Source organism: Sylvia atricapilla, chromosome 5, assembly GCF_009819655.1.
Source record: "Sylvia atricapilla isolate bSylAtr1 chromosome 5, bSylAtr1.pri, whole genome shotgun sequence".
NCBI lineage: Eukaryota > Metazoa > Chordata > Aves > Passeriformes > Sylviidae > Sylvia > Sylvia atricapilla.
In genome coordinates, this window is record NC_089144.1 from 46,559,501 (window position 1) to 46,847,858 (window position 288,358).

The window sequence follows — 288,358 nt, forward strand, 5'->3', positions numbered from 1 at the left end:
GACTTCTAATAGTTGATTTTTATTTTCTAGGTTTGTTTTTTGTTGTTGGTTTGGTTTTGGGGGGAGTTGTTTGTTGGCTGGGTTGGGAGGAAGAGGGGTGTTTAGCATGCTTCTCCATCTTTTTAATTTAAAGAAAGGTGAGTTTTGTCTAGAAGCCAGGAAGCTTGATATAGAAATATGTCGTGTATGGATTTGGTACATAAGGATTTCCCTGCATATCAGAGGAGTGGGCAACACAAGCTTCAGAACTGATTTGTCCTGTGTTATACTAGTCCCAGCAGTGCTATTTCCCAGCTGTTAGAGGAGAAGCAGGCATTTGCTTTCTTTATATGCTATACCTAAATAATACTCAGCAAACTGAAGTATTTGTGAATAACACAAAGTTTACCACCTGCTAGAAATATTTTTTTTTTCAAAATTATGATTTTAAAATGTAATTAATAGATACTTCTAGTGAGGGCAATTATATGAGGATGTTTTTGTTGTTTTGGGGAATAAATTGTTTTTATTATGAAATTTACATTCATGTTTTGGCATTTATGTGTTGTTTGTATCTGAATGTAAGGCTTGAAACAGTGGATTAAATACATAGCGTATTTCAGAGCTACTTGTGCAATGACAACTCTGTTTCCAGCACAATCTAAAAACCTTCCTATAATTATATGATGTCCTGTAAATAAGCTGTCTCCAGAAGGCTTTAGAGAATTAAATAACCAAGGCAATATACAGTACAAAAAATAGTGCTGCAAAGACATGATACTGCACTTGAACAATGGCAACCAGATAATTAAAAGATCAAAGATAGAGGAAATGGAGGAATGTATGTTTTAAGGGATCTGAAATGAGACAGAAAACAAGTGAAATGGAAGATCTTTTTTGAAAGATGGAAAATCTCTGAGTGATAGATGAGACTGGGTAGCAAAAAGGTATCAGGCTTCCAAAAGGCAGAGCTGCCCAGGAAGCCAAAGTAGCCCCAGAGGCGATGCAGCATGGGCTAGAATTGAGCAAAGCCAGGGGCAGAGCACCAGGAGGACAGTGCTGGCACCTGACAGAGGAACCTTGGACAGTCATTGAGGACTGCAGGAGGGAACAGCTGGTTTTATTTTCTGTGCTTCTGCCCAAGCCCTGAAAAGGTGGCCTGTGGGCGTGACACAGGGACGTGAAGCAGCACCATTTCAGGTTGAGAGGTCTTCTCAGAAATAAGGTTGCACTCCACCCCTTTGTCCTCTGGGCAGAGTAGCAGACTCCAGCTCTCCCCATTTTGGGACCGATTTGGCCCTCTGTAGTCTTGGCCCAAGGTCGCAACACCAGTTGTATGAGCCTGAGTCAGGGCTGCCCCTCCTGTCAGCAGCTCATTGCAAGGTCTTTGCTGCTGATGTGATTGTGTGTTTCTTCTGGGTAGCGGGCAGTGAGACCTCTAGGATGGCACTGCCACCTTCCCATTTTAAACATGTCAGGAACAGGGATACTTGCTATTATGTTCACTTGTCAGTTATTTACTACTTTCTTTTTTCCTTGTAAAAACTGCAGGTCAAGATTATTATACCATCAGCATGAGGTATGTTAGTATGAAACCATAAATGTCTACATCCAGAGAAAATTACAGCATGTCAGTGGTGCTGGTCACATTGGTCTGCTACAATGTGACATTGCCTGTGGTGTAACTCTGCTGGAGAAAACATTACTCTTCGGGAATGAAAAATTATTAATTACTTCCCAAACAAGTCTCTTAATAAAACATACATAATAATTGGCTGAGACTTTGCTTTTCTTTCTTTTTCTTTGCATTTTCCCTCTGTGGGGAGGGAGTCTGTCCCTCTCAGCTTTGAAGGTGGATGACTTTCATATTCAGATGTGTAAGGTAGACAAATCATCACCTTCACTGTTTCTTCTTGTGTTGTTTCCTAAGTTGCCTCGCAGTAAATTTTCTATTTCTCATGACTCCAGGTAAACCTGGTGAAGAGAATCAGTGGTGAATGGATGCTACATCTGTTTTTACCTTTACCTCAATGTGTGTAGTAATATTAATAATAATCTTAGTATTTAATATGATAATGTTTATTCTTACTCTCTCTGACACTGTAGAACTGGTAGATACAGGACTGAATTTTAGAGATTACATACTTTCTATTGTCTTTGATAATTCATTAGCAAATATAAAAGTGGGAAAGAAGAATTTTTCTTTTACTACAAACCCGGGGAGGTAAAATGAGAACTAGAGAGAACTAAGAATGAGTAATTACAGAAGTGGAACACAGCAGGAGAAAACTTAAGCTCACTTTTGTTTTAAAAACTTCAAAATTTCTTGTATTGTATATGTAGAAGTAATGTTTTCATCTTTCTCAGCAAGGAAAAGAAAATCACTCTTTTTTTGAGTCATGTAACAGTGTGCCCCTGAATTAGCTGTTTGCAGATGCATAGCTGTGGTGCCATCCACTGAGGCATGTGTAGACTGATCAGTCCTCAACCTACTTTTTCAATAAGATCTATTTCTCCTTTCAACTGGTATGCAGGTTGCTACACATTTCTACTTTAATTTTTGTATTTGCTGGATGGGTGGGGTTTTTTTGAAAATGTTTTCTCTTTTGTTGAGGCCAAAGGTTGCTAATGCTTCACAGATCAACCCAGGCAAACTGCTAGGCTTCAAATTCCTCTAAAATTCTCAATAATCTACCACTTCTCATTCATCTTTGTGGGAGATAGTAAAATTTCTTCTGTTATCTTAAAGTTTCTCTGGTGGGTTGCATGGAATTGGAGAGCTTCCCATCATTTTGTCCTAGGGTAAAGAGGGTGTTGTGGTTTTGGCAGGTTCTAGATAGGAATTATTCCTACTAAATAGGAATTTATATTCAGAACTTTGTTCCCTGATTTTAAGACTGTGAAGCCTTCCAGTCGAAGGGTCTCCTCCCTGAAAGTGGGCTGCTGATTCTCTCAGTAGGTGTGATTACATTTCTATCAGACCAGTCTCAATGACTCCTCTTTGGTTAACACAATCAAGTGTTTCAGGAAGGTTGGGCTGCATAGAGAGAAAGCAGAAGACTTACTGCTTGAGCTCTAATCACCCAGGACCTTGAGGGCACCGTCTTTGTCATCTGCCAAAACTTCTCTCACACCTTGCTTACCCTGCACTTCTGCCATGCAGTGTGGAGGATGAGCCTCACATCCATTGCAGACACTGAAAGGCAATCTGCTCTTTCATGGCTATCCTAGGGGCTGTATTTTTGTGTAGCAGTCACAGATTGCCTCCAAGACATATTAATAATGCTTGGCCACCATTCTTCAGGCTAATTGTGCCACTTAGCAGTGCTGCAGGAGATTATATTTCAGTGATTCCTCCATCCAGCTAGAAACTAATTGGTCATACTGGTCTAATAGCAAATTTGCAAATTTAACAGCTGAATTGCTGGCAGCTTGTTCTGATAGTGCTGGATTCCTTGTTCTTTGCTACATTCACACTGCAGCTCACTCCCATCTGGAAATGATGAGGTAGGTACAACTATGGATTGGAAAGGAAGAGGTTGGCCAGTCACACTGTTCAGTGCTAATGAGGAAACACTGGCAGAAGGGAATAAGCTGTATCTTTCTTCTCCCTTGACAGGCAAATTCATTCCTCTTTTCTCATTTCTAAGTTCTCTCAATTTAAGCCTAATCTTCTCATCCTATGCATTAACACATCTCATTTTGAGTTAGTCCCAGAGTGGCCTTCCTATCTGAAAGTATGTGTGTTTATTTAGATTGTGTCTCTGCAGTGCTGCCTTGTAAGCTGGAAACACCCACAAAAGTTTTGTCTCTGACTAAATGACTCCTTTATTTTTCCAAGATTATCTATAGCATGGTATTTCAAAGTTTATAATGTAAGTAATTATTTCTTGTGCTCAGTCATTCCCTCTTTTTTGAGAGTAGGGTAAAACAGTCCAGCATCTGTCTTTAGTCCCATTCTGTGCATGAACAAAAATTGTCCAGAACTTTTACTGTGTGCTCAAATGTTTCAGCCACTGTATTCAACCACTGTGTCCTCACTTGCTTTTTATCTTCATGTCTGGGTGGGAAAGCTCCTGGGAAGACATCACACAGGTCTTCAAGAGAGAAAGGAAATCACAATATGATGCTGAGCTGACATATATGTCTGCCAGAGATGTGTTGGATGTGTTGATATATGTGTTGGCCCAGGGATTTCCCAAGGTGGTTTTCCAGTCACCTGCCTCCAGTGCCCTTCTCTCTTCCTCTGTTGCTGGGTTTCCATGAATTGCTTTTTGTTTTAATGCAAGGAGCTAGTTCTAACATATTGATGATGTCGTGTGGGAAACATCATCAGCTTGAGCAAGGGTGATGAAAGAGAAGGTTAAGCTAAACCCACTACATTTTCTTTTGGTTTATTATTTGATTTAGCCTTTCATTAGATGAAAAAACATACTTCCAACTTCAGGCTCCAAAGAAATTCACACTCTATTTAAGATCACTTTACTGTTCTGTAACTGGCTTACTTTGAGTAAATGAGAAGCAAATCATGGCCTAAAGATAATGCCTAAAGAAAGGACAGAAAGGACAAGAAAGGGCAGAGACAGAGGGAAAAAAAGGTAAAATACAGGTTAAAATAAAAAGGTACAAAGCACATGAATGATGCTTCACTACTTTTTGTAGCTTAACTTATCCCTGAACACAAAATTAGCCTCAGCCTTCAAAGAACACATGACAGAGTGATTTAAGTGTGGTCAATCTCAGCTTTGTTCTGAGCTATAACGTGCTCTGTGGAGACGCTCAGCAACTTCTCTGCTGTGAGTACATAAGGAGATTGAAACTCCTAAGGATGAATTTTTGGAGCAAGGCTTGTCTCCATAATTCTTACAGTGTCTCAAGAGAGAGTATGGAGAATAGTTGCAATTTAACGTAACTATATTCTCTATAAAAATCAGTGGGTAAAAGAATGAACACACCTGTTAATGACAGAGATGACAGGCTTGAAATGTTAGCACCAGTCTAGCTGTTTGCACACTGAACTCCAGTTTTCCCCTTGCTCAGGAAATGGATTTTTCTTTGCCTAAACTTTGTGCACTAAAAACACAGGTCTCTGGGACAGTAAAAACAAACTGGATTTTCTTTAGGGAGCATGCAGTTGCCAGTAGGTGTGATCTATCCCTGGAAGAGGAGGCAAAAAGGCATGGGTATCACTAATTTGCATGTTCTGCCATTTTTAAAAAGGTGTTTTCTTTGATTATCATTATGACCATGTGTGTTGAGTGTAAAATAATTCTACATAACATAGACTATCTTATATTTACCATGAGCAATGTGGTAAGATCATGTAAAGAGGCTTTCTTGGGTGGTCATTCAAGGTAAAATGAGTAATGCTCAGGCACTGCACCACATAGGTCTCAGCCTGGTTTTCCTTCCATTGGTTTAAAGCATAGAGCTTTAAGGTCAAGCAGGTCTCTGAAACAAATTTGATTCTTTGTATTAAAATCAACTCTGTCTACATCAGACATTTTAATTGTGCGAGTACAGATACTTTTGCCTACAGAGATAAAATATTAAACACATAATGAATAATGCAGCTGTCTCACAGTACTGTGATCTTGAATAAAGAAGCCATAAATTGCCTGGGTATTGAACTGGCACAGCATTTCCCAGTTTAATTTGCCAGTGATTTCTGCAGTGACAGCTTATGCAGGTGCAAGTCAGACAATGTAATGTTGAAAATTGTATGGTTTTTAGAGAAGCAATGGTATTTTTCCATCTCCCAGTGCAGGAACAGAGCTGTGCAGTTGTCTGTTCCCTGACAGCTAACACAGCTGTGTGGACAGCCAAGGTTTAATGTAGCTCTGCGCATCACTGGAGAGAGAAGAAGTCAATAGATGGAAACACCCATGTGAAATTACATCTTGAGCCATGGAAATAAAATGGACAATGCCTTAGGTAAAGAGCTTTTCAGTAGTGACCTTTGGTTTCTAGGCTTTTTCTTTGCAGATGCATTCCACTTCTTTCTCTTGCTGCACAATGTCACTATCTCTAGCTGACTGCTGGTTTTTCTATTGAGTTTCAGCTACCCCATCCATTCCTTCCTTGCCTTTCCTCCATCCTATCACAAGTATAACCTAGCCTGCTGGCTGCAGTCTGACTGCTGGAAAATGCTGCTTTTTTCCTTCAATTCTTTTGCATATGGATATATTTTTTCTTTCATTTTTAGGTAGAAATAGATGTTCCCAGTTTTTTTCTGAACACATCTCTGCTGCTAGGGTTGCTGTTACACAGAGGTTATGTCCTTTAATCTTCAGGATTAAGGTGGAATTTTCATTTTAATTTGTCTTGCTGTGAACTGAGCCCTAGCACATTTCTTCTTTAAAGAAAAAAATTTAAAAAGGGAGAATTTCACTTTTAAAATTAATCACCATGGCAACATTTACTGTGAGTTTCCAAACATAGGAAGTTGCCTTTAAGAAGCATCCTCAGCTAAGAGAAAGGTGAGTTTTTACAGCTTCTAGCAATGTTCCCATAGAATATAAGGTTTTACAAGAATCAGTTAGAGGGACTTATATATGCAGAAAGAAGTTAAATGATCTTGGTGATTTTAATTTTTTTATAAGGATGCTGCATGCTAACTAATCTCATTATAAGGCTGGCTTAAAATAGACTTAGAGAACTAGATAGAGCCTGGTGGTAATACTTGTGATATCACTATATTTCATCTAAGTAGATATTTAGTTAACAATTTGCCAACGTTGCTCTCAAACTTAAAATATTATTCTTCTTTTCTCTACTTCTGGGCTGCTTTTTCACGCATATTCAGAATCTTAGTAAGAAATATTTTTTAAATCAGAAAGGAAAGTGAGGTAACAGAATAGAGCTGGAGAAAACAAGTTGTTTGTACATTAAAAGAAGAAAATCCTTCACACATTAGAGCTCAGTGAAATGTAACTTTAACAGTCATCTCTTATTTCTCTCAGTACTCAGCTGGATTATCTTATATCCTATTTTTGGTATGTATTAGATCCAAGGAATATGTAATTTCTTTTCCCACTGGAATTTCCCCAGTGAACATATTGTACATGAGATGGAATCACGACATTTTCCCTGAAATGGTAACTCTGGGGTGTCATTCTGAAATAATCAAAATAAGAGCATTTTAGAATTAAACTTTCTATGTCCGAAAGAGTTGTGAGACTGGAAGAAGGAGGTTACATCCAAGGAACTTCAGTCACTGGGCAGATTTCAGATTTTCAGGTAGGAGGCTGATGGACTGGCAAGAGAAAGCCATTTTTTATCAAATTGCAAAAATACCATGGAAAACTAAAAAAAAAAAAAAGCCATCCAGTTGGTTCTACCAAGGTTGAATATAATGATCCAAAAGTGTACCAGGGTGTGTGGGAGTGTTCCCACACTGCATGTAGGAAGCAGTAGGGCAGGTCAGAAGAGGACTTTTTTTCCTCCTTTCATGCAATCTGTAACTGTGAGATTTTGAGCTGCCCACGGGAGACTGGCTGAGCCACATGGCCGGAGTCTGGACTGGGCATGGTGGGTTTTGTCCGTGAGCTCACCACTCAGGTTTATTTATTCAGCTATATGGCCACAGTTGTATTTCACTGGCCGTGTTCCCTGCTTGAAAAAAGCAAGCTGCTTCTGCTGGGATTAAGGCTAGCTGATGCTGTAAACACTCCAGTACTTCTCCATGCCCTGCATATCTGAAAGAAACAGATTATAAAGCACCTCTAAGCAGGTTTAAGTTTTAGAAAGACTTTTAAAAATTTATTACATTAATGTAGCAAGTCATTTAAAGGTGACAGCCTTAAGTTCAATACTTGAGTAGCTCAATTAAAAATAAGCCCAGATAAAAATAAGCTCAATTACTGCATTACTCATGTTATGTAATATCGTCAGAAAAGTTTAACTTTTAGAGCAAACTTAGCAATAAAGTTATTAACACTTATCTTAAATGCTTTCTCTTTTGAGATATTTCTGCTGTCATGCAGTATTTTTATTCATGTGAAATGGGGGTAAGTAAAAGTTGCCTTTTGTTCTTTTGCAGTGGAGAATAGGATCAGTGTGATCTAAAGGGATATTTTTTTTGCTTATGTATACAGGGTCCTGTAAAGTGCTTTATATTCAATTCCAAAGTCAGGTGAAAGCTTGACAAAGTGATAGGTGAGCAAGCAGTACAATAAGCAGTACATTTGCAAAATACCATTGAGGCATGGGCTGGTGCCTGCAAGAAAGCTGGTAGTGGGTCATGCCAAGTGACTGCAAGTTGAACAAGAAGCTTTCAAACAAGAAGTGACTGCTGTGAATTACTGTGGTCAAGTTTCTGAAAAATTGTCTGATGGACTGACCGTATGCCTGTTGGCAGATGTTCTCGTTCCCCAATCTTTCTGATAGATGGGATTATAACTGGGGCACAATCTTTCTCATACCATCCATTAGCATGCAGTAAAACCTAGTGCATAATCATTTTTACTGACGAAGTCATGTTGTCCTGGATTTACAAACAATACATGTTCATTTCTACTGAAAGAATGAACAGTAGACTTTGTGCATCATAAATAACAATTACAGTTTTAGAATAAAGGAGATGAGATTAAATGAGCTGTGCCCTAGCACAGTAAGAGAGGAAAAAAAGAATTTTCATACATTTATAGTATCTTGCACTGGTGAAAATGAAAAAGAAAGCAGAGAGGAATTTATCACTTTGCATGAATTAAGAACATATATGGTCTTTGTATTCATTGAATGTGAATTTAGAGTCAGTGAAAATTATCACTGAATTTTAAATTGCAGGTATTCAGAGACTGGATTACTGTAACTGCTTTGAAATATTTTCTTTTGATTGAAGATAGTACAGAAAACCTTTTGACATATACCATTAAATTCCCAGAAGGAAAAAACAGTTATGGAACTAATAGGGGCACCAAATATCTCAAGCATATTTGACAACAATTTTTAGGACTTACAAATGTTTGTGCATCATCTTTATATTTGGCCTCATGTTTTGGTTCTGATATATTTATCTATAAAATGAGTTGTTAACTGGAAGACTTGAAAGAAAATTAAAGGGTTAGTATTGTCAATGAATAAACTCTTTTCATCTTGACTGGCTTAGATTACTTTTTAAAAGTCCCCATAATGGAAAAATTAATTTTGAGAGGAATAAGTTTTCAGAGTTGCAAACCCAAAACCCAGCAGTTTTTGAGAAAGAGAGTCTGTCACAATCAGTTCCTTGCCATGGCTTGATCACTGAAGGTGCTATTGTCAGAAGTCATTAAATTTAGACCATGCATAGTTTTCAACAAGGAGAGGTGCCACATAATGAGATCGAAAACTTCACCAACGTTATCCGGAATTAGAGAAAATGTTAATAGATTATATTCTTACCTAGTATTAATTTTCTCATGCTTTCATCCACTTGAGATCTAACTCATGGTAGTTTGACATGGGGAAGTGATATTTTCAGAATGTTTTAGCAAAAAAAACAATTAGTGACTTGCTTTGAAGTGGACAGCTTGATTTGCCAATTAGAAAGTGATAAGTCTCTGTGAACACATGGGGTTAAATATCAGAGGAATCTTGGGAAGCTTCCTTTTTTCCTCCCTGCTTTGGATAGAGGTAACAGGAGTGGCTGCGTTCTGCCGTTGCAGTAGCCTGGTGGGAGCGAGCTGGGCCCTGGGCCCGCGGCTGCCGGTGGGGAGGAGAAAGCCACGGCCACTAACATCTAGCCAACTTTATAGCTCCTTCTGCTGGCCGGGCTGGGCCCACCCCATGGGACCAGGAGTGGGCAGGAGGCATCTACCATCCTGGCTGCTGAGATTCCTGACTGCCATTTCCCCGGGCAGCTCTGAACTCTTCCCCGCTCCCTGCCCCATCGGCATGGCTTTGAAATCCCACAGCCCTGCCAACAGAGCCACTGCTGGGCAGAGATCAGGTGACCACTGGAGGCCCTGGGCAAGATGGTAAACTCTTTCCTTGCACAGATGAAACTTCCAAAGCCCTTCTCTAAGTGAGAGAAAAGGCTGAACTGGGAACAGGTAAAAGGACAATGTGAAGATACTAGAATCAGTGAAGGAAGAATGACGCATTGTTGGAAGAGATTAGAAGATGCCTTGGTATTTTCGGCTGAAAATCTTTTGTGAGCCATGGTAACAGACTGTAATAGGCTAGAATATTCCTTTAGACCATGGAAATACGAATTGGGGAGGTGGATTGAGCAAAGGTATCTGTAATTGACTGAGTGAATATTGAACTATCCTGAGTGATCCTGTGATGCTATGGGATGTTTGAAAAGAGGGAGATGAGATAAGAAGCCCTCTGTACCAGTGAAGAAGTGAAAAGAGATCTCTGTTCCATGACATGAAGAAATCCTTTGCCTTTGGAATTGTTTATCTTTAAAACGACACCCTGGTATGCATGACTCCATGTCCCATATGTAGCCGTGTGGGAAAGGCTGTGTGATATGGGAGGTTCGCAACTGCAGATTTTTCTCTAAGCAGCTGCTTTTGTGAAAGTGAAAAGCCACAAGCAGACTGTTTTTTTCTTGTGGAAAGTTACCACAACAAATCAGGACAGACTTTTCTCTCTAAAAGGACTGATGGGGGATAGTTTTGTACGTGTTACTGACCTATAGTTCTGAGTTTTGTCTTTATACATAGTCTGTGAGAAAGAAGAGAAGCTGAGGAGGAAGGAGGAGTGTTTTGAAAGCTTCATTTTGATTCTCATTTCCTTCTTTTAGGATGTGTTAACAAACCTATCTTTATACCTATAAGTTTGCGCCTGCTTTGCTTTTCTCTTGATCCTATCTCACAGCAGAAAAGACATTCAAACCGCTACGCAAATTGGTTCACCACCCAGGAAACCAAACTGATGAACATGAAACCACTACACTCATCTACATATTTGACTTCTAGACAGACAGTATGCTTTATTGATCGAAGCATTAACATCATATGTGGAAATTTATTGCCAGATTCCTGTTCATGTAATTGTAATTATGAATGTTATGACTCATCAAAAGCGTCTTGTTAGGTGGCTCATATTGCTTTGTAAATGAAGAAAAATATTTCTGGTTGGTGGTTAACTACTCATAGAAATTTAACAAAAATATTGTTTCTAAAGTCAGACTTTTCAAGGTTTAGAATTATTTTCATAAAGGATTAGAAGAAAGAGATGAATTCAGTGGGACCCATGGATTTCAGTGCCACTTTGATTCTGTAGATCAATGTGAAGAGGTACTTTCGGCTCTTCCTTTCAGAGAGTAGATAAAACAGCTTTATGGAGTTACGCCTAACCAGGCACCCCTCTGGAAAGGAATGAGACAGGTAAATTGTTTGGTAATTTTTATGTCGTTGAGACTTGGGTGGGGATTTTTTAACAAAAATGAATTTTGCATGTAGAAGGCTTGATGTTATATTTGTTAGGTTTTTGGTTTTTTTTCCCACTGACCTGCTGCCCATCAGTTTGCTTAAGTTTAATTGCCCTACTGGTAGACTATTCTTTTAGTTTCTCTGAAACTCCCAGAAAATCTGAACCCAGATGATCCACTTTGAGTTTCCTTGGGACTCAGTCCTGTGGTGACTTAATGCAGAGAGAGACAGCTTCGATCTAGTTGCCTGAAAAGCAAATTTAATAATATAAAAATAACAACAATAAGTCATCCACTGTATTGGAGCGAACTGGACCAAGGTAGTAACAAGGGGCCAAAAGCACGAGGCCAGAGAGCCCTGGGCCAGGGTCAGAAAGGTGTTTATACATCCTGGTGTGGGAGGGGAGTTAAGATGGGGTCTGAGGGAAGGGTCCAATGGGGGACAACAATTAAGAATATTAAAATTCCTGCACCAAAAATTAATCTATGGTAATACAGAGAATGAGGAACCTTCTAGTAACATTTGCATAGTTGAGCATGTGAATAAGCTCCTTGATTATGGCATTTTGAACAGGCTTTCCCAAGGCATTTTTCCAGGGTTCTTTTCTTCCCTGGGGAGACCACCCTCTAAATTTCTTAATATACTGCTGCCCGTGTATTTGAGTTTTCTTTTTGTGGATGTTGTATCATCACAGGAGCAGAGTACACAACCACTCTTAATTGTTCAGATTCTGCATATTGCTCAAAGACAGACCGAGTTACCACATGCTAAGATCTTCTCAGATTGCTTCAGGATTTTATAGACAGATTTGGTGATGAAATTTCAGTTTAGGATTTGTTCATAGAGGTTGTGTTCTACCCATCTTTTGGTAAATCTGCTCAACTGTGGACAACATGGTACTTATGAAGAGAGACTGATTCTATGCCTGAACTGTCTGTTGGTTTGAATCCTCAAAATGATTGTGACATTCAGAACAAATTCAGTATTGTTGTCAGACTGGAATGTTCCTAAAAATACAATTTTTAGTATACTTGCAGTACTTGCAGGTGTAACTTAGTGGTATTTGTAATATTTTTTACATATGCAGTGAGATTTTTTAAAATATTCTTTTTTACTTTCACTTGGAGGTTTTTAAAATAAATGAACAGTAATGGGACACTGAGTGTCAGGGTTATGAGTGAAGAAAGGAAAAGTTTTATGAAAGAATATTCATGAATGCCCTTTCACTAAGAAGATGTCAATCACAGGAGCTAAATTTAGGCACAGGTTTCTTTGATAATAGGCTCTTTCTATAATCAAGTGGCTTTAGGTGGATTCAGAAAACTTATGTCTCTTCTGTGCCTCCTTTTAAAAAGTAGGAACATCAAATTAATATCCAGTGTTTTATATAATGTATAAAACCTACCTGAAAGTCTATCTTGCATACTTTGTATGTTTTTCTGAATTGCTAACATATCAGGAAATTATTATGAAAGAACAATAGGCCTTGCCCTTGCACAAGGCTGTAATTCAGTAAAGGAATTAGAGCATGGATGGAAACAAATTAGAAACAAAACTGTTAGAGACCTTACATTCTACAGTTCAGATACTGTGTTTCTATAGTGTTCTGTCATTTCTTCACATTCTGCTATAAAGAGCTCAAGAAATTCAAATGGTATTTATTTGAGTGGGGAGCTTTTTTCAATCTCTGTCGAGTCTGCCAAATTCAAACAATCATTATGTGGCCACTGTTGTCTTTCAGGGTTTGTTAGTCTTCCATCAGAAATGCAGTCTAACTCAGAAGAATTAGCAAGGCATGTGCTTTGTTCTATCCAGATAAGCATAAGCTGAGAACAATCAACTGGATGCCTGTGAGGAACATATGTGTAAACATGGCAGGTTTACTTATTCTTTTCAATGGTATTTTGTTACTGTTAATGGTCTGAAGTACTGCCAGAAAGATAAGGTGGCAGATGAACACAGATGTTCATTGGCATCTACTACACACTATATTTGGCATGTCTTCTGGGGATCACCTTCACTTTAGGGCCATTTAGAAAGCTTGGTACCATAGGCTTTATTACAACCAAAATCATTACTTGCCAAGAGGGAGTGTTCTGAAAGCTAATGATGCAAGAAAGAAAGACAAGTAATACACATGCCTCAACATTTCTGGTAAAACTGGCCCTTGTTAATATGTCTGCTGTAGAAGAGCCTGATCCATAGGTGCTGCAGAAAGCAGGGCTGTGGAGGCTGGTGCTTCTTCCTTGCAGACCAATGCCCGTCCAGGCTCTGATGAAACCTACCACAGCACGTCCCTCCAGCTCAGGTGAGAGCCTTCCCCAGGAGGGGTGAGGGACTTCTGGGCCTTCTCCCAGGGCCAAAGCCTGGGAAATGCCCACATCAGAAGGCAAAAACCCTCTCAGTCACTGGACTTGACCCAACATATGTGACCTGTTTACTCAGATACATACCTATCCACATGCATGTTTAGTTAAAAAACATTTTAGTAAAGTTCACACTTTGCTGCAACATTATCTATAAGATGATTTTTCCTATTTGGCAGAGGGAGAAATAAAAGTAAATTTTGTTGTCTTAAGGCCTACCACTGAAGGCATTGGCTGTGTAATTTCGATGATAATATATAATTGAAAGTAAAAGTCAGTTGAAGGTTGATAAAGCTAACTGTGAGCATGGAGGATTTAGACACCAAGCCTGTAAAAGACCCCATATATGGGGCTATAGCACAGGGTGGGTGAAGGCAGGGAAGTGCACTTGATCCGCTGCTTGAGTGTGCTCCAGAGAGCATGGCCAGGGCCTGCCCCTGGAACAGCAAGAGGGTACTGATGACAGACCAGTCCCCTGGAATGGGATGCAAAAAGAGAAAGTTAAATTAAGCCGAGTTGCTGTGCTGAAAATTGTTGCTATCTGTGCCATGGAGCAGACACATTCAGATATACCCTGAGATATCTTCTTTTCCCATCTGTGAAGTCTCCTGAGTTTTTTTCCCTGTTTCACAGATGATATCTCAGATTGATTGCACTGTTTTCCATTATGGAGAATATCCGATTAAATCAGACAAAATGAGATGTGGTATTTGCAATGTTGCAGTTGACATTCAGGAAGCAAATTGAAATGGGGGCAAAATCTGCTTTTTAAATCTACCTACACTTAGAATACATCTGCATGGGTAGTGCTACTTTTCATTCCTCAGCCAGTAAAAAGCATTTAGGACTTGACTAGTTGCTTTGTTTCACAGAGCACTGTGGTTTGCCCCATGTATTACTGCTGTGTGTGCACTTACCTTTTGTTCTGTGGTAAAAACCTCAAAATCAGTGCAAACAGTTTTAATGAGAATGCTCTTGATTTTGAAGATCAGAATAAGAGCTACTTGCTACAAAAGAAAATTATTTTAAGTGCAGTGCTTACCACAGGTGAAACTAAGTTTTAAATCACCTCAGTATTGAGTCTATTTTCAGCTAGTAAATGCTGTGCATATATAATATAATGAATAAGACAAGATTAACTGCCTCTTACAGTTTCCAAATCAATAAGAGGCACTTAAGGAAACTCTCTTCAATTTTTTCTCTTTTTTTTTGGAAAAACTGCCTCAAAGAAAGAAGTGTTGATGTGATGTTATTTGTTGTGACAGAAACTGAAATATGAATCTATTGGTTTTTGTATGATCTTACATTTACTCTAATTCAAGTCTATTCCACTTGATTATAGAAACAGTGAGTCAAAATCCAGAATATCCCATCCATAGAAATTCTAATATTCTTGCCTACCATCCCCCACTTGGAATTTATTTTGCACACATTTCTACATAATGCTTTAAATATTTCTGTCAGGATTTGCTTCTGCACAGTTGAAATATTTAATCTTCGTTGGACCTCTTGTACTTGTTGTATTTTTTTATATTATTTTGATTTGTTCTGCTCTCTGGTTTGAATGATTTTGGTTTTAATTATTTCTGACTATTGGCATATTAAAGTAACATTAATTATGACTGGCAATACAGACAGTGTTTCAGTAATTTAAATTATTTCTTTGCCTTGCTCAGAGGTAACTGGTATTCTATGCTATGATTTGTATTCTACTCATTTGTTAGATTACATCTTCCAAAGCATCAAGTTGTTTTTTTTAAAAGAAAAGGCAATTGTTACTGCTCGGTGTGTTTCCCAGGGTTTTCGCCCGCGCTCCCTGGTGAGCTCAGGCACCAAGTTCCCAGTAGAGGTAGGATTCAGTGTTCTGGAACATGTCCCTGATCCAGTAGGTCGTTGCCTCGGCAGCAGCATGAACAGTGCGAGAAATAAAAGAATGGAAGTCCAGTGGAGGACTTCAACTGGGTTTTATCAATTCCACGACTTTTTTCCACCCAGGAGTCAGCCTGCTGGAGCCGGCGCTCCCCTTTGGGTGGCACCTTAAGTAGAGGGGTGGGGAAGTGGGATGAGGGCAACTTGGAACCAATCTCAAAGGAGGGGGAGTGACCCAGAACATAAAGGACAGACAGTAGAACAAATCAATCAATTAGGGGGGTGGGAGAACTGCCATCACTCGACGTCCCCACTAGAACCTTCCAGGCATCTGGGTGAGGCTGTGGAGTGATGGACAAGACCCTTAATTATGATTGACATAGGACAATCACTGGGGTAGACCAAAAAAGGTTTTACATGGAGATACAGGGGGAAACCATTGTGAAACAGTACAAAATGAACAGATGCATATAGAAAGCTGGTAAAAACCCCAAAACACACCACAACAGGCAATATATTCCAATCGAGATTAGTTCAGAATCATTTTCTAAACAAAATTTTTGACAGTAACTCTTGATTTTGGGGTTTTCTTTTCCTGAAAAAAATCACAATTTGTTGATAGAAAAGGACTTTATTGAAAATGTTTTATCAACCTCCGTTTTTTATTTCTATTGTGTTTAACAGATTTCAAGGCACAGTATTTTTCCTCACTGCAATTTTCATAGTGGGGCAAGCAAAGGAACATTTTTAATGCTTTTTTTTTTCAAATTACTCTTCAGCATTCATAGAGTTCTAACAGTAGTGGATGTCCAATAGGAACAATAAACTAAATCAAAATACATACCAAACAAACAGAAAGACAACAGTAAAAACTAAAACAATAAAAATGCAGGCAAATCTGGAAGAGTTCAGGCAGCTGGGATGGTGACAACTTCAAGGTGAACTGAAGTGAGGTATATTTTGCACACAATTGTTAGGCATTTATTCCAGTAGCCTGGTAAATATAACATATATGCACTCTACAGTGTGTTTGTTTTTATACAGAGGAACTAAAGAATGAATTTTCAGACAGAAATAAAAGTACAAGACTTAAAAATTAATCAAATTAGGCACCTTGGGAGTGGAAAAGAGTTCCAAATTATTCACCCAGGTTCATACAGCTTCCATAGGCATCACCTCATGTTCAGCACCATGCCCTGCAACATGCCTGTAACAATCACCATTAGTTCAACAGCAAACCTAGAGTTTTATATTCACTTAACTAAACTTTTCATACCAAAGGAAGACAAGTGTTTTTTCAGAGTGTCTTGAAGTAGGACTATTATGACTCTCTCCAAGATATTTCCATGACATTGGGTTGTTATCATGCCTCTTAGGGAGCACTGCTGGAGTTTTTCAGTTATGCTAAATAATCACTGTTGAATGTTAGCTTGTTGTAATTCAATAAACCACCTTCAAGACTATAAAAACAATGCTTTGATGGCAGGCCTAAGGTGGGCATGATCTTTTAATTCATTAGGACTTTGACAGATTTAAGTTAACACAGGTAATGTAGCCACTGTTGTATGGAAGAATAAGCTATTCTGGTCTAAAGCACATAAGCAATTGTAAACCTATATTCCGCTGGAATCTGTGGCCCTTTAACAGTTCATTTCTAAACCTGTGTAGATAAAACTGAATAAAACCCAGTTTGTCCACAAGCCTCTTCTTCCTGGAGTCCTGGTTATAGTTCAGATGTTCCTTTGATCCCACTTCAAAATGTAGATCCTAACATCACTAGCTTGGGATGATGCAAACCTCCTCACCTTAAAGGCAGGTAATGGGAAAAAAGGTGACACACTGGCAAGTGAAGATGAGTTTCACTGATAGAAAAGGCTGTACAGCAATGCTTGTAGAGAAGTGACAAACATGAGTTCTGGAAGGCAACTGATGTGGACAAAGATGCAACATAGAAATGAGAAGAATAATGCAGCATTGTTTCTCACAGTCTTTTCTTGACATAGGGATCTCAAGCAAATGATTAGAAGAGAGGGTCTGAGTCACTGAAAAATTGCCCAAAGAGCTGGCAAATATGACAGGGAGGCAGAATCCATCTACAAGTATCTTGGGGCAAATGAAATTACAAGAGTAAGAATAAAATGAGAAATTTCACTGTGTCACTGTGTAAATCCTCAGTGAAATCACAGTCTGAATATCACAGGCAATTCTGCTGTTGCATCTTGAACCTTTCTTAGTGTGCATTTCAGGTCTTCATCCCTTGAAAAAGGCAAGGAACAGAAGACTACTAGGGATGATTGGAGATATACAACAGTTCATTAGTAAGGACCAATAGTTTAAAAAAGGTCTCCTAAGCTCAGGAATAGAGACAACAGAACAGGGGGTATGATAGAGCTCTGTAGTATCAGGAGTGGATGGAGAGGGAAAGAGAAGAGGTCTTTCATGATCTCTTTCAATACAATGCTTCCATAGATAACATGTTTCAGACAAAAAAAATATTTATTCTTCTACCAACTCTATCTCTAAGCTCTGGGGTTTCTTTCCATGGAAAATTATATATGCTAAAAATGGATGTAAATTCAGAAGCTAACTGGAAAAAAATTTTGATAAAAAATAAGAAAAAAATGTAACATTTAGGGAATATCATCTGAAACTACTACAGATTTTGGAAATCCTGTAATGTCTCCAATATTTGGGAGGAAGCAGGGTGGGAGGAGCAATCATGCAAAATCTCAGAAAACTGAACACATGTAGCTCGTCAAGATGTACAGTATTAGTCTTTCTGTCCAGCCAGTGCAGTTCCTGGGAAATTTTGTAAGTAGTAGCTTTTCTGTTTGCTTACCTGAAGGCTTGCAGTTGTGAGGCATTTTTTTACATCTAATGTAGTCACAAGTATTTCAACATTTCCAAAGCAATGCTTGAAGCATAGTATGATCTTAGATATGATTTTATAGTCATATGTTATCAGTGGCAAGGGACTTGATGCTGTGTTAAAGAAATGATATTTAAACTTTTGAGAACTGATTTAATCTAATATGGGAATCCTAATGATGTTGTAATATTTTTCAAGTTAAAGATGCTTTCTGGATGTATTTGTTACCAAAGTAATACATAGGGTGAGAAAAAAAAAAAAAAAAGGCAGCTGCCTTTAGACTTTGCTTTCAGGCATGTATACAGAAGACAGCAGGAGAATTTTTCTTTCATGTTCCTTCATTTCCACCTAGGATTCAGAGCAAGCAAAAGAGTCCATCATGACACCAAACACCGCTGTTTCTCTGCTGATTCTCAAATGAACTGGGTTTACACGAGAAACCTTTTATATTGCTTCCCTTTCCGAGATCTCTCTATCAAGGCTATCTTTAAAATGTGAAAAAGCTGAAGCTGTCTGCAGAGCATCACTGACTTTAATGGGAAATGTGACAATTTGCACATGGTGAGGAAAGACTGCTTAGCTTATCAAGGTGGACAAATTAGCTCACTTTCTCCTTCCCTGTGTGTAAAAGTTGAAAGGAGCTAAATATCTAATTTTCCCATTTATATACTGCTCCTTAAAGGCTCATTTTCTGCTCTCTGCTCATGCTTACAAAGTGCTTCCTTATGATCTTGCTAATCTGTGCCTTGATGACTGCAGACTTTCCGGAGCTGCTTTACTTTTTGTGGCCCTACATGATATAGCAGCTGATAGTTTCTTCCTCACTTCTTTCTCTGTGCTCCCCTGTACTTGGTCTGCTGTGAAAAGGGCCTTGAAAAAACAGCCTACCTCATCTTGATCTGCTCCTAAGGCCCTCCATATAGGGCTGAAAAAAATTAAAGACACATAGAAAAGAGAAATAGATGGAGTAATTGGTCTCCAACAGGTGCACTGACACTAATGATACAAAACTGAAAGCACCTGCCAGAACTACTTTGTTATCCCAGGGAAGATCAACAAAGCAGGTCAGGACACTTGAGGCTAATCAAGCACTGTTAGCTAATGGATTGTTTTTTCAGCTTTTTAACTCTGCACTGTATTATTATTGCCCATTCATGTTCATATAATCTGTGTCTAGAGACAAACACTTCAGAAAGGAACCTATAAATAAATACCTGTAACCCAAAGTGGCACAAGATGGAAGAAAACTGGGGCTGACAGAAGCCTGACGGTCACTGTAGGGATGCCTTCCCAGGTGGAGAGGTGTCTCAGTCCCTGTGCAGTATAATTTGGATACATGGTCTTTCTGACCCAAATTCAAGAGTCTCCTCCATTGGCGCCAGAGCCATGTCACTGTGCTCAGTCACATAGCAGAGGTGCATGGTGCAAAACCAAAGCAGATGGCCATGAGATGCATTGGCAGAATGATTTCTGAGTAGCTTAGGATGTTGTTGTTCATCTTTGCAACATTTGATGAGCCAACAAAACAAGTATCAGCCACACAAAACTTTGCATGCAGGCATACTGTTGTTTTGAACTTTAATAACTTCTCCCTCCTTTTTCTTTTTTTATGTTTGATTTTATTTCTTCATGACTTGGAAATACTTCATTACTCCCTTTTAATGTTCTCATATGCAGGCTTTTTCTGAAGCATTATAAATCTCCAAGTGTCATAAGCATATTACCACTTTATAAAAGACAAAATATGCTCAATGGAAAAGGATTGATGGTTTGAAAAAATCTATACTAAAAAGACTTATCTTGGAGCAATAAAAGTTGTCCAGAAGCAGGATAGAAGCTGCTTTTCTCTGCTGGCAAACTGCACAGCTGAGATGTATTGGCATGAAGGTAGTGAAGGTGTTTGCCTTACATGAAAAAAAAAAAAAAAGATAGAAATACAGGTGAGGAAGAGAAAGACCTGAAGATTTGAAAATATAGAGGAGGATTTTTGATGTACACAGGAAAGGAAAGGAAAAGAGCTCAGTGATATATATAGTACTTAGAGGGTGAAGTATCATCCAGCTTCAAAACACTAAACTACTTCCCACTCTTACTGCAGCCAGCCAGGTGCAGGTGGCTGAGCCCTGTCCAGAAGCCAGTCCTCCAAATTTGAAAGTCATCTCTGGATGCTGGACAATATTTAAGGACAGTATTTAAGTCTTTCACTTGCATGTGCACTGAGGCCCTGGCTCAAAGTGGTGCTTGTGAGCCATTACATTAAGGCAGAGGCCGAGACAGGTGAAACCCCTGGTTTTCTTAACATCTCTACTACCTGCCAGAGCAGGCCAGCGTGCTTGTACCCAGATACTGAGTATGAATGCCAAGCTCACTTAAAAATCACCATGCTGTAGGGACAGGTACAACCAAAGGCCATACAGCTACGCAATGGTAGGGGATTTCAGTGTCAGCAGCTATATGGCCAGGCCTAAAGGCAGGAGAAAAACTCCACTAAATACAGTTAGTTGAAGCCCCAGACTGCAGTGTGCTGCTGGCAAGTTCTCTTTCTTTCTGTGTCTTGTGTGGGCAAAAAAGTAATTTATGTCAGCTTTAACATCTACTCTTCAGAGAACTCTTTGCTGTTTTCTCATATCTCTGATCCACAAACCCTGGGATTCATCAGAAGCATGGGTTATTTGCAGGAAAAATAGGGAAAATTTACTCTAGAGTCTGCTTAGTGCCAATAGTTCACCAGGTTTTTATCTGCCATAAACTACATGCATTGTTCACAATCCCTTTTCTACTTCTGATTCCCCCTCCCTTTGTCTGTGCTTTTCTGCATGTTATCTGGGGATATATTTTGAACTGCCAATATATCTTTTTAAAGAATTTTCACCCACACAAAAACAAGGTAATACTGCAGCCTGTTGCAGTATTACCGTCTTATATTTTTTTTAGACTTGCAGTTTAACAGAAGAGAAACACATAGAAAAGCAAGACCTGATCTTTCCCTGGAAAAACCTAAAATTATAATTAAATTAGGGCATTTGCATCTTTGTCCTGTATCTGGCTCTCACGAAAATAATGGAAATTAATTCTCCTAATTAAAGGATATCTTCTGTGAACAAAATAACTGCAGTACCAATGAGATAGGAGTGAAGAACTTCCAAGTATACTGTATGCATTTGTGACACACTTTGCGTAGTTGGTTTTAGACACATTTAAATATGTCTAAAGAAGATTGTAAATCTAAAATTTTCAGGAATGCTGGAACATTCTTCCTCATGTAATTTGGAGGTATGATTTATCATCTTTTTTTAGTGGAAGAAGAAAAAGGTTGCATATGACCAGCAGCAAGTTGTTGAACCTAATTTTGGATGTGATCAATCTGCAAATTTTGCATTTCATAGGAATAGCAATCTGGCAGCAGTATCCTTTATTTTGAGGTCTGGAAAAAAAAAAAAACAACGTGCTGCAGAAATAGTTTAGGAAGCTCAGTCACAGCTGTGCGAGAGTTTATAGACAGTTTTCAGAATGTGAAGAAGCAACTTAACTTGAACCCCCGAGTAATGTAGCAGTCAGTATATGTTTGGAACCAGATCCTAAAATAGATCCCTGTTTTCATAACAAAATGAAAGCACAGCCTTACTGAGATCCAGCTAGAAAGTGCGTGTTGATGACAGGCTCAAGTTTAGTGCTGAGCGTTGGCTGACTCCAGCATAAACCTCAGAGGGATGATTGTTTTAAATGATGTGACAATCTGTCGTGATGCTTAAAGAAAATGGTTGTAGTTAATTTTTTAATACCTTAGGGATAATTGATCAATATTTTATGCATCACAATGTTTTAGTGACTGCAAAAGAAGTAAAGAGCTCATTTTACAGCTGGGGCTTAGCTTCTCACTCTTTGAAGCCCCTTATAGCTAGCATGGTCAAAGAAACATGTTGTCCTGGCAAGCTCATTGTCATTCCGTTCACATGGATTGATATGCTGCCTTTCACAAGAATAAGATGACTGGGTTTTGTATCTGTATGTATCCTAAGGATGTGATTTGTCTTTTGAAGCTGGCAGTTACATTAGCCCTGAAACCAGAAAGTGGGTGAGAAGTTGCTGCAGCAGACTCCTCATGCCTTTACATTTCCTGCAGGAGATCAGCTCTGGAGTCAAGAAGCAAAGACAAGTATTGAGTGCACAGCTTCGATTCTGAATGTACAAAGCCATCATAAAAGACCACAGTTTGCATAGCCTTTGCTCCTCTCTGCAACCCCACTGTTTCCACAAATTGCCTATGGAAGTGGTAGCTCTCTTCCCCTTGGTAGCATATTATGGACCAAAGCGTATTAATATTTCAGAGATTCTAAGTCTCTTCTGTGACCTGGAGGTTCACACACATTGACTTCCAAGAGAGCTGGAAGAGCAGAGTCATTAATGCATTCTTGGCCATTTCACTTCACAAAACTGAGCAATCTAATAAATAATATCTAATGATTTTGAGTGACTACACTTTACAATGTGCTTACAATATCCACATTTTCAATTTTTAGGGTCTGGTTTTCCATCTGCTTTTTAGTTTGCTTATTTATATCTGGTGGGGTGTTTGTTTTTTTTAAAAACAGAAGTAGTTTGCTGACAGAAGCAATAAGAGTCACAAGTAAATTAAGCGTAAAAGAGTAGTGTAGAAGTATAATTCAGCTTTCTTGCCCAAAAGAGATTGTCTGAAGGTTTTTAGCCAGAGAATGCTGAAAGCAATTGCATCAATGTGAAGAGGACAAAATCAGAATCAGCAATTTTCTGTAAGATAGCATTTCTTTCTAAGACTGTGCATTAGCCACATAGGAAACTTCAACTTTGCTTTTCTCTATGGAAAAATAAAGCCTGTTTTTTAATCACAATTTCAGTATAAAAAATGATTATGTGACAAATTTGAGAATTTTAGTGTGAAAGAAAATTTCCAGTACTGACAGTAAGGTTTCACAAGACAGGAGAAATCAGAATTTTTTTCAAGCTTAAGGTCTCATTATAGTAATTTGTAGCCTTACTGCTTTTCTCAAATCAGACTTCTATTTTTGCCTTAAAAGATAGTTAATACATAACTTGTAGCAATTTTCATATGATGAGACTTCCTAGTATTGGTAAAGGCTCAGTAGAAAATAAATAATTTCTGACAAGTTCTAATCCATCAGTCTCAAAGCTGTCATATCATAAACTCTATGGTAGCTAACCTGTTAATATTGTCCTTTGTGAGCTGTGTCCTTTGTGAATATTTTGAAGGAATGGAAGATATTTCCTCCTGCAGACCAGTAAAGTGGTAAACCATGACTGTGTATTCATTTCAATATCTATTACTGTGTCTGAATCTAATGCCTACAACACAGCAGAAAAGGTGTTCACATTTTTAATTTTCCAAGAAAATTCGCCTTTTAGAGTTCTCTTTTTGCTTTTCTTTTTTTTCCCTCTAAGAAGATTGTCGCAGCTCCATTTTAAACCTGACAGCTTATATTTTAGTTATTCCATGCTGATCTCTTGTATCTAATAGTACTAATTCTTATTCCTGTCAGGTATAAATTTATCTATTCATGGGGCTGAAAAGCGTGTGCAAGTCTGTCAGAGGAGAACTGAAGCAAGTTACCCAGTGTCACAGCATCCACTTGTGGATGGGCATCCTTCAACTCTACAAGCCAGGGGGTCAATAAAAATGGAAGCATCATCTTCTGGATCTGTGATTTCATCAGTCACTGGTGGAAAAGCAAAAACTCATCAGCCAGGTAACAGATTTTCCTTGATATCTTTTCCAGTCCCATTTCACGTGTGAGGTGCCATGATGTGGTGAAGCTGGTGTTAATAGCACAGGATCATGCTTGCGCAGAGATCAATCTAATGATTGTCAAAATTACCAATTGATTTTTGTTTACGTTTGATGTTTTTGTCAATTATAGATTATAGGGAGTGACAGTGGTTGGGACAGCTGAAAGGGGGAAATAAAAATGTAAGTTTAATCATAAAAACCCCTACGATGTGTAGTGGTATTCAAAATGTTAATGCAGAGACATTTGGGATATTGCTTTTTAATACTTATACATATTTAGTTTTGATAAGCTTTGAGCTGATTGCTCTAGAAACTACAGGCATCCCCCATGCAAATCAATAATTGACACTAAAATTGGTTTTGAGCAAATACACAATCCAGGGTGTAGATCAAACTCTTTTTTGCTATAACACTAACAAAACCTTTGGATCTGACAACATAGGTTAACTGATTAGCAAAATGAAACTTTTCAAAAGAAAGTCAAAATCTCCAGGGAACCATCAAATTCTAATTGGTATCATGAGTTTATTCCTTGTTATGATATTTGCCAGTGCTATTTTAGAAATACCTTTTCTTATAGCAGGGGAGTACATTTGTGCTGGCCATGCTCAGTCATTCTTCACAATGAAAATTATACTCCAAATTTCTTTCCTGAGCAGAGCAAATTAAAGCTGCCCATGAAGTCACTTTTGTGGCATATTTATTGGAGGTTGTCAATAATCTTCCAGTGTTGCTGCCCAGAAAAGGGCATGATATATGATGTATGCAACTACTTGGGTGCTCAGAGGCAGAGTCTGTTTGTGTGAGACAGACAGTTCTGCCCACAAACTCTTAGTGTACCCCCCTTAACTTGCAGATCTAGTAAATGGCTTAATTTTTATAAATATTAGATTATCTATTGTAAGTTGCTATACAGCAACTTGTACTCTGTGCCATGAGTTTCATGCACTCATAGTATTTAGTCACCATAATGTTTGTGAACACAGATTAAAGAATTTACAGTGACTCACAACCATATGCTTTGTTTATTTTAGTTTCTCTGTTCACTTGTTTGTCTTGTTTTTTCAGCTTCTGTCTTTTTTGTTGAAGTTCAGAAATTACTACTACTGAAATGTTGCTGTTGCTAAAGATATATAGTGATGTAGGCAGCATGTTAAGAGATTGACAACAAAGTCCTGCGTCATAGTTTTTAAAAAAACTATCTTGAACATGTACAATGACAACATTCATTTTGAGATGCTACATATTCTACAGCTATCTGTTGATAACTATGGCCTGAGCTTTAATAATAAACTATGTGCAAGCAGCAAATTCAGGCCTCTGATTGAGATAAAGATCTCTTTTTAGGGAGACCCCAGAGGTCTCTTAAAATGGAGCTCATTGGTGACCATTTGGACAATGATTATCTTTCAGTTTATGACATTAGTTTTATCTGTCATATTCTCTTCTTAGGACAATAAGAGCATCTATGACCCCCAGAGAACATTTTTTGTATGACAGGAGTCTTCTCTTGACTAACTTACAGTCCCATTTTTTAATTTCTTGTGTTTGTGTCCAGGTTAAACTGCAATCTTTTGAGCTGTATGCAAGCAGATCTAAGTAAGATAATGGTCAACAGCAATATCAATGAATAGTATTCCTAAGAAGAAATCCTAATTTAAACAAAAAATTATATGTTCTTCACTCAAACTCAGTCACAAATTAGCAGCTATGGCTTCATAATTGGCTTAAGACATCAGTTGTCCAGTGGTAGTACCTTATCTAAGATATCATAAGAAGATATTTTAGAAAGATGATGTTCTTATGTATATTAATTACTCAGATACCACATCTTACAGCATTCTTTTCTAAGCTAGCATCCTGCTACTGCATGCAGTAAGTTTGTAGGATTTTGTTCCATCTAATTTTAAATAGTTCATACAATTTGGGGTTTTTTTGTCCAATACAAATTGGACTGCTGTTATCACAATCAAGTAGCTCTCACTGTTGGAGTAGTGTATGCTATACTTACTCTGAAATTTTCTTTGTCCAGTTAGCATATACTCCAAACATTAAGGCAGTCCAGCATGATAGAAAGTATTTTTAGGACTTAAAATGGCATTTTAATTCTTATCAGTAAAAGAGAACAGGACCATGGAAAAGTGCTGGTTGAGAATTCTTTTTTTTTCTTTGATAGCACACTACTTCTGTTTTCTTCACAGCAGCTTTTTCCCTTTGCAGCATTTCTTCTTTCAAGAATGATAACTTTTATTATCTATTATGGATTCTATTTATTTGACAGCAGTTTCCTTTGAATGAAGTTCATAGGCAGCTGTGTGCTAAGGACAAGAAATAATAGGTACTGTTCATTGTTCCAGCATTCCTTTCCAGTTACTTCTCTGCCAATTTTATTTGTAACTAGCAAGGAGCCTGGGGCTCATAACTTCTATTATTAATCTGGGTGTTAGAGTGGCTAGGGAGCAGTGGGTTGTCTGTAGTGTACCTTACTTAAAAATAAATACAATTCTAAAACTTGTTTTGTGCAAGCTTGTAAAGAGGTACTGCTCAGCCATGAGCAGGACTACAACTTCCAAGCTTGGATTTTAAGCAGATATAAAGGTGTCAAGTAGCTGAAACGAAACACAGAGGAAAATGGAGAAACAAGTGGAAGAAAAAGGCTATTAATGGGGAAGACTCCTGACACCTTTGCAGGTGCATGCATATGAGGGAACTTTCTCTTGGAAAGAAGAAAAGCAAAGATGACTATAACTAATCAGATGATAAATTTAGATGTAATGGCATTAAGGCAAATACGCATTTCTTCCCAAAGTTATCCTTTTTCATCTATATGAGCGGTTGTGGTGTAATGCGGCTGGTGGGGTACAAGGCTACTGAAGTCAAGAGTTCAAAGCCATTGGGGCAGACTGCTGGCTGCAGTGAATTGGCACAATGATGCCAATAGTGGTGTCTGTGTGGTACACAGAAGGCTAATTTTAAAGCAAGGGTTCATCATTTAGGCTCTCTGTAAGAGCAACGGAACAAAGTATGAAACAAGCCTAGAGGGAGTTAATCTGTCATCCCAGTACATTCCCTCAATGTAAGGGTTAGGCTAATCTGGGGACAAAAAACTCCTCGCCTCTCTTCTGATGGCATTGCACCTTTGCAACGAGTAGTACTTTGGTTTCTGGGCTTCCGTCTGGTCTTTCCTATGTTAATCTATTCCAAATCAAGACAGCGTTACATTGCTTCATTCTCTTGGTGACAGATTCTTTTATTTTCATAATCTGCAGAACTTGTTAAACCTCATTTTTCTAGAAGTGGAAATTTGCTGGCTGTGGAAAAATGTCTTATTTAATACGTCTAAGCAGCTGTAAAGTAAATACTTTCCTTGTGTGAAACTATGGAACCTTTTTAGTTATTCCCTACTTGCAATATTCCCTAACGCTTGTTGCCCATTTTGTAATAACAGGAATTCAGAAGTTCCCTGCCAAGATTTTCTCTCTCTGTGCTTCTAGTAAAACCTTAGTGCATTTTGAGGTTTAGACATATCAGTATACGCAGTACTGTAGACTGTAGTTTATATCACTTATAGAAACCAATACTGCAGGCAACTTACACGACTAGAAGGAAGGATTGTCTTTGAAATAATTTATTTCCAAAATTTAGTTAACATGTAAAGATGCTTCACTTAAGGAAACACATAAAAATATCCTGGAAAATTCTGCTTTCAAGAATTTAGTGTTCAAAAAGGTCCCTTTCAAAGCTGAAGAAGTGTACATTTTGGAAAGGACACTCCTTGCTACCTGAAATTGTATAGGCACATCCATGCTATTTGAAAGAACTTCATGTGCTGAAAGTTGCCATTATGGTGAAAGTCTACTGGGGTTATTGAAATTCACTGAGAAACTTTTCTTGCACTCTCTTGCTTTTTGTTATAAGAAGTATTTGATAAATTACAAATTTAAAAGAAGATATGTTTGCCTTGGACAGGTCTTTCTGTTTGGGTCCTCTTTTTTTACTGCTTATCAATCTGTAGCATTTTTTAATTGATGACTGTACTGCTGAGCTTGTAAATAAGAAAAAAGAACTAACAGGGTTGGCCAACAGAAAAACTGATTTGGGACACAAGTAAAATGGCATGGTTCTTGAAAGTAGCAACCAGAATTAAAGGAAAAAAGAAAATGTGTTTAATAAGCTTAGTCACAAATTAATTAACTTTGAGTTATCAAAAAATCTAGGACTGAAGCCTTCAACAATGATAATTTACTGTGCAAAAGATATCCATTTCTCACCACAAAATATGCATATACTTATTAGCATTTACATTTGATTGTAAATGGTCTTTAGAAGTTCTGTGTTAGTTGGATGTGACTTGATGGTTAAATCACATTTTCTTTTCTTTGCTGACTGGCAGAACATGTGGCATGCATCTCTCCTAGATTAAAAGACTGAAACCCTGCAAATAATTCTGCCAGGAAGCTCTGTCATACAAGTACTTCTTGGCAGCAAATGCATGCATGGCATGGGGATGGCTGATGTAAATTCATCTGGAAATTTGAATTCACACTGACAGTAATGCTGTTATCTTACTTGTCTAACATTATTAGGGGAACAGTCTTTTTCAACATGCCTTCTGCAGGGTGTACATAGAATTTTCTCTTATGCGAAATGAAGAATAGAAAATGCAAGCAGATTTCAAAGAAGTTTAGGATTCCCCTCATTAAGCTAATTTTCGTATTAAAACCCCCACGTATTTGCAAGAATCATTCTTATGTGGAAGGGACATTAATGTCAAAGAAACCAGCCTGCATATTCAACTTTTTCCTTTATCTACAGCCTGTGTTCAAAGCAATTTAAGTTCAACGAGTGGAGCAAAATTTCTCCCATGTTGATATTTCAAGCATGATCTGTAAACACCTCCCTGCTGAACACAGACTGTTCATTCTCCTGGCTGTTGGTGCTCTGCAGCTCTGCAAAACTCCTAATGAGAAGAACAGTTTGCCTCAATTACCATGAGGACCTTTTGTCATTGGACTGTGTGGCAGGACAGAATATGGTGATTATGCAGTTCTTTGAAATTCAGAGCTGAACTAGCTTGCAGATGATGCAGAGCCTGAAATCTTCTGTCACTTTGCTTAGTCATTCAGCCTATGTCATTCAGCCTTTTACTTTTCTATGACAAAAGTAACTTACTTGAAAATTCCTGGTCCTAAGGCATCCAGTCTCCTGTAATGTTCATTCTAGCACTTCGGAGAACACTTTTGCAACAGCAGGTTAACAAAAAACAAAACCCAAACAAACAACAACAAAAAACCCAGCACAAAAAGCTCTGTTTTTCAATGCTATCTCTCTTGTTTAATTTAAATGTATTTGACGCAGGCAGAAATTGCAACCCTCTGTACACACACAAGTATCTGGGAGGGACCTGTGCATACTCTCAATAAGGGACTTCAAAAATAATTTTAATAATTTTAAGTTGTGACTTTGGGGGTGTTTTGCTTCTCTGGGGACTCTGTGTTTTTAAACATAACTCTTTTCAAAAACTAATTTTTTTTTCCTTCCTGCTTTCATCACTCTCCTGTTCACTGTTATAAAACAATCATTTATTCAGCCCTGCAATCAATTATGCATGATGATTTTAAAATCAGTACAATTCACCCTAAGATTTCAGCTCTCCTGGCTGTTGTTAGTTTGCAATATGTAGTCACTTCACAGAGGCCATGCAATGCTGCTGTGTTTGGATGTTCCTGATTGTTCTACCATCAGAGAGTTTCCTTTCAAGACTAAACTCAACTGATCCCAGAGCAATGTTATAATGTCCTGGGACCAGTGTAACATAGCTGTCTTAAAAAATCTTGACCACTATTCTGAAGAAAATAGACAATACATAAAACTTTGCAAAGTTTCTGAGAAAGAAATGACCCATTTAATCTAAAAAATAACTTATAATTCAAGGAACAGTGAGAGAAACTTTGAATACTCAATTATTATGTTCTTGTAATGCTTGCCTGAAAGAAGGGGCCTTTTCTTAGCTCTATAGCTCTTGCTTAAAGGGGTTTAGTGTTATGTAAGACTCTATTTCTAATGTTAAATATGTTACATATATTCCAAAGAAAGATTCTTGCAGGAAAACTGTCAAAAGATGGAATAAACTAGCTTCTACTTTGGCAGAGATGCTTTTAAAGTCAGAAAAGGGATTTGACTAAAATAGGGCTGCATAGTGTTACTAATTTCTATAAAAGGTATATATAATTCCAAAAGATAGCAAGACCTCTTTCCTTACACCAAGTCTGCTGGTTCATTCTGATGTCTCAAAATTACGCCAGACCTTCCTATATAACAAAACAAAACAAAACAACAACAACAAAAAACAACAACAACAAAAAAGCAACAACAAAAAAAACACCAAAAAAAAAAAAAAACCAAAAACCAACAAACAAAAAAACCACCCAACCCCCCCCAAAAAAACCCAAACCAACAACAACAACAACAAAATAAAAAAAAACCACACAAACCCCCAACCAACCACCACCAAACTGACAAAATCCACAAAACACCCCCTCCCCAAAAAAACACAAAAGCAATGCAAAACAAACCAACAAAAACCACAACCTAAACCAAAACAAAATAAATGAGGAGAAGGATCTCATTCCTTCATTGAGTAGATATGCTACAGGTAAGTACTTCTAGGGCTCAAATGAATCCACTAGAAATTCCAGCCAATATACTGTGGTGCCAATAAAGCTCAAAAGACCTAAAGAGTTGCATAAAACTCTTCATAACTTAGACCAGGTACAGGGGCAGCTGCAAGGCAAAAAGGTGACGTCATTTCCAATCTGTTCTTTGTTTCTGAGAACTTCCTTTGGATTCATACAGATCACTGACTGTTCCTGTGCCATGCATAGGTGGATATCTCAAGAGAGCAAATGTGTCCTCTGCGTGCTGAGATTTTCACAGAGGCACAGGGTTTGCTGCTCCCATCTCTGGGAGTGCAGTTCTTTACTGTTTTATGCTTTAGAGGTGCAATAGAACAAAAAGCACATGAGTTTTGAGGTCTTCTTCATTAGTGGTAAGATTCAGGCTGGTTAAAATAGAAAAAGGGAGATGGCACTACAATTTGCCACTTTATTTAGACCTTGCTTTAGAAATGCACCAAACATAGAATAATAATTCAGGACCTATTACACTGATGAAAGACTTTTAAGAGTCATCAAAACTGCACATTTTTTCAACTGAACTTTTTATGTTGCCAGAATGCCTGAAAATTATGACCCTTGCTATTCTGATACTCTGCTACTGCTTGTGAGAGAGACTCTGCTTAGTGCTAGTTGCTGAAAATAATCTCTTCTGGGTAGGCATCTTATGTGAACAGCCCAGTACTTCTCCATGCATCTTAATGTCAAAGTGTTCTATTTCTCCTTTGCAGGTTTTGGTAATTATAATAGGTTGCAAGGCTATATAAGAAAGGTCAACTGCACCAGTATAAAGGGCATGATTCCTGCTGTTTGTAAGGGTCTCTCAAAGACAAATTAAAATTTTGAGAAAGAACATTTTTACAAAATCATATATATAAATATTGGTCCCATTCTTCCACTCCAGTTTGCAACTGAATGGTTATATTTATCATAACCTCTCCCTAATTAGGTCTCCACACACCCAGCCTGGTAGGTTGGAACCATATCCTCTCTCTGTGGTAGACTAGGATGGGATTCATTGATCTGTGTTTAGTTTCTGTACAGGAAGGCATATTTCATGGGGTCTGCATGGCAGCTTGCCTGAGACAAATGTAAGGAAGATTTTGCAATGAGTGTCATTCCTGGGCTTCATGGCCCTAGCCTGGGAAAAGGCTTATGAGGCCGTAACTAAGGAGCAGGCCTTCTAGTTCATGAAAACTGGAAACAAGGTAAGTAAAAAGGGGAGGGAAGAATCTGATGACTACCTGTTAGCTCAAAAGGAACACAATTGTGGGAAGAGGGATGTTGGTAGCTGGGAAAGTTTCTCATCCAAATGAAACCTTCCACTCCAGAAATCTCTAAATCTTTCCAAGCTGGAAGGGATAGACTGGGGATGAACTGGATGTACTTGCACTGTTCTTACTCCCTTTGGCTGAGCATTTGGTGTCAGAATTATGATCCTGCCCTGGATAGACCTCTGTTCTGATATCCTGTCTTCAGGATAACCATTTTCACAATCCTGTGCTATGTTCATTCCTCAGCCGTGTTAGGACAGCAGAATTTTCCGAAATGACTTAGCTGCTGGTACTTTCTAACAAAACAAATTAATATAAACTATCAGTTTATATTTAGACTGTGAAGGCAGTGCTGTGGTACAATGTGAGTATAACTGGTTTTTACATTAAAACATACCTGAAAGAGACACCTGGTATCTTTTAAAAGCTGTCTTGATGTCCCACATTTTAATTAAGTAGATCTTTGATGCACCTAAGTTTTCTGTCAGGTTGTTCCCTGTGCAGCCAGAATTTCTGTTTGTCTCATCAATAAACTACTGACTTGAGAACTGGCTGGGGGTTTTGCAATAAACTGTTCAGCAAAGGTTTTCCTCTCCTCCCATTAATGAATTGCTTGCTAATGACCCCTGATATTGGTAAAGGGATTTATCATTCACAAGTAGTTAGATTTTTCAAACACAGACAATGTTTGAACACAATGATTTGATAGCTGTGTTTCTGTATGTGTACGCACAGAGTAAGAGGAAACAGGAGAAGCTAACAATCATTCTTACTATTATTTTTATAGAAATAAGGGTAGTAGGAAACAAACTGAATTGTTCAATGTGTTTAGATCTTAGACTTCTTTCAAGATCCTTATTTGCAATATACAACTGTGGAGAAATGTCTTTGCTTAGTTATACTCTGTGGCTTTGGGCCATTTTCAGACTGTATCTTGTGAATACCCATCTCAGGCACTGTAACACTTTGAGGGTAGCTTTGTTCCCCGTAGGAGGGGCACTTCGGAGCCCTGTCTCTTTGTATCATCACTGAAGCCCTTTTAGGAGGTAATTCCAAAGGCTTGTTGTGCAGCTCTGTTCCTCTACTGATTGCTGAAGAATCTGGACCAGGGCCAAATAGAGCCAAGTGATTGGAAGTGCTGGGCATAGGAACGTGTGACGTTCTGTGCTTGGGGCTTCTGTGTGAACATTCAGGTTCTTTCAATAATCAGAACATTGAGGCATCCTCTGAGTGTAGACAGGAAATGAAGCAAGAGTTTGTGGGCTTTTGCAGAGCAGTCCAGTAGTTTGACCTTTTGGGTTCTGCCGATGTGGGAGACACAAATTATCAGCTCTCTGCAGTTTTCCTGTTTAAACCCGCTGCTTAAAAAGTGCCTCTCTCTTGATGATATTAGAACAGCGTTGGTGGGTTTGACTGCACTCATGCCCACAGCTCATTCTGGACAGTGATGGAATTGGAAATATGACAGTTGAGGGCAATCAGGACCCTGTCCCTATAGTCTGGTGTTCAGGCTGTTGTGACAGTAGAGGATATTTTCAAGGTATTGCTTTGCACCAAGGGCTATCTGTCCATTTTTCTGGAAAAGGCATTCACAGCATAAAAGAACAAGTGATGAACATAGAACTTCCCACATCTCTATATTTAAATGGCACAAACTGTGTGTTTGATGCCAGCCAGGGTTTAATGGAGGGGACACCTTATGCCATCAAAATGCCATAGTTTGTGATAAAGAAGTAATATTATGCATTCAGAAATCTCCCCTTTGGTACTGCTGCTTCTGGAAGATAGAAAAGAGTTTGTTCTAACATAATTCAACATATGTCATGTCTTGCATATGTCATGTATTACAATGCAAAGGGAATCTATTTTTAAATTTCCTTTCAAAAATAATTTGAGTATTTTTATTGCTGTGCCTATGACATGATCATGCACATGACCATGTAGAGATAGCTAGGGCATAGGTGCCTCATTTTAGCCAAAATGATTTGGGGTTTGAATTTTTTTCCTAATATTCTTTGGACTTTCTTATTGAAAATTAAGAAGTCCTATATTTTTATTCCAATAGTTTTCAAAATTAAAAAGATGTTTTTGTACTTTTGCACTCCACTTGGATGCTAAGAGGCAGACACATTATTTTATTTATAAACACTGTGAAAACCATTAAGATAAATGATGTTTTCTGCATACCAGAAGAAGATGTGTTTAGCTATACCAAATAGTGATAGACTGTACTCTTTTGTTTTAAGGAAATTGATAAATCAGTTAAGAATATCAAAAGTTATATGAAAGTTATATGTATTTATAGATGTCTATAGCAATCCACCAGGAGAGAAGTTTTTCAGAGGTCTTCAAGTAATTCCACAGTGTACCCAATCTTTCCAGTCTTAGAAACACATAAGTATTAATGCTATTGTGATGGAGCACTTTGTCTTAAATCAGAAGTCTCCAAAGCCTCTCAATGTGTACCATTAAAAATTACTTAAAAGTTTTTGAAAATTGTGGATGTGTGTAGCTAGACGGGGAAAATCCTGTGACGTACATTGGTACAAGTACCTTGTATTGTGAAAAACTGAGACCTTTAAGATATTCCAGTTTGTCACTACATGTACATGTGTAGACGTGGCAGACAGCTGTTCTTACTCGGATGTATGCTGCCTTAAATGTAAAAATATGTCTGGAAGTTCTCAGAAACAGAGAATTAAACACATGAGTATTCCTGTCCTTATCCCCACTGCCATCTTCAAAAGGAACTCAGGACTGCAAACAAGCATGAGAATGAAATAAGAAGGGAACTCACCACACACACTCTACCTCCTTTGTAGAAATTTGAAGTTGTGTTGAAGATGTAAGCTAGAGAAAGCTTAGTGCTGCTGGCAAGGAGCAAGGATGGAAGGCAAGTTTCTGGGTAACAGTCTTTTTCCAGAAAGGAGCCAAGTGTTGGGCTGGTGAACCAAAGCAGCATTTTGCAAAGACTTTTTATTTTCTGCAGAGAAGAGGAAGCTCAAGGCAGGACTCAAGGCATCTTGAGCTGAGAACATACTTAGCAATGATAATTTTGCATTTTGAAACTCTGCACTATTGTACATAAGAGATTTAAGGACAGAAACAAAAACTTAAATACTTTTGATACATTAAAATCTAGCTAATCACTGAAGTACAATAGATGTGTATAGTATTCACATAATGCTGTAGGAGAGAAAAATGCCTAGGCAGAAAGAATGTAACAATACTGGTTGGTGAGGAAGAAAAAAGAATGTGATGTAGGATATAGGACAGAAGAAAAAGTCTCTGACCAATGTAGCAAAAGCAGCTCTTTCTGCAAGACTTGTTATGATACACATCAGCTTTCCACTTAATGAAATAATTATCTCTGAACTACTGCTTTTAGGCCAACTTTATCTTGGTAGGAAGACATGTATATTAATATATTTGCATACTATATAGATATAATATATTTGCATACATCCTATGACTCTTAGAACAGCATGGGGGTTTTTGTCTGCAATAACAGAAGCAATAATTAAACCAAAACGGTTTTCATCTGTTGCAGTTGCATGGTTCAGTGCAGTAATGTAGCAGCTCCTGGGAAGGCCAGCTATGTTGAGCATTTTGTTTCTACTTCTGTCGCAGACATGAGAAGTGCCAGAATTGAGAGCAGTAAAGCTGTGCTGTACACACACATGCAGACCCCTGACTAACACGTATAAGAAATGCTTAATGCAATTTCCATTTGAAACTCTGCTTTTCGTGTAGATGACCTGCCAAGAACTCATAGGAAGAAGCCAATAGAATATGTGCCTGAAGGGATGATTCTTTATCCCTTGTTGACACGGGTTTTCCTAGAGTAAAAAGGGCACCGTGCACAGCAGATTTCTGCTTGCTTTAAAGAAGCGAGTCTGGTAAGAAGGAGCAACTTCTCTGTAGAACTGATTGCAGTACTTAGTGTAGCAAAACAAACTTGCTAATGTTAGAATTATATTTGTTTTTGCTAAGTATCACCCTCTTAGAGGTAGATGGCCCTGTGACAGAAGCATCCACCCACATGGCAAAATCTCTTTCACTATGAGTTGAATGCCCTTGTTTATCATCAGTACCATACTATGTTGGTACACAAGTCGCTTCTCTGATACATTTGGTCATTTTTATGTTTAGAAGTATGTTAAAATTCTGACTTAAAGCAAGCCATCTCATTTATTCTCTAAAAATTAAAGGTCTTTTAAAAATCCCATTTGTTTTCTTAACCTAACTAATTGGGCTCCTTCAAGACAAATAAAGGGAAAACTATGTTATTTTATGCACAACTTTATGCATCAATGAGTAAATCACAGGGAGTGCCATGAGGTAAATTAAAATATTATTCCAGTTAGACTAGAAAGTCTCAGTAAGCTGATAAAAATCTCAGACCGATCTTTACAAAAAAAAACCTATAAATTTTTAAAAATCTAATATTTACTTCTGTAAATTATTTCTGTATATTTATTTCTCATACTTCTGTGGATAGGGAGTCTTTACCATGCTCTTAGGCAATATTGCTTAGATTTTACTCAGTGGGACACGGCATTGATAAGACATAAATCAGCAACTGCTAAAGCAAGAAGGAAATGCTAAAGGCAGGTTAGTGATCCATCAATAGCAACAGTGACATCAGATAATGTCTTTGCATGTAGTATTGGAGATCTGTGATAAGGTAAAGAAAATAAATCTCTGGAACATGGATGAGGTCATTGTGGCTTTTTCCAAAGACCTACTAGTTAAAACCCTCTGTCTGATAACAAGCCAGAAATCATTAATTTGGCCAGTCCACAACCCATCACATTGGTGGTGTTTCTCTCAGCTGAAAAAATGCAGTAGTCCCTCCTGAAAAGTAGATGCTGGCAGAGAGGGAGGAGGATAGAAGCCCAAGTGCCCCAGCTGAAGTCTATTGACATCATTAAAGTCATGGGAGAAGAAAGCATTCCTGAAACTCCTGATTTAAAAGCTATGTTGTTGGTAGACACATTTTTTCCCTTGTATTGGTGAAGCTTAGTTTGTAATTAGTTTTGTGTTTTTATCACAAATGATTGGTAGAAGATTACGTCTACAATTTTGACTGAAATCAGACTGGATGCTGTTAATCTGATACTTGTGCAGTGAGGCCAGATATTAAGGCTGGTGTGAATCAGACAAGTATAGAACACTGTCATTTCTGTGGATTGCTGAAAGCTTCCTACACTGGAGAGGATCAAATGCAGGAGAGGAAATTCAAATGCAGCAAAATTTTCTTGACTTCATTTTTTGAAATACAGTCAGGTTTGGGATGGTCATTTTCTGACCACTTCCTAGGCATTTTGGTTTTGTTATTTAATGAGGGACTTTGAAGTAGACTATGTACATTCTCCAAGAGTTGAATTTTATTAACAGGTCTATAGTTAGATAGTCCATCAGATATCAGCACTTAGGCACCTCCATAGCTGACTGCCACTTCCTTTCTCCGTGGCCCAATTAGTTCAGATCTGCTGTAGATGCTGCAGGGATCCTGCTACCTTCATCTCTTCTGAGGAAAAGCAACTAAAATGTAACAAGGATATAGGATTTGGGGGAGAAGAAAGGGTATTTTATATTTGTCCATATTGTCAATAATTTGCTCTAACTAGGGTTAAAATGCAGAACTAAGGCTGTTGGACGTGAGGATGCAAGTATGAAATGGTCTATGTTAAAAGTGGTAGCTGAGTATTTAAGAAGAAACCGAATGACATAATTTGCAAAGCTGCTTAACTGAATTGCAGTCCATTGAATACATTTCTACTTCCATCATATTGTTTGTATGTATTTTCCAGCTGCTGGAGTGTATTTTCTTGGGCTCAGAAATCTCTTTTGGGGCAAATCTTAGCCTCATCCCTGAGGCCATCTGGAGTTTTCCCTAGGCTGCTATTGTATGAATAATCAGTTCTCTCACTTAAGAAATTCTCTGTTCTACATCATTAAATGCTGAGTCCTGCTGCTGCTATGACAGATCACTTTGCAGGAATCTACAAGGGGAGTTGTCTCTGATGTTAACAGTGAATCTTTGCTGTGGAACAAAAGAATACGCTGAAACAAGCATGGGGCAATTTGAATTTATAATATTTTAACACTGAAAAATAATAAAGGATTAAGCTGGTCAAAGTGTACCCATTTTGAGATCTGTGTTTCCAAAAAGTGAAGAAAGGCCTTTAAAATACTTTTGAGTAATTTTATGCCTAGGAATACTATTTGTTGCTCCCATCAAGGCAGTAGTGAGATAGTTATTTGGCAAGGAGAAGGGGAAAATACAGTGGGCTAGCTGAGAATTCAAAATGAGAGCAGCTTGCTATAGGCAGATGGTAGATGAAAGGAAAATGCTTCTTTCTAAAGCATGAGTGATAGCATCTAGTGAAGCACAGTAATCTAAATGACCTGAGGGTTTGTTCTTCCACCTTTTTGTCATGAACTTCTGCAGATATCTCCCTGACTACTGAAGGTCTCTGCTAGCTCTGTGCGTTAGGTACTGAAGAGCATCTCTAACAGATGCCTTTGTGTTGTGAAAGGTTTTCCTACCAGTCTTTAAAAAAACAGAGGTATTCCCAGTAGTTCTCTCTTTCTCTCTGTCTGTATCCAAATACCCTATAGCCAGCATCTTGTGCCGGTTGGCTGATTTTCTGTTCGCTCTTGATATGCAGCCACCTTTCTCTGCTTGGAAAGTGTCTGTTTTTAAAACTTTCTGCTTTCTTTGCTCATGTTGAAAGAGCATTGAAATGGGCAAATTTTGTGTGTAAATAGGTTTGAAAGAGTGACCTGCCAGAATAAGTTTTTATTCTGCAATGCTTTTAAACAGCAATCCTTACATACCAATGTGAATCTATTTGAAATGGACTCCAGTGCTGGACTTCTTCCTAGCATAGATCATGCCATCAGGTTGGCATATGACAACTTACGGTGCCCTGCGTTTGAAACATGCTGTCCATGCTCTTCTTGTCCTAGCGGTTGTTTTCTGTCTTGCAGCTTACTGTGTGTGTGTGTTTTATTTTGGTCTGTTTGTTCCTGTGTAGTTTGTAACAAAATCTCTTGTTTGTTTTCACATTTAGGAGTTAGTTTTGTAGATGTATGGTGAAATGATGCTCATGGCATGGCAGCATATTGTCATCTGAACAAGGGACTTGCCAGAGGCAACTGCATCATTGCTGATAGCATAGAATGTTGTTGTTTCATTCTATTTAGCTTTAAATCAGTCCATGTTCTATCTGAACCTCCTTGGCTTGAAGAAAATTTGGTTCTGCTAAGGAGGAAAAAACAGAAATACATTCAATGTGTATGTTTCCTCACCTAAAGCCCCTTGTCTGGATTTTCTGCTGCACTGTCACAAACCCCATCAATCTCTTCAATTTCTTCAGAAGGAAGAGAGGATTTGCAGGTTAACCAACTGGGAACGCAAATATGGATAAAACCAGACATACAGAAGACAGATGTGGACTTTTCAGAAATTCTTAATGCAATACAAGAAAGTAAGTTCTTCCTTGGATGCAAAATTGTGTTTATGGTAGAAGATTCAATTGAGACACATTGAAATTGTAACTGAAGGCACACACAAAATGGTGAACTGATTGATAAGAATCTATTTTTAATACCTCTCAGGAAGTGCAATGGATTATTGAAGGCTGGTAAGAAATCTTTTACTATCAGAGAAGTCATAGTAAGATTTGAATTGCTGTGTGCCAAAGGATTTCAGCAGTATATATTTTCTATGCAGACATAATCAGAAATAGTAAGACCCCTGATAGTCTAATCAATTCTTTGCACTCCTGAGTGGCTGTGTGAACTAATAATGTCATTAAAATGCTGCAGTCTGGGTTTGAAGACTGGATTTGAAGTTCCAGTTGTTCCAAAGTGTTGGGCTGTATTCACATTTTTGCAGCTGGTATTTTTTGGAGAAGTCATGAGGTTGTCACGACAAGTGAAGGTCCACATGTCTTAGATGGTGCACGAAATTATCACTTTTTATATGTAATGGGCTGTGGACTCAGAATTTGTTGGTTCACCCTTCTTAAATCCAACTGCAGAATGATCTCAACACTTGTGCTAGAAGTAGTGCTACTCTTGCCAATATCAGCAGAAGACACCCTCCTACCCAAAACTGATGCAATTCTGGAATCCAATAGAATCTGGAATTTCAGTGAGAATTTTTTGTATTAGTTTAAAATTCTTATGCAGGCTGAGAATCCAAATGCAAGGCATGGCTTCCTGGCTTCCTTATTTTCCAGTTTGATTTTAAAATGGGTGTTTGGTACATCAATTTTCTAGAGCGAGAAACAGCAGCTTACATTTTAGAGTGATAAAGGATGAATAAGAATGTGTAAAAATCCAGACTCTGCCTGATTTTTGCCATGTGATTAAGAAACTACACAGTAGTATAATCAGGCCATTTATTGTTTGTATTAGCTTGGGGGTGGATGGAAAATGCTCAGGTTACTATGATGATGATGGGGGCTGTAGTGGTTTCACCTTCACCAGTTTTTGTTTCACAAAATTAGTGTAGTGGTTTGAGTGTTTGCTAAAATCACTTATTCTTTTTCTGCTGTGAGATAGGATTAGGAGAAAAGCAAAGCAGGCTCAAACTTTAAAAGGTATAAAGACAGGTTTGTTAACACAACTACAAGAGAGAAGAAATTAATAAGGATCAGAACAAAACCTTCAAAACACTTCCCTCTCCCCCAGCAGTTTCTTTTCTTTCTCCAAGACAACGTATAAAGACAAAACTCAGAATTCTAGGTCAGTACCACTTACAAAATAGTCTTTCATCAGTTCATTTAGAGAGAGAATTTCTTTGGGTCTGTTATGGTAACTTTCCACAAGAAAGAACAATCTACTTGTGGCTTTTATCTCTCACAAAAACAGCCGCCCAGAGAAATCTGCAGTTGTGAAATCCCTCCCATATCCTGCAGCCTTTCTTGCAGCTGCATATGGGCCATGAAATTCATTGAGGTATCATTTTAAAGATGAACGGTTCCAAATGCAAAGGTTTTTCTTCATCTGTCTCTAAAACCATCTCCATCTCAAGAAACAGAGGTCTTCTTTTTCCCTGGAGGGCAGAGGGCTTCATATCACTTTATCTTACTGTGTTCAAGCTTCTCATAAGATCACAGCTACTTCAATATTCCCTTAGCTCATCACAAATACCTTTGCTCAAATCTACAATCTAAATATTCTCTTCATCACCCCAATATATACTTTTTTCCACGGTTTAAAGGGGTATTGTAGCATATTGCAGTCTGTTAACACAGCTCACAAAAGACTTCTAGCCCAAAAACCAAGGCATCTTCTCCATCTCATCATCTAAGATATAACTTCCCCTCAACTGACCCCGATATCTTCATAGTGTTTGTTTACATGTCCCTCACTCTGGCTTTCCTAAGACTCAGAGAAAAAGTTAGTGCTTTGCAAGCTGCATCTGTGCCGTGAAAGAGTTGAATTCTTGTCTGGGTCTCTCCCTCTTAGGCTGAGGCTCACGATGTTACATTTCAAAGCCGCGCTGATGGGCAGTGTGGGCTCAGAAACGGGGACAGGATTTCAGTAGCCAGGCTGGTGGACATCTTCCCCCCACCCCTCAGTGACATGGGGGTGGGCCCAGCCCAGGCTCAGAGCTGCTCCCAGGCGCCCAGGGGACATCTTCCTCGGCCCAGGCAGCGGTGGGGCAAGCCTTAAAGTCATGTTTGCAGGATGTCAGCAGAAAACTGGGCCTAGCCCGGCTGCAGCGGTAGGGCCCAGCCTGCCAGGCCCAGCGGCTGGCCCTCTTACCTGAAACAAGGCAAGAAGGAAAAGGAACTTTTTCCAGTATTCTCTGATTTTTAACCTGTGTAGTCCAAGGAGTTTCTAACTCTCTAATTGGTCAATCAAGCTGTCAACATCCTGCTATAACTTCCTTAGAAAAAATCACTTTCGTGCTAAAGCACAGGGTAATAATTTGAAATTGAATCACGTTATTACTTAAGCTACAGGTTTAGGAAAAACTCCAGCCCAGATATAGGCCTGGGTGCAGTTGGGATGCAGACTGGAGAGGCTGAAAAGGCACTGTAGTCTTTAGAGGTGAATAGACAAGATTGCAAAACATGGATAAGCAATATAATCTGTGAGTGTTATATGAATTAACATTTTGACTTATGGATCATTCACAAGCCATTTGAGAAGGATGCAGCTTTTATAGCCTTGGAGAGAGTGTTTTTCCTTTATCCAGACAGACATAGGGGCTTTTGGGAGGTTAACCTCTATTTCCTTTAGCTACATGTCGTTCATCAAAGACAAAAGGAATTCTGTACAACCCACTTTGCAGAGGCTTGTTGTGTGTCCAGGAGGCTGTTGAACCTGCAGCCTGTTTCAAATATCATCTAATTGGGGTAAGCATGTCTAAATATTCTTTCTAGGGTAGTTGCTCTGAACAGTCAGTGTTACTTTTATTCCCAGTTGTTAGCATTGAATGATAATTTAAAACAGGCTAATGATGCTTTTAGAAACCAAATAATTTTTCTTGCTAAGATCAGCTTTGGAATATTGATCTTCAGCTAGCATTATCCAAAGTGAAACTATTCTTGATGGCTTGGTGGGACTCTTGCTAATAAAATGACAATTAACAGAAACATGATCTCTGAGTGTGTTTCCATCCTCTCACACAGAGTTAACATAGTCAGGTCCAATTTTTTAATGGAAGTTCTTATTTTTAGGCACTTCAGTTTTAGTATCCAGCTTCAGAAAACTAAAGGAGTTATCTTGGTTTTGGGTCCTACCTATCAGCATCTTGATCTGAAGTGACTTGTGAATCCACTGAGATTGTGCATGGACTCCTGCTCAGAATTTATCAGCATCAAGTTTTCAGAATATATATTCTACTATATTTAGAATAAAAATATTTGTATACCGACTTTTTTTTCCTTTTGTTCTTCAAGGGATTGTGAATTATCAAGTAATTTTGGTTTTTTAACAAAATAGAACATGAGAGGGAGAAAAAGGTTTGCATATTTAAGCTGATCTAAAACCAGAGGGAGAATTCTTATTATCTCCTGTAGCAATGCATGTGCTGCTCTGTACTCCTGTTAAATTTCACTACTTAAAAATGCATGACTGTACATTAACACCAGTCTGTCTCTCAAATGGCATTTATATATATAATAAAGCCATTATATATCATTCTGTTAAGTACATTCGTGGGTATACGCATGTCAGGGTCTGAAGGGGACAAGAGGGAGCCCTGATTATCCTTTAAGCAACAATTTGGCCATGTAGGTGTTCAGTCCATTGGAGTGGAAGGGCTCAGCTACCTACAAGCAGCAGGAGAGTTATCTTGGAAGTACCATTACCATTACAAACATAAAGTAAACAGGATTTGCTATATAAATTATCTATTTGGTTTTGTAGAACAGTATTGTATTCATTTATTTTTAAGTGTATAATGAGACTTGAGGTAGAAAAATTATGTCAGCAAATGTTGGGTCCCGTATTTTCTGTAGTGACCATCGTGTCAATTATCTGCATATTTCTGATACAAACAATTTTCCACTGCAGTCAATCTGGTCAAGTCCCGGTAGCTATTTTCACTAATCAGCTTCCACAAGAGAGTTGCTTCCACAACTTTTTCACTGCTGAGAAGAACTGTATTCTAAAATTACCTTAAAATAAGATTTTTTTTGTCTCCTTACTAGTCCTCAGGATAATCCAGTAATTCTGTATTTCAAGCCTTCAGACGCATTCACTGTCTTGCATACCAACTTCTGTATCTCAAAACATCTGCTTAAAAACTATATATTTTGCAACTCAAAGCATTACCAGCATTTCAACAAGCAGCAGTTCTAGTATCTCAGAGGCCTCCTCTTTTATACCAAAGCAATCTTAATGTCAGAACAAAGATAAATTCCCTCAAGTATAGTAAACAGGCAAAACTTGCATTTTTACAGCTTTCGTTGACACTGTCTGCAACAGATATATCTATCTTGAATAATCTTCAGAAAGATTCACTGCTTAATTATTTTGGGGGATTTTTCCACTGTTGTTTTCAGATTGTATTGAGGTTTTATATACATATACAGATTCACATGCCGCTGTCATGGAGGCACTGATGGGTTTCTATTCAGTGAAGTTCAAGTCATTCAAAATTCTTTTTGTTGAATACTGAGATTAATTATTCTCATATGAACATGTGTGCAAAATCTGGTCATGACCTACATCCAAATTATTATCTGATGGGGTGAAATGTTTCAAATCTTGACTTTTGAAAGGGTGAAGGACATAAGGTTAGTCTGCTGTGCTTTGATGTGGCAATTTTTCTCTCTTTTATAAGCATCTCTAGGATAATTTTTGGGGAGCGAAATGAATGAATGTGGGAAAAAAATCTGTAATATTACTGTTGCATGTGCTACAAATTGGAATCTCTTTGTTGCCTTTTAAATCTCCTAAAGCCGCTGTGGTTTCCCCTAGGACAATTTGGAGGCAGCCAGCGATACTGAGGAGCTGCAGGCTCTCATCGCATATAACTAAACAACACCAGAAATTCAGAATCTCTTTTACAAACTATGCTGATTAGGTTAGCACATTAGCCTAGTATTTAGAGTGGATTAATTTGGATGTGAGGACTTCTATGTTGTTTCTGAGACTTACACTTGTTTTCCATGCAAAACTATTGTAATTAAAAATACAATTTCTTTCATTAACCTTGTCCCTATTTTATGCATGAAAATGAAGATGAAGGATTCTTGAATATTTTGATACGGTTTTCTTTTTTTATTACCTACAGATGTAATAATAGACTTTAGGTGCTGTAAAAGACACAAACAAAAAGGGAGGAAACTTTTCCCCATGCTCAAGTTTGACAGAGAAAGAGTAGTATATTTAAATTGCAACATATGTCTGTTTTAAGGATGAATATTATGGATAAGGCTCTCCTGCTTGTGAGCATGAAAAATAGGCCACCTGCAGAGACTGGGGATTTGGTATTATCAGCAATTTTTTAAAAGGATTCTGAAACTGGGCTATGACCCCTGAAGAAGGAAAAGGTGAAAAGTAAGTCACAAAATACTCATGATCACTGGGAACAGTTAGTGGCTGTTAATTTCTGGCAGGTATTCAGTCTCTCCACAGTGGGGAATTGATTTTTACACCTGTAGCCAGTTGTTAGAAATGAGACTAAGTTGCCAACAGCAATTAGAGGTTTTTGGCTGTTAATACAGATCCTCACCAACAGGAATTACAGTTGCATGTCACTAAATTAGGGGAGCTGAGGGCAAGCAAAAGCAACAGGAGTTTATTGCACAAAAGAAGAATGATTCCAAAAGTCAGTCAGGCTTGCAAGAAATTTGAACAGGGATAGGGGGTTAGACTAATTTCTGTCGAGACTATTAGACATTTGCTGCCACTGTAGTCAGTTGAAGAGGCTCAGTAGCTGGGACCTTTGGGGGTCCCTTCTAACAGTTATAACTCTACTTTCATAATTTTGGATTTTGCCTATGAGGCATGAGATTAGAGAGCTGAAGTCCATCCACAGCTGAAACATGATCCTCAGCTAAGGCATTTTTCCTCTGGCACACATCTCTTCATCATCTTTTTCATCAGACGTCTTGTGCATGGAGTACAGAGTGAACCTGGCTGCCCTGCCCCTCCCATCTGGCAGTCACTCCAGACCTTAACATCTATACTTTTTATGAGGGTTGGTGTACCACAGCTTAAATCTGTGAGCGATTCCTTCATGCAAGACTGAGGGCTGTGTAGTGGGTGGATCTGAAAGTGTCAGATTTATATGCATCAAACATGCCAAACTGTGAAAAGAGAAATATCTGCCCAGGTTTGTTTACTCAATGCCTTTCAAAAAACAGTATTTATTTAAGGCCCTCTGCCTCTGGCTGCCCCACAGGCCTGTACAACTTCAAACATCACACACATATAGTAGATTAAAATTCTGCCTCCTTATAATAAAAAATTTTCAGAGACAATATTAATCCAGAAGGTAGTCGTTTAAATCATTTGCCCCAAAAGAAGCATATCTTTTATAATCTTTTTTAAATATCTTTTTTATTGTGACAGCAGATTGTTTATTTTTCATCAGAGGTGTGTCGTAGTGTCCTAAATCTTTATGTGGCTCATTCATGAAGAAAGCATTCCAACAGTGCTCATCAGATTTTAAAATTAACATGGTATATATTTATACCAGAACTAAAAAGGTATATATTTATACAGAACTAAAAAGTGAAATTATTGAAGGGTTATACTTGCTGTCTTCATATGGTCCAGTGGTGATTTGAATGCATTTTTTTATTTTTGTTTTTTAGTAGCTAAGGATGTCAACATTTTTTTTGATGAGCTAGAAAGTGTGAACAGCCCTTCCAAAGATGATGATTCCCTGCTTCACCATGGTAACTTGACCTGTACTTCTGATGATGCCAGCAGGCTGGAAGTTGTGGGAGAGGTAAGGACACAGAATTACTAATGCAATATTTATTCATGCCCATTATAATATAATTTGATTTTAAATCTCATTCTCTACCATCAAATTGTGTCTAATCTTTCCCATGAGAAATGGTTTACCATTCTTCTGTTATAATGCTGAAATATAAAAGATTTCAAATTCAAAAGTTTTGATTTCCTACACCCTCAGTGAAACATCTGTACAAATCTAAGGCTTCAATGCTTCTGAAATGGCTGGAAAATTTTCCCCTCTGGTCATCCTTTAAGGGGAAAGAGTGTGGAGAGGATTTATCTACAGTTCCCATGAGAATTAAGTGTCAGTTATGAGACACATTCCCTTCCAATGAAGAACAATTATGATGTGCTGGTGCATAATGATGATTCAGAGAACATACCAGGGAGGGAACATTCAGCACATAGTCCCTTTTAAAATCTGTCTTAAAGCAGGCAAAGTGTCATGGACTCATGATAAAAATTTAGACCTTAATTGCTTCCTGTGTCTTTTGTGAAGAAAGGAACAGTATGCCCTTTAATTTTGCCTCTCACCACCCTGCCACCCGTGGGTGCTAGGGTTGTTTCTTCAGCAAGTGAAGAGACGAGGGACTTCTCTCCTTTCCTCCACCTCAGGAATGGGGCTACATCTAGACTACTTACTGAACTGGTCCGATGTTACCTGCAAGTTGTGCCTGAGGAATTTTTGGCAGAGGGCTCACTGGAACAGATCAGAACTGGCAGGGACCATGCTAGTAATTAAAAAGAGTGAAAAACCACAGGACATTGCCGAGGGCCCTGCCCTGACCCTCTTTTGTTTACTAGTTTTGATAGAGTTTAGAAGAGGCAATTAGACATTATCTTTTTCAGCAGCTAGAGGGTTTTGTAATACAAGTTCTTTTGTGCAACACTGCTGAGGAAAGAGAGATTTTCTTTGTTCTAGAAATTCAGCCCATAGAGAGCCGCACTCCTCGAAAGTTTAGGCAGATAATTGAAGCAACTAAATTCAGGACACCCTGAATATGTTTGACCTTGCTCACAGTTTAATCTTCCTTAATCAGAGCTCTTCTCTAGCTTTCCATAAAATGTACAAAGTACCCTCTTTGCCTGCTTGCACCATAATAGGTTAATCTGAAAAGATATTCCCACGTTGCATTTTCGGACCATGCACCATATGGTTTTTAGAAAAAAAGAACAGGTGAAAGACACATGATTTTGTAAGTTAAAGAGGAAAAATTGACAGAAAACTATCAGAAGGACATGCTGCTGTAATGTAATAATATTAAAAAAGCAATACCTCAAAACCTTTTTTTTCTCTTAGATGTGTCTTCTGGTTTTTTTAATGGGAAAGGGAAAACCTTTGAGGAATATGAACAGATTTAAGGGGTCTTTTTGTAACCATAACTGAGGAAAATAGCAGTGTCAGTCAGATATAGGTATAAGATGAGGGGAAAAAAATGAAAATTGAAAGTCTTAATGGGACTTCAGGGATGCTGCAACCTACATAAAATGTTTCAAAGTACTAGGTCCCTGCTAAAATCTAGAAGGAAAAGATACACAGGAAAAGTTCCTGTTAGAGTGAAGTCTTCACTATCTTCCAGTATCCTTTTTTAGATGAAAGAATTGAGTTTTGATGTATGGGACTTCCCCACTTTTTCACCAAAGAACAGCAGTCAGACCTAGTGGTTTATATTTTTTCTTCATCAGTTTAGGAAAACTGTATTTTGATGTCATAACACAGGTAAGGGAGATGCAATATCTGGAGGAAAGTAAGACAAACTTCTGTCTGGAATAGCATAAGCCTGTAATAATTGAATGATGCAGAAGTCCTGCAGCTGACACTGCTGAACCAGCCCTGACTGTCTGTGTATCATGCTAGATCCTCGAGAGTTCTTGCAAGTCCAGACTCAGTCTATAAAGTTGCCTTAGAGTCTGTAACAGAGGGCCAGAGAAAGGATTCTTTCCCAGAGGCCATAACAGTCTAATAGAGTGCATCAGTCTGGATTTGACATACAGTGTTCCTAAAAGGAAAAGGACTTTCAAGTACAGATAAGGGTGTCCAAGCTGCCTTTCTGAGTGAAAAATTACAATACTGTAGTTGGTAGTGTTTCACAAGTCCAAGAGAAGTAATTGTCCCAGGCAGTCATATTTGTAGTGGAAGAAGTCTGACAAGTCAAATACTTCGGCTAAATCGCATAGATACTCTTTAATACAAGGTTCTGAATTCATTGATGAGTCAGTGCAGGGCAAACCAATTTTCTTCAGAGAAAGCAGAAACATAGGAAGGGGCAAATCAATTTTTCCAATGGAGTCACTACTTCATGGAAAGAAGGACACATTTCTTATGGTACTCTCAGGATGAGTCTGAGTTCAGATGAGGAGTGTGTATTTGAAATGGATCTCTCAATTGCCCCTACCCGTGATTTCTTTGTAGTCTGGAGCAGTGTTGGATTTTATACCTGTGTTCTTTATGGATGTAAATCCAGTGGGTCTTTTGGACCAGACTACAGTAGTCCCATAGTGAGTCCTTAAGCCTAATAAGCAGGTCCTCAGCATAGATTGTTTTGCTCTACACCTCCTTTCCTATTATGCCAAAAATACATGTTCACTCTGACTACTGAACAAGAGGCTTGCCAGGAGAATTAGAAATCACAACAGGACCACCAAGCTGACCCACAGCCTCTAAATCTCCTGCTACACTCTTCCTTTATTTAAATAACCTTAAATATCCTTTGGGTTGTTTGGGCTTTTTTATGTCTTCTTGACAGAGATTTTTAATGGAAAAAGATAAAATGTGCCTCCTGAGCTGTTTTCACATTTAATGTTCTATGAAAAATACTTTTTGTATCTTGATAATATCATTTATCAGCATGATATGCAGTATGGATATAAATAGTTTGCTACTGTTTTTTCCTTAGAGATTAAATCTTTTTTCTTTTGTTCTTTTTGGACTCTAAGAAATATTCCGCTGTATCAAGTCTGCCCTAAGTTGTTAGGAGTTAGGGACTGCAATGAAAGAATGTTAGAAAAATTCCCTTCGTCCTTTAGTGAACTGGATGTATCAAGGGGATGGGACATTTGGGATGCTTTCATTGTTTTTTTTTTCATTTAATCAAAATGCCAGCTGAGAATCAGAAAGATCACTGGCACTAAACTCTCTGAATGGGAAAATTGTTTGGGGTTTTCTTGTAAAAACAGTTTTTCCTATTGTAATGTTCACTTTGTGATTTAAATTCAAAAGCAATTGTCCTATGGAGAAAGTATTTTGAAGATTTCCTCCTTCCCCCAGATGTGAAAAAAAATATTTTTTTATTTTCAGAGACTTGATTGTGTATTATAGGGCAGGGCTATTTTTGGCAGGAATAGCAGAGCAAGTTTTGGAAAAACAGAGGTAAATTAGCTTAACCTTCCCTTCACCTTGGAGCTGCACTGATCTTGAGGTTCCTGAAGGTCCTTGCCCTTTATATTGTTCAGAGAGAGAGATGTTTGTTCCCATGTATCCTTCACACTGTACATTTCCTGCATGAAACACTCCAATCATTGCAAACTGCCAGGCAATTTTAACTTGTCTGAAAGTGAAAGCTTAAATGCTGGGCCAGACTTGTATAATGTAGAAGTAATGTTAAATTGTGAGGAGGATCTGTAGAGAATTTCATCTCATGACTTACTGGAAAAAGCCCAGTAGTTTGGTCTTTTATATCTCAGGAGAGTGACTTCTTTGTCCTCTTATTAACAGTGAAATCAAGTTGTGTTTTTCTGTCAGACCAAACTTTTTTTTTAAGAAAAGATACAGTATTTATTGCTTTTATTGTTTTATGTGCTGCTACACCTGAAACCAGGAGTTCTTTCCAAACAGACACAAATAAATACATCCGCAGCTATTCCTTAAACCAGGAATATTCTGAAGTTAGTTTTGATGCGGTATAGTGAGGTCAGTACAGAACCTTCATATTGTTGTCTGTGTCTGTGGGGCAAAGCAATGAAAACCTCCATGCCAGGTTTTAGTGCTTCTCACTACAATAAACGTTAATGATAATGTTAATGTTTACTCTTTGCACATACACAAAGACATTCAGCCATATAAAGCTCTTAATTCTAAATTTACACTTCAGTAACACCATTCTCTGCTCTATTTTATAAGTAAGAAATTATCTCTAATCTTATGGAGGGTGATGGGGGAGAGAGGCTTGTGCTTTCTATTCTCTCCTATCCCATCCCCATATCCAAGGATCCCATCCAAGCATTTTCCTAAGGCCTCCTGATGCCCCTTAAGATCCCCTTAAGTAGAGAAGTCTGTGCTACTCTCAGATGAAGTCAGAAGCACCGTATGTGAAGAGCCTAAAACTTGAACAGCTTGTTGGGATTTTCTTATCTTTCCTGTTGAGTATTACTGATGATGCAAACAGCAATTATCAAGGCAAATTAACCTGACTGAATCGCTTGATTTTCTCTTTACAGGAGGTACCTGATAAGAACAAAATCAATGGACTATATTTTAGAGATGGGAAATGTCGGATTGACTACATCCTTGTGTATAGAAAATCTAATCCACAAACAGAGAAGAGGGAAGTATTTGAGAGAAATATCAGAGCAGAAGGACTTCAAATGGAAAAAGAAGTAAGAGATCTTCCTTAAAATAACTTTCATGTTGAAGCTATATAGAATCTGGGGGTATGGTTTACTCAGAAACTCCTTCACTCTGTTGTAGCAGTAGAAAAATGCTTTTAAGGATGCCTAAATATAGGCTAAAGCAGTGCAAAAGTGTAGCCTTAAGGAAAATCAGACACAGGGATTGAAAGCCAAAGCAGGCCATTATAGTCATCTTTTTCAACCTTATGGACAAGTAAACCACAGAATTTTGTCTGGTGTGCTGTGCAAAACAAAAAACAGAAACAAAAACAAACAAACAAAACCAAAACCAAACAAAAACAAAAACCACCAAAAAATGGTGCTGGGTTTGAAAGGCCTAAGTTCTACTGAGTTCAGTCCATACTTCTGCAGCTACATTTTTTTTCTAGCTATATGCTCCACTGTTTGCTGAGGCTCCTGGTACTCTTTCCAGAGACCTAACTAGATCCCTGCCTTCCTTTATCTGTCAGCTTAGGCTGTGAGAAGTCAGCAACATAAGAAGTATTTCGGGAGTTTGAAAACAGCTTAGTTTCTCCTTATGTCTTAACCCTAAGCACTGAAATAATTGGACAGTACATATTAATCATTTTTATCTATGTTATTTCCAACATAATGTCCTAAATTAGTAGGTGTTTTATGGATAAGAGTTGAGAAATTAGCGAAGTGTCTAAAATTCATTGATATGTTAGGTAGCAGGAGCAAGGTTTAAAGAGACTGTATCTCTTTTGCCAAGCCTATGATCTTCCTTAAGTTTTGATAATGTGCTTAAGCAGGGCTTAAGCCTCATTTCCATCCAGAACAGATATTGCTGAATGTTTACTTTTATTTGTGCCTAGTGGGCTCACACTCATGCTAATATGCATTGCATGCTGCCCCTGATGGAAACAGAAGAGGACTTTTCAGGATATAGGCTTTGGTCAATTAAGCAGGTGTTATATATTAGCTCCCTTTCTTTCAGTGAATTCTTGGTACATGTGTAAATATTCTGTTTATGTGCTTGAAATGCACACTTCTTTGGAGAACACTGGGGAGGAAAAAAGGGAAGCCTTTACAGAAAAATGAAAATGTTTCTTTTCTTTAAATGTTTTTGATTTGACATGGTGTATGTAAATGCATTAAGAGCATTTACTGGTTGCACCAAAAGTTGCCTTAAATTGTTCCTTCAAATAAGCTGGAAGTCGTCACCTTCAGTGCTGCAGTAATTGATAGATGTTTTCAATGCCAGAGATTGTTCATTATCACATTTCTTGTATGTGTACTACTGTCTACATGTTACTGTTGTAACCCAACATCCAAGAACATGAGAGTGCTGCTGCAGCTATTCACCTTTACATCCTAGGATTCTGCCCTGATTCCACCAGGAGAGATACTGACAAGTCTCTGAAATTTGAGCAGTGTAGAAAATGAATGGGGAATGAATTCTCCCTATTAATACATATGTCTAATGGTATAAAATAGTTTTTTTCTACTTTGTGGTTTTTGCAGATTTATTACTGTGCTAAGGTCAGCACTGAAAACTATGAAATCACTTTCTATTTTAAGTATTATGAAACTTATTGCAACTTATTGCACTGAAAACTTTTTCAAATTGATTATTGAAGCGCTTACTGTAGAGGATTTTTTGCTTTCAAAACCAATTACTTGAACTTTGTTGCCTAGGCTGTATGAATGATCTGCCAATTTGATTCTTCATTTCTGTTTCTATTTTGCTAGTGACATGCAGTTTTATTTCTTACTAATCTCATTTACCCTTGGTGTGACTTCTTGCCAGAATGAGTAAAAGTACATTTTCTAAATTCAGAATGATCAAAATGAGGTTGTGCTACATGAATTTGCTAATGTTTTTAAAATCTAGGGTAGCAATCTTTTTAAACATATGACTCTGACCTAAAATTAAACCCTAGCATGTATATTTTATGATTGCATTAGTTTCTAAATTTAATTATAATCCTGAAGGAAATATGTGCATCCTTAGTACACTCCCTCCCCCATCCTCAGAGATTAAGAACAGTACTGCATAACACTTAGCTTTAAACTAAGATGAATGATCACCTGGTGTCTAGAATATTTCTCATTATTTTTACTTTTCCTTTTTTGGAGACTACACATCATTTTGAGTGTTAATTCTGGAAGATTATAGCTGCAGGGCTTTTTTCAAGTTGTTCACATGCAATATAATGTCTCCACTGAAAAAAGTTTGCTCCCAGATGAAACAAGAAAACCGTCTGTGGCTTTGGCCACAGAACATATCCAGAGGCAATAGGTGGTAGCTGTTGGACTGAAAGAAACTTTTTACCTTCTGTGAATTTGTGTGATTGTTGGTTCATTCTCCTTTGAGTACTGGCTGTTCATATCTTGGCATTTGATTATGTTAGCCCTGTCCTTTTAATGTGAAATCATTTGCAGAGAGGAAAACTTGCAGAGCTATCCACACTGCAATTTCAAACCCATTTGCTTCACTGCAGGGAGGATAAAATGCACTGCAGTGGCTCACTGACAAGTACAGCATGGTGAAATTCCCAGGAAGTGGTGAACGCAGGGAGCAGAGTGTTCACTTAGCAGCATGAAATGAGAAAGTGAATCTGAAATTAATTCACAATAGTTGAAATAACTTTAGGCACAGTATCAAGGTTGTGTATCTGAGAAAAAGGTGATAATGTTTTGCACATATTCCCCAATGAATTTACACTCACAGTCTTCAGTTGTGCCACATTACTCTGCCTTGGAAGTTCTGCCAGATTTGGTGCTCAGTACATACAGTAGTAAAGCTACTTGGTCTGGCTCCCAGACCAAGGAACAGATAACTAAAATAAAAAAATTTTTAATGAAAAATTATTAAATAATAGAGAAAAAGAGTAATAAAACATTTTTAAAGAGTGGAAAAATATTTTTTTAAAAATTAAAGAGTAACAATTTTAAATTGAAAACAACACTCTAAGAGTGAATGCTAATTAAGCGATACAGCACAAGTAATTTTATGGTAGTTCCCCCTCCTTTTCTGTGTATATTTGTTCTGGATAGGATGAGTGTGTTGACTGTGTCACATCCAGACACTTCAAGACCACATCCAACACATGTGATCACATGCAGAGATGCTCAAATAAGGTAATCAGAAATGTAGGTCACTCCTGGAAAGGAGACCCTATTTTCTTTTCGGCCAGGTGTAAAATTTCCTTTGTTCACTTATGCTCTATTCCAATGTCCCGCAAGTGAAGTAAGTGTGAAATCTTGGCTCTGGTATCCTTGATGACCCTGCTGCTCTCATTTTCAATACTCTTTGAAAAAGACTTATGTGTGGGGAAAACAGAGAGGATGGTCTCCAAATGGAACATGTTCTTATGGGACACGAGGTACCAATCACACAGTAAGTTTGTAGGCACTGATACCATCTGTAAATATCACATGAGACTCAATCCTTCCAGAGCTGCTGGGTAAAAGGTTAGCAGGGTCCACATTCTGATGGTACATTTCAAATTCATCTAAATGCAAGATAAACCTGAGATTTACATCAACCCACTGACATGCAAAGGAGAATTACTTGGGATCACTTTTATGTGAAGAGAAAATACAGATAGTGCCTTTATTCCTGCAGCATGAATTACTGTTTACCTGTCCTAAATGACCAGGTAGAACTAAGTTGCTGTCAAGAGTATCTACGCATTTCTGGTACATGAATACAGTATTATAGATATCATTCAGTAAGATACTTTAAGCTGTATATGATAATCATGCACGGAGGCAGCAGCATGCAGCAGCTAATTTGTATTACTCATTCACTTGCAAATTTTTTAAGCTGCACTGTAAAGTAATACAAACGCAGGATAGAGGTAAGAAATTTATACTGGAGGAACAAACACAGACCACATTTGCATGTCTAATTTGTACAAAAGAAAAAGAAGAAAGCCATCCTGCATTTAACTAAAAGGAGTGTATCCAAAATGAATCTGATGTTGAGTTAGGATCTGATCCTGTAACAGACTACCTTTAATTTGAACTTGGCATGATTTTTTTGGTTTTTTCTGATTCTCGTGAGTACACTAAACTAAGTTGTACAGAGTATTTCTAATACTAAATGTACTTGATGCACAAGATACTACAAGAAATGTAGTAAATGGGAACTAACCACGTAAGTAGTGAAAATAGTATTCAGGCCTCTTATTTTATATATTTTGTATATTTATTGTAACTAATGTCTCAGTAAAAAAGCAATTAACTACTTTAAAGCACTAGCATTCCTTACTGCCCTGGAAAGCAGGTCTCCTCACAGCTACTGCAGGCAGAATGTGCTTTAGAAACTAGCTTCAGATTTTTACAAGAAACACCCAATCCATTTGGACTTCTGCTGGTACACTGATCTTTGCATCTCCCTGATAAAAGATGTCAGTGTAGTGCTGATCTAGTTTTCAGAAGAATCCAAGTTATGTGGGTTTTTGTGTTATATGCCTGATTAAAAATTTAAACTTTGCCATCATAAGTGTCAAGCTGTCACCAGGGCACCTGTAATTGCATTCAATCCCTGCCTCAAGTAGCAGCTGACATTTCTGGTGCAACATCTGGCAGCAAAAATGCAGCTGGTGTATACAATAGGCAGTAGAAATATATAATAGGTATTCTCTGGGGGAAACCCAAAAGAACAAGAAAGAAAAGGTCAGTATAAGCTTTAGTTGTGTTGCATGAACAAATATCTACTAGTGGGTATACTCTGAGTCTTAAGTTATGTTAACATGACCCTGGAAGTTATTTTTGAAATATTTTTCAGTAGTTGATACAATATAATTACAGAAATTTCACAACTTTTCAGGTTTGCAAACAGATGTAGATAGGTTCCTTAAGAGCTAGTAATAGTTGTGTAAAGCAGTTTCTTTTATTGTGGCTGTAACTTCGTGCTGGTGGGGAAGGACATAAGAGGCTAGAAACATGTATTCAGTAAGATACTTATATTTAGCAGCCAATTGGAGTCTGCTTCCAAAATGATGAATGTTGAGAGAAATTACAGATGACAGAAAGAGCACACAGAGTAGCTCTGTGACTTTTACCACATCCCTGAGTGTAAAAGGAAAATAGACTTATGACCATGTCAAAGTGAGGTAAAACTTTGAAGTTCTTAGCTTTTTCATGCTCTTTATTTCTAAGACTGAAACTTCTGAGCACTAACTGTGTTCAGAAAGTGATGATGTGAAAGACATATTATAATCAACACCTATTGCTTCTGAACTTAATCAAATACTATCATCTTTCTGGAAAAAAAATTACATCTACTCCTTTTTGTTCTTGTTTTTGTTAGTACTGCAGAGCCAAAACAGTTATGAGAGACTGATCTGCTTTTTTCTGGTTTGTGCGTCATCACTGCAATTGTTCATGAGATTCCTGTTACATAAATGTTTTTTTTCTGATTGTGATTCATGGGTAGAAAAGAATTAAGCTGACTCCCAGAACCCAAGTGGCACTTGTGGATCTGAGTTAGAAAAGGTGTTTTATAAACATAGCTTATGTAATCTGGTTCTCTGAGCAGTGCACAATAAGATCTCAGTGCCTTTATAGTTGATTTCAAGTTTATTTTTCAGTTATGACTTCAGTTTATCCAGTTATTGAAAGAACAATAACGTTTTTTGTAGTTTATTGCTCCTGTAGATGTTAATTTCATCCACCAGGCATACAGTTAAAACCAGAGTGCTTAGTCTATGGTCAACTGACTTTTTAAAACTTGCCAGGAGAGTTTGTGCACTAGCCAGGAGCAAGCTGCAGGTCAGCTGGAAAATCTTTCTGGCTGCCTAGTGGTTTTTTTGGTGCTCATATCCTTTCCCTGTTGTGATGAGCTTACTCTGCACATATCAAAAGCAGCCATCCATCCACTAGAGAAAAGGGTCGCTAGGGGAAGCTTCCACCACTGAAATTATATCAGCTGTTCTCTGAGCTTTTTGACAGAGAGAAAGATAGCTATGAGCACACCTTTGTTCTCACATAGGCATGTACTAGGAAGCACCAGGACAACAGTGAGAGTGGTGATTATCTCTACTGTACATGCATGGTAGGTCAAGCAACATGAAGGATGTCACCTAGTAACAGGTTTCCTTCATGCCAAACTGGCATTTGGACAAAACCAGGCTTTCTTGATCTTTGGAGAAGATGAGACCTTGTATTGGGTTTGCACAGCAAGGTTTTGGTGGTACATGGGGCTACAGGGATGGCTTCTATGAGAAGTTGTTAGAAGTTTCCCTCATATCTATCAGAGCCAGTGCCACATAGCTCCAAGATGTCAACAACAATGGTAGCAGCTCTGTGATAAAGTATTCTAAAAGGAAAAAATCTGCTGCAGAACAGCAGCCAAAAGAGAGGAATGAGAAAATGTGAGAAAAACTCTGCAGATGCCAAGGTCAGTGAGGAAGGAAGGGGTGGAGGTCCTCTAGATGCTGAAGCTGAGATTCCCCTGCAGCCCATGGTGCATACCATGGTGAGGCAGCTGTGCCCTGCAGCTCATGGAAGTCCACAGGAGAGCAGCTATCCACCTGTAGCCTTTGGAGAACCCTGCACTGGAGCAGGTGGATGCCCAAAGGAAGCTGTGAGCCTGTGGGAAGCCCATGCTGGAACAGGCTCCTGGCAGGACCTGTGGCCTCCTGGAGAGAAGAGCCCGTGCTGGAGCAGATTTTTTTGGAGGACTTGTGACTTTGTGCAAGAGACCTACACTGGAACTGACAGACTGCGTCCCATGAAATAGACACATACTGGAGAAGTTTGTGAAGAACTGCAGCTTGTGGGAAGGACCCAAGTTCAAAAAGTTAGTGGAGCACTGTCTCCTGTGGAAGGGACCCCACACTGAATCAAGGGAAGAGTGTGAAGAGTCTTCCTCCTGAGGAGGAGTAGCAGAGACAACAGGTAACTTGCAGCCCCCTTTCCCTGTCCCTACGTACCACTGGGTAGGAGGAGGTAGAGAAAAGTTGAAGTGAAGCTGAGCATGGAAAGAGGGAAGGGTTAGGGGAAGGTGTTTTAAAGTTTGGTTTTATTTCTCATTATCCTATTCTAATTTGGTTGATGATAAATTAAACTAATTTCTCCAAGTCGAGTCTATTTGACCCAAGATGGTAACAAGTGGGTGATTTCTCTTTGTCCTTATCTAAACCTGTGAGCTTCCTCTTCTATTTTCTCCCCTGTCCTGTTGTAAAAGAGAGTGATGGAGTGTCTTCAGTGGTGCCTGGCATGTAGCCAGGGTCAACCCACCATAGATGCAGTTCAATGTTACTCCACTACTGTAATCAGTGTCAAAAATTCCATAGCTTTCATGGACTCTAGTAAGTTGTTTCAGTCTTTCGCTTTTCTGATCCTGTTATTCAATAGGTGAATATCTACAGCTAATGAACTTCCAGTACAAATTATGCAGCCGGCAGTCTTTGTATTTTCATGAGCAGCATAACATTTTTATTAGCAGGTACAGTTTATTTAATGTTTTAAACTATGCATCTGTTTGCATCCACAAATCATGGACAAGGACATCAACATGACATAAACTATGCCTGCAAAAAGGGAACCAGACTGAAATGCAAACTTTACCACAAGCATTATAAATGAAAGTGCTTCCAGCTATTTAATTTAAAACATTGGGCTGTTCATTTCATCCCAATTCAGCCAGAGCAAGTGGAAATCAGGCTGGTCTTATTATCTAATGCACATAGCAAAAGGAGTCTCTTTTCAGCAATGTTTTACAGAAAAAACGTGTTGGTACAAGCAGAACAACGTCCCTTACTGGGGAGTGTACAAAAAAAACATGGGCATTAAACAGTGGAGAAGTTTCAAGCTGCCTGGACTTCTGAGGGAAAAGTTTCAGATTTCAGATGCTATGTCTGTCCACTCTACAGCACAATGGCAATTCAGAAGAAAAATTTGAGGAGATAAAGTCTGGATAGATAGGGTCTGAATTCAAATTTCAGAATACAGTTCGTGAAGATAAATTTCTTGATTATCTGATGGGGCCCATAAACAAATGTTTCTGAGTTGACATTTACCAACTTTTAATAGGGTAACCTTTAAAGCTAGTAGACTAAGCAAATATTACTGAACACTTGATGCACTTTTTTTAAAAAACATAGCCTTTTCAGGAATAGGGAGGTAATACAGAAAGATACATAGATAATGGAATAGGAATTTAAAAGCCCCTGACATACTTCTTTCAGAAACAGGTAAAATTTCTTGTCAAAGAATTTACTGTCATCAACATCCACAAATCAGGAAGTAAACATCTTTTTGGGAAAAAAAAAAAAAAAAAAAAAAAAAAAAAAAAACAAACCACCAGACAGGCAATAGATTAAGAAAAAATTATCATGGTTATATATGAAATGTCCCCTATATGTCAAAAGTCACCTTTCCCTTTACAATAACTGGTGTTAAACTGCAATTATTTTTGAGGTGTTATTTTACCTGCCAGCAGCATCAGGAGTAAGCACAATACACAAGGCTACAATCACTTAATGCACAGTGAGAGTTTTCATTGCCCAGAGGTGACATGACCAGTTTGCTGCAACACTCCCTTAACGTGATGGCTTAATAAGCAAAAATCTGAAGTTGTCTCTAGGGAACAGAAAGACAGAGTATACAGAAACCCAGCAGTAGGCTATGTGTGCTAATTTTATGTTAATGATTTTGGTGTTGAACTTATTTTGAGAAGACAGCATGGTATTTACAGCATTCTGCATCTAAACCAAATCGTAATAATTGTTTTGGGGGAACATTTACATCTTCCCCTAAAGCTGGAAGTGGAGCTTTAAAAACGATGGTGTGGGGCTATCCCCCCGAAAGTAGTGCCAAGAGGGAAGTATGAACCTACAAGGGACATCTCCCTTTCTCACTGCTCTCGGCACAAGGACTCCAGGCCCTCTCATTGTTTGATTTTCTTTGTTATACAGGGTTAAGTCAGTGATGGAGCAAGTAGAGCATTAGTGCCCTGTGCCTTGGATTGCCTGTATTTCACTTTTGGCAGCAGAACAAAATAGAAGTAGTCAACTACATCAGGGCTCAACTTTCTTGAAAAAGGCCTTTCAGTTTATGGGTCTCTGGGCTCAAATGAAATCCACTGCATATTTACATATTTGTTTCTTGCTGCTTGAGTGGTAACGAAGTGGTGTTGTTTAAAAAAGTGGTGAAGTTGTAAAAAGCTTGACTTGAGAGAAAAATATTTCTGAGATAGCCATGCTAAGTGAAACTTCTGTCAGCCAGTCAGTCAAGTCCTCCTGTTTAAAGTCTTATCTGGTTTACTAAACTCTCTTCTGTGCACAAATTATCTTTTATTTTGTTGTCTGAAACCTCTTGAAAGAATTTGTAGAACTACATTTTCGAGAAAAGTGTGAAAACCTTTTTTTTTCCTCTTGGAGGTCTTCATGGTACTCTATTTACTACTCCTCTTAGGTACTGCTGGATTTTGTTATTAGACCCAAATAGACCTTTACATTTATAACAAGATTGACTCCTCTTTCTTAAAATATAAGAATTTTGTGCTTACTTTTTTTGTCTAAAGGCCATCTCTTACACCTTTTTAAACTTCAGAATTTTTCATATGAGTCTATACTTTGTCTTTCAATATGCAAAATTCATGTTCTTCTCCTCAATAAATTTGTCATTTTGTATTTAGAATTCTACATCTTGTGCCTTATAAGTTAATAATCTATTCTGTGACTCCATTTTCTGGGGAATCTGGTGAAGTTCCAGAGTGCTGATGGGAAGGCATGTCTGAAGATCAACTTCATAAAGCAGAGCTGTCACCAATGCTAGATCAGGATGGCCATGGCTTTTTTCTATAGAATGTAGATTTTCTATAGATTACAGCCTGGCCCTTCAATCACCAGAGTTCTTGAAGTTGTACTGTGAGTGCTATTGCTATTGGAAACTGCAACTTTCTGAGACAAGATTGGATTAAACAAATGTTCTAAAAGAGCAGCTGATAGAAGCTGTGATTTTTTGAACATTCCAGGTCAATGTCCTTGTGCAAATTTATGGATTTTATCATTAGCTTCAGAAATTCACAGGAGAGAAGAATTCAAGTAGTGAAATACAGAAAGTATTGACCAAATTCAAGAGGCCTTTTAAAGTACAGAGGACACTGATGGGAGGCTTTTTTATCTAAAGATCTGCATTTCCCTGTGTCTTCTCTGCGGGAAGAATGAATAGGGTGGGATGGGGAAAGTGGATGGCAGCCAAGGCCTTTTAAAATGTTCTGAATCAAATGCTGCCACAGTAGTGTGTCCCAGATAGCTGAGCAGTGCACTAGAGGCACCCAGGAAGGTGCAGTTCTAGGAAGTAACATGTCTCTGCTACTGCAGAAGTTAATGTGGGTGGTAAGGAAGGTAACTGGAGTCCATGGAAAATAAGATGATTGTACTGCAGAGCCCCAAGAAGAAAAATAAAAAAATCATACTGACTGTAGCTGTTGACAATGTACGTAATGTGATTAGGTAGGAACAAGCCCTAAATATGCATCAGTTCATCCCTTTCTGAGGAAAATAGAATTAATTAATTACACCTTGAAGGTGCCTGTTCCTCTCCATTGCAGGTATCTAAACTTAGTTACCCCGAATCACACCTGTGGTATCTGCTCCTTGGGAGTAAACCTTCAGGGAACTTCTCAGGATCAGTGGGATTAGGGACATGATATTGCCAGTGTTTTGATACAAATATAGTGGTCTGCCAGTATCCAGCAAGGGAAACTGGTTCAGATACCTGTCACACACCATATCTATAAACTACTCAAGATAAGCCTTTTTGTTTGCCCTCTGTCCAGGTGTTACCTATAGATTTATATGAATAGATCTGTGGATTGCAAGACTATCCCCAGTACTGCTGCAATGTAAAGTATACAACTAATGGTATTGTGTGACAACCGGAAATTTCCATTCTAAACCCCCCAAGCTATGGAATGGATTAATGTTTCTGCAGTTTTTCCATTATTTGACAGTTTTTGTTCTTTGATGTTTTGACCGGGAATTGATGACTGCTTGCCATGTCGATTTACATTTCCATCTTGGGCTGGTTTTTTGTCTGTCTTATGAAAGGAAACACCATTTATGTCTCCTACTAATGTATTATTCCAGCCAAAAGGCACAACACAAAAATGATTTGGCAAAGGTGAGCATCTCCAAGTGGAGAGCTGCCAGGAGTCACAGGCACAATAACACAACCACTCAACACTCATACTGGATAGCTGTAATAAATCCCTTGGTAGAAAAGAAAGGGAAGGGTCTTTGTTTAGAGTTCCACAGTGAGGTTTTATTCCCTCTTCAGGTAAAGGGGTCCAGGGCCAAAGACAGGGGCACAAGTGCAGGACCATGGTTTATATACAAGGTAACAGGGGTGGAGCTGGGAACAGGATCCAATGGGTGAGGGAGAAAGTGGTGCAGAGGCAGGATAAGGTAGAAGGAGAACCAATGGGGGGAACAGGGTGGAACGTGGGTGGAGGGTTGCACCAAATCAAGGCCAATGGGGCCTTGGAGGAGGGAGAACATTCAAGGGGGAAACATGTAAAGGAGAAAGGGGTGGGGAGGCCAATGGGTCAACTGCGAGAGCAGACTGGGGTACTTTTGAATAACAACCAAAGAACTCTGGGAGGAGGCTACTTCTTTTCCTCCTGACATGAAGGGACTTGTCTCAATTAAGGGACATTCCTCCAAGGGAGCCTCAAAAGCTCTGGTTTAAGAGGTGCACTGGCCTCCACAGTGAGCGCATTAGAATTTTGGGAAAGTGAGGAATTTAGAATGATGGTGAGAAAGCATAAGAGGACACTAGAACCAAAATGTGGAGGCATATCCACATTAAATCATGGCATATATGTAAGAAACGCCCCCTTCTCATTGTATAGCTATCACTATAAAAATGTGAGTGTAAAATCTCTTTGGAAATACAGCACAAGCCCTTAACATCTTGAAACAGTTGTTTTGTATATATGGAGAATGTCTTAACAGAATGCAGAAAAGGAGAAAGGCAAGGAATTAATAATCGCTAGTATAGATTAGCAAAGAGTTTCAGCTAAGGAAAGGCAAATATTTTGAATATGTGAAAATATTTCATTTAAGCAGATTCAGTGTAGGCACACAGTTTGTGGTGATTTGGGCTGCAGCCAAGCCTCATCCCTAATGGGCTACTGCTGTGTAGGACAGGTGACTAGTATTGAAGCAATGAAACATGGAGCACTGAGATGTACTGACCAACCACAAAAGCGTAGATATGGCACACAGGTGTAATTCATGTAAGATGAAGGATAGAAAAGGTTGTACTGGAAAACAGTACAGTGCTGACACTTGAAGCCTTTTTTGGTGTCTTTTGTACCTTGTCTGTCAATTCAGTATTAAATACATGATATTAAAATGCTGTGCTAGTTGTTAAAAAGTCTATATTTAAAAAAGAGAAAACAGATATAATTCAGTGAAATATCAAAACATGCTATTTTGTATGGACAGTTTTTTAAAGTAAATCAAAGTGAAATTTTTAACTAGTTTCCTGACAAATTTTTAGAAACCTTGTTTTAGAACCAGTTTGTTCCGTTTCATAAAATTTATTCAGTTTGGTGTTGCAGCAAAATACTTTTCTCTCTTAAATGGGATCACAGCTGATCACTGGAATGTTCATACAGGACTATCCTTGCCTTGCTAGCAAAGGCTTTTATATGCTATCTTCATTAATTTCATAGATTACTTGCAGTGCATGAACGATATTTCCCATTAGACAATATGTCACATAAAAGAAAACCTCATTTCCTAAACTCATTACTAGATTCTTGATGAAGAAATGATCGAACAGAAGCCTTTACAATCAGGGTCTCTAAACCGACATTTTATTTCCTGTGACTATGGAAAAGTAAAATTAGATCAACAGCCTGGGATGTTGTGGTGGGCCACAATTTGTTTCAGGTCACATCAGGATGTACCTGGACATGAACAGATTACTTGCACTTACATTCATTATCCTATGTTCAGAGATTAACACAGCCACTTTCTAAAACTCCTAAAAATAAAATGGGAACATGAATATCTGTCAGGTTTTCTTGTATATCTAGAATTTGTATTTTCTAAACCGTACAAATCCACCTCTCCAAACAGTTGACAGACATTGTAACTCTACAGCAAAGCCCTGGACCATGGTCAACAAACTATTATATAGTTTGTATACTATTATAGAGTTTCTATACTATTATATAGTATACAAAAGCACTGATCTCTTTCATTGTGTTACTCTTGGGTCCCTAGTCTCCTGTAGATTAAGTGTATGCCTCTAACAAAGGGAAGATATGTTTCTCTTGCCCTTAACAGCTAAATTTTGATCCTATAAAAGCCTATAAAAACTGAAGATCTCAGTAAGCAATTTTAAGTTAAATAATAACATATTCCACATTAAGTACAGCACATAGATACTGTTGAAACTCTGAAAGCTATCAGATGTGTTTGAAGAAATTTATGCTTTTAATACCACTTTTGTCTGAGTCCTCTGTGATTTCTATCAAATAGTTCTTTCATTGATTTTAGTATGGTGAAATCAAAATACGTGTGTGTGGATGTTGACAAAGAGTTTAAGTAAAGAAGCATTTCTTCACAGGGTTTATTACAGTAATATCCAGATGAGAGAATACTATAGGGCTTCTCCTTTTATCCCAGGCTAAGCACTCTCAGCCACTCATATTTTCCTTACAGCCCCACCTGCCAAATCCTAGCAATTGTCTAGTGCGAGATAGGATCTGACCTAAACCTCCTTTGCTACAATTTAATCCACTTATTTCTTGCCTGATTGACAAGGAAAATAGAGGGAAGTTAGTTCCCTTCCTATTCATAACTATTTGTTGCTTATTTTTAAAATGTTACTGTGGTCTCTGCTTAGCATTTTCTTTGGTGTTTTGAATTCCATCTGTGTTTTGAACAATCTTTTTCCCCTAGGTCAAGTTTTCCAAAGTTTCCCAAGTTTCTTTATTATTTTTATTGTCCTGTTCTGATCTTTCTTTAATTAATCAATCTATTTCTTACTCAGGCTGTACTTTATCCCTGCTGGATAGCTATACAAAATGAAGGACTAGGGAATATGGATCCTGTATGCCCTTAATTTGACTTTTCCTTTTTTTTTAATCTTCCTGCATCTTACTGTAGTCTGTCTTCTATTGCTGTCTTATCTTCTTGATTCTAATAGTGATGTTTCATGTGTTCATATTTTCTGCATTTAACTCTCAGCCACCTCTCTATCTTCTGTGCTACAAGAATGTGTTTGTCAGACATGAAAGTGTAACAGGAGATGTCATTTACCTAAGCACAGAGCATGGTTTTATCCTCCTCCATTTTCCTTTGCTCTTCATTATACATTAAAAATATTCAAATGTTAGGTTAGTGCATCACTTTAGGCACTTGGTGACATTTCCAACATTAGACTTTCTATTTTCTTGTCAGTGTTGCTGCCATTGCACTTTCCACCAGCTATGCACAGTAGGGATGATTGCTCAGTTGTTACCCAGAGCTCTTTCCTTATTAGTATTTTGATATTTTCCTGTTAAACTTCCATGTTTTAAAGAGGTGATGGCATCTGTATTTGGATGACCTCTTCACTTAAAATCTGCCAGAAAAAAAGGTAATTTAAAGTTTTCAAATTTTTTTTCTGTTTTGTGCTTAAATACCATCTGGACAAAGCAAGAGTCCCCACATTCTTGTTCCTTTGGTAGTCTGGGAAATTTAGTATATTATATTTTATACAAGGTTCCTCCAGTTCAAAAGTTAAAATGACTTCCTGTTACTTTTTCAAACTGGAATTTTTAAAAATAGAGATCTCGAATTTGTTGTGCTCCAGAGGCTGCCATTGGCAGAGATCTGCCATTGGATCTGCCTCCATCATACATCACACACAGCCAGAGTGATGGGCAGGACTAGTTGCCTTCTGTGGTGGTGAGAGGAACCTGGAGAAATGTGACTTCGACTGATTAGGAGATAAGAAAACAAGATGCAGATGGGATTCTGGAGGAGGAAACAAATATACCACTTAGAGAAATATTTGTCTGTTCTGGGTATGTGTGTGTAAGATACAGAAAGGGGGAGGAGGAATTGCTTTGAAATTTTGCGCTGCAGAAATTAGTTAATGTTTGTAATTTTGTAATCTTTCCCTTTTTGAAGAGTAATATGGCATTTGTGGACAGTAGGACAATAACATTATTTTAGAAAAGAAAATCACCAGCTGTTCTACTGTGATGATAACAATTCAGTTCAATTTCAGTCTCTAGTACCAAGAACTAGGAGAGGTATGTGCCATACAATTTTAATACCATTTCTTACCTAACCAGTTCACCACTCTGCTCTGACATTCAAAAGAGGTTATGCATGACAGTGTATGTGTGTTTGTACAGCACAAGTAAATATAGTTATTTTGTAAAGTTGCATCAAATGATGCAAAGTACATTTCTACACTATACTTCTTGGACATGCTGGATGTTTTATTTTAAATATTTGTCAGGAACAACAGCCTGCAGTATATGTGCAATTATAATACCATAAGAGGTGGTTTGTTGAGATAGTGTTCTGCAATTTGCAAAATTTTTCCCATTGTCTAGTGATTTAACACTAATGGATTTTCCCTCTAGTTTTAAAATATCTTTTGTAATATTCATTGAGTCAAAAATTCTGTGTTTTTAGGAAAACTGCTTTCAACAAAATTATTATTATTTATAGAGCCATTGGTGCATGAGCCATATTGCTTTATGTAAAAAATTATCTAGTGGAATTATAATTTTCCAGTCAGGAAATTTTAGTAATAGCAGAAAATGTTTATAACAGTGCATCTATAAAGAGCTTGAAAAACTGGGATTATTAAGTAAAGTGAGATTGCAATTTTATTTCCATGTTGAATTTCTATACTTCCCTGTAGAAGAGTACAAAACAGATTGCTGTGAGCATATTCGTTCCAGAGGTACAATAGATAAGAATTCCAATTCTACTCCAAAATTTTGCTCTGAATAAAAGAATCTGAGTAGTACCACAGAGCTAAAATCTCTTTTGTAACTTCTGTTTCACTTTTGGACTGTGAATTCTCAGCTGCAGCTCTGAGAGGCGCAGCCCTTATAAAAAATGGGCAAAATAATAAAAAAAATCTAGAAATATTTATCTGTCAATAGATAAAAAAGACATCTATACTTTCCTAAGCTGGATAGGCTGCCTTTTGTTGGCTGGAGGCTTCTTAAAGACAATAATATTTTTTATCTCTAGAGAAGGATAGTATTATCTATTAGGAAAAGAATCTCCATTACAGCAGTTTCCATGGTACAAGGGAAATTGGAAGGGGGGATTCTTTGCCAGTGTATATGTGGCCTTTATATCACAACATCATAGGGATCTCAAAATCCAAAATTTTTCTGCAAACAATTTCAGGATTAGTACCACCACTTTGCAACATATGCAGTCAGATCAAAACTAATGTTATCTCACGTGATAGTGATGTTGTCTTTCGAAAAAAAGAGGATTTGTATGTTTTCTGCAACTCCTCTCATTAAAACTGCATGTAGGAGCTCTAAACTAGGAGAGAAAATCATCTCTGTGCTCTACCACATTTATCTGAACCATTAAGATACTGAACTCCATCTGGTGCTGCTTGGCTTTTCTGTGTCATACAGGAGGTGTTTTCATCCAGCACCTTATGTCAGTAGGCACACTGGGAACAGCAATAATTGATCAATAGCAGAGCTCATGTTTAGGTGTCTGCCTTCACAATTCATTGTGCCATGTATGGCTATTGCTTTATCTCAGTAAATTAGAACAGTCTGAAGCAAATTCAGAATTTGCCCTTATCATCCCTTGACCTTTTTTTATTAAACACAAAGGATCCAGAGTTTTGCCTTCTTAGAGACATTATGTATTTCAATTTCACCTTGTCTCCAGTTAGATTCTAATTACTCTATCTTTGCTTACAAAAGTGGGGTTCATCTTCTGTTTCTGAAGTGAGTGTTTTTAACATAAGATGATGTAGTTACATACAGAGGTCAAATTACTTTGTGCTTATCTTAGCAGGCAGGTGAAAAATCATATACACCACCAATTATTAGAAATTTCCACTCTGCATTAAACTGAGAGATTTCTTTTCATGATCAACATGAAACTGTGATGTACTGAAGACAACACATTAAGATGCATTTGCCTTTATCTCTTGGGGTTTTGTATTTCATTTTTTGTAGGAAGTCTTATACAGTCTGAGCATGGTTTGGGATTAAAAAGACAGCCAAACTATTTAATTATTTTAATATGAATTGTGAACTGAATAGTCGTAATCTAGCCTGTTCTCACCATCACACTGTGCTTTGGAAAGAACTTCCTTTTTGTGCAGTAATGGTGGTTACTTAAGAGATGTAAGGGAAGAGATGGCTGCTCTGCCATATGCTTTGACATATTTACAAGACAACTTTCCTTGTAAAATTTTGTTTGCATCATTTTAGCGTATTAGATCTCTTGAGTACCTCAGTAAGACTACAGAATGCTGTTGCTCAGAGATTCACTTTGTCCATCTTATTAAAGAAATACAACAACTGTATAGCAATTAGTATAAAGGGAAGAAGAAAGGGAAAATGGCTTGCTCATATCTCTGCCTTTGAATAAGAAGGCAGGAAAGTTTTTCAGCAATGATTAGAACAATGTGAAATTAATTATTGGAGGATGTCTCCTCAAGTCTTTCCAATTCTAATAATCCTTGCAGTAAGATAATTAAGCCACAGAAAATTGAGATATTAGTTGGGTGAACAAGCATTTGAGTCACCCAGACTAGCAGAGTTCTTGGGTGACTGTAGCTGGTAGAGTTGTGAGTGATTCACATTCTTCACATGCATCTTTCCCCTTCATTTAACTGGATCTTGGTTTTACTTTGATGCTTTTTCTTTCCTGGAAAATGAGAAACTGCATTAGGTCTGAGAAGAAGAAGTCAGAGTGCTCTTCTGTGATTTTCCTGCAGAGCAGAGGCACATGTGTGTCCTGCACAGGTAGGAATGGTGCAGAAACCCACCCAGGTGTTGCCAGTCGAGGTAGTTATTCTAGTCATGGCAGCATGGGACAGCACCCTAGATACCAAGCTGTGCTAAAGAGCATATGCATTGCCCCACTGCTTCCCCTATGGCATGGGCTAACACCTCTGCCTGTAGTTACTCATGTGGTGGATGTGTAGCTGGCTTGAAGAACTTGAGGCTTGTGTCATGTGGACTGAACTGAATTGAATTGACAGTGACCTTAAAGAATAGTCTCTTCCTCAGCTGTGCTGTTGTTGAGCTCATCCGTGTCTCCCTTTAGAAAGAATTTTGAGTTGCACCATCAGATACAGAGGTTTACAGAGAGCTGCAGGGCAGTTCACTGCATCCTGGAATGTATGGGTGCTGAAAGGAATTTGGAGTCCAGATTGATAGTCATATATGTGTTTCTTGTCTTCCTTGGTTTTATGAGACTAAAGAGAGAGTTGAACAACCAAAGAGCTTCACAGTGCTGGAGCATGGGTAGGTGCTCAGAACCTGGGCTGCTGCCAACACTTCTGCATCCACATGGAAGTTCAGCTATGACCTTTCTGTCCAGAGACACTCTGATGCCCAGAGAGCTTGCAAGTTCTCCAGAGATATTCAAGGCTCCACATACCACTCTAAATGTCCCCACTTAGAGCAGGAGATTTGACTACATGGTCTATATTATTCCATGAATCAATAAGCAGCTTATTCAGCTTTCTCTAGGTTATTTGTATGGAAAAGCTGTCATAAGCCTGCCTGCATTTTTTGTGTGTTTGATCAATTATCATGTTTGTGAAATTAACTGTTGGACAAAAATAAATCGTCTTTTTCTTTACCAAAGCAATGTTTTTCCAATAAGCCTCTAAAAGCAAACATGAATATTTAATGGACAATTCATTAAACGTAAGTATTTTCTACTTCAGAAAAATTATTAATGAGAAATAAATGCTTATGGAAAAATATTTGCTTTGTATTTTACACTTGGGATAAATTACAAAGGAAGCTGCCTTATAAAATGTAGTTCAATTGTGTGATGTATTTTTAATGGCTTGTGATGTCAAAAGTAAAATAATGTACTTAAGAGGCCTTTCTTCAGCCCATAGAACAGCCAAAAAGATTCGATGATGTCAACTATCACTGTATAAAGTATTTACTTTTTAAATCTAAAATTTGAGCCCATAACTTACATTTCATATAAAGAGACAATGTTAAATACTGTTTTCATAAGTAAAAAATGCAATATTCTGCCCAGAGATTTTAGCTATCTGCATTTTTAAATCTGCAAATAATGATTTCACAAGTTTATAGTAATTTTCCAGTCCAGAGGAATTAAAAGGTTTTTGTCAGATAAAATCCATAATATTAGCTATTTTATCACAGATTTTACCCAGATGCATCTAACTTGTATTCATTCAGTATTTGCTGATGGATTTATCAAGAAATGTGTTATCATTATCTCACAGTCATATCAACCTTTTCCATTAAGATGGTCATGCTATAAGTATTTCTTATTCTTTTCTCTCAGAAGTGCAGCCCAAGTCAGAAGATTTTGTTTACATGGTTGATTTACCACATCTAAGTTATCTTACTGTAAGATCCATTTTGTGGATTTAGATGACATTTGTTGGAATTAAAGACTTCCTTCTGATGTAGTTTCTTATCTTAAAGGAATTCGTGTTTCTCTGCTGCAGATTGTGAGCTCATCATTGCACAGCAAATTTGAGCTGTGAGATAGTATTTGCATTTTACTTCTACTCAAGTAACTTACCCTATTCTTGAAACTGTCCTCCCACTCACTTATTTCCTTCTACACAGAAGGACATCGCAAGCATTTCCCCTGGTTCTGTTCCAGAATTGAGATCCTGTCAAATGCTGCCAGAGATTAAGAACTGTAACAATGACACCTGCTCTGAGCTAGATTAGATGACACATTGCCTGAATACTGGCAGGAACCAGCCACCTGCCTGCATTACCAACTCCACTGGAGCAGACCCTCTACAAGTACTTTGCAAAGTAAAAAAAAAAAAAAAACCAAAAAAAAAGCTTTACTTCATCATCACATTTTTTCATGAGATTTCACATAAAAATCATTCTAATTTGTAATCATGTGCCTCTGTCTCCTTACATGAAGTTATTCTACATTTCACATGTTAGTGTCCTCAGGTCAAAACTGCTTTTATGAAAGGCTTCCTATTTTTTTACATAGGGCTATCTTTTCTATTCTTATTTTCATCCTTACTACCATTGCCCTACAGTTTCTTGCAAGTCAAAGGCTTCTTAATATCCTAATTAAAAAGTGGAAAATGTATTTCCCTTTTTCACTAAGCCCATGCTTTGATTGAAAGTATATATGGGAAAGATATTGTCATTGTTATTCATTAGGTTCCTCAGATGCATGAACATGGAGGCTAATGTTTGTGAGTATGCAATATTTTCCTGAAACCAGACATCTATTGGCAGTATCTAAATAATTGCCCAGTGGTAACGTATGCACTGGAAAACTTTTGGCAGAATACACCTTCTGTTTTTCCAGCTCTACAGAATTACCCACATGAATTTACATTTACTTTGGTTTTGCAGAGGAAGAAGAGTTTAAACAACTAAAATTTGCTGGGTTTTGTTTTTCCACTTAATTCGCTCCACATGGCAAACCAATCTGTGCTGTTAAACAGTTCTGAAAAACAGTGGAACATGTAGTAGGTACTATTTACTACTCTACTCTCAGACATCATACAGAGCCAGGTTACAGAGAGAATTGTTACTAGAGGGAGTATGTTGATTTTGCCTCCTTTTCTGTTTTTCCCTGCATTATGGTCTTACCAGAAATTAGCCAGATTTGCCAAAATGTAAAGAACTGTTTCTGTTCTCGCTTTTTAACTTGCCTTGTAGGATCTTCCTTAAGTAGGTGATATTAATTCTGGTTGTTGAATCTGTTTCAAAATCTTACTAATTTTGCTTTTATGAGGAAGGCTTTTAAAGGTGAAGAGAGACTCAGCCTTGAGAAATTTCCTCTTAAATGATGATAGGGTAAACACCTTAATGGTAAATCCTGCCATTTTTTTTCACCCTACTGTTTTGCACACATGAATGAAAACCTGCCTAGTAGCCTTGAGTCAAATAAACAATGGCAACATTCAGTTTGAGACCACTGTAATTCTCAATATTCTCTTGATCCTTCAAGGTCATATGCTCTGAATTGGTTTTCTCAGCTTTCTTAACTGTTAGACTCAAGAAAGGCTTATATCAAGGTGAGCACCTACAGCTGCTTTTGTCTTAAAATGACTTGACAATATTACTGATAATGAACCAAAATTAGCAAGAGGAGGAGAATGTTTAAGAGAATATTTCACAAAAGATACTAGTCTTTAGCCTTGATCCTGGAAGGTAGCCTGCAAACACAGCAAAATATGGGCTTTTCAAGAGACATTCCATGTCAGCATAACTCTGCTTCCATTCAGACTGACAAAATCCTGCCATCAAAAGATATGAGAATGCTTGCAGGAATACATTGGGTGTTAGTAGCCAGGACTTAACCAGCAGTTAGCACCGCTCTGTGATCACTTTAGAAAGAGAAGGGCAACCTGACCTTTACAAGCTTTTCTCGACCTAGTTGATGACTGTAACTCACCACAGCAGGTGTTTCTGCTTTTGGAGGTACATAAATAGCTCATGCTTTAATCTCTTTCACTCCTTACATAGTGATACTGGAGAAGAAAATGTAGCTTTGTTTTTGAATGTGTTTGCAGTTGATTGGATTTCTTTGGGAAATAGCAACATCTTTATAAATTCAACGGTAAATAGAAAGGTAGCCTTGCCAGAAGGGCAAGTCTATAATATGTGAACCTATTCTACTGCCTGTATTCTGGGACTGGCAGCAATGATACGGTACTAATGATGTTTGTTAGTGAAGCCAAAATGTATATTTACTGTCTATAACCCATTCTGGTGATCTGAATTCTACCATACAAACCTGTTTTGAAGATCAGGTCAACTAAATTAAATATACCTTGCTACCACTTCTCAATGAGAATAACAATTAAATGCAGTAATAGATAATGTAATAAATATTTCTTGTAATAAATAAGGGTGCTTTTAAAGGAAAACAAGTCCAGAAAGTGGTAGTGTTGACCCAACATTTCTCTATGGAGGAGAGCAGTTCTTCCACCGAAAATATTCTTTTCTCTAGGCAGTTTCAGTCAGTGGGTTGCCCGAAGGCTGTGAAATCTCTGCCCGTAGAGATATTCAGTACTCAATGGGACAGTCTCCTGTCCAAACAGGCTGATCTAAGTTAGCCCTGCTTTATCCTGAGGCTTAGCCCAGATGAACCCTAGAGGCCCCTCTCATCCTAGATGAGTTTACAGTTGTCTGATTCTGGTAAATCTCTTGTCACCCTGGCTTTATGCTGTTCTGAAGACTGCCAAGAATGTTTGCTAGTGACCAGAAGAAGATCAGAATTTTAATGGATAGTCCTCCTTAATAAATCAGTTCAAAACAAGCAATTTATTTAAACATTGGTGGTCTGAAAAACATTGTATGGTGATAACTATAGCCACTGGTGCTACAGGCCAATTCCAAACATTTATTCAATTTCTATGTTAGCCAAGTGCTTTATCTCTTTGGTCTGCCCCCTTAATTCCTCTTTTTCTTTCTTCACCATCCAGACATCACTTTTTAGCAGATTGCTTGTGTCAATAGTTGTCTTATTTAAGCTTCCAAGGGGAATAATGTTACATTGATTTTTGTTTGCATGTTCCCATAATGTGAAATTGAGTTTACTTCTTGAAATCATTTAACGAGCCAACCCTTGAAAGTCAATTACAACAGAAGAATATTCCTCTGTTCTCAGTGGAAACATTTATAAGATGAAGGATACTGAGTCTAAATACCAGTCTAACCAAGAGAGTTCAGGAGATTCTATTCACTAAAGTATTTTTGTGATGAAGATGGTCTTCATGCTATCGTTTTTCCAGACATTTTGGCTAGCTATTTACTCCTTAGATTCGGTGAGTGTGATGCCTCATTCAATTTGTCCTGCATCTGGGTTTGTTATTCTCTTTCCAGTCTTGTTTTTGTCAAGCTTTTGTCAGCCTTGCTTAGTGCTTTCCTTTATGAACACTTATATTAAGCAAAGCCTAGAGAAAAGGATTTTTATATTAATAATTTAGCATTATTATTTCTTATTTTTCTGAATATAACCGAACCTGCCAAGTGTATTTGATTAGATTTTCTATTGGTTAGATCTTCTGTTGGCAAAGCTGATTCTCATTTTGAAAACATTTTGATGTGCCAACATTGCAAGATACAGAGTAAAACAATATTCTTTAAACATCTGTATTATGATAACCCTATGGAAGTTTTTCATGTTTCTAGAAAAAAACATGTAACACATGAGATAACAAATTTAGATAGTGCTGACTTGTGAAACAGCATCTTCATGAGTCATGTTTGGCTCCCATTTCTAGTATAGTTTAAACTACAATATGCTGGAAGATAAATATAAACTTCCTGTTTAACAGCCATCACTAAGTTTAGAAGTTGTTTTTAATAAATTCCCTCCATTTCTCAGTTTTTATTGGTGTTTCACTACTGTAGTTTCTTTCTGTATGTTGGGCTTCTCAGATGGTTCTTTTGAGTTTTGGTGGAATTTTTTCTGTTTTGTTTTTTAATCCAAGCTATTTATGACAAAATTGCCAATCCACTGCTGACTTAACCTCACCTTTGAGAGAGCAGTTTGCAGGAGATTTTTAGAGTGGCAGAATTTAGTTTTTGTTTTGTGGTATCTCCTTGCTAAATTCTCATGGGAAAATAAAAGCTAATTTATGAAATGTACCTATAAAGAAAAACATAATTAAAGCCTGATTTAGAATCCATAAAAGTCAAGGAAAGAGTGCAGGTGAATTCATTGTCTCCGAAGCAAGTCTCTTGGGGGCGTTTTATTGCTGTTGTATCATTTTGTACTGAAATATTTTTCAGAAATTCATCAGGAAAGAAGAAAGATTTTTTTTTTTTTCCTGCAGCTTTTAACACCAGAAAGTCACTCATTCCTTCATATGTTAAATCCATATTTGCCCCCCAGTAATATTTTGAGTACAAATATTTCTCTGTGTCCGTTATGGTCCAATACTATATTTGTTTATAAAATGTTAAGTCTATAGTGATTAGGTTGGGATTTTGGGTTGGGTGGGTTGGGTGTTATTTCTTTGATCTAGTTTTGGGGTTTTGTTTGCTTGTTTGTTGAAGTTTTTGATGTGCTAAAGAAAATATGTTCCTTAAATGCTGGAGTTTTCATTCCTATAATGTCGCAAACTAGTAATAGTTTTTTAGCTACTCTAAGGACATGGACATGTAAATTCAGTAATTTCAGCATCTATCAGGATAGTGGTGGGAGAGTGTAAAAAGTATAAATGTCGCCTTCCCATCCATATAGTCACAGTAGTTTCCAGATAAACAATACTAGATTTAAGAACTCCTAGTAACTTGTGTTAATCAAGAGTTTGTGTGGGAAATATTGAATACAGGACAACATCTAAAAAACTAAGAAACCATCTCCAAAGTTAAATAACAATTTTCTCACCTGTTTCCTGTTATCATACTTTCCTTTTCTCCTACTCAGTACACTTTTACTATTTCTTGGAATGCCATCCACTTCATTTCTAAAATTGTACTGTGTGTAACTTCATGAAAGTTTTATTAGTATTCATTGGAATTTGAACATTTCATCTTCCAGTATTATCATGTGGCTCTGTGTTCTCACATCAGCTTCAGCTGATGTAGAATGAGGCATGGATTTGAGAAATCCCAACTGACCCTTTACAGTAGATTAAAGAGCATATACTGTATGTTAGAATGTATTCCAAGTAGTATTTTAGAATATATGAGATGGCATTTAGTGAATACTGAACACTGTATCTGTTACCCTTTTGCACATATTCATGAACTAGAAGAACTAACCCAGACAACAGAATAGCAGGGCTAAGGGCGCAGATAAAGAGAAGAACAGACTCTAAGATGATATGTTCCCTTGAAAACCTGCCAAGAAGGCCAAAGCACACCTGGGAGATATAAAGGTGAAGAGGTGAATGAAAGAAGACCACAACCACGGCCCGGAGGCCACCACCACTAAGGACTGAGCGTGGACCCAGAAGGGCGTGGACTAATTACCATACCAACAGAGGATGGGTGGGATCCAGGAGTGAATATGTATGAAGAGGGTCTGTGGAATGTAGTACATATGTAAAGCCTCAGGGAATAAGAAGGAGAGCAAGTTCCTGAGAGGAGTATGCGTGTCTTTGGTGAAATTATTCCTCACGCATCTCGACATCGATAAATACATACTGCTCTAACAGCTATTAGTAGTTGTGAAGTTCTTTCCACAGCAGTGTTTAATAGAAACCTACTAGACCTTTCTTGTAGAACACTGTGTCTCCTCCTGAGTGCAAACAGAGCTAAATTCCTCCTCTTCTCCTCTTTGCTGCACATCCTCTGATCTTCTCCAAGACAGATTTCTGTGAGGTAGCAGCCATGCTGATGTGCATGCCCTGCATAAAGTTCTCTTCATGCTATGTACACTCAGCAAACCCATAGATGCACCTGTCTGGCCTCCATGTCCTCTTTTCCATGTAAAGGAGGCACATATGTACACCAGAAGGGAGTGCTTCTCCCTTCACAGAATGGCTTTCAGAACAGCAGAGGAAAAATGAGTTGACAAAATACTGATACAACATTTCAAGAAGAATAAGGAATTGGGAAGGGTGACACATCACATTGACAGCTGACTATGGTTTCTTTCTTTTTACTTGAAAAAATAAGCTCTGGTGGCTGTTTTGTTTCTATTTTGCAGTCATCCCTAACAAACAGTGACATCATCTTTGTGAAACTGCATGCCCCTTGGGAGGTCCTGGGCAAATATGCTGAGCTAATGAATGTAAGAATGCCTTTCAGGTAGGTGTAGTTTTATTTTGTCTCAACCTCCAAAGCCATGCTATACTGTAAAATTAATGTGATGATAACACCAAAATGCTTATAGAAAAGCTCTTCTACCACACACCTTTAGAAAATATAAATGGAGTTCCTTAGATACCTCATGCATTCCTGTTTCTTGTTAAAGCCTACAGTTTCAGTACAATACTGGTTTGAGATTAAGATAGGCTGTAGCAGTGCAGCTCTTTTCATGGGGTGTTCTGTCCTTAGGCCCTTTAACCCCTTCAATGCTGGAGCCCCCTGCATACTTGTGCGCTGCTGTTTTTTAAATGGACATTTCATTGAAATCAATGGGAGGTCAAGAAGATCCAGGTACGTAAGGCAGCACAGGAAGTGCATGTCTGTTTGACGTATCTGGTATGCACCTGTAAATTGCTTGTATAGTATGTAATTAGTATCCCATAAATAAGTATAAATAAGTATCTCATCTAATAGGAAAACAATTTAAGCTATAAATGCTTTTTTCTATGGAGAAAATAGAGAGCTTTTATGAAATGCTACTGATAACCAGATTAATTCCACATTGAAACTCAGGTTATTTTTATAATTGATTAAATATTATTTGCATGTAGGGCTACGAAATTTTCTGTGTAAAATACTGCTTTTACTCTGCTGGTTATCTGAACTTTTAAAGTAGCGTAAAGACTTTCACTGGAGCTGACCACAGCCCATGAACTGAGAGGCCTTGATTCTTCTTTCAATTAGCAGGGTTTGCATTATAAAGCTCCATTGATTTTAATGTAATTACCCCTGAACAAGAAAAGAATCAGACCCAGAATATGCAACTAGTGAGCTGGTGCCTTTGTAGGATTACTTCTGTATTTTCTTACCTAAGTATGAAAAATACCTCTGATGTGAGACAATCTGCAGCAGTACAGAACTCATAAGGAAAAATGGACATGTATAAAGGACAAAATTGCAGACTTATTTTGTATTTATTTTGTTTTCATTTTCACAGCAAATCTTCAACTGTTCTTCCTTGTGCTTTTATTACTAAAGAGAAAATTGTAAAACCAATCACAAGTCGTGGAAGGATAATAATCTTTTGTAAAAGAGTTCTAGCCATAGAAACAATGGATCAGGCCAAAAGCATGTCTTCTTTAATTTCTATTGCATTCCTTGAGATGGACCCACTCTGGCAATAGAGTGAGGTCTCATGATTCAGAAATACATGAGGAACTCTGAATTTAGTCATAAAGGAGCTTGTTTTTCCTGATCATTCAACAGATAGCAAAGTAGGTGTCATACAGGTTATGAAAATACTGAGTTTTTCTTGACCTGCTTCAGGATCATGGCTTCATTCTTTCCACATCCATAGAGAGACAATTACTACAGCATTATTAAGAGGAAATAACGGTAATTCACTAATGACTGCTGGGTAGGCTCTTCAATTCTATCTTTAAAACAATAGTACAGTTTACCATTTCAAAAAAATTTTATAGAATGTCCACAAGTCTAGATGGTGTGTTTCCAGATGCCTTTGTCTAAACCCTCGTTTTAAGAGCTGCTGTTTGCATATTGCTCCTAATTATTCAGGCTGAAATTGTGCAAGGTCCATGCAACACTAAATGAAATCCTTGTTGTTTCAAAGCAGGAGTGAAAAAGTGGTGGATACCTCTGAATATTGGAAGCAAAATCAAGAAGTGGATGGCATGTTCAGAAACACTTAGCTTTGACCTTTCTCTGCTCCTATGAGTAGAGCAAGATAAATAACACTATCCAAAGAAGGCTGGCCAACATGAAATAGTTTAAAAAATTTTACTTCACCAGCACGATATGGACTCTGATAACAAAAATATCCAAGAGTTCTGAAAATTAACCTGGAATACTAACCAAATTTTATCATTTATAAAGCATTATTGCTGTCTTATTTTAGAGGACTTGCTTCCAAGGCACTAACAGCATTCCTACACATCTACTACAATATTTAGAATGTGTGGTGTAAGCCTTTATTTTCCAGAAGTGGTACAGTTCTGCATTACACACAATGGAACCTCTCAGAATACACAGAAACCACCTTGATTTAGCAATGACCTTCAGTAGGTAACAAAGTCAGCCTCTGGAGGAGGAATCAGAGTTTGGTCAGGCACCCAAATCTTCCAGTAAGGAGTAGGAGTCCCAAATCCACACTCAAGAACCCCCAGATTTTCTTAACTCTCATGAAGATGTGATCTCTGTGATGAAGGCAATGTGTCACATCCTGACACCTGTGGTGTGATAGGCATCTATGAGAAGAACAAGAGCTGCTAGCAGGGGAGTGGCACAGGAGGTGGATTCCCTGTTCTGGATCTACACATGATGGTTAGGGGCTGCTCTGCACTGCAGGGCTGGTCAGGAGGCAGGCTGGGAATGGGTTCAGCATGTGTCTGCTTGTTGTCTCCTTGTCTGCTCACTTGCTCATCATTTGCTCTCACACACGGCTTATTGCACTGACAACAGAAACCAGCCTGTACAAGGGGCAGAGGGAGTGGCTGCACACTTGCTGGGGTGCTGAGCACATGTGCACTTGCTTTTGTAGCCTATATGCTGTTTCAAGGGATGCTGTCCCAATAGCAATCACCAACCCTGCTTGGTACTGCATGTGTTACAGCATATTACAGCATAAGGTACAGCTTTCCTGGCTTTTCTAAGTGATTTCCCCTTGTGTTTCGCCAAATGCAGCTTTATTAACTCACTAGTAGATGTCATATAATTTATCCGTATTTGTGTCAGTCCTATAGAATTCCTCAAACAGTTTATGAACTCTGAATAGAAATGTCTTTGGATCCCCATCTTTCACACATGACAAATAGCGAAAAAGGAGGAGGCAATGGGAAAATTATGACCTTCTGGCAATTCAAATTCCACCAGTGTCTGTGTGGCTCCTGTGACAGTTCTGTTAATCTCTCTTTTAGTCTCTTCCTCCACCTCTTACAGGCTTCTGTCTTCAATCTCCTTTCCTTCCTTGCTAGTTCATACTGTAACTGACGATGGGTTTTCTTCTCGACTGGCTTCATTTTTGCTGTTCTTCCAGGAGAAAAATCTATTACCTGCATCGCCGATACAAGTTCATGAATAGGTAAGTACAATTCTCATGCCAGTCCAGTTTATGCTCATTTGAACCCAATAACAAAAATAATGGTTAAAGTCAAGCTGGAAGGAAAAGTTTATCATATGTCTTTGTAGAAAAGATGAAGGGAATGGTTACATAGTAGGACATCTGCAAAAAAAAAACCCCAAACAACCAAACTTCTGCAAAACAGAAGTTGCATTTTTAAGACATCAGCATTGTGAAAGAAGCAATTAATTTTATCAGCTTTGCCTTCTTTAGGAATAAGAAAATATTTTTCAACTGGTGGAGTCTTTAAAGAAATAGAAGTATATTAGTGCAAATGCTGTGCCTCTTTCTTTCCAAGTAGCTCATTAGGGAGTTTTTTGGGGTTAGAGTACCACAGTTACAGGGGGTTTTTCATTTCCATGAACCTTGCTTACTTGTAGTAGTAATGACATTATTTATTGCTTCCTGTGTGGGGATGCTTAGTACTTTGTTGGTAGATAGGAAGCCAATGAACTAACTTGAGAGACATGTATTTTCCAAGAATCTTTTAAGTGCTTTCACTCAATTATTAAATACCTTTAAGGTTGTGCATAATGCCCAGTTTATGTCTGACTTGATGCAATGAAACTCTTTCCTTGCAGCAGTTTGCATTTTCTTTTTGATACCTTTGACATTTAAATGAAAATATCTCCAAAATGCCTAAAAATAATACAGGCTTGGTAAAAAACAGATCATTTTTATACCTAGAATTATCTCTCTCACTGTATGTGGCATTTAATGCCACAGTACTGTTGATGCAGTTTTCAAAGGTATTTAGCCCCTGATCTACTGTTTTACTGAGGTCGTTGGAAATACTCCCAAGAACTTCTAAGAGAAAAAAAATTAAATTTGAAAAATCTGCATTTAGGAGTAAACAGCCATACCATTTTGCAGATAATGTTCATACATTTACATTCATGGGATGATCATTCTGCAGTATGAGCATATTAAAAAGCATTTTGTATATTATGTCACACTGTGCTGGTAACTTGACAGCACTAGCATTGATATTACATAATAGAATTTGCCCTTCTATTTTCATAAGCACCAAATGAGCACTTTGTGGAGTTGACCCATTTTATCGCTGTCACAGGGTAATAGATGCACACAAAGCTTCTAAAACTTGTTGATGCTGCCCCACTTTCCATTCCCACCTTACAATAGATACTATAGCAGCTGTTAGCTTTGGAATTGGTCTTGATTTTAAAGAAATCATGGCTGCCTTGACTAAAGCAATAGGAAGGAGAAGGTAAAGTTTCCATCATTTCTACATGTTATATGAAGCTTCACTTCACATTCATTTTCTTATGAGCCAGGATGCAATTTGAAGTCAGTATGGGAAGAGGTATGATCTTTTTTAGTATTTAGTTCCTGAGTGATGAGAGCACTTCACTAAATTCAATTGTTATGTTCAGGTCTATAAATAGCTACTTGAAGAAGAAAAGCTGTAACTGAATAGCCCCAGAGGGGAAAAAAGAAAAAATATTCAGCTTTACAAAATCACAGAATTACTAGGTTGGAAGAGACCTTCAAGATCATCGAGTCCAACTCATACCCTAACATCTCAACATAACCATGGCACTGAGTGCCACATCCAGTCTTTTTTTAAACATGTCCAGGGATGGTGACTCCACCACCTTCCCGGGCAGACCATTCCAGTCCTTTATCACCCTTTCTGTATAAAACTTGTCCCTAATATCAGACCTATGTTTTCCTTGGTGCAGCTTACAACTGTGTCCTCTCCTTCTGTCAGTTGCTGCCTGGAGAAAGAGACCTACTCCCACCTGACCACAGCTACCTTTCAGGGAGTTACAGAGAGTGATAAGGTCACCTCTGAGTCTCCTTTTTTCCAGGCTAAACAACTCCAGGTCCCTCAGTCATTCCTCATTGGGCTTGTTTTCCAAACCCTTCAGCAGCCTTGTTGCCTCCTCTGGATGTGTTCAAGCATCTCGACATCCTTCCTAAACTGGGGGGCCCAGAACTGGACACAGCACTCGAGGTGTGGCCTCACCAGTGCCCAGAACAGGGGAAGAATGACCTCCTTGCTCCTGCTGGCCACACCATTCCTGATCCAGGCCAGGATGCCTTTGGCCTTCTTGGCCACCTGGGCACACTGCTGGCTCCTGTTCAGCTGCTGTCACCAGAACCCCCAGGTCCCTTTCTGCCTGGGCACTGTCCAGCCACACCATCCCCAGCCTATAACACTGCAGGGGGTTATTGTGGCCAAGGTGCAGGACTCAGCACTTGGACTAATTAAATTTCATCTTGTTAGACTCTGCCCATCCATCCAACCATTCCAGGTCTCTCTGCAGAGCCCTCCTACCTTCCAATTGATCAACACACGCTCCCAGCTTAGTGTTGTCTGCAAATTTACTAATGAAAGACTCAATACCCTCATCCATGTCATCAATAAAAGTGTTGAACAGAACTGGCCCCAGCACAGACCCTGAGGGACACCACTGGTGACTGTCCCCAGCTGGATGCAGCACCATTCACCACCACTCTCTGGGCCTGGCCATCCAGCCGGCTCTGAACCCAGCAAAGAGTGCTCCTGTCCAAGCCGTGGGCTGCCAGCTTTTCCAGGAGTGTGCTGTGGGAGACAGGGTCAAAGGCTTTGCTGAAGTCCAAATCCTTTCATCCACAGCCTTTCCTGCATCCACCAGGTGGGGCAGCTGGTCATAGAAGGAGATCAGGTTGGTCAAACATGACCTGCCCCTCCTAAACCCATACTGGCTGGGTCTGATACCATCCTGTACATGCTGCATGATGATGCTCAATATAAATTGTTTCATTACCTTACAAGGTACTGAGGTCAGGCTAACTGGCCTATAATTACCAGAATCCTCCTTCCCACCCTTTTTTGTGAATGGGTGTCACACTGGCCAACTTCCAGTCATCTGGAACCTCACAGGTGAGCCAGGACTGTTGGTAAAGGATGGAGAGTGGCTTTGCAAGCTCATCTGCCAGCTCCCTCATCACCCTAGGATAGAACCCATCTGGTCCCATAGATTTATGAACATCCAAGCATCTCAGCAGTTCTCTGACTGCCTCCTCCTGGATAACAGGGGAACCATTCTGCTCCCTGACATCATCTACTATCTTTGTTTTCACTTATATGAAACTTAAGATACATGGCTTCAATAGAAGTATCTATTTCTACTACTCCTGGTTCAGTGTAGATTACAAGTACCTGAAGCCTTTGTCCATTTTTTGAGTTAATACAAACATTATGTTGGCATTTGGGCAAAATTCATTTTAGAGAGGAGTTTTGTCCCAAGGCAAAGCCCAGAGCAGGTCTCTTGCAACTGTGAACCTGACTTGAATTTAATTTCTGGAAAATTCTAGTCATTTCAAAACTTCAAATTACAAAACTTCCCTACTTTAAAGGAAAGGAGGGGTTTCAGACACCTTATAGCACCTGCATTGTGGTTAGAAATTAAACTAATAAAATAGCTGGCACCACAATAAGCATAAAGGTCTATGAAAGCTGACCCAGTCATAAAAAATCAGTTTAAATTCTAAACCTTTTTTTATTTTCCTAACTTTCCTTTGAAAAATGGTACTATCCCTACCCCACTTTATGGTGAGAAAACAGTCTATTTTAAATTATTTGAGAAACTCTTTGTGTGGATTAAACACAATATGTATCTTCAGAAAGAGGGTGCTGAGTGAAGAATAAATTTGGAGAGCAGAGGCAGGACTGAAGTGGGAGAGACTCTGTCTTTAGAGGCACTGTGTGAAGCAGCTACCTTTATCACTCCATCACCCCACTGTTTCTGAGTAGGTCACACTGCTTTCCAAACACCATTCCCCTATTCAGCTGAGTATGGGGAAAATGAGGCGTGGATTAGCCTTGAAGAAATTATGAAAAAAAAAAAATAATAATGCTGTGTGTCTGTGTTTGTTAGCCAACGCCATTTTTCAGCTTTTTGCTTTTGTGTGATGCTCCTGTAGAGTACAAAACCTGTGCTACTGACTGACAGCATTGTCGGAATGACCTGGAGGAAATTTTAAAATTTGGTCATTTTTCTTTTCTAAGGAGATAACTAAGGGGGCTTGCTTTCCCTGCAGAAGGCTGTATTGCATGTTCTCTGCTTTGCAGTAAGGTTTTGCAACCTTCTCAGACCCGTTTGCCAGCAGACTAACTGAGCATGCCAAGTAATCTGAGTCTTGGGAATGTCAAACCAAACGAATTCTGGGTACACTCAGTGAGAAGCCAACATGAATAATGCATTGCTGTTAAGTGGGGAAAGCACTCAGTGCTTTGTGCTGTGCTTGTGTGGTGTGATAAGCATGCAGTGGGCATTTCTTAAATGCACATATACACATTGACTTGCAGCATGCATGGGAAAGGATTGCAGATGGCAGGGTTGTTAATAGCTTAGAGAAATCAAACGAGTTTATTTAACAAGAATGGAACAGTATATTTAGCAAAACCCTCTTCCTACTTCCTCCTCCCTTTTCCATACATGGCAGACCAAGCCTGTTGAATAAACAGTAACAACATGGCTTGCTGAATTTACAGAGGAAAAACCAGAGGCTAAAAGTCGGGGTTTCCCCAGAAGAGAACTTACTTTCCCTTGGCATTTCTATCAGTGACTACACAGACTACCTCAAGGCTTTCAGGCTGGATACTGCAGCTGGGGAGTTACAATTAGTCAGGCCCTTTAGAGCCCTGGGATCTGACATCTCACCTGCATTCAGCACAGACATTTGCAAACTACCTCTCCCTGGGCTTCAGATCGTTGAGTCAGTGCAAACACTGCCCATGGAGAGGTTGTGATTAATTAAGTGTAAATCTTATATTAAGTTTACACACATATTCCAGTTTTTCCAAACAGTCCTGATGATAAATTTGCACACATATGCAACATCTGACACCTCTTGCTCCATCATGCTATTCCAGATTGGAAGTGCACAAATGGGACCAAAACAGGTACAGCTGGTTTGTTTACAATTTTGAACTGTGCCCATGTTTAAAAATCTTAACCAAGATAAAAATACCAGGTGGAAGAAGGCTGAATATTCTAGAAAAAATTATATGAATTTCAAATTAAAATATGTAACATTTTCACATCACTTCCCTATATATTCAGCTGCCTGGATATGGGTTGTCCTTCCTCAAACTCACTGTGCAGAGGTACCAGCATTTGCTGGTCTTAGAGTTCTGTTGGGCTCTGTCAAAGAAAACCCAAAAACCCCAAAACAATGGCTACCAAAAACCAACCAACCAAACAAACAAACCTCCTAACTGTATTTCAGTCCTTGAACTTCTTTCAGAACCAAGCTTTAAATTCAAACGAAGTAATTTCTTGTCCTTTAGCTCCACTTCTGCCAACATTCATCCACTGACTGAAGGGGACACCTCATACTTTATACTCTGTGATTTTTGAAGAGATCAGTGGTTAGGACTTCGAGTAGGGCTCACTGTGCTAAACATAGCTTTCTTGGGTGTTTTTCATTATAACATTCTAGTATGGATTTGAATTTGGTTTAGATTGTCTTCTCCAATGAGCTCTGATTCTTCCCTTCATTTCACTGTGTATCTTTGCATGAGTGCACCTGTGGTCAAATCTGCCCTTTCTCCAGCTCAATCATTGCTTGTTTTCACCTTCCAAATATAAGTCTGCACAGCAGTCACCTCTTAGCCTATACACTCAGAGGTCTGGTTTCATGAAGGTTGTAGTGTTGCAAGAAACTACAGTTGAACGAAATGAACAAAGTAGCCTATTTTTTAATAGCATCATTTGCAAGGTAAGAATCCATACAGAGGGCAGTAATGGGATGTAACTTGCTGGGGTTTAGCTGCCAAAGATCTTTGTCACAATCTCCACTGTTCTAATTGTTTAGATGGACAAAATCTAATGTTGGTTAAACCTGAATTTTAAACTAACTGAAAATCTGAGAAATAAAGGTTTAGAGACATGCACTCACTGGGCTTAATAAGATTTATGGCAGCGTGTATCATCAGCATTGCTTTTCTGTTGAGACAAAATAAATGCTTCTCTGCAGAAAGCTGGTTATTAGTAATCAAGTTCAGCCTTTGTAATTTGGTCTGCCTCAAAAAAAGTCAAAAGACATTGCACCTTACCTAGCTGAAAATATTAAGTGTCCTGGTTTGACAACCTGTGCTTCATAATATAGTGGAAAAAACCATTATCACAAAATGCTCGTACTTATCATGTGCTGCAGGATCGAGAAACAGATAAGCAGGTTCCGAGGATGGTTACCCAGAAAGCCAATGAAACTGGATAAGGAAACACTGCCAGATTTGGAGGAGAATGACTGCTATACTGCTCCATTCAGCCAACAAAGGATCCATCAGTGAGTATTCTATCATATCTCAGCTGCAAGGTGAAAACTTTTTCTTCTGGATTCACCTTGTAAAAAATTGATTTCTTTGTTCATGTCGTAAGGACTAGTGCCTTCATATTAGTCCTTTTTCACAAAAAAGGGAGAGATAACGAGTCTACATTTCTGTTAATTAAAGGTCTAGCTCAAAGCTAAGGAAATCAATGGGAAAGTTCCCTTTCATTCACTGGAATTTCAATTACATCCTTCAAGGGGCCAAATGGCTGCTTTCCCTCAGGGTGGAGCTACTTTTCAAGCTTTTTCTGATGTTCACATTGATCATAACAAACCCCATCTCTACCAAGATAATCTGTGCCCATGTTGCCTTGAGCCTCCTCACCCCAAAATCATGGCTAGATCAGGGAGCTGCTGCAACTGGAGACATGGCACAGGCTACATGGACACTTACTTGTTTTGAACCAGGATGGTCAATCTGGTGTTTAAATACATCTACAGTATAATAACTATAAATGTTTAAATGGCTTATTATAAATGGGGAATCACGGTTTTGTAAATCCTGCTCTCAAACAAATCTTTGTGCTACCAAACATGGATGTGCCCTGCAATGGGTTTTCTTAATTCCTTCTGATTCTGCAAGTTTTAATTGCCTGACAAACAGAAGGAAGCAGGACATCCTGCATTGAAAAATACAAAAGGCTCCTTCTATCTCAGGTGAATATTTCTGACTGAACCAACTTAAATTAATAAATGATCTGGGGGAAGGGCAGAGGAAAGGAGAGGACAGTTTCTGCACTTCCATGACTTTCTATTTTACTTCATCTATTTTTGAGTCTGTGGTGCCAAATTGGAAACAGAGAGAGCCACTACAACATTCTTTTCCCAAAGTGACCCTGTTGTAGACATATGATATGAAAACCCCCTGCTGAAGGGGGTTAAAAATGTCCTTTTACCTAAACAAGACAACCAGCTGCAGCCTTAAAGTCAAGCAAAATGAAAATTAGGAAGTGCTAATAATGCAGCCATTTTCAAACAAATAAAGTAAAGAAATGTGTGGTATTATTCTCAAGGGAATACTGCAGACTCACATTGTTGCTGCTGCTACAGTTGGTGATTTACTTTCTCTACATTAAATGAGCTAAAAACCTGCTATTACCTCAGCCAAGAACAGGTTGGCTGTTGGCTCAGTGATTTACCTGGGAGTACAGAAGTTTGAGCATTTTCCCAAAGTCCTGAAGAAAACACTACTCACATAGAGATCACTGCTTCCAACAACATCTGTGCTCTTAGTTTGTACTGCTTCCAGTCAAAGGTAATTTTAGATATGGCGAGTGTCAGACATCAAATGTTTCAGTGTCTGTGGATCCCACAGTGCAAAGATACACACGAATCTGTGCATGCATCCATCCTCTCTTCGTACCTTTGTCACCAGACCACAGGTGTTTGGATTATTTGGCTTATCTTGCCACTAAAGCAGAAAACAGTTTTTTCCTGCCTTTTGCTTTCCCAAAATATATAAAGGAAAATAAAGCAAGAAAAGTAAACCCACTTTTTTTTCAAATGTGTATTCAAAGATTCTAGAGCTAAATTTACCTTTTAAGGGTTTGTACAACCTGCAGAATTACTAAAGAGAATATATGAACAGGAATTCATTGGTAATTTTTTCTTGGTTGAATTTGCACTAATATGAGGCCTTTCTTTAAACAACAGTTAGCTTTGCTGTACTTTGCTATCCACAGAAAGATAGTTTGAAAATTCCAGTTCACAGTTTAGTTAAGTCTGCAACTACAGTTTCAGATCAGTTAATCTTCACTGATTCTGCATGTCTCTTACAGCATGAGTGTAAGAATAGTATTTCCAGAATGCTATTTTTGAAAGAGACTTTAATTAAGGATCAAGTCTGGAACATTTCCTTCCAAAAGTACTCTCATGGTCTTCATTGGGATTTTCCTTTTGAGTAAGGACAGCTCACACAAATAAGACTTACAGGACCAAGTTAATGATTATAGCTGTTGTGGAACAAATTACTGGCTTTATCTACCTATACATTAACTTCACAGGTAATAAAAATTATAATGTATTAATCCTTAATTATTTTTTGTCTTAAAAATGAGGTGACAAAATGATCAAAACCTTCAGTGAAGAGTCTCATAAATAAAGTCTAAACCCTTACTGAGCCTTAAAAAAATATTTATTGCTCTTATGAATATTCAAATCATTGTGCATGTTGAAAATCTAACAAGGGCAGCAGAAACAGAACAGCTGACGAAATTCATCCACCTAAAAGCAACACGGATTAAAAACTCACTAGAAAGCCTCTGCTTTATACAGTTTACAGCTCAGTAATGTCTGATAAATGTTTATGTGTACCTAGTTTGAAATTGTCATCAGCTCTGGCCCCTGTGAACTGAAATTTGAAGTGTGAGATTCTTCACAGACTGAGAAAACCTTTCTCCTCTGAATTCTTTATTGGATGCTGTAGAACATGGAATAGCTTTGATGGTTATTCTGTGAATATGGATTTACTACCCACATTCAGAAATAAATAAGACAAACTGAAGCACAAATTTTTGGGGGAAGAAATGTCCATGAAGCATGGGAAGAAGGGGTAATGGTTGAAAGGGGTAAGTCCTACACTGAGCTGCCTAATTCTCACCTGACAAGAACAACTCCTGTGACTCTTGAGATAAATTCAAACCTCCCTGACATTGTCCTAATTTATGTCAATGTCTAACTGGGATGTTGTAACACAGATACAACTGCCTGAGATATTTTCAACCTTTCAAGGCCTTTTACTCATATCTGCCTCTTTTTGTTTCCTGTGCCAGAGGTCCCTGTCCCATTGATTATGGTGATTCTGCTCTTTCTGGGTCTACTCTACAGAAAATTTCACAGAAAAAAATCCCCAGGGTATTTGAGTTAAAAAAAAATTAAAAACCCTATGATTTTTATGTTCAAAAATAAGTGAGGATTATTTTTTAAATGTTACCACATGCAATTATATCCCAAAATATTGATATTGTCAGGGATGGTTCAGGACATCCAGAGGACTCATTTTGGCACTCCTTTTTCACCTTTACTGAACCCTAGAATCTCTTCTTCATCCATGTCTTCGTGAATAACTTTGGAAAACACAAGGGCAAAAACAAGGGTATGTTTTTGGCCTACTCTGATCATGGTGAGTTCTTCCTCTCCTCTCCCCTTCCTGCCCTCAGATGCCTTTTACTGGCACACGACCGGGCAGGGTGGAAGCTCTGCAGCTCATATTATCACAGGGGTTTTAGGACTGCTTCAGCTTTTCTGGAATAGGCAGAGTTCTTCATGGCTGTTATTATTCTGAGGTGTTTACATCTGCTTCACAGACACGTCTGGTTATTTCTTCTTGCCCATATGAGAGCAAAAGCTATAATAACACAATTGTTAAGTTTGCAAATGTATGCAAATGACTGAAGTGTTTCTTTAAACAAGTGAATATTTCTTTGCTTTTTAGAGTTCGTGTAATCCTTGATTTTTGCCTTTTTACATTCATGACTCATGAAAATAGAAATGCTTTAATACAAATAAAGCTATTAAACAAGTTCTTCCAAAAAATAAGTTGAAATGGCTACCTCTAGTTTCAGTATGAGACAGTTGTGATAACAGATGTGTAAAATAACATTGTATTACAAGGAAAATAGATTAGGATGTTATCTGGTTCCATGTTGCAGGTTTCCCAGAGAAGGTGATTCAATTTGCCGTTGAATCCTATAAGAACTTGTAGCTGAGTCAGAATGAAATTACTGTGCTGTTTTGATATCTGTGAAGTTATTTTCACCATTCTTTAACATTTAGTGCTGGGAGGTAAGGTCTTGGATAGTCAGTAAAAGAAAATTAAATAAAGAGCAAAAATCTCTAATTATTCATTCCTGTTTTACTCCTGCCTTTTAATTTGTTTCTGCTGCTATAACAGCCTAATACAGAGTTCCAGCTTCAGCTGAAAACAACACTGTTCTCTACCTGCTTCAGAATTTAGATTTTTTTTAATGTAATTTCTATTAGCATTAAGATTTACATGACGACAGTATTCCTTTTTTCTCAAAATGCTTTTAATAATTATAATTTTACATACTGATTGCATTCAACTGAATTTGATACAGGTGTAGAGGTAAAAACACATCTTTAAATCCACATATCTTTCTGTATCTGAAAGATAGGCTTAGTCTTACATACCTTTTGAGTAATAGCAGCTTGAAATGGTATAGTGGCCCAAAACTGTTCCTATACAGAAAAGGCAGTGGCCAGTGGACACCAGTTGCATTTGCTGTTTGGTACCAGCCGCTGGTAAGTCAGCATGCATGTGGTGGTGATTATATACATAAATCAAATTACTTTTGGAAGGTACTGTAGGGCATGAGTAGGTCTTTGGGAATAGCAAGGAAATGGGAGGAAGCCAGAAGTACTGAGTATAGCAGTGAGTAGATTGTAGACACAGAAATGGCCTTTGAGTATCTGGGGTGGAGTGGCAAAGGAGATGTGAGTTAGTAACTTCTAGAAAACCAGTTTTCATTACTTGTGGTGTTCTTAGGGCAACTTGTCTTACATATGTCTGCTTTAGGGTTTTTTTTACTGTCATCCTTTGAAGAAGAACATAAGGAACTTATGTACATATTGTATTGTATAGAAAATCCAGCTGAGAATTTTGATAAGAAAGAGGGAGTGGATGAAGTTCTCAAAGTCCAGAAGTTGGACTACTTGTTTTTCAAAATTACTGTGGAGGTGCAGAGTTGTATATTATTTCCCATGGGTAAAGATTCAATCTGACAAAAACAAACTTTCATTTAGGTAAAATTACCTGAGGGGAAAACTGAGCAGTGAATCTCACATTGTGCAAAAGAGGTCATGTGAATCCATGCCAAGCTCCTGATTAAGGCAATCTCATTTCAGGTCATATTTCTCTAGTGTGGTGTTCTACACACTCATGTCTCTATGACACCTCTATGACTTTAACATTTTATTTATCAGTTTATTCAGTTCTTCAGCTCTTCAAAAACAAAGATGAGGAAATCAATATCACCTCCTATCCACAGGGCTTCTTGATTTTTTTAAAATTTATTCGAACTCACCACAATTCCATCTAACCTATTGAACATAGAACCTGTATTCATACTTAACTTGATAAGTGGCTTCTGAGAGCTAACTTTCTACTGTATATTAGCTTCCAGGACCAAATGTAGGAGTATATGATACTTTCACTTTCTAACATAGTATTCAGTAATAGTTTTCAGTAAGAATGGTCTGCTACCAAGTAGATGTTTCCAACTGATTCTTAATGGTAAAGCATAACAAAAAAGCCTGGAACAGATGTGAAAGTCTACCACTGCACTTACAAAGATATGCTTTTGCAAATTTTTGTGCAAGAATTTTGTAGTTTTTAGTGAATTATCTAAAAGTGATGCTTATCATAATGAATACTTTAATATCCTCCATCTTTCTCCTGACTTCTCCATCTAATTCTTTGTTAGAGAATGAATACTGTTACTCATAGCATCTCACCTGGATAATCATCTCTTAATCAAGTGTCTTTAATTCTCCTGGCGCTTGCTTATATACAGTAGATTTTTAGAGTGCTGCAGAAAGTAATTGAACTCAATATTTTGCCTTAAATATGCTTAAACATGCTATTACATGTTTCTGAGATGCCCTTGGGTTTTATTTTCATGCAGTTTCATAATACACAACAAAGATACTTTCTTCAATAATGCAACAAGAAGTAGAATTGTACACCATATCTTACAAAGAGTGAAATATGAAGAAGGGAAAAACAAAATTGGTAAGTACTGAGCAATGTGCTTTTAAACATGCTTTAAAAAAAAGAAAGGAGAAATCTGCCTGGCCTCATAACAGACTCCTTTCCTTCCTTTTTAATCACCTCAGTTTTGACTGTTTACATCTCACCCACTGCTGTTGTCGGGGCTTTGCCTGGAAGATGTGACCATCCCCGTGTAATATTAGTCAGCTTCCACAGGCACATGTCACCACATGGGATTTATCACCTCTGCAAGGAAAGAGGCTGATTTAAATGTGAAATATGAACAGATTATGAGCAGTGGAGAATCAGAGAGACTCATGAAGGAAAACCTTTATTCTTTCATAAAAATGTGCTTGGAAGGATGGCAAGATTTGTGCTGCTCTGCATCTCAGGCTACAGGGCTTCTCCCTGGATACCTATCCATCCCTAAGGGAGATGGAAGACTGTATGTCTGTTGTTACTGTAAGTCAAAAGGGAGTTCACCATTGATCTACTCAGTGCAAAGAACACTATAACTGTGTTATAACTGTGGCTTTATTTTCAATTAGTGAGTGGAGTGGCAATTAGAAGTAACATACATGCAGGTTCAGGAGAGCAGGAAGAGGCACAGGAGGGATAAAACATGAAAGAGTGACCACCTTCTGCCAAGTCATAGAGAGCACATATTGCTTGAATACCACAGAGACAAATGTAGAGACAATCTCCATAAAACTCTGCAGTCTATTTCATTTCCCTACTGTTTAAACCTCACCTTTCCTGAAGAGGAAGAGAAATATCCCAGAACTTCACTTTTTTCTTTCTTTCTCAGCTGCTGGGATGAGGGCAGCAATAATCCTGAGCAGAGCTGATGTTGCATCTAGCCCAAACACCAGCAGTCCCTGCCTACCTCAAGATCCCAATCTCCCTCACATGTCAATGTGTGCTATCCCCATAAAGAACACAACCTTGCATTGATCACTGGGCAGAACAAAGCCCATCTCAGCTGTACGAGTTTTATTTTTCTGACAGAGACACTGGAAGAAAGCATATTCTGCCAGGCAGCTGATGCTACCACCCAAAGTGTTATTCATGTTGACTTAATACTTCTCATTGCTGTGTTCTTGCTGCTATCTGTCCCCTGTGAATTAGGAAAGAAATCAAGACTCTATGCCTCTTGGTCAATAGGGTTCAAATACCTTCAGGTTATTGGTGTGGATATTATGTTTTGCATTGCCTGGTAACAGTTCAGTCCTATTTTGGTGACTTTCCAAGTGAAAAGCACCAACATCTCAGCAAACATTATCTCTCGAGGCTCTCATTAAAGAGGGACAAGGGCTGAGTGAGCGGGTTGTATGCTCACTTTTTTGTACCACATAGGAATGATTTTGGTTCAGGTTCCTGTTTATTTTCTGGTCTTGTACTGCTGCAGCTTGTCTTGTTCCTTTCTGTCTGTCCAGAAACTTTCATAAGACATAAGCTGAACACATTTTAGAAAGTTGTTATCATATAGAAATTAAGAGTTTCTATTGCTTTAGTGGTCTGCAGTTCAAAAATATCAAGACCTTCCCTGAAGTTTTTACCTCCCGAGATATGCAGCTTTTCATCTAAATAGCTTTGTTAGACCATATTTTATAAGGTTGAATGTCACAATTGTACACCACAACGACACAAAGACTCTGATTTCGGAAGGCTAAAAAGGCAACTCCTTTATTTCTGGGAACGTTTCCCTTTTTATAGTATTCTACACAGACCAATTTGATTGGTGACAAGAAGACAAACCTCTTCAATCACATCGATCAGACCAGAGGGACATCAAGAGAAGCCCTTCCTAGGGGAAAATATGTAAACATTCTTGCCATTACCAAAACATGTCTCTTTACAGTAAGTTCCCTGGGAAAGGAATTTCAGAAACCAAAACATGTTAGGCATGAACCAGGGCTACAGTCAAACTTTAAACCTGGTGTGAGGTCTCCAATTTCACCAAAGTTACACTAAAGATGGATTTGGGAAATTAAGCTTCTAGCAAAATAAAACATAGATTCTGATTAATATTTGAACAAGTCTTTCTGTGTCTCATATCTTAGTTTTCAAAATCTATAGAGGATCAGTTTCTCTACATGTATCGTGTACTGTCAGTTGGCTTCAATCTTCATTTAGCCAGTTTATGATAATGTGTTTTGCTTTTCACTTAGCAATTTTTCTGCTTCTATTGGTAAATAATTAAATACTTTTGATTCTTAGGTCTGAATCGATTGCTCAGTAACGGCTCCTATGAAGCTGCATTTCCTCTTCATGAGGTATTTTGCTAATTTTTTTTTCTTTGCGAACAGGCATTTTTCACAAAATGAATTCTTAATTGTGTAATTATTTTTTGTCAATCTTATTAATGTCAGTCTCTGACATGCTTCCATTTAGCAATGCTTTTTTCCTTGGGGAAAAATTAGGGGTATTGTCTTGCAAGAAAAGATGAGTAAAGAGAGTTGTTCTGGATCTATTCTGTGAAAACTAGAGTTGATATATCAATATGTTTTCAGAGAGAACCATCACACGCTGGGGGGTATTCTGAGATTCTCCAAGAATTTTCTTTGCATTTATAGGCTATGACATGAATATAATTTACTATAAATTTCTTAGAAAGAATAATCTCAAATCTTAGTGACATCAGTTGATACTTTTTTAATGTCATATTTAGCTTTTGGAGCGCAAGTATGAAGATTGCATAAATTGTATTATCCATACTACTAATAAGAGAGATTTCTTAAATATTCTTTTTTACTGCTGTTATTCATTAATGTCCAAATTTGTATTTTAGGGAAGTTACAGAAGTAAGAATTCAATAAAAACCCATGGAGCAGAAAACCACAGACACCTGCTGTATGAGTGCTGGGCTTCCTGGGGAGTGTGGTATAAATACCAGCCACTGGATCTTGTAAGGTAAGACTTACCTGCTTTTGCTATGTTACATTATAAGTGCTTTGAGCACAGGTTGTTTCCCTTCTGACAAAACCATGAAAAGCTCAGTTAATTTATGTGTTTTTTAAAAACTGATACTGAAGTAATGGGAAAACATTTAGTTCATGGTGACACTACATCCGAATAGATATTTATAGTGGAGTTTGTAGAAGGACCTGAAAGCAAAAGAAGTTTCCTTCCAGAGTTTCCTGACACTGTAATTTGTAATGAACTGTTTACAGGCTATTTAAGAGAGAAAATAGGAAGAGAGAAATCTGTGGAACCTGGATATACTTGATTAGACATCCATCCACAGGAGGAGTTCTTCCTCCTTGGAACATGGCTTTGGTGCAAGATAGGCTCTCACCAACTAGATCTTCTTTTTCCAGAATGCAAACACAGAATGAGCTCTGGATGAAGTTTCATGATGCTTACAAATGGCACAGAACAGAGCTTACAGTTGCTGAGTGTGCTGCTGTTCAGCAGCACTAGTGGTGGAAATCTTCTCTGTACCACTGCCCTTTAACTCAGACCAGCTACATCACTACTGTCCAGATTTTTATTCATTTTAAAAGTAGTCTGCAAAGAAAAAAACACTGAGAAAGCTGAGATGTGATTCCAAATTCTTACAGTCCTTTAAAATTATGTTTTCAAATAGCCTTGCATGGACTAATAGAGAATGACATATTTCTTAGCATATAGAGAGAGCCAGAGCCTTTACTGGTTGTGTTGGCAGAACTATTATTGGACAGTAATGGGCTTTTTCTACTTGAAGAGAGGAATATGGAGTTACAAGAGCCTATTAATAAAGTCTTCAAATGTATCAGAAGCACTGAAGATACATTTGCTATCAGGAAGGTTCATCCCCAGCATGCAATTGATCCAGCTTATTAATTTCCTCTTTCATAAGTCCTGCAACTAATAGAAAACTTTGCCCTTATTTATTCTCAAAATTGTTTCCAGATGAAAGATTTGTAGAGGGCAGCCCTGGAAACAGACAGTGTTACTCCTTAAGGCTGTATAAAAGCTATCCATTTCATAAAACAGAGAGTTTCATTTCCATGGATAAAAAGTTAATCAAGAAATACAATTAAAAGTTTTACTGAGTCACGTAATTTTTAATGCTTTACAAAATAATTTATTAAATCTCTTAATTTAATCCCAAAAGTGTTTTTTTAAATACACTGTATAGAAATATGGAAATTTTGTCAAATTACACAATAGAAATTGCTGATTTATGGAGGAGCCAAAACAGTTATACTGAAGCGGTTTTTTGCTTTCAGTTTCCCAGTACACAACAAGATATTATTATCACACTACAAACAGTGTATCTCTATAGAGTTTTATAATCATTTGTCCATAGTGGTCAAGGCTACTGTTCTTCATCACATCTTGTTTGTGAAAGTGCTCTTGAGGCAATACCTGGAATTTGGTTTTATTTTGTGATCAGGCATCTGTAAGGTTTTTTTAAGTATGAGAATAAATGGTAACAGAATAGAAAATGTTAGAGGTATGATTATTCTAGACTTTGATAGCAGCCTTGATGGCAGTTTAAGATTTTTTAAAAAGTTTTATTTTTTCATCAGATAGAGTTTTCAAAATCCATTTTTAAAAAAAGGGATTTGAGTGTTTACCCAAAAAGGAGAGGGGCAGGGGAATAGTGAGATTCTCTGAGCATTGGCAGCAGCCTGAGTCACAAGCCACCAAACTCAGCAGGTCCAAAGCTGCAGCCCCAGCCCAGCCTGCCATTTGCTGCCTGGAACACCTCCACAGCTGTGATGAATTCACTGAAGAAGGGTGACAAAAAAGAGAAGGGGATGCCTTTTTCTTCTCACTTCACAGATGCTGGCTTATTCACATTTCTTCAGCTCCTGATGAGTTTTCAGAGGATTCAAAGATTTGGGAGGAGCTGAGGAAATGTGAGTAACCCAGCATCCATGAATGAATCTTCCATGTCTAGTGCCACTATCAGCAGTTCACATGTCTATTGAGCTGGAGACTTTTCCTTGAAGAACTGATGACACCAGCAAGACCTGCTGTTCATTTCACTTGCAAGTATCTCAGCAGGCACACTTTAAAAAGAAGCATTTTTTCAGAGACAGTTCTATAGCAGGAAAATCTTTCCCCTCCCCCCCCCCCCCCCCCATAGCAGGAGTTATGTGGGATTGTTCTTGAAGGCTGTAGTGTTTTCATCTGTACAGTAGGAGTGGCTGGATGTTGATTCTTCCCCAGACATCTGGCCAGAACTTATGCTGGTAGTTGACATTATGATTTAGAAAGGCTAAGAAGTAAATTAGACCTAGATAGTACAATTATGTCATTAATAGATGTGCTATTTCTACCCTAAAGTCAAGCTACCGCAATGGTAAGTGAAAATGTTCGTACTTCTGTGCTGTTTGTTTTTTTTTTTTTTTTCCTTAGATGTTAAAATGAGGTTTCCATCTCCTGTGCTGCCAATTTGGCAACTCCCAGAAATCATTTAATTTCATCAGCTGGCTGTTATGGAGATACTAGTCACTAAAAATAAATTATAAAAAGTCATTTGAGGGAAATTGCATGGCTCTGCTTCCACTCTGCTTTGAAACATGTGGCAGTATAATGGCACAAGCTTGGAAAAATTTACAAAGCCACTCCTATTAGTCAAGAGATGTGGTACCATAACTTTAATTATACATCTCTTGGAATTTAATGTCCATAGATACTTTATAAGAATAATTTATGACCCTTAGAATTTATCAAAATTGGAAAGAAACAGGACTCATTCATTATATTTATATGCTTTGGCAGAAGTTGCAGTGATTCCTGGGGTCTTTGGATCACTTCCTTCACACTTCTGTGCGTTGCTGCTTCCCTCTTGATTGTGCACAAGTTGCTTCTGCTGCTGCTTGTGCATATAATTCACAGGACCAAAAGGCAGGGAGAAAACTATTTTTTAAGCAATTGTAAAGCTATCTAAATGTACCGTGAAGCAAAAACTGATGCCTGAGTAACCTGCATTTTGCTCCATGTTTCCATTAAATGTCTTGACTGCAAGATGACTACTCTCTTTCAGTCTCGTGTCAAGCCTTCCTACCCACCCCATTGCTTCTGACATGAGAGCTTCAAATGTCCAAAACACGTGCTAGAAAGCTCTAGTTTTTGTGATGTAGAAAGGTCTGTATAGAATTTCGTTCTTACCTGCAAAATAGTTAATGAAAATAGATAGGTTCTTTGTTTGAGCCATGATTTGTCTATATTCTAGATCCATGACTTCCTTCTTGACATGCTGAAAGCAAAATATTCTATAATGAAGGTCATTAAACATAGGATAATCCAATATCACATTTCATAAGTCTGAAATCAGATTTGTAGCTTAATATTTTTAAAAAATGTGCCTTATTGATAAATATTGATATTGAAATCTTGACCCAGTTAAGTCATAGGTCTACCACTGGAATGGGTTGAGGGAATATACAGTTCACAATTAAAGTAAATATTATAAGGGCATACAGGCTAGCTTACAACTGAGAAGCTGAAATTACCTTTTTATTATTATTTTTATGGCGCAGCATATATAAGGATGGGAGAGATGGATTATTCTATTAGGTGCTTAGGGGTTTTTTATGTGTCTGCTTTTTATGTTGGTTGTGAAGACAATTTTCTGTGAGAGAACCATTAAAGACTCAAACAATTTTTTTCTGTCTATATTAATACTCTGAAAAATCGGATAGTTATATACTTGCAAAGTTAACAAGAACCCAAAGATGTTATCAACGCTGGAAATTTTCAAAGAGGCCTTGAAATGAGCAGAATGATAATGGGTGAAATTTATGTATAAGTGATGCACAGTGATGCATTCTGGAAAAAACCCTCTGGAATTCTTTGTGTACATTGCTGAGCCCTGGCACAGAGAGAACTGCCTTCACTGAGGCAAGCTATATGAAATTTCTGTTCTTTACCTAGTGACAGAAGAAAAGAAGCAAATTTGTTCTTCAAACAAATATTTGGGGAAATTTAAGGGAGTGACAAAGGTATCTCTACATGTTTTTTATCTCCTGGACCACCAGTGATGGCCCAGACTAGCTGAATTACATATTGGAATAAATGCGGAACTGCTCTGAATAAGGCACCTAGGAAGGCCTCCAAAGACCTTCTTACCGGCATAGTTTGTTTCAATAGCATTTAACTGAGTAGTATCTGAGCAAGACTAAAAGGAAAAATATGCAAACTTTGGGGCCAGAAGACATGATATATTCATAAGTTGATCCTGATGCAATTTACAGTAGTACAACCTGTGCCTGTGGAGTACCAGCTGAGTTGTAAAGGGCAATAATGGAATATCGAGGCCGTTTCTCCGTATTTAAACCAGTACGTCTCAAAGTAATGTCAACATCCTTAATTTATTTTTAAAACCCATCTCAGATGCCTTTTCCTTACTTTTCAGAGATGGATTGCTTTCTATCATGGACAGTCTTCTTTACACACCCACTGAACTTTGCTTGGATCTTCATCTAGGATGAAGATGTTTGATTTCTAGATCAAAAAGAACAGTATGATTTGCACTGTTAGATTGAAGGGCTCAGCAGGATAGGAGACTATTTTTGCCAAAAATGCTTGTCAGCTAGAGGGTCGGAATGAGGAGGTATTCATTCTTGAGAGTAGGGCATGAAGTAAAAAATAAAGCTTGATGAAGGTTAGGTGGGCTTCACTACTTTGAACTACATACATGGAGAAATATAGATCATCCATATTTAGTGGAAGTAAGCTCAAATGTGAGTTTGCATTTTTGGAGGTGCAGGCACAGACTGACATCCTCTGTGTCAGGAAAATAATCAGGTGTCAAGAAAATAATCAGGCCAAAGGTTCCATTTGCACTCTTAAGTCAGGTCTTAAAAAGCAGTTTGCAGTGTGTTTTTTTACAATCGGACCTGCTGCCCTTGTCAGAACTGAGCATGTTAGCATTAGTTTGCCATCTCTTTAGCCTGTGAATTTCAGTTTCTATTAAATGACAGAAGAATAAAAACAAAATAACAATACATGGCTTCTTACACAGACCTGGTTAACTCAAATGAACCTGGTTAACTCAAATGAAAATAGTCACTGCAGGTCAGTATCTTTCAGCTGAGCATGAGGTCAGGCTAGAGAGATATTTCTCACATTGGAAATTTCTAATAACAACTTGAAAACTGCTACTTTTGTGCAGTCTAGATCAAGTGTCCTCCAGTGCACCCAGTGCTAGAGACAGTCCTAGGTCTTTCCATTCTCTCTGAGAAAGTTTGTCCAGTGATGTTTTCTGGTAGCATAGAGGAGAGAGCAGCACAGGCTCACTGCACTTTTTCTCTGGATAGAGCAGAGTTGCATCATTAAGGTGAAACTGGGTTTCCAGCAGCAGCTATTTTCAAACTGAGTGGACATGCAAGTTTAAGTTTTCTGCAATGTCTCTGAAACACAAACATATCATCTTGCCCATTCTTTAAAACCAGTCTTGCAAATAATTCCCTAAAATCTCAGCCTAATGTGCACAAATCAGACACAGGACAATACATGAACCTGTTCCTCTGCTGATGAGCTCAGCGAGTTTTGTGTGTTTTTCTCTAACACATAAATAAAAGTTTGGCTCTGTGTGAGAGGAAGAAAATCGCTAATGAATATGTAGCAAAATGGAACTTTCTGTCTATTTTGCTGCTGGTTTTTGAGCAATATATCTAATAAATTAGGATCAATTCAGACTTTCTTCAACCATTGCAAGATGATGGACCTTACTTGCACTTCACTTTCCACTGCAGTAGAATCATTAAATTAGTTTTCCAGGAACTGACCTAAGAAAATAAATAATGAAATGAAAATGAACTGTACTGGAGAATGAACTCTGGTTAATTGATTTCTTAGAACTAATTTGAGCTCAAATAATTTTTGCTGTTATACAAGCTTTAGGGATAAAATTTATTTCAATGCAATTATATGGGCAGTAAAATCAAACAGCCAAAATCAAAGCAGACCATCAATTTCCCAAATACAAAGAACTAGCTTTCTAAAAGTAACTCACTGTTTCCTTCATGAAGTTTCCACTTATCTAAGTGTAAACTGTGGCTATTGAATTTTTAAATTAATGTTTAAAGTTCATTACTGAGGCAGATCCCTCAGTGTGCATTTAGAAGCTTAGTTGAAGGCTTTTTCTCCTCTTTTATCTTCTCTTCAGATATGATAGAAATGGGTTTTTTTCTGCTAATGAGCAAGATTAAGTAGATTATTCTAATTAGCAGGTAACTTTGCTGTGTTGTGTTTTAAAACAGACGATACTTTGGTGAAAAAATTGGGCTGTACTTTGCCTGGTTAGGCTGGTACACAGGGATGCTCTTCCCAGCTGCCTTCATTGGATTGTTTGTCTTTTTGTATGGAGTCACTACTTTGAACCACTGCCAAGTCAGGTAACGTGGGAACTTTTATAAAGAAATTGCAACAGTGGGTTATTATGAATAATATAAGAGCTCTTCCCACAAGCTGTTAATTATTTAATTTTGAACTGTTGAATGAACAGTCAAGAAAAGACTACGTAATTGTCATGAGAGACCCAGTATCAAACTTTCCATGTTTTATGCTCCTGAATTAGAATGAAAGGAAATGCCTCTTGCCTAGTTCCAGTTGCTAATGGTGTTGGCAACTCAGAACAAAGTAGGAAAAAAGTAGACCCCATCATTACTCTTTAAGGGGCCAGCAAAAAAAGAATTTTCACTGGGGAATTTTCACTCTCTATAAGGCCCTTCCTAGAGATCCACCACAAAGGCATTCCTCGAGATGAAGAAATCCCTGGGCCTTCTGCTGAATGCCCAATCTCTAAAGTTTGGGCATTTAAGCCACAAGTATGACTTTGTCTGAAGTTATCCTCACCCTCATCCTACCAAAGGTCACTCTAACTCAAGGGAGAAGCTGGAAACAGTAAAGAGATACTGCTAGGTTGTCCCTGGAGAACTGCACTCCGCAGTTATGACTGTAAACTCTGTAGCCTTAGACAGCCAACAAATATTAATTATACACATGCAGTTATGAACACCTTGGCTTCGGTTACAGACCAGTTTTGTTCAATAAGTAACTGAATATTAGCAAGGCCTATCAATACAGACAGATTGTTGTGCAGATTGTTGTAGTTATGAAGCTATTAATTTTTGTCTTCTCTATTTTTCCAGTAAAGAAGTCTGCCAAGCTACAGATACCATAATGTGTCCTATATGTGATAAATACTGCCCCTTCATGAGGTTATCAGACAGCTGCATATATGCCAAGGTATGTTTTAGGCTATGGAAATACAGATGCTTCCTGGTAAAAGCATGAATTTTGCCTTTTGCATTTTTCTTTAGTGAGCTTGGGTAGATAAAGTCTTAAAGGGACAGATCAAGTTCCGCCAACATTAACACTGTCTTTTGCCAATACTTAGTTTGGGTTGTAAAACATTTGAATGCCATTTGCACTTAGAGATTCAGCAGTCTCAGAGGTCATGGATGTGTTACAGTGTCCTTGACATCAGCCTTTATCTCCTCATCTATCCTCTGTAAATGACTCCATAAAAATAACACTTTGGGTCTGAAATGATGCTCACATCTGGTGTTGGCAGCGGTCAGTCCCAGGCCAGGCTGTCAAATAGTCCTATCAATTCACAGTTGGATTTCATATGTCAAGAGAAGGATACTCAGGATTGTCAGGCCAGCTAAACTCATGATCACATTAATTTTAGTAGGTGAAAATGTAAAATAAAGGCTTATTATCACAAATTGATCACATTTTTAATATACCTCTCAGGTAACCCACCTTTTTGACAATGGAGCTACTGTCTTTTTTGCTGTTTTCATGGCAGTGTGGGGTAAGTTTTCATTTTGATATTTTAATTGCACTATCCTTTTCTTAAAGAATGTGATGCAACATTGGTCTTTTTGTTTTCCAGCACACTTTTTTTCTGACCCTATGAAAAAAGACTTGAGACTTTTCTATTTCTGCAAAAAGGAAGATGGAATTGATTGAATCAAGTTTTTATTTGGTTATAATTTTAATTAGAATGAAACCATGAATGCAGATATGAAGCGTCTATGTAGTTTATATACATATAATTCTGTGGTAATTTCTAAACATTTTTAAATCCATTGGTATTAAGGCCTTCTTTCTATTACTACTCAGGGCTTCTCCTAGCTTAGGGCAGCTCAGTTTAGTGTCAGTATTAAAATGAAGTAATAGATTTTTCCCCACCTTGCAGAGAGGCATTAAAACTTAAATCCATGTAAGCTGGTTGCAGTTAAAGCAAAACTCCAATGAAATAAACAAAATATTTCATTGAATGGCAATTTGATAGGTGTGTGGTGTAACTGTTGTCATGGAGGCTGAATTTTGCCCATAGAAATGTTCTATTTTTGGCTCAACTGTTTTTCCTACTATGACATGTAGGCAGAATTGAAGGCAAGAGGAATCAGTAATTTCTGGCAGCACAAAAATTATTTCAAGCAACTCCTAAACATGCCCAGGCTCTTAGCTGCTACCAAGCCATTCTGAAGGAAGTTAATAACTTTGGAATATGGCTCAATGAGGTGACTCAAAAACAATATCCAAGTCCTTGAGCTATCTGGATTTAGTCATTGTTCTCCTGTTCTTACTCACATATCTCCACCTGCTTTGGAAAGGTGTCCAATTAATTCTTATAATCTTGATTTGAAACTGCAGATCTCTTTACTGAACCACAAGAAATATCCAGGAAGCACCATGAGAGACAGCAGGACAACATAGATTAGCCTACCTGTCTACCTCAGTTCCTTCCTCCAAAACTCCAGTTTTGTCTTAGTTAACCAATTAAATTAAGTCATATACCAATCAAGCCTATTTATGCCATTTCATGTAAGAGTGATAATACTAAAATATTACCAATCACATTTAATAAAAATCCAGAGATCATATAGACATTATGTTTCTGTTTGATATTTCATCTTTGTTTTAGAGCTACATAGAGCTAAGAATCACCAAAAATTTCTAAGCCTTAAAGATATTTTTTAGATGCTTACTCAACTTTTCTAAACTCTTTCTCCATGTATTCACTGAAATTGAGAATTTCCAGGACAGTGTACAGGCAGGCACATCTCTACATAGGAAAATTGATGGGTTAGCATTGCTGAACATTTATGGCAGTGTTCCTAACTGCTGGTGAGCACTTCTTTAGAGTGTAAATTTTTGCAACAGTGCTTTTGGTCCTCCTTAACAATAACAATGCTTTCAGAAAACAGCTGTGTTCACAGCATGACTTCTGTGTCTTAGCAGTACTCAGATCCAGGGCTGTAGGAAAAGTAGCTCTAGATAAGGGAAGTCCCTCACAGAGGTGACCATGCCTGGTTCTGTCTTGTGGTTGCTGCCTTTGAAAAGGCTGAGGAAGCTGAACATTCCTGCCTACGAAATGTAGTCTCTTTCCCTTTCCTCTCTTTAGTCGACAGAAACCGGGTCTCTCTCTGGTTAGTCTCTCCTTCCTCCCCTTCCTTCAGCATCACTGTCAGACTTCCAGACCCAATTCCGTCTGGGACCCTCCACACCAGCCTGCCAGGACTGAGCAATGCACTGTTCACCCAGGCATCTACAGCACCTAAGTCCAGAGTGAGATAAGAAAAAAATACAATAGAAGCTGCCCCCTGGATGATTGGGCTACAGGAGAAGAGACTATAGGACAGGAGTTGGGGTGATAGCTTTCCCCACCATTTTTGCTGGCTTACACTGTGCTTGTGAGCTGACTGCCAAGAGGGAGGTAGGGGCAGCACCAGCAGGAGCTCTGAGTGTAGGGTACCGTTTGGGGAATGGGGCAGTCCTCTGGCTCCATACAAACCAATCTTCCTTAAAGAAGACTTTGCAGAGAGAACAGTGAGATTGTGGAGGTATTTTCCATGCAGACAGGGCTAAAGCAACATTCAAATAAAGGAAGTCACACTTTCCAGGGATTTTCTGGTACTGTATTTACTAGTTGGCTTACTGCCTGTGTTAATGGATTTTTAGTCTGCAGTAGGCTTATTGGCAGCTGCAGGCATTGCAATCATCGCAGTAAATCATAGAGGAAGAGAAGAATCAATGATAGCAGTTTGATTGTGGAAGTGGTTTCTTCTGTCAGCATGAAACAGCTGCAAGCACATAAAATATTGGCTATTAAAAGTTCAGCTTTCCAGATGATCCAGTTTGACAGACACTGACATATTAAATAATTATGGCAGTGCTTTCATAAAAAGAGAACAAAAGCAAAAAAAACCCCAAAAAACAACAACAACAAAAAAAACCCGCAACAACAAAACAAAACAACAAACAAACAAAAAAAAGCCAGCAAGAACTGTGTTACTTCTTTAGCCAGAGTTTACACACTGTTTTGTTATTATCTAAAGTATTTTCTTCACTTTCTTTAGATCCATTAGTAAGCCTCCATCTTGAGAGAGAAGCCTCAGCTATTTTCTTATGAGTTTCAAAACAGGTGTGGCCATTGGTCTTGACATGAAGATGTGATCTACGTGGTGCTCTCATCCTTTTGCTCTAAAGACATTTTTAGTTGATGAATTAAGTGGTTTGCTCCCATTTTAAATATAAATAAAATGCATCTCCAAGTGATGAGCAAAGTGCTGCGGCCAGGCTGCAGAGAAGAACTATCATGACAAATACCAGCAGGGGGTGCTTGATATGTGCAGCAGCAATGAGCCTAACTGTAGGGCTCTGAAGCTCAGGGACCCATCTTTTGTAACCCTTCATTGTGGCATTGAAATGAGACCCATCAAAGTAAGGTTGGAAATGTTAAGTGTATCAGGGGATACTGGAATAGAAGTACACTTTTCTTCAAAAAATGTCTTGACCCTTCACCTCACTTATTTAATTTCTGCCTGGTGTAAGCAAAGAAGTAAAAGTAATTGATAAAATAGAAAAAAAGTATGATAGTTACTAAAGCATACCTGACAGCCATATGACTTAAGGAAACTTTCATTTTTAACTGGTTTATCAAAGGACAAAAAGTAGTTTCCCTTCAGTGCACTTAAGGAATTATTACTAGCTTGTAAAAGTTTTTCTGTATTGAAGCTACTTTTGAAAGGAAATATACTTTCAAACAGATTGAAGCTATAAATCTTTGTGGTTTATAGGAAAAAAGTAAGTCCCTGTAATCACTAACATTTCTTAGTATTTTTTTATTGGTGAACAGATTGTCATTGATGCTCACTGAGATGTGATCATCTCAGAAGCTGGAAAATAATTTTTTCTTCATGACATTTTCCAGATCTTCAAAGCTTTCAAAATTAGGAAAGCAATATCATATTTTGTGTGTCTATGCTAGGGAGAAACACCTCCACTTTGTTTTTTATGTACGCCTTGAGAAATGTTTAGCTTGATGATAAAGCAGCTCCTGTATCTAGGAAAAGTTCCTCTCTTTTTGCTGCCTAAATTTGATTCTTGCCAAAGACAGAAAATGAGAGAAAGAGGTTAATTCAAAAAATTTTTGACATTTAAAGTGAAAGAGAAAGTAATTCTCATTTTAAAAATCTAGGTAAATTTGACACTCAATTGTCTCCAGTATGTTTCAGTAAAGCAAGATAAAACTGTAGAATTTGCTTTTCCAATTGAGGTACTGGGAAAACCTATTGCAGAGCTGTTACTGCCTAGATGTTTCCTGAAATTCTACAGCAAAATTTTGTAACTGTTCAATCCAAAAGTCCAGAAATTTATCATTTCTAAAGCCATGCTGAATACAGGGTAGGCTGGTGGTAGTTTCTCTCTCTCTCCAAAGTACACATCTTTGGGGGACTAAGGGATACAAGAAAAATCCTTTTTGAAATTTCTTCCTGTGTAACATGTTTCCTTTGATAAAGGAAGTAGCTTTAGAACACTCACTGAAAGGCAAATTTGGAGGGGAAAAAGAGAACTAACATGAAGATTTAAACACCTCTTTCAAGAAATAGGAAACACCAACATAAAACATTTTTTCTATATGTGTTAGTCTAATAAAAGATATTACTTCCCCAAAAATCTTGCCTCTAGCATAAAAGGTTGACACTGCTCTGCTCTCTGAGGAGATAGAATTTAAGGATGTTTTTCAACAATACTCCTGGTATATGGAATATATTCTAGGAGTCAGGATAGATATTTAAATGGTGCTCTGAAATACAATAGAAAGAGGATTTCTGAGAGAAGGTCAGGATAAAGCTATTTCCTACAAGAGGCCATTTGCATTACAAGATAAGATCACAATTTGTTACAAAAGCATCTGAGGAAATTATGTTAAAACAGCTATTTGTACAAGTGGATAGTGAGGACCCAGCTGCAAGGTTGAGTTCTGAAGTAGACAAACATAGTATAGGAAAAGCTAGTAAAAGATCTGGGAGCTAAGGCCAATGAGAAAAAATTCCAAGCAGGAATTTTTGAGAAAACTCAGCATCTGATTTACAAAAATGGGAAAATACACATGTGAGAAAATACAACTGTGTCCTGTTGAATGCCAAAGTCAGAAAAGAATGCTAAAGTTTTTATAGGGTATTTGTAGTTAAAATTACAATTAGAAAATAAGCAGAGACATTTGAAAAATGCAGTACTTTTAGAAGACCTCAGTAGCACAGTGAATCAATCAAAGATGTTTATTTATAGCACATTTTAAAATATCTAGCAAGGGAAAATACATACTGACCTGAACAGAGGGAAGAAAGTGTAACACGGTGAAAGCTGAGACAGCACTGTACAGAACATCATATTTGGTACTTAATGATTAGAAAATCATTATCTAAGAGTTTCAGGGCTGGGGCTGAAACACCTACTGGAGTTCTGCTACCAGCAGCTCTTTGGAATGGAAATAAAGTGATAGAAATCAATCAAGCTTCTTTCTCCTAGGTTTCCAAACAGTGCGGGACTACTTGTGTAGCCTGAACAAAATAATTCAATATGACCTGATGGGAGAGAAGCAGCTCCACCAGGAAAAAAATTCAAGGAATGAACCACGTTGTGGTTCAGCAGCAGTGGAACCACATTAGCACTTACTGGTTTTGCTGATCACAACCAATCATACTGCAGTTATTACAAACATTTATAGAAACATTAGAGTCATGACTCTATTAGACTAAAATCAAAGTGATTGTTACTTGGTGTAACATAATTCCAGCTTTCAGAAAAATAATTACATGAGATATGAAAATGCCTACAAACCAAACACCTGCTTTGTTACGCATGCTTTTAATACCTTGCCTTGTCTGCATGTAGGGTTCATTTCCTAGGCATACTTTCACTGCCCTGGCTAGTACAATAAAACATAATTCTTACTGCCTAAAAATTAACTTTTCCAAACTGATGCCAGCACTTAGTATCAGGTCCCATTTTTATCAATATGCTGCAATAGGGCAAACAGACCATTAAGGATACGTTTAATGACTGGATGTGAAATATATTGCTAGACTATTGTGGCACTGTTACAGCTGATACTGTGCTAGCTCATGAACAAAGAGGTTTATGTTCTCTGCTTATCAGTCTGCTGCTTCTCAGTGAGCAATAAAGGAAAGAACCAAACTTCACAGTGGGAGAGGAAGCCTGCCCACTGATTTGTATTAGCTTTATGTAGTTTCTACATCTTTTACACAAAACAAATGTTTAAAACCCATGTAACTTTAAGCAGGCTGAGTATTAACCTTTGGTTATTATTATGTTATTACTGTTTCCTTCATTGTTCTTTCCATCACAAAATGTAAGCACAGTTGCCACGGAAAGGGGGGATTTCTTCAAGTCCTTTATATTTGATTGGTCTGTCAGGGCTCCTGGAAAGCCAATACCTTTGTGCCTGGTCCCTCTGTCAGTGTCCTGTTATGGTGACTCTCCACTGAGCTGCCCACTGGGTCAGAGGACGGTTTGACTGACTCGTTCAGGAACACACACCAACAGCAGAAGAGAGACCTCCCCCAGGGTCTTCACACTTTTATTCAAGTGTGTTTCCCACTGCTGGCAAATGCCAGAGCCCTTAAAAGACACACCAAAGTTTAGAGGGCAACACTCTTTTTTAATATACACACTGTGAGTGGAAAACAGGTAGCTGACTACAAAAATGTAGTCAAAGCAATATCCAGACAACTTCTAATGATCAATCAAACCTAGCTCAAGATGATCATTCAGTGAGCATAGAATACAGTTATTACCCAATAGACATTCCTTTGGAGGAGGAGACAGGTTCAGCCCATTCCCTGATCCCAGAAATCATGATGGAGTCTTCTCTAACTTTTTCCCATTCTTAACTTACTTTTATACTATTTGTTCACATTTAGGTGGAGCTTGAGTGGCTCTAGTGATGCATACCTTTGGTATTGATAGGTGAGGGGAACTCATACCTTGAAGGCGGGTAACTTTGGGATGGAGGTGCATGTTAATATTACAGTTAAGTTTTAATAAACCCAGTTCATCCAGGGACAATGATTTCACCACAGCTGATGTCTCAGCAACAAGACACCTTCTCCTATCTTCCCTGGCTGACAGATGCTATGCCATTTTTCAGCAGCAAAATACCATCCCTTGCTCCTCCCTGCAAGGATTACATTAGAGCCTGACCTCTGTCTCCATTCAACTCCACCCTCCATTCCAGTCCCTTTAGCATGTGCTTAAATTTGCAGTTTCGATATACGGGGAGTCATGGTGGAATAGGTTTCAGGCATGCCAATCACATTCCATCCAGGGAGTGGCAATAGTGTTTTACCCTGCAATTTCCATACTGTTCTAACTTCTGTTCGGAATGTGAATATAATCTCCCAGCTTTCTCTGATTTCACTCCTAGTCATCTTCCCATAGCAGTCACATGTAGGCCTGTTACTCCATCTTGAACTCTATCAATAAGGGCTGTACTAGACAACGTTTAATTAGCAGACGTAAATACCACACCCCATATACAAACTCATGTCATGTAAAAAGAAAGGGGAGTTGGATTAAAAAGGTGTAAACCAGAAGTTCCCATTTCCCTAGCAGTATTCTACAGATTTTCAAATGCACTGGACTGTGCTTCCTCTGAGTTCTGGTTTCTCTGTAATGTAAATGGTCTTCAAAGAAAGAAAGTTACTCCTTTATGTGCAATGGTTGCAAGAAACATTTAGCTTCATCAGAAATCTGTTTTATCTAGCAGTGATGACTCACAGAAACAGTTCTATTCTTTGAGAGCCCTGCCTTGGTTGGTTAGAAATTAAACATTCTCATTTAGCACTAAATTAAATCTCTAAAGCCTCAACTGTACTTGAAGCAAGCAAGCTAATCCTTAGAAAGCAATGCTTTTTGAAAGCAGTTTTGATCATCAGCATGATTTGCTGTGCGAAAGAACTAATTTATGCAAAGAAATTAAAATAATGTAACAGCTTCATCCAACAGTTCTGTGATAGTCATTAACATTTTCTTGACTTAAAAACAATTTTGCATCTTTTTTTCTATTTGTTCTAGCCACTGTTTTTCTGGAGTTTTGGAAAAGAAGGCGAGCAGTAATTGCTTATGATTGGGACTTGATAGACTGGGAAGAAGAAGAGGTTTGTATAAAAACCATGTATTCCTTAATCTTTAATACAAAATTATTTGGTTGAAAATGTGTGGTTTCATTTTGCATTTATTTTCAGTTCATTCTTTAAATGTTTCTAAACTGTGAAATAAGCATTTTTCTCCTCGGTTGTTTCTTTTCTTACACTTTTTAAAATCTAAATTAATTTGAGAGATTTCAGGGAAGAAATGGACTATGGGAAAAATGCATTTTTATTTTGAAAACTGGAAATTCTTGACAGCCCAGAGTACCATGAATTTTGGCAAATGAGCTTTTATCTATTCTTTCAGTTTGTTACTGAGAGTATTGATGGAAAGAAAGCTTTTTGAGGCTTGTACCAGTCCTGAACATTCAGGTACTGGCTATCTGAGAGAGAGAGAGAGAGAGGGCTTAATTCATTCTGCGTTGGTAGAAGAAATCCCCTTAGGGAAGGAACTAAACTGCAGAAAATAGCCTTAATCTTTTCCTCTGGTGGTCACCAGAAAAACATAACATGCTCTTGGGACTGAAAACTCAAGTCTAAATAGATTTAGAAGGTTTTATTATGCAGGAGAAAAGCAAGATTCAGTGAGTGTTGAAGAAAAAGTGCTCCTCGAGTGGGATTTGGACATATAGGTGTCTACAAATCTGCCCTCCTTACTCTACAGAAGCTCTTGGAATGATGGTAAGAGGCTGCTGCAGTGGTGTCAGTGAAGTTGAACCTCTACATTGTTGCTTTGGTGGAAGATTTTATTTTTTATCAATCTTGCCAGCAGTGAAACAGACTTCTGAGTTATGGGATTTTTGTTTGTATAAGGCAAAGTAGTTCAATGAGGCCATGAAATGGTGGAATTGCTAGTTGGATTTTCTTTTAAATGCTTAATTACTAAGAAAATAACCCAAGAACATAATGAGAAATAACTTAGACAACTGAAAATTGATGTCTTTATAACAACAGGAACAGTGTTATCTTTGCACATATGCAGAGAGTTCTGGGTAATACCTCAGGACTATGTTCATATACATAGAATATGTTCTAATAGTGATTCAGCTCTTCTGAGATTAGCAGGCTCTTCTTGCCAATGCTAGCAAGTCACAAAGGGATTGAGGTAGCTGTTTTATGTAGATTGGAAAAGTCTGTTTTATGTAGATTGGAAAAGATTCATCCTGTGGAGTTCCATTTGGAAGTTGTATGTCAGTGAGAAGTCAATGATAATTTCAACTCCATAAGGTAAAAAAATTTCTCTTAAAAGTGCTGCTTTCTAGTAAAATCACTGCTAATTAAATTTCCTCTCTGCTTTCCATTCAGTTATCTCTAGACAAAATCAGCTGATTGCTTTTATTAGTTATTTCAAAGGCATCGATTAAAGAGTTCTAATTACCATTTTAAATCTCAAGCTTTTGATAATGCAGATTGTTATTTTTGTTAACATTATATGTTGAGCCTTTGCTTGCTTTAATTTTCATTGTCAAATTGAAAAATAAAGTTTTGTTACAGAGGAGAATTTATTAATTCCTAGCAACAATACACTGAAAAAACACCATTTATAAGGGTTCCTATCTCTTTGTTATCACCTTCCTGTTCTAAATGAAAACATGAATAAATGAAGCAATGAATATGATGGAAAGGAGAATTGCACTTATTCAGCTATGCAATCTTGTAAATTCCTCACCACTTTAGATTCCTATCCAAGAAAGGCATACAGCAACCCCTGCAATGTTCATGCCTCTCAGTCTGGGGATATTAACTGCGTGTGTTCTGGCTCTTTCAGCCCTACATATCTGGATTTCCTGTTCTTGTAAAACAGGTGCAAGGTGGGAGACAAGGAGAGCAATTGCATCTTGGGTGGGCACGCCACAAGAAACCAACTGCATGCAGTTCCTGGCACTCCCAGATGAAATCTGGCTTCTGTTGCTATTTGTAGCATATTTTTTCTTTTTCTTCAGTGTCGCCTTCTTTGTATCATTAACCTCAGTGATACACAGTACTATTTACTTGCCCAAGCATTGCAGAGCATCATTAAATGGGTACAAAGTGTCATGACAGATTTGCAATTTTTTTTTTTTTTTGAGAGTATCTGTAAAAATAGCATTTGCATTGTTTGCATCAGCTGGAGATTACAGGATATGTGGATATGATAAGAAGTTCCCTACGCTGCAGATTGTAAAATACAATCAAGCCTTGGCTCAGAGAGGGGTGCAGAGAAGTAAAGGTTTCTTGTCTGTGACAAGCCAGCTGGCAGAGCCCTTGTGCAATCTACAGGGTGAACTTCTCAAGAACCCTGCTTCACTGCTATCACACTCTCTCCTTTTTCATGCCCCTGGGAACACAGGAATGCTACTTACATTGTTCCTTTTTGCCAGGTTATGGTCTGCTCAGCTTCCCTTGGCCCCTGGTATGGCAGGGTAAGCTTGGGCAAAATAGAATAAGAACAAGAACCTTGCCTCCACAGAAACATGCTTAGCCTTTTTGTATAGCTGATGTAGGGCTGGTTCCCTCAAGCACATAAGTAGTTATAGAAGCATTGCAGCTAGGCATACATGACTCTTCATTTCTTTTCATAACTTGCTACCTGATTGCTGCATGAATTTGGAAATCAAATGCGTTGAGAAAGCATCTTCAAAACATGGAAGAAGGAAAATGAGACATGACTTCTTCCCCCTCACCCCCTCCACCACCCTTCAGGGGAATTTTTTTAAAACAGATGTAGGCTTTCAGGGTATCTCACCTTTATACACATTCTGAAGACTTGCATGAGCAGTTAATATTCACCTACTTCAATGCAGTCATTTAAGATTTGGGAATTTCCAATTTTAATCAGTCAGAGTTCAGTTACATGCAGTTGAAGGGCTGGAAGTGACTGAAATTTGTAAGCTGGTTCTTGTCTGCTCCCTTGTAGCCGTTTGTACCCTGGAACAGCTCTCCAGTATACAGTGGAGTGCTACAACCAGCATTTGTGAGAGTCCATCCTCCCAGCCTGGTGCTTTATCTCACCTCTGACAGTGTTCTGGATGCCAGATTGGAACAAGGTGGCACAGGACACATGGCTCTTGGTGGATGTCTGCATGTTAGGGCAGCGGGGTAGCACTGCTGGAGGTGTCACCTACACCAAGGGTGAACTCTTGTCTTCTGGCAATGCTGCACACAGATGTAACCAAATCTCTCCCCAAGCAATCCCCAGGTTTCATTTCATGAGACAGTTTTTAATGGCAAAGCAGGCTTTGACATTTCTCCTGCTAATAATATTGTCCAAGTTGTTAAGAAGCAATTGAGAAGTGTTAGATGGCGTGTATCCTTCTTGAAATCATGAGAAGCTTTTGCTGATAATGGAAACATAACCTAATGCCTAACAAACAGCAACTAGGTTTGGAAAAAGGAGGTTTGGCTGTTGGGGTCTTTTTTGCTTAGTTGTAAATTTCCAGTATTAATAGGATAATGTCAAACTGAAAGATTCTGTGGTATCAAACTTAAAACGATTTGTCTTGCAGCCACAGAGTTTTGACAGAGCATTATTTAGAGAAATAGCTAATTGGGGATTTTGTTAAATACTTTCAGTACCTACTTTTATGGGTACAGTGATTTATTCTAGTTCTCCTGAAGGAGACCTGATTTCCCAGCTCAGCTTTTATAGCAGCTGTGCCAGCTGCTGAATTCAAAGACATAATTCCCCAGAACAGTGGCCTGATAAAAGATCTGAAGTTTCCTACAGAGTTTGTCCTAGCTATGCTGTATGTGAACGTTATCTGTCTGCTCTTTAGGAGGAAATACGTCCACAGTTTGAAGCCAAGTACTCCAAGAAAGAACGAATGAACCCCATATCCGGGAAGCCAGAGCCTTATCAAGCATTTGCAGATAAATGCAGCAGACTCATCGTTTCTGCATCTGGAATATTTTTTATGGTTTGAGAACTTTTATTTATTTAACAGTTGAAAAAGAACAAAATGTCATTATCTCAGAGATAATACTGGATATCACTACTTGAAAGTGAAATAAGCTCTATGAATGTTGAAAACCTACATAGAAAATCACTTGCATTTTTGTCAAGTCCTACACTGGTTGACTCTTCACTGAGTCTCACAGATAGCTAACCCCTTCCTTCAAGGCTACACCTGTGACACTGTATGCAGTGACACATGCTGGAATAGTGACACTGTCACACTCAGGCACCAACTTCAGTTGACCGAATTAGCTCACTGGTAGCGTTCCCTGTGTAAACGGTGGAGAGTGATGGGGAAAGTTGCCATAGGAGAAGTAGTTGTTCTCCATAAATTTCACAGAGAACCTAAATAAGATGCTTAGAGTGCTTAATGATGTTAATACAACCTAGTTTCTCAGTGTATTGAGGAGATGAGGAACAAGAGTTCATATTCCTAGTGCATTTGAAAGGCAGAAACCAATGTTTCTTGATTAAAATGATGCATTTATCCCCTTTGCAAAGTGCAAAACTTAAAGGAGCAGCAAAATCTCTCCTAACAGAGAGCTTTACACATTTCTGCAGAAACGCCCCCATCCTCTAATTTCAGTGAAGCAGTTGTGGGCTGTTATTCACATGACAACAGGCGTGGTAGTGCTAGTCTTGAAAACGCAGTGCTGGTCTGGAATCAACAGACTGCCACGGAATTTACTAAGGCTTTTCCAGGAGACAAGAAAATTATAGATGTGTACAGCCTCAGGAGCTATGGAGAGCCAGGTAGGTGAGCTAACTCAGGAACAGGGCAGAGGACAGTATGAAATTGATGGGTTCAAAATTGTTCAAAACAATCTAGGTCAAGTTCATTATTGAGATGAGCTGTGCTCTGGTACATCAAGTGGTTGCACACTCTGACTCAGCCTTTGAGGTCACATAGTAAGGACTGTGGTCTCTGCTCAGAATTGATCCTACAACTCCAATATTTTGTGTATTCCCGCCCCCCCCCCCCTTTTTTTTTTCTTGAATGGTGGCAGTATTTTACTCTATGCAAACTCAGTCATTAATCTTCTTAGACTAGTGATAGATCTTACTGAAAGTGCCAGAAAGAGTAGCCTTGCTCTAAATTGCATGCACCACAAATTATTGTCCTCATAACAGCCCTTGAAACAGGCTGTTATTTTCACTGAAGTTATTTTTATTGTTGGCATAGCATGGGCTTCCAGCAAGTTAGAAAAACTCCACTTTTTTGACCATTTAGATAATATTTTTTTAATTACACCTATATGAGGAGATATACACTTACCAAACTTTAAGTTAGAGCAGTTCTCAAAATTTCTCAGCATAGACTGTCACAGTGTAGTAAATAATACAACTCAACTGTTGCATAAGAAACACTAAGTGACTAAGCAGCCTGGCTCAGCTGTGGCTTCCTCATTCTGTCATATTTGCTAAAAGTTTCATCAGAGAAGAAATCACAAGGGCAGTTGAACTGGTTACCTTCTCTAGATAGAAACTTCCCAGAACTGTAGGAAGAAACAATTAGCTAGGCTAGCTTGGCAGGGCTGTTTTTGAGGCAGTGCTTACAAATGGAGACATTTGGTGAAGTCCATCAAAGCACAAAGTCCATCCCAAGTATGATACCATCAAGCTGCAACATCAGTTTGAGACTAGCTGTACCTTTGGACATCATGTGCAGATAAGGAAAATTTCTAACTCCCAGAGCTGGCAATACCGCTTCTCACATTAATGCTAAGGAAGAGGAACATTTTCAAGAAAATGTTTAAAACTAAAAATTATTTTAGTATTATTTCAACCATATTTTTCAGCATGAGAAATAAAAAGAACTTAACAAGAAAAAAAAACAATCATGTTGAAACCTTTCTCTGGAATCAAAATGAATACACTTTTAAAGTGTTTAATTTAATTTAATTTTTCAGAGTTTCAGGGAGAAGGTAACTTCTGTTCTACTGGAAGAACTTCTGTTCTGTTCTACTTTTCAGGTTCTTCTCTCTGATTTTTTTCTTCCTTTAGATCTGTGTGGTGATTGCTGCTGTTTTTGGCATCGTTATTTACCGTGTTGTGACTGTCAGCACTTTTGCTGCCTTTAAGTGGGCTTTAATTAGGAATAACTCTCAGGTTGCAACTACAGGGACTGCCGTGTGCATCAACTTTTGCATCATCATGCTACTGAATGTGGTGAGTAAAATTAACATATCCAAAGTTATACCTAAGCCACCAGAGCAGTAGATATCTCAGTCAGCAGACAACGAAATGCTTTCACTTCCTTTTCCAGCAGGAGTGGAGTGTCTTGCTAAGCCAGACATGGAATTATTGTTTACAGACATCATTCACTATTTATATAAAGTGCAATTCCAAACCCAAAATATTATGTGAAGTATGTTTTAATATTTTAAAAATATTCTAAGGAGACATGATCATACCTCTGATTTATCCTCTGCCACTTCTTTCCCTTTTCTGTGTTTGCAGTTTTCAGTCCACTTCATTAATATTCTTCTTTTTAATTGTGTTTTGATGTTATTTTTTAAATATAGTGACAAAGCTAAGTTCTTATTTACAATTTTTTCAGTAATTCCAATCTCAGTTTTCATGGTAGTTTTCCAGTGAGGATATGCATATACAGACACAACGCCCATAAGCAGAACTCTCTTGAGCTGAAAGTTCACAAGGCTTGAGCTGACATGATTTGTTCTGGAGTGGCCCATAGCCTTTGCCAATGTGCACCAGAGACATGGTCTGGGTGCATTGCAGTGGGGCTGGCTGATGGCTGATATTGTTGAGAGTTGGTTTGGAACCAGACTTGGGACAAAGACAAAAAATGAAATTTCTATATGGCAAAAGTCCCTGTAAGACTGGAAAAAAGTCCCAGTAAGAAAGGAGGAATTGATTTCCTCCTTTTACTGAGATGCTGATATTGCTCTGGTAGCAATGTGTCTGCTCTTTGTTGCTTTTGCAAGAGGTGTACGGCCTTTCACTACCAGATCTTGTCAACTGACATAAGAATGCCTTTTAAAGGGAAGGAGGGTTCAACCTGAGAATCAGCCAGGTACTGGAGCCAGGGTAGAGTATCTCTATCTACTCTATAGCAAGCATCTCCTGCAAACAGCTTGTTAGGCTTCACTTCAGGAGATACTCTAACTTACTTCCTAGGGAGAAGATGAGATGTTGTTTGAGATCTGCTCATTTCCAAGGCTGGCTTGGAGACTTCTTTCTTTTCTATGCAATATCCAAGCATCTCCATAATCTAAAAAATATTTTTGACAGGTCCTTTTTTATATAGCAGGAAATTCCAAAAGTCTTTGCTGCTGGACTTTGTTTCTTCCTTTGGCATAGACAAGACTGGATTAGTGACTAAGACAGTTTATCTAGAACTGTTGTTTTTCCTATGTTTTCCGTTAGGTGGGACCATAGGCTGAGAAAGGGCAGAAAGGAAGAAACTGGTTTTCTGTCTGACATTGTACTGAGGGCTCTCTTCTTTATGTTATTTTTATTTTATTGGGTTTTTTCTCCTGCTTTTGGGGCATTTCTTAACTCCACCTAGAGCACGATAAGTATAAAAGAAAAAAAAAAAAAAACCAAAAACTATATATACCTATGCCAGTACAACATCCATTTTCAAGCTCTCAGTGTAAGTCATTGTATATGCAGTGAAGCAGCAACAAAGAAACACTGCACACTTGAATTTTTTTCATTCTCAAAGAGTTTTACAGCTCAGAGATTTTTCTTTTAAATAATGGAAGATTGCTTGAAGGTGCCTTTTGAGAAATTTTGTTTTATTTTCTAAAATAATCAAATAAGTAGAGAACTGCAAAGATGGATTTCTTAAGCCTCATACTCCATTCGATAAACACCACAACCTTAGATCTGGATATAGCTCATGAAAGAAGAAGATCCACAAAATATGAAACTGCAGGAGTTTTTCAAAGGAAGGTTTTAGGAACATAATCCCTCGTTTCCTATTATGGATTAATGTAGTTTACTGAAGGGCAATGGTGAGACTTCTTTTGGGAGAAGAAAAATCTCCAGAAGCAGTTCAGGTACTTGAACCCTGCATGAACTGTGACTCAAGAAAAGTGTCAGAAGAGCAAGAAAAGATACAGTAATAAAACCAGAAAGGACCAAGATGTGCATAGCAGTAGAGAATTCACTGTTAGAAGCCTTGAAAGGCAGCAGTGATTCTGATACAAGTTGATAGCCTCTCAGAGAATCAGGGGAAAGACCTAGACCATAATTCCAGACCAGATTTTCTGAGCACTAAGTACCTATGACACATCCATCACAACAAAACAAAATGATCCTCAAGCATAATGTCTCCCAGATAATCTTGCAGCCTGACCTGAAAACAATCACTAGCTTTACCTAGGCTATGAAAAACTGTTAATTCCAGTAATATTGCCCATGGACAATACAAACAGAGAACAGAATATGATCCCAAACAGCGTCCCTTGAGGGTAGTAATGATAAACTACAGTAACAGATAAATAGATTCAGACATTGTTAACAGAATCTCTAACACAGTCTTACTGTTCCAAATGGAATAGCAACTGAAGTTTTGATAAACCCTTCCGTAGAGCAGTTACCATTTGTATAACAAAACACACTCCCTGCTGGGATCAGGATATAAATGATCCAGGCATTTAGCATGTTTGCAGTTGCCCTTAAGAGATGCTTTTAAACCCAGAAAAATCTACCTTTTTCATTACTTGAAACAAAACCATTTACTCCAAAGGCAGCGGAAAGCTATTCTAAGCATGAAGTGATTGTTAACATGGATGAGAGATTTCAGGATGACTTCAGTTCTTAAGCAGGCAGTCTGATATGTAAACAATACCTAACTCAATTTAAGCAAGAGATTCTAAGGATAACTGCAAATAAAAAGAAACATTGCTGATATGCTCTGTATGAGAAAGTAAATACTTGAGCCTGAAATGTAAGAGGCTTTTTATTCCTGTAGGCATCAGTGAGAGTTAAGGACATTTAGCAATTTGTAGGAACAGGCTCCAGACTCATTTAAAGCAAATGGAAATCCCTGTATTAATTTACTCTAATACTGATGGTGTTGGTCATGTAGTTAATAGGTTCAAAACTCCCTTGCAAATACTGATTGCAGAAACCCTCCAAGTTAGTTTTGTAATCTTTATGAAGTTTGGAGTCTCCTGGAGAGTTTGAAAGCATGGTACCTGAAAGTGTGGAAAGTACCACTCAGGATTTAGCAAAATGACACTGGCTCAGAGTAAGAAATGTGTCTGGTGGTGGGGATTACAAAAGATTTTCTCTGAAATAACCCTGACCCCCTGTATCTTTCCTTTCAGCACCGAAGTGCCAAACAAAACCAAAAAGCCCCAAAACCCCAACATGTCCAACATACCATCGCATGCTCTTCTAGGGTGATTTTTTTTCTTTTGAGGTGAATGTCCCATAAGTGACTAAAACAAAAATCTCAGTTGTGCCATTGTTTCTGCTTTTCTTTTTGGAAAAGTTCTCTCACCCTTTTTCAATTTGTATGTAAAATAAGGACATTGACAGCATTTCTTCTCCATATATTATGGATGAGCATTAGATATAAAATCTTTACTTTTCCTTATTTGATTATATCATTACTGTATTATTATGTAGTTTTATTTTCATTATCAGAACATCACAGAATCATCTGCATGTCAGATTTAACATATTCTCCCTAGAAAGCAGTTCTATGTTTTTGAGACAGCCATGTAACTAAGAGGCTGTTTCTTCTTTGTTACAGCTGTACGAAAAGGTTGCTCTTTTCCTGACAAATTTAGGTAAGTAATATTAAATATAAAATTGAATAATATTGTACTGATTTATTCGGTGTATAACCATATACCATGATAAAATTCAAAATGTCTGCATAAATATGAAAAATCCTAACTAATTTGCAATCTATAGGAATTAATGTTTTTCTTAAATTTCTAATAAGAAAGTATATAAACTAAACTACTGTGCCATTCAACCAGTGGTGGCAACAATCATCCATCTTTGTTCTTGCTTCAACCCTCTGCCATCTAAGAATGTAAACAAATTGTTTACTAAAATAAAGGTAAAATTTTTACCTTGGAGGAAAAGTCATGAGTTTTCAGGCAGACTTAGCGCTCACAACCTCCAGATTTGTAAACATGGAAAAAGGGGAAAAAACTTCTGGAGAACAAATTCATAGCTTGAAACTAAGGTGCTGATTGCCTATCAAACATTTGCCTCTAAGGTCAGTAAGGAGCGAAAATGACTAGGTGAATCATCAACCCTACCTACACCTGAACCATATAATGTTCTAAATTTCAGTAATCCTTTCGGCTCACTCACAAAGGCAGTCTTTATGCTAGAGCAAGATAACCTGTTTTCTAAGGAGAGCATCCACTGTCAGTGGGAGAGCAATAGGCTATCATTCATATATCCATGGCTCAGACAGGATCTGCGGAAATCCTGATATATTTGGAAGATTGCAGTAGTTAATGGCAATTGGCTAGGGCTCCTTAGTGTCAAGAGGCCTGAAATGATACTATGGCTGAAGACCTATTAAGCAAACTAAATTATTGCAGGTATACAAGTGGTTTGAGGAGATGATTTTGAGTTCCTGGAAACCTGTGTGCACTGATGATGTTCAATAAATTATTTTGTAACAGATGGACAGATTTCAATGTTTTAATGCTCAAAGGAAACAACTGCGTTTAGCTACTCTCAGGGCTTTTCTGCATCCCAGAAGTCACTGGTAATGTGTTCAAAACATATCTGTGTACAATAGAATTTTATTCTTTTATTCCTTAGTTATCGGAGAGTCCTCATTTGTATGCTGTAGTTTAAAAATATTTTTGCTATCCTGTATCTATGAAGAAAATATCTGCTAGCTACAGTTAAGAAATATGACTTTCAAGTTTGTGAATTGTACAAGCCACGTGCTGACAGCCTGGGGAAAGTAAGATATATTCTAGAGACCTTGAAGCTTGATTATTTTCTGTTAGGTTGTCATCAAGGTAGGTCTGCTTTTTGCAGAATGCACTTGTATGAAAATTCAGCGGGTCAGATTTTTTTGATCCTGTTCAGACAGTTTTGTGATTTTTACTCTGGCGGCCTAAGAAACTAATTTGATCTGAATTATCTTTATCAGTGTAATAAGCTCAAAGTAAAACTGGCAGCAAAACTACATTGAGGACATTGAGGATGCCCTTCTTCAGCTTTTACATGATCTTCTTCAGAATGCATTATCTGTGCTCCTCCAGAGCATCGCCATTGTCTCTGATGGGCAAGTGAGCAAAGCTTCAGCTGTAGCAGCCTTGTTATAGTCAAACTTGTCCTTCCTGCAGACTGGCATCTAATGAAAAAGCATCTCTAAGTGAATAAAATTTACTGCTTTTTCTGTACTTACAGTACTTTACTAGAGGCTGCTTTGGAAGCAGTATATGAGTACTGTCATTATGATACTTAGAATCACTATTAGTAGCTCCACTTTTCTGATTACTCCTGTTCATAGCAATGGTCAGCTAACAACAAGCTCCTGCCAGCTGGAAAGTAGTTCCAGAATATGGTACTGGTGTGTTGACATTGACATTGTTTTCTTAACTTCTGTCTTGATATTTCTTGAGATGGAGAATAAGGGAACAATAGCCAAAGGTATGAGTATGTCTTCTCCTTTCCTGTTTGCCTCAGCCCACTGAAAAATATTTTTTCTAGATTTTCTGTTCTCTGGGACAAGGAAGGGGAATCATGCAGTGGCACTCCACTGATACATATGGACAAATCCATGAAACAGAATTACCAGGAGGATTTTCTTTAGTTCAATGTGGCATTTCTAAGAAAAAGGCACTTAAATAGTTTTGACAGAGTGGCAATGTCATTATGGTAGGATATAGAAAGGGAAACAAGAGAAGAGCCCAAGCCTGTAAAGACCACTTAAATACAGGTGGGATGCTTAATAAACGCATTACCTCAGCCACTTTCTTACAATCTTATGGGAACATACACATACAGATGCCCAAATAAATTTCTAAGTCTCTACAAGCTCATTTGCTGAGTGCTGCTTCTGGATACAATTTCTTCTGCCAGGTTATATTTTGAAAACAGCAGGCTAACTTAGAAATACATTGCCAGCTCTTACAAGTATGTGCAACCTTTGTGCCAAGGGAAATTGATAATCTGAATAAGCCTCTGAAACTCTGATCATTTTCTTCACAGAGCAGCCTCGCACCGAATCGGAGTGGGAGAACAGCTTCACTCTGAAAATGTTTCTTTTTCAGTTTGTCAATCTGAACAGCTCTACCTTTTATATAGCATTCTTCCTTGGAAGGTAGGATTGATGTCTGCACACTGCACACTCATATGTGCAAAATGAAGCAGAGAGAAGAAATAAAATTGTTTGTAATGAAACAAAATTGACCATATTGTCACACATGTCAAAATTCAAATTCCATGCTAGCAAAGTAGAACAGATTGCAGCTTTATACTCCTTTCAAAAGCCCAGAAAGAGATGCAGTTTTCATTTCTTATCATCTCATAGTCTCAATATTAATTTAATAAGTTCACTATTGGAAACAGATGCATCTCACAGTACTGTAATTGCAGGTCATGTCACTCTGTCTTTATGTGTGTTATTTGTACAGATAAATTAGGATAGCGTAGGATAGGGTAGGATAGGATAGGATAGGATAGGATAGGATAGGATAGGATAGGATAGGATAGGATAGGATAGGATAGGAGACTAGGAGAGTTCAGTTGAAAGGGGCCTGCTCCGATTACATGATCTGAACTGTTAAGAGTGAGTTATGAGCTATCATTTGGGGGGGGGTGTTTCCACATATATATTTATTATATATATATGTTTATTGTATACTTTATATACATGTATTTGTGTGTATCTGTGTATCTATCTAAATAGATATTATTTGTATATCTCTTTCAGTCAATCTCCTAAAAATCCAATCTTTTTAGTAGAGGAGTTTTGAATAGAAGAATGCATCAGTATGGATTATTTGCATACAGGAATAATGGGGAAAACATGGGACAATAGTTACAAAATTATGTTTTTTATTGAGAACTAAAATTTTCACAGGAAGGTGGGAATCACAGAGCATTTTATGGTGTAAGGAAATGGACTGGCAGTTGAAAAGCATTTTCCAAACTGTCATGAGTGGTTTCAGTCAGATTTTCCCTCTGCTCTGCATATGTTGAATATTCAACAGCAGAGTATTGGTATTGAAATAAAACTGAAAGTAAAAATATCTCTAGTCCTTCATGGGGATTATTCCAGGAATACCCATAAAACTTTTTACAGCATAACATCTTGTATAGTTACACCAGTCACATTAAGATAATACCAGATTAGAGTGTGAGTTTTCTTTTATTACTGTGAACAGACTGCTTACACAACATAGTTGATATATATTCCTGTGTTAAAGATTTACAGGACACCCTGGTGCCTACTTAAGGCTGATAAACCGGTGGAGGCTGGAAGAGGTGAGTGTTTGATAACTGCACACTGATTTATCTGCTGCCCACAGATGCCATGAATGCAAGCAGAGGAAGACACATAAATCTGCCTAGGCATTTTTGATTGTGTTACTGAGTTTTCAGTTGCTGACTCCACACTATTGACACTACCATCTGCTACAAAAGCATCTAGATATTGATATATAATATATATTCCCTTTTCAATTCTAGCAGTTCTAGTGTTTGCATCACATTCAAACAGTGGTGTCAGATGGTTTAAAGATTACTCACATATTTACATTGGAAATATTTTATCCTTGGAATGAATCAAAGTCAAATACAAATCTGACAACTTTTTGCTTCCAAAAGAATTCTTTCTTTTCAGCTTTTCTAGCCTTGCAGACCAGAGAGCTAAAATAATAACGTAATAAATTAAAAATCCAGACATATAAAATGTATGTGAAATTTGACCAAAACAACTAAACAAACTTCCCAAACAAGCTACTGGCATAATTTCCCATGACTTTAAAATTAAATTAATATGAAAAGCAATGAGAGTTTGGTTTTGCAAGTTACTCAAGGACCAATCCCCCCCTTTTTTTTAATAAATACATTCAGAATAGAAAGCCCATTTGACAGTTATAGGAGGTGAACAGCAGCAGTTTCTGGACCAGTCATTTACTTTCCAGGGTTGCTATGTGCACACTGAAATTCCATGGTTTCTTTCCTGCTTCACAGATAAATAATTAAAAAAACTTTGTAGATAAATGACAAATGGTGAAGTGGAAAATGCCTGCCAACTTGAATTTTCAAACACTTCTGGACACATAAATATTTTGGTTAATAAAGGCCTTTCAAATATTAGAAAGGCAAACAAACAAAAAGGATTTGAATTTGAATAAAACCATCTTAATTTTGTAGAGAATTCTGTTCATTCAAGGAAAGAATACTTGATAAATGGGCACCCAGAATTTTGCTTAACAGCCCTCCAAAATCTGCCTGGGGCTGAGCTGACCTAAAAACTTGCTGTGGTCAAAGGAAAACAGTTCTGCTCTCCCTTTGAGTCCTCCCCCCGAGGTTTGCTCCTTCCTCTTCCTCTGCATTGGCTCTCACTTGTCCAGTCCTGTGAGGGAGAGCCTATTCAGTACCTTGTATCAGCAATAAACTTCCTTTTTCTGGCTGAATTAGTCTTCTGATGATTCAGCAGGCTGATTCATTTCACAGAGGGATCAGAGAACAGGGAAAGAACTTCATCTCTCTGTAGGAGCAGAGGTGAAAGGAAAAGAGAACCAGGTTTGAGAGGAAAGTGCAACAATAAGGTGTTACAGGTTGGGTCAGTTGCTGGTGAAAGTTACTCTTAGTAGCCCATGTTTACCTTTTCTCAGAGAAAAAAAGTCTAATAAAAAAAATCTAATAAAAAAGTCTTGACTTCATTGTCTGTATCTGTGCTAGGTCTTATTAGAACTAACCTGCTTTAGAATACCATGTTCAGATACCACTCTCTTCACCTGTTGAATTTAGCCAAGTCTAAGACATTTAGTAACACTAGTCCAGTGTCCATGGACATGCTTAGACCACAGTTTATATATTATTGATGTCATGATTGTGACATTGCTGCTTCTTCATTAACCCTGCACCTGCCTCTATGAGGCTATATTCACTCATGTGACCAATTCCTAAAAAACAGGATGATGATTTAGTGATAATGACAGAGAAGTAAAAAAAAACCCAAACCAAACCAAAAAACCCACAACAGAAAAAAAAAACCCAAATACAACTTTGTCACCCTATTAATCTAAAGAGATGCTAAATTAGGTCAACAGAAACCTCAGCAGTGATCCAAGTTCTGAGAGCCGGATAATGCTGTATATATAAGAAATGAATGTCTCATTTTATTCCAGGTAGTAACTAACTTTTCTTCATAAAAGTTAAAGAGAAATAATTCCAGTTCTGTGACAGTGATTTGTTTGGATTATCTGTATTACCCAGGATTTTAAAGTATAGCTAGAACTACACTGTTAGGATCTGCAAAGCCAATAGCACAAAGTGCTGTTAGAGGGTAAAAAGCTTTTGATACCTTTCTGGTTTTTCCAATACTAGGTAAAATTTACCTAAATTCATACTACCTGAACACCTCTCCCAAAAGCAGAACCACAGCTTCAAGGTCTGGAGCCACTGCTAAAGCAAGCAAGCACTCAGCAAGAAGCACTAAGAATTGCTGCTCAGCAGTTAGAGATTTTTAGTTCTTCAAGAAGAGAATAGCTTTGCATGGTTTGCTCAGTCATAGATGTTAAACAGTACTCAATCACTAGTTCTAGGTATATCCCCTAGGCATAAGCTGTTTAATTTACATGCAGCCAGGAGGAATTTTCTCTTCACTCTGATTTGATGCACATTCACCTTCCCCAAAATCTATTGAAGTCAATGGAGATTTCAATAGTTGGTGGCCTTTGCCTCTGCCCTGCCCACAGTTGCACAGCACATTAGAAGCACTAATGTGAAAACTGCACTAGTTTCAGCTGACTCTAACCTCTGAAGAGAACTAGGTGATAAGCTTAAAATGACTGTATGATATAGTGTAATCTGTTCCCATGAGTTTACACTTCTTTAAAATATAAGGAGAATGCATTTAATTTCTATTTAGTAAATGATCCAGTATCATTTATAGCCTTCAAGAAATGCTTTAAAACTCAGTATAATTCCTATTTAACTTTCTTTCTTTCTTTTTCTTTCTTTCTTTTTCTTTCTTTCTTTTTCTTCTTTCTTTCTTTTCTTCTTTCTTTCTTTTTCTTTCTTTCTTTCTTTCTTTCTTTCTTTCTTTCTTTCTTTCTTTCTTTTCTTTCTTTCTTTCTTTCTTTCTTTCTTTCTTTCTTTCTTTCTTTCTTTCTTTCTTTCTTTCTTTCTTTCTTTCTTTCTTTCTTTCTTTCTTTCTTTCCTTTCTTTCTTTCTTTCTTTCTTTCTTTCTTCTTTCTGTAGTGCCACCCTAGTGGATGCCTTATTGATCTCTGTATGCAAATGGGTATTATAATGGTGTTAAAGCAGACATGGAATAATTTCATGGAATTGGGATATCCGTAAGTAAATATAACACCTTTGATTCTGTAGGTCACAGAATACTAAGTTTATGCTTTCTTTATTGTTAGTTAATAAATCAAGATGCAGTAGTCATTACAACAGAAAATCCCTCCCCTCACCCAGGATACAGAACTCCAGATATATAGATGATGTCTGGGGTTTTTTTTTCCCACATTGGACACAAAAGTGGAAGTGTAATATAAATATTAACAACTAAGTAATACAGGAGAAGTACTTGATTTTGTTAAATTGTATTCTGTGTTCTAAAACTCCTTAAAAACAATTGTGTGACCACTGTGTTGCTTACATGAAAAACATTATATGTATAATTTCTTAGCTATACTAGTAAGTTCTAAATTCGATTTCTTTTTGGGTGATAAAAGATGCCTGAAAGAGCAGGTATGAGCTGGAAAAAATGCACTACTGGCACATGCAGTCTGAAAGATAGAAAAATGTACTGACTGGTATGGAGACAAGTTCCCTTGTGATCTTCAAGGTAACATGAAGCTGTGCCCTAGCTAAAAGGTTTGCAATTATTCATTTCATATTGGTTCATTCCTTATTGATTAGTATTTAATGTGTAATATGATTAAACATTAATATGAGCATGTTTAATATGATTAACAGAAGTTTAATATGATCCATGTGGTTGATGCTAGAGACAGTGTGGATGGTCATCAAGGGAAATTAGCAAGCATGAATATCTAAGAGAGGATATGAATATCTAAGACATTGTCAGAAAGTTTGCCCTTGGAAGGTTCAGAGGGATTTGCTATTTCTCCATCTTTGCTGGGCCTAGCACTCCTTGCCAGTATTTTGCAGTATTTAGGGCTGCAGGGATTAGTTGGAATGGGCAGGAGGGAATAGGAGGAGCAGTACTGATCTTTCTCTTTCCATTCCCTACCTCTTTAGTCAGTTTTCATTAGAACTCTCTGCTTTCTATTAATACAGATTTTGAAATTAACAAAAGCACAGAAGAGAAAAAAAAGAAGGTGATTGATAGAGATAGGAGGAGACTGTTTAAGAGTAAGTGATTTAATAGGAATAAACTGCTTCAGGTGAAGTGAATCTTCAGAGTCACAAGGCAAATTACAAGACAAAAGACACAGTCACAACACTGTGAAATGCTTCAGCTTATTCTGAAGAGAGATATGTTTGCTCTCCAGGCCCTTCGGTCCACCTTCTAGCCTTGAAATGCTGCAAGCAGGTGCATTTCCTTTTTGTGTGAAAAACGTCTTTCTGCTAAGAGTTTGATGGCAGCCAACACAATGTGAATGGCCAGAGGACTTGGAGGCAACCCTGCAATTCAGTTCAACTGCACTCAATTGCACATACACTTCTTTAAGGAAAATAGGAAAAGTTGTAACCTTTCTTAGAAACTATGTAAATGGAAAAATAATCTCTAAGATTCAAGAAAACAAGCAGCTGTCCAAACCCTTATCCAAATCCAATGACTATTTTCCATCACTTTGCACCATTCACAGACCAGACCAGGCCCTTGTGAGCGCAAGAAGCGAAGCATTGTCAGGAAAAGGATTGAATTATTTGGGTGATCTATAATGCTTTTTCATACTGAGACAAAGTGGCCGACCACAATTTTAGAGAGAAACTCTGTCATTGTGGTTTGGGTTTTTTTGCTCTACATACTGACTCTTAACCAGTGTCCTTTGTTGGCCAAACCAATGCAACTCCCAGAAAAGGTGCTTATTTCAGATGTGAGAATTCATTTCACTTTTGGCTCACTGCCTTTTGCAGTGTGTTTCTTTGGGAACAGCATATTCCCCCTGATATCCAGTACAGGTCCCCCATTTCTTGAGATGGAGGTAGCTCATATGTCAGCCATCCATCTCTCAGCCACCATGTACTGTCTGTAGTTCAGACATTTCTTTCTGCTTCTTTCTCCTCTGAACTTTTGGCTGCAGACACAATTCAGGCTTGCCTTTTCCCTTCCAGGACTGCCCAGAGACTGTTACCCTGCACACTGTAGAGCCATGCAGAGCTGCCAGGTCACATACAGAGGAAAGAATCAATCAGCATTAGCACTCTTATTTACTGAGCTCAGCTATCTCTACACAGCATTGCATTCTGCCATATAAATAGTCCCCAAAGTGATTGGCCATTCTGTGCAGATAAGAAGAAGTAAATAAATAATGAAAACATGTCAAAATCCTTTTATCATTTTAGCAAATCTAGGCTGGGATTACAGCTCATCAGCTGTATCTGTTGTCATACTTATTGTGCTGTGTCATCAGCCACATGTATTACTAATGCTCTACTTTCCTGTACATTGGGAAATTAATTTTGCAAGATATGTTGTGCCCACCAAACTGCTTCCAATTTTTTGATAAATCGTCATTAATATTCCTTACTTTGTTTCTTTAATTTAATTTAAAATGTAGGCTAATTCAAAATTGGTGGACCAGGAGAAAACTACGGCAAGAGTATGGCACACAGGGAAAAACAAGCTTCCCACAGTGGGAAAAGGACTATAATCTGCAGCCTATGAATGCTTATGGACTCTTTGATGAATACCTAGAAATGAGTATGGCTCTAACCTTCATTCTCTCTTTCACTAGATTTTAATGTTGTTGCTTTTTTTGTTGATGTCGGCTGGTGAATTCTTTTAATTATCACTATATGAAGCAGACTGCAAAAGGTTTTCATTCTCACAGGTCAGGTGAGGAATGGGAGTGAGTTTTTAAGAACCAAACCAATATAGTTAAGCACACTGCTGATGGTTTGCTAACCTCCCATCTATTAAATACTTCCCATTCTGGTTTGTTTTTCCAAACCAGAGCCCAGGTTTTATCTGCATATATTTCTGAAGAACTTTGCTATTGTTTTCTAAAGAAAGTTGCCTTGTGCTTTCACTTTGAAGTAAATGGTACAGACCTGCATGCTTGTTTATGTTTAAAATCCTCCCCTCATTTACTGCCTCATATTTACAAGCTTACTTACATATTTACTAACTTACTGCCAAGAGGCACTTTCTCTATCCTGTGGAGAGAGGAGAATAACTGCTCAAAAAATATACTAAAAAAACCTGAAGTTTTGCCCTATGTGCCTGAACTGCACATGATTGTTTTGGGGGTTTTTTCTCCCTCACACAATTCTTTTAAAATTAATGGAAAATCTGATAATCTGAAAACCTGACTCTGGAAACTTAAACAGAATTTCAAGCATCTTCTCATGTAAACTATTGAAAGAAATGTATTCATCCCTGATCTTTGCAAGTATTGAGAGATCCTCGTTGACGCTGGGGTAAATATGTCCCTTTCTGAAAGCACAGTTTGTCCGCCTCTGAACTTCCCCCAAATTACAAAATTTAGATGGTGCTGTCCATTCCAGGGTCAGATTTGCATTTGCTCTTTTCATTCTTTCTTATAACTTTTGGCAAGGACTTGCTGTACAAATGCCACTAGACTATTACATAGTCTGACGTAATAAGAAGTGTCTGTAAACTTTGTACATACTGCTTATTTGCATACACTGTTTGGTATTTTAGACTTTGGGATTAGATCCTAACAATTATACTGTGATATTTCTGGGTTTTTTCCCCAGTTCTTCAGTTTGGGTTCACAACCATTTTTGTGGCAGCTTTTCCACTGGCACCACTTCTGGCCTTACTAAACAATATTATAGAAATTCGGCTTGATGCTTACAAATTTGTTACTCAGTGGAGAAGACCTTTAGCTTCAAGAGCCAAAGATATAGGTGAGCTCTTTGTATGGTGTTTGTTATATATATATGTGTTATTTGTCAAAACTTTGACCACTTCAAGTAAGAGCAAATTAAGTTATTTTCTGTCATGTTCCAAATTAATATTACATGCCTTGGTTGTTCAAAAAAACTTCAGGTATCTGATGCCAATCTACTTATACAATTAATAGTCTATATTGGAAAATGTCTTTAAATGATTTTCTGGGGAATTAACAGCCAAGGTATAAAGTGATCAGTTCTCTGCAGGTGCTTTGTTGTTGCAGACACTCTGTGCAAACACATGCTGCTGCTCAATTTGAATATAATAACCAGACAGATCAGATGAAGCATGAAAGTCAAGTTAAAGTGGCTATCATCCTGTAAGGGACCTGTATGTTTTACCTGGCCAAAACCAAGCTCCCCTGTGACTCAGGGACTGTGCCCACCAGGTCCCTGGTGGGTCAGACAGCGTGGGTCTGGATCCCAGCAGACAGCTTGTTCTCAGTGAGTCACACCTGCATTGCTAAACACAGGGTCCACATAACTCTGATGTAATCCAGCCACACACTATTGCAAAGGATCTCTGAACTTATTTTGACTACATATCTTTTCTGTCGTTGCAGTATGCAAAAGCAGAACACTTTTAGGAAGAACTTTAAACAAAGTCGTTCTGCCCAATGCTGAATCCCTGGTGTTTTCAGAGGGGTAAATAGGAAACCTCACTAACCAACTGCATTACCAAAATCTGTAGCCCACACCAAGAAATTGCAGAAGCTCAAGCTTTGTGCTCTTAGAACATTCTACTATATGCCTAAAGTCTGTGTCTGATTAAAGCTTTGAATGCAAAGCATGTGAATCTGTGAGTTTTGGCACAAGCCTGGACAACAAACAGTACATGGCATATACTGCAGACATAATTTCTAAAAAAAACCAGTTATATAATGTAATTAGCAGAAGCATGGAAAAATATATTTTTTTTCATGTTGATTCAGATGTAATTTCTCAAAATAAGTTGCATTCAGCAAAGTTTTCAGAGGCAGTTTGATGCCTCATAAAATCAATGAGTATGTCTAACCTTCCTTTGGTGTGATTCACAGTGATGAGGTCTCACTGTTCAGTAAGAAAATTTATCTTTACTCAGCAACTCTTGGATAAAAACTACATAAAAACACCTTGTGCAGCAGGGAAAACTACTTCAGATCATGCAGTATTTCAGGCACTTTGGTTCTTGCTTTTTCCTGGAGCAAACATACTGTCCTTGTTGAACAGGCATCTGGTACGGGATCCTGGAAGGCATTGGAATCCTTTCTGTTATCACAAACGCATTTGTTATAGCAGTGACATCAGATTTCATCCCTCGTCTTGTTTATGCTTACAAATATGGACCTTGTGCTGGCCAAGGAGAAGCAGGACAAAAGTAAGGCTTTTTGGGGATGGGGGGAAACAGATGTGCACGAAAATAACTTACTACTTGAATAGATGCAGTATTACTGTCTGTGTATGTTCTGATTCCATTAAACCAAATATATTGTTTGTGTTTAGGTAACAGATACCAGCCATAGGTACTGATGCTCTGCATATTTACAGAATGAGTTGCTGAGTGACTGTGATACATGACATGAATTCAAGGCAAACATGGCAGAGCTATTTCAGAGATTAAGTGTGTGTGACAGGATGCTGCCCAAGCTGTACTTCCCAGCTGGTAGTACATGGATATAATCCTCTTTTTTTTTCTGAAGCAATGCTAATTCTATTTAGTAAAGAATTTGTTGAGCATTTTAAATGTGTGTAGTAGGGGGTTTTCCTGATGTAATATTCAGCATGTATTACTCAAAAAACTAGTGTCTAGTGAGAGGAAGCAATTTCCAACTAATACATCAAGATATACTTACAGAGAAAAGTAATTTGTTTTTCTTCTAGAACTAGAGTTCTTAGATTAAATCTTCCAGGAGACATTTGCGATCTGAATCCATGCTGCCTAAGTGGATTTTCTTTCAATGTTGCTAAACACTGAGATAATATTAGCATGTTCACACTACCAGCAAGTATGAGGTAGCTGCTGCATTGCCACTCGTGAAATCTCAGCTGTTGGGCTCCAGGAAGGTCACTGGATCCAGCCAAACAGAAACAGAGTTTGCAAATGCTCTAGCAGTGCCATTAGCAAGGAAACCTGCTGTTCAAAGGGATCCAGGCTAAACAGCAGACAGTGACAGAGAGCTTGGATTCTGCTATTGGACATATGGCAGACTGATTCTTTTACTCCCTGCTGCAGAAAGTGAGTTCATCTGTTGCTGCTTTTTGACATCTTTTGACTGTCAATACATTTAATCACATTGACAGAAGAAGGGCATCTGGTGTGGCAACTCCCGATTAGGAGATGTGAAACTTGCTGTCCTGCAAGGAGTCGGGCATTTTAGCTGGGGTTAGGGAAGATGTTCTGTTTACTTCCATGAAGAGTTGAAATCCCTTCAGGGGTAAAGTGGTCTGGTGCAAGTTGTTCCTGAGCATGTGCTTCTGCTCTTGCCATTATAAAGATCTACAGGATATTGTTGCACTGTAAGCACTCTCATTGCTAAGGAAACCATAAGGAAGGATTTTCTCAGGACCACTGTGCATGAAAAAACAACACCTTTAGAAATATTTCTCTTAAGACTCAAATACGACTCAGTGGCTTTGAAACTAATTCTGCATATGGGAAGTAATTTGACTCACAGTTTGGCTCATCCTGTTTTCACAAACCTCTAGTAAAATGTTTTCACACTTTTGTTGCTTTTTTGAGCAAATTTCTAGATGAAACCATCAGGTAGTAATACTTTGAAGGAGCTAACCTGTATTAAAACTATTTATGTCAGCATTCTGAATAATTAGTAAGTACTGTTACAAAAGCAGGAAGGTATTCAAAAATCCACAGGAATAGTTAGTTTTCTCGAGGTGTGAAGACCATCTGTTACTGAATAGCTTAAAAGAGAGAGGTACTCTTTCAAAAAACATCTGTAGGTATTAGATCCATATGACACACAATGATACTAGAAAAATACTGGAATTAAGTTCCAAATCTAATCAGTATGGAGACAAAGCCAGATGGTGTTTGAATATAATTTCTCAAAGACTGTAAAATCCTTATTTAGAAAAATCAAAATCCCCTAGCCCTTATTGTGCATTTTACTCTGCACCAAGCTGAGTAGTGTGCCTACACTTACCTGTGTTTGGGCAGTGCAGCATGAACAGCACAACACATTTTGGCCAGATCTCCTCAGCTTTACTAACACCAAACTTGAGCCTTCTATTGACACTCACAGCCCTTCAACAGGAGACATAACTTCTCCTACTCAGTGCTCTCTAAATTTTGCCTGGCTCTCACGGTGCTCAGTCACCCTGAGATCTTCTAGAATGGAGTTTCTCTGATTACCTAGACATTTTCTAAAATGCCATTTTAAGTGTATTATCTTTCCATCTGATTTAGTTTCCCTCTGTGCTAGTACTATGAGTGTAACAGTGGGAATATTTTTATTATCTTCCTAACACTCCTCATTATTTTTTCTGCCCCTATTGTGTCACCATTTAGGTGACACTACAAAAGTAACCAGTCCCAATCTTCACCATTCCTTCTCCCATAGAAATATACCATTGCTTCACTTTTATTGTTCATCTGACCTACTTTAGCATTTCTTTTGTATTGCTTCAACACCCATTTCAGATATTAATAAGCATCAGAATTGTATTTTGGATTTTACAAAACCCAAAGAACATCCTCCTGGGTACAACAGTTAATGGAAAAACTTTGCTGTGTCCTGCTGACAGCATTTTGTCCCCTCTAGGTGTATGGTTGGCTATGTTAATGCCAGTTTATCAGTATTTCTGGTGTCTGACTTTGAAAATCGTTCAGAGCCAACATCAAATGGAAGTGAATTCTCTGGTTCACCATTAAAATATTGCAGGTAAGTTTCTGGTCAACATACTTCTCTGCTTTAGGACATTGAAATGGAGAGGCATCATAATAAATCTGGAGTTGAAGCTAACTTGTAGAAGTTAACAATGGAAAGTTTTAACTGTACTGTTCAGAGTCATGCTCTTCTTGGTACTACTTGGCTGTTACCTGCATGATTCCTTCCTCAGATAAAAGAGAAGCCGAAAAGTTGGTATCTGGAGGGTGTTCCTAATGCAGGATTTTTATGGTGTCATAGCTTGACTCAGACACAATCATCATGGATAAATACAGTATCAAAGGACTGGTAAAGGTGCCTAATTACTTAGGTGCCAGTGGGATCCAGGTGTGAAGAGATTATATCACAGGATGTGCACAGGGAAGTCAGGGTTGCACAGGAGCAACCACACTGAGGTATTTCGCAGGCCTGACAGACATAAACAAGCTCTGTCATAAGCTATCTTTATGAAACCTCAAATCCAGCATTTCTGAATTGTTGAATTGTTAATCAGTTTATGTTGTTGCTTACTGGTGTATTTATTAGCAATAATCATGTACTTGTGGTTTGAATCAAAAGAAGATGAGCAGTTAATTATCTGCATGCCTTTGTCCTCAACAACAGATTGGAGAAATTGCAGTCTGAGAAAAGTCTGTACTGGCAGATTTGCACCGGAGTGATTTTAATGGCAAAAAACCTCAAGGATCTACACAAAGGTCCTAAATGGTGTCCCAACCAAAAACACCCAACATAAACAGCTACCATTTTTTAGCTGCAAGGTTACATTACAAGCATGAGACCTGGAAGTCCTTTAGCAGATACGCTTAGTCACAGTATTTTTCACTGTGAAGAACTAAAATACCCTTTATAAGTGCCAAAAGAACAAAAGATACTCTGTGATACTACAAACGTCTGTGATACTTTCAATATTGTGATGTTTTTATGAATTGAAAGAATTTTGAGTGGTATGGCATAATAAATGAGTAGAGGGGTGGCACTGACACTTTCATTTACCTAACTGATATTTAAGACTGTTGCAATTTATTTGGCAGGAAGAGTATTCCAGTGCTGAATTCACCTGTGGAGCAGAACCACAGTGAGAATATTCCATTCCACATTGTTTGCTATAGCATTATTTAAATTTTTGTTTTTTTAATCTGACCATTCTCCTCCCCCTCTTTAATTCCTTTCCTCCCCAACTTCTAGCGTGAAGTTGCTGCTTCTTAAATCTGATTATGGAAATCCCACCAAAAAAACCCACCAAAACCTAAATAAATAAATAAATAAATAAATAAATAAAAAGTCTCCTCAGTATCCCCTAAACAGACCACTATTAAAATTGGTGTGATAAATCTCCAAAAGATATATCTGTTTCTTTGGGAGACAGTGAATTTTTATGTATATCTACCCTGGAAAGAAAATTAACATCTTTCTTTAGCTGAGTTTATCAGCTTCTTACCCAACTGCATTCTGCTAAAACATCAGTCATTTTAATTGTACTTCAAGGCAGATATTGATAGGGAGGTAAGGAAATATTATGTTCTACTGTGTAATAATAGTGTAGGCATTTTTCCAGGAAGGCAATTTGTCTGAAAAAAAATTCCAGTTAACTTCTCATAGCCTGGAACACAGAAGGTGCTGTGTTATTCTGGTTGTTTATAAAAGGTCTCCCCATTTTTTCATGTGTAACAATGGATTCCTAGTGAGATATACTCTACTGGGACTTGGTCCAGGGATTTCTGTTTCCGGGATGCTTAGGATATTGTAAAACATCCTAAACTATGAAGTCAGAATGCTACTTGCACAAGGAAAAATCATCTCAGTTTTAAGAACTTATTCTAGAAATACTGCAATTTCGAGAGATTTGATGCTGATGATGTAAAGACAGTTTATTTCAGTTTGTATAGCACCCTCTGTAATCTAAGAAGATGAAGCTTCATGGAGAAATTCAGATTATCCTAGAGATTAAAGAGCTGCTTATTTCTTTCATTCATATGCATTTTCATTAATTTCTTAAAACTAACTTAGTGATCCTGTATTATTTACTACTTATTTACTACTTATTTACTTAGTGAAGCTGTATTATTTACTATGGTATTTTCAGTATTTTTTTCAGTGGGTTTTCTCTCCCATCTAGGAAAGAGATTAAGAAGCAAACAATTTTTACACTATTTCTAAATAAGGTTTCCACAGTGCTATTTTAGAATTAACAAACTGCTAATAAAAATGGACTCCAGAATGTGTGAATGAAACAGAATCGTAGATTGTAAATACAATCTTGAAGTATTCCTGGATCCAACCTTCCCAACAGATATCTCCAGTTAAATTTTGGAGACCTAAAGTCTTCCAAGAAACACTCAGTGAGAAAAGACACTAGATCATTTTCTCACATGGTCCTCACCTTGTTGATATACCAAGAGGTGCAGTGCTGGCTCTGCTGATGTCAGAATGAGTCATGTTTTACACCAGGGATGGCTAACAAATTGATCAAGGGCCAGGTGGAGTCCGTGGGGCATTTTTGTATGGATTTTGGGAGAACTATCAGGCTGATCAAGCTGGGGACATTTCTAGGTTTAAAATGTCCTTGAAGTGGGAATCAAGTGTCCCTGAAAAGGGTAGAGCAGTCCACCCTTCTCCAAGATCTGAGGAGATGCCTGAAAGGCACATGTTGTGCTGCCAAGGGAGATGCTGTAGGTCAAAGCACCTACCATCCTGTGTATTTGCTTCAGCAGTTTCCTTCAGACAGACACTGGTTTGGGTCATTTATACCAAATTTCCATTAGCACTCCTGGAGTGTTACCTACTTAGTGGTAGGTTTCAGCTGAAAGTCTGTTTGCATGAAGAACAGCGTGATAAGTGGAAGTGATCAGGACACTTGCTTCAAAAGAAGGCACCTGACCTGAAATCAAACACTAGCATAGGCCCAGCCTTAGAAGCAAGCAGTATTAGGGCAACCTGTACAGTTTGAACTGAGCTCATTTTTGGCAGAAAATGTAATGATCAAGAGAAGGTGAGGTTTGGTTTTGCCTCCGCCTGGGCAGTGACACAGAGCTTGCTAACTACCTTACTGTGCTTGTGTTTCAGGTACAGGGACTACCGAGACCCTCCTCACTCCCCAGTGCCCTACGGTTACACGCTGCAGTTCTGGCACGTCTTAGCAGCACGCTTGGCTTTCATTATTGTATTTGAGGTCAGTGACCCTTCAAGTGGCAGAACAAAACCAAAAAGAAAACCAATTTTCCTCTGAAGCTTTGCATTGGGCTGATCTGTGATGGCAGCCCTTGAGATGTTTTTGTTTTAGTTTCTTCTACTAACATTGTGCTTTGTATTCTCAGTTTTGTTTTCTGAACAGTCACAGGCATGTAGGTTCTCACAGAAAAGGGGATATAACACTGAGAACTATAGAAGTGAGTTGCAAAGAGGGGGAAATAAATGAAGCTTTTATTCACTTTTTTATTATCTAGGTTGGGAAGCCATATGCTGAATGTTGTGTGAGAATAGGGGTGAAGGAACATGAGAAGAAAATATTTAATCTGAGCACCTGAAAAACAATGGTAGTTAAAGTTACAGTATTTACACATCTAGCTTTTTTTCTTGTTTGTTTGTTTTTAATGCCCTTCATTCCTCCAGAATGATTGGCATCAAAAAGATGAAAATGAAAAAGATTCAATATCTTTGTCTATGTTCATATTAGTATTTACTGTCAGTATCTCAGATGTCTTTAAGACAAACCAAAGGAGATAATATCGGCTTCCCATGAGCGGTATTCCCATGCTGATTTTGAAAAAGAGAGCCAGAAGAGTAGAAAATTAGGATGAGATGATTTATGAAAAAGAAAATGCAGCTCTGAAGGCATAATTTCAAGTGCCTGAATATCAGAATCCAGGAGCTGGACATCTCTCCAGCACAAGAAGTTTGAAATGCCTTTTACACTATGAAGAATCAAAAGAAGGAACACATGATTTAGAAAATCTCTTTACTCAATCCTCTGCTCTGAAATCATAGCAATAGGGCATTCAACACAGAAATGGAAGCTGTAGTCACCATACTGGCATATGGCATAATGTTCATGAGCACATATTGCATTCCAGCCCACAGGACAGTGTAAATTCTGAACTGAGCTTTCAATGCACCTCTTTGGATAACACAACAGAAGCATTTGTGTTAGAGCAAAGGTGTAGAAAAATTTTCTAGATTATTATTTCTATTCTTTGGGCTCAGCAGATGTCCAAAAACTTCAGCAATTACATGGTTGTAATTTTCCACCATCTCTTCTATGCTCAAGGAAGCATTAGGGAAGGAAGGAAGGAAGGAAGGAAGGAAGGAAGGAAGGAAGGAAGGAAGGAAGGAAGGAAGGAAGGAAGGAAGGAAGGAAGGAAGGAAGGAAGGAAGGAAGGAAGGAAGGAAGGAAGGAAGAGAAAGAAAGGAAGGAAGAAAGAAAGAAAGAGAAAGAAAGGAAGAAAGGAAGAAAGGAAGAAAGGAAGAAAGGAAGAAGAAAGAAAGAAAGAAAGAAAGAAAGAAAGAAAGAGCCTGCTATCCTGCTGGGCTTAATCTCTTCTAGTTTCATGAGCAGTCAGTATTGAAAGTCAGGGTATACATCTCCAAAAAGGACTACAACAATGGCCTTTGCAGGTCAGCCTAAGAATTTTAAAGACTAAAAGAGTCTGGCCTGGCAGCACAGTTTAGGCACAAAGAGAAGTGAGGCAAGAAAAATGAGCCCTGTTCAAGTCTCACTGTCTAGCCAAATTTGTGACCAACTGTGGAATAACTTTTTGTGTCTGCCTGTTACCAGCACATCTGATTTGACTTTGCTTTATTCCAACCAAAGCCATAGGCTGGCTCATATCTGCCTCTCTCAACATGAGCCACTCTGTTTATTGACACTGCAATCTGTCTTCTTAACTATATCTATGAAATCAAAAAGGTAATTGCAGCAGAAACCACGACATTGTTTTTTTTTTTTTTTTTTTTTTTTTTTTTTTTTTTTTTTTTTTTTAAACACTAATGGGTGTATTGTGATTGCCACAGTGCTTACAATAAAGATTGCACTAAGAGATAGGGGATTCAAGGTAGGTTTTTCTTACATTAAGTAACTGCCTAGGCTCAGCCCCTTATTGGCACTCTGAGTGTGGTTTGTTTTGGATAATTAACCTCCTTTGAAAACAAACAAAAGTATTTATTATCACTGGAGGAATTATTTGTCCAGGCTAAACTGATGGAAGTGGCTTTTTTTCTCTTTATGGGTCTGGCAAAAAACCTCAAACAATTAGATTATTGTGAGTTTATTTATCATGAGGGAAGAATACATGGGAAAGCATTTTACATTCTCTTTTCAGTGGCTTTCAAAATAAGAGTTCTACTTGGAGAAGAATGCCTTTATTTCTCCAATCTAGAATGTATGTCCTTTCTGAGATGGAGGGTGTTTCTGTTTATCTGTTCCTCCTCTCAAGTGAAGTGACTAAGTCTCTAAGCAGCATTTTTGATCACACAGAAAAGGACACTCAAGCAATCCTCGGGCATCAAACTAAGCCTTTGCTGTGTGATGCCTAAAATAGGAAGGAAAAAGATCAGTCAACTTGTACTTAATTGTGATGTTTGCTAAACAGGAATATGTCTTCATTCATTTCATTTGGATAAAAGATACAGTATAAGAAAAAATGTTTAGATTTTGTTTTGTATAGATACATTATTACTTTTGTATAGATACATTACTTCAAATTTTGATTTAAGTGTTTATGGCAACAGATAAGTGTTACATCAATTGAGCGTCCTCTTCCTGCAGAGCAGGAAGTAATACCAGTATTAATACCAGGCTCTGTCCAAACAACCTTGCATCAAATCATGACCTCTGGGCTTTGAACACACAGGTCACAGACCAGTTTTGAGGCCTTATTTGAACCCGCCTGCTCATAATTTCTGCTGCGACCCATACTCCACTGATTTTGGCTGGAGTTCTTGTGGGGAAAAAGCTTCATGGTTTGTTTTCTTAAAATTTAGTAATGGACTTAGTTGAAACACAGCATCTGTCTGCAAATTGGAAAGAGAAGGTTTTCAGAAGAATGAAAAGTACTTGTTTTCTGCCTGAGGTTTTAAATTTTTCATTCCTTTCTTTGTGTTCACAGCACCTTGTCTTTTGCATAAAGCATCTGATCTCCTACTTAATTCCAGATCTTCCAAAAGATCTGAGAGATCGAATGAGGAGAGAAAAGTACCTGATTCAGGAAATGATGTACGAAGCTGAACTAGAACGTCTGCAAAAAGAGCGGAAGGAAAGAAAAAAAAATGGAAAATCTTATCACAATGAGTGGCCGTGACAGGACCAGAAAGAACCTGCTTAAAAGAAGATAAGAACTCTTGTTTATAAAATTCCTGGTTTTCTCCAGCAGAAAGTGCACAGAAAGGAATTGTCAATAATGTTGCGTGCACTTAGCACATGCGTGCCCCTGTTCGATAGGGTGGGGTTTCTCATAAGCCCTTTGAAATTAGAGATGTTTCTAAGGCTTAGTCTTCTCCAAAGCTGATGTCAACATGAGCACATCAGACCAATACTAAGTCTCTGCACTCTTGCCAGGAAGCTCCCAGGCCCTGACTAAGATATGAGGCCCTGAACTTCAAAGCAGTTGCTCAACTTACAGTGCTTTACAGAACTTGGTGATCTTATGGCTCATTCTCATGAAGTTGCTACTTCATAAGCAGTGACTGCGCCTTGGCAACGTGGCAGTGTTTGTCTGCGTGTCTGGCCACCACCTGCAGCACGTGCATGGCAGCGTTGCTCTCTTCCACAGTGGACCCAAGTGCATTAGTTTGCATTTGCCACCAGTTAAGGTCATGTAGGCGGACCATTTCCATTACTCAACAATACCGAAGTATTATCTAGAAGAAGATGCATGATCATGAGTCTGATCAACTGGTCTAACAACACTGAAAAATGTAGGCATCTGAAGTGCAGATAGTCAAGAATCTAAATGTGGTCAGAGGTATCTAGCTGTAGGGTCATTTATTTGGAAATGACACTGTGAAAAGTTGGTAATGTATGTTAAAGTTTTGAACAGTGCCTTTTCAGCTATAGAAGTGTCTGGCATCAGAAGGAATCAAATCAGGTTAGGGCATCTTGCCCAGAACTGCCCACGTATTTGTGTTGCCAGGTCACATTGAGGCCTAGTCAGGAATTAGGGTGTAGTTACATCCATAACAGATGTCAAGACAGTGTCTTGAAGACCTATCTGCCTAAGCAAAACAAAACAAAAACAAAGACAGATGAACAAGGTCAGCAGACTAAAACACAATCATCCAGAATATCTACACTTGTAGCACTTTCTGTATTCATCATTCCATTATGTATGAAGGGGTGGAGGGAAAAAAACAAAACAACAGACTGTAGTATGAAACAGCTTGGAATCCTTAATGCAGAGCAATTCTACACAGGGTGCAAAATTAGACTTGGGCAAGATAAGCTACTGTCAATATCTTTTAGCAAATTCCTTAGTATTGAGAAATTTAAAAATTCTGATTTAATTAAGAAATGAAAAATTTCCAGTCTATTAACCCAAAAGAGTGGACCTGTAGCTTTGAAGACATCATTTGTGTTGGATGCAGCAACATGAATCAAAATACTGAGTGTTGTGAAAGCTCTTTAATCCGTTGTTTCTAAAAGTTATTCTGGAAATAATTTGACGAAAGAAGTAGAATTTGCCCTTCTGGGTAGACCACGCAATGCAAGCTCCTATGGATGGATACCTCAAGCTCCACATGACAACAGGACCATTTGCACCAAGACAAATATCACCAAATTAGACCGATTTCCTTTTTTCCACTGCAAAGGAGAACTGTGCTATTTGCATGAGAGGGGGAAGCTTTAATAAAAGGTAATATGACTTGAGGAAGAAGGATGAAATAAAATGTGAGCATCCCTCCTCTCTCCAGCCACCATCTTATCTGAAGAGGAAAAATGACATAACAGCTCCCTTTTATTGGCTGCTCCTGGCCCAAGCCTGAAAGCCGCATGAGACAACAAAAACACTGAAGGAATTTTAGGATTAGTGTTGGCTCAGTGCCAAACTGAGTGGACAGCACAGGTAGTGGTTGTGGGGTAAATTCCTGACTAATGGGGAAGGGAACTTGTTAATCTTTGCCTCTGCTTACAGGAGCTGTGGACACATCCCACAGGACAGTGGGGAAATAGGAGTATTTCTGTCTCTGTGAATAGAGGGTGGGGATCAGGCAATGTTGACCTCCAATACACAAATGCTAGATGGGTCAGTATTTACCATCCACTACCCACAATTGCAGCCTGGGGGTTCTGGGGCAGGATTGCTGTGTAAAATCATACTCAGACTAAATTCTCATTAATAATTGGAATACTTCGGATACCCTCTGTTTAATGTTTAAATGAACAGATGACCAGAGCTTAGAAATTGTTTGCTAAGTAGTAAAGTGAGACATGAGCCACGCATAAAATCAGTGTCACCCATACAAGCAAAATGGACCTTTGCAAATCCCTGCAGTAAGATGCAGCTTTGTCAGTTTAAATCTCAGTAACTTCCAAGAACTGAACTGAAACACAGTAGAATATAAACTGACTTCCACTCCAGAGAAACTACTGCAATAAAATGTGCCAAAACAAATAATGCACAGCAGAAATGCAATAGATAATAATTGATTTTGAGAGTAGTTTTCAAGATAACTGCATTATGATGAATTTTCTTGACAACACATTGCTAGAAGTTGTGTCCCACTCTGCTCTAAATGAGACCGTAGCTTGGCTGCTTGCCAAGCTCGTGCTAAGTATGATGTTGCAATGGGCTCTGACTGCCCTGGCAGACCCTGAGAACATCTCTGTCACTTCAGTTTGACCAGTCAATACATTGAGGTTTTTCTGCTGCTGGTCTGATGAATACGTTTCCCTGGAGTCCTTCAGAGCTACATAGCAGATCACTCAGGAAAGATGCCCCCTTTTTATTTATTAGAAAAATAAAATGCAAATAATAGTATAATAATAATAATAATGATAAATGGAATTTTAATAGTGTCTAGAGAAATAATTTATGCCATTCTATTCCTGATTTGATGATGGGTTTTGTTTAAATCTCCATGTGACAGTCCTGTATGTTATTTATTCCAGCTCCACAAAAGCACTATCTTCAAGGGAATGAGAAAAAATGCAACCTCAATGCATGGCACAGACATTTTACATAGCAAGCAGGACAGAACACATCAGAGGATTTACTGTGAAATCATCTTGCAATCAGCATAGGATTAATCTCCATAAGCCATTCTCGACAGCAGCATGTACTTCATGAGCAGTTACATGCCAGTTTTTAAAACCAAGGGAGAAAATGTATATTGGGACTGTTTTTCAACCCATTTGCTAAGTTTTTTGCATTCTGTCCCATGCTGGTTTTACAGATCTTAGAATAAAAAATGTAAATTAACAACCTGGATACTCTGACAAAAGGAAAATCTAGGAATAGAACATCATCGACATTCAAGCTACCAAATACTTCTGTCACTAGACGGACACGAAAGAGCAACACTCACACAGTCATGTTGTTAGAGCAAAAGGAGAGGTTGTTTATATTTTACCTTGAGTTTATATAGATTTTGGACAATGACCAAGGATTGGACAATGAGGTTGACCCCTCTCCAAACAGACTGGTCAAACTAGAAGTTCATCAATTGGCTTTCATCCAGAGAGGTATGTAAGCATCAAGTTTTCAAAACAAGGACAGTTGCCATAACATCACTTGAAAGTCTGTGAGAAACTGCAGTACAAAAATGCAAACATCAGAAGGCTGAAAAAGATCAGGGTGACATAATACGACAGAAACCATGTTTACAAATCAGTTCTTTTTTATTTTAAATCTTTTTGAGGGGAATTACATTATTGACCATATATATTATATATATATATATATAAAGTATATAGAGAGATTGTTTATTTGTAAATAGAAAAATTCTATGGAGAAGAATGTCAAGTTTTCACACTTAAAAAACAATCATCAACATAAAGCCATGTTTAATGCTTGTATAATGTGATGTAATAAACTTTAAAAATAAATTATGCATATGAAATATTTACCACTTTTCATTCATGAGTTTCTTTCTGTTTACCTTATTTGTTCAGCAAGCAAACTGACCACTCAGATAGAAGTAAAATTTAAATGCAGACCAAAAAGAGACAAAATTTATCACTATTTTATCTCTGTGGTTCTTTTGTGTATTCACATAGACAAATATTGATACTGTTGTGGTTTTAGGGTTGGGTTTTTTTAATGTTTTTACTTAAACAGGTTCCTAATTGTTTTGTCTCATGACTCTGCTAGATGATGCATGTAATTTGGACACTGTGGAGTGCTCCCACTCTTGTGAAATTAATCAGTTTTCAGCCTCCCACATTCCTTTATCAAGCAATTCCTTTTAGCTGCGAGAGATGAAGGATCACCAGGAGTATGGTGGAGACTCCAAGAATTATCTTGCTTTTACACAGACAAGGAAGGCCCCGGCTTAGAGTTCAGCTAGCAGAGGAGAGTATATTTTCCCAGAAAAAATATTATTGAAAATTGGTAAATTGTTTTAATTAATGATGCCAATTAAGAAGTATATAGAAAAAAATGAAGCCAAAAGAGTCACCTTATGGCTCTGCAGCAGTCATGGGAGGTTAGGTAGCAAGAAATGGGGTAGCTGCACAGGTCACCTGCAAATCGTAAGGGTGTTTGTCTCTAAACCACTTATAGCAAGATATACTTCTCAGTGAAAAGTCTTCTTGATGTTATGATTGTGGACCAATACCACCTGGCCCAAACTTTCACTTCATACCAAAATTCGAGTTAAACGACTGCTTAGTGCTTAACTAGTGACTTCAGCAAAAAAGGGGAGGTAAGATGGTAATTTGTGTTTTTCCTCTGTTTTAAACATAAGTGAATTCAAAGCATGGAGAAGAAAACTACATTTTTTAAATATGATAACGAGGAAGATTAGTCTTCATTAACAAAGCAGGTAGAAGTTACAGATGATCTAAGACAGTCTAAGGCATCATCAACAACAGCACAGTAATTTCAGCACAGGGTGATGCAGAAAGGACATGCTGATGCTGTTTCATACAGCAGTGATCAGTAACCCTCTGGAAAAGCACATTCAGATGGGAATTCAGCATTTGGATTGGGAGGGCTGCAGCCATAGCAGCATACCACAGATCAAGGGCTTGCTGCAGGCTTCTGTTCTCTGTTACAGCTTACTCTCTCTCACAAATCACAGGTACACAGAGGCACACCAGTCCACTGCAGCACTCTGCAGCAACATGGAGATAGCAGTACTTACCCTCTTTCAGATCTGTGGGCTGAAAGTACCTGGTAAGTATAAATCATCATATTCCAAGGCTGAAGAAGTATTCCACAGCACAAAATGCAGTATCTGTTTCTGGGTTATGAAGACAGGGCACAAGATTGAATGAGCTGCACTTTTTCTTCTGAGACTCAGCATAGCCAGCTGATTCAGTCAATGGGCTAATTGTCTCAGAGTAACTTGGATAGTCCCAAAACAGAGATATTCCTGTCCTGAATCCTAGAAGACTTTATTCAGGATGCTACTGTTTGTCTCAGATCTTAGATACAGAGACACAAGACGTAACTCATGGGATCTATCCAACTTGATCATAGCCCTTCCACACAGTGGCTTTAGGCACTGACCTGAGCCCAGAGCTGCAGCAGAGGAGAGCTAGAAAAGGGGCTGGCCCTAAACTCTGCACTGGATAATGCAAAAAAATGCTTTGGGAGGCATGGGGGAAACCTGCCTCCAGCACAGTTTTGCGCTGGGTTAGCTGATGGAGTCATGGTCTTGGTGGCACCCACAGAGTGTCTGGCTGCCCTGTTCTCCTGGTCTGGTCCTTGGAGCCCATTTTTTCACCTGTGTTTTCTGATCCTAGCAGTTCATCTTATACAGTAGATCATCAAATGCCCTCTGTCACAAAGGCACAGAAGAAAACTGATTTAGATGCTACAGGGCCCCAGTCAAGCTGTGTCATATTCCAAGTTACAGCAGCTCAGTACTTGATACAAATGCAGTTTAACTTTTACAAAGTGTTCAAGGCATGCAGTCAATTCTTCACTTGATTCCCAAGCATGACTGCCTTCTAAGCTTCACAGCTCAGCTTTCCTGCTTTAATTTTTCAACTGATTTTGCTGCTGTAGAAGAGTTTTTAACATGCTAGTATAGCCACAGTAAAAGTTTGAAGTACAAAAACAACACAGTGGGTCAGTCTGTTCCCCACTGTACCTGAAACAAGCTGGAGAAGTAATGGGAGTTTTCACCCTCCCAAAACAGCAGCACAGTACATAGTCTCATGTGGATGGGTTGTTAACATTCTCTTGGCAGCCCCAGCAGAGGATAAGCCATTCCATAAGCCCTGCAGCCCTGGAGAAGCCTTCACCATATGACATCTTCTGTGATCTCTTCTCCATCCTGGAGAATTGTGCAGGGGGCTTTGCACACCTGCCAGAACACAGTGTGCACTTGCCTGATCTGAACCAACCTTTAACCCCAGAGTTAAAACAAGGACTGCAAGAACACAAAGGGCTAAGAAGGTTTCAGCTCATAACTCTGGAGAGAACTGCTGTGGCAACTGCAGATGCAGCCTTCACTCTTGCCCAGTACAGCCCAAAGGGAATCTTCTTTATTAACATCTCTGCTGCACTGTGCCCAGCCCAGTGCAAGAACAATCCTAGGCCAGCAAGCTGAGCATGCAGTAGAAGGCTACTGTGGTTCTGGTCTATGGCACTGAATAAAAAGTGTAAATAGATGATTTTCTTCATGAGGACCAGCTCTGTAAGGGCAAGACAGGGGAGAAGAGGGAGATGGGGCACAAAGGACTCTGGCCTCCACCATCACCAAAGTCACTCTTGCAGCTCCCAGCAGTGAGCACAGAGAACGTGCAGGTAGACAAGAAACAAGTGGGTTACAAAGAACACACATGACAAAACCAGCAAAATAAATAAGCTCTCAGAATCAGTTCTACAGAGGAACCACATAGCACTAAATACAGCTCCCATACAAAAAAAAGACCCACTGTTTCTCGCAATCTGATAAGGTCCCACACCCTAATCTCTTCATACTTTCAATGTCTTTAAAGAAAAAAAAAAAAAAAAAAAAAAAAAAAAAAAAGCCATGTCTGGGAAAACAGTACTCTTTCCCAAATAAAAAATTAACTCTGATGCTAAAATGAGATCAAGAGCAGATATTTTCCAGGAGGCTCAAGAATATCAGGCAAATATTTCACACAGAAACATTGCTTTAGGCTCTGTCACCAATAAACACAGTGAGAGAGTGAGGAAGTGCAAGAAAAAACTGATTCCTTTCTTGACTAATGTCAAGGTCATGCAAAGGTAATAGTGCCACAAAGCTCAGCAGATGCCTGCCCATGACCCCAGCAGAGCTTGTAACTGACCCCAAACAGGAACGTCAACAGTGCTTTTCATGAACAAAGCTGTCCTCGTGGGTTGACATGGCCTTGTGTCATATATGAAGACCATTGACTTTGTTCTTGTCACTTGCAACATCCATTTCAATGTGGCTGAAGGCAGGGTTGTCAGTTCCTTCATCATTCATGGTAAACGGCTTCCAGTTCAACACTTCCACTTTCTCTGGCTAAAAAACAAAACACAAAACCCATGCTGTGAAACAGAAGAAACAGTCTTCCTCTCTTTGACCTGTCTTTGGCCAGCAGAGTCAGGCCTGACATACAGGGTGCCTTGCAGGAAAACACGCTGGTTGCTGAAAGAGCACAAATACTTACTCATTGCAGTAGATAGTATTTTTCTAGGGGCATGGAAAGTTTTGTATTGCGTAAGGTAATTTACTAATTGTGTAAAATGTTCTTGTCCTACAAAGTGTTCTTGTCCAGCAAATTGTATAAAGTCATTTTGGGTGTGCAAAGTTCTAATTATTGTTTTCATGTCTAGTGATTTGTCACCACCAGGTCTTTGAGCTACTGACTCCCAACCCTTCATCCTTGCCCCATCTGTGACAGGAAGAACAGATTAACAAGCATCACTGCTTTGATGTTGCATTTCTGTTAAAAAGAATGAGATATTGAGCTCTTCATGTGCAGAACGTTGCTTAGCCCTGATTTTATCTCATCAGCTTTCTGCATTATTTGTGATGCCAAGCACTTGTTATTCAGCTCTTAGCTATATAAGAGACAGATACTTGTTTTTGACTCCAGGCATAAAATAAGTACGGCTGTGGACATTAGCTTCCATGTCGATGGTGGATTGGTTTTTTGGTTGTTTTTTTTTTTTTTTTTTCAAAAGACTTCAGGGATTAAATTCACAGATAGTGGAAATAGATGTTTACCCATTAAAGACAGTGAATGACACTAACTGGATAGTTGATCTCCAGTACTGACATGGTCAAACATCATTACAATAGTATGGTAAAATATCCCTTTTTTTCACTGGTATTCTTATCCAGAAGCTGATCATTCTAGAAGGAGTTGTCAGTATCGAGGGAAAACACTTTGCAAGCTGGACCATCTTAGAAATATGATTATTGTCTGAACTACTGAACAAATCTGAGCTTGAATGTTCAGCTGATGATATTTATTGAAAAGTTATGTGTAGTATATTTTTAAAAAAAGTAATCCCCCCGTATTCCCCCTTCTAAGGGATGTTATTACCCAATAATATTTCCCCTTTTCTTTTTTCTTAGGATGAGAGCTAGGAAACAGATACACTGACTAGAAATGTTTTCTCCCAAACAGTAGCCAGTTACAAAAAAATTCAGACCTTAGAGAACACATGCTCATAAACAAAGGAAGCTTTGCTGAGTCCAAGGTGTGCCTTGGGGCAGCTTCCTAGAGGCCAGTTAGGGAGTATTTTAGCAGAAACATGGAGAAAACTGTCCCTTTACTCAGCTGTTTCTCTGTTGCTGACTGAAGTTAAGTTGTGGCAAAACTGCTTCCTTGCCTGTGGCAGCTGCCTTACTCCTACCTGCCTTGTGGTTTGCTACTGCCTTAAAGCAGATAGTCCTATCAGGCAGCATCAGGTGCTATTGATCCTGATTGAAAAAATGTAATCCAGAAAATTTGTTTGCTTTTGTCCCCAGGAGGAAAGACTGATTTAAATCACAGATGCACAACTACACTTACTTTCTCAGTTTCAGACCGTGAGAAGTTGGACAGGAAATCTTCCTTGGTCAGCAGGAATTTAGGATCCGTATTCTGCTTTAGTCCTCCTACAAAACAGGCAAGTTTCATTCAGCCAGCTTTCCATATGTGAACAATGTGTCAGACCCCAGCTGTGGGCACCAAGCCAGGCATGCAGGACAGGCGTGCATCAAAACCCGTAAAGCAATGACAGACCTTAGGGATCATTTCTTTACAAAGGTGTATACCCTGCCCCTCTCAATATATAAAATGATCCCTCAAAGTCTATTTGAAAGGCCTTAGCTATTTCCCAGTTTCTTAGATCCTCCTCAGATTTCCAATTTTTGAAAAAATTCAATCTGGCAATCACCAGAAAAGAATGAATCGCATACAATGATGTCTAGGACTATGCCAGTCCAGGAACTGTGGCACTAAGTGCTACCCTGAACCCTGAGCTCCAGTTCTCAGCTCCCTGTCAGCAAGACTCCTGTCTCCAAACTCACCAGCAATTTTTATAGTGAATTGTTTAAGGGTATCCCCAAGATGGAGGGATGAGGATTACTGGAATGTCTTGGCATTTTAAGACATAGATTAGCTGTTCTTGGGAGGGAAACAAAAGAGATGTAGGTGCGAGGAATTAGCTCTGCTTGCCACCTGAGGCTTAAATGGAATCTTGCTCCATGAAAAGCAGGGTGACATTGTGCCTGGGTTAATTCTTTTGTGCTTCTGTTCTTGGGCTGAGTATTTCTCATACGGATTTAGTGAATTGTCTGCTTTTCATGCTTTGTTTCACATCCTACAGGTAACCTGATCCCTACCTGGCAAAAAGCAAAATTTGGGATCAAGCATCACTATAGCAATGGGAAGAGCATGTGCTTGAAAAAAAGTGTGGAGCAAATCTTCTAAAAACTAAGAAGGAAAAGAAAATGAGATAAATGTAATTTGTGCTTATAGGCTGCAAGGCATAGAGAAGTTAATGGAAGTGAGTTTGTCTACTGGCTTTGGAGTTTCATAGTCCTGGAGCAGTTGTGGATCAGTCTAAAAATTTGAAATCTAATAGCCTCAAAGATGATGGCTGTTATATGAATCTTGCTGGGGATACTGGGTAAAGCTGTGAGAACAACTGCTTTTTTGCTGTTTCTGCCATGCATGAGGTGAATGACAAGTGTAGTTTGCATCTGACCTGGATGCAAAAGTAGTGAGGTCATGGGCTAGAACTGAACTCCCCACTCTTACCCATGACAAGCTTACCCATGGCAAGCTGCTTTTTCCCTTTGCACGAAAGTACAGGAAACTGAGAAAGAAGCTAAAATACTCATGCAGAGGATTTGCAGCTCTTAGGCATGTTCTTGAGGAATGTGGTGAGAAGCATGCACTCTATGGATGCAGACAACAACCCGTGAGTGCTCTGAACTCACTCAAAGTAAAACTGATTTTGTCCTCTAGAAGCATGGGTGTATATCCTTGCTCAGAGTTGTTGCCATGTCCAGGGACAAGTCTTAAACCTCCACCCCCTGCAGGCATCTAATAAGAAAGGAAAGACAGATGTCTTCTTTCTTTTCTTCTTTTTTTGCCCTTTAGCTTTAAAAATATGCCGAAATTTCTTTCTCCTTAGAGACTTGTAGTAACTTTTGCTGTGAGAAAAGACCAGGAGTGGGATGCAGAAGTGCTGAGGGGAGGAAATTTGATTTAGGATGGTAACCTTTACACAGTGTTTGCAATACGTTACTGGCACTTCCTCTGGCTCTCAGGACATCTCAGTTTGAAAGAGATCTGAGACGCATTCAATCACAGCTCTGAAACTCGTACCTGTTAGGAGGCTGATAATTATTCCCACAACTACTGTGACAAGTGTCCCAAGCGTGCTGAAGTAGAGATAAGACAAGGAATACCAGTTGTCTGCTAGGGCAGGCCTGAAAAAAAGCAGAAAAAGTGTTAACTTCTCCTTTTCTGTTCCAAACTTGAAAATATTTGTTTCCAAACAGTGTATAAATACAGAGATACTTCTGAACCAAGCAACCTGGTAATCTTGAGCTACCTCCATACAATCATATGTGCACTGAAAATTTGTTCCAAAAATTGGAGAACAAAATCCTTTGTAAGAGACAAGGCTAGTCAGTACAGTGAGGCAATGCATGAGACAGAGCAGGTAAAACAGGACAGTCCTGTCTCTGCTATGAATCTAGTTCACAGCTGAACACTCCAGTTATCCAGATGAAGAGATTAATTTCTTTGGCAAGGGTGATGGGACACAAAAAACCCCAACAAGGATCCGACCAGTCGAGCCCATGCAGCTCTAAATAGCTAGAAACAGTAGAGCAACTGTCTTTACACCTCATTCTGTTCTCCTGACTACGTGCTCTATTGCAACAGGTGCTTCCCAGCAGCCAGGAGCAACGCTGGGAGGGCTCATGCGAGAGGTGTGGTATCTGAAACCGGATGTTGGGCACCCAGGTGTGTGTCAGGGTATCTCTTGATTGTACAATGGTCTAAGGTGTAAGGATTTGGAAACCCTAGAAATGTGTTTTTTCAACTTCTTTCTGTTCCTGCTGTTCCCTATATTGTCATTCATGATAAACTTAATTGTGATCATCCAGGGTAAGATATTTGGCAGTTGCAGAGCAGAGGAAATCCCTTAGATTGTGCCCATTCTGAAAGTACTGAATAGAACTATTCTTCACAGTTGCTGTTGGTAGAGCTGCTAACTATAATTTTGCCCTTTAACGGCCATTTACTCTAATTCATGTGACAGATTGTGGAAGTTAATCCAATAACTATAAATTATATCTTTGTTTAAACTGTGGTCCACAGTAAGGCATGTCCAAGCCTTTGAACTCAAATACTGAACTCAAGCTTTTCAGATCAATAGGAAAATTTGACTTCTGTTGTGGGATACTTCAGACAAACTTCAGTCTGATAGGAAAAAAAATCAGAGAAAACTGCTGCATCGCAAACAGTGTGGTAGATAAAACAGAGAAACCCAAAGACTCTGCAGATGTTTGTATTTCTTTAAAAAACGATACATGCTTTGTTACTGCACTTGAGCTCATCATGTACCTTTCTGCACCTGGTGTGCTGAAAATCGTTGTTAATGGAATTTCTGTGGATGTTAAATTTCCTGAGGTTATGTTACAGCCTGCAGTTGAGAGATAGAGTGGCTTGGTCCTCTCTGGAAGTGGAGGATAAATCTGAGATCCAATTCCAACCCAAAGTGAAATAACGAAGCCACTGACAAGACCCACAAATGCCCCCTGCAAAACAAAAAGTGAAATTTGGATTTACATGAAAAGCAAAAGATATTTGAAAGAACAATTAGATGAGTAAGAAATAGTCAAGATAATCTAAACTGTAGTCTCCATAGCAGAAATTAAATATACAGTTGGGAAGTGCTGGGGAGTTTACTTCATTCCCCTTTAGGGAAATGCAGTTTTTTCTCACAGCTCCTGAGCATATCTCTTTTTATTTGGCCACTAGGTCTTTACAATCAAAGGATGATTTTGGCCTGCAAGGTATATGGAAAAATCCTGCTTTATTTGAGGCCCTCCTTAAACAAACACAGAAGCAATTCTTCCATTTTCTCATGTGACCTGTTCTAGGAAACAAGTCTCTCTTACATCAGAGGTAGGTTGGGTTTTAGCTGAGAGCTAGTAATTTTTTTTATTTTTTTACTTTAGCATATATATAAAATTTGCAACTGCAAAGAGGTAAAGATCAGTGATTAGTAAACCCAGCAGGATTACTATTCAGCGATCCTGTGAGACTAAACCATGGACCATATTAACAAGTTTGTCAAATCCTGCTTTGATGGAAAAGGTTTCCTCTGGAAATGGTAATTTTACAATAGGGAAGCACTCTCATACCCCAATTTGGTCTGTAAGTGCTTAGACCCCATTTTCCTGGCCTGACTCCCTTTTGCTCAGACAGGCCAGCATTCTCTGAGCCTACTGGTTGTTCAGCTACATCTCAAGATGCATTGTCCCGGCTTCTAAAACTAGTTTCAAGAAATCCTGATCAAATTTTTTTATTCAGATTATTTTCCCCTGTTTGGATGTGTAAATCTCTTCATGGGATGGAATTTCAAGTTCCTATACAGATCTGTTTGTCATTTCCTTGGGATAAGGAACAAAGAGAGCAAGGGGAAATGTCCTCATGGAAAGTACCAAAGACATCTCCCTTACTGCCCAACAGCAAATTATTGGTGAGAGAGTGGGACAAAGATGCCCAAAATGATCAACAAATTTTGGATGAACAAGTCTTTAAATTTCTACTTACAATTCCATTTGCAAAGGAGCAGAGGATTCCCAAGGCAAACAGTCCTAAAAGGGGGCCACCAACCATGCCAAAAATGCTGAGTGCTGCCTGAGGAAGGGACAAATTCTGCTGTCAGGTGCTGTGCAAGGAAGGTAAAGCCTCCAAAGTGACAAGTAGAGAAGATGCTCAAAAAGAAATTATGAGACTTTTTTAAGTGGTGTGTACTCAGCTGCTAGGGTTTGATATACGGATGCTTAAAACACAAGCTGAGCCATGGGCGGGTTCACTTCAGTACCCAACAAAGAATAAAAAACTAATCCCATAATGGTATTCAGCAATTATTTTCTTATGTAATTTATTCAGGGTCATTCAACATGGGCATAAAAAAGCTGTCTGACACCTACCTGCAACAAGGCTCCCAGAAGAGATGCCACTGCAGCCATAGCAATGCAGACTCCACCATAAAACAGGCCTGCACGTGAAAGGCAGAATAATATATAAATAACCCAAAGTTTGAAAATCACTGATGGAAAAGTTTCTGTCTGTCCCAACATGGCCCCAACATCTCCCAAATAAACGTGCTAACCTCTAGAGTTTTTCTAAGAGTCTGAACTGGCCAAAAGGTCAAGTTTCTGTTTACACTAAGAAGCGATCATGCAAACTTGACTAAATCCTTTTCCTGTGTATTACTGAAGATTAGTTAATAAATGTCAGCCATATGGAATAGCCATAGTGTCAATAACCCACTTATTGTTCATATTTCTCAACTCCTTTCCTTATTTTGAGGCAATGATTTTCAATTCTCAGTCGAGGAAGCAAAAGAGTAAATGCTGGCAGATCACTGGGAGCTGGCACAGTGACAGAGAACATCCCAGGTCACCAGGACTTACTGTCTCTTTCCGAGAACTATAACAATGGCTTACTTGTTTTTTTCCACCTCTGCCCTGATGAGTTTCACTGCTCTAGCAAGAGGTTAATCTCACTATTCATTGTGATGTGTCAGGCAACTCACGATACCACAAACAATTTTCACATAAGCATTGTTTGCAATGTTTAAGAAACCAGCACATTCTCTCATGTGAAAATATTTAACACTTGTTACCCTCCCACCAGTCTGCCCTGTTCCCTGGTATAGGCTAGGACACCATGTTGGCACTGAGGCATTTTTGTTCTTACTACATTCTTACTTCCTTGGGCTACACCTGCAGCTAGTCACAGACAGTACAAGTAGCAGACATAGCAATTGCACTTCCCAAATTTAAACCATCTGCTCAGTCTAGTTCTGATTCTCTCTGAGTTACATTAAGCAGAGGAACTAAATAGTGACATCAGAGAAGATGTAAAATTCCTTGTTCTCTGGGATATTTTTGGGACACATTGCTATTGCTTGCATATCAATTAAAAACATTCAAAATAGCTTCCTTTGCTTCTCATTTTTGACAGATGAAAGAAAAATAGCAGGTTTTACAGTCAGAGATATTTGGCTTTGCAGAATTGCAGATCAGTACTGAACATAGATGCAGTGCATCTTTCCTCATTAAAGACCAAGCAAGATGGTTTCCTTTTTTTCCTTAAACTCACTCATCCCCTACTTGTGTAAAACCTATGCAGCTAATCTTGTCTCCCCCAAATGCTGTGCCAACACAGTCCCACTGGTGTGAATGACTTACTCCTGACATACACCATCAAACCTTCACTTTGTAAAGCAAAAGCAGAGAAGATATTTTCCAGACATACTCATCCCCATGGAAATCCATGACAGCTTCTTTTCAGAGAGAGATTTGAAGTAGGGCTTGATGAGATCTTCAACAGTCACAGCAGCCAGAGCATTGATGCTGGAGGACACCGTACTACAGAAGGCAAGATTTACACAATTTTTTATATCTTAAAAACTGAAATCATAGATAACAGGTAGGTTACTGGCACAGAGAAACTGCCACCGTCCAGAACAGTGTCAGAAAACTAATGTAACTGCTGCATAGGTTTAAATAACTTATCATTCCAGAGAATGCACTTAACAGCTTAGAAAAGATGTTTAAAGTAATAATCTTTGTGAAGTCAAGGCACCTACTGATGAAAAGTCGGGCTGGGCCTGGAGAACTGAATAGAAATATCAATTACATATAGCTAGGCTGTAAACACCTCTAGTATACATTACACCTTCACAAACGATCTAAAGTATGTATCTGAGTAGCTAAAATTCCCACATCACTGTTCACTTTTAATGTACTCTCAGAGGAGGATTCAGATAATCTAATTATGGTCACCTAAAAATTAGGCATCTAGTCCAAACCAAACTACTGTAGGCTCCCTGTGGGATCAGAGAAATCAGCACTTCCAAGGCACAAACCAGGTGATCCTTTGTCTGCATGTACCTTGCTCTTGCAAGCCACCAGCTTTTCTTCAGCATGTGAAACAAATATTTTGGCTGTTCCCTCTATTTATGTAGCTACAAGTATTCAGAATAAAAAAATTTATTCTGATGTCCCATTTGTAAATTTCTTCATTTCTATCTCCTTACTATTGTTCAGAGCCTTCCTTGAGACAGGCAATGTTTCTTAAAGATACTCCTTGGGAAAGCTAAACAAAGCACTCCTCAGTACAGGACAGAAGGGTATCAGTCTCCTACAATAAAAATACACACTGGTTGCTGCTTAATGGAATTCATTCAAGACAACTGGAAGCCCAGGAACTCTGGAAAAGAAGTGTCTAAAGATCAGGGATGAGGAAAGGCAGATGACTTTGAAGTTATGCAGGTTTGAAACTGGAAAATTAAAGATAAGCAATAGGAAATTTCCCCAACTGTAGCTATTTAATGTAACCACCCATTTGTAACACTCAAAAAATTCCTATAGCAGAGGGCCTTCAAAAGCACAGAGAAGGATTGCTTAGTGTTTTACATGGCATGTGGCTAGCTGTTTCCTCATGTTGTTAGTAGGAAACTCCAAATAGCTTTGAGTCCTAGGACCCAAACACTGGAAACTACGGATTTTTAAGCTGCATCAGCAAAGAGGTCATGGTGATTTTTTTAAAGAATATAAATTAACTAGACAAAGAAGTAAGTACAAAAGTTTTAGTATAGATGCAATTTTACCTCCAACAAAAAAGAGAAAAAAAGGTAGGAGTTTCCAAATTATTAAATTACCTTAATGTTCCACTGTAGGCACTAGCCACAAAAAGTCCCGGTACTCCTGGAAAATCACGCAGGATATCCAACACTAGGTATGGCATTAGCTGAAAAATTCAGATTAAGAAGTATTACCATCTTGCCCTAATTTTTCACTGTATTGTTTTTTACAGCCTTCTCACTAGCATTCTGTCCAGCTTTTCTAATTTTTAATGTCCTATCTTGCTCTCTTTATTTGTTTTCTACAAAGAAAATCAATCCCAAAATGTCTGTTAGAGCTACAGAGAGTCTGTTGAGACCACCTAGCTGGAGTGCTATGCCATCAGGACATAGGTTTCCAGTGACAATTGTAGAGCAAGCTAGGGCTGAGCAGCAGGTCATGTGTACAGTACATCACTCCCTTGTGAGGGCTGGGTGCCAGAGATGCTTTTTCTGCTGTTGACTCCACAAAAAGGGGTTTATATACAGTCCAATAACCTCAGATATTGGTACCTGAGATCAATTTCCTTATTGGAAACTGTGCACCATTTTTTGACGTTTGCAAGAACTGAGTGCTGGAAAGAGAGAGGAATTTTAAGATTTTCTTCCTGTGAACAATTTTTTTTTCACAGACAAGTTGCTATTTTTAGTATCTTGCTTCCATCTTCTACCAAACGAATCTGACTAACATGAAGAACTTAATTTCCTTCCAGTTTCCACATTGGCTCTTATTTTATTCTACTCTCAAAGACCAAGTGGTCCTGCCTCAGGTGCTCCATTGTCTGTGCTCTTCTCCTGGCTTTCCAGCTACTGTCCATTGAAGCATTATCCAGAGCCTGTGATTATCCTAAGATTAAACATACAAATAAAATTTATTTGACTTCCTTGGGCCCTGGCTCTGGCCAGTGTGTGGGCTGCTGCTCAAGGGCACTGCTGCTCTCTTCCACTCACTTCTCGTCAAAGCAGTTTCATGTCATGCTGGCACCTCTAAACCCATTTTGGGTGAAAACCCCACACATTTCAGAGGTGGATGGACTGAGTGCTCTCCACATTGCAGCTCTCCCTGCTGGTCACCTTACCAAGTGCTGAGGGACTTGCAGCTCCATGAGAGCTGGGGAATGCAGGGATTGAACAGTGCCAAGGATGGATCTGCTGCTTTCTCCAGGTTATTCCCTTGCACTGCGGTCTCAGCCTGACACAGGATTCCAGCATGTCACTATTTCCAAAGCCCTGACTCTTGAACTACCTTTGTGTGGTTATTATGGCTGCAGAGGAAGGATACCCTTCCACCACCTTTCCCCAGAATTTGGAAGGCCCTACCTGATCAAGTGCTGACACCTGGTTGGCCGTCCATGGGTCACAGTCTTTGTAGATGGAGTAGAGGGCCAGCCCACACAGTGTGGCACAGACCAGGATCGCCCAGAGTCCCACCAGGTTGATGTAAAGGGACCTGCACCAACACACATGGAAACACCAAGTTAGAGATCAACATCCCACAAAAGATCCTGCTAAGGCCAAGCAAGGAAGCGCTCGTGCCTGCACCCAGGAGAGCCCCCTGGTCAGTGACTGCCTGCCAGCAAGGGAGTCACCATATGACTCCCAGCATTTCAACCACAGTGAGATCACATTTCTAAACATACAAATGACACTTTTAGTTTTGGTATCACAGTCTGAGCACTTGTCCCCTGACAGTGGAAATGGTGGGAGTGATACAGCAATCCCCACATTTCACCATGTGTACAAGTTGCACATTGCAGGCAGCAGGCCAGAAGATGCTCTTTCCCCCATGCCACACAACTTGACAAACCCCAAGCAGATTCGTAAGGCAGGGTGCCCCAGATCCAAGTGTGAGGTACCTTATAGTCTGTGGACCCAATATTTTCTGAGCCTGAGAATTGCCAGCTCTTCTCAAGGGAAACTTTTTCCAACAGTTTTCTTTTTCTTAAAACAACTTTGTGTAAACCATATTCTTTTCCCATAACAACAGGTGTTGTTTGCTGTTTCTGTTACTTAGCAAACAGTAACAGACGAGTTACTTAGCCAACGGAAGAGGCATCAGTTCTATAGACCAATAACGTGCCTTCTTAGCACAGCATGTTATAAAAGAGCTGAATGAATTGTAAATAAAGTCTTCTGATTTCTACTGCCTCCTGACTGGAGTCAAGCATCTTTATTTTGTGTCCCACTGCGACAATAGTCAGCACTAGCATTCACTCCTTTGTCTCTCAAGCTGCAGTATCATGCTTACACAATGCTGGATTTGTCCTTGTAAAGCTACAAATCTCCCATTTCCCCCTGAGACAGTCTCTGTGGGAAGCAGCAATGAGAAACTGGAGCCTGAGACCTGGTCTGGAACTGCCTGTGGCTGCCTCTTCCAGAGAGCATGGACTCTCAACAAGCCCACGACTTCCCCCTTAGTAACTAAACAACTTGGAGTCTGGTATTATCCAGAAACTCCATCACCTCCCCATGTCCTGATGCAAGCTTCAGCTTCAGCTGACGGTGAGACCAGAAATGTGTTTTCATCAGGCATTAATGCTGCCTTTGCCATACAACAGGCAGCTTCTACTGGCAGTGAAACCACATTGTTCTCCTTGCTTTGTGAGGGCTTTTGCTTTCCATCTAAGTCTCTGGGTCTCTCAAATGTTTCTAAGCTCTTGATGTCTCCTGGGTCACAAAATTCTTGGTACCTCCAGGGTCACAAAGTTTTTCTCACCTATAGTGGTGAGTATAAGCAAATAGAGTCACTGGGAGCAAGGCCTTGAAAACCGGTGCTCCTTTCTGGCAGCTGCCTCCTGGTTATCTGTGTACCACTGATGGTGATTTAACTTCCTAACAGATCACATACCCTGCACCTGTGCCAATCCATAAGACCCCCTCAGGGAGGACATTTGGTTTCTGTGCAAATATATCCATGCTTGCAGTGCTTCAGGAGGCCTTTTAGTGCTTTTGGTTCCCAAGGGACAACAGCCTTTGTATTTCTGTAGAGGACCGGCAGGATGAATGAAGAAGTAAACCTAACTTTATAAGCCTTGTTAGACATTGAAATGGACATTTTCAGAAAGGCGTAATGTAGGTTAACCAATTGAACTATCAGTTTTATCTAATAGAAAGTTTTTTTGGCAAGCACAATGCAAACTCTTAAAAAGATCTGTATAAATAAAAGCTGATTTACACATTGTAAGGGGAACTCTGCATTTTTGCCTTGTATTTGCAATTAGGGGTGGTCTAAACACAGAACCAACAGCACTTTATATTTCTCTCTAATTTAATAGAAATTAAGCAGTCCTCTTCTCACAGATGCTTATGGACTGAGTGGATGTCTTGCATCCACTTAGCAGAAGCTGTTCCTGCACTGGCATAATCTATGTTGATATACAATATCCAGAAACTGATTTAGCACAAAATTTAACCAATGAGTAAAATCAATCCAACTCTCTTGAATTGATGTAATAGAAGAATTAATCTAGAGCCTGTAGTGAAGATTAGAAAGTCAAGAGAAACACACAGAAGCAAAATAATTTGTCTTGTTTTTAAGCAATTCTTGTTTATAAATTGCATCAGTGTTAGACAGAGAGCTGGGTTTTTTTCCCTTCTGATTTATATCCCAGCTCATGGTACACCCTATGACTAAGCACTGGAGAATAACAATTGTTATTCTCCACTATTGGAGGGAAGTGTTTCCATTAATTCTGCGTGAGTAACGTGGGGTGGAGTTTGGGTGAAGTAGGCACTTTGACTGCAGAAAGCTTATATTCAATTGTTTGTTTCAGGCTGGCTCTGAGCAGTCAGCACTGAAATAGGCCAGCTGATGACCTTGAAAGGAAAGTAGCGGAAAATGCGCGTTAGTAGCCCATATTTTTCTGACAGTTTAGCTCTCCTGCTCTGAGTGCCTCTTATCATTCAGATATAAGCATTATGTTTAATTTGCCTAGTGAGTGTTTGAAGATGACAGAACGTGTTCCTACCTACTGGTGTTTCTTGAATGGGGTGAAATCCCTTCCCAAAGCCTGAGAAAATTCCTGTTCTTATGCCGCTGTTAAAGGCCTTCCCAAAACCTGCAAGTTGGGATCTGTGAAGGAATTATTTTCTGAGTTCTAATGTGTTATTGTGCTGTCACTTAAAAAGCATGGGGGTAAAAATCCCTATTACTTTGACCTGATGACATTTTGCACTTCCATGTACAGATTAAATGACAATAAGAGATACAGGCCAACAACATGACCTGTCAGATGTGTTTAATTACATCTGAATGTAAACTAGATCGTCACCACAGAATATCAGTGTTTGTAGTTGTGACAAGCTGCAATGATTACGCAAAATGATTTCTCCATGCAGAAGAAATATCTTGCACAAGTGAAGCACAAGCAAGATGCCATGGAGTCCAACCACCCATGCCAGCATGACGGGGCTCTTCTGATTAAGGCTCCGCAACCATTAATATGAGAGCCTAAATTTCATCTAACCCCCTACAGAACCGGATAACTTCCAACCCTGGCCAAAGCTGCTGCAACAGCTCAGAAAACCTACCCTGAGGCTGACATGGAGTCAGATTCCCTTTGGTCACACTGATTCTGAGACACTGGAGGTGTCTCTGCTCTCAAAGAGGGCAGGGAAGGTGCAAGAGAGGGGCACAGCTCTAAGTGGAGCAGGTACTGGGAAAAACAGCCTGACTGGCACACAGATCTGGTGCAATGCATGCATCTGTTCTCCCACAAGCAATCATTCTAGGCAGTTGTGCATGTGCCTTCAGCCTCTTCAATGCTAAGAACCTATAACCCAGCCACATGCCAGAAACTGCAGAGAAGCGATCTGGTATGTTGGAGATGTGGCAGGGAACACTGGAGATGTGTCTGATAATGAGCATCAACACATTCCTGTCTGCAGCACAAATGGCTGAAAAGCAGGTTTTCTTTAATGATATAAGCAAAATCTTTCAGTTGTAAAGGGTGCACGATTTTGTGGTATTTTGCTAGCTTTATGAAGTGAAAGCCTTCATAAAGCTTCTTCTCTGTCACTGTACCATAGAATGACAGAATGTATAGGGACTATGGTTATGATGTGGGCTTCTGTATATCTTCTGTAAATGAACTTCATGAGATCACTAGTAATTCTTAAATCCTGAGTTGTGAACTAAGGGATTGATACTAAAGATAAAGAAAAGATAATAGAGCTAGAATATATACTCCATTCTGGAGTAAAGGCCCATCAGAAATGTTTACATTCAAGGAAAACATAACCCTCTGCCAGCTTCCACAGTTAATTCCCTAAAAAATATGTCATTATTATTATGAACACAAAATACATGATTACTCAGCAATTTTATCACTGAATAAGTAATTTCTGGATTTCCTCACACCTATATTCATTGTCATGGGAAAATTGTTTAGTCTTTATTTATACAAAATCCCTACACAATGATTTAGGTTTAGTAGAGCAGCAATTCAACATACTGTTTTGATATGACTTCATCATAAGTACTATAATATTTGGTCTTTAAGTTGCACATAGACTTAATTCAGCTATTTCTATATGAGAATACTGGCACAGTGAAACACTCAGGAACAAAGTTCAATCATACAGCAATCACATGTAACTCATATACCAGTATTTATAGTGCAAAATTTCTTCTACCTGGTCCACAAAACAGAAGGCAAAAGTTGTTAGCCTTTATAAATGCAATTTATACAGACAAAATACTCTCACATTCCTTTAAAAAAATCACTCTTATAAATAACAGCCACTGCTAAATTCAGACAGTAACTGCAGACAGACTTACAATTTTGCATGGAATCTGCTTTTGCATGCAATGTATCTCTGGACTTGAGACTGGTTAACCCCGTATATACTAGTCCACGTGAAAGTCCCACCTATAACAATCGTCCAGAAGGTGTGCCTTTGCAAAGGATTCGGATCAAAGCTACAATGAGAGGAAAAAGAGAAAAAATTCAGAATATGAAAGTCTTCTTAATAGGTAAAGACCTTAATGCTTAAAAGAAATAATTTCTTCATGCTTGTTCTAATACAAACTTTCTTAATTTGGCCAGATTTTGAACATTAAGTTACTCTTAACTTTCTGTGAAGTCACAGAAAGCAAATTTTAAAACTCAGAGCTGATAAGCCGAGCCAATGAAATACTCTGAACTGTCCAAAGGTGAAGCTTTATTTGCCGATAAACTACAGTCTTATGTAAAGCTGTATGATGCCTGTGATGGTTGTGATGAAATGATGCTGCAGTAAAAAGTGTAATGTGCCTGCTTATCTAGAGGGACATCAGTCTAACACCAGCATAAAAGTGTGTTGACAATCCCAGCCTTTGTGGATAGACAGTCTATAAAACATTTTGCTGGTTTAGCTTTAAGTAAACAGCAGATTTTAGGTGGCCATAATTTAAAAACTATTATTTTTAAATCAAACAGATATAGCAATAAATTATATTTATTTTGGTGAACGTTGTAGTATTATTTCACCAATTCATCCTTTATTCCTTTTTTTTTTTCCATCTGTGAACTCTGTGACTGGGGGAAGAATCAGTATGGTACAACCACTGCAAAGGAGCCAAACAGAATGAAATAAATTGCTGTTCATAAGAAGAAAAAAATACCCATGGATTAATTACTTACTGAAGAATTTAGTGAAGAATTTTACGGAATAACCTGATTAATATTGTGAACTGATAGACAAAGGACAAATTGCAATACTTGTCAGACTAAACTTTCACTAATAGCACTGGGTGAAGGTTCGCAGAAGAATCTTGTATTCATCAAAGGTACAATAACTTTTCACTTGAAATGGTCTTTGATTCAACATTGCCAGACTGAATATTCTTGAACTTGTTAAATGATATTTTTAGGCTATGATTACTTGCAATAATGGCAGGTAAAATACTATTAAAACTACTTTTGTTTTTTTCTTTCAGGGAAAAGAAAAACAATTCTCTTTTTCAGATTAGGCAAAAACTATTATTTTCCCATTTGTTTTGGTCCAGTTGCTGAAATGCCAAAACAGCTCTTGGCAAATTGTAATTATAAATACAAATGTGCTCTCCTATTCACCATTCTCTTTCAGTGGAATCCCAAATGTATCCTTAAAAAAAACTACTCAACAAAGTAAAAAGGTTTTTCTCTTTCCAGGATTTTGCATGGTGTGAAACCTAAAAAATATTCCTCAAACTAGGTAAGCTTGTTTAAAAATATACAGAAACTGGGTCACAACTCCTTCAGTAGCAGTTTAATTTCACAGTTAGTTACATGAGCTCTACTTGTAGGAATAAAGATGCACATCCTCTGCAAGTACAAACTCACTCCCAGAAGTTTAATCTTCCTCCATGGTAGGAATCATTTACAATGTGTCCAATTCCCTCCTGAACCACCACAGCTCGTATAATCACAGATGAAAATCCAGCAACCATGATTCCAACCTGGAAAACATCTGTCCACACCACTGCCTTCAGACCACCCTGCAAGAGAAACAGCACCTATCAGGTACAACAAGGCATGAGCACTCCTGCTTTGCACTCACATTCAACTAACAGAAACAATTCCATCTGTTATTATCCGTAATAGATGAATTTCATCTTCATCTTTAACGGAACTAATTCTGTATTGATGTCACTAGAACTTGTATTCTTGAACCTATTCAAGACATCCTGGCCCTTTTGTGAAGTGCATGGGAATTTACTTTGGCCATATACAGTTTAATCCAGAATTTCCTTCACCACATAACCTGATTCAGAAGTTTGTATCAAAAGATAAATTTTCAGACAGTGCTTATCTTACTTATATACAGGACCACTAACTCCAGAAGGTATACCAATCATCTGAATAAAAATAAACCACCATATGCAAATAAATTTGTCACTGAGGTTCCGTTTCATAATTTCTAGACACTTGGTCAATTAACACTAAATTAAAGACCAACCTCTTCCTGTGGCATGCTATTTTCAGTGACCCTATTCAATAACACACCAGTTGCATTGAGGTGTTTGACAAGTTGCACAGCAAAACCCTACTAGATCAGAAGAAAAATCACAGGAGGATTTTTAGAAAGAGAAATCTACCTGTTTTGCTATTCTTTCAACAAAAACAGAAGTTTGAGTGTATCATAACAAAAAATATTTCAGTTGCATAATGGCTGCCTATGCATTCAGAGAGGTTCCTGGATAAATATGGTCTGGTGTCTACACCTGTAAAATGTGATTCCACAGAGTAACCTGATTATCAGGCTACTTTTTAATAAATTCTATATGTGATGTGAGTGGTGAAAGGAACAGATTTTTTCTCAACTGAAGGGCCCACGTACCAGTGTGCAGTAGAAGGTGCAGACTACGCCAGTCGCCACCACTGCGCCCCACAAGTCGAAGCCAGTGACTGAAAAAGAGGGAAATAGCACCAGCTATGAATGAGGCATTGGGGACAAAACACTGAAGGTCAATTATAAGCTAGAAATAAATTAAATGCAAAAGTACAAGGTATAAATGGAAATTAAAAGATTAGTGTGTCTAAACCATGGGATTCACCCTAACCAGTTCTAAAACTGAAATAGTTGTTACAGATTTGCAAACCACTAAAAACTGAGATTTATTTCAGGATGTAGGAAGCTATTTGCCTTTAATGTGAACACTGCCAAACAACATGTCCAATATGTCCTAACTCAGGAAAGTATTAAAATACATATACTTCCTTGAAAGACCTGTGTAGTTGCTACTGAGCCCTTAGGCAGGGATTTAAGCAAGTAAACAGTATGGGTGCTCTCCACAGAGGTAAGGTTTTTCAGGCATTGTCTGGAAGAAATGTGTCAGAACAAAAGCCCTTATTTTATTCTTCCTTCTCTTAAGGATCATATGTTTCTACTGTGCAACACTGTGCTATGCTGTGGCTGACATATAGGCTGTCACTGCCCCAGCTTAGAATGCTCACCTGGTGCCAGGCAGGGTATCAGGGGGCTCCCTGACAAAGAGCTCAGGCTAATGAGAAACATTGAAACAAAACTAGTGAAAAATGTAAGTTATTCTAATTAGGAACCAGCTAAATCATAGCTTGGTTTAGCATGTATTTGCAAGGCAAATATAAATATCAAAGTCACAAAACCTGAGGGACTTATACACTGGAGGAAACTAGTACAGAGAGTGTAGGGTTTTTTATTCCTTTTTGTTCAATGAACAGGGTAAAAAAAGACATTCAATAAGTAGAAAACTGTGACTTGATTCTAGCCAAAATGATTAATTTTTTATTTGCATTTTGTTCTTCCCTTTTCTTGCAAAATGAACAAATTAATGGTGTCAGATTAAAAGTTTAATTTGGCTCCATAGAAAAGCTTTTGCCCTTTTAGAAATCAATGTGGCTCATTTTCAAATCAAAAAGTCATTGTAAAGTAGAAAATGGAAATATTTAACTTTGTTAATATCACAATAAACATCTTAAGTTAACAATCTCTTTGCTGTTGATTTGCTTTTCCTGGAAAAACGAAAGACCACATTAAACAGTTCCAGGCAGCCCAAAATCATATTTACAGAACTTTTGCCTTGCTCTCATCTTGAAGAACAGCACTTATCCAGAAGAATTAAACTTGGTTTTAGTGCCTGCATTGCCTTCAAAATTTACTTAAGTCTTCTCAACTTTTCTGAATAAGCCACTATCTACAGATATTGCATCAGAGGTAGAGTAAATAAGAGCCAGTATTCCCATAAATCTCTTCTGTAATTCCTTACAGGCAGGGATTAAGGAACTAGGATTACAGAGCTCCCATTAAAAGACTTCACAGTCAAGCCCTGAGCTATATTTTTAGGCGTTGCATTACCAAAAAAACCCCACCATACCAATACTATATGCGGAATAAATTAAATCAGTAGAGGAATAGTTGCAGTATACTCATCTTACCTTGATTTAGTGCTAAAGCTGGAGCATAAATGACAATACCAGTGTATAAAGTCTAGAGCAGGGAAAAAAAAAAGAAAAAAAAAGGAAAGATCAAAAGAAATGTAAGTTCCTAGAAAGATAGTAACTTTCTGAGATGATTTCTTTTCAAGCATCTATGTAGTTTATATTTCCTAAATTCATAACTGTTGACAAATAATTCCAATTAGAAGACAAATGTCTGAGGCTATTAAGCTCTGCAGTCTCACAGCCTAGTGTTTGAACCAAATACCAGGGACTCTTAAATATAAAATCCATCTTCATCTTCTCCCGGCTTTTATAATTAATTTATTCTAGTCCTTTAAAACTGCAAAGGAAACAAGAGCAAAAGGAAGTTAATGAGGTTTACACATGGTTTGTCAAGGAATCTATTGCTATAATTTTCTCAGTCTTGAGATCAATATGCCTTTCAGTATACAGCTATAATTCGTGTGCGTAAGAACACAAAATATGACATTAGTTAGTCATTACAGATTGTGTTACAAGGAATTATAACCTTCAGCCTGTAAATGAAGACATACGTGATTATATTTTCAACCACACTAAAGATACAGACAAATCAAGGAGCTATTCCATCTACCTTTGTGGGCACAATGGGATTCATACACTGATATCCTCAATTTCTTTGTCTATGGTTCTAAATCCTGTTTGCTTTTTTTGTCACTGTTATTACTGCCACAAGTTCAGCTGTGACATGGATCAGGAGAATACAGCTTCCAACATGCTGATGACTTCTCTGAAGGTCAGTGGTCTTGATTCAAAGCATAGCATTCACCACTAGGTTGTGAGCTAACATGCATCAGTTTTCCATGGCTGGACTCTTCTGACTTTCTGATTTACAGGTTTGGGATTTGGGCATGGAAAAAACAGCATAATCAGATATCACACAGGAATCATCCATCTTCTGCCCTTCCTGCAGTGTCCACCCTAGGCACAGGTGGAAAACCAGAGCAGGATTGCTAAATACTGAATTACTTGCCATGGCTTTTGAGCAGATCAAAACCAGTCCCCAAGCTGGAGCTCTACCACATGGCTGGTGGCTATGCTGGGGACAGAGCCAAGAGGTAAAGGGAGTGAGCAGTCCTCTAGCTGAATGAGGAAATCAGTATGGAGAAGCTGCTTCACCTGGCCTTAGCTAATTGCCCTGACCCCCTCCTGCACATCTGCTAAAAGCACATGCCAGAAAGGATAGGGGGGTCATTGGGGAAATAGTAATTCCTACCTGTGTGCTACTCCCTGCCACTGTGTGTGCAGGCTTGTTTCTCTCAGTGCTATGAGTCCTCTCTAGATTTTCATATATAGCTTGTGTAACAAGAAAGCTGCCAGTCCTGACTAGTCCCTGGTGAGTATCTCCTCAGAACTACCTGCATCACTTCCCAGCCAGCTCCTGACACCTGTCTAGCCCAGTCAACGTTTGACTTGCTGTCCATACAGCGACTGTCAGCATCTGCTGCTGGAACATAGAACCATAGAATGGTTTGCATGGGAATGGTCCTTTAAAGAACATCTAGTTCAACATCCCTGCCATGGAGAAGAACACCTTCCACTAGATCAAATTTCTCAGACCCCCATCCAGTCTGACTTTGAAAACTTCCAGAGATGGGCCATTGCATTCTCCAGGCTACCTGGTTCAGTATCCTACTATCCTTGTTGCAAAGAAATTCTTCTTTATATTGATTTGAAATCTGCCTTCTTTCAGTTTAAAACTATTATCTCTTGTCCTGTCACTACAGGCTTTGGTAAAAAAATCTCTCCACCTTTCTCATAAGCCTCCTTTGAAAGGCTGTAATAAGGTCTCCCCACAGCCTTCTCTTCTCCAAGTTCAACAATTAATCCAAACTTTCTCAGCCTTCCTTCACAGGAGAAGTGTTCCACCCTCAAGACCATTTTTGCGGTCATCCTCTGGACCCTCTCCAAGAGGTCCATGGCTTTCTTGTGTTGGGGACCCCACAGCTAGATGCAGTGCTTCAGGTGGGGTCACACAAGAGTGGAGTAGACAGAGAGAATCACCTCCCTTAACCTGCTGGCCACATTTTTTTTGGTGAAGGATAGAACTGGCTTTCTGGGCTGTGACCAGACTTTCTGGCTTGTGTCAACTTTTTCACCCACCAGTACCTCCAAGTTCTCCTCTGCAAGGCTGCGCCAAACCAGTTCATCCTTCAGTCTATGCTGATATCTGTGATTGCATCAATTCACGTGCAAGGCCTCTCACATGAGTTTGTTGAACTTTATGGGGCCACTCCTCAAGTCTGTCAAAGTCCCTCTGGATGGTGTCCTTTCCCCTTAGCGAATCAGGTGCTTCACTGAGCGTGGTGTCATGCACAAACTTGCTGAGGGTGAACTAATTCTCACTATCTATGTCATTAATGAAGGTATTAAATAGCACTGGTTCCAGTACATACAGCACTTATTACTGGTTTCCATTGGATTATTTAGCTATTGACTGCAATGCTTTGGATGCAATCATCAAGTTAATTAATTTTCCTTCCAATAGTGCATCAATCAAACTTGTACTTCTTCAAGTCTGTTAATTCAAGGGATTCAGCATGAGAACTTGTGGTTTTCTCACACACAGAAAATAAGTGCCAGAAGCTTTGAACCATCAGAAATCAAAATTCATTAAAACTATGATCATATTTTTGTGTCAATTTAAATAGGATTGACACAATCTTTCCACTTCTTCAGTAAGATTTTTTTCAGTTGTATTATTTCATATCATTTTCTTTAGCCTTCTTCTAAGTATTAATATTCACACAAGAGTTAAAATTGCACCATTAAAATCTGGGAGGTTTTCTTTCCTCACTAGTATTTAATTTATTCAGGTTAAATTGTAAGTGCTTGGCAGAGAAAGCCACATAGAGGTCTTTGGCTAATTTCCTTGAGCACATACTTAAGTTGCATAGAATTATTTTTCTCATCTTTGCAGGCAAAGATTTTGATTAGTTCTTCCAACTTACACAACTTCCTATCTTGTCTTGTCTGACATGTCTTCATATGTGCTGGTGAAACGGTGTGAGGTTTCACACATGCCAGCACTCTACTTTTTCCATGAGGTTGTGTATCTGTAAAAACCAGCTAAGCAGAACTGCTCAAGTGAGTAATGAGCACTGCATTGGGAACCATCTTACTAGTAGTGTAAGTGTGATTGCCCTGTAACTTCTGGTGTGCCTTAAAAAATACAAAAATGGACAAAAAACAAGCATGTAACTTAAAAAGCTTTCTGATTGCATAGTCATTCTTACTTTGAATTACCCCAAATGTCCACTTTTAAATCCTGAAAAGAACACATATTTGTTCTGGTGGATTTGACATATGCTCACTGACATTTAAAAGCTGTGGTTCTGTACTGACTCTTTGAAATGCCCAGACTTTCAACAAACTATACCAACAATAATTTCAGACATTGCTTTAGTTTAACATTCCCCAGGGCAGTAATTTTCTGCTTCTTAGTTTGCAGACACCTAAGGTTTTTCCAGTGGTGGTGGTGCAAACTCTTGTGCAGTAAGTAAATGACAGCTCCTGATAATCTGCTTTGTCACCGCTCACTGACCTGTGAGAATTAGTCAGACTCTGAGAATCTACACACCAGAGGATGACAATTGCCACTGTAGATAATTGGCACACATTTACATTTTGAACTCATTGTGGTTTCTCCAGCAGGTTAGAGAATGACTGCTCTTCACATTGCTATCCTGTAGTAAAGGGTCGCCGTCTCTTGGCACGGTGCTGATGTCAAGTGACTGCTCTGGTATACAACAGTGCCCACAGAGACACAGGAGGCAGCCCAGGACCTGCTCCCCACTTCACTGCTGCAGAGCAGAAGTTTTGTTTCCCCTGCTCCCAGCCACCCAGGCACTGTGGTAACCTCATCAGCTGCTCAGAGGAAACAGCCAGTTACATTCAACCAAATAATTCTGGTGGCTCTGAGGACCACAGAACAGCTTTGAAGTTTACTTGCCGTTTGTATTATGAAAAGGATCGTTCCACAGAGGCGTAGATATTTATTAAATCGAAGTTCTAAATACTGCAAAAAAGAAGAAAAAACAAATGCTTATATTGAAATTCGGCAATATTGATAAGACTAGAATGAAGTGATGAGCAATACAGAAAGAGCAGAGAATAGTTCTTACGCTTTCATGAATGGCCAAAATTCCTAGATTCCCCTCGTTTGATATCTCTTTCAACTTGGTTTGACATTTCTTTACAGACCTCACCACAGGGTAATAACACACAAATAAGTGAAGCAGACATAAGCTAGTCACTGTACAACAGAATCAGAAAAAAAAACAGGACATATTATCACCAGATAGATAGTGATGTCATATCATATCATAAAATCACTAAATATGCTAAGTTCAAAGGGACAAAGATACACAAGAACCATCAAGTCCAACTCGACTCTACACAGGGAAACCTAAAAGCTGACAATGACATGGCAGCCAGAAAATAGAACCCACTAGTTTTGTGAAATCAAAGAGAAAAAAAAAAACATTGTGACTATTAGTCAGTTTGGAAACTCTGGCATTATGTGTGTCCATCTGAACTGCTGTGAGAGATGACAAAAGATTTTCAGTGGTCAGCAGCTTCTCCCCATTTTAACCTCACCTTCTGCACCACCCAAGGCAGCCAGATATATTGTACTGGTAAGTCAAAATTTAGCCTTTTGTGAAAGAGGAACCCTCACTTTTCTATAAGCCTGGAACAGCACAACTTCTACATGAGTCTGTCGTGCTGTAGAGAAGATTTCTTACCACCACCTGTCCTAAACGCCCTCTGGCTGTGTGGTTGTACAAAAGGAATCTCATTTGCCTGACAAATCAGTTCAATCAACACAGATAAACATTGAAGCACCTCAAAAGGTTCACTCATAAACTGAGCATTTAAAATGCGATCTGTGAGCATGTCCACACAAAGAAACAGTCTTGAACTCCTGGACAGACACAAAAGGTTATTAAAAATCTGAAATCAGTCCACAAATAGATATATCTTTTATAGGCATTACTGATTCAACACCAAGATAATCAGTGAGTTTCCAGTAATGATCATAAGCCTTTATTTAAGAGCCCTATTTAAGTATAATCATGACAGTCCAAAGATTAGTAGATTAAAATACGCTGGGAGACACCAGAGATTTCTGTTGGTGAATTCTTATCTAAATCTAGCGACAAAAATCTTGTTTGCAGCCTCCTCCAGGGCTGCAATGCCTCTGTTCAGTGTAATAAAATGCTAAAGATCAGACTAGCCAGTCAAGGACTTTCACCTGCACTGATGCTCCCTTCCCAAAGTCCTCTGCAAAAAGAGCAGTTTGCTTCCAAATCTGCGGCTAGGAACTATCTCCATGCAGGAAGATAAACAGATTGCACAGACATTCTGAATCAGAAGAAAGCAGTGACCAGATGCTTCCCCACCCCAAAACTGTCAGACTTGACCTGTGATTATCCCACTACTCAGCTGTCTCTGTGCTGATGGCTATAGCTTTAACTTACATGCCCGGCTGAAGACCAGCTAAGCCTTATTTCAGCTGAAGTACAAAAACTTTCAGACACAGCATTTGCTGGCTTCTTGCTATAATCATGACGGAGAAGACATTCAGTACTGTAAACAGTCTCAGGTGACAAGGGATATCTTCAAAATCTCTAGGAACAGCACAAATACATACTCTGCCAAAGGGAGACTTTCGTGGTTGCACCTAATCTTAGAAACTAACCTGGAAGGAGTGTGATGTGGTAAGAGAACTCTGATTCCTATAGTAGATGCTTTTGTGCTCTGGTTTTGGTATAGTAATTACAAATGATTAATGACATGTCACAATCCAAGCCGCACTAGGATTAATCCACCTACTGAACTGCATATCTGGCATGAGGAAACAAATCTGGTATGACACACTGCTCCTCAGCTAAGGCAGCAGGGTTGAACATCACCTGTTTGCAGAGAAAACGTGGGCAGACTCAGGGACAGACTGGGTTGCAGCCTGTCCTCAGGAGTGAGGTGATACAGGACAGCCAAGAGCGCAGGGAATTTGTGGGAAGAGAAGATGGAGGGCAGACATGTAGAAAGTAGGCATAAGAAGCCCCTCAGCTCCCTAAAGCTGGGGAAAGATTCTTTCCACCCCACCTTACCTCATAGGTGCTGGTAATACCCAGCTTGTAGAAGACGGGAAGGAAGATCTCAGCACTGCACAGCACCACCAGGGCATAGGTGATGGCAAAGATGCAGAAGACGGCACCATAGCGATAGATCTCAGCAGGGGTGCCCAGCACCGTGACGGCTGACATGAAGCTGGCCGTGAGGGACAGTGCAACCGGGAGGGCAGTCATGCTGCGGCCTGCCATGAGGAAGTCCTTTGATGTCTTCTGTCCCCCTCCCACGAAGGCGTAGTAGATGCCAATGATGGCTGAGATGACCAGCATGGCCGCAAAGACCACATAGTCCCAAACGGTGAAGTGCGCCATTGTACCGGAGGAACTCACCCTTGGAACCAAGGATGTTCCCCAAAATCAGAGGGGCAGCTGTTGCCTCCGCAGGGCTGGCACAGCGTGGTATAAGCAGGAGGAAGCAGATGGGGACGGCCCCCGGGGAGGTAGCCCCCGCCGGGGCTGGGGCAGATGCGGTGCGGTGACACCAGCAGGAGAAAGGTGCGCTGCGGTGTCGGCGGGTGGGACAGGCGCGGAGCGCTGCGCTGCTGTGCCCGCCGCCGGGATAGGTGCGCTGCGGAGCGCCCCGCACACGTCCTGGCCGCGTGTGCCCGGCAGGCGGGAGCGGGAGCGGGCTGCGCCGGGAGACGCTGTGCGAGTGCCGCAGCCGGGACGGCGGGCGGGCCTTATACGGTCCCGGGGCCCGCTCCTCCCCGCGGCTGGGCGCCCCCGCGGAGCGAGAAAGGGCGGCGATCCCGGGCCAGGGCACACCGCCTTGAGCCTCCGGGCTGCGGGTGGCGCCACGGCACAGCCCCGCCTGAGCACGACTTGGGTCGCGGTGCAGAGGTTTCGGAGGGAAGACATTTCACACGAGAGTTCCCCGGGATGGGGAACCTACCCTCGCGCACTAGCATATTCTACCATCTCCCCAACGGGCGGAGGTGAAAATATAGTTTAATATATACATTTCCATGAGTTGTGCAATCGGGAAGGAAACTCACCGAATCAGATTTACTAAGGCGAGTTGCTGAGCACTGCAGTTGTGCAACCACCTACTACTACCTACTCTTCTGTGCTCAAAGAAGTTTTACTAACAGTCTTCAACTAATCACAGGTTCAAGAGTCAAACTGCCCGGGAATATCACAAGTGGAACTTCACATACCTTACCCAGAGAGGAATACACCAAAAACACCTAAGGGATTTTAAGGTCATGCCAAGTGTTGGAGATAGCTGGCAGTACACACAGGACTAACACAGCAAATACCGCATTTGGCCACTTTGCTATATATTAGCAACCCCAGATGGGAATGAAGATGAAAGAATGCCAAAGCTGACTATGATGTGCTTGACAGCAGTGCAGCCACGCACAGCCCACCTCGCAGCAGAGTTTAGAAGCTTTGCACAGTAGCTTTCCATCTTGACCTGTACATTGGCAAAGTGCTATGCTGGCGGTGATTACCTAGTAAAAGTCAGAACCAGTTTAAGGATTAAAAATTACCCTATTTTCCTTCATGAAAGGTAGAATATTTTTCCTTCCTGCCCAGGCTCTTCTGGCTCTTGTCCACAGCTGGATAAGCTGGAAGTAGTTTTTGCTGTAAGTGCTCTGGGTTCACCTCAAGGTGCTCTGACCTGCCTGTATCTGACCATTTTAAGATATGGTTTTCATCAGCCTTCTGCATCTTAGACAAAAATAACCAGATACCTGACAACCGAGCACAGATGATGGAACACTTCTTTCTCCTTGGGAGCTCTGGAATTGCAGGCCTTTTGGAGTTATTTCTGAGCGCGTTTTGGAAGGAGGGGGAGCAGGTGGAAGTCTGGTCTGGCAGGATTATTTAGCTAAGCTGTGAAATCATGTCTGTGTTGATCTGGTGTCTAGATACCTATCTGGGAGTATAATTGTCCCTGAAGAGACAGAAGCTGGCCAAGGTGTGCAAGTGGCACATCCTAATCTCACCACAGGAGGTTAGGGCATCAGTCTCTCTAGCCCAACTACTCTCTAATTACTTATACCACGAGTAAGAGCTTCCACTATCCTGTTGAGGAAGAGCAAGAACAAAACTTATTCTCCACACCTACCAATTAGGCTATTGATTTATTGATCATCAGAAGTGGTTGCCCTAAATCAGCTTTTGACAACATGGAAGATGAGAAACCTTCCAAGCAAAGCTTCAATCAAAATGAGCACATCCCCACTCAGTGCAATGAACCGGTGTTGTCAAATAAAAGTATTTGTTGTCAGAAAAACATGACCTCTTATTCTCAGGAAGAATATAAATGGGCTGTGGCCTGGACCCACTGCTTGTGCTGCTCAGAGCTTCGTGCTCAGTGACCCTTGTTTGCACTCCTTCAGGAATTATGTTGCTCAAACCATTCAAAGCATTTAAATTATTATATAGGATTAATACAATTTTGATTCTGCTTCATTATAATTTTTGACATAATGTAAACACAGCAAGTGATAACATGTACTAGAAAACAAATCACGTTTCTTAACTGAAACACAAACAGCTTTGAGGAAATGCACATCGCTCTGGTTTCAGGTGGCATCCCTGGTTCTTTTATCAGTAGCATTAAGCAAATTGTCTTTCAAATGTCATCACGACCAACACAGTATGAAAGGCTGGATCCTCCCATGTGGATGCTTCCATTTTTGGAACCAGCAGCAAATCTGTATGATGGGCATGTTCTAAATCACAGCAAGTGAACCTGGAGAACAGGACTAAATGTTTTTCTGGATTTTTCACCAGATTAGCTCTATTGGTTTGTGTCATGTAACAGAGACAGAACTGCAGGTATTTGCTTTTTCTCATTGCTACATTAGATATGTAAATGTCTTCCAAACTCAAAGAGTCTATTTTATTTTCTTCTTGTAACATTTAGCTGTATCTCCACTGGGCCTTATGTGGTGTCTCGTCTCACTGCGACTGGGACTCTGTTTTTGTAAGACCTACTGACATCAGTGAGATTCCATGTTTAATAGAGGGGTAAGATTCACATCTCTCCAGCACCCTCAAATTAAAAAACAAACACCAGACTGCCCTATGAGTTCCAAATGGCTCCTTCCTTGTGATTGTATTTGGCTCATTTCCATTATAGGACAGCTCTGTGAGGTGTTACTGGAAGTCTGTAGGGAAGACATTCCCTTCCCGTTATTTTTCATGTGGATGGGCCCCTGCATTGGGAGATCAGTGGGATGGATTTTCTCCTGTAGACAAGACAAATACATTGAGCCCTGAACTTGGAGAGATGCTGCCTATATCTCTGAACTAAGCTGTGAAAATAGACTTTGAGGGATTATCCTGCTTGTAGGCAAATGTGGACATGGGCAAAAACAACTGTAGATGAGGGAAGAGAGCATTGGAGGCCTGGTGAGCATTGTTCAGCAGCGATGTGAGACCCTTTGCATTTTGCTTTGGCAGACTGGGAGCTCTCCAGCTTCCAGTAAGTTCTCTCTTGAGTGTGAAGTTTCAGACTGTGGGCAGTTCTGCTGTACCAACACCAGCTGAGTTTGCAGATGAAGAACAGTTCATGCTCAATTTTATTCCTATGTAGTGCCAGGGCTGGCCACTGTTCTCTGCTGCTTACACAAGAATCAGTTTGGAAACTGCCAGAAAATGGTTCACTGTTGGTAAAAACAAACAAACAAACAAATTTCAAAACAAAATCTGCAAAAACAGATGATTTGTTAGGAAATCAGAAATGTGGGATCATGCCCTGTATGTATAGATAGATACATGTATGCATGTGGAAGATGTTTGCACTTCATGCAATGACCACAGTATATCATGACCAAATCTAGAGAGATTGGAGCCTTAGAAAGATTAAGGAGCATTAAAGTAGATGGGAAAAAATGCAGGATCCCATAAATATTCCTGAAAAAAGGAAGACTGCTGCAGGAGGTGAACCTCTATTAGGTAATGGTGAAACCATTTGAGAGAAAGACCTTGAAAACATAAAACTGCAGGCAAAGCTTCTCATCTTCTTATGTTCACAAGTCATCCAACACTAAAACATGAGGATGTGATATCAACAAGTGATATGAGGATCTAGGTTCCATTTACTCCTCTGTTCATGGAGCTACCTGTTAAATTTCCTTTACATCACAGTTATTGTTAGGAATAAATTATCAAAGTTAATCATTGACTCCTAATTAGACAGTCTGATTTTTCTCGCAATGCAGTACTTCAAGAAAAAATGCTTTGCTTTTGTCTTTGGAAGATTTTGATTGCAGAAACTGGTTCCTGTAGAGCATCATCTGTGTCACCTTGAGAATCCTGTTGCATTTTGGTGTAAAGGAAGCTCATTACTGATGGTGTTTCATATTTCTGGACATCAGCTAGGGTGTGTGGATACACCTTAATCTCTTCTACTTGCTGTGCTTTTTCACACACTGCTGTTTTGAATTGCTGGGCACAGTAGTACCTGACTACCACCATCACTGGCCTTGCTTCTCCTGGTTTAATGCTCCTGTTGTGGTTTAATCCAAGCCAGCAGCTAAGTACCACACAGTCACTCAAACACTGCCTGCCCCTCACCTTGGAATGAAGGGGAGAAATGGAAAAAAAAAGAAAAGTAAAACTTATGGGTTGAGATAAGACTAGTTTAATAAGTGAAACAAACCTAAATCTAATAATAATATTTATAATAATGACAATAATAATAATTTTAATTAAAAGGGGTAGCAAGAACCCAAAACAAGCAAGCAATGCACAATACAATTGCTCACCAGCCACGGACTGATGCCCAGCCCACACCCAGGCAGCAAATAGCGTGTCCTGGCCAACTCCTCTCAGTTTATATACTGGGAATTATGTTCTGTGGTATGGAATATAGCTTTGGCTAGTTCAGATCAGCTGTCCTGGCCATGCTCCCTCCCAGTTTCTTGTGCACCTGCTCACTGGCAGACCATGGAAAACTGAAAAGCCTTGGCTTAGGGTAAGCACAGCTTAGCAACAATAAAAACATCAGTGTGTTATCAACACTCATTTCATACTACATTCAAAATGCAGCACACTACCAGCTACTAAAAAGAAAATTAACTATCCCAGCCAAAACCAGGGCAGATGTCTTAGATAAATCTCCCACAGTCTTGTTTAGTGATTTTCTTAACTTCCTTTTTAGTTATTTTTTGTCAGCCCTTTTTCTGTTAATAGTGTTCGGACATGACAGAATTACTCTGAAAAGGTATTAAGATGAGCATCATCACCATCAATATTCCTTGTGAAATTTGTATGAGTTTCTTAGAAATAGTCACCTGGTACACCATGTATTTTGAGCACAGGGATTTTCTTTTACAGAAACGTCCCATAATTGTTACATCTTTATTTTTAATAATATCACTAGGGTACATTTCCAAGCATCGTTTTAGAAACTTTTTTCCAGTAGTAATCTTATACAAGTGACTCTTGCACAGACTGTGTTCTCTTGGGTGCAATAATGATGATGCAATGATATTTGCAAGTGTCTTATGGCTTTAAAAACCACCATAAACATAACAAATTAAATATTTCAAGAAGCATGGTTCCCTCATTCCATGTCTGTAGCATTTCCAATCCTCATCCTGTCCAAATCCTATATTTGAAGAGGTGTAGATTTGGGAAAGGTCTTTGCTTCAGACCCTAATCATCAGGAAGTCTTTCAGGGTAACAACTTGTTTGGTTGAAGTGCTTGTCCTATCATGCTTCACATGTCTGGGACACAATGACAGAAGGAGTGACTTCCAGAGAAAGAGATCAACAAGGAGAAAAGAGGAAAAGAGTCATAAAAGTCATGGTTTCTGTTGATATTTTGAGTAACACCTTCTTAGCTGTTTGGTTTTTCTATTTTCACATTCCACTGAAATTCAAATGAATGCAGTTTGCAAGAAAACTAATTTAAATGTGAGTACTTAATGGTCTTGAGAAGGAAACTTCAGATTGTGTAACCCACCAATACCAACACACCTTTTAAAATCAATAGTGTGTGCTCCAGAACTGAAGGAAGTACTTAAGATAGCCTTGACTACTGAGCATTTAAATCTGAATTATTAGGAGGCTATAATGCATTTGCTGGAGAATTCTCCTCTTTCATCTAAGAGAACAAATTTCAAAATTTATTTATGGACTGTCCATGCAGTGAGATGTATCATTCATAAATACTTAATCAAGAGAAGAAAAGCATGGGAATAAAATTGTGGTACAGATTTTACTTCTTTAACTCAAATGGATAAATAAGTTACATGTTTGAACTTTACTCCCATGGCTTTGGGATCTTTTGTTTATTTAAGGTGTCCAATTCTGCATCAACAGAATTACAATTCAACTAGTTTGCTTACTTACAGTTAATATATGAGAAAGGGCTGTCAAATGTTCACCAGAATGATGAACAAAAAATTGATTTTTTTCTGAGTAAATTTTTCTGAATTTCTGTATTTTGTTTCTGTTGTTTCCCTCTTTTTTTCACTACCTGTTATCCAAACTATCTTGGTTCACATCTTCTAGTTGGTGTTATTTTGATATGTGTTTGCTTTAGGTGTACCATGTAGGTACTTCAGTTATGCAGCTTGGCTCCCTACTGAAGGAGAGAGACAGGCTCTTCAGAAAGAAACTATTGCTTTGATAGGCTCCCTGGAGGAGCCCATCTCTTTGCATTTTCTACAGAGGAAGCCTCTGGAAACAAGCCTGCTAACTCTGCTGCTTCAAAATACTCTGAAAAATGTTGCCTGCCACTGTCTCAGTGACCTAACTAGCTTTTTGATTATTTTGACCTAACTAGCTTTTGATTATTTTAATTTCCCATTCATAATCCAGAGCGTCAATCACCAGTTCTGACATCTCCCTCATTATCTGCCTCCCATGGTTCTTTGTAATTGCTACTGCTAAATCCCCTGTGTTCCCTCAATCCTTTCATCTCCACCCCCATCTCTTCACATTAAGAAACTTTCTCCTCCCTCTCACACTTCTTCTGCAAGAATCCCCTTCTTTTGGAACCACAGTCCCATGAGGCATTTCCCCTAAAATTGCTGTTTCCTATCCACTTCATTCTCCCAATTTTTTAAGTCTCTAGGAACCAACTGCCTTGCCTCTCTTTTAAACCCCTTTTTGATAATCTTCAGTTCCTCTTCTACTCTCTGTCAAGGCTGCCCATGCTGAGATCACAGACGCTTACATTGCTTGGAAATGTCTGAAGGCAGTTATGCATATTTACATCAGCTCTATGTGTTTAATTCCTTTGTTTGTCAGACATCCTCAAAGCAACATCCATCACCAAAAGTAGACAAGGAAGGAGGTTCTTCCCTCAGGTCCAACCATCTGCATCTGTTGACTTTGGCTTGGTTTGTTTCTTCTGTTTTCCTCTGTAACATGAGATTTGTTGCACCTATTTCTGAAGCTATCTGGACATTTCAAATAGCAAATCCCTGGTTTTTCTGGAGAGTGGAAACACTGCCAGCATCCTTGGTCTCTCCCAATATGCCACTGGGACACACCGTAGGGGGTTTTTGCCTCTTTTACTGCACATATGGCTGTTGCAGGACATTAAGGGCTGGTGGGTGATCTCTGGTGGGTGGGGGACAGTGGACACGTGTCATATGGATGTTCATGACCAAACTCCATGGCAGGGGGACTTTATTAATCCAGGTACATTAAGACTCTTCAAATTAATGTCTGTTGCTTTAGTGTACTGCTATCCAGTATTAGCACGTGTTCAAACAGACTGAGTGGGGTTTCATGAAAATGTGGATTTGGGGCTAAGGCTATGGGGAAGAAATAATAACTTTACCGTGTTTTTAAATAGGCAAAAAATTTGTATTGATCCAGCATCATAAAGCCTCCACAGCTTCTGCACAGTCAGGTTAATACCATGTGACAGTGTTAGCAATTTGCAAACTTGGTGAATGATGTGATGCACAAGAAAGCACAGCAGTAAATGGCAGTCAAGGAGAAGCATTTTGGCTGCAGCTGGATTTAAGAGACTCCATTTCTTGGTACAGCAGATGCTCTGTATCTGTACAGTACCATTAACTGATCATCATTTTAAAGGGACTCATTTCATCTCACATCAAAGGAGGCGCTGGTGGGCACCCTGCAAGTCATCTTCTACTGGCTATGAACACCAGGTGAAATATAGGCCTCTGTGCAGCCAGAATCCATAACCAGAGAGGTGAACTCCTGTGGCTCCCCTGTGGTAAGTGCTTGCCCAGTTCAAGCAACCAGGACTTCATCTGCTTCAGAGTCTTTTGGGTTTTCTCTCTTACTTGGAGGTTGAGGGTCATTTCCTTTTTCTTTATCACTGAAGTATCAGTCTCCACCTAGGTATCTTTTATACAGGGACCTGTTATTTCAGTATGTTTGTTTTATCAGTGGCTTTCAATGGCTCCTATTTGATCTGATCATAAATTAGACCCACAAACTAGTATTAAAAGCAGCAGCAGTGTCCAAAAGCTTACTTAAATTTATGGTAAGAAGGGATAGCCCTATTTTTTTTCTTAGTGTTAGCAACATCTCTACAGTTACAGCACCAATAAAATTTTTGATGTTTTTTTGGTTGGTTCGTAATTTGGTTGGTATGGTTTGATTTTTTTGGTGTTTTGTTGGGGTTTTTTTTGCTTTATATAGACCAATATTGGAAATTTCTCATGAATATTTATAATTTAGCAGCTGCTACCAGCAGCTTATGACACATTGGAAGTGCCAGAAAGGGCTGCTTTGTCTCTTGATGTTGTATAAGTTCTTTCACATTTCTAAGGTACCCACGAATATTTCACTCAACAGTACACAACAAAATTAGACTGCTTCCCAGCAGTCTCAGCTTGAGGGTATGTATGTTTAAATGTTCTTTCCTTACAGCACACTGCAGAGCTGAGATTATTAGACCTTCAGAGTTTCAGCTTTTGTACACTATGTCTCTTGGATCTATGAGATCAGGAATGGATAACTGAAGTACTGACTCTGTTGGAACCTGTGAGCAAAGTTAGAGCTGCATCAAATACTACGACAGTTCAAGCTTCAAATAAGAAAAAAAAAAAAAGGCAGCAAATTAATTAGCCAAAACATCATCTACATACTGAACTTTTTGTTGCATGAATGAGATGGATGCAGAGATATGAAGAACAGTACCAGTTACTTTGTACATTACCTTCTATTCCATGCCAGGGACATACCATTCCTTTCAGTGAGCCTGGCCTTACTTTCCCCTGAATGGCATGCTGTAAACAGACTGTTAGTTGTCCCAGACACAACAGACAGGCTGAAATCCAGATGATTTCTGTCAAATCCAAATGCCCCTCATTGTAATGGTGAGCGTGAAATATAGGAGAGCATTCACATCTCTTTTGGGGAACATGACTCCATCCTGCCTTTTAATTTTTCTTTCCATACACCATGATTCCTCTATGAATCCTCCTCCTGCTGCTTCTATTACTGTCGATTTCAACAAGGCTGTAGCCAGTTCTGCTGCTGCTGCTGTGGCAGAGCAGTGGATGAAGAACAACAGTAGTAGCAGCTACTGGAAACCCTCTCCTGTCCTGGGACTATCTGTACACATGTGGACTGTGCAGAAATCAGACCCTTTTTCTTTCTAACACAAAAAAAATTCTAAAACTTGCTTCTCCACCCCAAAAAACCCCAAAAAACAAACAAACAAAAAATCCCCCCAAACAACAAACAGAAAATCAAAGCCTAAAATAAACCCCAGGTGTGAGTTCCTACTGGGCAGAAAAGTGGCATGAATCAAAATTGTGCCAGGGATTGTGCTGGTGGTTTACTGGTGTGGAGGGTCCCTGTGCTCTGGCACTGTTCAGTTTACTTCAAGAGATGGAGCTAATGCAGCTCACCTATTTCAGCTCTGCAGCAGGACCCTGACTTGAAATAGACAAGTCACTGGCCTAGGTGTGTCAAGGGTTGAACCAGGTTGTCAGTGCCCCTTTTTGTGAGGAAAGTCCCTCATTTCAGGGTATTTCAGACAGAAAATGTGCAATCTATATTCCAGCCCCTTGTTCCAAACCTCTTTGATCAGCAAACGTAAGGGTAGATTAAATTCTCCCCATGACTGAGCTAGCATTGCCCTGGAGTTGCATTATTTGCAGAAACTCTATGCTTCAGGCATATTAGAAAAAAATGTGGCCAAACAGTTCCACCAGATTGCAGAACAGGATTCCAATATCTTGTCTGCTTTGATTTTGAAGTGCTCTCAACATCCTACATAATCTTGTGGGGTTTTCTCCCACAAGGCAAGGCAAAATGCCTCAGCTAGAAGCTGAGAGGAAACTGGCAGTGAAAATATGTCATTGTGTTGCAAAGGGCTCATCTTACTTTGCTGACAAATTAAAAAAATATAAATCTGCTTGCTTCAGTTGAAAGAATACACCAAACTGCATGATACACTTGTATAACCTGCCTTCAACTCATGCCAGCATCCCCCTACAGGGGGATTTTAAAGAGCTCCTGTGATGCAATAGGTTTACAGCCACATCCACCCCAAACCCCACACTCCACCTGAGTGGTGCCTCAAAATAGGCAAAGAGAAAGGCTTCTGGGTTCACAACCAGCTCAGATAACTGTTTGGTGTCTTTAATATTGACTGAGCAACCTAGCTTTGGGCATCCAAGATTGGAAGTTGTTTGGTCTAATTCACAGTTATTTCTGTTCATCTATTAGCCTGTTACGTTTAATTTTGAAAGGGAAAATCCTCACTATATAATTACCTATGCAAACTCCACCATGCCTCTATGAATATGGTAGGAAAATGAAAATTTGATCTTACACCTGTGCATCTATGCAATCTATGATGTCCTCTGGTTAAAAATAGGCTGACCTGGCTGCTCATTTTCTTGTGTCAGGTAACAAGTCCTTTAAGTCAGAAACTCAGTGTTATACGGGCTTCAGGAGTATGTGCTGTGCTTGTGATTAATACACATAAAAATATGACAGAAGTAGGACAACTCAGTAACAGTTTGGATACTGTGTATTTATGTTGTTATTGAGCCATGTCATGTGGGAGGCATCCACAGGGGCAGTTGTAGATATGCACATATAATGGGGTCATCCAAACTTTTGGAGACCACCGATTCTAGGATTAATTCTATTCTAACACAGATGTTTCAAGTACAGAAATGTGTCTAGATCTTCAGTGAATATAAAAGGAGCCTGAAGTTGATGCTCAAAGGCAGACACACACATTGTAAACATGTACGTTATTTGAGATGAATTCTGCCCTGTGAGACTATCCTGGGTTAAATATTGAGGTATTTCACCCCAATTACTATTATTAGACTAAACTACACATTACCAGAAGGCAAGCCTGCTTTGCTTCTACATAAAGTGGCTCTGACTCTTGCTGAATACAGCAAGTAGATTTTGAACTGCAGGACTAAAAAGCCCAGGAATGGAGGACACATAGGAATCTTAGACCTGTTTCAGAAGTGCTGATGGATTAGAGTCAGGGACCAGTGGCTGTAGCCCACATGGGTGTTTGAAGAAGTCAGATCTGCATTGGTGACTACTTTGGTAGACATGCATGCACTATTTTACAAAGGTTTCCTCCTCTACATGCCTCTACAGGTATTACTACCAATAAGCCATTGCTCTTCAGAAGGCCATCTGCTTTTAATTTTTAATGTCTTTAGCATAGATTTCCAAAGGAGAATTACTGGCAGGGACCATCAGATAATCACAGGGTGTTGGAGCTGGGGCCTGCCCAGAGATGGGAAAACCACATCTCTTACTGGAAAAGTAAATAAGGCCCGAGGCTTGAGGCACTGCAGACATAGGGGAGTGTATGTAGTGAACACATTGTTAACATAGCTGCAGTTCATACACAAGTGAGGAAGGGCACTTCTGGGCCACTGAACCTTGCCAGCTGAGGCACCAGGACCTATTGTCCCGCCATACTGGTATTGATACCTGTGCTACCAGCCTGAGGCTCACTCAGATGTACCTCCAAGTGCTGTATTCAGTGCTGGCTGAAATGCAGTCTGTGAGTAGCTCTTGCAACCAGAAACTCTCAAGAACACTAGCAGCTGCAGATCTACCCTGTCTCAATCTTCTGAGAAATTTCCAGTTTACAAACACAAAAAAGCAATTTAGCCTTTCAAAAACTTCCTCTGATGTCTTGTATTTTTGCTCATGATGACTTCTGCAACAGCCAGAGCACACCTGAGCTCTTCTTCCCATTACTTTACATGAATGTTAGATTTTGCTCATGTCCTTGGATGATTTTGTAGTGCATGCATCCCATGATGTTCTACAGCCCTGCTATAGATGCTATTCGTAATGGAAAAAGGGTCTAGGAGACGGTTTTCCACAAGTATGCAATATGTAGGAGACATAGTAAGTGAATTTACTAACCACTTCTAGAGGGTTATTTGTGCTCTTAATCCGTTGCATATTGGTACCTAAGCTCTTGCAGATCTAGACCGCTCATCATGTTACACTTTCTATGGAGATATTTGGCCTTGAAATCACTTAAGCCAACCTTTTCAAACTTAAATGCCTAATTAGGCATTCTTTTCCCACCTAATGCAAACACCAGAAGTCTTTTCTATTCCTACAGCAGAAGAGCAAGGTTTAAAGCTAATAGCTGTCTCGTAGCTCTGACTCCACAGGGGCTGAAGCAAGCACGTTCCCCTACCTGTCCAGATGACTATCAAGTTAATGGCTTACCGTCTGCCTGTGGGCAGCCTTTCTGGATGCACCTGGCAGTGTTTAACCTGTTAGGTCTGTTCCAAGTTGTGGGTCCCTACGTGCTCCAAATCGTGAACTTCAGCCGTGCTCAAATCTACTTTTATGCCTCCCCGTCAGAATAACCTGCAAGCCTGGTTTCTGGAAGTGGCCTTGAGCCGCCTGCAGCAGGCAGGACGGGCAGCCGCGGCACGGCCAAACTCTCAACCTGCGCAAGACACAACCTGGAATGGTGGCGTGGTTCTGAGCTGTTTGTTCCAACCTGCGCGCACCAAAGCTCCTTCCAGCCTTAAGTTCATCTCCCACCTCACTCACGCTCACACTCCTCGTCCCGCAACTGCAGCCGCAGGCAGAAGCTCCCACAAGCCGCGGCATTGCTAGGGACGACCAGTCCGTAAACATTTACTCTTGTGCGAGGACTTGGTTTGCATGGACTATGTCTGCGATGAACGTTTTTGTTTAAATTGTTGAGGACAACAATCACTACTAAGATCAGGCAGCCGCGCAGTGGCCGTTTCGGGACGAGCGATCAATGCTGTGGGCTGCGCTCCGCCACATCACGCCTTCGCCATAGCACAGACTGGTCTTCCCTGGGCACCGCGGCGGCCTCCCCTTGGTACCGAGCTGCCCCAGCCCGCCGCCCGACACCAGAGCGCACAGACAACAGCGGAGCGGAGCAGCCCTGCCCAAAGCTCTCCGGGAACCACGGCCGGCCGCCAAGGCGCGCCAGCCCCGGGCACAGCTCTGCCTCAGCACCGCCCGCCCCGGGCACAGCTCTGCCTCAGCACCGGCCGCCCCTTCCGCCGGCGGCCCCGCCCCGCTCCCGGCAGCCCGTGCCCGGCATGGCGGCGCCCGCAGCGTAGGGCCGCACGTGCGGGACGCCCTGCGGGAGCCCTGCTGCCGCCACCATGAAGAGCAAGCCCTCGGCCCACAAGGCGGGGAACACGCACCGGGTGAGCGCTCGCCCGGACGCGGCTGCTGGCCGGGGGAAGGGAGCTCAGGTTTCCGGCGCCGGTGTTAGTTCAGTGGTCGTGCCCGCCTGCCGGAGCGGCAGCGCGGCAGGAGACGTGAGGGCGGGCGGCGGGCAGGATCAGCTCAGCGCTGCGAGGGTCCCGGCCGAGACAGCGGGGCCGGGGTACGGCTTCTGCCGGGTCACCGTCCCTGACGGGCAGCAGGCGCACCACCTCCCTGGCGTGGGAAACTGGCATAAATCCGTGAAATTGCCCAGGGCGTTGTTTCAGGAAGGCTGAGAGCGAGGCAATTTGCTGAAATATAGGTAGCTTTCTGTGCCTCCCTTTCATCATGTTGGGCTAGGAGCCTCGGTTTTGCAGGTCAGGGGTGGGTAGAGGGTCAGTCCTGCTCTTGGGCGTTTTGCCTTGATCTTCTTGTAGGGCCAGTACTGGGGAGTATTATCTGGCAGCCTGTATTTAGAAGTGGGGTTTCTGTTCACAGTGTGTGTGTGCTATCGAGAGAGATTTAGAAGGGCTGTGCTCAGAATTGAGCAAGAAATGTATCCTTTTTTTGCAGTTTCTTACCTTTTCGGAGCGCCTAAGCAACATTAATATTGATGTTATTCATCGCATTGACCGAACTGGAAGCTATGCTGAGGTGAGAGCAGCAATTGTGATTATTTTCTGACATCACATCACAAGTAGATATACGCCATGAAAGAGTAACTTAAGAAATTTATTTAGGAGGAAATTGCAAAGAAGCTTCTGCAAGAACTACTTTTCCTGGAGCCTCATTTCATGCTTTGTTCCCTTTTACTTTTTAACCTGGTTTGCAGTATTGCCGTAGAGGCACTTTGACAGTACCACCCTGATGTGTTCCATGTGCCTGGTGGGCCTGTTTCTGAATATGAAAGATGCTGCTGTGTCATTTAGCAGTCCTAGGACCAGACTAAGAAAGACTCGCAGATGCTGAGTAGTTGCAATACAATCAGAAATTTGAAAATCATAAGTTGGAAGAGACCTCTAAGATTATTGAGCCCGACTGTTAACTTAACACTGTTGTTTGTCGTTAAACCATGTCCCTAAGTGCCACATCTACACATCTTTTAAATATTTCCAGGGATGATTACTCAGCCACTTCTCTGGGCAGCCTGGTCTAATGTCTGACCACCCTTTCAGTAAAGAAATTTTCCTTAATATCCAGTCTAAGCCTCCTCTAGCACAACTTCAGGCCATTCCTCGCATCCTGTCTCTTGTTACCTGGGAGAAAAGATTGACACCCACATACCGGCAGCATGTGTGTAAAGCATGAGCATGTATCTTTATGGATCACAAGGGTCATTTCTGTGTGTTATATAAATCATCATTATGATTATAGTGCTTTGCAGGTTTTTGCCACCTGGCCTACTGGATTGATCATCTGAGCTTCCTACTCAATAGCTGTGAGGATGCCAAAAGAAATCCCAAGGCATTGTGCTGGGTGAACTATGGCTCAGCATCTTAGATTATCAAGGCCAGTCAACAGAGGTATAAAAAGCAATTATGTAAACAAGTCCTGTCACCAGAAAATATTTTCAGATGTATTCTGAATATTGAAAGAAAGACTTATTTTCAGGGAAACTTCATAGTACCTGTTAAAATTAGTCATTGAGATTTCTTAGAATATTCTTTAAATATTTAAGGCACTTGATAGTTGTCTTCATTTGAACCTCTCATCTTTACAGGACACATTTATTACGGTTGGTAGCTATTCTTCATCTTTGTTTTGGCAGGAAGTTGAAACCTACTTTTTCGAAGGACTGCGGAAATGGAAGGAACTGAACCTCACTCAGCATTTTGGTATGTCATTTATATTAATGTTTTCTACTTTTCTTAGACTGCTAAAATATTTTTTTCTTCATCCAGAGCCCAGTGGGAAGTTATTGACTGGTTTTTGGACTGGGCTCTGGAGCACTGTTGCTCTAACACCCTAAACATACATGTTTACCAGGGACTGCTAGAAAACTGGTTTTCAGGACTTCTTTTCTGTTGTTTGAGCAGTGCAGTTCTACAATGAAGTGGCCAACAAATGCCAGTCCTTCAACCAACTGGTTTATTACCAAAGTGCTGTTGTGCTGAGCTTGAAGACACATTTGCAAGTTGAAGGCAGTCTTGCTTACCAACCCCTATTAAAGTAAGTATGTGGTCACAAAAAGTAGTCCTGATGGTATTACAAGTAAATGTGAGTCCTGTTGTAAGTGTTCTCTATCTTTATTGTGCCTGAAGAAAATGAGCAATGAGATGCCCAAAATGGTCATGTTACTGTGGTAGAACTTTATGGTTCTAAACCTTCAAAAAATACATAGTTGTGATAAGGCAAACAAATTAGTTGGAGTGCTTACTGAATGTCACACATCATATTAATGTGCTTTGTTTGATGTTAGTAACTTGTTCTCTTGCTTACTGCTTGATTTTTGAAAATCTTAAGATTTTTGGCATCTACAGCTGCCTAATAGGTGATCTTTCTTTAAAAGTGAGAAATAAAAGTGATGCTGCCTTTCTTTCCAAAGAGACTGTGCTGGATTATGCAATGTTTGACTAGGTTTTTTTTTTTTGGTTTGTTTTTGAAATGCACTAACACTGGTGTATTTTCTGAAACACAGTCTAGTGGTACAGCTGGCTCGAGATCTTCAGGCTGACTTCTATCCTCACTTTCATGACTTTTTCCTGGCCATTACCAAATTATTGGATACACAGGACACAGAGCTGCTAGAATGGGCTTTTACCTCTCTTTCTTATCTCTACAAGTATTTGTGGAGGTTGATGGTGAAGGACATACACAACATATACAGGTAAAAACCATATTGAATGTCTTTTTTGGTCAGCAGTTACTAGATGCTGTAGAAATGTGAATTCCACATGAATACATGGCTTAATGCTTCAGTATACTTTTTAGCATGCTTTCTCAGCTTTTCCCAGAGAAAAACTAGCCAAGCTCCAGGGAGTTACCAAATGCAGGGACTTCTGGGCCTGGGGAATTCCTGAACTGCAGGTTCTTGAGGGCTGATTTTGTATGTGCTTGCTGTGTTTTTAAACCTTTCTGGCTTTGGCAGCTGCTGTAGACTGACTGAGCATGTGGCCTGAACCAGTGTGACCGCTTGTTCAGTCCTAACTGCTGTTGTAGCTGGGCTCCTCCTTTTGACATAGGCAGTGGTTCCATGTTTCTTCCTCTTAGTTTCAGTTTGGAACAGATGGAGCAAAAAACTGGTTACAGATTTCCTCCCCAGCCCAGGCTAAGCTGCTGAACATATTGAAAAATGATCTGCTCAATCTGAGAGAATCTGAGGCACCACTCCCTCTGCAATGGACCTGCCATGAGCCACCTGCCACTGGTACTGGTACCAGCAAACTGCACATATTTATCGGCCTTGCAAACTGAAAATTTCAAAACTTCTAAGTGTGCAGGAGAGCCTGTTGGCTCAACTGAAATACAAATCTGGCATATAAATCAACTTTCATTTTACTTATTGCTGCTAAACATATATCTTGAAAATCTTGAAGCTGCAGTGAATCTGTGTGGATCCGCAGATTTGAAAGGTGTTTCTGATTGTGATTTAATTTGCCTATCACTGTTATTTGACCTTCTTTGCAAAACTCTTGTTCTTTATGCGGGGAGAGTGCAAAGGAATCTAGGTGAGGAAAAGTATTTGTCCTCTCTAGAAGGACAGGTTCTTAGTGTTTGTGGAAAGTGATAATGTAAAAGGGAAACAATTTTTTTAAACAGCTGATGACAAGTCTTGCATTGTTCTAAGACAGTGGAATATTTTGTGTCTTTATAGCCTGTACAGCACACTGCTGGCTCACCACAAGCTCCACATCAGAAACTTTGCTGCTGAAAGTTTTGTCTTTCTCATGAGAAAGGTAAGTGGGATGTTTCTGCTCTGGTACTATCTTCATTTTGAGGTAGTTTTTGGATTCAATGTGCAAATGAGGTTTTCTCCAGAGAAAGATTAACAAGACCTGAACTGGCACACAGCATGTCCTGAGTTGTCTTTTTTTTTTTTTTTTTTTTTTTTTTGGGTCATTTTGTTGGGGTTTTTTTGGTCATATTGAGAACGTTGTTCATTCTATGTCAGTAGTAGCAAATAGGGGCCTTAGCACTCTCTGTTTAGAGACATTAAACTAAATATGTGGGGTTGCTTTATCTAAAATGACTAGAAATAGTGAGGTAATCCTGCAGAAGGGAGGCTTGAATTTGTATATGCATGTTTGCCCACTGGCTTTTTCACGAATATGTAAAGGCCTTTGTAGAACTGAAATTCTTGTGATGTTTTTGCACTCCTGAAGATCACTGTATATAATATTTCCAGGCAGGCCAGCCAAGATCAGACAGCAGCGTTTCATGGAGTGAGGAAAGGAAGTGGTAGTTGTTGGGTTTTCTTTAGTCAAAACATACAAAAGCCAGCATTCCTTAGACTGGTTAGCAGGTTTGAGTATGCTTACTTTTGTCCTAAGTTGAGAGACTTTAATAAAGCATGTTCATTTGATTGTTTGTTTTTGTAGATTTCTGAACTTTAATTCAAATCCTCAGAAACCGAGGTGTTTAAAATATTGGACCCGAAGTCCTGTAGTAGTCTCAAGCATGGTTCTAATTTCAGATGACTAGATTCTGTGTTCAGCTGATACACATCTCTTTCTTATCAGGACAGGGACTTCTTTTGTTTCAGTTGTGACCAGTTTAATAGTGCATTTATGCATGTGTTTAAAATCATGAGAAGAATCAAACCCGTATATTTCAGCTACAGTGTGTACATTCTGGGGCTGTGGTAGCTGTAGTAACTAAATAGCTGGTCAAATTTCTTCTTTGAATTTCCTTGTGTGGTCACAGAAACAATGAGTTTGAGCTGATGTGGGAAGGCAGGACTAGGAAAACAACATAGTGCTGTGAAGGCTTTTGATTGCCTCTATCCATCTGGCAGCTCTGAATAGAAGATAACTTTTTTTTCTCCTAATGTTTTATAGGTTTCTGATAAAAATGAGCTCTTCAATTTAATGCTCCGTGACCTGGGAGAGCATCCCGAAAAGGTGGAAGGTGTAGGACAGCTGCTTTTTGAGATGTGCAAGGGTGTTCGAAACATGTTCCACTCTTGTGCAGAGACGGTAAAGACATGATTGCTGCTTTAACTGTTACTGTAACAGGCCTTAGGCAGTGCCCACTGAAACCACCCAGTGTTTCCTCCTTCACCTCAGTGGATCCTTGGTGATAAGCATGTCGGTAATTACTTAGTAGGATCTGGAAGTGTTCTAAGAATATTTTTGAGACAGGAAGGTTGTTTTAAATAATTCCTTTGCAGTATTCCTGTATGCTGGAATCGTACTTCTTGCTGATATTTCAGATTTTAGGTGATAACCTTTTTTTTTTTCCTGTAGTCATTCTAGAAAGAATTGAAATCACTGGAGTATTTTAACAATACATTGCACTAATTAGTTTTAGGATTGCTAGATTTATTTTCTAAGTGTAAGAACATGATATGCTGTTTTCCTGTGCAGGCTATGAAGTTAATTTTGTTGAAACTTGGGCCTATGACTGAAAAAGAAATTGAACTACCGTGGCTAGCTGTTGGAGAAGCCTTCAAGCAAATGATCAGATCAGCTGCAGTGCATATCCATAAGGAGCATTTTGACATTGTCTTCAAGTGCCTGGAGGTACACTGATTATTTTTCTTCTTACTGTTATTTTTTTATTCATGAGTGACTGAGGAAAAAACCTGCACTTACTGAGGAAAGTATTTGTGTTTTATTGGACCAGAACTGGGTTTTTTTTCTGCTTTGGAAACATAAAATACAGAGTCATGGGAAAAATTCCACCCTTCCTTTCTTCAGAGTTACCCTGGTGGCTGTTTTGTGAGTGAGAAAGGAGCTGTCAGTGAGACTCAGACCTCAGTCCTGTGGCTGGGCAAGGATGGTGTGTACAGTCTGCCTTTGCACAAATTGCAGAACCCTTGCTGGAATGTAGTGCTTGTTTTATGTTGCTGATTTATTAGTGGTTCAAAACCACTTTATAACAGTAAAAGGGACGCTTTTTGCCCTACAGATCTTTTTAAACCAAAGATCCTGGAAATCCAAGTTTGAACCTTGCAGCCAAGTACTGAAAATCAGGATGTTTTCAGTCTGGGTGTTCCTGCTTGGGGGCTACAGTCTGGTTTGAAGGAGCACAGCTGTGGCCTGTGCTGTGATGGATCAGAGTGATGTAGAATAATTTGCAATGACACATCCTGGCAGTGTATTTTACTTACCTGACCAATATTTAAAAGTTTGCAAACATCTGATATAGAGAGATTTGCTAAGGGGGATTGATGCCTCTTGCAACTGACAATAGACTTTGTCAGTTGTGCTCTTCAGAGGGATAAAATAGAAAACTGCAGGAAATGGTTCATATGAGCGTTTTTAGGGTAGTCCTTCCAGCATGGGTAAATAATTCCTGTGGTTCCTTCTTGAGACGGTTTTTCTCTGACTAACCAGTTTCCTAGAAAATCCCATCCTGTTCCTCTGGCTTCACCCAATATGATAAGCAGTTTTTACCTGACTGTCATTAGGTACAGATTTGTTTATCACTGAATGTTGTATATCACTGAGGTTTCTTTGACTTAGCATCTGCAGTTATGAAATCTTGGAAATTCATGACATATTTCCTTTTATTTTTAATGAGGCTTTTTCTTTTACCCTGGGAACTGGTAGATGCATGGAGATATCTTGCTCCGAGGGAAATATTCATGTAGTCTGTGGTAGCTGTCTAAATTGGGTTCAGTTCATTGGATCAAGGATAGGAGTTTATATCTTCTGGACAGAAAGAGACACTAACATCAGATGCACATTATATGAGCAATCTTTCAGCTTCCACATTAGCAAAATGATCCATGAAGTGTGAAAGTACCTAAATTCTGGTAATTCCAGTGAAAGCTGAGTGCTTCCAAGCCATTGTGGCTATGGAGCCCAGTATTTCTCTTTGCTGTTTCATATGTCAAGTGTCAGCCTTTCTGGAAACCCTCATTTTAGGAGTTTCTTTTGTTTCTGTCCAAGGAATCTGGGATATGTTTTTACGTGAGGGAAATTTCACAGTGTTTCTGCACAGTTTAATTTGTGGAATATGTATAAGAGAGCAAACAATTGTGCTGGGCAGCTGAGATTCTTTAGAATGTCCTTCAAATAGCAGTAAGTGAAAGAGAATCTGTTCATTTATCTGAAGCATTTAATTCCCCTATTTTTTTTGAACAGGAGTCACTCTTAGATTTGCAAAGGCAAATAACTAAGGTCAACTGTTCTGTGGCTTCAGAACAGATGGAAAGGATTCTGCAAGCTTATCTGATCTTAGTGGAACATGCAAATGGATCTAAAATCTCACTGCCTGAAGATGTCTGTCAGGTAGGTCAGACTGTCACTGGGATGTATTAGAGAAGTATCAGTGAATATGGAAGAGATGTGGTCAGCTGAAGCATTTTTTACACATTTCTGATGAATCACTGGGCTTAGAATTTGAGTGAACAGAGACATATATTTTGAGTATTGCTGTCTCTCTGATCCTATGAGATTTTACCTCTATATTGTAATGCTAGTGTAACTTAACTTTAAATGAGCAAGGGGGAAAATGAGCTACTGCTTCTAGAGTCTGCCACTGTGGAGGAGACCCTTCCCTCCAGTATCAGTGGTATGGAGCAGTTCTGCCAGGTTCATATGCATTTGCCCATTTAGGGTAGATTTAGGGCCTTCAAACTTCAGTGGGACTATTAGGATTCATTTCTGTGGGCTGAAGCTTAGAACTCTGCACCCTCCTGGTCCAGGGCCTGTCCAGGCCATTTAGACCAGATAATCATTATCTTCATGGACAAATGCAAGTTCTCTCTTTTTCATTTCAGGTTTTAATTAAAATGTTACAAACACCGTATCTCTCATCATCTTGCTGCAAGATGCTGCTAAACACCATTTCTACATTCCTGCTGGCTGAAAATGTTTTGTTGCCAGATTCTTTGACCAAGGAAGCTGTTCAAAAGGTAACAAGGATTGCTTGCTTATGCCAGAAATCCCAGATTTCAAATTCCCTAGAGTAAGGTGATTTCTGGACATTGTATTTCAGGCTGGGAAATATGTTGTAAGGTTCCCTTTAGCCTTTTTTCACAGATAATGAAGAAGCTGCCCAATGCCTTTAATAAAGTCTGATGGGGTCTTGGGGTTACCTGACAGTCTTGCGCGGGCTGTCAGTGTAGCAATGCCACCGTAGCAGACATAATTGCAATGAAATCCAGGCTCTGATTCAAACACCTACGGCCTCTATTGAGAAAGGAAGGAGAACAGTGAGGGAATATGTCCTGCCTGTGGTGATAAAGCAGATCATTGAGTCAAACTTAGTGAAAAAAGGACATTTTTCTTTAAGTTTCCAAGCATTTAATGAGCATACCTTAACCTTGTGAACAAGGTTCACATAAGTGCAGTTTTGATTTGGAAAGTACAAGGGTAAGTATATGTCAGTTCTACCTTTGTTCCTGAGGCATGGAAATGATTAGCTGCATATGTTCCTATCAAATGTAGTGTTGCAAAGATTATCAGGAGATTATGCTATGGAGCCTGATTCTTTAGTTCTCCTCTTATAGTACATGATAATTTTGCAATTAGCAATGTGGACCATAGTTTGCATGTGTGTGTGTGTGAAAAAATACTTGAAATAAAAATGCCACACGATTTACAATGGGAAAGCAAGACTTGCAATTGTTGAAAAAAGATCAAATTTCATCTGGTTTTCAGTGCTGACTTGTGCTGAAGTAAGATTGATTCTGCCTGTGGCGTGAGGCCAGTTTTGCTCAGGACACTTCTTCAAACATTTGAGGATACTTGTGTGGCTTCTGTTAAACTGGAAGAGGCTTAAAGCTGTTCTGGTGTTCTGAAAGGTCTGGGAAAGAAATTCTGGGTGTGTATTTTATCTTGGCATTGAGGAGTACTGATCCTGGGTATCTCAAAGGACTATTCCTGTTTTGAATCCTTCAATAGCACAGAGGTTCGTTCTGCCCAAGAGGTAGTAAACTTTCTGCAGTGTGTTACACAGAAAAAATGCCAAGTTGAAATATGTTTTTCCCTAACAGTGTGTATGTACTTGCAGTCCTAGAACTTTTAACTTATGTTTTCTATATCACACCGAAGAGATAGCTCAGTTGTCTTTGCAGGGAGACAGTAGCACTCAACAGTGTTTGTCAAAAAGGGTTGTGTCAATGAGGTTTGTTAAAAAGGACTTTGCATTTCTGTACCTGAATTGTCACTTGGAAACAATGCTGCTCTGTGCACTGGAATTAGCAAGAGAGCCAGGCAGAGTATCACAGAGTTCAAAGCGTCCTTGATTTGTATACTAGAAAAAATGTCCCTTGGGTAGTGAAGAGCTGACTATGAAATATCTCTCTTTCTGCAACCTTTCACTTATATCTTGCAGGTATTTGCAAGTGGATTTGAACGACATTTTCTTTTGGACTTCTCTGAAGCAATGTTCACAATGAAGCAATTTGAGAGGGTAGGTGGAAATGATTGTGCATTATGTTTATTTTTGTTGCTACAGGGAGCAACTGGAGAATCCACAGTATATTTACCTGCCTTGTATGCTGAACGATTGTTGTGTATTGACATGAGGTTTAATTAAACTTCTGGCATGATCTGATAAGAAGGAAAGAGGTTACTTTTGCTATTGTGTTTAAGTTGTGTAAGGGTTCTCGTGGTTGGAGAAAGGGGATAGATACCTGTTCACAAAAAGAAACTTGTCTCTGGGGACTTAAGAGGGTGAGTATGTTACGGATGTGAGGAAGAGAATGAGTTCTGGAGGAAGTAAGTGGAAATGAAGAATAAGCCCTATAACTCTATAACTGGTGATCTGGGAGGAATCAAATTAATTAAAGGGAGTGGGAGGTGAAAGCCATGTCAAGCATCTTGAATGTTCTGATAAGACTGGATTTGGTTCAAAATGAGTTTTTGCATTAAATTACCTTCACTGCTGGGATAGGATAATGTCTGTGTGCTGGTGTCTAGGGGCACCAGAACTGATAAGTTTGATGTTTTGCTGGCTTATTTGTGAGCATTTTGATTTCCCTCTGATTGGTGTCGTGAGTTTTTTTGTGGATCTGATGATGATTAAAGACCCTTGCCAATCTTTGACTTTTTTGCCAATCTTTGACTTTTTTTTTTGTCTCTTCAGCATTTTCTCCCATGCTTTCTAGAATACATTGAACATGACTTCTCTGGCACAGATGCCATCACAAAGGATGAGGCTGTGGCAGTTCTGGCTAAACTCATTTTGGTGAAAGCAGAGCCTCCTACCATTGGGTCAATGGCATTTGAAAAGTATCCTCTTGTTTTCACTGAAGCATCTGTCAGGTGAGACTTCTCAAGTTTAGTTAACACTGGATGTGTCTGTGTGGCTCTAGGCCTGAAGGCAGTGCAGTGCACATAGAAGTTACCTTCCGGTATTTGCTGGAGTTGCATAATGGCAGCATTGCTGGCAGATTTGTAAACCAAGTGATGTAGTAGGATATCACTTTCCTCTTTGAAATTATGTGAGAAGAGATGCCACTTTGTAAGGGTGGTCACTGATACAAACAGTGTTGTGTTGCATGTATGATGGGGATCTGTTACACCATCATGCAAACTGCATCTCTTGGCAGTTAATTTTTGTAGTGAGTGCAGCAGTTCAATTTCTCATCATTACTAACCTCCTGCCTATGCTCCGGCTTGTTTCCCTGTGTGCATGTATCTTGTCCAGGAGCTTTCTTGGCAGCACTACTAAAGTCTTGCCATAGAGCACAGCTGGATATCAAAGGACATGTAATTTATGCAGAAGGAGCACTGCTGGCACAGCTTGACTGCTTTTAGTTGCAAACTTAGCTTCATTGCAATCAAGTAGTTGCTTTCCCTGGAGCCTCTTCAGAAAAATTAGGAGTAATCACTGAAACACAGAATGACCATTGCTAATCTAATTATAGTGATTTTTCTAGTAATTCTAACTCAGCTAATTCAAAACTTTTGACTTTGTGTTGCCTTTTATATAAGGTTTTACTTTTCCTTAAAGCAGTCTGATCTGCATGGCTTTTTCCTATTTTTGTTTAATAATACTGGAAGGATGGAGGTTTCAGGAACAGAAGGTTGAGTCAAAATTATTAAATTTGGTTTTCTTCCCTTGTTTTCTTTGTTTCTTGATCTCTATTTTTTCAGTGGTTTGGAGTACAGAGCTGCAAGGAGCTGGGTCCTGCTTGGACTATTTTTTGTGCTCTTGCAATGTCAGTGGTGTAAATTATGGCCAGGAGGCATCTCAAGAGTGGCATACCCTGTCTCCTACGTAGTATTTAAATACACCAATTCTGGAGATTTCTGAGCTGCCTCTGGCAGTCTGTGCCAGTACTTTGATATCTTTATATTTATACAAGTGGTTTTTTACTCATTTGGGCTTTTTGGCTTTTGGATTTTTTTGTTGGGTTCTTGGGATTTTTTCCCCAGTCCTCAGTGTATAACTTAAACCTTCTTTACGGCAGTTTAAGTCCTTTGCTGCTTATCTTATCTGCTGAAAACATAAAGAGCAGAATATTTCTTACTCTTTTGCATCAAGCTTTTACAAATTGTAGGCTTTCATCATCAGACATGTCTGATGTCTTCTTTCTTTGGATCAACAATCCTAATTCCTTGAGGTTTACCACATAAATGTTTTTTCTTAAACTTCTAATGATTATTACTGTTGGCTTTTTATGAGCTTCTGTATTTCTTGAAAGATTAAGCCTATGCTGCCTTCTGACTGTGATCTTGCAAGCACTGGGCGGAATGGAAAGATTGCTGCACATGTGTGAAGCGTGAAGGACTCCTGTTCGTATGTTTCAGTATGATGTCAACCCTTTCTGCCTGCAAATAGGCTTGTTGATTTGGAGTCACCTTGAGATTCTGTTTAATTCTCAAAATTCTTACCTCACTGATAATTTTCTGTTATCCATCTGTCCATGTTATCATGGTTTATTAACAACCATCATTGATATGACTCTCAGATGTTCCTAGACGCTATACGTCCCAGTTGTGAGGGTGTCCAACTGAGAACCAGTGTCCTTTCTTCTAGAAATATTATTTGAACTTGAAATAAGCTGCTGACATTTCTTGTGGGCCATATTTGTGCTTTTCAGCATGACTAGATGATGTTTTGTGCACTAGAGGACATTGAGAAGAAAAAATCCCTAGTGTTGTGCAAGTCCTTTTTGCTAGAAGTAGACAACATAATTTTGAATATCATAGGAGCAAAAGGAACAATCTGTGATATGCAGTGGTGGATTACTAAAAAGTTTGGGTTTGTTTTTAGCTCTAATACAAGGCAACAAACAAGTAAAAGACAAGGAGAAAAGGCAGAAGTTCCAGTGTTGGATCATGTACTGTCTTTAATGCATTTACCAGAGAAGGAAGACATCACTGACCTTTCACAGTCTTGGGTTGCCTTGGTTGTACTGCCACATATTAGGTAAGGGATATTCTATGGTACTATTGTCATGTATTTCAGTAATACTGTGTATTTTCTTACTGCCTATTAGCTCTCTTTCTGTAAGAAATCACTTTGCTAAGGAAAGGACAATATTTGCTAGTGCTAGGCTGAGGAAACTGGGGTTAGAAGACAAAAACTAGTGCTGCATGGATATACCATGAGTCAACAGTAAAGACTGGAATAAAATACCAGCTTCTTGATTGCCTCCTCACTAAATTTGGTGATTTATTATCTAGCGATGTTCTTGACACATTTCAGTTTGTGTGTTGTAAGCACTGTTCTCTCTCAACAGTATTTTTTCAGTAATTATTGAAGGACTAGTTAGAAAGAAGATGCAGTGAATGCTACAACTTAAATTGTGTAGTAGAAATGGGAAAAATATTTTGGTGCTGGTTTCAAACTTGGGATGAGCTACCTGTAATTTAATGTGATAAATGTGATAGAAAGCTTTTATGTGTAGGTGTCAGTGTAACAGAAATAAAAATCTTTGCTTTTATTTTGAACAGACCAATGAACAAAGACCTCATTCTGCCTCGAGTGACAAGTTTTATAGACTCTCTCTTCACAGCCATTGAAAAAGGAAGCCTCTGCAAAGGTCAGTTACAGTTTCTTCCTGTTTATTGGCTTTTTGTTGATATATAAAAAAATAAAAACAGTTTTTCTGATTGCACAAAGCATGAAAATAAATAGTGGTAGCATTGTATCCATTGATACCAGGAAACAATTTTGCATTTGCTTTTCATAATTATGATGGGGTGACAGATGTCCTGCATAGTGGAAGACAGAGGTAATTGGGAAGGGAAAGAAAAAAAAAAAAAGAGGAAGAAAATGTATCTAAACCAGATCCAGGCTGAAGCTGTCAAGTGAAGGAGAGACTATTGACTCATAAGCTCCAATTCAAACCTACAGTGCAAAGTTTAGGACATTACCATCTGTCAGTTAATAGCTGCACACCAGTAACAGCTATAAACTCAACCTATCACACTCCAATTAAATGTCATTATCTCAAACCCTTTGAGCTCCATGTTGAGTGCCAAAAAAGACTATTGTGGTTTAACCTCAGCTGCCAGCTAAGCTCCACACAGCTGCTCACCTGCTCATACTTACCCAGTGAGATAGGGCAGAGAATCAGAATAGTAAAAGTGGGAAAGTTTGTGGACTGAGATGAAGGAAGGTTAATAGATAAAGCAAAAGCCACACACCGAAGCAAAGCTAAACAAGAAATTCATTCCCATGGGCGGGCAGGAAGCCACCAAGAAAGCAGGGCTCTGCCATGCATAATGGTGACGTGTGAAGGCAAACACCATCATTCTGAACATTCCCCACTTTATCTCCTGAATGTGACCATATGGTCTGAAGTATCTCTTTGGTCAGTTAGGGTCAGCTGCCGTGGATGTGTTCCCTCCCAACTCCTAGTACATTTAGCCCACTCACTAGGTGGACTGGTGTGAGATGCAGAAAAGGCCTTGATGCTTTGTGAGTGCTCTACACTGATAACAAAAACAATCCTGTGTTGTCAACACTATTTTCAGCACAAATCCAAGCCAGAGCCTCATACCAGCTACTATGCAGAATCTCAGCTCTATCCCAGCCAAAACCTGCACATTCTCTGGCTGTTACTCAATGCTATTTATGTCATGCTCAGGTATCACACTACCCAATACAACCTCATTATCCACCGCTTCCCTTCCCATCCTTTGATACAATATAATTCCCTTAGTCTGTGGACTACTGCTGTAAAATGTTCACAGAATAAATGTCACTGGCAATGCGACACGACCAGACCAGCCACAGTGGCAATTGAAATAGGGATGACAATCGAGTAAGCCCAGAAAATAACTTTAATAATAGCCTGAGCCAATGAAAGAACATAAGCCAAACACAGTATGGGGTAACCTTGAAAGGCCCCGCAATGGGGCAAACACAACAATATATAGATTCAATCCCAGATAGCGAACCAATGAGCAATTACGCTACCTTATATGTAAAATGTTAACCATTCGTATGCAAGAGCTCAGAAATAACCTTATATAGTGCAACTTCATTAATATAACTATACCCATAATCCCATTCTTCTCACCATAACCTAACGAGATACTTCCCTTCCTAGCATCTCGTTTACCATGGCCTCAGACTGATGCCGACTGCACTGTCGACTAGGGCCAACAGTCAGTCCCTGTCAGTCCAACCTCCACAAATATCCACAAAGTTCATTTAGTCCATGAATTTGGGCTCCATCTGTGACAGTGGTCACTCAGGACAGGAAAGTTGGTGTCTTGTATGGAATTGTTTGCCACCAGAGTCAGATCATGTTAATTCACCACTGCACTTGCACTGATTCTTGTAAAGCTTGTCCTCCACCGGTTTGGGTGGTTCTTGCTGTAGTAATTCCTACAGCATGGGACTGAAATGGGTTGCAACAACTTAAAGTTTTATCTATTACAGTCTCCACCCCAGTCCCTTTGGACTAGGCCACAGGGCTTAACACTGCAATCAACTCTTCCACTTGCCTCTGCTTGGGTTTGGACTTACATACAGTCTTGTTAGGGGAATACCTGCTCCAAGTGGAGTCTTATCTATGAATCTGAGTTTCTCCTGGGATATACCTGCTGTGGTGTAGACTTACACATCTCCACAGGTGCTTTGGGGTGCACCTGTTCCAAGGCAGCCTTATCCACGGCCACAGTGCCTTCAGAGATACACCTGCTCTAAATGTGGCCTTACCCATGGCTGCTCTCCCTCGGAAGTGTATCTGCTCTGTCGTGGTCTTCTCTGTGGCCACATGCTCTGAGGTCTCCAGCATGGTCTCATGCGTAGCTGGTGATGCTTCACAGTGAACCCGCTGCAGCATGGACCTACCCACAGCAACAAGTGCTTCAAGTGTACTTTCTCCAGCATGGACTTGACCTTGGGTCACAATTCCTTCAGTCGTGCTGTAGCATAGGCATAACTAAAGCCACAGTTGCTTTGCGATGTACCTACTTTGGCATGGACTTACCACAGCCGCAGATGCTTTGGGGTATCCTGCTCCTGTGTGGACTCGGTCCACAGGTCACAGTCCACTTGACTGAAGGTCGCTCTAAAGTTCAAGTCTGGCTGGTACAGCAGTACAAAAAGAGCAGCATTGCCCTGGCCACCTGCCCACCTGGGTGCATTGCCACGGCTGTTATCAAAATGTTCCCAGATACAGCAAAGAGGGATGATAAGCAGTACAGCACTACAGCTGTGAAAGCAAAGAGTAGTCACTAAGGATCAGTGGCTGTTAATATACAGTAAGACAAGCAAACCCTATGGCAGGGACAGAAGCTTGCCAATTAATAGCTAAACAGCAATAACAGCTATCAGTCAGGGCTCAATCTAGCACATTGCAATCAAATCTGTCATTATCTCTAACCTTGTAGGCCACACGTTGGATGCCAGAACGGACTGTTGTATCTTAACCTCAGACAGCAACTAAGCCCCTCACAGATGCTTCCTTTCTCAGCAGGGATGAGGGGAGAGCATTAGAAGGGTAAAAGGGAGAAAACTCATGGGTTGAGATACAGATAGTTTAACAGGTAAAGCAAAAGCCATGCATACAAGTGAAGCAAAACAAGGAGTTCATTCACCACTTCCCCAGGGCAGGCACATGTTCAGCTATCCCCAGGAAAGCAGAGCTCCATCACTCGTTGCAGTTACTTGGAAAGACAAATGCCACGCCTTCTCCTTCCGCCTGTATTAAATGCTCAGCATGGTGCCATGTCATAGGGGATATCTTTTTGGTCAGTGGGGTCAGCTGTCCCAGCTGTGTTCCACTGGTTTTGTCTGGGGTAGAGCTAGTTTTCATCATGGTGACTGGCATGGGGCTGTGTTCTGGATTTGTGCTAAATACAAAGTTGATAATACAGAGATGTTTTTGTTACTGCTGAGCATACTGCTGCTGCTGCCGAGGCCTTTTCTGCTTTTTGTGCTGCCACACCGGCAAGGAGGCGAAGGGTACATGGTAGGCTGGGAGGAGGTGCAGTCAGTAACCTTCTGTTACCAGCAGTTTCCAGCACAAATCCAAAACGCAGCTCCATACCAGCTACTAAGAAGAAAATTGCCTCTATCCCAGCCAAAACCAGCACACCATCTCTGACACAAGCAAGACCACCAATTCTAAATGCTGCATCTTTTCTCCAAGAATAGATGGTCACTGGTTGTCTTCCCTCTCTGGCCAGAAAAAAAACCAACTGAGTGTGCATAGAGCAGGGCAGTTGTTACTCAGAGAGCTAGAAAGTATTTGGCCTTGTGACAATTTATGAACATGTTTTAGAATGCCCTAGGCTGAGTGTTCATTGTTCTTTGTTTGTAAGGGCTGCCTGTCGTTTTCCATTTTCCATGCCTTTGTTAATATTCCTTAACATTTCACCAGTGAGCTCTGTTGATTTTTCTTCTTTAGAGAATCTTTGTCAGGAATGGCCCTTTTTTCTTTAGGTCTTTATTTTATCATATTTGCAGGCTTTTCATGCTGTCATGATTGTTTTATTTGTGATGTACTTAGCCTAAAAAAGGAAGATTTTAAATTTCTTTTCTTGGGTCTCATCTTTACTGGCAGTAGTAGCAGCACTGCTCAGGCTCTGTGTGCGTGCCAGAGGCACATTGCTACTTCTTCGTTTTTTGGTATTGGTAAAGGAAAGGAAAATAAATGCATCCTCAGTCCTATACTCATGCCTCCTATTGTCCCATATTACAATTACTTGCTGGTTTTCTTCACCCTTCTCCCAAACTAGGGTTCCTGGATGCTTTTTTTCATCCTCTGGCATTCTTTCCACCTCTGATTCCTGCAATTCCTTCACCTTCTACTAGGACTCCAGTCTCTTCTCACTGCCTGTGCAAGGCTCCCAGCCCTGTGCTCCATTTGACCTTCTGGGCCTCAGCCCCGAGGCAAAGTGCAGGTTCCAGAACTGGATGTTTTTGGTGTTCTGGCTGCTGTGGAGTGCAAGGAAACTGGCTTGAAAACTGGGTCAGTGCAACAGCAAGTTATCACTGGCAGCTCTTCAGGGCTGGTATGGAAGTGCTTCACTTACTGAACACACAGCTGTGTCTGTGGTGAGGTAGAAGCTGCTATCTTTGTCCAGCATCAGCACACTGCTACCAAAGAGCATGCAGATTGCAGTTTGGGAACTGTCCTTACACTATAGATGCAGAAAGTTTTCTCCTGTCATTACTTGATGTTTTTTCTCTCTTTGAGTAGCTCCTTAGGTAGGTTAATGGTTAGCAGGATCTGGCACATACCTGGGGAATTAAGCAACCTAAAATAGAGGGATGTTTTCAGAGGAATAAATGGGATATGAATGCTCACTCCCTTTTCCATTGGCAGCATGTAAGACAGTTATATCTTTTAAAAAACGTTTTTTAATTTGCCTGGTTTAGGAACAGTGCTTTTCAACCTGGGAAGAGACAAAGGAGGGGAATTTTTTTTAAGGCAACCTATTTGCTAACTTAGAAATGTGAGGGGAAAGGAATTGCCCTTTCTTACCTGTCAAGGCTTTGGCTATCATGTGCTTCTGGGAAACCCTCTATCCCTCAAGAAGTCTGAGAGGTTTAGGAAGGAGACAAAATTCAGCAAGCCCACCTGCCATTCACTGATACATCCTCAGTCTTTAGGTACATGGAATAGCTTTGAAGATCTTATGCAGCAGTGCATTGCCAAAGGTCCGGGGTTTATAGGCACCCGTGTGGTGGTAACAGCAGTATGTATTTTTGCTTTGTTTTTGCTACATTCATATCAATTTGGCAGCATTTCTTCCTTTTAGCAGTGTGCTGTCTGCAACACCTGCCACAGTGCTTAGCTCCAGATCCCTGCTTTTTGCACATGTGGGTGTGATGGAAACATGCAAACTGGGAGCTGTCACAGCTTTCAGTGCTGGCTTGCTGGAGGAGGCACTTACTTTGATCACCAGGGAAGCACTTCTTTTATGTGTTATGATTATGAAATACACGTGCCAGTTCTGGGATCCATATTCTACCTTTATTCTCTGACTCTAGCCTTTTCAGGATGGGCAAGCACTATATAAGCACAAGTCACTGAGAGCTGAGTAAATTTACAAGATGTTCTTGTTCTTTCTCTGCTCCAGGAAACCTATTTGTGGCCTGCCAAGCTGTAAGTACTCTGCTTAGTTTGGTAGAGTCTGCTGAAGTACTCCATTTGTTACCTGTGGAGCGTGTCAAGAGCTTGGTGACGTAAGTAACCTCTGCCTGTTTTGTGGTGCTTCGTGGTTTTCCTTGGAAGGGCAGAAATTTGACTTTGCCTTTATATAGGAGCTGGTTAAATGCTTCTCTGTGTGTTGCCCATTCTGTTAGGCTGGTACATTGCTTCAGTATTGTGGTTATGTAATTGAGCAAAGTTGTAGGCACTTTCTTTTGGAGAGCCAGGTAGATGTAGTTCCTGTTCAATGACATTTTCTTTGCAAACTGATGCTTTCTTAGCTGCAGGGTAGTGTGTCAGGTTGGTTCTATTTTTACATTGGAGTGCTACATTGGTTCTAGTTTTACTTTAGAATGCTACACTTAGTAATTCTGTGTTACATGATAATGATAAAGAGAGACAGGAACAGCACCTTCTCAGCTGTGTCAAAAGCCTGAGTTTGCTTTTGGGATTCCACCATGTCCTTACATATCCATGTTTGTACTTGCTCCACAATGGGAGGAGATTTTGTATGCTCAATTTTATTTATTTTGACTCTATCTAACTTACAGTTAGCAAAAAAAAGTGTGTGGCTGGAGGGATTTAGGAAGACCATTTATCTCTCTCCATCATCTCCAAGTCTTTTGTGGCTTGAGCTTCAAAACGTCCTGTTCATTTAGGAAGTTATAGTGCTCATGTCTGAGGCACCATGGAGATAAAGCAACTTGCCCAGATCAGGCAGGAGTTACTGGCAGCGAGCTTTAGCCTAATACTCTCCTGCCAGCTCTGCACAGGGGATGTGAAACCTGCTTAGAGCAAGTGATGTAAGGTAGCAGAAGGAAGTTTCTTTGTGAGCAGACAGGATTTCACCTAAAGCCTAGATTATTTCTCTTCTGTTGATCGCTGACTGAGCACCTGGGCAGTAGCAGAAGCCCTCATGTGGTGTATGCAGGTTTATTTTCTGCAGCTGTGTATCCAGCATGCAAGTCTCAGCTTGACAAAAGCCTGATTAACACAAAGGAGGAATCTCATGCCTCTTGGGCTGTCATGGGTTTTGCAGCTGCGAGTCATTGTGCTGGTGAAGTCTGACTTCACTGGCCTGCTGGTGCAAGCGGAGTCTGAAATCAAGGAATTTTCCCTTAATGCTGTAGTTACCACTACTGCCTTACTTTTAAATACCAGTGTTGTTGCAGTGCTTTCTATATGCTAATAAAATCATCCATTGTTTTAGCACATTCCCTTCAGACCCTTCTGCGTTGCTGTTGGCTGATCTCTATTACACGAGGCTGGCATTATGTGGCTGCCAGGACCCCCTTTCCCAAGGCAACCTAATGGACTTGTATGAGAAATTGCATCCCAATATTTCCACTGGTGTTTCCAAGGTAATCTGCTGTTTTGAGCACACACAAAGTAATTTGTATTTTAACAATAAAATATAAGTAAACTTAGTTAAATGATGAAGTATGAAAGGAGAAGTGTGAGACTCTTTAAAGCTGTTACTTCCATAGTGTCTTCTTAGACCTGTGTTAATGGGGCATGAGTTAACAGAGGTTAACTGTTAGCCCTGTCAGCCTTGCCTCTTCCCTAGAGGTAAATCAGGGCAGGAACATACTGCATTCACTTCAAATTGCCTTCTAGACTACAGGAGCTCATGTGTTTCTCAGCTCCGAGATGAACCTAGTGAAATTAGTGTGCTTTACCAGACATTAACCCCTCTGTAGATGTGAATGTGTCAGTTTATATTGCCTGACATATGTTTCTGTTTGGAATAGGTCCGGCTGTTGACAGTTCGAATTCTAAACCATTTTGATAATCCACCTTCTGCACAGGTTGAGGTAGGGCTAAAACTTCTCATTTAACATTTCAAAGCTATTTGTGTTTCATGTTTTGTGTGAAATGTTGTTCACTTTGCAGAAACAAAATGTATCTGGTAGAGGTGGTCCTCTGCTTTTGTGCTTTCACATTCCAGTTTTATTTCTTTGTCCCTGCCTCCTGGTGTTTTCAGATGTGTGCCTAAATCGTGGAAACCAGAGCAAGTTCTTTGACTTTGTTCTTTAGTCCAGAATGGCTGTGAGTCAATATAGTTTTTTTGAAGTACTTTTCAATGAGATAGTCTAACAGAATTCATGTCACTTGTTTGTTCAGGGTGATGGCACAGAGGAATTCCAGCCAGTATTTGCCATATTGCTCCAAGCAGAACTTGTGCCAGCAACAGTGAATGATTACAGAGAAAAACTTCTCCATTTGAGGAAACTAAGATGTGACACAGTCCAGCCTGCAATACCAAGTGGATCTTTGCAGGAGGTAAAGATTTATTGTGAAAATGCAGTTGTCACATTCCTTTATTCCACGAGAGTGTTCTTATTCCATTACATGGATTGCAGAGTTTCAATGAGAGTGCATCAAAATATCAATTAACTGCCAGATTAGGTTTTAGAAAAGTTACTTGTCAGTAGGGATCACAGCTCCCGTTGTCGTCAGGGATACTGTGTTTAGTAGAACAACAGTGGTATCTAGATAAATGACCCACAGTCGGGTTAATCTGGGCTTGATATCATGGAAAAAAAGGCAGATTATTCCAGGGAGAAGCGTATTGTGAGCAAATTTAAACTCATGACCTTGCCATGTCCTCAGTGTGGTTGAACATTGGTGGGACTCTCACTGACTGTTGGTGACCTCATTTCTAGATCTTGCTTCAGCAGGAAAATCTTTTATGCCTGTGACTGTTGAATCTCCTCTGCTGCTGGGCTAAATGGGCCCTCACATCCATGAGGAAGGATTTTAGGTCACTCCTTCTCCATGTAGCTCAGCAAGGAGCCAGTCTCGGGTACATGCTATTGGGCCTAGTGTAGTGAATACTCCTCTGGGCAAACTTTCATCTCTCTGAGGTCCCTCATTTTGCTGTGGCAGCACTGAAGTTGGAGAGAGAGACAGTCCAGATCATCTGTGCTGAACTGTTTTTTCCATACTCATGTTGTTTTGGTTTAGTTATGAGGTTTCAGTGTAGCTTACAGAAAATGGGTTCTAGATTTCCACATGAAGCTATGAGACAAGAAATGTGTGTGACTTCCTTGATCTCTTGTAGCACTCCTGAGAACTTCTTTGATAGAAGTTCCCTCTTTGAGAGGAAGAAAGGTTAGAGGAACTTGGTTAATCTCTAAGTACTGTTTTTTGCATCTCAACAAGGTATTGTATGTCATTCTAGGTGCCTCTTCGGTATTTACTAGGAATGCTTTATATTAACTTCAGTCCTCTCTGGGATCCTGTAATTGAACTTATAACGTGAGTATATGCAGTTGGATGCTGCAATCTATAGTTGTCTCACAGGGCATGCCTTTCATTCTTCTGTGAACAGAAGCTGAGATAAAAAATGTCCAGTTTGGAGAGATTTGTGCAAGAGAACCTTCATATGAGATCTTCTGAAATTAATTTGATCTCTTAAATCTCAACCTGTGTAGACTCTTCAACTTATTTCCTGATTTTTCTTACTTTAAAGGGAACTTGCAACAAAAACAGTCAAATAGCATCAGTTTTTAGTCAGAGGTAGCAGATCCTGATTTATGTTTCACAAATGCTTAAAGGAACAAGAGGCTTCTCCCAGTTTCCTTGTCTGGCAACTTTTCTGTCCTTACTGGAAAACCTCTAAATCCTGCTGCAGAGTAGGGAAGTCTAACCATGGGGAAAAAATTAGAGGCTACTTTCCACATGACTTTATCTTCTTTTTTTTAGCTCCCTCTGTTGTACGATTAAGAAAGATGGGATTTTCCTCTTCAAGCCAGTGAATTAATTAAAAAAAACATTAAACCAGCTCTTCAGAAGATATGTCCATAGTAATTCTTCCTTTGACTCTGTATGATTTGCTGTACAGAAGTCAGTAGAAAGCTTGAGAACATTTTTACTCAATTTCAGTTCATTTGAAGTCACGGGATACAGCCAGATTATTTTAATAACAGTTGACATTTGGGATCCGTGAAAAAAGACAAGAAAGTGCTACAGCTGCATTATGCAGATGTCCTGTCTCCCCATGGCCACATTAAATCAGTGATCAAAGCCTTTGATTGTGGAAGTTGTTAAATAGCTGAGTGACACTTGCCTTTTCTTATCTTCCTTCTAATTTCTTGCTGTATTCTGCTTTGTTAGTTCTCATGCAAAGGAAATGGAGAATAAACAGTTCTGGAAGGTCCTGTATGAACATTTGGAGAGGGCTGCTACCTATGCTGGTAAGTCACCTTTCCTAAGCATGGTTATCATAGTAACCCAGCTAATCGCGAATTAAGCAGCTGTTTTTCGTGTGCCCCAAATTTATGTGTGATGGAGGAATTCAGAACCAGTACTACTGTCATCTCCGGGGCAGCAGTGGAGAGGCTTGGGAGGAAGCTGTTTCTCCTGTCCTAAACACCAAGCAGTAGATGGAAAATTTGCAGGTTGTGGGAAACCATGCAGCAGTTTCATCTTTGCTTAAGGCTGGTTCCAGCTGGTCAGGAGCAGTGACAAAACCTGTGTAATGATGCAGACCGCCTTCCTGCTCCATGGAATTTCTGCAGACAGTCCTTGTGTGTGCTCTTGAGGTTTACCCTTGGGCATATGCAATCTCATATTTCAATATAGAGTCAGAAGTATGCAGCCATTTGTGAACTTCCCTGTTATTCTAGGGAACTGAACCCAATTTCCAGGGTTGCAGGTCATCCTAGAATGCCTTCTAAGCAATGTGTCTTACAGGTTAATGTTAAATACAGTTGCGTCTAAACAGATGCATGTCACCAAATATATTACTTTTGTGATGGGGAGTGGATTTGTTGCTACTGGTGATTATAAGGTAACCTGAAAAGATTTTCTTATCTCTTCTGTAGAAATGGAGCTACAAAATGAACTAGATGAACAGGAGGAGAGCGTTGCTGAAGCAGAAAGTGAGAAGATGCCAGAAGGAGAGGTGGGGACTGTCTTTCTGGAGCAGCTGAGGAGGAGAACAGATTGCAGTGAACGGCTGGACCACACAAATTACCGTTTTCTGCTTTGGAAAGCTCTGGAAAAGTTTCCAGATAGAGTGGAGCCTCGGTCGAGGGAACTTTCTCCACTGCTGTTGAGATTCATTCGGTAAGATTTATTTTTCAGTTGAGTAGACGACTTGCTTTCAATGTGTTGCTGAGCTTTAAGATTGGCTATCCCATTACAGACTTTATTTCTTGAATGCATGGCTGATGACATGTCTGTTTCCAGTTGAGATAACCTTTTAATTGGAATGTGGATTCTGTTAGAAATTAAGCAGGCTGAAATGAAACTTCCAGTAGGTCTCTGCTGCTTAGTTTCTCATTCATTGACTTGCCATTGTCACGGTCTCCTTACTCAGTTATGGAGTGATTTCAGTGGAAACAAAGTTTCCATTCCAGTGGAAATAAAGTTCCTCTTAAAGGAAAACAGGCTTTAATTTGGAATCATAGAATACCAAAGTGTTTTCCCCCAGGATGGGGAAAATACTGATTTTGCTAGAGGCTGGGTCAAATTTCTTCCCCTGGAGGGAAAGCAGTAGTGTGTTTGCGTATGCGTGCACATATCAGACAGTATGATGGACAGTAAGATGTTATAATAAGAATGGTGAGGTTTTTAGTTGTTGCTGTTGCCCTGAAACCTTGAAAAATGTTACACTTTTTAATTCCTTCATTCTTCTTTTTTTAAACACAGAAATGAGTACTACCCAGCAGATTCCTTAGTGGCTCCATCTCAGGATCTCAGAAGGAAAATGAGTGGTACCATAGCAGCAAAACAAATACCTGCTGAAGAGGTGAATGATGTTGCTATGGAGGAGGAGGAGGAGGAGGAAGAAGAAAAGGAAGAAGGGGAACCAATTAATGTAGGAGTACCAAAAAAGAAAACAAGAAGAGCTGCTGCTAAGTAAGTATTTTTAGTTTTCCGTTTTGCTAGTGCTTTCATGGAAAGGCAGATTCAGCAGCTTATATTGAGATACAAGCTGTGTTTTTGTATATATTATTTTTTCTTCTTTTGCTTGTGCTTCATCATTTCTCAGTGGATTACAAGTAAGAAATTCTGCCTGTACAGTACTAAAAATCCAAATACATTGCTCAGGTTTTATTATCTTGTTACCTACTGACCAGTCTGTGGTGTGTTTTACTGTATGCAAAAAATGTATAGTATTCTGAGGCTATTCTGAAATTTTCAGAGACTCTTGTACCTGACTTCTCTGTATATCTGTTAGTCTTTAAAATCTGTGGGCATTGCCAAACACTTCAAAAAATTAGACTATTTGTTGAGGTATTATAATACTGGGATCCTGCTGTTTCCTGCCCATTATAAATCTTGTCTTCTTAGGGACCAAGGCTTTTATTTGGTAGACTGAAGCTGCATGTTGCTGAATGTCATTTTTTCAGTGCTGAATACATGGAGAAAGTCACTCTTTGTATTAATTCTCCTCCGTAATGACCTTTGTCAAATACCCCTTACAAATACAGCACAAAGATGTATATTCTGACACTTCTTTTGCCAAAGATGGCCCCTTGTAATGACAGAACTTCAAAATGTCTCCTTATGTGTTGGAACAATACAAGTATTAGATATATGACCTAAAGTGTCATTTCATCCCAGGTGTCCTATGGGTGTTTCATTTTTTTTCCCAGATTCTGACTTTTGTCAGCAAGTTATCAGCAACTAAAATACAGTGACAGTCCAAGATATTTTTTGTTTTCCCAGCCTCCATCACAAAGCATCCATGTAGTGAAGTGGGAACATTAGCTCCAGGTAGCTGTAACAGAGGCATAAAAGATTTACCTGGGATGTGTTAATGAGTTGTGGAGTGACCTCTCTTCTTGGGTCAGTCCTGTGCGAGGGAGGACTCCCTTGTGGGGCTGCACCCTGTATCCCAGGAGGCCTGGCTGAAGCAGGGAGGGTGCACACCTGTGCTAGGCTCCCTGTGGGGTTCCTGAAAGGCATCCTACTCATCCCTTGTCTGTGCCCAGCCATGGAGGAAGGTGGCCCAGCTCAAGTGTCTGAAGAGTTTAGTGTAAATTAGCAGGGGGAGTGGCTGAATGAGGACAGCTTCTACCAGTCCCCCAGCACACATGGTAGAGGAGATCTCACACCTTCCTTATCCTGGTCTTCTCTGTCCCTTTCCAAGAGGAGGAAGTGGGAAAGATGTGAGGTGACTCTGCCAGCACTAGAGGAACTGACTCCCATCTGTCCTTGCAGCCCAGTGTTAAGTCCAGTACAGTCTGTGACTGAATGCAGCCCATCACATTGGTAGGAGCAACAGGGACACCAGTTATGGACAAGTGAATAAACAAAGAGATAAGTACAGAATTTTGGTGTTCTAGGCTGGGCTGGCAGAGAGAAGTAAGCTGCATCCTGACTGTACCCCTTTCTCATGAAAAAACTGAGCCTACCCAGTGCTACTGAAGTAAAGGCATTCTGTGTGCAGTGAAGTGGCAGCTAGAAGGAGCTGCTTAGGGAACAGGACCCCTCTTGCTATGTCTGAAATAGTGCTGGAGACTTAGGATCCTCTTGTGCTGTTTCTTGTTTTCTTTCTTATCAATGAATTTTAATTTAAGTTCCCTGTTTGTTTGTCTCCTGAATATTTTAGAAAATAATTTTTTGTTTTGCAGGCAACTAATAGCCCACTTACAAGTTTTCTCCAAATTCTCAAATCCTCGTGCATTGTATCTGGAGCAGAAGTTGAATGCCTTGTATGCCCAGGTGAGGCTATTGGCTTGCTTTTAGAATTGCTATTAATAAATTAACTCTTTCTTATTTGAGTGTAGTGTCTAATACTGAGGAAACCTGTAATTTGTTCAGGAAACCTGAACTCAGCTGTGATAGATGTCTCAGCTGTCCTTGAGAGGACTTCCTGAAAGGCATCACTTGAAATGAGCCCCTTAGGCAAAGACCTGCTTAAGATACCTGGCTTAGTTTATCAGGAGTGGCACTTGTGAACATTAGACAAGTAGTAGCCTTTGGCAAGGTGGAAGAGTGGCTGCAGAGGATATCTGTTTTACTTACACCTCCTGTAGGATCTGGAGGAGGATTTAGAATCCAAAGCTTGGGGAAGATCTAAGGATCAATGTCTATTGTCTGTAGTGTTTTGTGTACTAAGAGTGTGGCCAGTATGTACAAGAGAGCATCAAGCATCGAGAAAGGAATTTCTTCTTGAAGAATATTCAATTTGCTTGGTTCTTTTCTGAGGTATTTCCCTAAAAGAATTGTTGAAAGTATGACTTCAAAGAGGAATTCTAAGTCTTTATTTTACAGTCCTTAAAGTGATTTGGTTTTTTAATTTTTTAGTTTTATAGAGTTGTGTTGGTTCCCAATTTGTGGATTTGTTCAAGTCATTGAGGTTTCCTCTCTTTGTTTGCAGTTTGTGTTTTCTGAGGCTGTGGGTATTGAAAGCTCCATTCCTCAGTCCCTGAGTTTGAGACTCTCTAGTAGACATCCATTCTGTTTCAGTCTTTGCTTAGAAAAACGGTTGATCCATGTGTTTGCTTGCCTGTGTTCTTAGCAAAATATTGGACAGTTGTGTAAAGGTCAAATCACTTCGGGAAGAACAGCCTGGCACAAGAAGAAAGATTACTTCATCACTTACTGTTTACATTTCTGTGTCTTAATATATGCATTGTCACGGTTGGTGTGTCCATCTGGCATAGGGACATCATGGCAAAGTAACCTTCGATGACACATGCCTGTGCTATTTGGTATGAGACTGAAGAACTGATAAAGATGCTGCCTGGGGAAATGATCTGTATTTTCCAACTCCCTTTCCCTGTCCTAATGAATCTCAGAATCACAGAATATGCTGAGTTGGAAGGGACCCATCAGGATCATTGAGTCCAGTTCCTGCCATTGCACAGGACACCCCAAGAACTAAACCATGTGCCTGAGTGCAGTGTGCAAACGCTTCTTTAACTCAGATAGCCTTGGTGCTGTGACCACTACTTTGTGTTGTTTAGTGCCTAGGTTATGAAGAGTCATCTTCAAGAGAGAGCGAATCTCAGTGAGACTTTGCATACCAAGTCTTCCAAGTAGTTTGTGTTTGTCACAGGAGAGAAATACTGGTATCTTGGGATGGTTTGGGTAGTCTGCTTTTTAATCCAGTCTTTGATACACAGCTGATAACTGGTTTTGATGATAAATGCGGACTCAGAGTGGTCCAAAAGACAACTATGAAAAAACAAATGTTATAACCATCCTATGTAGATAGGAAGGAAAAGTGTGTATGAGCTATCAGCAACTATTTTATGAGTGGCAGTTGTCCATGTACATCTTGGCTTTATACTGGCAACACATACATTCTGTTTCCATTTGAATTAGTTAGTCCAAAACCTGCTTGAGCTTGTAGCCTTTGGGTTGTTTCACTATTCTCGGTGAGCACTTTTGCCTCCTAGATAGGGAATCATTTTCTTTCTTTTGTTATTTGCAGTTACTGTCTCATCAAGACCAGAATGTACAGAGAATAGCTCTTGATTGTATAATGACATACAAGCATCCTCATCTACTGCCATACAGGTAAGGGCTTTTATATAATTTTAGCGCTAGTGAATGAGCCTGCTGTCATATCAGAAACCTGCTTTGAGGTCAGTTTTATTTGGGGTCCTGTATTTGTTGAAGACATATGTGTAAAATTTGATTTTAACCAACTATATGTTTTGTATCTAAGAGAGGAAATCAAGTGCTGAGGTTGATCAGTGTCTCTTTTTTGTTTAGAGAAAAATAGAAACACTTCCATTCTGTCCCAGAATGGTGTCATTAGTGTTAGTAGTTTCATCATTTTCAAAGTTGTCTTTTGTACTGGTGATTTATAACCATGCAAAGAAAGCAATAGTATAAAACTAGTTTGTGGTTAAATAATTTCTTTTGAATATGTTCAGGACTTGTCTACATAATTAGCTTGAACTTGCTGGCTTTTGAAATATTTTTTTATATAAAAGGGTGAGAAAATAATGCTTTAATATTTTGTATACAACAAGGATAGATGGGTAATTAGATATAGATGCATCTGTGTGTCTATCTGTCATTTTTTATAACCCTACCTGCCCTCAAATAATGTTTATTACTCTCAGGGAGAACTTGCAAAGGCTACTGGAGGACAAGAGCTTTAAAGAAGAGATAGTCCATTTCAGTATTTCTGAGGAGACTACCGTAGTAAAAACAGAGCATCGACCAGATCTCATCCCTGTTCTTATGAGGTGTGTTCTGAAGTGTGAGTTCAGAAGCTTCATGGCAGAGTAACATGAGCAGACAGATGTAATGCTGCTTCTCATTTTGAACGGTTGAGATAAACTAACTCATGGTTAATGGTATAGTGTGATGACTTAGTTTGTGATATTCTTTATGGTTTCCTTATTAACACTTTTATGTAATGTGTTATGCAAACGTTTTTGTCTTTAAAAACAGCATTTTGGTAATACTGTTTCTACTAAAGATTGCAGAGAACTGTGAAGATGTTTCAGTTCACTGAGTATTGCCAGCTATTTGTTGTGATGCAAATTGTCCTGCAAGGTAACCAGTTTTATACCTGAAGTTTCCAGCAGAGCTTCCATGGTAGTAGCAGAAGCTGATCTTTCACTAAGATGTTTTTGGACCATCTGTAGTAGTTCAGTGGAGACCCTGTAGGGAGAACTAGAGAATATTTTTAAACTGAGTTTCTCCTGCAGAATAAGAGGCTGGAAAACAAATGACGTGTTGGAAGCTAATGCAACCTCTTTTTGGTTCTTGAAGAATTCTCTATGGCAGAATGAGAAACAAAACAGGGAGCAAAACTCAGGGCAAGTCTTCAGCGAGCACTCGCATGTCAATCGTTCTGCGATTTCTGGCCGGCTCACTGCCAGAAGAGATACGGATGTTCTTGGATCTACTCTTTGAAGCTGTGAAGCAATTCAGTAATGGTAGGTAGGCCATGGAAACTGAGGGTGTAGGAGGATATACGTGCTTAGTACTTAGTTATGTGCTTCAGTTTGTCCCTTAACCATGCCTTGAAAGGATGAAAGTAAACCCTCGGTAAGGCCTAGGTTTCCCCTGAGTTTCTCCTTACAAAGCACAATTGCTCTGTTTCACATGTCCAAGGTCAGAAAAACAGAACAGCTTGCCATAGCTATGCAAGTAAGCTGTAGCAGGCCAGGAGTGGGTAGTGGCTGGCATCATGGGTTGGCCTGAGTATCATGGCAGTAAAGAGAGCTTGTAAGGTGCTCTGATTCTGTAGCAGCGGGAGACGTTTGAGTGTCAGAGAGATGGAGACACAGAGCTGTTCTTATTTAAAAACCTGACTGTGAGGATCTGTAATTTAGGGCCAAATTCCACTATTTTTCACTGAAAAATTATTCTTGGTAGTAGGTGTCTTCATGGTGCCTTTCTAGATAATTTGCTGTTCCTTTGCCTACCACAGGGCCTTGCCAGACTGCAGTCCTTCAAAGTATGTCAGAGCTGGATTTAGCTAAAGTCCTGCCTCTTGGGCGTCAACATAGCCTCTTCAACGGTCTTGAAGTTGTGTTGAAAAATATGGGACATCTGATCCAGCACTACCTGCCTGAAATTCTACAGATTCTGCTCTGCATGACTGCTGTGGTATCCTGCATCCTCCAGCAAAGAGAGAAGGTACAGTATATATGCAAACAATATATAAACACGTAAATTAAGTTTCTTTCTCTCCTCCTCCTCTGAGCTTATACATATGAACAGAGCTTTCTTGATTCAGGTAAAGATAAGTTGAATGCCATTGTGGAGAGAAGCTCAGCAATTAGAAGTCTGTCAAAATAGAGGCCAGTGATGCTTGTTTAAAAGTGGCTCAAGCAGTGCAGACAGAGTTAATGTATTTAGAAAACTGATTTGAACTGTGTTTTTGTTTGAGTTAGTGAAAAGAGAGTTGCAGGCAATCTCTATGCGTTATTCCTACCTGTTTTGTGGAGAGATAGGCATGAGAGAGAGATAAATGTTCTGTTGTAAACATGTAACAAGATTTTATGGCTGGGAGTTGAAACTTGCCTTAAAGATGGAGCTTCTTGGCTGCAAGGATAAAACACTTGAGGAGGGGAAGGAGAGGTTTAAAGTTCCTTGCCTGAAGACATTAGATTAAACCTTGTCCATGAGGTGTTTTGTTGCAGTGTTAGATCTTAGGGGAGCTCAGCATTGTAGATAAACTCAGTGATTATCTACCCTGAATGTCTCCTGTCATGGGACACAGGAAGGATGTGGCTACCAGCCATGCTTTCCGCACACTTAGAACCATCTTCAGCTCTGTATCAGGAGTAGTCATACTAATCCAGTGTTACCATTTGAGTTTTAGCCAGGTATCTGCAGAGCACTGCAAATGTTTTTCCCCTTGCTGAGCAATGGCTGTACATGGAGTGGAGATCAGGTGAGGAAAACATCCTCTTAAAGATTGGTTACACCCAAAAGTGAGGCATGTTGGCTTATTGCTGCCCTGTACACAGAGCAGACATCCACACAGACATACATCCCTGAGCTGTAGTCCAGCTACATGGGGTCTGTTGCCAGCTGCTCAGAAACTGTAACACAGACAGACTTTTCTGTCTTCCTGGTGCAGAGCCTGCTCATATATTAGGTGGGAAACAAGCAAACTGCACAGTCATCATCATCTCTGTGGTGTTGAAATGAATTACAAGGTGATGGACTGAGCAGTGGGAATGTCACCATGAGCATGTTCTTGCCAAGACCTGGCTGTGAGCATTTGAGGTTAGAACTTGGAAAAAAATCCGTCAAAACAAAGCAAGTCTTTGCAATAGGCAGTATCCAAGGTCTCATAGCTGCCTGTGGGTTGCACAGAACCTTGTAACTGTCTTAATTTATGAAGAGGATGAGCAAATTTGAGGACACCCGCATCCCACAGTCTGACTTCAGCAGTGCATACATGTTTTCAATGAGAACAGGAGACGGGAGTTCCAAAAGCTGCTTCATTAACTGCAAGGAAAGCCTCGTTTTGCCAGAATTGCTACAGTAATCCTGTCATGGTTGTGTAATGTCAGAAGTGACAGTCTCTTGTTTGTCTGAACTTAATTTAGCACTTCATTGGCCCAGGGGCTGTTAAAAGCTCAAGGAAGAGTGTGAGAAATCTGTTTATCTTGACTAATAATTAGAAGACATTCTTGGAGTTTGAGAGTAATTTATTGCAGACTGATACTGCCTGGAGAGTTAAACATCAACTTCAGCCACTTCAAGACAAGTTATTAATTTACCATTTCCTACTGATTGTGTTCACTATAGAGTTTCTTTGTCCTCTCAAAGGTTTGATCTCAAAGAACTCTTATGATCTCAAAGAACTTTCCCCCACCAATTTGGGGAAACCCAAAATTTCTTCACTTGGAGGTCACCATTTGCAATAGTATCCTGGTTTGTGCTTTCTTTGGGCTTTGAAACAGTTCATTTGCCGCCTGGAAGCTGATTGCAAACCATTAGTACACATTCAGCATAGCATGGGAGATCCCATTGCAAGAACTTGATTGGCTCCTTTTCCACCATCTCTTCTTTGTCTTTTTTACTTGTGATTTTGGATTCTGTGTAGTGGATCGTGATATGGACTGGAGACCCAAAAGAGCTCCAGTTTCAGACAGTGGCTTGTATTTGATCTGGTGTGGCTTTGTTGTTTCTGAGACTGAAGTTCATTACCTCTGTACTGTGGAGCTACTTCATGTGCTCGTGCTGTGAGCTGCATTGCACAGTATGGAAATAATTTCAGTTACTCAGGTCAAGACTCCTCTCAGAGAGGAGAGTCAGAATGCAGCAGTGCATGAATTTTGTTATTGAAATGTTTATCCCAAGACAGACTATGGAACATAACCACTAAATGGGTACTAGAAGCACCTTCCTGTAACCAAATGCTATAGCCCCCACCCTTCTCTGCTGGAAGACATAATTCACATTCTTCTCTTCTCTGTTCCTCCCCTCTTCTCTTCATCTGTTGACTTCTTTTCTTCCCAGATGATCTTGGTGTGCACCTTCATTTTGGAAAGCTGATTTGGGTCCTTTCAAGTGTAAAACTGAATTGTTTAAGTGTCAAGGTTGGAAATCTAATTAATTGTGGTATAACTTTTTGCACTGTGTCCAAAAGGGGCAGATGTTACTGAGTTAAACCTATCAGCATGGATTTTTTATAAGCTGAAGGAGTCCTGTGTAACTGACTTAATGCAGGAACAGGCAGGTCCGTTTAAAATTTAGGTCAACTCTGAGATGTAGATTGCTACTGTGAGCAAGTTACAAGAGAAAACAGAAGTTCCTGCAAAGGATGTGTGTGGATATGGTCAATCAATTGCAGGATTTAATTTCAGAGCAAGTGGTTAGTAGTTGTTCTGCTAAGCAGGTTGGTTTTTTTGTTGTTTTTTTACAGGTCCAACCTAGATTCGTTAATCCACTGAAGAATTTGAGACGTCTTGGTCTCAAGCTTGTGGCAGAGTTTTTTTCTGATTATGAGACCTACAGGTTTAGTGTGGAAGAGATTGATGCAGTTTTCCATGCTGTGGTATGGCCTCAGGTAAGTATTTATTGTTTTTCCAAATAACTTGTTTGAAACATGTATCATGCAGAAAACTCCAGCTGTACTGAGTTCTGTTGTGTCAGCTGTGTCCATTGCTAGATTGGATGTGGCCTTGGACCGATTCTGTCATCCCGGTGTGTCTGTGCAAGGCCAATTTCTTGGCTCATATCTGATTAGTCCTGGAATAATCAAGTCATAGATTAAAGTACAAATTGATTCATCTGAATAAAATGGATGCCATTTCTTTGTTCTTTAACCACAGAAGCAGACTTCTTCCTTAGATGCTTCAGGGAAGCTAAATAATACAAGTAATTTCTGGCTGCACTTTACTACTTTCTGTGTGACACTTGCTGGGTAGGGGACTACAGAAACAAATGCTGCCTCAAGAAAGAAGGGGTCTGTCAGTGAGCTATGTGGTCTTGTGCCTGCCTGCCAAGATTCCATGTGAGCACAGTGACAAAGCACAGGCTTCTGGTTTTTATCAGAGAAATTCAGATCACCTCTGAGCTTGGAAAATGTACTGCTGTGAAATGGAGAGAGAACACAGAATTTAAGATTAAATTGTGCTGTCTTTGTCAATGCAGTGTCTGGGGTTGTCAGGGAGTGCCTGTACGAGCTGCTGGGTTGTCTCTACTCTCTAAACAATTGTGTCCACGAAAAGGTTAACTGAGTAAGAGGGGCTGACTCCAAGAGTGCTCTTCCACAGAGGCTTTTGAGGTGTCCAAATGTCCAACTTCCTAGCAGCAGAAAAGCCTGTTAAAGAACACTGGTACAGTCTGTGAAACCACATAGCTGCTTCTCTAGATACTGTGTTTGTTTACTCCTACACTGTTTCTCTGCTCTACCAGTAACAATATGTGGTGTGTAGTATGATTATGTGGACAAACTGTAGATAAAATAGTACCATGCGCTGCATATAGCTCTGTATTGCACTGGGCTGAGCAACAGGGAAGTGCATGTTCCTGTTGTCCGTGGAATCTTCTTATACCCAGGGTGGTAAGTGGGAAAAACAGTGAACATTTATTGCAGTTCCTGAGCACTTCAGGCTTTAAGTCAGCAAAGCACTTAAAGCTTTCAGGGAGCACAGTGTTTGCAAATTCTGAGTAACTGAACAAGATGTACTATTGCTACTAAATAGTTAGAATGCCTCTTGTCTTTACATATGTCAGGAAGACAGATGGTTTTGAAGCTTGGATAGTAGTATGATCCAGAAGCTCCCTCTGGAGTCTTTTCTGGTGAACTTCATGATGATTTGGTTTTTGCAAAAGAATCGTTTTGGCTTGTGTGCTTTCCTTTTTTAAAACTATAGAACTGAGGTGTGTAAAAAGTCGTGGAAAGGGCAAATTGTTTTAAACCTGTTGAACCTGCAATTGGAGTTTGCTGTTGTTCATAGCCCAGGATTTTGCTGCAGAGGCTTGTTAGCCTGCACAGCAGCATTCCTGCAGGATTGAATTAATGGTTTACTCTCCATTGTATATAATTCAGGAAATCTCTGTTTTATGCAGAGCAGTAATATTGCCAGCCTTTGGGACAGGAGAAGAAGATTTCTAAGAACCTGGCTATGATGGTCAGACCGGCCTTCTTTTCTGTTATGCTCAGGTCTTGAGCAAACTGAGCTAGTCCAAACCCCACATGCACCATTCTGCCTGCTGCCCCTAAATGCACTGGAGCCTGCTCTGCCTGTTTGTTCACTAGTGGTGTCCTACCAACAGTCCAGCGTGGTCACGGTAGAAACCCACCTGTGTGACTTGGATGGAGCCTGTTGGGCTGTGGAGTGGCAGAGAGGAGAGTGCACCGGGTCACCTTAGCCTGTGTCCAGTTATGAAGGAGCAGCAGCTGTTCTGTGGGGTTCAGGCTGGGCACTGCTGAGGTGGGGCTGTTTTGGACACAGAACTCTGTTAGGAGATTCCATTCATGGGATGCAGTGCAGTGTTCCAGCCTCTTCAGTGAGGCAATGGAGATTCAGACCAGGAGCTGCAGTCAGGGCATAGGAAGTGTGGGAGGAGTGAGTTTTTGGTGTGCTTGAGCTTTCATAGGTATGTCTGAGAGAGGTTGCTAAGTCTCTATGGCAAATGGGGGCGTCATGGGAATCTAGTTTCAAGGGAAGGGCAAAAATGGTACCTGTAATACTGTATAAGCAGGAGTGAAATGTTGTAAGGAATCATTTGAGAAATACTGAGGAAGTTGGGAAATTACTTTTTAAAAGGTTGAAATTACTTTATAACAAAGGTAAACTATAGAATGTGAGGTCTTCGTTAGAGATGAGGTTTTTAAGTGGCTTTACTTACTTATGTTGCATTGGTATCTGATTTTTCTCTCCTTTAGGTCTGCAGATTGGCTTCAGAGAGTCAGTATTCTCCAACTTTTCTGCTCAAACTCATTCATACCTGGAGTAAGAACCCCAGGTAAGTGTTCTTCTGGCAAAGAAACCTAAGTACTTCTGAAAACATAAAACACAAAAAATAGCACACTAATAGGCTGTGAATTCTGTCCAAACCCATATTTTCTTTTTCCATTTGACTCTCATTCTTTTGATAGCAGTCAAAGCAACTGGGAAGCTTTCTAGTTTATGCAAGAACTCACTTTTTAATAGGCTGAATTTTCCATATATTAATAACTAAGCACATATGCAGCCCAAACCTAACTCACAGGTGAGGAGGAGGTCTGATGTATTAGGATATGTCTGTCCTGACCAATGACTTCTTAGTCTTGTGAGGTGGAAAGTCAGTTCAACAATATATAATTTCATTCATGTTTTTGTGATTCTCTTTTTCTTTTGATGTTATGAAAGAGTATGGGCAAGTTCAGCATAGAATTTGTGATGAAGAGTTTGTTATTGAAAGTTGTAGAAGAGCTTTTTTTCGTTCAGACACTGTGAGAAGTTCTAGCTCAACTGTCTTGAATGACTTTTGCCTCTTCCACAGACTTGCTGTTTTTCTTTTGCTAAAGTGTCTGGTGTTTCTTTGGAGACACCTCCTTGGTAGGCATGAAGACCTTATATACAAACTTCTATTAAAAATGGTGTTGGATCACTAGGTTAGGAGCAGACTAAGTAAGAGGAGACTCAGGCTGTGAGAAAGGATTAGAAAAGGGACTGGATAGCCTCTCCACCTCCATTCATTCTATTTTTCGTGACACTGTTCTGGTTTTTGTGCACCTTTTTTCTTGTTTGAAGTGAAGACGGTCATTATTTTTTGTGTGACTTCTCGCACAAAAGAATTATAAGCTGAAAATTCTGAACCTGATTTTCAGTGAAACTTTTTATAATCTTTCTCTCAGGTATTTCCCTTTGCTGGCCAAGCAGCAGCCAGATCATCCAGAGAGTGATATACTGACAAATGTGTTTGCTGTGCTGTCAGCCAAGAATCTGTCTGAGGCCACATCCAGCCTTGTGATGGACATTGCTGATAGCCTTCTCAACAGCCCAGATTTTGAACCCACGGAGCAGGTTTCCAGTTTGAGCGTGACTGACTGTGTTGTCATGGCCACTGGAGACGTGACAGAAGGTAGGCCTGCCTGAGAGTTCTGAGAGACCTGTTGGATGCTTTAGATGGAGATGTTAGATTATGGTGAGGTTGTCCACACTCACTAAGAATACTGGGAAGAGGACCTCCTGGTGGAGCTGGAAACATCAGTGTACAGATTTGTCTTGTTGTGCTCAAGAAACGTAAAGTCCTGCTTGCCTGATGACTGATGAGATCCACATTTGAGCGTCAGGGTCCTGGGCATAGAGAGATTCCTTAGGAAGAAGGAAATGCTGACCTGTTCTGTCTGTGAAGCTTTGACTGATACAAGTTCAAGAATTACATAGCTGTCTTGGCTCTGCTCCTAACACCACATTTTATCAAAATCCCCTTCTTGTATGCACGTGATCCTGTATCACTTTGATGTTTAATCTGTGCTCCCTGACAGGAGAGATCTGGCTTATGTGAGAGTAAGTAGACAGGACAGGAGACATCTTTAACCTGCAGTACTCAAAGCTAGTGGAAAGGAGGTTATGCCCTTGTTATGGCAGCTTTGATTTTACACAAGAGGTCAGTGATGGAGTAAAGAAAACCACATCTACAAGTGCTCCAGTCATTTTAGGAGATGTTACTACTTTGGAGCAATGTCCTTGGTACCTTCCAATAAGCCAGCACTTATGAGGGCTGTCACTGAAATCTGTGAGGAGTGTGGTGTGTGCTTTCTTTGATCCCATCTCAGACATGTTAGACTTGATCTCAGCAAGTGCTGGTGCTTCTTTCCAGCCACCAGCTGCCCTGCACATTCATAGCTGCCATTTACTTATTCTTCCACTAGTGAAGCCTCCTTCATTAGTCCTGATTTCCCCTTTGTATAGGGTTGAATCTCCCTCATATTTCTTGCAGCAGTTTCTTGGGTGTTGCTAACTATTGTATCTCTTACAGAGCCCCTGAGCCTAGGTTGCCGGTTGGTCCTGCCTCATGTTCCTACCATACTTCAGTACTTCAGCAAAACAATGTTAAATGTGGAGAAGGTGAAAAAGAAGAAGTACAGAGCTCAAGTCAGCAAAGAGCTGAGTATACTTTCCAAGTAAGTGATTCTTAGAGTCTGAAACAGTTAAAAAGCTGGAAGGAGGGAGGAAGAAAGAGGCTTATTGTAATAGTTTCCAAAAAAAAAACCACTGTGTCTCAAACTTTTTAAATTTACAGCTGTTATAAATACCTGGATCTGTCATTCACCTTGCAAGTTGCTGATGTGATAAGTTTTCAGAAGTTGATTCTAGGTTTTGTTGCTGGTACTCAAATCTAATGTCTCTTGAGGGTAGAAAAAGGTGCAGAGATGCCTGCAGTCATGTGGAACTGAATGCTTAGGCTGGGACTGTGAATTTGGTAGGTACGCTCTGTTGGCCTGGATCAGCTCACAAAGCCTTGTGAAATGACACTATTGCTGACAGACTTCTTTGCTCTGTACTGGTGATTGAAATGATAAAAAAGAGTAAATTACCTTGTCCAATTTTGCAGGATCAGCAAATTTATACAAGAAAAGAGCCAGAATTCAGTGCTTGTGAGCCTTCTCCTTCCTTTCCTTTATCAGAGTAACATGGAGCAGGTAGGTAAAAATTATTTCCTCCCCCTTACTAAACATACGTTTTTCCTTTAATAAAGTTTATTTGTTTAAGATACAGTTACAAGTCTTGTTGACTGCATGCCATTTCTCCTTATTAGCCTGCAGTCAAGTCTTCATGTGTAGTCTGTTCAGAACGTGGTGCCCACTGCATGTTGATGTGCACTACTCACCCAGAGGTGCCAGTGCCCAGAATGATTCTGTTCCCCCTTTTCATGGGGAAGATCTGCAGAAGCTATAATGGAGTCTTTACTTTCTTTGTCATTGTAGTCAATCCACCAAATTGCTTGCAGTGTTTGAAATAATTGCTCTTCTTCACTGTGGATTTATGCACCCCAAAGCCTCAGCATCTGGACAGCAATGTGAATACATATGGTTGAGTAGGTAGTACATGTGGTGTACTGGGCAGTGCTGCATTAGTGTGCTGCAGGATGAAAGGCAAACTATACAGTACTATTTTGGGCTTTTAAATCTGTGAATCATTAGGGAACCACATCTGACTTCTATTGAGAGAGATCATACAAGAGCTTCTTTACTGTGCAGTGACAAGGCACTGGAGCGCATTGCCTGGAGAGTCTGTGGAGTCTTCCCTCATGTGAGATACTCAAGAGCTGTCTGGATGCAATGCTGTGCCATGTGCCTGGGATGACCCTGTCTGAGCAGGGATGTTGGACGAGACTGACCCCCCATGGTCTTTCCAACCTGATCCATTCTGTGATTCAGTGAAATACATGGTGCTGTTAATGTTGATCTCACGTATTCAAGAAAGACTACTTTTTAAAGGTCTGTTAGTTCTCCTGACCTTTGAGCTGGGGGGAAAGACACATAAAAGAAGTCTTTATTGTGCTGACAGTCCCGTCTTAACACTGTATTGTTTCTAATTAAAAGGTTGCAAGTACTTCTGAGAGATTCAGTGATTGCACTGTGTCCTTCTAATTCTTTGTTCTCGTTCAGTATCTCTAATCTGAATAAGTACAGCAGTGTTCACTGTGTCCCAAGGAAATGAAATAATCTTGTGAGGCTTCAATACTTATTGAGAGTTATGTATCTCTTTCAGGGTACACAAATTGACATTCTGGAGACAGTGCAGAACTTGCTGAGGCATTGCTCGAACCCTACAAGCTTTCTCAAACCACTGGCAAAGCTTTTTTCTGTCATCCAGAACAAACTGTCTCGAAATAAGTTGTGCTTGGTATTTCAGGTATTGCATTTCTACATCTTTCTATGCTTTATTTTTAAGTTTGTTCTAAGAGATCAAGAACAAAATAATAGCAGTATTTATCTTTGTACATGACTTTAAAAACCTTTTGAATCTACTTCTTATGTGAAGTGATAATAACGGAATTCTGTGTGATAGAAATTAATGAGCTGCACAAAGATTTGTGAAAGTTTTGGCTTACAGTCTGGTTGATGTGAGCCTCACTAGGGATCTTTAGTGTAAGAGAAGCCAAATAAATCAGTTAAACTGCAACAAATCCTGCATGTTTACGAAATAAGAATGGATTTCAGTATCCTGAAGATGATTTTTATTTGTATTCTTCTCTCACAGTTCATAGTAGGCTGTTCTTTATTACTTTGAAGTGACTTACATAACGTCTTAGCAGTAAAACACAGAAAACACTCAGCGTAGCTACTAGAAACTTAGGAACTTAAAACACATGTCCTCCAACTTACATAAGAAAGGCTCTTATGGAGGTTCTAACAGGAGAAAGACTAATGCTACTGGTTTGTTTATTTTTTTGTCTCAAGTGGTAAGTCTTGAGTTATCCATATTTTTAACAACTGTAAGAGTTAACTGGGTTTTTATGTTTCTTTTTAGACTTTATCCGACTTGGACACTAGGTTGAAGTATATTACTGATGTTGTTAAGGTATGCAGTTTCTTTGCTCCCTTTTCCCCCAGTATTGTATGATCACATTTCTGTCATTTTTCATTAATGACTTGTTGCTCTGCTGTCTTAGGTGAATGCCTTTGATCAGCGACATCTGGATGATATTGACTTCGATGTGCGTCTGTCAGCATTTCAGTCAATCACAGCCCACATCAAGGAAATGCAAACAGTGGATACTGACTTCCTCATCCCTGTTATGCACAACTGCTTCTATACCATCCAGGTTGGCTGAATGTTCATTCTCTTGCTATATGCACCATGTGTAGATGATGAATTGAACTTTCAACTTACTTCCATTGGCTGTTTTTTGGCACCACTTAACATTCCGAAGGTATCTGTGGGTATTCGTACAAACACCTTTTTTTAAGTTTTGTCTGTTTACCTTTTCGTCTGTATGTCCCAAAAGGAAAATACAGTGCAGCACAACTTTCTGTCAGTGTGCTCTGGAGCTGTTTTGTCATTGGTACTGGATAAAAGGGACATTACAGGCTTACATTTCTATTTGTTGTAGCATGTTCTAGTTGTGTGCGCCTGCTGGTAAATCTAAAAGGTTTTTACCTAATTGGGGGGGGGGCGGGGGGAGGGCTTAATTTAGGACTGGAACTTCTATAGGAAAGCTCTTAAGAGTTTCTGAGTCTCCGCAGGACTCGTTACGTTGTGTCCAGTGGTACTGTTCTGTCCAGGCTTTTGGGAGGAAAAAAGTGTCACAGCCAGACTCATGTTGTGCCATTTCTTCAACCACTCAGCTCGGGGATATGGCTCTCAGTGACAATGCAAGCCTTTGCTTGACCACTTTCATCCACCGACTGGCAGAAATCAGCCACACAGAAGATGAGTACAAGGAGCTAATCCATCACACTCTCCTGGAGTCTGTGAGAAGGGGTCTGAAGAGTAAGACTGAGGTAAGGCAGTGGTATCTGATCACACATTTCCTACTATCTTCAGGATAATGAGGCATTTTTTGGGTGAGTTCTCAGAGTCCACTAGTGGGATAAGAAGCGCAGGTACCCACTATAAACTTACCCTTCATTTGAAACCTTATAAAATAAAAAAATATATATAAATTAACTGTGTTTCTCTGCTGCTGTTCAGCTTTTCTTAGTTGTAACTTGTTCTTTGGAAGTGAGGCTTTAATTTATATGCAGTCCATAATAGGTGCATTTGTTGTTTTGACTGAAACACTTGTAAATGACAATGCTACTGTTCTCAGAGGTATGTAGCAGTCTCTCCAAGGGATACTTAACATTCACTGCTTACTATTTGTAGAGCATCCAGCAGGACTACACGTCACTGCTTTCCTGCCTCATTCAGACGTTCCCAACAAATCCCGAATTCCAGGATTTGGTCCAGCTGACCAACCGCCATGATCCTGACATGGACTTCTTTGAGAACATGAAACACATGCAGGTAAAAGACAGCAGGTATTTCTTAGTGCCTCTCTCCCCCTGCCAAGCAAAAGCATCTTACTGTGAGGGTATGTTTTGCAAAGCATGTGTATGTTGTCTGCAGAGAAATTGAACCTGTGTCATTAGATACCGTTATAAAAAAGTGGGATGTGGACATCATCAGGACTGCGGTGATTCATCAGGATTGAGAATCCAAGTCACGTTTCTATCTAGAAGTGTCTTGGGTTTATGATAGCCCACACTCAGCAGTATCCTGGAGGTCCCTCTGACACAGGCATGGAACAGGTCTCTGTTTTTTCTGGCTTGCTCCATGCTGCTCTCAGTCTGGAGGCTCTGCAGCCCCTTCCCATTCACAAACCTTTGCAATATAAATGTTACATAAACCCTGGTCTCCTGATTTTTCTTGCAGTATGAAATACATTTCTTCTGCTTTCAGAGATGTAATCTGAGAGAGTCTTTGCTGTATCTGTTGTTACACGCAAAGTTGTAAGTCTTTAACTTGTAATTTTCTCTGGTCTTTGCATCTCATTGCATCTCTGGTCATTGCAGCAACCACTGTTTGTAGTTGCCTCCCTTGTCTAACACCTTAAGATAGCACAGTCTTATGATTGTGAATCCACAATGCCATTGACCTGAAATGTCTATTGAGGCAAAAGGCTAGTGAAAGCCCAGAGATTTGGGGAAAAAGGCATGCCTTGGAAATTAGTGTGATATGTTTATGCCATTACCTAAAGCTGGGACATTTTCAGAACTGCTGGATGTAGGTGCTCTCTCATGCTGTGACTCAAGGACCGTCTCATTCACTGTCTCCCATGTCTGACTCAGATCCACAGGAGGGCACGAGCTCTGAGGAAACTGGCAAAGCATCTAACTGAAGAAAAGCTTGTGCTGTCTTCTAAATCCCTCCAGAACTACATCATGCCTTATGCTACAACTGCCCTTTTCAGTGAAAAAATGCTTAAGGTAAGCTCTTTAAATTGAATGCTTGAATATTTTCACCTTTATTATATACTATTTGCCTTAAAAACCTAACCTCTTTAGATGGCTGATATGTTTGTGAAATGAGTGTCTCCGTTGTAAACAAAAATGCTGTGCTGGTTTTGTGGCAGAAAGAGGGTTTAGAAAGCACAAATGCAGTCTGGGCCTGGCCCTGTATCTGCTAAACTTGTCCTGCTTCTCAAAGGTTGATCTCTTAACTGTTTGGATTAGGTTTTTTTGTTTCATTTTGGTTTTTTACTTGGGGTTTTGTCTTTATTTTTTGTAATCAGCTTCTTATTTTTTCCCCTCTGCCTCCAAACTTTTTTCTGTTAAGTGTGAGATTGGTTACTGTTTGACAGCAGACTGTGGGAATATAGTCTGCGCCTAGTAACAGAGGTGGGAATAAATACAGTTTGCTCTGGATTTAGAGGGAAACTGCAGAAATTGGTTGAAAACATCTGAGATCGATAGCAGCTTTGTAATTAAAATCTGAAGGGTGACATTTGGTTAGTCACTTTCAGTGAAATTACTTGTAATGTCTGTGTGGATAGACTTTCCACCTGTGGCTTTGAAAAGCAAGGGTTTACACTTTCGCACTTTCCTGCACGCTACCAGGAGAACAGCAGACCTGCTTCTTTCAAGCCAAGTAAATGTCAAATTTGCTTACTGTCAGAAATAGTGTTCTGAAGCTGAAACAATTAGAGCTCAGGCACAGGACCCAGCCCCTGCAGCAGTGCAGGCTGTGCCCATCAGTAGAGTGACTGAGTAGCTCTTCAACCAGAGGGCAGTAAAATGCATTGATTGAAACTTTGGTGAAGCAATAGACACATTTTATTTCACATCTTAAATTAGTTTATAGTTGATCAGCATAGCCCAGCAATGTGCCATGTGTTTGTGTCTGGATGCATTGGTTCTTGTTCTTAGTTCTTAACACAAGTGAGCCCATGGGTTTAAGTATGTAAGAAAAGTTAAATGTGTGCAGAAAGATTTGGAGGATGTGGGTCTGGAGTCCCAAGCAGTCCATCTGATGATGGACTGTGATTTTTTTTTTCCTAACATCTCTCAAAGGATGAGATCTGAAAATGCTGAATCCCAGGCATCCTCCCTAGACAGACATTATTTCTATCTCTTGCTGCTTTAAGTAAAGGATGACACATGACTATTTTGAATGCTAACAGCAACTGAATTTCTCTCTTTTGAGCAGCATGAAAATATGGTAACAGCCTCGGTTGAAGTTGTTGGAGCTGTCTGCCGACATCTTTCATGGTCAGCATATTTGTACCACTTAAAGCATTTCATCCATGTCTTACAAACAGGACAGATCGGTACGAAGCTGGGAGTAAGGTGAGTACCATGAGCAATGCTGCTCTGGATTTCTCTAAAGACTGCTTAGGCACAAGTCAGTGGTTTTAGGAGCATCCTGTGGATTTTAACCTCTTCCCTGAGATGAGACATTGCGGACTTCGATGTGGATTTAGGCAAGTGAAGGTGGGCATGGCTGGCTGCCTGCAACTGTGAGGTTTTAACAGGTCATAACTTTCTTACACCATGTCTCATTGAATGCATGGCAGCAGTTCTGTCAGGCTACCCCTGCTCCTGGGACACCTCCATTGCTCCAGTACCACTCTCTGTGAGGTTTCACAGTGAGCTAGGTCATAGAATGCATGTAGCTGAGAAGTAACCAGTTTTTATTTCTGAGTTTTTGAAAATAAACCTCTTTACAGTGCAATGCCACTAAATCTGATGTTTTCCAAAACGTTCTTGTAAGATTTTTCTGTTGTGTTTGTATATGCATCCGCTTTTTGTGTAGAGGGCTGATCTTTCTTCACATTTTTCTTCTGCAGCTTGTTAGAGACAGTGCTGGAAGCCTTTCACTTCGACCATAAAACGCTTGAAAAGCAGCTTGTGACCATTGACAACCAAGGTGAGCTTTTTGTGTCTGCTTGTAAAAACACTACCTCAAACTGCTCAAATGGAGCTAATCAAAGTTTTGTGGTTTGCTCTTGACATGAGCTACTCCCATCTTTTTAAAATAGGCCTACTGGAAGCTAGTGTTGACTTGTCTCCCTAGGAGCAGTGCAGATTTTCCTCCTGTGTGTTAACAAAGTCAGGAGAGGTGTAGGGAATCATCTCCACATTACCACTCCATTCCAGGCATCTGTAAGCCAAAACAACCCAGAACCTCTGTGGTTCTCAAGGTCTGCACCCAGTCATGTGGCTGCTGACACATCTGAGGTCTTTGATTTTGGCTGCTCTCATGGTTATCTGCAAGCCAAGACGTCCTCACCTTGCTTCCCTCGCCATTTCATGGGACGAAATCATATGTTCAGCTTCTTCACTGTTGCGGTTACCTGTTTTGGGACCTTTGGGTGAAGGAGGAGGCTATCTCACGTCTGTGCTTGTTGGTTCCTCTTGTCTTGTGAAATCCTCGGTTCTAAGTGAATGGCAGTTCTCTAACAGTTCAAGCACATTGACCTTTGCTAAGCTGACTAGAGGGTACAGACACAGAGTAACGTAGTTTTTGCTTTAAACGTGGCCCTGAAGGATGGTTATCAGAAACCAGCAAGCCAGAGCTTCTTTTCCCAGTAGAAGAAGCCTGATGCTTATTGCTGATTTGCTGTCACTGGGTGATAGGTAGGGGCTTTATCTAGAACCAAGCTGTCATGAGAGTCTCAGGGGCTCGAGTTTTGTGTTCTCCTGTATTTACCTGTACTTTTGGCAATTACTTGATAGAAGCTGCTGCCATGGACCTTGAGCCAGTGGTGGAGGCTGAAGAAGCCATGGAGCTGGAGCAGAGTGAAGGGGAAGAGGAGGAAGTTGAAGAAAAGAATGGGAAAAATCTCTCTGAGAAGGCAATAGAACCTGAGCAAGCAGCTGAACCATCTGAAAATGCTGAACAAGTGCCCAAACCTGTTTCGTTCTTACCCCGAAATAAAGAGGAGCTTCAGTGTCTGATCAAACACATTCAAGAAACAGTTACAGTCAACATCTTGCCTAAATTGCACAGGTGTATTATTGCAAAGGTGAGGAGTTGACATTTGCTAGCCATTTATGGGCTTCTACTTTAAAGGATTGGGATAATACCTCAGCGCCAGTGAAGATGTAACACTTTAAAAAATAGATGTAACTGGAGAGAGGCCATCTGAAAGCACAGAAAAGGCTTCATGGCCTTTGCAGATTACTGACAGACTCTCTGGTCAGTGTAGATGTGGTATCTTAACTTCCCTGCTGAGAACTGTCTCAAACTACACAAGTGAAATGATTCACTTTCTGCAACCTCTTGAAGAGTTCTCAGCCACTTGCTAGCACCAGCCTAGTCTCTGTATTGAAAACATGGGGATTTGTCTCACCTGTCCTTTAGCTGTCTGGGTTTTTCCTGCAGTTACCAGAGGATAGCAGCCTGCTGTACTGGCCTCTTCTAGTGTCTGCTGAGAAAATGCAGGATTTGTTTCTGTATATTAAAAGTGCATTGTGTCTTGCTCTCTTAAAAAGGTTAAAAGAGACGAGGAGCACAAGCTTGTGAAATCCAATGTTGTGAATGATGATGAGGTAGTTCGTGTTCCATTAGCTTTTGCAATGGTCAGAATGATGCAGTGCCTTCCCCAGGAAGTGATGGAAGCTAACCTACCGAGGTAAATCCCTGTGGGGCTCCTTAAATCCCAGTGGGGCTGTTCATTGTGCAAGCACCTTTCTCAGGCTGTGGTTATGTACATGGTGGAAGTCAAGAGAGACATCCTAACAGACCTTAAATACTTCTTTTGGAAATTCCTATTCCTAGTGACATGCACCTCTGCACCTCGGCATTTGAATTGTATAAATCCTTACCTAAGAGCAGAGCTGTGGATCAGGGTGCAGAGGCAGGGCTGATTGTGCTGGGGAAAAGAATAGTGTACAGAAAGAAAGGACAATCAGTAAAACGTTCTGAAGGACAGTAGGTGTTTGAAAGCCTGTAAAACCTCTCTGTGAGGCTGGCTGTGAGCACAACTTTGGTTGTCAAACAGACCTGAAAAGCAGCCTCCTTGGCAGTGTAATTAGTTCTGTTCTGCTTGGAGATGAACAAAGCTGTCTGTCTTTGTTTCCAGCATCCTACTGAAAGTCTGCACATTTCTGAGAAACAGATTTCAGGAAATACGGGACGTTGCCCGTAACACCCTCATTAAAATCACAGAAGTGTTGGGAGTGCACTACCTTCTGTATATCTTAAAGGAGATGCGGTCTGCGCTCATCCATGGCTACCAGGTAATGCTGAAATTGTTTCTCTTCTGCTCTCTGTAGGCTTTTTATAATGTATTGAGAGAAGAATCCGAAGGAAACTTGCTATCAAAAATTTTTCGTACTGATAGAATAGCTTGGTATAATGCAAGTAAATACTGTTGCAAATGCCTACATCAGTCTTTCTTATGCCATGCCAAGTGTCAAATAAGGATCTTTACCCTCAAAGAACTGAGAGTCCAAGCCATTTTCCTAGGGAAGAGTTGAGGTATGAATGGGAAAGACATATTTCTGATTCCAGTAAGATTGGAGGAAATCTTTCAGTAAGATCATAAGGGCTATGCAGTATCTGAGGGGAGTTGCCACAGAGACTGTACAGACAGTGTGTGGTGATGCTAATTGAAGGCTTGCTTCCTAGATCAAGACCCAAAGCTATTAATTCATCTTTCCTCTTTCCATGGTTTGGGTTAAGAATCATTTTTCATCTGAATCATTTTTCATCTGAATTGCCACAGTGGAGTAGCATGAGCTTCTAGCTGCTGTAACAGTGAATGCACCAATTAGAGCAGCCTAAAAATATCAGTAAGAGCACTGGGAAGAGAGGAGATTCCAGCCCTCTTGCCAGTACGTGGTGGGACAGGGAACCTTTTCCTGTTGCCACTACATGGATTCTCATCCTCCCAGGTTTTTTTTCCCCTATAATGAGAGCTCGAGTGCAGTGTGTGACTTGTGATGTGTCCCCATACAATGTATGATTAAAGAGCTCAGTGCAGAACTTTGGAAGCATGATCTGTTCTCTTTTTCCCTAGCTTCATGTGCTGACTTTCACTGTGAACCTGCTACTGAAGGGCCTTGCTACCAGGCTCAGTGCTGGTGATTTGGACCCCTGCTTAGATATCCTGATTGAGGTAAAAGCTGTTCAAGACTGAAAGAAAAAGCATCATGAAGTGCTTAGACATATTTTGGGAGGGGAGGGTTTTGGTAGGTTGTCTCTGACTTGGTGACAAACCAGGCTGTTGTGTGTGTACTGCCAAGGAACACACAAGGCATCAGTCGACCCCATTGTAGAGGGGAATCAGGAGAAGAGAGAAGTCAAGTATCTCTGGGGATGTGTCTGAGCCCTGCATCCCAAAAGGGGATAGATTCAAAATCAAGATACCTGTGTTTTCCTGTACTCTAAATGGCTGAGCAAAAGCCAGCAGACATCTTCTCAATACAGTCCATAGAGCCCAGGAACTCAGCTGGCCGCACAGATGGGGTATATTGGGATGTATTGGTCTGACTGCAGTCCCATTCCTTGTATCACAACACAACAGAGGGGTGTAAGAACAGTGTTCTCATCTGGTGTGCTTAAACTTGGATGTTCTGTGTTGACAAAGGAAAGATAGACATGATTTGTAGGAAACCTGGAGAGTTGTTTTCTCTGTAAGTGGGGAGAAATAGTGTTGTTCTGTTGCTACTGGAAGAACCTCCTTTTTTTCTCTCATTCACTTCTCTTGCCTGTTTCCCAAAGATTTTCAACCAAGAGTTGTTTGGGAATGTAGCTGAAGAGAAAGAAGTGAAGGGAATTGTCTCCAAGATCATGGAAGCGCGCAAAAACAAGAGTTACGATTCCTATGAAATTCTTGGAAAGTTCATTGGAAAGGGCCAGGTGACAAAACTTATTCTGCCACTGAAAGAGGTAAGAAAAGTCAGCCAGAGTCTCTCTTTCTAACTTGGAGGACTCTCAGTTCTGTACTTCTAGAGCCTCTGGCTGGCTACTTTGAAATCACCTGTGGAATCTTGCTTTGGCCTCCCATTTTCCTTTGGGAAAGCAGTGTGCAACCAGCTCATAAAGTGACCCTTTATGTTGATGTCCAGGGTAGGGAGAGGCATTCTGGGAAGCTTTTAACTGTTGCTAGAGTGGAAACATCTCACTGTGAGTTCTCCATGCTCTCTCCCACTCTTGTTTCCTCTGGAGCTTAGAAGTCCTGTAAGGCTGCTCTGTGGTTTAATCTCTTGTGCATGAAGGAAATGTCAACAAAATGTATCCAAGATCTATCCATGTGCAATAATTGCCTTTTCAAAGATGCAGATTTTTAGCAAAGTGCAAGCTCACACAGGAATGGAATCCTGGTTTGCTCATTAGCTGTTGTGTCCTGGTGGCAATAGGTGAACTGGCTGGAGGCTGACAAGAGGCTGGAGAAGAAGGAAGGGATGTTGGTGCAGAGCTGATGCAATGGGATGTTGTTCACATAAGGAGCTGGGGACTGTGACAGTGTGATGAGAGAAAAATTGCTTGAGTTTTTCCCATGATTTCTGAGTACAGATAACAAATAATTGCCATCAGGCTGTCCTCTTAAATTCTCATTATTTTACCTTTGCAGACTCTGGAGAGCACTACAAGCTTGAAGATAGTCCGGAAGGTGCATGAGGCACTGAATCACATAATGGCTGGGCTGATCTTCAACTCAGACATGAAAGCAGAATCTCTTCTCCTCCTTAGCCATGGTCTCATCAGTGAAAATTTGCCTCTGCTCACTGAGAAGGCCAAGTGAGTTCCAGGATGTTGTTCAGATGGTCTAGTATTGATTTGCTTGCAAAAATGGCAATTGTCAAATCCAGTTGATCAAATGCATGAGAGTTTCCTTGCTTTCATTCCCCTTTTGTTTTCAGTGTAACTGCTGAATGATTTGGGCAGTCAGAGGGCAAGGAGAAAACTTAGTAATGGGAGTTAGCATTTGTTGAAACTCATGGGAATCTATTCTTGCAAGTGCTCAGGACCTTCAGCAAGGCTTTTTCACTGCCTGATGAGTTGATAACATGCATTTGGATGTTTGGATGAAGGGACAGTGTTTAGATGCAGGCTGCAAACATTTCCATGGGGCCAGGAACAAGGGAAAACATGGGCTTTCACTTTATCGCTTTGCTGCTGGGGCAGAAGATGAGGAGACCATCAGATTTTCTCTCCATCTGGTAGTGTCACTGCTCAGAGCTGGGTTTGGGTGTCCTGCATTTGCTGTTATATAAGCTGGCTTTCCCTAAGATCTGACAGCTGTTTGTGGACTTCTTGGAGCAGTGTTTGTAGGCCATCAGTAATTGAAGTAACTGAAATATCAGTAAAGAAGAGCAGTGGGCAGTGACAGGAAGAGTATTTGCTTGAAGGAACTTCCAAAGTTGATCTGTCCACTAAGAAAAAAGTGAAGATGTTATACAAATGATTGTGCATTATCTCTGGAATAGCGGCATTGTCCTCAAGTCTGAGTCCCATCTGTCATGCGGCTTTCAAATTGGTTTTATTTCATTGTGGTTCGTCTGTGACCTGCTTTTGCTTGCTGTGTGGGAAGCAGCTGAACACAGTTCAGCTCTTCTTACTCCCAACAGCAGGATTGTTGTGGAGAGGGTTCATATCTGAATATTTTCCTTTATACATACACTGCTTTACAGGAAAAAAGCTACCCCTCCTCCAGATCCTCGGCTGCAACCAGAGAGTTGCCTGCTGCTCCAGCCCACTCCCACAAGAGGAGGGCAGAAAGCACGTGTCAGCAGCAGGACTAACACATATATCCTGGTTGATGCAGGACTTCGGGTAAGATCTCCTCAGATGAAAAACTTTGCCTTCAAAATTTTGTTAAGAGTGTGCAAAGAAAAGTATTCTGGATGTATTGTTTTAATAGCACAGCCATTAGCCTTAACCTCATTTTGTATATTTTAACTCCAGTGGGGCCTCTTAGAGAGCTATAAAAAGTGCTCAGCCTGTTGAAATATTTGGGTGGGATACGGCATAAATTCTATTATAACTTGAAACAGTAGTGGGACCTCACTTGGCTCTTTTGTGTTCTGGCTGATTTTGAGATGTATGTCCTGATTTTTCTATGACAGCTACTGCACATGAGCCTGAAGAGATCCAAAGTAAACTCTTCTGAGGAGCATGCTTTGGAAATGTTAGACCCTTTTGTTCAGCTGCTTATAGACTGCCTGAAATCTATGGATGTCAAGGTACAGTTCTGAGCTGAAGTCTGTCTGTTCTCTCTGCTGTACTAAGAAATTCCTGCCCACAGTGTCATTTTGCAGGTGACTTGCAAGAGAAGAGAAAGCCACCAGTTTTTCAAACCTGCTTTAGTAGATGTGCAAATTAAGTTGTTTGAGGACATGTGATCACAATGGAGGCTTGTGGCTGATGGAGGACTGAATAATCTGCTCTGTGTTGCAGGTTTAACTGTGGCAAGTTCTTCTAGAGAATATTCATGCAAAGAATTTACAGACTATGAAGATGTTCATGAGATCTTGTAGCTGCTGGGAGCAGTCTTGTCACAACTGTGGTTTCTTTTGATCCAACTCCAAAGTCTTTATTCCTAGCACTGTAGGCAGCCACTTTTTAGAACAGCTTTTGGTTTGAGTGGGCCTAGAGAATCTTTGAGTTAGCTTTGAGTTTCCCAAGAGTGGAAGGCATACCTCATATCCTGTCAGATACTTGGAGTGGGGCTTTCTGTGTCTTAAAGGCTGCTCGGCTTCAGAAAGTGTTCTTTCCATCTACTAAAACAATGCTGTGTTAGTATCTTTACCTGGTAAAATCAAAGTTATAGAATATTGGAATCACAGATAGACTTTTAGAACTGGAAACTCTTTGTATTACTTAAAAATGGTTTCAGAGGGGTTGGGTTTGTTAGCTAGTTGCCTTTTATCACAATTATAGATAGCCTGACCATGTCCATAAAAGAGTGAGAAGAGTTCTCTCAGTGTCACTGTACCCACATGCTGTCCTTTGGCTCTTTCTTCCAGGTGATTACTGGTGCTCTGCAGTGCTTGGTATGGATTTTAAAGTTCCCTTTGCCTTCTGTCAATACAAATATGGAGTCACTGATCAAGCAGCTTTTCATCTTGCTAAAAGAGTTTGCCAAGACAGGAATAGCCAAAGGCCAGAATTTCCACCTGGTTGTGAGCTGTTTCAAAGTAAGTCAGACCCAGCTCTGCTCATTTCTGCTTTAGGATTAACCTTCTAGAATGAGACTCTTCCAGCTACAGATCCCCCTTGCAGCTGTCCCTGGAGAGGTAGTCTGGAGATCATAAGCTAGTGAGGAATATGTGGCCTTGTTAATTCTTCCCAAGTACAGATTTAAAGATAGTTGCTCCCTAAAAATGCAGCTTGGATCTGAAGAAATGTCTTTCTAGAAACATGTTTGCCTTCTTTCTTCATTGTAGTAGTATCTTGGAGAAGTGAGACATGGGAAGGGGGCAATTCAGTTGTTTACTTTTGTCTCAGAATTGCCATCTGAAAGCAAAATGTGATAAGAATAGTGTTGGCCACATGTTCTAGAGCAGCAGTTTGTCTTTTCAAGCTGAAGTGATATAAATCAAATCAGACTTTGGCATGGACCTTTATTCTATGGCACTGCATGTGTATTGACAATGTGCAATTTGATTTTGTAGTGCGTAACAATACTTGTGAAGAATGCAAAGAGTCAGATAACAAGCAAACAGCTCCAAGTGTTGCTTGGTTTTGCTGAAGAAGACATTTATGATTCATCACGCCAAGCCACTGCCTTTGGCCTTCTCAAGGTATTTTTGTGCAGCAGTTGTGGGCGTTCTGTGAGCCACTGGAATAGCAGTCATTCTGCTTCCTGGTGAAAGGCTGTACATTCTCACATCAGGAACAAGCTACAAAAAGCTGTTAAAGCTCTTTGTTATAAGAGGAAAAGTCAACAAAACCTTACTGTGTGACTTGTTTAAAATTGTTTGGGAGGCTGTTTAATATTCGGTGTGTATGAGGATGTGTTTGGATCAGAGTATGTTTTTGTTAAAGAACCAAATCTCTGATCATTAGAATAGGTATTCTATGTTGCCCAAAAGAAACAGATATGGATGTGCAAGCCATCCTTTTTTTTTCCTTTTTTTCTTTCTTTTTTTTTTCTTTGAGTTGCTCTGTGTGTGTGTGAAAAAGTCAGTGTTAAGGTACTACCAGTGTAGTCTGGGTTGTAGTACTGCATCTCACACTGTGGAAGCAAAAGGATGTGACTCCAGCTGTGCTTTCACATTTTCAGGCTATTTTATCCAGGAAGCTGATTGTCCCTGAAATTGATGATGTGCTGCAGAAGGTTGCCCAGCTGGCCATCATGGGTCAGAGCGAGCCAGTGCGAGTCCAGTGCAGGCAGGTTGGTGAAGAGTCTCTCACTTTATTTACAGCTGTCTTAACAGGCTAGAGGGCTTAGTGTGGCCATCCTAGCTCTCACAGACACGTCCCTTGGCCCTGCCGAACCCTGAACTCCATTTCCCCTTCTTTACTGATCTTTATTCCCCTTGTTATCTGGTTTCAGTTCTTGAGACTGGTGCATAGCAGCATCCCAGACTCCTTGACTATAGTGGGACTGTGGTGTGCCTTTCTAGAACTGTAAAATTGTTTAGGTTGGAAAGTTCCTTTGAGGTCATTGAGTCTCACCCTTAACCCAGCACTGCCCCATCCACCACTAAGCCGTGTCCCCGAGTGGTGAATCTATACTTCTTTTAAATACCTCCAGCCTGTTTTAAATAGTCCACCACTTCCCAGGGCAGTCAGTTCCAGTGCTTGACCACCCTTTCAGTGCAGAATTTTTCCCTAATATTCAATCTAAATGTCCCCTGACACAACCTGAGGCCATTTCCTCTTGTCCTGTCATTTGTCATGTGGGAAGAGACCAACCCTCACCTGGCTACAGCCTCCTTTCAGGCAGTTGTAGAGAGTGATTAGGTCTCCCCTGAGCCTCCTCTTCTCCAAGCCAAACAACCCAGCTCCCTCAGCCACTCTTCACAGGACTTGTGAAGAGCCCCTTCTCCAGCTTCATTGCTGCTTAGCACCTCAATGTGTTTTTTGCTGTGAGAAGCCCAAAACTGAGCACAGTACTTGAGGTGCAACCTCACCAATGCCAAATACAGGAGAACTGCTTAGCAGCAGTGACACAGTCCTTTGTCTGGAGGCCTTTAAGCCTATGTAACTAAGCTTTGCTCTCTTTTAAACCCCAGGATAAGCAACAAATCCATACCTCCTTCCCTCTATTTCCTCATTTTTTTCAAGGTAAAACCAACCAAAAGACAGAACTGGTTACTTTGTCTCAAGCATTGGGATACGGGTGCAGTAGGGGCACAAAACGCAGTTTTCATAGTTACAGGATGGATTCTGAAGGATGCAGGATCTCTTCACAGATGCCTGTGCAAACCACAGTAGTATTTTAAAAACTGATCCTGTTCCAGGCACAGAGCTTGGCAGCAGTTGTTAACCCTTTGTGTAACAGGAACGGGATGAAAGGGATGATTCTCATAAGCTGTTCCATCACTAAATTTTTTTCATAACCTTTTTACAGGTTTACCTGAGTGTTTATTTTAACTCCTCTCTGTATTTTTGTTTTTTTCTTTCCAGATTTACTTAAAATACATTCTGGATTATCCCCTTGGTGACAAATTGAAACCCAACTTGGATTTCATGCTCGCACAGCTGGAGTGAGTTTATATTCCTGACATCTCTGTGAGAACAGAACTTTGTTTTTAAATATTACACTAGTGTGCCAAAAAGCTCCTGGTAAGGAGCAGAAGGCACGGCTGAAGTCTTCATTTTCCTACTTCTGTAATACTTCCCTTTTCCCAAAACAGGCTGTTTGATTAAGCATATCCTTTATTCTTATCTCTGTCACAGCTGATTACATTCTTTGTCTGTTTGTAAACAAAGGTTCTTTGGTTCATTTACATACAAATGAACCAAAAAAGGTTCATTTACAAATGTTTGCTTAGTGGTTAACCACCTCCACTAGTTGTGAATCATCATAAAGTCACCCTAGGACACAGGTGAAGTGGAAAACCCAGGAGGAATAAAGGAAGATGCATTTATAGGGGGTTGCTATCCCATGGCAGTATCTCAAGTGCAATTTCAGGCATAGTTAAAACAACTGTACCGATTCCACAGGAGTGTTGTGCCTCCAACCTCCTCCTGAGCTTCACCCCTCCCTTCCTCAAGGGGACAGAAGTTTACCAGGTTCCCCAGCTCTACGTTTCATGGTCTGTTCATGTCCCTGTGCTCATTCTCTGACAGACAAAGCTGATGGGCCTGCTGCTTCTCTTGTCCGCAGTATCAGGCCAGGTCTGATAGCTTTTGCAGAAGGATGCCCATCAGTGCATGTTCCTGGAATGGGTTGTTCTTGTAAATTTTTGGCAACTTCATAGGAGGATTAACTCATCTCTAACATTTAATCCTTTATTTTTTCACAGGTATGAGTATGAAACTGGGAGGGAATCTGCACTGGAGATGATTGCCTACCTCCTTGACATGTTCCCACAGGTAACGGGCACCCCCTGTGTTCCATGAATCAAGCAGTTACTGTGGTTTGCAGTAACAGCATTTTCTGAGCAGTTTATTTTGGAAGCACTTGCTAGTTCCTATTATCTGTTATCATGAGCAGAACATTCACTTATCTCCAAAGAACCTGGCTTTGCTCCAAAAGAGAAATTACATGCTGGAAAGTCTGCAGTACTTCTTTGCCTAATGTGCTCCGTTTGCAAGTAAAATAAAGCTGTGTCAGCTGGAGTTTGGATAAACTCTATCGTAATTTATGCCAGGAAGAAACACAACCAGTTTAGGAAATGGGGTAGGAATAGAAAGTGAAGTCTAGAGTTTTCTCACTGTAAGGGCTTTTCAATATTCATGAGAGATTGTTGACTGAACTGGTGTGTTGACTGTGCTGACAGTTCAAGATTTCAGATTGGTTCCTGGGTTCCTCTCTAAAGTGGCAAAGAGCTGCAATCTCTGAGAGAAGGGCATTTGGGTGATTGCTGCTATGCTGAGGACTTAAACCTATTTCAGTGAGAGCTTTAAGGTTTCACACTCACTTTGCTGACCCAGGGATATGGTAGTGAGTCAGAGCAGGGCTGGGGCTGATGTGCTTTCCCTGTATGCTCCAACAACAAAGTCATTCCATTTTAGCAATTCAGCTGCCTTGACATGAGGCTCACTCAGAGCTAACACTGCCCCTGAATACAGTGCAGCAAATACCCCTCTTTTTCTCTTCAAATGCTGAGAAGCTCCTTAGGTATTTGTAATTGATAATGGTTGTTTCTTTCTAGGATCTCCTGCACAAATACTGTGGGCTGTTTTTCCTTTCTCTTTGTATGATGATGATAAATGATGACTCAGCCAAATGCAAAAAAATGGCGGCTTTGACATGTAAATCTCTTCTCCGTAAGATCAGCAATGAAAAACAAGATCTGATGTTTTCACTGGTCACAGAGTGGTTTCACAGCAAAAAGGTATTCTTGGGTCTTTTCACTGACCAGGTCTGAACTCTGTTGGAGGGCTGAGTAAAATTAAGTGAGAGATTGCTAGTACCAGGTCTGGTGGGTTGGTGGCTTAGTTGTTCCTGACTTAGAAAACAAGAAATGATACAGCTTCATAAAGCTGCACAAATATCACAATATTTGTGATGCTGACCTACCTGCTGATGCTGTACATGAGCCTACAGACTCTTCCCAGCTGTGTTTTGTGGCTTTCTAACAGTTCCACTTTTGGCTCAGGTGTTTCACAGCATAGTTTTTGCTCAGATTAGAGGTTTGAGCAAATTTCTTAAAGCTCTTCTGATCCCATCATTTTGTGCTGACTTTATCTAAGACATGGTTAATTCTGTTGCTGGCAACTGGAAGGCAGCAAACCTGGTCTTCCAGATCTGCTGTTCTGATCTGGGTGCTTGGGTGATAAGCTGTCATCTAGCTGAACCTAGGTTCTGTCCCTCTACACTAGTAGAGTTAGTGTTCTTCAGCACTTCATAGTTTCCATCCTAATATGTTCAGTTTTGGTTTGTAACTGTAAGCTGCCTGTTGCATTGTGAAGAGTTGCAAAGTAGCTCCCAGATCTCTGCAGTTGGGAACTGGGCTGGAAAAGGTCTTCTGGCATTCGGTTTTAGGGTGCATTCCCAGGGATAACTTTTGCTGCCAGGCACTTTCATACCTCACTGGCAGCATCTCCTTTTTCAGTATACTCTGAAAACCAGCTTCTCTTAATAGCAGCTGTTGCTACAGGCAGAAAGTAAGGGTTGATACTGGCTCCTGCACTTGGGAGCTGCAGGATTTGATTATAAGGGTTAACAAGGAGCATTATTTTTTGTGTGTCAGAGCTCACACAGGAGGTTGGCTGCCCAGGCATGCGGTTTGTTTGTTGAAGTGGACGGAGTAATGTTTGAACGGCGGCTTGCAGCAGTCCTCGCTTTGATTGAAAAAGAAATCAACCCAAGTAAATTTGAAAATGTAAGTAACTTTTCTCCATGCATGAAGCTCGAGGAAAGAGAATTAAGAAAATAGAAAAAGGGAATAACTGTAGGAGAGATTTAACAGTTGGACTTACTGTTCAGGACTGAGGAAAGACACAAAACACACACGTATGTTCTGAAAAGGACCTTGCTGACCTAGAACCATATTTTTTTGTCTGTATGCCCAAATTTGGTGTTGTATGTCACAGCACAAGGGGAAAAGAAACTTTGCAAAGCCACCTGGCCTGAGCCTGCAGCTGTACAGTGTAACCAGCAGATATATTGCTTCTTGAAATGTGGGAAATGTGTCTGCTAGCTGCAGAGATTTATGTAAGCATTGCATGTCAGGAGTGCATGGCTTGTTACTGTCTGCTAGTGTTATCTTTAACTTTCAAAGGGGTTTCCTTCCTGTACTTCAGACCATGGTTTTGTTGTATGGAAAATCTTTTTAGTGCACATGATTAACTCAGAATAACAAGGTCGCCTCAGATTCTGCTTGGCATGTGATAATCCCAAAGGGATCCCAGTCACTGTGCCTGGGAAGTGGCCATGAATGTTACTGATGTTCAGCATGCTGCCCTTGGACAGAATGAACCTCAGGACCTGTAAATTGGCAAGAGATGAAAATAAAATACCTGCAATGAGGAGAAATTTGGTGTAATCACACCCTGTGCTGTGACATGTACTGAGAATTTACGTCAAGCCAGCTGGTGGTTGCAGGCAGGGTAAGGCCCACAGGCAGCATACACAGTGTTGTCATAACAACTCAGGGCTTCCCAGGTGATACAGGCAAATTGCACTCAGCTGGGCTCTAACGATGAGAATCAAATCCACATAAATACATGCACAGACATAATGTGTGTAATTGCTTGCATTTAGAAACCCAGTAGTTTGTTATAGTAATGTCTGTATGAAAAACAAGAGGAATGATTCTAATAGAATCTCCTGCAGAGATTGTGTCCAGAGGAACAGCTTCAGTGGAGGTGCTTCTGTTCTGTTTATGTTGGAAATTTGGTACAAGTCAGTCTTCTGGTTTTTTGAATGGTTGATCTGAAATATATCGAGTGAGGATTAATCAAGCACTGTCCTCAGGTTCTCATAAGTATCTTTCTTGACTTGCTGATTTCATTAGATAACTGAAGAGGAAGAGGAGAAGGCTGCAGATAGGCTGCTATTCAGCTTTCTTGTGCTGGTAAAAAAGCTAATCACAGAGTGCAACTTGATTCAATTAACCAAGAACAATGATGTCCTGAGCAGTATCTGGAGTAAGTATCATTAAGAAATTATTACAGCTGTTACAGGAAAGATTCTTTGTGTGTCTTGTGGGTTTTTACATGCTAATATAAATGACTGAACTTTATTATACAAGCTTTCCATTCTGCAAAATGAGCTAACACACAGCAGTTACTGGGCAATGAAAGGGAAGTTGCTAATGGAAAAGGTTACATGGTTGATCTAAACAACACACCCTCTGTCTCAGTTGCTTGGAAGTACTTTCTATTACCCCCAAAGTAAATAGGTGGAAACTATTGCATGTTTCACCACAATTACATTCTCTTGGATGAACACATTGAGCTCTCCTGAGAAGATGAGATTTCCTTCATCATACATACCAGCCAGGAAATGATGACACATGATAATAGTGCAGCAAATACTGTGGGTCTGTCAGGATGTGAAGACCTGAAAGTTACTTGATTCAAGCAATTTCCCTATGTTTGAGATTATACAATATCAGGCTGGTTTATTGTTGTCCTTATTTTGCTGCTTCATTTGCTGCAATCCTAATGACGTGGCTGGTTAGTGACTTTGAAGAGTCCAGCCTGCCAAATGTCTTTAGTCAGATAGCAGATAACCACTCTTAGTCCAGATTTTGGTGATGGGCAGCTTGGACAGAGGTGAGACAGGAGGGCAGCTCCATTTCTTCTCTGAAGCATCCTTGGCCTCTCTCCAGGGGTTTGATTTGACCATCCGCAGCAGGGGCAGCTGATACAATTCTTGCAGCAGCCAGTCCCCAGACATCATGAGCAGATGAGCTGTCTCTCAAGTCCCTGAGGGGACCATAGTTGTTGCAGAAACATGACTTGCCTAGTCACTGTGGGGACATTTGGCTACCTGTAGGTTTTTGCTGCTCTCTGCTTTGGCTGGATTGAGTTGCTAGAAAGTCTTTTATTATGTTCTGAGCAGATGAGCACAGTTCATTTAATTCACCTTTTTATTACAGCATATGCTGTGGTAGTTGTTGGGAGTGTTTTGCTGGTTCTATTTTTGCTCTCAGTGCACCATCTCCTTTGCTGAAAGAGGTTATTTTTCCCCTAGATCATGTCCAGTCTCACCTGTGGTATCCTCATAGCTGGGTCTGGCTGACAGCCACTGAGATCTTTGGCTTGTTGTTTGCATCTTATAAGCCAGAAGATCTTGTCAACAAATGGAAGGAAAGAAGGTCAGGGAAGAGAACAAAAACACCAGCAGAGCTGTCTGCATCCATTGTCTTCTTGATTGCTGAACTGGACAAAAAGGTAATTATGTCTGTACTACTCCTTCACTCTGCTCATGCCCATTCCCTGACTGGGACATAATAATAGTTCATAGTTTGGCATGCACGTTTCTCTTTTAGTCACTTGTCTGCTGTCTAGTCCTCATCACTTAAAGCATTTGAGCAGGTGTCTCTGCTGCTGGGAGGGGGCTTCTCTGGAGTCTTATTCTCAGCACCACAAAAATACCATTCTAGATTGTAGGATGCAGGCAGAAGCTGATCCTTTGGTCTCCCTTGCAAATTTCCTTTGGTGACTGCAAAATACTGCTCTGAGTCTCTGCTACCAGCTCCCTTCAATGGAGTCATTCCTTTCTCCTTTTTTGTTTCCCCAGATGAAGGAACTTGCGTTTGCATTCTGCCATCAGCTGCAGTCCAAGTTCCTCGACATGTCTCTGAGTGAGCAGGTATGGGCAGGAGCCTGACTGGGGGGGCACAGAGCAGGCCCTGGCACTTGGGGGATACTGCTGCTGTGTGGTGGTGCTGGCTCAGGGCAGATGAGATGGTCTGGCAGGTGGCTCAGGGCTAGCTGTTCTGCTCAGGGCATCTGAGCAGCTGTGAGCCTCTTGGGGGGCCAGAAAGTCCCCACTGTGGTGTCAGCCTGCTGAGGGGTGGCGGGGAGAGAAAGGGGGAGCCCTATGCAGGGTAGGACTGGGGTCTCTACTGCTGCAAACTCCTGGGATGGCAAGTTCCTCTGTCAGATCAGTTCTGGGCTCTTAACATGCCCTGGTGCTTACAGAGGTAGCCCACAGTGACTGACTCCTCTGTTTTCACACTTCAGGTTATAAAGAATTTACTTTTTGTGGCCAAAGTTGTTTACTTGCTAACCCCTGCCTCAGAAGAAGGTAAAGAGACAGATGGAGAACTCAGGTGTGAAGTGGAAGAGCAGGAGGTCTCAGACGATGAGAGAGATCCTGCTGCTCAAGGAGAGGAAGAAAGAGAGGACACACAAGAGAAAGGCCAGCCAGCCACACTGCTGTGGTTAATGAAGAAACTCTCTGTCATGGCGAAAAGAGAAGCAGCATATTCCCCTAAGGTCCCTTTAAAGGTAAAAACAGTGTTAGTCCCACTGCTTTTGATGAGTTGGGCACTTCTACAGATAGAGTTGCTCTGGCTCTTTGCTTTCAGGGGGCAAGGTGCAGAGGATGCTGTGAGCTGGCACTGAGGTGAGGACTGGTAGGTGCTGAAGAAACAAACCTTTCATTTTGGGGCTCTCAGGAAAGGCTTGTACCAGTCTGGTTCTTGCTGATGCTTCCATCCTCCTGGGGGCTGGTGGAAGAGTGGTAAACCCCAAGGCACCAAGCTGAAGGGGACAGAGCAGTGCCCAAAAGTACAAGGCTTATGCAAGCAGGGGAATGGCGGTGTTGAGTAACTTGCTAGGAGAAGGGGAGGGGATGTGTAGGAGAGCACCACGAAAAGCTCTGTGATTCCCAATGGTGTAGAGTTATGTTGAACTTCCATGTCTTCAGCTGCCTCAGTTGAGGACAGTGAGAACAAGCCTGTTGTTCAAAGTGTCAACAGCTGCCAAACCAGTCCCAGCTCACACAACAGGGGTTTGTGTCTCTAAAGGCTGTACTTGGATGCAGTAAGACTTTGAAACAGCAGTGAGTTTGTGACTCAGGTGTCTAAAACAACACCTGCTGTGTTGAACAGTGACACATGGCCCTCTGGTAGCAGTTCAGTTAGGAAGTTTCCTGCCAGCTTTCCTTACTTCATGTCCCATACACTTCTTTTCAGAGAAGCTGCATCTTTAAGTTCCTGGGAGCAATCTCGGTGGATTTGGGGCAAGACAGGATCAAGCCCTACCTTCCTACAATTCTCACCCCTCTCTACAGGGAGCTGAACAGCAACTATGCAGAGCAAGGTAAGGGATTTCCCTCACAAAGAGGAATGTGCATCACAGCTATGCCCCAGTACAAACACTACCTGTCATTCCTTTTGTCTGTTGAGGCATTGATACTGTAATCAGTGAATTTGACCTGCTTGCTGTCTAACCAAAATACCAGGAAGGGAGGAGAGTGTATGTCAGCTGAAATAGAAACTTACATATTCAAAGACTGGAATGAAGTTAGGCATGCTTCCGTGTCCACGTGGGTAAAGCTTGTGCATGTAGTGTCATGGGAAAAGTGTAGTACTCAAGGGTGGGCTCATGGTGGCAAGACTTACAGAGTCCTTGCTGAGAGGATCTTGGAAGAACTGTTTGAAAGACCAAGGCCCTGCTCTCAGTTTTTCTTAGAACCTCTTTGTAGCCTTTTTTCACCCCCAGTATCTTTTTTTTTTTTTTTCCCCAGTGATTTTATTTAATATATTGCCATTAACAAGTGATTCCAACAATTAAGCCAGCCCTTGTTTTGCTTACCAAGGATGCTGACTGACAAGGCTGGAATCATCTTCATTTCTATCAAAGCCTATTTCACTAAAAGCCTAGTGACTCTATATAGAAAGCCACTTGTAATTACCTTTGGGATGACTTTACCCTTCTAAAAAAATTTCTGCCTCTCAGAAGCATTTTTTTTGGTCTCCTGGTTGAAAAGTTACTCTCTAGGAAAGCTGGTAAAGCACCAGCAGATTTCACAAGCACCAGTTTATCAGTGCAGCAAGGTTTATCAGTGCAGCCATCCTTTATTAAACAAAGAGGAATCCATACTTTGCTCTTGACTTTTGTTCTATATGCTGAAAAGATTAAGTAAGTCAATTTTGTTTAAATAGATCCAACACTGAAGAACCTTTCCCAAGAAATCATAGAACTTCTCAAGAAGTTAGTGGGGCTGGAGACCTTTTCGCTGGCCTTTTCTTCTGTGCAGAAACAGGCCAACCAGAAAAGAGCAATGAGGAAAAAGCAGAGGGCTTTGCAGGTAAGATTCCACTTTCTATTGCAAGAAAAAGAAATAAGACTTCTCTAAAGGCTTGACAGTTGCCCAAGAAGGGGACTTTGAGGAAGAACTTTATCCTTAATTAGGACAGTTTCATCAGTTCTTTTACAAAACTTGAAATAAGCTGTGTATCATCAGCTTCCTGTGCTGGTTCTGGCTGACAGGGATGGTTTCCTGCTTACCTGAACAGCAAAGCAGCCTGAATACCCTCAGTTTTGAGGAACCAAACAACACCCATGTGTTGTCCTAGCAGCCACCAGTTTCTTAAAAAGTTCATGTTTACAGTTTCTTAAAAAGTTCATGTTTGCAGGGACTGCTGTTAGTTGTCAGTGAACTGACAAAGTCCTGTTTTTCCTTAGACCGTAGCAAATCCTGACATTGCTGCAAGGAGGAAGCTGAAGAGACACAAGAATAAAGCGGAAACCAGGAAGAGAAAAATAGAATCCCTGCGCCCATTGTATAAGGCCAAACGACATCGAAGTCATGCACTGAAAGATCTGGCAATGGTGGAATGAAAAGGCTTTTCCTTCCTGAAGGATTAATTTATGAAAAGTAATATCTAGCTAAAGAACTGATTACTGTTTTAAAAAGTACTTGCATATTTCAATTGTATTTATTAGTATTTTTTATATCCTTTTTCATTGAGGATCTTAAATAAAAACTTCTAAATTTTTTCCAAACCTGTACATTTACTGGAGCATGTACAGTTGAATGGGCAACAACTGTGGTATTTTATATTAAATTTTACTTCATTTGTGAGAAGTGAGTTCTGTGATGACTGCATTCATGCCTGTGAATACACTGGTTCTGGAGAGAAAAGTCTGCCTCCTGACTTTGATTTGGCCTTCAGTTTCTGCAGCTATACTGAGGTACTTGCTTGTCACTTCTGGCTAAGGTAAGAGTGCAGGAACAACAGCTCATGAAGGTGGAAGTTAAATTCAAGTTACTGCCCTAGCACATCAGGGCAGTAGTGTGTGCTGAAGACACTGATTCTTCTTTTCAGACACCTACTGAATGCCATGTTGGCATCCAGAGGTGCACTTCTTGTGCTGTCTTGCTGTACTTCGTTGTAACAGTCTGTCTGCACTAAGGGTTACAAAGTAGAACAATACCAGCTTAAGAGAACCTCTGCAGGTGTTCAGCTGTGTGGCTGCTGGAACTGGCAGCACCTGGACTTGTTTCTATAAAGCAAGCAGCAAGCAAGCGGCCTCTAGCAAGCAACACACCCCTGGGTATAGCTGACAGTTCCAGATTTTATTAGTGTTCTATCTACACCAATATGCTGGCCACCAAAATCACCAAAGGAAGGGGGGATGACAAAAAAACCACCAACTTTCTCAGCCAGTAAGACTTTCATACAAATTAACGTAAGTACATTCTTAACAAAGAAATGGAGTATCATAATGTACACATTCACTTATTTCAGTTTTACAGCTGAAGAGAGGCATCCACATTACAGAAGTCAAATTCAAATCTGTCCTATTTACAAGTATCTGTGGCCTGAAAATACTTAACTGAAGAAAGGAGGATGCTGGCTATAGCTGATGCTTCCTTGCACTTGTCAGTTTTGTATCACTGCCTGCTCTTCAAGGCCTCCACCAACCTAGGAAAAAAGTTAAGTAAGTTTACTGAAAAGTCATTTTAATTCTGCTGAAATACTTCCAACAGAAAACCAGTCATTCTTCTAATGTGGACTCTTTTATATCAGACTATCCACAAACCTAGTCTTATAAAAAATCCTTCCAAATGTGTAAAATTAAGCATATGAATGAAGCATAACTAGACTGGTACTCACCATTCCATTGCTTCATCAAGCCCTGTGCCTTTAGTTGCAGAGGTTTTGAATATCTGCCATTTTCGGTCCTTCAAAGCTGGTAAGCCAAGGGCATTTGCCATTTCTGTGGGAGTCATGGCCTGTTCCATGTCCTGTTTATTTGCAAACACCACCAAAATGGCTTTCTTCAGCTCTTCTTCCTAAAAAAGGGGGAAATTGTGGAAGTTGTTGCAGAGACTTCTATGGAATTTACTTAAGGACAGAAAACCTATATCACAAAAAAGAACTTCAGCAGCTCTCAATTATTTTGTTTGCCAAATTCTGTTCTGTAAAAAATTCTTCAGTGAAAGAATGGTGCTTATTTTCAATTCCAGTATGATACTCTATAGGAGCAGCTTCAAAACATGGCTGGCCCAAGTTACGAAACAAGCTGGTAGTTGGATTTAACAAGGCAGATTAAATGAGCTTGCAGGTATTGTGAGGGGGCAAGGTAGGAGAGAGAAAGGAAGCGTTGCTCAACTCATCTTACTGTATTAATTACCTTGTTCTACATTTGTTCTTCAGCTTCAAAACATAGTAGAATACTAATTACTGTCAATCCTTCAGGGCTTGATTTTGCCACATTGCAGTACTGAGCAGCTGTCCTGGCAGGCAGGTAAATTTTCATATGCCCACAAGGCTACATGAAATTAACTGTCCAGATAATGCTACACATGCCCATTAAATACCTGCAGAGTATTCAGTGCTCTTTCACTCCAAACTGCTAAACAGGCTATGCTGAGGGCTGAAGTTTCTTCACAAGTGAAGTTGAGCTTCACTTGGTTCACTGAATCAATTTCATATTTACTCCAAAAAAAGTTTTAATTTCTCAATTTTTTTACTGATACCAACAGTAAAACAATCCTTGTTTTCTTACCTCTAACATAGCAACAAGCTCTGATTTGGAAGTGCCAATTCTGTCTCGATCACAACTGTCCACTACGTAAATGACAGCATCTGTGTTCGAATAGTAACACCGCCAGTAGGGCCTGCAGAGGAGAGAGAAGTTCCAGCCATGTCATTTGCATGTTAGCAGTTCTTTTTAGCTAGTTACTTAAAAACAGATCACCCAGAGGAAGTAAAAACTGTCTCTGGGGTGAAAGGCCTCAGGAGGCAAGAAGATTTTTTCAACAGGCTACAAAACTGGAACAGACAGTACAAATACTCTCCAAGGCAGAACAAAAACACAAAAAACCCCAACTCAACACAAAGCAAATAAAGAAGCAACTTGAAAACAGGAAAAGAACAGAATTGCTGGGAACAGATTTATCTGGGTATCAGACTGCAGGACATCAGGTCCATAACTGAGGGACACGAAAGCTAAGAAAGTTTAAATACATAAGCATCTTCATTACAGTCACCAAAGAAAGATCACCAAACAAATTACTAATTAATACAGGCAAGTAATTAACAAGAATCAAAACAATTCCACCTTTTCAGAATTATTGTACTGAAACTAAAAAGGGAAGGAACCTTTACTCTCACTAATTGCCCTTTCCTTACTAGCTAACTACGCTGCAGCTTGCTACTGAGCACTGAAAAAGGAATCACAAGAACATACAGAGGTACTGTTAATGACTCATTACAAAACTTGTGAAGCTTGCTAAAAAATCACCTATACCTAAAGCCAGCTTCATTATTCTTAAGAAAGCAAAGCTAGGAAGTATCTTTTTGGGGTTTTATCACCCCCTCCACTCTTTCTCAGAATGCTACTCAACTAACAGCCTACTACACTAATAAATCTGTTTTTCAAGGAAAATTGGAAAGAAAAGAAAATACTGTTTTTTTTTTTTTTTCCAATTTGTAGTGCATCACAGGTTTTACAAACTGAACTCCATCAGATTAAAGTGCTCTCCTGAGAATGGGCTCTTTTTAAAACGTAACCAATTTTCATTAGTGCCAGCTATGAGAATTCCAAGAACTCAGCATTTTTTAGAGAAAGTTAATTGACTTTAAGAAATCTATTACCTTATGCTTGTCTGTCCTCCTAAGTCCCAGACTTGAAATTTCAGATTCTTGTAGGTCACAGTCTCAACATTGAAGCCAATGGCTGAAACAAAGTTAAAACTATTTCACTGTTGGTGATTTTCCTGTTTTTCTGAAGAATATCACAGCACTCAGTTAAAGAATTTTCAGAAAATTCTGAGCAGCTGCATAATGAAGTTCATGCTCTTTGAAAAGGTACCCCAACAAATATGACTCAAACTAATTCAGAAATGCTTCTTTTGAACTAATAAAACCACATTGTAAACATATTGTAGAGATTGGTAACAAATACTAAGGTTGTTAAAATCAATAGTAGTGTGTCTGAAATCACCATAGAAACAGCAAGGGTTAAAGAACTGGCCTGCCGTGATAACCAAGTACACAACTGACAGCAAGACAGTGCTAAGGAACGAGTCCTGTCCACACAAGGTTTGCACTCTTAAGAACCACAGCAGAACCAGCTTCTCAGGAGAAGACTCGATACCGATGTCTGGAAGATGGCAACACGGCTGCTGTGTCACATATGTCATTCCTTTTCCTGCCAGCCCAGAGAAACACAGCACAAGGAAGTGAACAGTGGGCACAGGCTGCTTAAAATTTATGGAGGCTGAACTAAGCAAAACGCTCAGGCAAAAAGATTATGGCCCAGCAAACTTGGTTTCTAAAAGGTAATAAAAGCCTGAGCCAAGTCAGATTCAGAAGAAACACAACAGACATGACAGGAACATTAAAAAAGTCAAGCATCCCTTGTCCTTCCTGTTACACAGAGCAGTCATGGCCAGAACGCTTGGGCACACACGCTGGGTGGTGTGGCTGCGTGAATGCCAAGACAAATGGTAAAATCAGCTGCATTTTTGTAAATAAGCACCTTCTCCCTTGAAACATCACTTTGAGTTTTGTTACATTTTCTACAGAATGTTAGGTTAAATCACCTGATTTCTTCTTCTCCATGTTAAACAGAAGTGTTTATATGACCCTTGTAAAAAAAACCCAAAAAAGGTACATCATCCTATGCACAGCAACAATGACCTCCAAAATTCACATAATAGCTATATTTGGAAACAAAAGAATTATACAGTCCACAGTTACCCTCTATTTAATGCTGACCTATGACAAATAGCCTGCAAAATCATGCTAACAATCTTCAGGTCAAATGCTTTTTGCACTTTGAAGGGCAGCATAAAATATTCTTTTCTAATACTTTTATCCAAGAAAAGTTCTTAGATACAACAGTGCAAGGCTCCCACAACATAAGGTCCTTTTGTTTATGAAGGAAGCATGTAGTAAGTTCAGCCGGCAAAGTTTATGTGTCAGAGCTACAAGCAAATCACAGGCAACAGGCAAATATCCTCCCTATGGGCAGATCACTTACTTGGAATGGTGGTAACAACCTCTCCAACTTGTAACCTGTAGAGAATAGTTGTTTTTCCTGCTCCATCCAGCCCCAGGATGAGAATCCTCATCTCTCGAGTTCCAAACAAACTGGAAAAGATGGTGGAGAAAAAGCCCCCTACAAAGACCAGAAGAGAAAAGACATTTCAATGTCAGCTAGCTCTGGGGAAGATATGCAAAGGTAGACAGACTGACCTCATTTCTTACTGGCCTACAAGACATTTCTCCAGTGAAAAAAGACAAGTCCGGGTTGTTGCCCAGATGGCTCAACAACATTATGTCCTCCTTATTTATGCTGCCAGTTTATGATTTTATGGTAGCTCACTCCAGCAAATCACATTGCAGCAGCATCGAGCTTTCTCACTGCAGTTACAATTTTATTTTTTCCTTTTCTCTCATTTGCCAAAATCTGCATCATCTTCCTTTTGGCTTGTATCGGACTCTACCTTTTCAGTGCCAGATACTATGCAAGAACCAAAAGAAGCCTGAAAGAATTCAGCATCAGAGGATGTTTATGGTATTCCACAGGATCACCCACTTCTTTTTTTCTTAAAATTAGGTATAAATCAGTAGATACACGTTAGATCAGTTCATTATAAACAGCAAAGCTGCACCAAATCAAGTACATTAATGCTACAGAGAAGTCTAGGAGCTGATTTTAAATGTCCTTCTCACTCTTTTTTTCAAAACCCAGCATCTCATTTGTTCCCTAAATCCATGCAAGAGTACTTGTGGCCAGGCTAATATCTGATTTATGCATACTCGATTTTTAATCACAGAAAGAATACTAATTATCTAAGCCAGTAACAATTACGCTTTACCAAAAATTTTTATAACGAACGTATCTAATGTTAAATCACAACTTTGTACATACACTTAAAGCCTGCAAAAGGTAATGAAACATCCAACAAGCCAGAATCACTGACAACACTGATAAATATATCACAGACAAATTAAAGATTTGCAACCAAAATCTTACTGAAAGATGTTTTGATAAAAATTATTTCCTATGTTTGCCTGTCTAGGCATCTGCCTTTCAAGGGAAAGGAGGGAGCAACAAGCTTATACTTCAGAAGGAACTCAGACTGGTAACAGGCTGCTTTCATTTCATCTAAGCCCAGCCCATCAGGGAAGCCACACATGCCACAGACCTGGAAAACAAGGAGAAGGTATAAGGGACCAACAGTTGCCAGTCCGCATAGTGCTGCTCATGGCACTTCTTAATGCCAGCCAAGGCAAATAACCTTAAGAGAAATGAGCTGGAAAAAGGTATTTCAATAGAAGCATCAAAAGGAGAAGTTGCCACTGGTTGCATGGAGGCCTAAGATTTAAAAATTCTTTCAGTCAGTAACTTTGCTTGCCGCCAGACACCTCTCATTCCCTCTTCTTATATGCTATTGTGTATGCTTTTCCCACATTAAAACACTGCTCGAATACCATCTGCAATACGACAGGTTCACCTCAATCACTCAACCCTCAGATTCAGGGCCTCTCTTTAATATTCCCTCTACTTCATTTACTAGTCTGCAAGACCTCCTCTCCTTATCAGCAGCCCATTGCAGACGTGATTCAGAGTTTAATTCTGCCAGGTGTCAGGAGTACAGAAGCCTGAGGATGTGACCGAACACACCCTCCTGCCGCTGCTCGGACGATTCGCCATCGCAAGGCAGCTCCAACGCGGCCTCCGGGCGCTCCAGCGGCGGCGTCCCGGGAAGCGGCCCGCGGGCAGGGCCTGGCCTGAGGGCGGGTGGGCAATGCCCCCGAGCGGCCCTCAGCCTCGGCCTCCCTCCGCCAGCGGGCAGGAGACCGTCCCTCCCCGCGGGACGGCTCAACACCGACCCGTCCCGCCCTCCCCGCCTCCACGGCCGCCAGGAAGGGTCGCGATGGACGGGTCCCCTCGGGCGGCAGCTTCCCGCCCGCTCCTCACCCATGTCGAGCCGCTCTGCCGGCGCTCCGGCCCGCCCCGCTCCGCTGCCCTCGCCGCGCTGGCCCTGCCGCCGCCGCCCGGCTCCACGTCGAACGCCGCGGCGAGTAAATAAAGCGCTCCGCGCCCGCCGCCGTTTCGACACACGGGGGCCGGCAGCGCCCCCGGCACGGAGGGAGCGGGCAGAGAGCGGGACCCTCCCCGCGCCCTCCCCGAACACGTCCGGGCGGGAAGCAGTGCGGGGAAAAAGGGTTGTGGAATAAAACCCGCGGCCCCGGGTGACGAATCTGCGGCGGCGGGAGCGCGCGGCGGGCGGGGCCCGGCGGCGTCACCGGCCTGGGGCCGCCCCGAGGGCACAGCCCGGAAACACGGCATGCTTTCCCGAGGGCCGGGGACTCCCCGGAGCCAGCACACTGCGTGGAGTAGGGCTTTTCTCCGAGTGGCGGAGAAACAAGAAAAACCCTGGTGGAAGTCAACAGTCAAAGTCCAGCTGTGTAAAACACTGACACCAAACTGCTGATTAGCTAACAGGCCTCACCCGAGAGCCAGCACTGTCAGCGTCCCTGCGGAAAAATTATGTCATCCATGTAATTAGGGTGTGCAGATAAGTAAATTTAAAAATCATAAAACATGTGAACTATTATGTAACAAAAACTCAAAGGAAACAATGTACAAGGCACACATGAACTGGGCCATAAGCTCAGACTAAGCTAAGAGAGAAGTGCAACAGAGCTCATATCAATGATCAATGATCATGCTTTTTTAATAGCTTTTTTATAGAAGGTACAATGATATATGAATGTCTCATAGGAAAACAATCTAACTACAGAACCAACCTACCATTCACGATTACTGGCTTCTTCCCCATGCACTTTATTCTGTCCTTACAATTGTATTGCAGCAAGAAAAGCACAGAAACCTTTACTCCTCCAGCTATAAGAACCAAACCTATAGCAGTTACCTTCCATGACTTTTATCACTTTTCTCATTTAAACTTGTTCAAGGAGAAGCAGCTTGTACTTCTTTCAGCTGAAAAAGGAAGGCTGAGGGGAAGCAGAAATTAGCAGTTCACAGTGCAAAACGAATATAAAACCCACACCACAGTAATCAGTCTGCAAGTGATGCAGTGTAAACTCCATGGTTTCATTAAATCTGTGTGTGAAATAGGAACAACACAGACAAAGACGTTTTCTCTGAAAGCATCTACAAATGTAGTATCATCACAGCTGCATAACTTCCCTAGTTTCCTTGATTAGTCCTCCATTAGAATTCTTTCTTGCTTGAAATTTTACATTATTCATAAATCAGTTGAAAACAATTCTTTATTTTTTATGTCAAGTTGGGAGCAGTAGGAAAGAATACACAAAACTCATCCACAGGGATAAAAAAAAGTAACAAAATAATTTTGATAGTATTTAGAAAATGTTTGATCTATAAAATGCAATGAGCCAGAAGGCCTGCCCTAGTACACTGCTTCACTGGGCAAGAAGCATGTACCAAGTGTCTTTTAGGTCCTTGATATCCTTAGGAGACCACGGATACGTCTAACGAGAGCTTGGATAAAGGTGTACCGTGAGCGAACCTTGGAATATAAACCTTCGATGTCCAGGAGCTTCTTCTGCAGAGATTCACCAAAGCTGTTTGTGGCTTCAATCTGAAGCTAAAAAAAAAGAGATTTGATGCAGTCATCAATAGAAAATCTTTTCTTCCCGAAATACCAGCTTATCATCCACTGCCTGTGTCAACCCCTTCACTATGATTTATTCTCTGACCTGCTTTCCAAAGAATGGGTTTTTATGACTTCTCTAATAAGTACTACTTACTCAGTTTTAGGAATTATTGGTTATAATATAGCTTCTTCATTCAGAGTCATACAAACATTTTCCAGTTAAAATTTTCCTAGTCCTTTAAGGACTCTTTAAAGAGTCCATGTGCACCAACACCATTTTTTCATTAATGCATATGTAAAGAGTCACTCAATTAACTACATTTTAAGTATTTTACCAAGATGATACTGTAAATTTTATTTTTGAACAAACAAAATAAATTACATATGTCTCATCATAAAACACAGAGTAACTTTTCTTACAATTCTAGATCTTACAACAGTACTTGAGACTACAGTTTTGAAGAACAGGGGTTTTTTCTGCACATAGAAATGTCAGTGGGATTTAGTAATAATTTTTTTTTCCTGCGACTTCTGCATCAAATTTACACAAACTATTTAATTTCTATGTAAGTAAAAATTACTTCTACCATTCACATTTTATAGTCTCCTCAGTTCCTGTTACCCTTTTGACTTCATTTCTCTATAGCCTAGTTGAAGCTGACCAGTTGTGTAGTGAACAGTTGGATCACAGAAAATTGAGAAACCCGCCCTCATACTGCAAGGATATCTGGTGTTTTTTGAAAGCTCTTATTAAAAACCCCATTTGACTGGTTGGTAAGAGAAAAAGAATTACTCTATTTTGTAAGTATAGCTCATTTTTTACTTAACTCTTCATATTAAGATTCAAAGATATGTGCACAGCAGCCAAAGTGCCATCTATTTCCCAGTATTTTCCAAAACAAATTTGTAATGCTTCACTAATCCTGAGTTAAATTCTGGGCTGTTGGTGTTAGTGCAGGTTGTTCAGAAGTGGGAAAACAACAGCCAGACTGCTCCCAATAGCTGCATGGTAGCCAGGAGCATTCTGTACCCTGCAGCAGACTGTCACATCTCACCTGGTCTATATCGTGCTGGCTCACTCGATTCAGTCTACTACCGAAATCCAAGCTTGGCTCTGAACCAAAGAAATCTGGCAATAGAAAACAAAATGTTAAAGTTATGTTGGCTGCTCCACCCTCTCTCTGTATCAAGTCATATAACAAATTTAAACAGTGTTGCAATTTGATCTAAAAATAAACTTACACATTAGAAATTACACTATTTTTTAACTTAAATTATTTAGAGAAAATACATAAAGAATGAGTCATAAATAATTTGGATCACACAACGTGGCACTTGAAGCAAAAGATTCTTCCACAAATCCACTCTACCTGATTTCCTTCCATTTCTTTCTTCTTTTAAAAGACAAAATTCAACAAATTTAAAATCCTCTGGTGAATCAGTGGTGGCTAAAATACTTTTAAAACCACCAATATTAACTTTATTTCTTAATTTCATCTTAGATGATATTGAAATATTTTCCTATAAACTGTTTCAGATCATTTACCTGATTGTATTAGCTGAACTTCAGTTAGTTTGAAGAGCAGAAATCAAAACATAGTTACTTTTACTTTCCTTTGGAGGTTATGTGTAATACACAAAACCCAGAAGTCTATGAGTAAACAATATCAGTTGGTGCCAATTCTCCAATGCAATATCCCAAGGTATGCCAAATCCAAATAAAATCTCTTTTATTAAATATAAAAGGCAAGATATTAATAGTAGGAAATCAGTTTTAAAGCTAACCATCAGAAGTTATTCAAAGGCATTCTGATGTTTGAGAAATTTTACCTTGCAGCTTTCCTTTCTTAAATGACATCCTAGAGAACAGCAGTGGGTCTTGGGAGTCAGTGGGTGTGCAGTGCAGTAGGTAGTGTTCCAGATGGCGCCAAAGAATGAAGAGACATATTTCTATGATATCTGCAGATACATCTCAGTGAAGGACTCCAATTTGGTTGTCTTTGGATTGTACATTTACTGTATGAGCATATTTACACACTTGGAAACTGAAGATGTCAGCTCAACCACCTGTCACCTCCTCCGCCGCCACAGCCCAATGACGGATCACTCACACTCACTGTCCTCATCACCCTGCAGAGCCTCAATCCAGCCTTCCGGAGGAGAGCAGAGTATGGAGCGCTCATGTGGTTTGTAAAGGTACCTCAGCTGCACACAGTAAATTAAAGCTGAGGTTAGAAAGCTGGGGATAGTCGTAACATCTTAGGTGAAAACAGTGAAGTGTGCAAGAGCACATCTGTCCCAAGGGAAGTTGCAGGGGAAATTATGGTCTGTTGAAGACAATTCTTTTGTGAATGACTGGCTGTTTCCATAGAATTACTGGTGTTCATGAGATTTAGGTTTATGCAAGACTGGCCGTAAGACTATAAACTCCTATTATGACAGTCATATCAAAATTATTTTTTGAAGTATTTCTTCCACCACACTTGGAAATGTGTGAATGTTTATGGGGTCTGAACACTAAAATTGGAGCTGGGCTGTAACAATTCTTTTATTAGCATGTTGCAAAAAGTCCTAGCTGGGTTTAAAAATGGGAATTACCAACTTGAAAATCCTTATATTCTGGCAGTAGCAGAGTAATACCCTTGTAAGTTAATTGTCAATATTTCAAATTTATTTTTTGCAGAACATTTTTGTTCAAAGTGGTCAGAAATCCAGGTTAAAAAAAACCCTGTTTCTATCTCTTTGCTTTTATGGATCATCACCTTGAGGGTCATTTCAAGTTTAGAAGGATACAGGAGCAGAGGGAGAGCAACTTGGCTCGGTTATTTATTAGTTTCACCAGGCGCCGCCTTGCCAATACGTATTTTTGGGAAGTGGAAATCTTGTCAACCCCAGCTGGCATAACTGACTGACACAACTGTGATGGGAAGAGAAAAAACAAAGACTGTAGCAAATCATAAAAAATCAAGAAAAACAAGCAAATAAGATTACTTATTAATATCTAGAACTTTCTTGTAAGCTACTATATCTTTAAAACCTTGCTTTCTATTTTGAATTTGCATAACCTTGCTGACCAAAAAATGGAAAAATGAAACCCTTCTCCAAGCAACTATAATAAAAATCACAACTTTTACAAAGTTAAGCCAAATATTTTCCCTAAAGTTTTAGATCGCCCCCTTCACCAACAGTAGAAAAGAATAGGCACAAGAAGTGGAACTACTTGCTTATCAAACATGCTTTGGAGCCTTTGTTACAGCTGCGTCCCAGTTACTACAATACAGAAACTACGGAGTCAAAGAACAATTACCTCTTTTATTTCATCTGGTGGCAGTTGCTCCACATTTTGCAGTTTGTTAACACTCTGACGATGGCTGTCATAGTAACTGAAGAAATCACTAGTGCTCTGTTTCAGCAGGTAAACAATAATGCCCAGGCCAGGCAAGTGCCAATATGGGACCACTGGTGCTTGTGTATCTAGACAAGATGTTGAAGATAAGAAACCCCCAAGAAATCAATAAGCTATGTTCTCTGTTAATAACCTAGTAAAAGACAGGAAAGCACTGGAAAGTGTCGCTTGCACTTGTGTCAGAAGTAACAAATGTAGGTCTAGGCAAAAAGTTCGGTGACTGCAGTACTAAAAGGCAGTCAGCCTAGTGCAGTACTGAGTACAACATGTGAAATGTAACTAGAAGACTTACTATTTACATATTTTAGCCTATTTACATAATTTATTCAACTGCAGAATAACACACTGTAAACTCCTGCCATGTGTTATAATAGAGTTCCAATCAGCATCAAAATACATCTTACATGTCATAAACGAGGTACTAGTTTAAAATAATGTAATCCAGCACAGATGCTTAAAAAAAAAGAAATCTTGACCTTGCCCTGTCTTGTCCTATTTATTTACATACACACATTTCTTTACTGACATATATTTCTGAGGCTGTGAATGAAAAAAACATTTGTTTGTTTTAACTAGGATTAGTGATTTGGCTTACTGCAAAGTTGAACAAACATGGATTCTAGAATGAGAGAGTGAGCATCTACAGTATTGGCACAAAGTGACTTAAACAGTATGTGAAATTACAGCCTCTGGTTCATTATTTTCTAGTAGCCCAAATGTCACACTGTTCAGGCTCATAAAACAGCAAGTCAAAAACCTCACCCTGCCGAGGCCCATCTCGGTTGGTTGACTCTGACAGGCTGGGAGTAAACAGACAGACAGTGTGCTGGAAACTAGGGCCGCTTTGTAACATCAGTGACTCACAGTATTCCATCACATTTGCACAGATCTGCCAACAAAGGAAAAAAAAAAAAAAAAAAAACAAAAAACCACAGCATGTCAATTACAGTATCTACAGGCTTTGGAGCATTAAATTTTACATGGACAAATGTCAGTGAACAACATGCTTTGCTCCTCTCTTCTCACCAGAATGTGATGATTCTGTTTTCTCATCAGACTCTCTTCTACTGCAAGTCTAGGACTAGCAACTTCGCCTCTTTCCCAAACCTGCTAGCTAAAACTTCTGGATAATTTTAAGTCCCCTTTGGCTCTAAGTGAGTGTTAGCCATTGCCCACTATACAGAGCTTTGATTTTGAAAATTTCTGATCAATTTAAGCCTTCAAAATTCACAGAGTTTGTATGCAAAACAATAAAGGTTTCTAATAAAAATGTAAGTAAATACATTTTCAAGAGTTACTTTAAATAAGATGTGGACTCCTACACCACACTAAAACCAGTGTAGACCATTACCTCTATCATGAAATTATGATAACTAAACAAATCCACACAGCAGCTAAAATGTTGAGACTGAAGGTTCTAGCATCTTGTGTCCTTACCTGTTGCATGGCCAACTCAATTTCATCCCTCTTGTTCACTCTGTCTCCTGCTGCGTTATCATCTTGCAGCTTGAACTGACGTAGCCTGTCTGATCCCCCAAACCGACTCAGAAGTCCTAAGCACTGGCGCTGCCATAAGAAATGAACATTTAAATTACCATCTCAACAAATGAAGTGCATGATTCTTTTCACTTAAACAATACATGTCCCTTAAAACAAAGTATTAAGAAAGCAATGCAGATAAAACTTTAATCACTTTGTAAACAAAATTTAAATTTTTAGTGTTTTAACCTACCTTGATTTAATTTAGAAATTAATGACAGCTTAAAACATTGCCAATGAGAAATGAGTGCAATTCACAAGTGCATAACTTCTCTTGTGTCTCTCACAGACTATTATACAGAATACTATCAATGACAGTTTAGGTTTACCCATTCCCACACTTAAAACACCTCTACCTATACAGACAAACAAAATCTGAAGGTAAGTCTGATAAAAGTAGAGTACAGAAACTAATTCAGTAACAAATAAATGAACCATTAGCATGTCTGATACACCAAACTGTTGGGCTGGAGACATGCAACAAAGTCCCTGATGCAACCCTGACATTGCCAAATGTTATCTCTTCTACCGGAAAGGGAAGTGTGGGGAGACACCAAAACACAGACTACCAAAACCCCATCACTCCACAAAAAAAACCCTGAAACTACCACACATTCTTCTTGATGCTGGAAAACATCTCTTTCCCAACTGCTACTATTCAAAGTAAAAAATCAGGAAGAAACACATCTCGATAGCCCAGTCTAAAAGGACATGGGTTAAATATATGACTTTATTACCTGAAATCGCCCTATGTGTCCTTGTAGCTCCATCTGTGTCCCCTCATTAACATCCATGTCCAGCTCACTTAACACTCCTGATAAAAGATTCAGCCATTAAATAACTGTTTGTTTGGGGTTTTTTAATGAGATTTATAAGTATTTACATTTAAGTATTTCAGCCAAACATTCAACCTGTATTTTGCATAGTTTTTGAGCAAAACATTCAGATATGAATGCAGCTACCCGAAGATGCATGAGAGCATGTAGCTTACTGTTCTGGTATGCAGTCAAATGGGGGCAAGGAGGAAGGGAGGCTGGCATGGAAATTACAGCTGTCGTGCAAAGCTCTGTATATAAGCAAAGAAACACCTGGGCTTAACCTACAGCTCTGCATTCCTTTCTACTGTAGTTAGACATCTCTCCTGAACAAAGAAAATCACTAAATCAAATTAGAGAAGTTATTCTGAAGTGGTAAGCATGCAGAAGAAACCACTATATACATCACAATCATTATTAGCTCTTTGTGAAGGTAAGTTACCCAAGAGAAATGGCAGTATGCTAATCTGCAGTGCTTCCCCCCAGGAAACTTTAGATTTTAAAGAAATAAAACCAGAGAGGACATTAAAAAATTGGTATGCAAAAAAATTTCTATCTTAACTTCCTCAGTTACAGAACTTATTGAATAAAAATTGTTTTTTGAAGATACCACAGATACTTGGATCAGTTCTATTTGCAAATCATCTCCAAGACAAAAAGTACTTAGTGTGAGAGGTAGCATGATGAAAAGAAAATGGAAAGTCAGATACATATGGGTAAGAGCACTATGTCTACTGCAAATCCACCATATCTACATCAAGAAAAAATTTTAACATGTCTTTATTTTTCCCAGAGCTCTACATGTAAAAAAAAAAAAATCTGGATTGTCATGGATATTCTTTTCTGTCTTACTGTTTCTTTACAGAAAACAAAGCCTGAGATTCATGCAGATGGGGTTAAAACTTCAAAACTGCAGTTCCTACCAGGCAATGCTGCCTTGCTGATTATTCCTGTCAGGGAGGCCAGCTCCTGGAGAGATCCAACACTTACATCTTGACACCTCAGGATTGCCTGAATAGTATCTGAATGGGAAATTAGGAACTGCAAAACCTGCACCACAAGAAAAAAAGAGAAAATATGAATGACTCAAAATCTAATGGTGAGCAGAGAGGAAGCAATGCTTCTGAAGAATTTTAAAAGACTTCATGTACCAGTGAGAATGGGATTTAAAGAGAACCCACCAATTTACTATCAGAGCAAAGGGACATATAATATCTTTGAATGAGCAGTAGTAGTGATCATCAAGCATGTTTTGGAACTTACCTGTCCTGCTGTTTGCAAGTGTTGTGCCATGCTGGATGTGAGGATTACTTGGCACAGCTGAAGAGCTGGAAGAAGAATCTGGCGATAACGTTCCACTGGAGCAGGAATGAAGACTGGGGGATCTCTCATTGCATACATTCTTAAGAGATTTAAAAAGGGAGAAGAAAGAGTTCAAGAAGAGTGAAGTCCAGTAGTGAGGCAGAGTCAGCCTACAGTCACTCAAGAACCTAAAAACACTGATATTTCAATAAGAGGTCTAGGCCTGAACTGAGTTTATACTGGAAAAGCAACGCATTTATGATACACAGCTGCTGCCAGACATTTTCCTTAAGCAGGGAAAATTACTTCTTTGTATAATGCTACATTTTGTTGCAGACATACAATACCTGCTCACTGGTACTACACAAAACTAGGTATTCTCAAATATTTTAGGAAGAGTTGTGCTTAATTCTAAAGCAACTGTTAAATACAGTCCTCCACAAATGTCCTGTAGATTTTATACAATCTTATTACGTCCAATTGGAACTTTCAAATAGTATACCTTGTCTAAATCCTAAATTTTTCCAAAGTGTTTGAACTGCCAGTGTGTCACTAAAAACTGTAAATTTAAAACAGGGACCAAGGCTTGAAATCAACCTAGGTAATTCCCCCTTAAATATGGAATTTCCTTCTCTGAGATCTCCTCTCAATCACCTCACAATGACTGATGTGGCAAAACATCAAGAAACTTGCCAAGCAATATATAACAGTGATTTATTAAAAAAAAAAAAAAAACAAAACACATCCTGAAATAGCATTTAATTAACTGCTCTCTCAGTGCTTTATGGTGGAGGACAAATTCTGCAGTTCACCAACGGCAAAGCCCCCAAAATAAGTTTACAGTGTAAACTGTTTTTCAAACATTACATTAGTATAAATTATCTAACAATAATACATTGTTATTTTTTATCTAAGATCAAATAATTTGTGTAGTCTAAGTAATTAGCATGCAAATACAACCTCACATCCACATCTGAAATTTTGCTCTCAATGAACGTTAGCTTTAAACTGAACTGACAGGTCTGAGAAACATAAATACAAAGAACAAACCCACCACTCAAAAATCATGAGGCTATAAAAAGATGTGATGTGCATTCAGGAAGACTGTATTATGGTTTACCATCAGCCAGGGAAGTCACACTTACCCCTGATGGTCTGTTTCAGGTCGCATGTCATACACTTGGCACTGTGCCAGCCGCACAATCACACCAGACCGCAACAGCTCTAATGCACCTTGCTGACTCTTGGCTACTCGAGTGAGGAATGCCTGCACAAGAGTAGAGAAGGTTATGTTTTGGACAATGCATAGTGACACTTATAATGTCTACTTTCTCAGTTGATTTCAGCATCATTTCAAATAAATTATTTTAGTAAAATATCCTTAAAGAATACCTTCAGGGCAGGTAGCTCAGTGTGCAGCTCCAGACTGAGTTCTGCATGGCAGGAGCTGCAGGCAAGAGCCTGTGAACTTGTGAACTGCCCACCTTTTGCAAAATAAAGGGCACGAGGGATGTGGGGCACCAGCCAGAGGACCGGACACTCAGAGACACAGCAGGAGATGAGGACTCAGCTGGAAGACCCCAGACTGACTCACACAGACTGCTGAGGGTATAAAACCCAGGTGTTCCTTTATTCAGGGTCCCTCCTCAGAGGCACCAGCTCGAGCTCTTATTCTGTTGGTGCACCATGATTAAATCATGTGAACCATGATTAAATCAGATGTTTGAGACTGCCCGGGGTAACTGGGGTCAAAGCAGTAAGGAAACCTGGTCTGAGTATGTGAGTGTGGTGAGGGTAGGGAGTCAAGTGGGGCACGCATCGGTCAGTAGAGCTGCTTGCTGCTAAGGGGCTTTGGTCCCAGCAGTTGAAATCTCTGGTGGTGCAAGTGTGACTGCCATGGTGCTTTTGAATGGTCAGACAGGAAAGCTTCCTTACAGTATCTCTGAGTACAAGCAATGCAAAGTGTAGACAAACAACTTTTACTACAAAGGACAATCCAAAACACCGTAACACAAAATGATTTCTAAAGTACTGTTACCATTTTAGACTCATAGGTGTACAGTGCCTTAAGCAAAGGGGGCTGAGGTGTGAGCAAGCTCTGAAGAGCCAGATCATCATCTGCCAGGCTATCCACAAGGACCTTCAGGTAGCCACTATTCGAGAGATACAACAGCCACTGCTGCTGCTTGTCTACTGAAACAATGTGATCAAGTAAAGCCAATGCCAGCATCTGGAATGAGGGAAGAAAAATAAACAAAACCAGAATTAAATCTATAAGATCAATGAGATTTTTAATAAACATGTAGAAACGTGAAATGCTACACAGCTTCTTCTAAGCAGAATGCTTTTCTTCACTACGATTGCAATCATTTATGTGAAAAATATTTGAGATTTTTTGACTCTAGTATGAGCCAATTACCTTTCTCTACTATTCTTTTAAAAAACATTACAGATATTGTTGACCAATAACTAAGGCAAAATATTTTAATGAAGTATTGCCTCAAGCACAATTACTATTTAAAACTAGTTTGCCTTCTGACTAGATTCTCAGCTACTGACTACTATCAGAAATTACTTTGCCATGTCACATTTTCCCAATGTAAGTCTATTACTTAAAAATACTAAAAAATAACTGTCACAGAGGTCCTTGCCTACATCTTTTTCAGCAGAGCTTTCTACTCTTATTTTTAAGCAATATGACACATACCCTTGTTGAGAAAAAAATTAATATGCATGTATGGCTCTACTTTCAGCAACTTGAAGGATGCGTGGGAGGACAGAAACATGAAACAGATCCAGTATCTACAGAAATGTTCTAGTTCTACCACATGAAACTTCCCATCTCTGCACAGATGATGCACTTTAAAACAAACAGAACAGTAGTTTTAAAAGAATAGATTCATTTACCCGGCCTATCTCATGGCCATCACAAGCATCACGACAGACCACCTCCATCAGAGCTGCCCCATAACTCTCAATAGTTGCCATGTTTTCTCGTTGCAATTTACTAAACACATCTTCAGGAGCTGTCAAATGTTCCCACATAGATTTTTTAGCTGTAAAAAGCAAACAAAAAAATGGAACAAACAAAAAGATAGTCACCTTAGAATTAGCTTAGCTACAGCTGATGCTACATCCTTCAGGGCACTCTCTCTACACCATGCAACAAAAATGCCTCAAACAATGGTCAAGGGTCTTTAAATGAACTGCGAATGTTTGACAAATTTACCCTTCCTTAAATATTACACAGACCAGCCACAGCAAAAAGTGTGGGCCTGTACAGATACATCATCCTTGTAAACAGTCTGCTTAAAATAATTCCAATGTTCAGTACTTGTTACACAGATAAACTAATAGACCTAAAATTGGAAGTGTTCAAGGCCAGGTTGGACGAGCAACCTGGCGTGGTGTACCTGTCCATGTCAGGGATTAGAATGAGATCATTTAAAAGGTCTCTTCCAACCCAAACCATCCTAGGATTTGATGGACTTTCACAGGGACCAAAGCATTCAGTCTGAGCTAAGTTAACAAGGTGATTTAAATGGGAGAGAATAAAACCAAAGTCAGTCATACATTTCAAAGGGCTTGTAACAAATCCATAGGTTGTCCTTTTTTCTTTCACTACTGTAGCTCAAAACACAGGTCTGGATGCAGGTACTAGCCCCAAGATTTTTTTCTCAATCCTTGTCTGAGCTCTAAATAATTATTAGAAACAATAACAATTCAAGTATTTTAGCCATTCACAGAGAGAATGTGATATTTAACATAAGCACTCCCAGATAAGTAGCAACTCCGGTTGGCTTACTTTTTTGGGAGGGGATGGTGGTGGGGTGTGTGAGGCTTTGTGTGTTCCCCCCCAGGGGGTTCTTCAGACAAAGGAAGAGAAGGGGTATGAAATAATCCTTGGGGTTTGAGGAGTTTTGTGTGGTTGGTGCTTTGAGCTTTTTTTGCTTCGGAATTTGTTCTGTTGTTTTGGGGTTTTTTTAATAGGATCACTAGGGTACGAGTGTACATAAAGATGTGAAGGCATAAGCAATTTATTTCAGAGGTTCTTGGAGCATGATGTTTTCTATTCCCAAAGATAACTCGGCATGCAGAAACTGTAACCTCCAAGGTTTAATAACAACTTATTTTTTGTTGGTTTTTTGTTTGTTTGTTTGTTTGTTTTTTGTTTTTTTTTTCAAATACAGTTGGACCACACCTGTTTCTAAAGTGTCTGGTTCATCTGGTCTCTGGGCAATCTGCAAATAATAAAGCAGGGATCCATAAAGGTGCGTCCTCACTCTCTGGAAGCCACCACCTGTTAACAGGAAACATTCACAACTAAAATCAAACAAATGTAAATTCCATAACATCATCTTCCAGGCATTTATTTTAACTTCCCTGGGGCAATGCTTGCAGAAATAAGTAAAACAACTAGATTCCTTAAGGTAAAGTTCTACTGTTTGCATAAAAGTGTATTTATGAGTAAATTCACAAGTTTATGCTGTTCCAAAAGAATGACAATATTAAGTTCTCTTTACAGTCATTTACATATGTCTCTTCTGTTTGTTGTTCTGATTTTTTTAAAAAAGTATTTGCTAATTTTTTTTGTTATTAACATCACTTACATTTAAACTAATCATCTAAGATCCACCTAACTGATCAACAAAAAATTTTCACTGCAGTATCTAAAGGCAGCTCAGCCCATCTTATTACTCTTGGCAGTTGGAATTCACATACACGCGTTGCAAAAGTCAACACACCTGTTTTCAAAATGAAATCCAGCAGCTTTTTTAAGATGATATGGAGAGAGGAGTCACCAATGGAAGCAAAACCCATGGATATGCTCTCAGAACCAGGTGATGAGGTAAAAGAACCATCCAGCATCAAGACATATTGGGACTGTCCTGCCATAGGGAGTGCAAGCGGCTGTTTCTGCTCCGTTTTTACAGACTGGCTCAGGTGGGCAGTCAGAGTGAACACAGCCCCTGCCACCACTGGCATCAACTCCTGAGCTGCATCATCATCAAGGATCTTAATACAGAGTTAGAAAGAAGAAAAAAACAAAGGCACAAGAAAAAAAATGTTTAAAAGTGTCTGATTTTATGAGTTATTAAAATAATTAAATTAGTCTCTCACAACTATTTGATTTATGTGCGCATAAGGATTTCATAACACGACTATTTAAAACATATCAAAATCAGTAATGTCAGAAACTTGTTTAGAAACCTGAGTTGAACATATTTTAACTGATAAGACCATTAGCATTCTGGGTTTTTTATATAAATCACTGGCAGGCTTTTATCAAATTTGGATGGCAGAAAGGGAAGAAATGTGTTAACATTTGAGATGCTTTATTAGTCAAATATCTAAACCTAAGCTAGGGACAGAACAACTGGTATCTTATTTGCTATACAGCTATTTTATTACCATTAAAATGTGCAGGCACTACTTAAAAAAACGCAACGGGTTGAGCACAAAGAAGCATTAAGACAATGTGTAAAAACACTAACAAGAAGTTTGTTCATTCTATTATTTAGAAGGTAAATCTGGTATCTTTATCACTAATACTGAAGGAGCTTCCCTTTCAAGCAATACAGTAATTTTGAACAGTAGTTCAATTATTTTCAATATACAGTAACAAATTTTTTTTCTGAACTTCACAGAAGTCCTCACCAAGGTGTTACATAAAATTAAGAGGGGAATTTCCTCTTTGTAAAGATTTTAGGAAAGAAATTTCTTCAGCTAGTGAATGCCTTCCTTGTTTCCTGCTTAATTTAGTTCAAATAAAAAATAAAATCAGCACTCCACTAAAAATCGGTAACTTTTAGGTAACTCCTACAGAAAAAAAAATAATGGAAGTAACAAAAACACTGAAAAAGGTTACTTTTTTTCCTTGAAAAGATATAACATTTTATATATATTTCTCAAAACAAAACTACAAACTGCATAACTCTTGCAATAAGATGAAAAAATAATAATGCTCCAGCAGACTAAAAAATACAATGATCCTTCATTAAATTTTGCCTTTTAGAATGGATGTCTCAGTAGCAACTCTCTAGTCTGTCTCAAAAATTATAACTTAGCACTAAAACCTCTAGACTTTTAAGACAAACTCTCACCCTTCCAAAAGCCCTTCTAATTGTAAGATGTTTAGGTTTTTTACTATGAAGCTTCATTCAACTCTTTAATTTTTCAAAAACAGCAGCAGTAGGATTTGCAGTGAGTCATCTAAATGCAGTAAATTGGCAAATGCCTTCAGTTTGCCTGTGTTTCTCATCAAAGCAAGCTGTTTCTTTTTCACACACGTTTTCCAGACTACCATCATGCTGGATGATATTGAAATGCCTCTGAAATCTCTCAATCTATGGTTCACAGTTCAACAGTAGCTATGCAAGAATACAGAGTATCCCCTCTGTCCAAAGCAGATTCAGCTTCAGCATAGCCTCAATCAGAGAACTAGAAAGAATACTAAAGGCAGACAAAGTCTTTTTGGATTACAATCAGAATTGCAGCACTTTCACATCAAAAGATGCGGCAACAAAGTTCAAAGAGAGGGTTGATTTTCAGCTGAGCACTACCTTGTCATGCACATCCTGCAACAGATCCCGGATGATCAGCTGCCTGTCCTCAGCCTGTATGAGATCCTGGGGGCAGGCAGTGAGTATGATTTCCACCAGCTGTCTCCAAGACTCCAGAGCATGCCTCTTGGCATGGAGGCATTGCAGCAGCTTGTTCCGCTCCACTATGTACTGCAGGATAGTGTTGATCTCCTGAAAACTCGCCACAAAGAAACTCAGTTACAACGTGCTAGAAGAAATTCATGGCAAAGACAGACTTCAAGACGACAATTTTATCTGTTACGAGTAGTCTTCAGAACAAAATGTTAAGTTTTTAGCTTACTACAAACAAGCTGCTATTACTAGTTTAACAAGGTAGCCCATTCCATTTCTGAGCTGTTTTTCACAGTACAAACATCATGAATGTCTCAATCTCATAGGGAAAAAAAAAGACCATGAAAATTCTTTTCGAGCACACTAAATGGAAACAAAAACAACTATTAAAAAACTATTTGTGTCTTTTTTTTCCCATTTAGTCTGAGTCATTTCTCCTTTATCTTTTGCATCCATTTAACCAATTCCAACTTAATTTAAAAGACAGCGGGAAACTCAGAAAATAACTAATATCCAAGTTCACTGAAACTGTATCTGTGTAGAGAAAAGGAGAAATAAATCAGCATTCTCCATGAGTGAAAGGCAAAATTATCTTAACTATAAGATGAACACACTGTACTTATCAACAGCAAATCTTGACCTCAGAGTGTAACTGCTTTCTGTACAATGGGGTGGGAGTTGCAACTGTTATCCCTAATGGGGAGGGAAGAGGTTAAAGAAAAAAAGAAAACAGACTCCAGGACAGGTGCTTAGAGAACAGTATGGCAAGAAGTACCTTAGTTTATCAGTTTTGGGGTTTCTGTCTTCAGGAATAACTAACTCTAAGCTAGGTTTCATATCCACAGTCTTTTACAGTAAAGCCTACTGCTTGACAATGTATGAAATCCACCAATAGCAACAACAAACAGTAGTTAACTTTTCTGTACTTACCTCCATTAGTAAAGGTCTCTGGCCTATTGCTGCCATTCCTTGAAGGGCATTCACTTCTGCAACCAGAACTCTGTGAACATACTGAAATTTAAAGTGAAACTCTATGATGATATAGTTTAACCTGGCAGGTAGGTAAAGAACCACACAGCAACTCACTCCCTATGTGGTGGGGTAGGGGAGAGAATTGGTGGAAAAAATAAAGTAAAATTTGTGGGTTGAGTTAAAGACAGTTTAATAGAAAAGGAAAAGCAGGAGGGAATAGTACAACATTTAAACTAATACAAACAAGGGATGCACAAATGCAGTTACTCACTACCTGCTAACCACTGCCCAGCCAGTTCCTGAGAAGCAGCCCATAGCCAGCTTTCCCCCTAGTTTATACACTGAGCAGGATATGGTATGGAACTTTGGCAAGTTTAGGTCAGCTGTTGTGGCTGTGTCTGCTCTCAGCTACCTGTGCCCACAACCTACCCACTGGTGAGTGGTTTGAGAAGCTGAAAAGTCTGTAACTAAGTAAATATTGCTCACGAAAACCTAAAGGATCAAAGTATTAGGAACATTACTCAAATCCTAAATCCAAAACACAACAGTATACCAACTACTGTGAAGAAAATTAGCAGTGTTTGAGCCAAAACTAGGACAAGTGACACAGGAAATATATTTGTACCTCCTGTACATCTAGGAGATGGCTACATAGTAACAGATGCAACACATGGACTGGGATTTGAACAAGTTTTACTCACTTTGTAGCGTCACAAATTTTTCAGCACTGTTTACAATACATTGTCAAGTAATTATCACAACATGACACAATCTCAAGTAAAGCCTCCAAGAACTACTGAAGTACACAACGAAGTCGCACATGTGATTGTGTACACATATGTAGTGCTAGGTAGTTGTGTACTGGCAACCAAAGAAATACACATATGAAACACACACCTTTATGCAAAAGCAAGTTTCAAAGCATTATTAACACACTGATTTTTTAAATTATAATTAAGATATAAAATAGCACATGCAACTTGAAAACAAAGACCAATGCTAACCTTAACATTGCAGACCACTTGTCCACGTGCATTCTTGTGCTCACAATTAGCAATGACTTGCTCAATTTGAGCCCAATCAAAAAAATCCAGTTGTAAAGGCTCTGGAATGTCCTGACTGAAGTCAATTGAATCCAGGATATTTAAGATTTTTCTGCGTACTGGAAATGCAAATCAATTCAAATTGTATTCAGAGGTATTATGGGGAAACCAAAAAATTAACAAAAAGAGCTTAATTTACCTTTGTAAATCTATATCTTTATCTTAATGTGCAAAGTTTCAAAAGAAAGCATTAAATCTTCTTAAGAAAGTGCTATCAATCTATATAACAGGTCTAAAAGTATTTTCTAAGGCCTTATATTCTTGAGATATCTTATACTCTATAGTTCTCCTGTTGTACATGTGTGTCATCTGATATTTACAAACACAAGACTACTTTTTCTCCTAAATGAAACCAGGCTGGTTTTCAATTATAATCCTTGCAGTGTCTCGTTGAGAAACCATAAGGAATCTGAATTCATTTATTTATGTGGGCCTTTTATTCTTTGCCATGAAAATACAAATATGTTCAGGCTTAGCAACAGTCTCATTGCTTCTACTGTTAGCAATAAATTTGATAGATTGCCACTCTCCCATTTCATCCTTGCACAGACACACTCTACAAACTGCCTTTCCAGTCCAGTGTTTTTCACTCACTCTAACCATCTGTATCAAGGTTCTTTAATTTATTTTTTTCCCACACTAAACAAAATTGTTTCATGTACTGCTGCTATTTAGAACATCTATTACTTTCTTTTCCAAAGTGTCCTTTCTGACAGTGGCCCTCCTGCCTGTTCAGGAGTAGATACACTTCACTGATAAATAATCAACAGTCATAATGGTTACCTTTGGAAGCAGTGTCAAAGTGGAGAAATCCACTGACTGATCGACTTTCATCTTCCATCCCTCCTTCACCATCAGCTAAACGTAATAAAACATACTAAATAAATCACAAAAAACAAATCTAAGTGAAATATATGATCCGCTTTATTAATAGTGAAAGATATAGCACAGTGATAAACCAATAAACCTTTCACATTAAAGTCTTCCAATACAATGTAGCCTTGAACTGTTAATCAAATGAAAACAATACTTATCTGACAAAAGCAATCCAATTATTATATACAGATCAGAAAATAGTCGAAATGCCTAAATAGACATCCAATTCTCCAGTATGAATAATGCAGTTGGATGGACACCATAAAATGTGTAGCATATCTGAACACAGTTTCCCATACTCAGATCCCCACAAGGATGAACTGAGTGCTCAGGCTGACAAAAGTAAGGGAAAACACCATACTGCAGGTAGCCTGTTAAAATATCTTCCATTTGTTCTACTTTCTTCATGTAAAGAGTTTTACTGCCACCTGGTTTTGGTTTTGTTGATTTACTTCTACCATGTTCTAAAACTCTGAAATCTTGCCTTTTTATTTAACATTGCATTTTACACCACATTGGGATGTAAATCACTTTTGTGATGCTATAATGTTAAAAGCAAAATTGACCTGTAGGTACAATCTTCTAGCAAGAGAGGGTTGAGAGCTTACGACAGACATTAAGACTGAGAAACTGTCTAAAACCGTTTACTATGGAAGACTCTCAATCTTCTCTACATTGTAACAATTCAGAACAGCAGCTCAAAAAAATTACTCTACAATTTTAGGGGTTTTTTAATATTCCCCCTCCTACCTCATAAACTTTGTAATTTTTCTATCAGCAGTGAGCAAAACAATGCCCTGATTTCTTTCGCTTTGGAGTCTACAACCACCATCCTATTTCTTCCCATATCTCCAGTGGCAATTCCATAGCTGATACCACAAATAAACTGTCACAAGCTTATGAAGAAAATAACTCAACTGAAGTCTCTAATTCTGTGTTTATTCCAGCCTATTTACCCCCACCATAACTCCCTCTTACCCAGGTATGGTTTCACAGGCATGTCATCGAGCAGCAGATGCAGCAGTCTCTGTGTGTGGGAGCGCTGGCGGTTCAGCGATGTCACTCGCATTTCTATGGCTGCGGTCTTCATTAGCCAAGACATCTGGTTGAGTGTTGAAATCTCGTGTTCTGGACAGGGATAAGGCAACAGTTATAAAAGTGAGCATAAATAGTATTACTTACTTCAAGGAAAACATTTTTCATTTAAGAAAGCTTTTAGAGGCTGTCCTTAGTTATTATCTGCTTACCAATTGTTTATGAGACAAAGAGACAAGAGATCTGACAAAAGCCAATAAATGAACATGTGGTTATTCTGAAAACAAATCATACGCACACATGCAATAAGCATATATATATATACAACAAAACTGGATACAACCTGTTAGAACAGTTATTGTGAAGAATGCAGTGCTTCATGAGCCAGTAGGTCGGTTACAATTTCAGTGAAAATAACCAGACATTTACCCAACTGAGCTGTAGCTTTAATCAAAATTGGTGAGACTGGAACACGGGCATCCTAGAATCTTCTGATATTAATCTATTTAGATTCCTAAGTTATATTAGAATCATCTAAAGCACTTTATACATGCTGGATAATTAACTTGAATGCTAAGTTTACTGTCATTGAACAAAAAACTGATGGTCAAGCACCTGATAAACATTTATTCAGTTTAAGACACCTGAGAAATATCAATTTGAAATATAAAACTATATATACCTACTAGCTTAAAAGTACTTCCTTCAAAGAAACAGGCAACACAGGTGGTTACAACCATCAGCCTTATATTCCCTTGGTTCTTTATAACACTCTTTAAATTTTTTCTTTTCCTGTAGCATGATCTAACAAAACTACAATGATAACTGCAATATAGATTAGGGTGTGGTTCTGGAGACTTGGTGCATTCCAAAGCTAACATGCTTATCCTAAAGTTTGGCACTAATGATCTGAACTTCTCAAGTAGGGAGAGCTCAATTTTTGCAGAATTAATCAATTAGCAGAGCCTGCAATCAATTCAGTTTAATAATGCCACCTATGTTTCTTCTTTCACTCCTAGGGAGTCCAAAGATGCACTGAATTTAAAGCATGAGCAATCTTATCAGACCATAAAAATTACCTTTGATAGAAAATGGCAAGTACTGAAGCTGAGTAAATAAGAAATCCTGACTGGTCCTCAGATATCTCATCGTTGGCCCTGAAGTGTCAGAGCATGCACACAACTGATAGATCACCTGACAATCAAAAACAGTAGATAATCAATGTATGGAATTTATTTTGAAAACAAACCAACCACCAAATCAAAGGATGCATAATACTGTTCTACTACTCAAACAATTATTACCAGTATTTACAGTAGGTTTTCCATCAGCTTTCTTCAAAGTTAAATGTATTATTTGTAACAGATGTTGAATGTTTATATTAAAGGACTACAGTGGCAATTGGTTCACAATATGACAATAAATGAGCTTGTTTGTTCAGCTCACTTGAAAATGAGTCTGTCTGCATGTCCACCAAGACAGGAAATGTAATAGATTTTCCCTGCTTCTACAGAATCGCCTTCTGCTTTTAATAATGGTTAAAATCCTTTCTAGAACCCATGGATTTTCAGTATCATACAAGTGTGTAATCATATGATTCTATGATTTAAGTGCAAGCATCAACTACCTCAGACATCTGTCTAACTCAGCTGTCTTCCCCACCTGACCCTCTCAGCCACACGTATGTACATTCTCTCATGGCTACAGAATAAAGCAGAGAATTTCACTGGCTTAGTTGGAATTTTATGCTATTTGATGTCATGCTACATTTCCAAAATTTAAAAAAAACCTAAAAATTGGCATATGTTACCATGGACTTGAAGCCTGACCAAAAGTACTTAGGTTTAGTTTTATAAGTATGTCCTAATTCCAAGTTTCGGACATAATTGCAGATCCTTTCAATTCTGTGATGCTACAAGATTTTTTTTTTTAAACAGAAGGTAAAATGGAAAGAGTTTAATGAATATAAAAACCTGACATATTCATTTTAAGAATGAAATCATTATCAGTCATCAACCATCTGTGTTCACCAACCAAGAATTTTAGCTAATTTTATTTAGTCTACTTCCAGTACATGCCAACAGAAAATATGCTGTATACCTGGTAACAGAGCTCTGCAAGATGGGGAGATTCCCGAACTGCTGTAGGTCCGTTCCTTGTTTCAGTACCTTTCTCCAGTATGTTCAAAATAGCGTGAAGGCAAGTCCGTGGGCAACCCAACACACCTGAAAAGAGAAAAAAACCCTGACATTCTTGATCTCACTTTCCTCCATAGCCAATATAGGTCAAGTACACAGAAATCTAGAACCTAAATTGTTCAGCTACCCTGTGCTACACTATACTGCTACACAGAGCTGCAGCAAAAACATCTGGCAAAGTTTTATCACCATTACTTGAAATCAAAGAAGGAATTGTGTTTCAGCAAAAACCTAATGAAAATATTTATAGTTAGTCTGTAGGCTTTTGAGATGCTAGTCAATCAATTTGAATTCTTGCTTTTACACTTTAAAATGAAAAGCCATTTGACAATTTTAAAAAACAGCTTTAAAAAATTCCTGTCTTATTTTACAAATACGGGCATTATATGACTAACTCTCCTAAAGGCACCTGACCACTGCAACCAAGGGAAATAGGGAACAGACTTTAATACTGAAGTCAAAATCCTGCTTTTTTACATTCTTCCCTTAGCCAATTAATTCTTTAATCAACACGGAAAGAGGTCCTGAAGCACCAAAAGCATCAATAACCAGAGTTCTTATAGTGGAAATAATCTTCTCTGTTTGAACACGTATAATTTATGCGTTAGCAGGAGGTTGTTATCTTGAGGTAAATGTCTTGCGGCCAATATTTCTTCACATTAGTAACAAGATAATTGAAACACGTGGGCAAGGTCTCTCACACCTTTGAGACAGATTTCCTAATCACTGACCTAATATGATATACCCTGTAAAATTGTGTGGGTGCAGGTACACAACCTGTGTTGTATAACTACTGAATTTCACAATATCTGAAGAAATAAAATTCAGGTTCTATCTACTCTTCATTTAGAACTATGAAGAATTAAAAACTGCTGGGCCATAGCATCCAATACAAACCTAAAGACAATGAGAAATATTGTTCTCAAAAAAAATAAAATCAAATTATTGAATGTTTGTTCAAACTTGTTTATATAAAAGATCCTTTAAAACAGTCGAGAAATAACTTTATATTTCAGATTGAGACACCATGACATCTCAACATCAAACTACTGCTAGCTATGATATCAGATCATTGTTCATGGCTTTAGACAGTTGGGTCTTGAAAACTTCCAAACCTGAAGACTGCAGGACCTCTATAACCAACCTGCTTCACTGTCCTCTGGTGAAAAAATTTCTCCTATATCCAAATTGAGTCTCTCTTGTTTCATTGTATGCCCACTGCCCCTCATCTTCCTGCCACACTCCTCTGAAGAGTCTGGTTTTATCCTGTCATTTATGTTTTTGCAGGTGTTCAAAGATTTCTATTAGGTCCCCTCAAAGCCTTTCTTTTTTCCAGACTTGCCTCAGCTTCTCCTCATAGGCTGAGTAATCCACCTCCCCGACCATCTCTGCTGAACTTACTCAGTCTCTTTTAGTAAAATACCAATTAGAAACTGAGGAGGCAAACGAGACACATAGTAACACACTATTATTCTCATCAATTCAACTTTAAAGCAGCAGGAGTGATATTTCTAAAGTTTGAATTGTCATATATATATATATATATATATATATAATTATTATATTTATATATTCCTAGCACTAGAATTAGAAGCCACATGTACTAAAAGATTTTTTTCTACAACATTAAAAAGCAAAACTGGTTTTCTTTCCTAGTTTTAAAGAGGAGTCTGAGGAAGAACAGAACAGTAACCAAGAAGCAGAACTAGTTCAAAGTGACAATTTCTTTTGTAGGTTCACACGTTGTCATATGTAGGTACTACTTGGATCATCAAATCAACTTCTTTCTACTAGGGACACAACTATGCTATATTAAATAGTAAATAAATTAACTTTTCACTTCTAAATTATCATTCTCCCCCACAATTCTACCTTCACGTCTGTTCCAAAATCCAACTTAAACAAAGAACCAAATCCTAAAGTTGTTTAAATACTGCATTTGAGTATTAATATATCTTTTTCATGTAGTTTTTGAGGATTTGAACAAGGCCTGTTGTTTCATTCTTAAATTGAAGTGGAACTGCTTTTCCCCATGGATTTCCCAATATTCTCAGTGTTGTTAACAGAACTGATTAAATGGCAGATCAACCTTTCCTCTTCATACCTGGATCTTGCAGATTTGTGGTACTGACAGGTTTCTTTAGTTCGAATCCCAAGAGATACAGAGCTAAGCTGGGAGGACTGCACTCAAGAGAGGTGATAAGGAGATTCAGAATATGGATCCTTGTTTCATGATGTATTTGTGCCCGCTTCTTTTCCAGCTCCAGCTCTTGATTAGAAAAAGAACAGAAAAAGAAGAAAAGCAGATATGGTGACTAATGAAGTAAAAAATTCATCTGATAGAATAATCTTCAGTGTCTTCAAGTTAAATACAAGAACGTTGAGGGATCAACTTATATTACTGCAAAGAGATACAAGAACAACATTCCAAATTACTGTTAGTACAGCTATAAATAATATACCCAAAGCAATATCAAATACTTGTCTTCTGAAAACAGATTCAGTTTGGAGTTGGCTCATCATACTGTGGACATACTTTAACAAAACATAGGTCCTTTTCATTCTGTTAAAGGTTCAATTGCACAGAAAACAGAGGAATATTGTTTCCTGACTTAAGAGCACTTTTTACACCTCTTTCTTTAATTTCATTTCATGCAAAAGACAACTGTTTAAGCCATTCTAAGAAGCCTTTTACATACCCTCATCTGGATTAATTAATTCTTCAGCATCTTCATTATCTAAACATTCCACAAATCCAGCCATCAGCTTCTGGCTAACAGTCTGTATTCAACAATGGAAGGATGGAAATGAAGACAATTTTAAGAGTACTAAACCAAATACTTTTCATAATACTCTTTATGTAAGTTGACAGAACTTCTAGACAAAAGTTATACAACCTACTTAATAAGCAAGAGTTTTTAGAGTCACAGGTGTCCTAAGAACAGGTTAGCAATTAGCCACTGAATAGAAAAAAAATTCTACTATTGTTACATATACTAAATCATTCTCACAAATTGAAGACTACAAAGTCACAAAAAAGATCTCCCTTATCTCAAAAAATATTGCCCTTTTTCTTCTTGAAAACATGCATGATTTCATTTTCTTCAATTAATGAAGTAATTGTTTTTCCAATGCCACAGTAAAAGATGTTTTATAATGCTTTATATGTGAGAGATATAAAACAAAATACAGTTTTAATGTACTTGACCTAGAAACCTATCCTTTAAAGAAACATTATGAAGCCTCAGCATTTCTCCATCAGTTTCTCTTTCCAAATTCAAAGAAACAGATACTTACCTCATCATGTGTGAAATCACCAACTAGTTTTATCTGGATGTTGGAATTATCAGAAATACAGCACAAAATCTTGGCACTTTCAAAAGCTAGTTCAGGATTGCTGTTTCCATGGTAAAGATACCTTCAAAGTCACAAGATTACAGCAATGAAATTATTGAGAATTTAACTTTTTCAATATGGTAATGCACGGATAAGAAATTAATATTCTGAACTAAAACATTTACAAATCAAATTACATAGGATAACATTAAAGCTTCAAACAATTTCATTCTATATGAGACACCAAATGCTCCTCCATTGGGAGAGATGAGTAGGCTGAGTACGTATAACAACCTTTTCTGGAATTTTTATCATGCTTTTTATCCAAAATCTACAGTAAAGACTGCTGTGTAAGTTAAAACAACTGCTTGCAGGCATTTAATACAGTAAATAATGGACAATACTATAAAACATCGCCAACAATCAAATTAATTTAACTTTCCCACTCTGTGACAACCAGAGTCTGGGGCAAAATGAAATTATATGCACAGGAATCACTGAACATAAGGTAATACATGACAAAGTCATGAGAGGGGGAAAATTCAGAAAGAAAAACTATAAATACAGTTCCCAATCTTGTACTAGACAATGTCAGATCATACCACCTGTGAAGACATCTCCCCTCACCGAAAAAAAAAAAAAAAATTCACGAGATGCTCTGTGTAAAGAGGAGCACTGGCTAGTGAAACCAGTGAATGGATCCAGGATCCAAACATTTGGGTGCCTCCAAAACTTCTCCCTTCTCAGTACTTTGTACATACCTAGCGATATTCACCACATGATCTGCCTTTTTAGTGCGAGGATTGATTCCTTGAAGCAGCTGCTCCAGTGGTGTGACAATAAGGGAAAGGTGGCTCTCCCGTAACAGATCCATAAAAATATTCTCCTTCTGGAGGGTTAAGTTTAAAAGTGCAAGGCAATACTGTACAGCTTTCTCTAAATGCTTCTTCCCTGCAGCGCAGAAAGAACATGAGAAATACAAAGAAGCAGCTAAATAGACTACATTCATAAATGTCATTTATCAAGCCTTGCACCAAGAAAAAAACCTGTCAGTTGTTTACCAGTAGGAAAACTTCCCCCAAAGTATGATTTCTATATGCAAGAGATATAACATCAAGTTACAGAGATGCAATGTTAGCTTTAAATCCTACTTACTATACATTGTAACTTCTCATGAAAAATTAATTCTAGGCACATACCAGGAAAGGGAGCATAAGTATCAAGTTGCTTAACCCCTTCTTCTAGTAAACTAAGGCAAAGTTCCAGCATGGGGGACTCATTCAACAGATGATACATCAAATTGAAGCCAGGTGGTTTATATGCTATTATTTCTTCTCCTAAAGACAGAAAGAGTAAAAAAAAAAAAATTATAATCTCTAATAAAGTCTCCTTCTATTACTCAAGTTAGCATAAGTTACAAAACCTAACAGCCCCCACAGTTCTAAGCAACATCTTTTGTACAAAGTCTTCAGAGACTTTCTTTATATAGAAGCCACTGAGGAAATTTTAAAAGTTTGGGAAGAATTGTAGAGGCAATTACCATTACTTTCCAGCATCTAATAGCACAATTTCAAATTTAACCCCAAATAGATCTGACCAAAAAGAAACAGGAAAAAGTTTACATCCCACCAAAGCTGCATGAAGACCCTGAATGAGGGGAAAAGCATTTTCAGAAGACAAAGAGAATGTCCACCAAATTCCTGATCCTCACAATGTAGGGATAAACTCTTATGACTGTTGTAACAATGTATGCAAAAATGAAACTGCTACCCTAAAATTCAAAGACCTTCATGATATAAAATAAAAGAAGACTAATACTTTTAATTTATCTAGGCCCTTCATAAACTGTGGTAGATAAAAGTAGGAAAACAGTAACCATCTTTTTTAACACACAAGTGAGAACCTGGGTACAGTTTCTTTTGGCACCAGCTTTAAAAATGTCCTTCTTCCACTCATTCCATGTGTGCCACTCTACCTACCACACACCAACAGACAAGCCATGCCACTGCAAAGTCACACACTGAATCTGCTCGGAAAACAAATCTACTCAAAACTAGATTAACCCACTTCAACATATCGTGGAACCCACAAATAATCATACATGTTGAAGGATCAGCCAAGTACAGGAAGAAGCTAATAAATTCTCTGAGCTAGTTATGCTACCAAGTAGTCTTTGTCAAAGTATGAGGCACAGAGGCCTTCCAATTCTAAAGTCGTTTTCAATTAAAACGTGGTGCTCACAGCACTGCTTCAAGAAAATCCACAGGCATCAGGATGGAATTCATGACAAGAAACTTTGTTTCAAGAAAAATAAATTTAGAGCCCAAATAAGCCTTAGGTTTCCTATAATGAGGCAACTGTAATCTACTTTGGCCTTTTAAAGAATAGCTGCTCAGAATTAAATTACTTCAGGTCATAATTCCACTGCTACTGTCTGTTTCCAATAATTAATAGATCAATAATATTAATAGTAAAGGTTATCTCAAATACAATAATGCCTTTAAATTAACCCTACAAATAGTGGTGATTTAGATATAGACCAAAGAAGGCCAAAGGAGCAAGCCAAAACCGAGGTGCTGTTCAAGTATCAAATGTTGCTCCTCAACCATATCAGAAATGAAGGAGACAGAAGTTATCCTAGCAGAAACAGGGAAGTAGAAAATAGTGTACATGAAGACCTACTGAGTCAGCAATGCAGATCTTGATACTATGTGGAGATTTTTTTAACATCTTCCGATTTTAAAGTCTTGGTCTAGCTTTCCACCAGCTTATTTGCAATATTAAACAAGATCCCAAGACAGAGACAACAGAATAAAATAAGCCACAATTCCATTTGTCAGTGAAAAAATGAACAAGTTAACCTTGTAACTCCACATATTGGTCCACAAAGTCTTCAAGTTGAGGTTCATAGTCCCGCAATAATTTGTAAAAGACTTCCAGAACTACCTCAGCTACTTCCCACTGCAGATAATGAGAAAACAAATCATACACAGATTAAGACTGATACTGAAGCAACAAGGCAAAGACAACAAAGAACACAGTGCAGTGATCTGGATCAGAATCATGGTTAGTATTTCAAAATTAGAGAAGCACGTCAACCACACTATACTTCATCATGTCAAATCCTTAGAAAGCCCAAGCTTTCTTTCTGAAGTGAGAAGGAACACAAACAGATTTATTACCTGGTTTAGGTTCTATTATACAATATACATACTAGGATATTGTAACTGTAAGCAATAAATAGTTTTTATTAGGTATACAGCTAAGAATAGATCAAGAATAGCCAGCTTCCAGGATACAGTTTATCATGCCCCTTCATCCGGAAGTATTGTAAAAAAAAAAAAAAAAAAAAAAAAAAAAGCCAGATTCCTTGGTACAGTGGGTCAGAAATATTTTCTGAGGTAACACTGAGAAAACGACAAATCTGAGTTGTAGATTTGGGCATGTCATGTTCAGAAGTCATTAGGCATGTAGCAGACTTGCGGAATCCTGTACAGCAAGTTGAAATTAAGGAATACAAACTTCTTTTTCAAAAGGTACCTTATACAGGCTCCTTTGAAGTATATTGTGACCTATGAGTTGAAATATCACCTGTTTAAAAAAATCAAAACACTCTCAAGTGCTCTAGTTTACTTTTGCTGCATCAAATTTGCACAGCCTTCTCAAACAGATCAAGATCATCAACTACATCCTAAAAAAACCAATATTTTCAAACGAAAATTACCTTTTCAGCAGCTCTCCGGTAAGCTCTGGTGCGGAATCGGAGAAACACAGAATCCCTGAGGAACTGGAGATAGGGATCAAAGCCTGGAGGGCGGAGACCTGCTCCCAAGTTAGCTGGGAATGAACTCTCCACTAGTGTGCTGATGAGTCGACAGAAGGCACGAGTTAAAGGATATTCCTCACATCGGGACTCAATCTCATTCAATTCAACCTTCCCAGGATAGCAAAAAGAGGAGACAAATCACACATTTTGTGGTAGAAAGAAACACATTAAAAATAATATAACAGCATCATCTGTGGATTACTTCACAGTGAATCAACTTAGCAGCATTTCTGTCAACAATACAACAGAAACATCAAAGGCAGCAAAGCAACAGTGCTGTTATTTCAGTCCAGCAACACACATTCATTCTTTTCTAAGCTACTAGAAGACATGCCTCAACATTTATCTACTTTGCCTTTATTTACTATTGTAATAAAATAGTACAAGATTTTATACTTTATTTACTATTGTTGTTAGAAACAAAGTTAGCCGTACCAAGATGTAACAAAAGTGAGTCCAATTTAGGAAAATTTTAGCAAGAATTGCTCATGAGGAATTTGAGGGTTTAGATGCTGTTCTGTCACTAGTATAAAGCTGAACTAGATGCAAAAATGAACAGAATTTTCCAGAAATTACAAGCAGGATTTGAAAGTAAATTACAAAGCAGTGAAACAACAGCGTCTACTAGAAGTTTCCCATGGACACAGCAGGAGAGGCAGCCTCTGCAAGAGCTTGCCAAATGCATATGCAGATGATCAGAGAGGCTGCCTAGGCACAGAGACTCTCTTACCTCAATACCAATTGCTTGTCTCTGGCCTGGACTTCTCACAGTTTGTAATATCTTCAAAAAAAAAAAGAAAGAAGATACTCATCACATTTTAGATCTAAGAAGAAGTTTTCTAAATCCTTTTAAAAAGCAATAAAAATCCAAAATTTTTCTGAGAGGCTGGATTATGTTTTACACTTGTATGCTTACAGCTTTACATTCTCAAGATCTACATCACATTTTCAGATTAATGATTTTTTTATCTTGTATTGGGGAAAGACATTTCCTTCATTATCTCTTTCTATAGTATATTTTAAGAAATATCATAAATTAGGAAGGGAAAGTGGTGAGATGTCACTATTGTCAGGGTCTCTTATTTGCAACTAAAAATAAGGCAGGAATTATAGTTTAAACAGGACTGTTAGGAAACCTGTATTGGTGTAAAATAAGTCCAGCCAATAGCATCTCTGAGAAGATACTGTGATTTTCAATATCATTCCAAAGCATTAACTAAGTAAAAAAAAATTATATTCAACAATGGCAAAAAGAAAATTTAGGAGGAAATGCAATACTATTTCAAATATACTACTGGCAGTTTCATCAACAAACTAGGATGGTACAATTCTAAGCACTTGAAAATCCTAAAATACCTGTGTATATTCCAGGGATTGCCAAAGTGAAGCAGCTATTTCAGGTGATCTTCCAAAAGCAGTAAGGGTTTCTAATAGCTCTGCTTTCAAAATAGGAGGAATGCTGCACTGCAGAAGTCCCAGAATGACCACGACTGGTGTCCACTGAGGGTGCTCACAAAGAGCCAAGCGAGCATTCTCACTCTACATGTAGAGTTCAACAGAAAACAGAACTGCAGATTATTACTTTGAAGGTTTTTCATGTTTTGCAATATCTAATTATTCACAGTTTAGTACCAAAGACTCTGCTTTGTACTTGGAGGTACACAAAATATCAAAAGAATAGTAGACAATTCCAAAGCCAACCATTTTATTTAAACAAAAAGCCAAGCATAAAGACTTACAAACACTGAAACTGTGCCTATCCACACAGAAAAATTATTTGGATAATACAAGCTCCTTATAACAGACCACTTTTTTTTAGTCGACCATTTTTTTTTAGTTGACACACATTCATGGAATTAATCTTTAAGTACTTAAACTCTAGCAGCTTCTTCAAGCTTAGGTAGAGGGACTTTTATCAGTTTTTCTATTACATACATTCTACATATTCCTATCTCAATATATTTCTATGAACTCATACTGCATTTGGACATTTGCTAAGAACTTGTATCAATTTGTTTTAGTCTAACCACAGGATGATCACGTAAGCTCACCAGACTGAGATTCTGAGATGAACCACTGGACAGTAACAAGCCTATAGCCTCATCAAATGGTAATTCTCCACATCCTCAGAACAAATTTATCTTCATCCCAGATTATGATTTGATGATGCTACAAAATATTAGTTTTAAGAACTCCCTTTTCTCCATGCATATCTAATGCTGACATTACAGCTCAAACAGGATCACCCCATTGTCATTACAACCAAAGATGATTTCTAAAAAACATATTCAGTTTCATTCTGTCTTGTGTTTGTATCAGCAAAACCAAGGCTATCTCACGATATCACAGAACTTTTAGGTGGCAAAGTCTGGTGGTTACTTAAGAGCAGAATTCTACACTAATCAGATTACACAGACAATTCACAATACAAAATTACACACTGCAATTTTATTCTCCTGGAATCCTCTTCCAGTCAATTCATTCAAAACATTTTACACCCTTGGTTTGGGGACATTTTAAATCATAACCCAGGAGGCAAGTTTCACAGCTGATCACTTGGCTTGCCAAATTTCTACCACTTCCTTTTGAATCCACCTATTACTTTTGCTTTTTCAAACTCATAAATAAAGGCAAAGAACTTGCCTACTCCATAGTGATTTATTGTGAGTATACCTCACTTCTGAAAGACAACTCCATTACCACCACCAGAGTCAAGGAAGCAAGAAAATCAGCAATACCAACAACACAGGAAAAGCATCATCTCTTTCTGCTTCACCTACACCTTCAGTGTTTGGTCATTACCATTATTCCTGATGTTTCCCATACTTTTGGAGTTCGCTAATAAAATGACAACTGCTAGGTAAATTTTCCTTACATACCTTTTTGGTCAAGGAGAACTACAGAGCTGAATGATGATGATTTACATGGAAAAAAAAGTATTTACAAAGAAAACCAAATAAAAGGTTACTTACCCAATTGACTATAACAGTGGTCAGCTGTAAAAATGCAATTAATCCATCCTGTTCTTTCTGTGTGATGCCTCGGAGAGGCAGGTGACGGTACTGGACACTATCTGCACTTGGCAAGTCTTTCCTTAAGTGCTCATGATAAAGCATCAAAGAGTGGAAGAAATGCTCCCAGGAGACAGGACTGCCACCTGCTCCTTGGATGTT

The 288,358-nt window shown here is 39.4% G+C and overlaps 5 protein-coding genes across 6 annotated transcripts in view; 2 read left to right on the forward strand and 3 right to left on the reverse strand.

The window, feature by feature from the left end:
- Positions 1 to 23,806: 23,806 nt before the first annotated feature.
- Positions 23,807 to 144,321, forward strand: ANO4 (anoctamin 4). The gene is made up of 27 exons (XM_066319366.1): positions 23,807 to 24,187; positions 39,565 to 39,675; positions 46,477 to 46,613; positions 51,062 to 51,220; positions 77,041 to 77,141; positions 77,391 to 77,492; positions 80,194 to 80,238; positions 86,449 to 86,580; positions 92,268 to 92,374; positions 94,574 to 94,629; positions 95,145 to 95,266; positions 101,557 to 101,691; positions 102,448 to 102,544; positions 103,058 to 103,118; positions 110,696 to 110,778; positions 114,525 to 114,665; positions 116,708 to 116,872; positions 120,438 to 120,474; positions 122,879 to 122,990; positions 124,099 to 124,156; positions 127,106 to 127,203; positions 129,604 to 129,746; positions 130,766 to 130,918; positions 132,173 to 132,320; positions 134,722 to 134,841; positions 137,911 to 138,016; positions 140,949 to 144,321. The coding sequence occupies exons 1-27, from the start codon at positions 24,118 to 24,120 to the stop codon at positions 141,138 to 141,140; spliced, it is 2,991 nt and encodes a 996-aa protein (XP_066175463.1). The 5' UTR covers positions 23,807 to 24,117; the 3' UTR covers positions 141,141 to 144,321.
- A 3,966-nt stretch (positions 144,322 to 148,287) lies between these two features.
- SLC5A8 (solute carrier family 5 member 8) lies at positions 148,288 to 173,689 on the reverse strand. Its single transcript, XM_066319361.1, has 15 exons — positions 173,353 to 173,689; positions 171,192 to 171,257; positions 167,198 to 167,249; positions 165,621 to 165,688; positions 164,624 to 164,778; positions 163,099 to 163,239; positions 158,640 to 158,769; positions 157,359 to 157,447; positions 155,951 to 156,063; positions 154,618 to 154,685; positions 154,235 to 154,321; positions 153,020 to 153,213; positions 151,772 to 151,875; positions 149,962 to 150,051; positions 148,288 to 148,448 (listed from the first exon to the last, which is right to left on the reverse strand). The coding sequence occupies exons 1-15, from the start codon at positions 173,683 to 173,685 to the stop codon at positions 148,333 to 148,335; spliced, it is 1,806 nt and encodes a 601-aa protein (XP_066175458.1). The 5' UTR covers positions 173,686 to 173,689; the 3' UTR covers positions 148,288 to 148,332.
- Positions 173,690 to 186,918: 13,229 nt separating this feature from the next.
- Positions 186,919 to 250,099, forward strand: UTP20 (UTP20 small subunit processome component). Its single transcript, XM_066319367.1, has 62 exons — positions 186,919 to 186,980; positions 187,555 to 187,635; positions 188,750 to 188,816; positions 189,018 to 189,150; positions 189,620 to 189,808; positions 190,796 to 190,877; positions 191,979 to 192,116; positions 192,507 to 192,662; positions 194,232 to 194,378; positions 194,870 to 195,004; positions 196,429 to 196,506; positions 197,182 to 197,360; positions 199,318 to 199,473; positions 200,001 to 200,089; positions 205,593 to 205,698; positions 206,874 to 207,024; positions 207,415 to 207,477; positions 207,788 to 207,946; positions 208,848 to 208,924; positions 209,783 to 209,862; positions 210,493 to 210,736; positions 211,322 to 211,531; positions 213,253 to 213,343; positions 215,061 to 215,146; positions 215,701 to 215,826; positions 216,359 to 216,525; positions 217,023 to 217,231; positions 219,978 to 220,121; positions 222,450 to 222,529; positions 223,404 to 223,630; positions 224,531 to 224,675; positions 225,107 to 225,194; positions 226,267 to 226,410; positions 227,029 to 227,079; positions 227,171 to 227,323; positions 227,847 to 228,002; positions 228,367 to 228,507; positions 229,332 to 229,469; positions 230,689 to 230,828; positions 231,329 to 231,408; positions 232,218 to 232,507; positions 232,977 to 233,116; positions 233,567 to 233,723; positions 234,506 to 234,604; positions 235,210 to 235,377; positions 236,063 to 236,229; positions 237,123 to 237,264; positions 237,558 to 237,674; positions 238,458 to 238,628; positions 239,106 to 239,234; positions 239,717 to 239,827; positions 241,066 to 241,145; positions 241,908 to 241,977; positions 242,760 to 242,942; positions 243,801 to 243,932; positions 245,067 to 245,199; positions 246,251 to 246,450; positions 246,800 to 246,871; positions 247,246 to 247,512; positions 248,202 to 248,328; positions 249,174 to 249,319; positions 249,697 to 250,099. The coding sequence occupies exons 1-62, from the start codon at positions 186,936 to 186,938 to the stop codon at positions 249,850 to 249,852; spliced, it is 8,388 nt and encodes a 2,795-aa protein (XP_066175464.1). The 5' UTR covers positions 186,919 to 186,935; the 3' UTR covers positions 249,853 to 250,099.
- Positions 250,100 to 250,570: 471 nt separating this feature from the next.
- Positions 250,571 to 256,582, reverse strand: ARL1 (ADP ribosylation factor like GTPase 1). Of its 2 annotated transcripts, XM_066319368.1 has the most exons (7): positions 256,456 to 256,578; positions 255,680 to 255,849; positions 254,509 to 254,646; positions 253,119 to 253,217; positions 252,028 to 252,139; positions 251,133 to 251,311; positions 250,571 to 250,940 (listed from the first exon to the last, which is right to left on the reverse strand). In XM_066319368.1, exons 2-7 carry the CDS (start codon positions 255,841 to 255,843, stop codon positions 250,910 to 250,912), a joined length of 723 nt encoding a protein of 240 aa, XP_066175465.1. In that variant the 5' UTR covers positions 255,844 to 255,849; positions 256,456 to 256,578; the 3' UTR covers positions 250,571 to 250,909. The 2 variants fall into 2 exon arrangements, with proteins under 2 accessions (XP_066175465.1, XP_066175466.1); XM_066319369.1 differs by lacking the exon at positions 255,680 to 255,849 and having other exon boundaries at positions 253,119 to 253,200; positions 256,456 to 256,582.
- A 1,174-nt stretch (positions 256,583 to 257,756) lies between these two features.
- NUP205 (nucleoporin 205) overlaps positions 257,757 to 288,358 on the reverse strand; it is a 45,281-nt gene continuing 14,679 nt past the window's right edge. Inside the window, exons 12-43 of the mRNA XM_066319371.1 lie at positions 288,158 to 288,358; positions 286,542 to 286,724; positions 285,916 to 285,966; positions 285,084 to 285,293; positions 284,221 to 284,320; positions 282,559 to 282,696; positions 282,121 to 282,310; positions 281,321 to 281,441; positions 280,723 to 280,804; positions 280,128 to 280,292; positions 277,926 to 278,050; positions 276,905 to 277,019; positions 275,769 to 275,918; positions 274,698 to 274,772; positions 273,816 to 273,973; positions 272,770 to 272,850; positions 271,747 to 271,938; positions 269,929 to 270,199; positions 269,385 to 269,483; positions 268,091 to 268,239; positions 267,222 to 267,413; positions 266,329 to 266,450; positions 265,145 to 265,283; positions 264,805 to 264,931; positions 263,804 to 263,880; positions 262,965 to 263,093; positions 262,290 to 262,416; positions 261,429 to 261,595; positions 260,915 to 261,038; positions 259,952 to 260,080; positions 259,177 to 259,250; positions 257,757 to 258,112 (exon numbers count right to left, since the gene is read on the reverse strand). The exon at positions 288,158 to 288,358 is cut by the window's right edge and continues 5 nt beyond it. Of these exons, the coding sequence (XP_066175468.1) occupies positions 257,960 to 258,112; positions 259,177 to 259,250; positions 259,952 to 260,080; positions 260,915 to 261,038; positions 261,429 to 261,595; positions 262,290 to 262,416; positions 262,965 to 263,093; positions 263,804 to 263,880; positions 264,805 to 264,931; positions 265,145 to 265,283; positions 266,329 to 266,450; positions 267,222 to 267,413; positions 268,091 to 268,239; positions 269,385 to 269,483; positions 269,929 to 270,199; positions 271,747 to 271,938; positions 272,770 to 272,850; positions 273,816 to 273,973; positions 274,698 to 274,772; positions 275,769 to 275,918; positions 276,905 to 277,019; positions 277,926 to 278,050; positions 280,128 to 280,292; positions 280,723 to 280,804; positions 281,321 to 281,441; positions 282,121 to 282,310; positions 282,559 to 282,696; positions 284,221 to 284,320; positions 285,084 to 285,293; positions 285,916 to 285,966; positions 286,542 to 286,724; positions 288,158 to 288,358 (4,416 nt within the window). The 3' untranslated portion in view covers positions 257,757 to 257,959. The remainder of the gene's footprint in view (positions 258,113 to 259,176; positions 259,251 to 259,951; positions 260,081 to 260,914; positions 261,039 to 261,428; positions 261,596 to 262,289; positions 262,417 to 262,964; positions 263,094 to 263,803; positions 263,881 to 264,804; positions 264,932 to 265,144; positions 265,284 to 266,328; positions 266,451 to 267,221; positions 267,414 to 268,090; positions 268,240 to 269,384; positions 269,484 to 269,928; positions 270,200 to 271,746; positions 271,939 to 272,769; positions 272,851 to 273,815; positions 273,974 to 274,697; positions 274,773 to 275,768; positions 275,919 to 276,904; positions 277,020 to 277,925; positions 278,051 to 280,127; positions 280,293 to 280,722; positions 280,805 to 281,320; positions 281,442 to 282,120; positions 282,311 to 282,558; positions 282,697 to 284,220; positions 284,321 to 285,083; positions 285,294 to 285,915; positions 285,967 to 286,541; positions 286,725 to 288,157) is intronic.

What these genes read in the sequence shown, in the direction of transcription:
- ANO4 (XM_066319366.1), top strand. Translation starts at nt 24,118, where the DNA reads ATGGAAGCATCATCTTCTGGATCTGTGATTTCATCAGTCACTGGTGGA. An exon ending in ACAGCTGCATATATGCCAAG is followed by an intron (nt 102,545 to 103,057) that starts GTATGTTTTAGG and finishes TATACCTCTCAG; the next exon opens with GTAACCCACCTTTTTGACAA. An exon ending in CATCTGGAATATTTTTTATG is followed by an intron (nt 114,666 to 116,707) that starts GTTTGAGAACTT and finishes TTCTTCCTTTAG; the next exon opens with ATCTGTGTGGTGATTGCTGC.
- SLC5A8 (XM_066319361.1), bottom strand. Translation starts at nt 173,685, where the DNA reads ATGGCGCACTTCACCGTTTGGGACTATGTGGTCTTTGCGGCCATGCTG. An exon ending in AGCAGATTCCATGCAAAATT is followed by an intron (nt 158,770 to 163,098) that starts GTAAGTCTGTCT and finishes GTGTTGGTGCAG; the next exon opens with GTCCCTTTACATCAACCTGG. An exon ending in GCTCCTTTGCAAATGGAATT is followed by an intron (nt 153,214 to 154,234) that starts GTAAGTAGAAAT and finishes TTTGTTTTGCAG; the next exon opens with GGGGCATTTGTGGGTCTTGT.
- UTP20 (XM_066319367.1), top strand. Translation starts at nt 186,936, where the DNA reads ATGAAGAGCAAGCCCTCGGCCCACAAGGCGGGGAACACGCACCGG. An exon ending in GCTTACCAACCCCTATTAAA is followed by an intron (nt 189,151 to 189,619) that starts GTAAGTATGTGG and finishes TCTGAAACACAG; the next exon opens with TCTAGTGGTACAGCTGGCTC. An exon ending in CGTGTCAAGAGCTTGGTGAC is followed by an intron (nt 205,699 to 206,873) that starts GTAAGTAACCTC and finishes CCATTGTTTTAG; the next exon opens with CACATTCCCTTCAGACCCTT.
- ARL1 (XM_066319368.1), bottom strand. Translation starts at nt 255,843, where the DNA reads ATGCAACCAGTGGCAACTTCTCCTTTTGATGCTTCTATTGAAATACCT. An exon ending in ACCTTCTCCTTGTTTTCCAG is followed by an intron (nt 254,647 to 255,679) that starts GTCTGTGGCATG and finishes TGGTCTTTGTAG; the next exon opens with GGGGCTTTTTCTCCACCATC. An exon ending in GGAGGACAGACAAGCATAAG is followed by an intron (nt 252,140 to 253,118) that starts GTAATAGATTTC and finishes TCTCCTCTGCAG; the next exon opens with GCCCTACTGGCGGTGTTACT.